Raw genomic sequence first — 278,153 nt, 5'->3', positions numbered from 1 at the left:
GAGTACTTACTACAGTAGTACTACATGTGACTGTAGTGGCAAACTGTCTAAACTGGCTTGCAGGCTTTACTTCCTTTGTTGCATTATCTGCCTGAGCTAGCTCGCAGACTTCTCTCCATGCATCCCATATCATTTATTTCCACTCAACAGTGTCTAATAGAATATATCTTCAAATGAGTGGGTGAGCGTTGTGTGTAGGATTACAGCATTAAGTGTTCTAATGGCCTCATTTGGACAAACTGCAATGGCTTCGTTGAATATAATAGGGACAAAATAGCAAGTAAAAGTAGCATAATGAGCGAGCACATATTTCACAGATTTCATGTTTCTATGACTTGACGTGCAAAGAAGTAAAAATACCAATGTTGTGGATGGGATCCACCGTCACAGCAGTTTGGATGAAATATCTGTAGCTTAAAGCCTCGTGTCTCCGGCAGCCATGACAAATGATTAACTCTAATCATATGTCTCCCAACTCTGAGACTCATGAATCATTCTGCATGAACAGATTAATAGCTCATAAATCTTACGAAGAACATTATATCTCTGCAATTAGAGAAGTCGAGCTGCAGCACAAGTCTCATGGTATATTCAAAATGTTTGGTGAATATTAAAGTGAAAAGACCAGTTAGGAATATAGATGTGAGAGTGGAGGAGAAACTGATTCTCGCTGCAGAAATACATCACGGTAGTCGAGAGGGGTTTTAGTAATGACAGAGAAAATACCAGGGGGAAAATTACAGCACTTGATGTGAATGATGCGCTAGTTCTGCCACAGTTATCAAAATGTTGAGAATCTCCATTAGTCCATTTATAGAGGATGGTTGCTGTTTAAGGATGTTGTCATTATACCACATTCATTCTGCAGAATACAGGCTCACAGAGGCGAAGGATGAATGACAAAGATGCTCTGCAGACCTCGGCATCTGGGCAGAGATAGTTTTTGAAATATTAAATAACATAATTAGTGTACACAGAGAACTACACAGAGAGTGAGTGCTCCATTCTTCCTGACTGGCCAACATTTCAACAGTGTTTTTGTAAGCATTTCTGATTACTGCAGTGTGCGTTCCCCCTGATAAAGCAACAAATATTCCTTGGGGTGTTGGAGGGAAGTGGTGTATTCAGCAGCATGTAATTAAAATCTGTTGATCTGACACTTTGTGAATGATCGTATCTGGACCTACAGACAAGCAAACTAAACTATGCTAAGTCTCATTTAATACCGTACTCAACATTTTTGTTGATGTACTTGGGTCTCTGCACATTCATTTACTTGCTGCAAAATATGATCCATGGACCTTTTCAGTAAGTCCTAAATCATTTCTCTGTGTTAAGTTAACGTCACAATACATGTCCTCCAGCTAAATTGCTTGAAATGAAGCTCACTGAATACACGTAAGGTGCCAGGCTAGCTTTGTCTTACTATGTTTATTTAAAGGGACACTGTCGACTGGTCATTGGCTGCTGCTGTAGTAGTATCTACCTTTGGGATTTGTTATTATTTTAGTTTCCCAGGAGGAGTATTACCCAACACTGTATGCTTTTGCTTTGATTGACTGTAAAACAATGTTCAGTGGTAGTGATGATCAAAATTTATTCTGTCTGCAAAATAATAATGTTTTTTCATATATTCTCCACAAAGGTGTTGGTTTTTAGTTGATAATGACAAAAAATTTCACATTGGTGTCATTCTATTAATGATCATTGTATTGGTGCCCTTGTTTGTGGTGTAAAGAAATGTTTACCACTACCTTTCTTCTACAAAGCCGTGAATGTTCATCTGATCATAATTACTATGCCTTGATAGGGCTTAGTCACTTAAATGTAAACATACTAATGCTTTTCTTTGTCTTTGGAGGAGTCTCTGAATATCTGCATCACTGGAAAATATTCTGACAGATCATAGGGTTTGTTAGACTGACTCGGCTAAGGCCACACAACACTAGCTAAAATGCTGAGGCTGACATGACCCTCTTTGTCCAACAAGGCTTCACTGAGGATAAACCAATTTGTATTCCTCGACACTGGCGACAGCCATGGCCAGAGGTATTATTTGTGGGTTATTATTTTTGGGTTGTCTGTCCGTCGATCCATCCGTCCATCCTTCAGCTCCATTCTTGTGAACTTAATATCTCAGGAACGTCCTTAGGGACTTTCATCCCATTTGGCACAAGTGTTCTCTTGGAATCATGGATGAACTGGTTTGACTTTGGTTTTTAAAGGTCACTCTAACCTCACGTTATACCATTCTTGTTGACACGATATCTCAGGGAATTCTCTGAAGGGAATTTTTTTTCAATTTAGAGAAAATGTTCACTTGGACTCAAGGACTGGAATTTTAGGGTCAAAGTCCCTCAAGAATAGTTTGTGGCCATAACTCAAGAATTCATATCCTAATTATAACAAAAATGTAAAATCTCTAATGGGATAAAATTGTGATGGCATTTTATATCCTAAAGGTCCATGGTCAACTTCACCATGGCATCATAATGTACCTCAAAACCACTTTTCTGGACGTTTTTTCAACTCCGGATCAGAAGGGGAAATTGGGACCATATTTCATATTTGTTTGGAGACTGAATTTGTGACGTGAATCTTGGATCTCCACCTTTTAAACTGTAGAGATCTTTTCTGCTGTCAGGTTGAAGATGTGTGTAAAGCATCCACATGTTAGGATTCGTAGCTTCTTTGCAGTAACGTCCATATTTGAAACATTGTCTACTGTCAAGCTACAATTTTGTTTACTGTTAATCAGCTTTTTTGGCCGAGCATTTAAACAAATACAAGGATTGCTTCAAAGTCTTTACTACATATATCATAAAAGTCTGGACTGACATGGATGTAAACTGCAACTTGATTGGCTGGCAGTGGCATACCCTGTGGCGGTAATTCTAGTATTGTTATCATTACTTAAATCCATGAATATATTGTATAGCCTTTATTCCAGAGTGAGTCATTTGCTTCTCAGTTCTCAACCTGAATAAGGCACTCCTCTATTTTTTATTTTTTTTTAGAGCTATATTTCCACGTGTAGCAACCCACACATACACATACTAACCCACATGGAAATCTAATAAAACAGGGAGACTTTTTTTTTTTTATTAGACCTCTTTTGTTATGTGTCCTCATTTCTCTGTAAGTGTATAGGTATAAGAGAGGTGAGATTGAATTTGCCCCGCTTCACTCTCCTGTTTATTGTGTTAGGCCAAAGCCTGTGCAAAACACCCACACTGAATGACAAATAAATGAAATGCATTTCATATGTGTTTGTAAAACAGAGAAAATTGGAAAATATGTCCCCGCATGTGAAACTGCAGAAGTACATACTGTAAGATAATGAAGCTGCTTTTGCTTTTTGTGGCACAGTGGTTACAGTGCGACAGTTAGACTGTTGTGTTACCGTGATAACTTAACCCACTATTTTTCATCTCTATGCACACCCACCAGACCCTTTCTGAGCCGTACTCCTAAAAACAAATGTGTCCTACATAGCACATACGGATATTTCTAAGAGTCTTTTTTTAACAGATGAAACCTCAGCAATGATACAAGATGTGATTCACTCTGTGTCTTTTAAAGCATTATACAAAAATAATTTTCTGTCAACAGCTGGCTTTATAATCCTTGTACTTCATTTTGCCTTTGATAATAATCTTGCACTGAGGACTAAGATAGAGGGAGACTGTTATTCACTGCCAGGGACGCTGTCTGCAAAACATGCTTCCAATGAACATGCTTGTGAATATTCATAGACTTTTGTAACAAATCCCAGCATTCAAAGCAAAACAGCAGACCACGGTGACAGATATCAATCTGCCTGGTTGGATCCCTCCATGGGAACCAAAAGTAGTTTTTACAGCTACATAAAGTCTGTTAATGAAATCTATTTCATTGGTGTATAAACAACTCACAGTGTGGTTGTCCATCAAAGCAGTCTCCAAGGAGTCTCATTTAGACCATGGGGAAATTAAATCGTGATCCGCATCAGATCAACTGCAAGCATCTCCTTCTCAATATGTCATTATAGAATACTTCAATAAACACCGTTTTGACTGAATGCAGAATCATGGTCTTGAAACAAATTAAGCCTGCACATACTGTACATGCACATGCATGATTAACACATTAAATCACAGAGAGGAAAAGAGAGACTCCATACTGGATGAAAAGGAACTACAAGTACTAGTAATGATGATGAGTGGAAGGTGTGTGTTTGTGTAGTAGTAGTAGTAGTAGTAGTAGTAGCAGCAGCAGAAGTCGAGTTTAATTTCATGCAATTTGATGCACTTAATGAAAAATACCTGGGAAATGTATCCATGTGCTGTACTCTATAATCACCTGAATCAAAACTTTGTATTTCACTTGGATTATTAGCAGTTCTGTCTCTTTGGTTGCTAAATCCTTCACTACATTTATCATGTAATTGCTGACTGTATCTGTTGTGTGTGAAACAGGTTGGGTACAGCAGACGTTTTGATTTATTATTAGGGCCCAAGCACCAAAGGTGTGAAAGCCCTATTGTTATTCGTAAAATTATTCTTTTTATCCTGAAAGTTTAAATGCATTTTTTGAGGCTTTCTCATATATTCAAAAACTCATGAAAGTTGATACAAAAATCTCTCCCAGTGTATAATTTCATATCTTGGTGGAGTCTCGAGTGAGCGTGGCCAAATGGCTCACTTGCGCCCCCTAAACAGATGACCCGGCGGCTACATTTACTTACATGCATGAGATTTGGTGGACATGTGTATCACACCTAGACGTACAAAAAAGTTCCAATGCACCATTACGTCAAGTCAACAGGAAGTCCGCCGTTTTGAATTTAGTCGCCATTTTTGGCGATTCACACGTTATACTTTAATGAACTACTCCTACAGATTTTGTCGGACCGACTTGAAATGAGTATGTGCCCTCTTAACATGTTTGGAATTAAAAATTATCAAAATAATACTTTTTTGTCTATCGGTGTGCCCGTGGTGTGGCGGCCAAAAAGTGACCCAAAAGTCTTACGATAGCATATTGTCCAAAAGATGACATGACAAGTCATGACAAAGGGGGGAATTGAACCCAAACCTTTTAGCTGAGAGGCAGCAGCACTAACCACTACATCACCACACCACCAATCTCCCCAGGGGTTGGACAGTATTGTGACAGATCTTTGGCTCACTGCAACCTATAACTCCATAAATATTCATTCAAATGCGACCAAAATTGCCGCAGACATTCTTTGGATAGTACATATACATATTTTCAAGGGGGTCTGCAGTGATTTTAAATATCTTCCTGTAATGTGTAGTGGATGCAAAACTTTTTCAATTTCTCCAAACGTTTCAACTTCACTAAAAGTGAACAGGCCATCAACAGGCCAAGGTGGAATCTGAACCATTAATAGCAACCTTGGTGAAGTAGAATCTTTTACCTGTTGAGTTAACCAGACTAACCCTAACCCTAAAGCTCTGAGTGAACTCCGTGAAACGCCTCCTCCTGCCGCAACTCATTCTCCGGCGCCGAAGATAGTCCAGCGGTCTACAACGCCAACCCCCAGCTGTAAACCACCTCAGGGTTCAAGGAGTAAACGGCAAGTAACCTGCAAGGTCACGGTTCACGGAGGGCGAGGCCTCCTAAGGCAAATCCTTTTAAGGCAAATCGGAGAGTCCCTGTAAGGGTAAGCCACCCGGTCCACAGAGTGCTCAAGGTTTCAAGTTTCAAGTTCTAGATGCTTTGAAGTATCAAACATGAAGGTACAAATTCCCTAGAAAATAGTCGCTGTAATTGATGTATTACTACAGTATATATAATGCAAGTAGATTGACAATAAAGTGGTGCTATTATTAACTACTTTACATCCAGTGCAGTTTAGTCCAGAGGTTTCCAACCGAGGGTTGATGCATGTTGAAGATAAATCTGATGGGTCATGAGATTTATTTTTGCACTTTTCTCTGATTATAGCTTCTTTTTTTTTTCTTTTTTTTTTTTAAATATTGGATAATACATTTTTGGGCCTGAAACAAGTTTTTAAATGAAACCACCTGCAAAGTTAAGAGGGGATACCACTCTTTGGCCAGAGTAGTAATAACCTAAATCTGAAATGTGACAGCAGACACTGTTACTACAGCTGTCACATAAATATAGTGGAGGAAAAAGTGTAATATTTCCTCCTGAAATGTGAGGTGAAGTATAATGTGGCATAATGGAAACACAGGTACAAGAACCTGGAATTTGTACTTTAGCTCAATCCTTGAGCAAATGCAGTCAGGTATTTTCCACCACTGTCCTGAAACAATTCTATACAGTCTCCATCAACAGGTCGTCTTTCATTCATCCATATTTCCTCCATTTCATCAAAAACATATAATATAAAATATAATGAGGAGCTGAGGAGTGCTGTGTGTGAGTGTACATGAATTACTCATGTTGTGCGGACATAAATTATTTTACACAAACAGTAAGGGGACAAATAGCAAGTCTTGGTTGAAGGTTAAGGTAAGATTTAGGCAAGTAGTGGTCATAGGCTAAGTCTCCAGGAGACAGGACAGCAGGTAGAACAGCAGAGCAACCTTTCATAATGTGCACACAAAAAAAAAAAAAAAAAAAAATCCAAAACGCAGTGAAGTAAAAATTCTAAACCAAGAACCAGAGGCAGGGATAATGTGTTCAGTTTGAGCAACGCAATGGGCTGGCAACATGAAAATGGAAAACAGGAAGCGATTGCAGGTGAGGCAGATTTGGGAACTGGGAACAGGTGAGGATTGTGTGGTAGGTAGGAGACTGCTTGCTGCTTTCCGAATTGGTACTTTTTCCTTTTACTTATAGTATGTACTGCAGCTACCCTGACAAAGCATGTACTGTTGCATGTAGTAGGGTTATGTTTACAATTAGAACATACTACTTCATAAAAATTGTCCCTGAATTTTGAACCTTTTGGTTATGTCCATCGTGATCCATAGCATGACATTTGAAGTAAAAGAAAATATGAGTACGCTCCCTTTTAATGCCTCCTCTTCATCTTCTCCTTCTTCCTTTTGCAGGTAGCAAATGCGAGGACCATTAGCAAACCCAACTTTCTTGGCGCCTCAGTCGATGTGACGTATCTTTCTCCACACAAAGGATTCTTGGTCAGAACAGCCAGAGTAGCATGCTAGCATGCATACTGCAAAAAAACAACTGAATGTAGGAAAAAACAACTGAATGTAGGACATCCTGTGCTGTGTTCCAAATGGCATACTTGTGCACTAACACTCACTATTTTGAGTGCATTAGTGCGTTCACACTGTCAGTACAGAAACATGCAGTGCACTGCAAGTACGAGGATGATGCACTTAAAACGCCCCAAAAAAGAAGTGTGAAAGGCTGGACACTTTCCACCCTAAACGCTCGCCATCTTGGCTCCATAGAGCCATCGGCGTGAAGAATTTTCAAATTAAGGCTCTGAGGAAGCTGCAGTTGTTCCTGAACACCACACAAAAGCGTTTTTTCCCCCTACTATTGCTGGACAGAAGAATCAGTGTGTTAAAGAGAGTGCACAAAAACACGTTAATTTCTGAGTAAAACAATTAAAGCTGCAGACATTTTGGCATATGTTGTATTCACATGCTGAGGTCATTTCCAATCAGTGCAGAATGGCAGTGTGCGGATTGAAACAGCATTACCCTGTCAAAATTCCTGCTCTACACAAGTAAGAGTCCTAAAATTAATTATTACGTGAGGACAAAATTCAGCTTCGAGAGTCTCAGTATTTGTATATCCTCAAGGAAATTTTGTTTTGACAAAAGGCCAATACTAGTGACTTGCATTAATTGCTTGGACAGCACATATGATCCAATAACATCCAAAACAGCTGCCACAGTTTATTTTTCCAGTCCAATGCCATAATCACTGTCACATCATTGAACGTTAGTTTGTTTCCATGTTTGTGTGTGTGCTAATTTTGCCACCACGGACCGCATGCTCTTTACTTACCGCAAACCACATTCACTTGTTGAAGGAGACATTTGCTTCTTTGAGAGAGTGATGTGGTTAATCATGAGCTGGGAAACTCAACTGCCTGCTGTCAGCGAGCAAAAAAAGCTGCCTGTGGAACAGTAAAAATATAGCACTACTGGCAAATATGCGAAAAGGGAGACATTGAGTTGACATGTGTGTTGTTTAAATGTGTTTTGAAAATGAAAGTTGCAGGGCAGGCACTTTTGCTGGAGGTTCATTCAAATCATATCCAATACCTGTGATGCTCAACCGTACTTTCAATCGACCTGCAGGCTTAGGAAATGACACAAAATGGCCATTCAATATCCGAAACAAGCACACTGGATTTGAAAAAAAACTAGTTATAAAAGTAGTTTGGGAAATATGGTACTGCACATGTCTCTGGCTGACTTTAAAAATGACTAATGTGTACTGAAATCCATGTGTGTATGAAAATGTTGGAAACAATATGAAACATGGTTCCAAAGGATTCTCTAGAGCCTCCTTCAAAATGAATGAAACAGAGGAAAAATGGTGTTGGTCAATAAAAGCAAATGACAGTCTTTAGGTTGATTTACAGCTTGAGAGGGCTGGTGCCAAAAAAAAAAGAAAAAAAAAAAGCTACTAGCTTTCAGATACTGTATTAGAGCATGACTCGACTAGCAATGCAGAAAGCAAGCTTTATCAAATATTAAAGCATGTCAAGTCCAGTTTTCATTCAGCCATGACGATGCATGCCAAGGCGAAAAAGTAGCAGGCGACTGTTGGGGTTATATCACTTACAAGTATGGTCTGAAAAGTTAGTTAGGACAACGAAGTGGATGTGTGTGCGTGCGTGCGTGCGTGCATACATACTTGTGCGTGCGTGTGTGTATGCCAGTCATGTGTCCGTTGTGTATACAGTGTAAATTGTGTATGAACGAGAATAAGAGATGTGCGGGGAGCAGCTGACAGCTCTCATTAACTGGCCGACTGTGTAAAATGAAATATTCTGAGGCACATTGTGGATTGAAATGACAAACATCCTTCTGTAGGTCTGGGGGGCTGCTCCTATGGAGAGCTGAGGTAGATGGGAGCGGGGAACACCGAGGTGAATCTCACATGTCTTTGACACAAATTATAAGCTTTTTCTCAAAGCTCCATGCAACAACACCTGTACCCTCATGGCATTTGGGACCATAAATATACTCCGGTAATGATTGTGGATAATGTCAGTGATGTTGAGATCATAAAAAACATACTTCATTGCAATCGACACGTTGTTTTCAGTTATCATGAATTTGCATCAATATTCAGCCTTGAAGCTGTTAATGTGATTGCTGCTCTTTTCTTCTATCTAACTCTGCATTGAAGTAATTACCAGAGTTACTGCTGAACCGAAGCAACACCATTTTGGAAAGCTACCGTATAAATAAGGATGTTACTTTTTTTCTTCTCCGGCAGTGTTTATCATAACGATAGTCTTTTGTACTTGCTGTGGTCCTTGCACATCTATATTCACTGACAGGGTATACTTGTACCTCTCTGGCGCTACCGCTGCGTTGAGTGAGCACACTAATTGCTGAACTGAGCTCACAGCCATCACAATGCCAGACTGCACCTCCCATACTACCAAGCAGGGATGGAACAGTTATTGCACAGTCTTGTGTGCCTCAGGAGGAGTACAAATAAATCCAGTGATTTGGAAAGAAAAACGGAGCAGGTACAATATGTACATGATACTGTCCGTCGTCAATTTTGTATTTGCAGCGGTTCCAAAGATTTAAATCCTCTGCAGTGCAGCAAAAATGCAACCGTTCCTCTCTTTGGTAACTGTGTGCATTGTGATGTTTCACCATAAGTCTTAACACTGGGAGTTAAAACATGGCTCAAACACCCAGAATATCGCATCTTTTGGTGACAGTATGTGACGTTTACATCTTTACGTTCACTTTGACGAGTTAGCTCGTCAATTGCTATCTGCTCTTCTTCCTTATCACTATCCCAATTGAATAAGTTATCCATTTCTCTCCACTGTCTCAAGCTCTCCACTTATCACTGAGAGCGAAGGAGTGAAAGTCCAGCATCCATCAGCACTGAGATCTAACTCCTCAGTGGAGTAATAACCTCTTTTCTGTTCTGGCATTTATCATTTATTGATGATGGTAATTGTTCCTGGCACCAGTGAACAGAGCAGCCCAGACACTAGATATTAAATCACTTTATCACCCTGAATGAAGGCTGCAGTTTCCCCAGCATCAGATGTCATGGTACAGTTTACTTTTCGGTGCTTTTCATTGTCATGTCGGAAGCAAGTTTATCATTTGGTAAGCAAGATTTTCAAATGTCTTATTTATAGAGGTGTTTCTGGATACACTTTTTCTCTGACGGGATCTGAGCCCCCCCCCCCCCCCCCCCCCCCACTCTGTGGCAGCCGGCTCACGCAGTGGAACTGTACATCTGCTATACGAAGATGAACAGGATATTAAACGTGTCACTTGCTCTCCACAGGCAGATGGGAAGAGCTCAATGGGAATGCCCTTGTCTTTAATTATTTTTGATGCCAGTAAGTGGGTTGTAAATAAACAGCATCACCTGGGTGATGGGAAGTTCAGCTGGTATCCATGCATTTCAGTAAAAAAAAAAAAAAAGAACAGAAATAATAATAATTAATCACATGGTCACACAGCAGACACTCCAAAGAGATACAGCATCAAGTTATTAGACACACTTATATTCACAGTTGACTCAAAAGACAATACAAAGCTGATTGAAATGGGATTTAACGATCTGATTTGAATGAAATATGACACAAACATTTTGCATGGGAATAGGGACAATGTGCCCAGATGAGGAAAAATCAGGGAGGTTAAAAGCCAAGGTCTAAATTACATGATTGCAGTTCGGGGGAAAAAAAAGTATCATGCCCTGAAAACAGTTGTGAATGTCATTGTGTTTGTTAGTTTGTAGTTATTAGGCGTTAGGAGGAGGTAAATCTGGGTTCCATCAGCATTACGACCAATCCTTTCTTAGCAGGGTGTTTGGGGATTGCTGATACCCTGCTAAGAGAGGCTGGGGCGTGTGATTGGTTGATGTGGAAGGGGTCAGGACTGGTGATAATAGATGCATTACATTATGAAATAAAAGCATCACTGCATGGGAGGCATACATGAAATGGCTGTAATCAAATAAAAACCATAAAAACTGTCACTATGACAATAAATAAATAAGATATTATGAAATCTGTTCATATAATATTGGCCAATTTTGATTTCAATTTGTCTGTTTTCTGCTGGTTCATATTCATCTCTTTCCACTCATGCATGTGTGTTTTTTCAGTGTATTTTCCCACATTTGCCTTGAGGGAAATCTAAATAGGAAAATAATGACTAAAACTCAGTTTAGAGATACTTTTGTGATCACTTATTCAATTATATTGTTTTTGAGGGGGGCTCCTTTTGTATTGAATTTCCCACATTGGGCTAAACCTTCTTGGAAAAAATATGATAAATGCTGCGCGTCACAAGGTACAAGACTATTACAAAACTGTTCATTATGAGAATATTCCCAAATACTTTAGGGAAATCAGAGACAAAGATTTATTAAAAAGAATAGCAGAAAACGTATTCACATCAGAGACTAGTCAGGACAGAGAAATTGCATGAGAAAGCAGAAATAGATTACTATCACCCACGTCACTGCCAATTCTTTTCAGCAGCTCAACTATGAAATCATTTTATGCCATAAATATTCTCTCATGATTTTCGTGGGTTTTTATCTGTTCAGAGAGCTGAACGGGTAAGAGAGGTCCTGTGAGGCTGAAAAAACTCACAAGAAAATGAACTGATTTGAATATTAACTATGATGCCCAGAAACTTGTATCCTGGGCCAGTATAGCTTGAAGTGCAAACAGAGTGAGATAAAACCGGTGACTAAACTGGGGAGATGGGAGGAGATAAAAAAAAAAAAAAGTTCAAATGCCAGTGCAATCTGATCAAATCTGGATAAGGAATCAATTAGCTGCTCCAAATATCAGCTTTGTCAATCCCATTAGATGTAATGACTGGAAACATTACCCAACATTTAGTGTGGCCAGACCCATATATTTACATAGTGAATCTGGGTCTGGTAAAGTCCGGCTAGACATAGACTTCTTAATGTCAATGCTCATACTAGAATAATAATTCTAGTCTGAATATTCTATATACACAGTTTTACATTTTGATTAGTGCATTTGCTTTGCCAGTCCCTCCTCCCTCTGTTGCAGGAGGGGGGGGGGATGACACTGACAGTTAAAGCACTATTTCTTGGTGTGGACCAGCAGAAAATACCTCTTCAAAGACGTTGATTTTGAAAAAAGCATCCACTCTCCCAGGCTGTCAGGAACGCAACATGACGTGAGCAATACTATCTCCGCTGCCACAGATAATAGCTGGCCTGATTCCTGATCAAGGGCCATGCTGCAGAGAGCAAGAAGGATCATCTGATTCCCAAATGGCAAGAGAATTTTGACAGATCAATTACACCATCTCCTCCATACCACCAGTGGTAGGTGTGTGGGTTGGTGGAAAAAAAATAAAAAAAATGATCCTACAGATGAATAGCAATTCTGTTTTGTAGGTTGTCGGAAAAAGCAGTGAATAGGAGTTGTGGTGTTTACAGCGGCATAGGGTTACACATAATCGAGTGTCTGAGAGGAGGACAGAGGCTGAATGGGGCGGCCAGGATATCATTGGTTTTATCTTTGAGCTATTGTATCTGCATCAATGTGGTGAATGCATGGAGCAAAGGAGAGGTATGGAAACATTTGAGACATTATCTCTGAATGATAGCTGATACCAAGCTGGGAGAGAACATGACATTAAATACTGGCAAGGTTTGTGTCTATGGAAGTGATGACAGAAGAAGGTGTGTGTGCATGCATGTCAATGCGAGGCAATGTGATGACGCCAGACGTACTGCTATCTCTCTTTCAGTCTGTGCCAGGGTTTGGTGAGATGTTGAATATTTCATTACTGCTGGTGGTGCTGGGTTCTCCTGGGCAAGTATGGATTTGGCTATCAACCCCAGGTAGCCTTGGGTTGCTTGGCAAAATGAAAACAAAAATGATAGATAAATTGTGAAAATGCATGTAACATTTTCAAGATCAATATTGAAAGAAAAACCTGAAACAAACCTTGTTTGTAATGCCAGGGGGAGAAGAGAATATTGCAGATACAGATCGAGGCTTTCGATGCAACAAAATAGTTTACATGGAGGTGAGCAACTTGAAATGAACCCAACTTGCACATGGTATACATAAATCTGTTCATATATATAGTTCACACACACACACACACACACACACACACACACACACACACACACACACACACACACACACACACACACACAGTATAAATACAGACAAAGGAAAGACCGATGTCTGTGCACAGATGCTGCCCTCACAAATGACCACCTCATTATTCTAAGATTTCCTTTTATGTGGGGATTATTGAGTGTGGAGGATCGCACATACATAGGCTAAAGATAAATACACACCTAGGTACACAAATTCAAAGAGAGAAAAATGAAAAGAGAGAGACTTGTTTTGTTTTGACAGGGAAGTCTATGCGTAAGTAAACAAGATAGAAAACTCTAAAGGGAGTACACTGACTCCAGAGAGGCAATTGAAAATAGAAAATGGGTAGATAGATGCATCGATAGATAGATATTTAGAAGGATGAATAAGATGATAGATAGAAGGATTAATAGATGGATGTGTCTGAGAGCTTTGTGAGCTGTCCCTATCTAAATGTGACCTGTGCTGTGTGCAGTCTAGAGCTCTGCCCTGGAGCCTCTGCCTGTGATAATTACACTGTATCACACCCTGGGTTTGTGTTATTAAAGAAGCACCAGAGACTGATAGAGCTTGCTGTATTTTTAGAGCTCAAATTGACCTTTTGTCCTCGTACCCACCGCTCTGGGGAAGATGGTTGGGATCTTCAGATGCTGGGGGAAGCTGTCTGTGGACATGCTTGAGAACAAGGCGCTAGGGACACGGGGAAAAAGAGCATAAAAGAAGCTACCTGCACAACGTTTGTTGAACACAAATTCCCACCGTCCCTACACTATGTTGTGTAAATCTAAAGATAAATTGAGAAAGCAAGGAGGGCTATGGCAGCCGCAGAAATATGTCCTATAAAATATGGTTTTGTGGGAGGACCTCCGCAACAAAAATGATCCACCAGCAAAATGAAATCACCCAGAATGTCTTGTAACATCTTAATGTATCATCTTGTATCATCTAAAGATCTGAGACGCTGCAGGCCACAGGTTGTCAAAAGAATATTCATGATGTTTGTGGACACGAGGCAATTCTCCTGGTGACAGATGCGACATATTGGTCCATCAATGCTCCCTTCTGGAGGCAGTAATGACAGACCAGGATAGGACTCATAAATCAGAAGCCGGTAGGGAGGGTGGCTGACACTGATGCATGCAGAGACATTGAAAATACAGCAGAGGGAGAGCAAAAGACAAAGGGACACGTGGAATGACTCCATATACCGAAGACAGTGATGAGTAGCACAAGAAGCATAATAACTTGAAACAGTGGTAGAGGGTTTATAATCCAGGATTCGCGATGCCAAAGCCTGCAATATATCTGCATATTACCTCACATGAACTGAGTCCTACATTAATAAACACATACACACCACCACTGTTTTACATGCTTCCATAAACAAATAAACTCCATGTTGTGATTTTGTGAGTGGTGTTGTTCAACACAGGCTTGTCCCCCACTACAAAGGATCAAAGATAATGAGGACTACATTATCTTATAGGCTATCCTCCCACACTGTATTAAGACTTCAGCTATAAAAAAAAAAAAACTTAAAAAAAAAAACTACTAAGCCTACATTCATCATTGCGGCTTTATGAGGCAATGAAATCCAATGGTCATTTTTTTCCATAACTATAGGACTAAGACTGTCATTTCTATATTCGATCAATGAGTAAATCTGTAAGTAAAGCTCTGCGGGTCATTGTTGGCTTCACTGTAAAATGGACACACTGTATCCACAGTTGTGTCAGTTGGTGGGCAGCGGAGAGGTCAGCTGCCACATAGTTGGAGGTTCAGTTTACGACTCCTCCTATCCATATGTCAAACGTTGGTGCTTTGCCTGTGTGTGTGTGTGTGTGTGTGTGTGTGTGTGTGTGTGTGTGTGTGTGTGTGTGTGTGTTATTATATCTTGTTGTGGACTTTAGGCTGGATGCACACCAACTCATGAGGGCATGTGTCACCATGGGTAGAAAAACTGAGGTCCCCAGCGGCTGAGTCAGATTTTTGACAGATGGGTTAGATTTATGTTTAGGTGAAGGTGTGGGTTAAGGTTAGGCATTCGGTTGTGATGGTTAAAGCTACGGTAAGGGAATAGGGAATGCATTATGTCAATGAAAATCCTCATGTTGATAGTGAAACAAGTTTGTGTGTGTGTTAATGGCTGAATGAGAACTATAGTGTAACAGGCTGCATCCATGAAGGTAAAAAGGCACTGTATAACTGCAATCCATGATATTTTCTCATGATAATGATGGTGAAGTTCCAACAACTAAGTTTCTGTTGCATTGTTTCCGGCCTGTAATTTCACACCCTGTTTGGACTCTTTGGACTTCCTGTTTTATTTTGGAATCCTCCATCTTCAGTTCCCATGTCTGCTATTTCCAGCTATTGTTTAGGTTTTGTACTCACCTATGTCTTGTTTTCCTGTCAGGTAGTTGTGTACATATAGCCCAGCCTTTTCATCTCCAACTTATTATGTTGGATAGGGTTTGCAAGTGTTAAGTCAGTGCTGTTCTTTATGGGTCTGGTTATTTCTGTTTGTGTTTTTGGATTCTGTTCCAGCCTGCCTCTTCTGTTTTTATTGTAAATCAGTCTTTTTGTCAGTAAAGCTCTTCTTGTGAACCGCAACAGAGTGGAAATGGACTTTGCATAGCACACTAGCATTTCCGGTAAGGCGATTAGATTTATATCTCTTTCCAAAACAGTAGACTGTGAAATTCACAGAAAGATGTGACCTTATTGTTTCAGTCTTACATAATACAGTTTATTCTGATAGGACACGATTTTTGGATTGAACTGAGTACATCCGAGGTTCCAGCTTTGATGTTAATCCAATGTGCACATTTTAGTGCTTCTTATCTTACATGTGTGGCACGGATCTTCCATTTGAATCCTACGACTGCTAAGGTTGCATATATGCTTTCAGACAAACGCAACTTAATGCCTTGAGTCGGGTTGAATGGTTTTTAACACACAGGACAGTGAAAGCCTCATGTGTGCTTCCACCAAGCACTTGGTCTCAGTCAGCGGAAATGTAATCTTCTACTATAGCCTGAATCACACTATTCATCCCCAGCAGAGAATGATGTTGGTGAACAAGTCTCAGAGGTTAGCAGGAAAGATCAACCTTAACAGATTGGCCCTGTTTCCACTCACAAGTGATTGATTGCCAGGTAAACAACATTACCATTTTAAATCTGCCCACAGGGTTTTTAGCAACTGTTTCCTGACGGGATGACTAATTGATTGAAGCTGCAGTACCAATTAGAATTTTCTTTTTCCATTAAGATCATGGATGAGTTTTTAACAAGGATATATTTAGAGCAACTGGCTCCGGCGGACATCTGTTTTAATGTCCCTCGAGCAATGTACCATCTCTACATTGATGTCAAACATGCTAACACAAAAACTAATTTACATGTCAAGAATAAGATATCTCACCCTCTAGATATGTAGCAGAAGTGGGAAATGAGGTTATGCTATGCAAAGGCGTATAAAATCTCTCCCCCTCTTCAAATCACTGTGTCACTCTCCCACATAAAAAGAGCTGCATAAGATATTCATGTGTGCCAGTAACCTAGATTTTTAAATGTTTTATTTGGCAGCTGGTCTCCTGTTGCTGAACAGGGCTGATGGAGGCTCGATGGGCTTTGATGTCTGGACTAAGGCTGTGTATGTATGTATGCATGTGTGTGTAAATAGCAATGAGTGTGCATCTTTATTTCTGAGTGCGCCGTAATGATGCCAGTGGTAAGAAGTATTTCTACAGAAAATCCTATAATGCATCAAACTATAGCACTGCCAGAGACTTCCTGCCTGGCATAGAGAGCCCTTCTTAAATGTTGTATACATACTGTAGGCGTACGAGAGCGCAGTCAGACTGGCACTGGATATGGCCAGGTAACCAAAACAGAGCCAATCTACACCACATCTCCACAACATATTGTATTACAAGTGAATCGACACTGGTAAGGATCAAAATCTAGGCAACTAAAGGAATAACTCATTCGTGTCAGAGTCTCAGTTACTGACAGGATGGCCAGCCAGAAGCTTACCAGACACTCCCTTGGCACTGGTGTCATCTGAATCCCTGTCTACTGGAAAAGGTCTGAGGAGGGGCAGGTGATCAGTTGTGAAACATACACTGTCATTCAAGTAAGACAACATGTTAACGTTTCTTATTAACATGCACACGCATGTATTTACAAATACCAAAATACACTTGTGCAATTGCACAATTTAAAAGAAATGCAGTATACTTTATATGTATACATTTTGGGCAATACTTTGGTAAATACTTTTGCTAAAATGAATAGAGGCAAAGAGAGAGGGAAAAAAAGAGAAAAAACTCCTTCTCTGTCTCCTGCATTATCTTCCTCTGCGCTCTGTCTTGTCTGATGTCGCTTGTTTGATGGCTTCTTTTATTCACATTCAAATGTAACAGAGATACAAGCAGCATCGCATAATACGCTGCTCGCTTTCTCCTACAGCAATGAGGAAGTTTGAGACTGGGCTACAATCTAAAAAATCAGAGAGGAATGCAGGTACAATACCAGTTTGTGATCATCTAAAGCTGAACACCGCTGGCCACAATCAAACAGTATTCACACTGATTTGGGAATTTCTTCCTCTGCAACGTGTGCAATGCTTAAGTAAGGAGAAAGAAAGACATTTTCAATTTCAGTTTTGTTGTAAATATTATTGTGTAGTTGTTTAAAATTGTAAATTATTTGGATAGTTAAGTATTAATTCATGAGATCACTTTGAGGTCAAGATCTCTGTAAGAGTGACCAGAGAGCAAATTATACATACACAAGATCATAGCAATTAAAGTGCTGAATCAGACAATAGTAAAGGTAAAACTCAGATAGATTTACTAAGCAAGCAGAATTTTGTTTTTATACAGCAATATTGAAACCATGCATTAATTGCTTATGCGTGGCATATGGAAAGTAATAAAAGCAGGGAAGCCAAGAACTTCAAAATGCATTGATACAGTCATCTTCATTAATGAGGATCCAGTGTTTTAGAATCCTAGAAGGTTCAAATGTGGTTTAGGATCCTTGTAGCAAATACTTGGCTGTTGCTCAAACAACTCAAAAGCCATTTGTCATCTCTCATGGCATGATCAGGTCCTAAAGTTGATAACAAATGCTATTTACTGATGGATAAACCAAGACAATCAGCATAGTAACTTTAAATTCATGTCATCCTTTTATCCAAAACCATTATCTTTCCTTAACCCTAATCAAGTGTATGTTGTGCATAAACCTTACCAGGGACTATTTAAAGGTAGAAACAACTGACCTCATAGGGGTTAGAGGACTTGTTAAAAGTATATATTTTGACATTGAGTTGCCCTTGGTTAATGGCCGTCAATAATCAAATGTTTAAGGTCCGACGAGTGAAGAGTTGTAGCTAAAGCATGGAGAAAAAGAGAGGTGGAGAGCACACTGGAAAAATACTGTCCTTCAAATGTTAAATTATTGACTTAATATAATTAGAGTCTATATTGGGTTTAGGGGTGTGCCATATCATATCGTTCACGATAATACCTGTATATTTTTTAATATGATAGACAAAATTCATACCGTGATAATGGTAATAATCCAACCTGTTGCATAATGAGCATGGCTTAAGGCTACTGTATTCTACAGGTTTATACAGATATATACTACACATATAGTTACAGATCTCTTCCCCGTGCATAACGCGTAGAAAATTGGCAACTTGGCAAGCGTGTCTCACTTAGGCTGTGTGGCTGCTCTAATCTGTTAACATTAGCCCCAAGATGAAAATCAAGATGTTGTGCGACTGCACACTAATGCAGCAAGTGGGTCCCAAAGGCGGCACGAGAATTTAAAGAAGGTTTTTAATTAAGAAGGTGGCCCATAGAAAACAAACGTCACTAGGTCACAGGCTGGGACCTGATCAGTCCTGATCTGGAAGCCAATGTGTTCAAGGCTCAAAATTTGTTATGACACAATCATAGATTATGTGCATTCCAAAATAACTCACTTGATGAATCAAGTACCAGTAACACCAGCAAAAAGGGATTGGTTATTCACTTGTTTCCTTATTACCCACTCACTCTTTTATATTGTCAGTTCTTTCCTTTACATATCCTTCAGTAGGCTATCTAGTTTCAAAAAGTAAGATAAGCAGGGTGTCATTTGCTAGTTGTACAGTACATACATTTCTGAGTCATTCCATCAGAAAGTGGAGAAACGTTTGAGTATGTCTCTGCGAAAATCAATGGAAATGAATTTTGGCACTTGAGTGAAGAGCTCGGACTGCAGGATGAGCCTTCTGGTAACATTGAATCTGTTGGCTTGCCTGTGTAGTTCATTGTGCTGTGGTCTGTTGCTGTGTATGTGAGAGAAAGAAACAAGAGAGCTAGGAAGAGTGATTCGGAGTGAGTTTTAACGAGAAGGAAAGATAGAAGATACCGAATGTGAAAATCAAGTCTGGCAAGCCTGTATCCCCAACGTGCCAAGACCTGCCAATGGGACTATCCACGAGTTGGATCAGCCTCTTGCACTGACTGTCCAGCAGTTGGTTTGTCAATTAAAATATTGTTATCCCCAGCCACTTTGAAAAAACGTCTACTTGAATTGGAAACATAATTCTACTATTAAATGATTTGCTTAACAAAGCAAGAGTAGCTTTGTGTGAGGGATAAAAAAAAAAAGTGGAGTTTGTAGCTGAATAAAAAAAACAAGCGATCAGGCAGAATCTGCCTGCAATCCAAAAACATTTCCTTGTTAAAATAACCTGCCCATCATCTATTTGTTAATTATTTTCTTCCTGTTTTCTTTGCAGTCTTCTTTTAATTTTTACTTAGTTCCTTTTTTGGGGGGGGGGCTTTTCAAAGATTTGTATCTTACTTTTTACTTTTCTCTTGCTCACTTCTTTTACTCAACCCTCCCCTGCATCCCAAATTACACTGACTCACATGTCAGTTGCAATTTTTTTCACTGGTGAATCAGAAAATGGCACCCCCCGCCCCCCGCATGGTTGAGAGTGAGTACCAATGTGATGAATCAGCACCAGTAAAAAAAAAAATTAAATTTAAAAAAAAAAAAACCTGCGAAACATGCAAAAAACTGCTTTTTTTCTTATTTATTTGAGACAACATCTTAACTGACAAAAAAATTAAATATAAATGTCAGAACCCCAATTCAAATCCAAAAACATGCACCTCAGGTCAGGTTACCTGGCGCCGCGCTAGTGGCAGCCTGCTGCAGCATCTCCCCCCTGAGAGCCCCCCTGCTGTAGTGAAGAAATTTCCCCTCGGGGATTAATATAGTGTATAAAATAAAAAAAAAAAATAAAAATAAAAAAATAGTTACATTATAGTCTTGAAAAGGCTTTTTGAGATAGATATCCAGCACAGCTTTTCATGTTGTTTGAAGGATCAAAAGTATAACGGAGCACAGCCGGAGTCAACAAATAAAAATGAAGGAATTGACAAATAAACTAGAGTTTTAATTCCTTTTCCACTAACCTCCCAGAGAAAAACACGTCAAAGGTGGTAACAGCTGTAGCCTCATAAGGATTAGAATATGTAATTTTTTTTTAAAATGCATTGCAAAAATTATACAAATATTAAGGGGATAAGTGGGCTCAAAAATGTATTAAAATGTCTTTAGTTTTTAGAGACCGAAACCTGACTCAGCAAAACAGCTAACATTTAGAATTACAGCCTCATAGTGTGCCTCTGCCAACTAAGTTATAGTTTACCTCTTGTCCAGACTCATGTAACGTGTAAAGACTTTAAATGAATCTTTATATGTTTAAATGCTTGGCCAAAAGCTGATTGATAGTAGACTGTGCTTCAAATATGTATGTGGCTGCAAAAAGCTAGGAATTCTAAAACGTGGATGCTTCACACATATCCTCACCCCAACAGCACAGGTCTATACAATCAACACCATTTCAGGGTACCCAAGATTATTGTCATCAATTCAGTATCCAATGAAATGTGAAATATCGTCTCAATCTCCCCTTCTTTTCCTGAGTTATTGCATTAAAACATGGCCAGAATTTTTTTTTTGCATTTTGATATCACAGTAAAGTTGACCTTTGACTTTTTGGATATAAACTATCAATACTTCACCATTTTATCCATTTAGACATTTGTGGAAAATGGCCACAAACACGTTTTGTGAGGTCATAGTGTCCTCTGACCTTTAGCCATCAAAATCTAATCAGTTCATCCTTGAGTCCAAGTGTATGTCTGTGCCAAATCTGAAGAAACTCCGTCTCGGTATATCACATTGACGAGAATAAGGCAGACAAATGGGACAGACGTGAAGTCAATGCCTCTGACTTTTGATATTGTTCCCCCTGAGTTCAAGTTAACATGTTTACCAAAATTGAAGGCAGTCCATTGAGGTATTTTTTTAGGTAATATGTTCACAAGAATGGGACATACCTTTGAACCCCCTTCTTCTGATTAGCTTATCCCTCTGTCAAAGTAAATTTTTGTGCCAAATTTGAAGCAATTCTCTAAAGGTGTTCCTGAAATAATGTGTTCACAAAAATCGGACAGACAGATGAGAGGGACATGAAGTCACAGTAACCTTCACCAAAATCATATCAGTTCATCCTGAGGACCAAGTGAACTTCTGTGCCAAGCTTAAGAAGTTCTGTCTAGGTGTTCTTGAGATACTGTGTTTACAAGAATGTTGGACGTGCGGAAAAATTGATGGCTGGACAGACAGATACTTGAAAACATAATGCTTCCGACTATACCTACTGCCAACATGGAGGCATAAAAAAAACTAATAAATTTGGTTAAAACTACAACTAAATAAAAATGGTATGGAAAGACCGGTGCTCCAGGATTAATTGGACAGTGAAGGCTCCAAATTTGGGCAAACATGGGTTGAACTTTCAAACTACATATGGAGTAGACTTGCAAAATTGGATAACAGCATTTGTGTCTCCCTCAAGAACCTGGAGAGCTGTGATGAGGGTCATCAGATATTTGTAACACTGTAAGAAGCAATTGTTGCCAAATTTGAGCCGATAAACTAATTAACTTGACAAAGATTAAGCTTCTTTGTGATGTACGACCTCTCCCTTTTTTGTTTTCTCAAAGCAAAGGTTGTCACACAATCTCACGCTCATCTTTTCCATCTATAGCCATATATATATCCATATTTCCATATTTTCTGCATTTTTTTTCTCAGACTATCAAACCAAATTCCTTTTTATTTGTTTGTTTGTCTGTTTTTCTACAGTATGCAGTTTGAATAGAGACATTTTTCAAGCATTCCTCATAAAGGTTTAAGAAGAGCTGAGAGACTTTTGACCTTGGGTATTTGTAAACCTTTTTCCTCTTGACAGTGATTAATTTCAGGTAGAAATACCGGGTCAAGGAGGCAATAAAGATATGATAACTGCACAAAACATGAAAAGAGGTACAACCAATTCAGCTGCCATGCTACAGTTTCTGATGATGCCTAGACAAAATCTGTCAGGGGAGAAAAGATGTGAACACAATCAATGTATCATCAACACAACACAGTAAAAACATGAGATATTAATCATTGTCAGGTACAATGAAAACACTTTGAGAGACTGCTTCTGGCACATAATTATCCAATAGATCATTGTATGTTGAAGCCCTTTGACTTAATTCTCAGGAGAGTGAAGGTTAATGATACACTGCCTTGTTTATACACTCGAATGTTTGAGAGAAAAGTACTGGCTCCAATTAATTTTTCTTTATTCTTTCCAGCCTCTTATTAGTATGAGCCTTTGAGAGGTGTCCCAAAAGGTCATAAAGTACAGAGGTATTTACCTTATCATGTAGTGAGCCCGCATGCACACAATGCCTCTCACCTTTGTGAATGTGTGTGTTGCTAGTTTTGGAGGCAAAAGATAATTAAATGTGATATAAAGGGCAGAAGATGAGCCCCATTCCAAAATGAGAAAGCCAACATTTGAAAAATGTGACACCCTCTCTGACACAATGATTGCTGGCGTGAAAGTAAAACTCATTACAGAATATTAATGAAGATATTAGCCATCAAAATAGGATCATTTCTGATGAGGCTATTAATCATCTGTATTCTTTAAATATTGAATAATACATTCCAGGTAACAATCTACTGTCCAGAAAAGATACCACATTGTGGGTTTAGAGCCCAGGATTAAGATATCGTCTTTGTTGAATTGTGTTCATTAATCTGGTCAAAGGATAAACAAACTCCAAGTTATACGTGCATGGATTTGATAGATTACAACTGAAGAAGGCTGATGATGGCACCACCCACGCCACTGTTGGAAACATCCCCATGACACACTAAGGTCATCTGAGGGGCTAAATCAAAATTTGCCTTTATACTGAGATTAGGAAGATATATGACCTCACGGCCATGCATTCCCCTTAAATCAGTTTATCTTCGGTTGAGTGACACTGTGTATATGGGTGCCACTGTAATCAGCAATCCTCCCTCATCTGTCTCTGTCTGAAGCTGGATATCAAGGCCAATTCACATTCACTAGATAGCTTGGATGCTCTCCCTCCATATAAATCACCTAATTTGTCTGTGGATTTACAGATTGTGCATGTGTGTATATTCCTACATTTGTTGGTTGTCTTATTTTTTGTTTGCCTGACCATGACTTCTACTGGCGTCATTACGTATTTAATTGTCAAAATAAAGTAAAACTGAATATCGAATTTTATGACACTTTCTAGTCTGTTTAATCAAATGAAACAATTAGAGTTAAAAACAGCTTTTTACAGTGTTTGTAAGATGAAACAGGTGCTCCTTGATTACAGTGGATTGTGTTGCGTGCTATGTGGTGGGAGCTGTTTTAAAAGGGAAAATGCAAGAACAGTGTGTAGAAGCTTTCTCGGGCAAGAAAATGAGTGAGCTTCCCATCACTCTAATGAGGATGGATAGCATTCTGTTAAGCTTTGCAACCCTTTTTTTTTTCACAACACAAACTGGGGCTTTATGAATCACAATCGCACAGCTCTGAATGGGAAACCTCGAAAATAAATCACATGCATCACTGAGGGATGGTAAGTAGATGTATTGTCATCATTTCAATGCAATGAGAAAGAATGGCTTTGATGTTGAGGAATCTGTGTGGTTCAGAGTTAGTTTTATTTATGATATTGCTGCGTGGATAAAGATTTACCTGTACCTCCTGGGTGAGGCAGTTTTGCTATGAATAATGCTTAGGAAAATAGATTTTATTGGTGTAAGATATTGCAAGTTTGATCTTTTCAAACACTCAAATAAACAGCAAGTCATAAACTTACAAGAAAGGATATAAAATAATTTCTATAAAGTGACAATACATAAACTTCCCAGCTAAATGTCTAAGTGTGGATGTAGGCTTTTGTTCTACTTTTCCTTTTCCCTTTTTTTTTTATTAAAGTAAACATAACAGAGTGGTACGTGCAAGAATCAAAAAAGTATTTAAGGACGTACTGACAGCAATAGCTTGAGGGAGTGTTTGCTGGCAGGAAATGTCAAACATGAAATGAGGACAGAACCACAGCACGGGATGATATGCCCATAAGAAATAGACTGATAAGGCTCATTGCTATCTTTATTTTGTGTTTCACAAAGCATTCATGAAATGTCCACAATAAAGTCAGTCGCACAATCAAAATCTAAATTACTGAAAATGAATTTGGGGGAAAAAAACAACAACAACCTTTGTTTGCTTTTATAAGTAGCCTCGACATGTTGTTGTTATGTAAGGGGCAGCACGGAAGGAGATAGCCAATTCTAGTTCATTTTATTTGGCATATTTCAATGACAATGACAAAGCAGGGCTGTACAAAATGTGAGGGGTTTGTCTAACAAACAGCCAGACCTGCCTTAAAGCCCAAAAATGTGAACCTCATGGTGGCATGGAGGAAATTATATGGGACAAGTCAGAGCCTTAACTCTGAGGACCAAAACTGAACAAGGGTGAAAACTGGGGGTCCTCCTCAAAAATCTTGCTCTGGGGCCCTCCATAACAAACAACTGCCTACATACATACCTCAAACAAAAACACCTCATGACCTCTGTGTTACAGAACAGCTATAGCCTTAACCTCCTAAATCAACAGTGTGTGTGTGTCAGCCAATATACTGGAAATAGCCTATTTCAAAGGGGATGAGAGGCTAATCTCACTGTAATAACTACTGTTGGGCATGTATCATATATAACATTGATGTACTGCACTCGTGTGTGTGTGTGTGTGTGTGTGTGTGTGTGTGTGTGTGTGTGTGTGTGTGTGTGTGTGTGTGTGTACGACAAGTCAACAGCTTCTGATGAGTCAAATGCCTCTATTCTCTCTCTTTTTTTTACACACTAGTTCTGAGCATATCCTTTTTGTTTTCCTTTTACCTTCTGAAATAGACCATTAGAAATATTGTCAGACACACAGCTACCATTCATCATCTCTCTCTCTCTCTCTCCTCGTCTCTGTCTCTCTCGTGTGTTCCCTCTAACAGAAGGATGAAGAACAATATTGATCAAAGCTGATGTACAAAACTTGACAATGAACTTGATTTGAATGGGCACCCATTCACATTTAAACACGTAAAGAATCCAGGTATCCATATTGGTGGTTGTCATCTTCCAGCCTCTTGTTTTGGCAGCAGTCATCTATTTGGAGGTCATACCAATGGCATGTGCCCTGAAAGACAAAAGTAAACCCACTGTAAACATCTAGTTGCATCTACTAAATGGCAACATCAAGCTAATGGTTAGATATTTGTTTTCTGGAAGCTATTTTGTAAGCGTATGTGTGCTCCTAAGCTAGGGGTGTCAAACTCATTTTAGTTAAGGGACCACATACTACCCACTTTCATCTCAAGTGAGCCAGACCACTAAAATCATAGCATAATAACGCATACATAACGACAATATTTCTCTATGTTTAAATCATTGGTGAATGTTTTTGGATGATAAACCCTATTTTAAGGTCTTTCTACAATAAACTAGAAACATAAAGACCAAAAACTCAGACATCAGCCCACTGTTTATCTGCCTGGGCTCTCCTCTGCAGATTCCCTAACAGCAAGCACTGCTGCCTGTGGCAATGAGCACTTCTGCCTCTGGAGCAGACATCACATTTACGCTGTTTTTGAAGCAATTACTGGATCGATTAAAAAAATGTTTGTACTCATAAACCTCCATATTCTCATAGAAATGCAATTTATGTCTTTCTGTAATTTTCACACTTAGCAAAGTCATCCGGCGGGCCGAGCTGGACCCCCTGGCGGGCCGGATCCGGCCCGCGGGCCGTATGTTTGACACCCCTGTCCTAAGCCATATATTAATCTGACTTTGCCTTCGGTAGAGCATAATGCAGTGTTTCCATGTCCTCGTGTGTGGTTTTGTGTGTGTATTGTGATACAGTTCCAGATGCCAAAAAATGAATTCCAGTGACTCTACAGTCCCTGTTGTGCAGCTTCAGCTCGCCATGTTGTCAGTCACAAATAGTATCATGTCTCAACATACATATGACCTTCTAACAGAAATGTGAATTTTTAATAGGAATCAAATTGGCCTGTCTTGTCTGCTCACTAATGCTCTGTAATATTCATGAATGTAGTAATAATGTTTTTGAACCATACATTCTGTGGCAACATTTCATACCGCTGTGCTCTGGTGCATGTGACTTTGCTTGGACTGTTCTCATGTATAAAAAGACCCTGGTTATTGTTCTGTTATCTCTGCTCACAGGAGAAAGAAACAGCTGTGGTTGCACATTGTCTTACATCCTGATCAATGTTTTTGAGCATAAAAAAAACTTCTGTAACAAGGAAGATCCAAACTCTAATCAAAGAGAAAGTAGAGCGCACTCACCCACTTTGTCAACCGTCATTGTCACAACTCACTAAAATCAGTGGTTTGATTGGTCTCTTAAGGGTGTCACTGTTTCTCCCAACATAAATTTGAATAGACGAACATGCGCACACACAGTAGATCCACTAGAACGCACACTCTCAGCTCCACAATAAAGCTCTCATTAGCATGCAATACAGTCCATCGGCACTTAAAAACAATTGTTGGTAATTGATGACATTATCAGTTCCGCAGCAGATGATGACAAATGCCGTAACTTCTCAGTTATTATTCTCATGTCAGCTTGGAGAGTTATTTCCTGTCACAGACACCATGTCCTATCAGATCTTCAAGGAAAACAGCTATTAGGAGCTCACCATGCAGCCCAAGCCTTTCACATCCACCCAATTTTTCCTGGAAAGTGACTGCAAACACTCAGATTATTCAAAGCAGCAAGAGATTGTTTTTTTTTTTTTTTTTTTTTTTTAGCTTTGAAGACACCCCACTCTCGATCAGTCCCCAACTTCCCCTAAAGCAAAATCAATGCTTACCAACAAGGTTGCCTAGCACTAGTTGCTTAGTAACCACCAGCCCATTGCTTTCTACTACAAAACATCTCACTAATTCTATGTCAGAACTAAATTTAGAAACGCCTTTGATTTATCCCCCTCGCTGGATTGACAGGAGTCTTTCTTGAACGGTACAGCGTGCTTGATTTTCTCCCTCAGCGCCGTCTTTCTCACGTTGAAACCAAAAGCTGGCAGCTATTATAAACAGGTACGTTCTCATCAAATCAGTGCCAAGATGGAAAAATTATTCATACCTCCGTGTGTGAGTTAGTGTTACTGATTACATCCAATCAGATGTCATTGTAACTGTATCACGGATAAAGAGGGATAGCATTATGTTTCAGTGTTACTCGAATACTATAGTTTGTATATTGCAAACACAACATCATAATTGATTTAATGAAATTCATCAAAACACACAGGAAGACTAAATTTGTGCATGTAAAGCGCTTATTCTGATTTTTAAAGATAAAATGTTTGTTGTAGAAATGATATCCACTTACTTATTCAGATATATCAAAACATTTGAAGACATATAGTCATTTGAGTCACCAACAATGTAAATATAACATATCAAGCACATGGGATCAGCTTGAAAACCTCTCCAGCATATATAGCAAACACTGTGGGATGCACACACAAAGCACTCTTCCTAATAACTCCATCCCATCCCAACTATTCACCAAATGTCTTTTCGGGCCTTTGCCATCACAGTAGACTGACAAGTTAAAGCTGCTGCCACATCCTACTCAGTCCAAATTCAGAGACTGAGAGGAAAAGTAAAGAGAGAGGCAGAGAGACTGAGATAGAAAAACGATGGGACCATGCCAAGTAATGAAACGGCAGAAGAAATTGAGCAGAACTGAAAATGCAAAAGCAATGGCTCATCACATCATTGTCCATGAGTTCTCCTTATACTAATGAACTTAGAGAGAAAGGTGATGTCTGTTTATGTCTGTTTGCATAAATTGTATCTGGGTATCTCGATGTGTGTCTCCCTGTATTTATGTGTTCGTTTTCATGTGTTGTCTTCTTATAAAGACGTAGTAGCCTTCACCTTCCTGCTCTTTAGACATCCGTCAGTGTATTAATCATTTAGATGGATTGTAGGGCCAGAGATCGAGCCCAACAATCTTTGACTGTGCCTCTCATGCAAAAGGCAAAAAATATATATATTACAGTAAACATGTTTTCTTTCTTTCTTTCTTTCTTTCTTTCTTTCTTTCTTTCTTTCTTTCTTTCTTTCTTTCTTTCTTTCTTTCTTTCTTTCTTTTGTATTCTGTATATATTATCATAACTTGACTAAGCTTTTAAGATGCTTCCATGTTCCAATACTGTCTGTATTTAGCACTTAAAAGACACGTTTTAAATAGTGTCATACCCATAGTGCACTATTTTCAATACTTTATATTCTCAGTATGCAACCTCACTCTCATATTGTTTTTAGGGATATGCATTGCTGTACAAATGGCCAAAACATGAGAAGCCCTTTCATAATTCTGTGAATGTTTTCTGCCTGTTGCATTTGGACCTTTAGAAAGCTTTGCAGAAGCAATATCCCCTCCTATGCCAAGATAATGGTCAACCATGCCGAGCCGCTGAGTATAAGCCTTGGAATTTAAGACTGGGAAGCATTCAGGCTCACTTATTTACCTAAACCATATGTAGTGCATTACATGTGTTTTTCCAACAGCCTTTTGACAGCCATCACACCTTTTAACCATCATTGGATTTCTACAACACAATCAACATTTTCCTTAGCTGAGCTAAGTGTGGAGACCTTTCGCTAAATGTTACAATAATTATTTCCAGCCACACATACTGAATGATAATGTTGCTGATTTGATTATGACACAGCTGTCATTTTCTTGGAGGAAGAGCCAGGGACACGTCACATTGACAAACAAGCCAAAACTGAGGTAAATTGACAGAGTCACAGGCGTCTACGGTTAACAAATATTACATGAGCAGAAGGTTATGGAACCGTGTTGGATTAGAAGAGACAAGTCATCAGAATCTCAATCAGGACTGTGTGATCGTGTTGCTGCAGCACCGATGAAGCAGTTAACAGGTTCGGTGTGTCTGTGCTCTTCAAGTGCCTTGACAGTTTTATCTGCTGTTTCTTTTTGCTGCAATGAGAAATGAATGGCCCGATGAGAACAACACGTGCCATGTTCTAATTAGTTTGATAAAGCGTTTAATTTACCAGAGGTGGTGGTTGGCCTGACGATGTCATCGTGTGATACTCAGGCTGATGTCATTGCAAACAACCCTGAAACATGTCATACCGGAAAATAAATGCTTTTTTTTTTAAGGTGTATTCGAGTGAGAAGAGATGATGAATATATTCATGAGTTCCTTGCTTACCTGTCTTCTGAAAGCTACATGTTTAGTAAAAGTGCAAATCTTTAACATCGAATCATCACATTCAACTAAATATAGCCTACTGTAAGAACCTTTTAGCAGTGAAACTCTCCTTGCTAGTGAATAATATTTGATTTGTTTTTGTTTTGTAGGCATATTGTTTACTGTTTTCACAAACTTAGATTAGTGTGTCATCGTGCAAACATTTGGAAAAAGTATTTTACAAAAATAAAGTTTGTCCTGTTGATGGTGTTAGATAAAAAATTAGGGGGATCACCAACATGAATACAATTCATCCTGATAGAAATGTGTGTACTTAATTTCATAGTAATTCGTCCAATAGATATTTCAATCAGAGCCACACTTTTCTGCACAAATAAACATTAAGTTTTAACCAGCAACTGTCGAGGTCTGAATGGTCAGAATCTGCACTGAACGCAAACAGAGAAACTAGAAATATCACTTTGTGGTTATATGCCAGAAAAGTGTTTTTGCACAACGTTACGATGCCACATTGACATTTGACCTCATTTTATCCTATTAGACAGTTGTGTGAAATTTTTAAATACTTTACTATAGTTTATAAATTGTTCAGTTATGGTCACCACCAAAATCTAATAAAATCCAAGTGAATGTTTTTGACAAATTTGAAGAACTTCCCTCAAGGCTTTCCTGAGATATCATGTTCACAAGAATGGGTTGGATGGAAGGTCACAGTGACCTTTGACCACCAAAATTGAATGAGTTCATCCTTGAGTCCAAGTGAACGCTAAAGCCAGCACCAAATTATATAGTCAGAAAACGTCTGAAACACACCTGTTCAAACCAATTTCCACTTCAATATTTTCCTCTTTCCAACATTTCCACTCAACTTCCCCCTGATGGACAGAGATGACGGGAGCAGAGAGACAGATATGTCAGACGTCTGTTGTCCAGCCCTCACCAAAGCAATATATGGCACTCTGCTCTGTGTTGTCGTGACACCAGCCCTTCTGCTGTCAGTGTGCCCACACCACGGTGCCTTGACATACGCTGTGATATGACAGAATGATTCTGGCACATGGGGGGAGGGGGGGAAGCCTCAGCTGAACATGATAGATGGAAGAGAAGGAGGCAATATATTGTACTGTATTACTTAACCTCTGAAGGCAGTGTGCAGCATAAGTGATGTCAATCAATCATCACACTAACACACCTCTTTCACACTGCATTTCTAAATACCTCAGTAGCACTAACACATCACAAGTGTGATGAATAATACTAATGATGGAAGTATTTTATATTCAGTTGACTTGAGATGGCACACTTAAGTGAACTCAGATGTTTTTTAATGTTATGGAAATATATAAATTATTGGGGGGCTTTTATATTAAACAAAAATATGAAATATCTGTTTTGAAAATGTCTCTGTGCACGTGCAGTTTACTCTTTGCACTATCACACCGCTAGGGGTGCAGACATTTAGGGATCGCAGGTGTTCACTATCAATTAAACTTGTAATTCAGTTGATTTGAAATAAATTAATAAACTAAATCCAATTTACCTCACCTAAAGTTAACTGAATGTCCTTACTGAACTGAGCCATGCTGACTCCATTTGAACTGAACCAACATTTCAAATAGCAGCACTTTATCCGCTTTGATCTTCCTGCTCTGCTCTTCTGCTCTGTTTCCATAATGAGACCTTGAGAAGGCCCGGTTAGGCTGTCTGCATGCAATACAGATCAGTGCAGATGTCTACACTTGGCTGATTGCTTTCCTTTGAATCAGTCTGAATCACTTTACCTCCTCTATCGTCCTGCTGTGATTTCCCATGAGTTCCACCTTTCCCTGAAAGGTCGTGGTTGTTTGTGCGTGCTAAAGCTTGTATGCATGCATGGATATATGTTTCTTGTTTCTTTTAGTTGCTATAAGGTTTTCCCTGAAAACTTGCCAAAGAGGGTTCCAAGTGTGCTACAAATACACTATTGCTGTTCTGGTTGTTCCCTTCGTGAAGAAAATCTCCTCTGTTAGTCTCTACCATGATTATATTTTGTGAGTTTATAGTTTTGTTAACTGGACAAAAATTCTGACAGTTGTTTACATGCACTGCTAAAGTTTGCTTAAATAAGCAGGTATGTTCATAATCTAAATGCAAACAAGAAGGGTCAGCTAAACAATGAAATTTAAAGAATAAGATTTGAATCCATCCATCCACTATACCTGTTAGGGGGTCAGAGGTGTCTGGCACCCATCCCAGCTGACCTTTGGTAAAATGTGGCGTACACTCTAGACAGGCTGGCAGTCCATCACAGGGCTGACACAGAAAAACCCACAACTATCCACTCTGCAAAGCCACCCCAATTCCAATTTAAACCATGACCGCATATTAAAATGGATGTAATATTTGCATCCGAAAAGTGAAGCCAATGTGAAAGTGCAATACCACTGAGGGGCAGTTGGGGCTGGTAACATAAAACCTCAGGTTTCAAAAGACTATCATCCAAAAAGCATAAACTTCTCTGATGAAATATCAACCTAATCAATTTTTTTCCACAAGTCATTATGGTATCATTCACTAAATTCACTCCTTCTGATCAGAGTTCTGGTGGCCCTTCTGAAAATAGTCCTTTAATTAATTACATATTAGGCTTCAAAGAGAGGTTTGATTGGGGATGTGCCTAATTTGATTGACATGCCTGAGATGCAGTCAGAATAGGTGGGCGGGCGTCATGTCTACGCGTTCCCAGTCACATCCACCCCTGGCTCCTCCCCAGCTTGTCCAGATATGGTCACTTCTCGCTCCAAAAAAAAATCAAGATGGCAACAGATAAAATGACAGAATGGAGGCTTCAAAACACAAACCAATGGGTGATGTCATGGCGGGTTGCACATTTGGCACAGGGAGAACATGAAACCTCATTCTTAAATTAATGGCTACTAAAGGTCTTTTAAAACATATACTAAACTCAGAGAGCCATACAATTTAAGTTGCTAATGTTAACTTGAGGAAGATCTGTAAACAAAGGAGTAAAATAGCTTTGATTTTAAACAGCTAAGTGATGAAAATTAATTTTTATCTACAAGTCTCTTCAGTTATTAATGTCAGTGTAGACACACAAAAATACACATTGGGCCTTAAAAAGCACTTTTAAATGAATTTTCATTGTCTGTTTTTTTCATGGACAGTGAAAAGTAATTTTTGGCATAAAGTTTAAGCAGTATTGACAGATCCTAACAGTGAGGAGAAACCTCAGTGTTAGGATCCTTGTTTGAATATGCATTTCATTTAAACTGACCCATTTTGCTCATTGGCATACAAAAACAAACCTTGTCCCCCTTTGACATGGTCACAGGTTTCTAGCATACATAGGTTTTTAACCTGTAAAACCACTTGAAGTACACGGGCTATGTTGAGCTAGTCTTTGTTACTCCATGCGCCTGCCTCATAATCGCAGTCTGATCATGGAAAGGAAAAAGAGCTGGAAGGGGAAAGGTCTCGGTGGTGGAGCAGTGGTTTGAGAGCGCCTTACAAAGGCTCTGTTCTCCACACGACACTTTATAGCATGACCTTCGATCACAGCATGACTGTGTCTTTTGTGCTGTACATTTTCGAGCACCGGCTAAAAGCTTTTCCAGGCTCCTTTTAAGAAATAGATTTGGTCATGGAGAGATGAGTGTGACACAGAACAGAAATCTATACTCTAGGTCTACAATCTCTCTCTTTTTCTCTCTTTCTCACTTCTCCTACATTGGTTAGAATGGTATGAGGAAAAAAAGAGATCCCTTTGTATTTAATGGATGTACTAGTCGGGAGCTCTTTCCATTCCATCCAGTGGACAGATTTGTATTTCTTAAAAACATTCATGCACAGATCTTCTTATCTTTTCTCCAGGTCACCCCCTTGTTTTCTCATTTATCCTCATCTTCTGTTACATATGGATGATGGAAAATAGCAGTGTTGAGAATAGGGAGTTTACTTGCATGTTTTTCTGCAAAGTACAAGTAGTCAACTCCATTAAGTTCTTTGGAAAATCCCTTGTTCCACTCTTGTTGTGAACATTTGCCTCCTCCAACTTTAATATACACTGCTATTTGAAAATATGATAATAAATCATAAAACCAAAAAAAAGGGGTTTTCTGCTCCCATTGATGCATGAAGTGGGACAGATGTGAGTCAGCGTTACAGGAAGATATTTGAAATAACAAGGCTCTGGGTCTCTCTGATTGTACATCTGCATATATTTTATTCTGGTCAAGGAGGAACATAGTCTCCCCTGGGCTGCAATAGACTGATGTCTTTAGTTTTATCCTTTGATCTTCTTTATTGACAACCAAGACGGAGCAGATCAGAAACTAGCCAGCCTGTTGCAGCACTGTATGTTGAGATTAAACTTTACTGAACTTCTGCCAGCCTCCTGCAGAGACCCGGGACTCGCACATGCTGAAGTGCTGTGTGTACTACAACTATGTGTATAAGATTTTGTGTGTTTGCATGAGTAATAGAGTAGTTTGCTAAGCAGGAGGCATAGTAATTAGTAATCTTCTCACCCTATGTTACATGCAGAGCAGTGTGTGCCTGCAGTGACATCTCTAGAGTGATGCAATAGATAAGAGCAGTGAGAAACGGTCGAGGATTGCAGCTTGCCTGCATTAATAGCTGCTATGGAAACACATTTTCTTGAAGAGGCACATTTAGAAAATAATCTTCAGCTCACACAAGAACAAATGGAACAAATAAAAAACATATTTGTCCAGAATAACAAAAGTGGAGGAAGAGAAATTGAATTTGTGGTGTATAAAATCATGAAGGTTCGGTCATGGGGATGTTACTCTTTTATTGTGTCTGCTGTCTTTGTTTTTCCAACACTTTATGAAAGCAGTTGCAACTAAATAATTCCTTGGAGGACACAGAGAAAAAGCACATTGCATTAGCTTACTCACCACAACAAAATTTGCCTGGGTGAAATAATTTTAGTTTTATCTTACTGTGAATGTTTTGACTTCATGTTGGTGCTAGATGAGAAGAAAGATGGCCACCAACATCATAAATAGTTATCGTCTTGGGGTCTTAAATACCATACTGGCAATAGTGCCGGCCAAAACGGTAAGGAAAGTTGAACAGACAAGTAGACAACAGAGACGCTGACTGACATGATCACTCCTCAGGACACAAAAATATATACAGAAAAATGACAAGAATGACAGTAAAACTAATACACCAAAATCTTTGGGGAAACAACAACAGCAGAGAAACCAGACAACTGACTGAATTAAGAAGGAAATGATAGACACAAAAAGTTACAAATGTCAAAATGAGATGCTTTAACTTATTTCTAACTGAAATTCTCACAACAGCTGACAGAAAAATGTGACGGGTCGATGAAGAAATATTTCCCAAATTCCAAAGTTATTTAAAGCTATAGCACTGTAGTTTATACTTTAGATGGAGTTCAGCCTCTTTTAATGTATATTTCAAACCTCTGCCACCTAAAGCTCCAAGTTTATTAGGTTCCCTGTACTCCTGTAATTAGATTTGCTTTTAATCTTTCTGCTCATTCGATTTGATATAAATTGACTTTTTTTTATGATACACAGAACCACAAAACATGGCATCAAAAATGAGATTTTAATCAAAATTTCTGTGACACAGTGTTAACAAAAGTGAGCATTATAAGCTCCGCAGGTTTGAGTTAATGTATCTGTTATGCTGGATTACATGAGATAATAAAAAGCTTCTGTAGGCCTTTTTAAAGGACTGTTTTGTGAAAGAGAAAAACCCACACAAAGGATATTGCCACTCTGGTAGAACATTCCACCGTCTGAGATTGTGTACAAATCTCTCCTGTTACTGATGTGAGAATAGTACAAACACACACTGACTCACACAAAGAGACTGCATACACATCAATCAAGTTCAGTCTGAGATATCAAGGAAGTGATTAATAGTAGATGTTAACATCGTTAAATTTGGCTGGAAAGGCCCTGCTCTTTGAGCTCCCAAAGAATCTGTGCAACAGTGAGGATTTTGCTGCAAAAAAATAACATGCATATAATCTAAAATAGATCAACAGCACTAAAAATACAGTGTGCTGTAGGGGGATTGGAGTGATAGGCGGCCGTATAGATTAGTGATGCTGGCATTTGATTATCAGCACACTGTAAAACATCAAACAAGAATCTAGCATGACCCATTGGTCTTTTTCACTCACTTCACATAAATTCATAAGTTTTATCCTATCTACTCAATTTTCAGACCGCTTCAGAACGTATAAACCTGAGTTGTTCTGACATGAGTCTTTTGACTTGAAATGATAAGTTGAATGAATGTAATGCAGAAGTTCACCAGACATATAAATATCAGTCAACTTCCCAGCATGCCATGTTTTGAGTTGAAACAAACCAGGGACGTCTTTTTTTGTTGTTTAAAGAAAACATGATAGAAACGTTCTGTCTTTAATACACACTGAAATAAATCATTGATTTTCTTTTCTTAATAATAAAAACAATACTCTACTGAATTCACTTCCTGTCAATATCAGAAGAAGTTATCATGTTGTTTTGTAACTGACTCTAACAAAGTGAATCCATAAGAGGTCTGTGGTCGAGGAAGAATTGCGGTCCTTTAGAATCACTGGCTATTGATAAATTTGAGATAAGTTATGCTAAAATTCAAGTTCAAGTTAAATACACTATCTAAGCAGTTCAATAAATTACAAATCTAAATCCAATTTTTGACTTAAAAACTTTTAAGGTGCTCATCATTTTTAAGTTGAAACCAAAACTGTGATTCAGAAGCGTCTGTTAATGGCTGAATATAATTGGGTGTTAGCAACCACAAAGCAGCGAATGAGCCAGAAAGCATGTGAAGCGTGGATGAAAGACACTGCTGATGCCAGTCAGTTCTACCTGCATTAACATCACGCTTCATTACTTCATTGCAATTAGCTAAATTAAATCTACACCACATGTCTCCCTGTCAGCTGCTGCTTTAACTAAGCACAGGAGGAAAGAGCAAGCTTGGTTACGTGCAGGGTAACAAAATCTGCCTACAAGCACCTCTAAGGCACACTAATTACCACTTCTTGTGCGTTTAATATGTACAAATACAGTGTGTAAAAACAGCAGCCCGTAGGTTTACTCGGGGTTATGTCCTGGACTTAAAGAAGTACTGGTAGATGCATTTTATTGCCTTAAAACAACCCCAGCCTCCTGTTTTCAGTTTTTATGCGAAGCTAATCTAATCAGCTGCTGGCTGTAGTGTGATGTTTAACAAACAGGCATAAGAGAGGCATCAATCATCTCATCTGTCCCTCAGATGAGAATATGAAAGGGCTGATTTCAAGTGTCAAATAATTGTTTTAAGGTGATAATATGTAAGCCTTGACTTTGCTATTAAGAAACTGATTTAGTAGATTTTTTTTTTTTAGTTTGGCCAGTTGTTGCTTTTTTTCTTTATTGTGTCATTTTATGCGTGAGTGTATGATGTTGCAACCTTCAATTATTTATGTGTGTGCTCACACCTTGAGCTATTCGAACAGGCAGCAGAGCAGTGTCAGAGAAGCATAAATAAGTCAACAACGGGGCCTTATATCTGACACATACACACACAGCAGACATTGCCACAGTGTTTGGCAGCAGCAAGAAGCATTTGCAAAGGAAAATAAAAGCACACTGGTACACACACACACACACACAGAGAGAGGGAGAGAGAGAGAGAGAGAGAAACAAGACTCAACTAACATCACTGCAAATACTACAAGGACAGTCTCTAGACAAAAGAAAATAAAGGGTAAAGCGCACACACACACACACACACACACACAGACAGAGAGAGAGAGAGAGAGAGAGAAACAAGACTCAACTAACATCACTGCAAATACTACAAGGACAGTCTCTCTAGACAGAAGAAAATAAAGGGTAAAGCACACACACACACACACACACACACACGCACACACACATCTGTGTATATTGGATGATATTGTCCTTGCATTAACAATGAAATGCTGGCCCATTGGTGTCCTCAACAGGAAAATCATGAAGGTGATATGATGCAGTTTGTCAATGAGCAATTTTAAATTAGAACACTGATTTCCACACAACACTAATGCAGCTCCTTCACTCGTGTGATTTTGTGCGTGTCTGCATCGCTGCTGCACATGTGTTCCTACACTGTGGTGATAGTGACGATGGATGTTGGGTCAACATGGGAGGCTGTGCGATCCATGAGCAGTGTGAGTCCATCACCACGCTCACAGGCTGGGGTATGATTAATTCCCACTTCCTCTGGGCATTTGTCATGAAGCTTTGATGTATACGTACTCCGCATAATGCACTTGTTTCCATGCAGACGATTGGGGAATTTGCTGTGGGTGTGTGAAATGGCTCAACACGCTTCTCTCTCTCAGGGAAGATAGTTTCTGTTTATTAGAACTTGGGGTTTAGTTTTCCTACCAACTCCAGTAACTCATTGTGTATATTGTTATTGGGACGGATGGCTAAAAATACATAAAACCTAAGTTGTCATGAACACTGGTTATTCTTTTAAAGTGATCTAAAAGGATGAGGCATGTGATGCACCACCTAAGTCTTGTCAGTTTTAATACAGAGCTTAGGTACCCGAACATCTGTTCAATTCCTTTCATGCACTCTGGCAGATGTAATTGATTCTAATATCAGAAGCTAACAAGGTAAGCCTGGTTGGGTTGGGCCGTCTCTAAGCCGCTGTGTTTGCTGCTCTCCGGTTGTGAGGTTAAAGAGGAGAGAAGACAGAATTACTTGATTTTCTCCAGTAAATCCATGTCGGGTTTGTACGAGCCCAAATCTCCAACAAATCCATGTTATGGGACCTTTTGGTTCTCTTCTTTGGGGATTAGAGAGTCTACCTCTGAAGTGAGATGAGTGTGACGCACACCAGATATAATGTACACACATGCATGCTAGTGCACAGACAGGTTTTTGTCCCGATAATGTGATATGTGTCCGTGTGATGTGTGTATTTTAAATCAGATGTGGATCAAAATCCCAAACTAGGATCAATGTCACAACGGTTGACACAGTTGGCGGCTTTAGTATGATAACAGCTTTGTCATCCTTTACATCTCAATAATCCCCAGAGAGAGAGGCAGAAAAAGGCACATTGTAACAGGGTGAGAGACAGACACATAAATAGACATTGTCTTTTATGGGATTCAATATTTCTGTAAATGGGGCGGAGGAGGGTGGAGAGGTGAGAATACAGACACTGGTGATGGCTGTCGGCAGACATCCCATCCACACTATAGACATCTTACTGTTTGTAATGACACTGCAGATACCACATAAAGTTTTTCTTAACTGTGTTGGGTCCTAAAAAGCTTTTTTTTTTTATCACTGATAGTACTGCTTTAATGACTGATGAGAGGTCTGAAATAAAAATGTTACTGTTCTCCTGACTGCTCATTAAAAGGCAAAGCCGTTTCCAAGTAAAATCAATGTGCTTTGCATTAAATTGCAAACCTCAACAACCGTGTAAGTTTCAGCCTTGCTATATCAGTAAATAGAGATAATCAAAGTAGTCAAAGTTGGCATTTACGCATGAACCAGAGTCTGAGAATCAGCTTGCGATATAAATTCTTACATTTTCCTCAAGTGATAAATAATTGTACCACTTAGCCTTTGTTACTGATCAGACTTTCAGAGTCCAAATAATTCCAATGTTCCTTACAGCATACAGCGTCCTTACAACATATCAACCAACTCCATGAAAGGACCAAATCAAAACTTCAACTTATCAAAAATGAAAAGAATGTTTTCTTTGTAGAGCACCATTCAAAAGCTACAGGCAAGATATTGCATTTGGGTGACATATTTATTCAGTGTGAGAAAGATGCCAGCGGTATGCTTTAAAATAACGTCCAAAAATACGGTCACGTTGGCTGACATTTTGAAATATCTCCCACAATGCCAAATTGGAGCAAAGCTGATTAGAAAAACTTTAAAAGTTGCTTTGCATTGCCAGCATTGAAGCAAGACACTGTAATATTTAAAAGAAGAAATAACACTATCTTTCTTCTGATGGTGAAAAGTTGAATTTAAAAACATTAAAACCCAACTTTCCTCATTTCACTGTACTCAGAATGTTCGTTGCTACAGCTTTACTTGGTCTGGTAAGAGCAGTAAAGGTTATGGTGGGTTATACTGGCAGACTTTACTGGAAATCACTACCAGGATCACAGTTGCTTTGTTTTAAACATTGGTAGCATGTCAGCATTGTCAACTGTTTCCCAAGGGATTATACTTTGCACTCTACTGGCAGACCCTCATAAAAGTTTGTGTGTGTGTGTGTGCGTGCATGCGTGTGTGTGTGTGTGTGTGTGTGTGTGTGTGTGTGTGTGTGTGCTCACGTGCATGTGTATTAGTGCTAATCTCTGCCATGCCCCACAGGGTCACTCATCACTCAGACAGTAGTCACACATCCTGAACCCAGGCTCATGTCCAACAAACCATCAAAAGTTTAAACCTTTCAAATCAACCCAAAGATGGATTGGGAGATTACAAATTTGCATCTCCAAGCAGCTTTCACACGTTCCAAAATGCCCTCAACAGAGAGAAAAGAGCAATCTGTGACCCCAAAAGGCCTGTGGTCTACACAGCTGCAACTGCAGCCAAAACACATATGTTGTTTTTGCTCGTCAGGGTCCATAACTGTTTAATTTTGGACTGAACAGACTGAACACACATGGTGTATGTACTATTTTAAGATAAACGAGTGAGGTTGATGCGAGTGTTAGTGCAGACTTACTGACTGATTGTTTATTGAACAATTGTTAGCAGCAGCTCTACACCTGGGGGTGTCATCTAGCACCAACATGAGGGTCCTAAGATAAGTCTGAGTGGTTAGAATACTATTAAACGAATATGAAAGCGGGGGGAAAAAAATACAACATATTTGTGCTATGTAACATTTTATTTACTTTCCTGTAACATTTGTTCTTTGTATTTATTATTGTATTTGTATTTTACCTCCAAAAACTTAAAAAAAATAAAATAAAACAAAGAAACAAATGACTTTGGTAGAACTGGTCACAAACTGTAGTCAGCAGCGACTAGACATTGCTTTGGTTCATAAGGTTGGGGACTGCTGCTTTCAAATACAGAGTAAATATTTCAGAATAGGTTAGAAAACTTATACATGGACAATGGACAAAAATTACATAGGTGCACAGTTTTCACCTGAAGTCTTGGTCTTATTTTTGATCAGCTTGCACAATATGCAAATTTATGATATCAAATTTGTGTTTGAAGTGATTTTTTTTTAACCTCCAAAACTGCTGCAAGTAGCTCTTTGTAAGTAGGGAAAAGATGATGAGCACTGCATTTGTAGACTCAATAGTACCAGTGCATTAAAATGGCAGTTAGATAAGGACACAGCTCTGTCCAAAGCTCTCCACCCTCAGGCTGTTTCAAACATCAGCTTGGCACTACGTGGCGCTGGGATTTAGAATTACAAGTAACTGGCTCTGTACCGCTCAGAAATCATTTGGAAAGGCGATTGAATGTGGAGCAAGTGGATTTAGTGGACTTAGTGGATGCAGCGATTTAGCACATGCTGCCAATGGCAGTGATGGAGTCTTGGTCCTCACAGTGGACATCTACTGTATGAAGGTCTCACTGCCCTCCCTGCTCACTCTCTGCACTTTCCGCTGACTCCTTGTGTCAGACAAGAAACAACGTAATGAACTCTCGAGCTTTCCAACCCCAATCACCTATAAAACTTGGGACGAGGCCACTTCCAGTGTGTGACAGGAGTAGGATCTTGTTTCATGTAGTGTACCGGTGTAATCAAGTGCTGCTGAGAGAGAGCGAGAGAACGACAGGCAATTTAGGAATGATTAAAAGCCACTAAATCACCCTGTCACGCTACTGTGTGTGTGTGTGTGTGTGTGTGTGTGTGTGTGTGTGTGTGTGTGTGTGTGTGTGTGTGTGTGTGTGTGTGTGGTGGGAGAGGGGGGGGGGGGGTACAACGGCACTGCAAATCTATTTATGTTCTCACTTGTTTCTTGTTACACTTTTTCCAGTAATAGTGACTTTCATCACAAAAGCGCGCTCGGACAAGCAGCCATAACTCATTGGAAGTGGCCACCACCAGATGGAGGACATGATTTTCTGTCAAAATTAATTGGACAGATTGGACACCAAAGTTGGCATCAAACAAGTAAACATTACACACACTCAGAAGCTTACATCAGTTATTCATGTATACAGATTTTTGTTTTTCTCTTTCTTCCTCCATCCCTTCCCCCTGTTTTCCTTCCTTGCAAAAAGAAACTGCAAATAGATTTTCTCAGACAAATATGAGAACTATATTCAGTAGGTACAAATTGTGCGGTATGCCCTTACGGTGATGCAGGTGTGTGACTTTGCAGTAGCTCAATCGGGACACAGACACAATGTTACTCAGCTCCCTTGGGAGGGGGTCCCTGTACATGCTGCTGCACTGAAGCATATTGCACCAGCCTGACTGCCATTAACTGTCCCTGTTTTACTCCCACCGTGACTCTACACTGCCATGTGGCTCTTCCTTTGAGACAACGATGAGGGGTAGTGCATCCAGACTGATGCCCAGAGGACTAAAACTAATTGGCAAAAGGTGCATCAGCCTCCGGAGGAAAAAAAAAAACTAAAAACTGAAGAGATACAGAGCAATGTGCTGCCAAAAGCTAAAGAATACAGATTTGAAAGTGCATGTCTCATCATTTTATTGAATCAGAGCAAATGGTGATAGAGTTGGTGAATGTATTGGGAAATTAATCTGGAACAATATTATTTGACCTTTTAAAAAGCAGGAAAAGGTTAGTTGTTAAAAACCCACTGGAGAATGTGACCACCTCACGTGTTACCCTGTACTGCCCTCTGCTGGCAAGTATTCCCAAGCCATAGTGTTGCATTGACTGAATAGGTGAGAAAAACCTATTAAATTTTTTTTTCCCATCAAAACATTTTTTTGTTTCACATACAGACCTGATCGCTTCTAGTTAGTGATAGTGCTAAAGTGACTTTTCTTTCCCCTTCAAAACCAGCCGTCTCCATGCTGCAGTTTAACTCCTCCTGTTTAACAGCCATGGCCAGACATTCCCACCTCTCTGTCCAGCATGACTCAACATGTACTGATTGCACGGCAGTAAGAGGAAGAGATATGCATAGACACCCACTCACACCCACTTGCTGGTTATAGAAGGTGACATTCACCAGGCCGTCCGCCAAATCAGCAGGCAAGCCAGGGTGGTCGCAGCCGACTGCACACTGGTGCAATTAACTTTGGTAGCCTCCTTATAGCTCTACTACTAAATGTGTGTGCTTGTGGGGGAGGAACAGTGTAGTGGTGCTGGCTGATTACAACTTTGCTCCTCATATTGACTCTCAATGAAGGCAGTGTGGAAAAGCCTGTTATGTTAAAATAGATCGAGACACTTTAAAAGCAGCCGTGGTTTGTTGAATAAGAACTCATGATTTCATGTATGCATGCAGGAATACTCATGCATTCATTGTGTGTGTGTGTGTGTGTGTGTGTGTGTGTGTGTGTGTGTGTGTGTGTGTGTGTGTGTGTGTGTGTGTGTGTGTGTGTGTGTGACACAGAGAGATGCCATTAGTTGCCGTGAGTCTCATTACAACATTAGTTTGCTGTCATCTGGTCAGATAGGCAGGTGTCCCCTCCAATGTCACAGACTGCGTCTGAGGTTCAGAGCTGACAGGAGGAGCCCAGGCTTCATTAGCAGGTTAATTACTGTTTCCCAGACAACATCTGGAGGACACACCGGCCATCCAGCTGCTATTATACACCACTTAATTCCCCCTCTCCTCAGAATACTATTTAAAACTATGCAGCAATAGTCTAATGACTGCGTCTGTGTCAAACTTTAAACTGGATTAAGGCATGGAAAGGAATACTGTCTTGCTAAGTATTGTCAGAAATGGTAACTTTGGACTCAAGATAAAATGTATTTTAACCAGCAGGTACTTTGATATATTTGTGCAGTATTTCCCATCTTGCTTTGTGTTCAAAAGTCATTATGACCTCTGTTTCTTGTGGTCTCTTCTCAATACCTTATCTGTCTCTCATGACCCTCTCCCACCATGGTTTAGAAACTCATCTTAACACAATTGATTTGAGCCAAGCAGAGAGAAAGAGCACCATTGTCACTCAGTGTAGTGCTGCAGGCAGACAGGCATTTGCAAAACTGTGGGCACCTGCGCATTCACAAACATTCACAGGGACAGCATGTTGACATTGATACATCTACATGGGATCACAGAAATACGAGGAAAAGAAATGAGAAAAACAACTCTATTTATCCTCAGCTGACCCAGTCACAGCCAAAGGCAGCCTCCTCACATCACAAAGGAGTTTTTTGTTTTTTTTACCAACTCAGTTGACAGTTGGGGCTTTCTCTTTGTGACTCCTTGATGGAGATTTTTTTGTTTTCCTTTTGTTTTATTTATTTAATTCTGTAATCAAGCGGGACAAATGTGCAGCTGACATGAAACTAAAATGAGGAGGCACAGCGACAGATGTGAAAGTGTCCTAATAGAAAAGGACAAACCGTAAATGCAGATAACAAGTAGTCTTTGTTTGCTGAACCGGTATGGTTGGTTTCAGTGAAAGGCCGATTGTTGATGGTAATTAGGTAAAATGAGAAAACCTATTTTAAAGGTCTGTGCATTTAAATTATTTGTACAACCAACCTGGGAGGGAAATGTCTGTGTTTGTTGTTGCTGATCCACATGCGTTATGTCACGGCCCTGGCCAGACATGTGCCAGCTATGGTCACTGACCGTTCACACCGATACACGTAACTGACACTTGAAAATATCCCTTGTCTCACTCAAACTAGGCAGAGATGACACTTTTTTTTGCAGTTTTTTTTTACTGTTACAGTTGTTTTTAGGTTGGTTGAATTTATTAATCATGAGTAATTGACAGCTGATTAGATCAAACTTTATTCAGCTGACAGCAATTTCCTGTAATTTCCTTCAAAAGGTTTTCTCATTTAGCACTCAGTGTACACATAATCTGAGTCACTCTAGAACTGACAGCAACATTTGCAACATGTTGTTGACTAAAGGCTGCCCGTTATTATCTTTTAACTTTAGCTCCATAAACAGAAGCCTGTGTTGTGTAATACCTATTTGTCAAACTGGCATAATGTGTGCAGAGATACAAATGTGGCCAGTCGAGAGAAAATAGTGCTTACGGGTTGGACATAACAGGTAAAAGGTGAAAGCCTGATAAAAACCATATCAGTAATGATGATAATAATAATAAACAATAATTTTATAGTACTATGTGAGTCAAATTAACTTCATCTGACCTCATCTGAAATCATCCGCTCTGTTACATCTATTTATTATCATTTATAGACATTTGAATTTGAATTTTGAAGTGTGTTTTTCTATAAAACACAGGAAGAGTAAATGGAGTACATAATTGATAGGTGACTGCTGTAATTCTCTTGTGCTTTTTGTCTTGTTGATGTTTCATGTTCCATTTTCATAGAAGAAATTTGACACATCACAGACAGAAAACCACAAATGTAAATAATCACACCATTCCTTTTAGCTACTTCAGTTTCATCACTGTTCTGGTATGCTCTCTCACTGTTGCTCTTTTAAGGGCCACAGAGACTATTAAATGTCAAATGTCTGCTGGAAAAATGCTGTAGGCCAGTGTATATTTCATGTTTTTCAGACAAAAAGAATATTGATATTTTGATATTTAATGTGTCTCTGACACTCACCATCATATTTGTCTTTTTTTTTTCTTTAAATCTGTGAAAGCCAAACATTTTACATCCATATACTGTCAATACCACTGACAGTTAACGGACTTACTTACTCCTGTTTACCCCACTATGATGAGCCTACAATCCCTTGTTTTGACTGGCCTATTGGTAAGATTTGTTATGTTAAGTGATAAAGTAAGGCTTTATTGATCTCCACAGGGAAAATTCACCAAGTTAAGCGGTTATGTTGCCTTTTGTGGTCGTCATCGTCAGTCATTGATCTATCAATATTTCAACTCACGATGGAAGTGAAGCATGCATATCACCACATTGAAAGGATTCTGATAGGACTGTTCGAATCACTTACATGAAGTGCATTGGTAGGTGAATGGCCACATGCACAGAAATAAAATAGATCTGGACTAAACCAGTTCGGGCTTATGGCCGAGATATGATGTTATGCAACGTGCATACTTCCCTGTGGGACCGCCTGCGTCAGGATCTTTAACTGAACAAAAGTCACCAACAACAGTCGGCAGTGGTGTGGTCGGGCGTAAACATGGGTTACTTTCCGGACTTTTCCATCGAGACCTGGACTTTGATAGTAATTGTCATTACTCTCATCGCAGTGTAAGTATGTTATTGCTCATCTCGTATTTTCCGGAGTGTTTTAAAAACTAAACTTTGTTTTAGGCTTCTTTCTGTTTGAGTCTTAAATCGTATCCAGACTTGCTGCGCAATGAGAACTGATCCATTGAGGTGCAAAAGTGTAGCGACACAAACGACCAACAGTAACGTAAAATTGTTTTTTTATTTTATTTCACGAAATATATTTTGTAATTTTCATTTAATCCAGAAATAATAATCTATAAACTATCCCCTGATTTAGTCGCGCCAGAGATCAGTTATCAATCGTTATGTTGGCTATCTATACAAAAATCCATCCCCAAATACAACTCGAAATCCACCATGCCAATTCTCAAATCAGTTCGACTTTGATTGACACGGTTCTGTTCAAGTTGATGGAAACAGGCTGTGTATTTTGCATTATGAACAATGCAGTGCTTCAGTTACACAAAACAACAGATTTTTATATGGGCATATGGATTAAAAATGAATTGTTAATTTCCCTTAAATAATAAACGTGCTTTATATAGGATTTTACAACTTCATAGGCTATAATTTAGCTGATTTATAATTAGGTTGATGTTTGTGGGAGCCATACAGAGATTGAGTTGACCAAATAACATTTACAACAATGATAAACGTAATCGTTATCCCACCCAAACAGATTCAGCAACATTATCAGGTGAGTCAATCCTGATAATCCTACGTTGTCCCCAGAGGAGAGATCTTTGGAGAACCACTAATACTTTACCAAATCTATGCCTAAGAATATAAAAGAAAAGGTGTTTAAACTTCTTCATTTAAAATCAATTTAATATACCCTGAATGTCCTAATGATAATTTGGACATTTATTTGTAGTTTAAGTCTGCAAAGAAAATATTCATACTTGTTTAAGTCTATTTACTTTAAAGTGAAACTTTACCCCCAAAATTTGTCCTCACACCCCGCTTACTGTAATATAATGTAATAGTGTAATATAGGTCCACATTTATTGGACACAAAATATATTTTTTAAACATTTTCCTTATACTTATTATAAAAAAAAAAAAAAAAAAAAAGGCTATAGAAAAGAAACAAAACCCACACTTAGACAATGCATGAAAGGAATAAATCCTGAAGGAATTTGAGAAAAGAAAAGGAAGGTAGATGAAACAGCCTTTGTACAAACATGTGTCATTGGTCTCAGTTTTCAAATCCTGCTTTTATTTCTCAGATATGGATACGCTCCATATGGCTTTTTCAAGAAACTAGGAATCCCAGGACCGAAACCTTTACCTTTCATTGGGACATTTTTGGAGTACAGACAGGTAAGACACATTTGTCAGTGACAGTGATCCATGCCGACACTGTAGTGATAATAATAATAGTTTTAAATGCCTTGATCACTTCCCTCTCATTTTATTCTTCAGGGCCTCCACATCTTTGACACGAAATGCTACCAGAAGTATGGGAAGATATGGGGGTAAGTGTTTCAAATTTAAAACAGTATTATGTATCTTTCCATACAGAATATCATACCACGTGTTTCCTATGCAATGTTCCAGGCTGTAACTTTCTCACTATAATATCTGCTGCTGCATTTCAAGGTTTTACGATGGAAGACAGCCTATGTTGGGTATAATGGACACAGCTATGATCAAAACCATCTTGGTCAAGGAGTGTTACTCTACCTTCACCAACAGACGGGTAAATAAAAAACTCAGTATGGGCAATTTCCCAACATAATAGAACTCAAAGAAGTGTGTGTGTGTGTGTGTGTGTGTGTGTGTGTGTGTGTGTGTACATGTTTTTATATTGCTGTTCTGATTTTAACCTGAATACACACTCGCCAATGGGGAGATGTGTCACAGAGGGGACAGGAATTGAAGTCCCCAGGGGTGGAGCCTGCTTTTTAGGTGTTAAGACTTGATTTTAGGGCTAGAGTTAAAATTATGTTTAAGGTTAGAGTAAAGGGTTAAGGAACAGTTTATGTCAATGAAAATTCCCTTGGAAATAGTGTAACAAGTTTGTGTGTGTGTGCGGGTTGGGGGTGGTTTAGGACATGGGCCTAAGTGGACCATTACAGGATGCTGTGTCAATAGCAGAAGATGAGGAATGGAGGAGGATTCGCAGTATACTCTCTCCATCATTCACCAGCGGACGGCTGAAAGAGGTTAAAAAGCACAATGCAGGATTTGAATGCCCTCCTTGTCATTTTTTTGCACATTACTCAGATTTAATCTAACACTGGTTATGACTTTCATGATTTAATGTTTTCTTTATTAATAGATGTACACAATAATGTTGAAGCACTCGAGCAATCTGATCAAGAGTCTGCACAAGAAAGTGGAAGCAGATGAAGTCATAGAAGTTAAAGAGTGAGTCATTTGAGCTATTTTTTAATTTTTTTTCTTGTTCCTTTTCTTATTCCAGTAAAAATGTACTAGTCAATTGAAATTAAATAACTTTTGCAGAGTATTTGGACCATACAGTATGGATGTTGTGACTAGCACTGCCTTCAGTGTGGACATTGATTCCATCAACCATCCTTCAGACCCTTTTGTGACAAACATTAAAAAAATGGTCAAGTTCAACTTCCTGAATCCCCTGATTGTGCTTGTGGGTATGTCAAACATTATACTGTAACCACAATGTCTGTCCTGACCTCATGAGTGCTGAAATAACATGTTCTTCATTTCATTTCAGTTCTGTTTCCCTTCTTGGGGCCAATTCTTGATAAGATGGAAGTGTCAGTCTTCCCTGCTGAAGTGATGAATTTCTTCTACAGCTTTCTGAAGACGATCAAATCAGACCGGAATAAGAATGAACACAAAGTATTTTCTTTTCTTTTTTTTTTAACGTTGGCCAGTTTGTATTTTGTGTTTATAACATTTCCTTCAGACGTTTCTACTTTTTTCTGGCAGCGCCGTGTGGACTTCATGCAGTTGATGGTGGATTCTCAAAGAGAGAGCGACAAAACTGATACAAACTCCCATGAAGGTAGAGAAAGAAATGAAATGAAGAAAATAATTCTCTGACGTCAAATCTGAGGGAAAATTCTCACTGTTCAGTGGCTATATTTTCAATTACTTTTAGTGGAGTCATCACAGTCAAAAAAAAAATCAATGGTCACGTTTGTCTTTAAATATGTTAAATTAGGTTTTGCTTACTGTCAATCATTACAAATTAATGTTTTCAACGCCGGCCGTAAACCTTTTAAAAGGAAGTAATCAGGTCATGCAAATGTTGGACCACTCAGCAAAACTGTGGAGACTTTATAATGTTTACTGCTCCTGACCCTCTTGAACAACCATTTAAAGTTGTTTTAAAAAGCTTATCCAGAAATTGATTTTAGCTAATGGTTTAAGAGAACTTAGACAGATAGATAGATAGATAGATAGATAGATAGATAGATAGATAGATAGATAGATAGATAGATAGATAGATAGATAGACAGACAGACAGACAGACAGACAGACAGATAGATAGATAGACAGATAGACAGACAGATAGATAGACAGATAGTATAGTATAGTATAGTAATCATCTTTTTCCAATCCTCCAGCTACAACCGACTGAGTGCTGTCCAATCAGATCTTAAAAATGTTGTTAACCTTTCAAGGAAAGAATGATCAGATTAACCTACTGTAAAAGATTTTTGTTTCAAGTGCTCAACAACCTTCCAGACCAAAACTTTGACTACCGTTCCACAGTTAATATCATGATAGTAATAGTAGTTTAATGGTGTGTTTGTGTTGCAGGGCTGACCGATCATGAGATTCTTTCTCAGGCCATGATATTCATCTTTGCTGGTTATGAAACCAGTAGCACCTCCCTGTGCTTTTTGGCCTACAACCTGGCAACTCACCCTCACATCCAAAAGACCCTACAAGAGGAGATTGATGAAACCTTCCCAGAAAAGGTTTCTTCTGTATTTTTTAACTAACTTTTTTTTCAGGAAGTGGTCCTGTGCTAAAAACAAAATTATACTTTTCCCCGTCCAGGGTCAGCCAACCTACGATGCCTTGATGCAGATGGAATACCTGGACATGGTGCTGAATGAATCAATGAGGCTATATCCTATTGGTAATCGATTAGAGAGAATCTCAAAGGCTTCTGTTGAGGTCAACGGTGTGACCATCCCAAAGGGAACTGGCATCATGGTACCAGTTTACACTCTCCACCGTGACCCTACTTTGTGGTCTGAGCCTGAGGCCTTCAAACCTGAAAGGTGCTGTACTGGATTAATTACAGGTTAAATTTAGATTTTACCTCAGATTTTGTCCATTGGCTAATCATCTTAAGATATATATATTTTTTTTTTTCAGGTTCAGCAAAGAGAACAAAGACAACATAGATCCTTATGCCTACCTACCCTTTGGAGCAGGGCCAAGGAACTGTATTGGGATGCGATTTGCTCTTTTGATGATGAAACTGGTTGTAGTAGAGGTCCTTCAGAACTTCACCTTTGTCACCTGTAAAGAGACAGAGGTGAGCCATGACCACGATTTTTGTTCTGAAAACTGACCGTTTTTTGTTTTTTTTACATGATCAGGTGAAATTGGAATTGAGCTTTGGTGCGACTTCATTTGTGGCACATTTTGTTATTCTCCTAGATTCCTATGGAGCTGGCTATTGATGGATTTACTACACCCAAAAACCCAATCAAGCTGAAGCTCGAGCCGAGAACAACTGCTGCCGATACTCCCACAAGCTTACTCTGATCCAACTACAACCTGGCTGGTCTCACTTTTACCTGCATACTTTGTGCAGTCTGAAAAAAACAACTATTTTGTATTGCTCTCAAATAAAACCGTCACTCACCTGTAGGCATGATATGTATTATATTTCACAGCACTTGTCAAAATAGAGCATATATCAATAGCCTAGGCCCCATTTTAGATTAGATTAGATTAGATTAGATTAGATTAGATTAGATTAGATTAGATTAGATTAGATTAGATTAGATTAGATTAGACTTTATTAATCCCACAGTGGGGAAATTTACTAACTATAGAAGAATAACAGTAAAGTGCATACTTTATAAACATTTCACTAACACTTTATGCGTTATCCATTTTCACTTAGAAATCTGTAAAGCCAAGTCAATAACTTGGCTTCAAAAGCTTAGTACTAAACAAAACAACTGCTGATGTTTTTGTCTCATTTATTGGCACAGTTATGTACAGTTTCTTATAATCTTTCTTGATATTTCAAATGTTGAAATATACCACTTTGTGAATGCACTATTAGTGTTGTAGGTCTCAATTCCATTTTATAGCAGTGTCATCCCAGTGTGTACACATGGCATATTGTTGCTTTGACTTCTCTTTTATTGATAAAAAATTGACATGAAAATGTTTAGCAAATGTGTTCAAATGTATGGTTAACATGAATACAATTATATAGTGAGTAGAGAGAGTTTAATGATAGTTATCCAATTCGGCCTTTATCCATGTTGTTCGTGTTTCCTGGTTGGTAATACTCTTCATTTCACTATTTCTACGAGGCTGGAGCTGAGAGATTTTCATAAAGTGCACCTGAGTGGGCTGTGCTCAGTAAATAACATATGTGCGATCCCGTCTCATTTGTGATTTTCTGTCATTTATGTTATAGGCTCAACACCCTCACATTAAATATGGTCACTTTGTGGCATCCTGGCTTTGTCACTATTTCAGATGGCAGGTCGTGACAATCCTTCTTTTACAAGCAAACTTGAAAATGTTATGCCTCTCTATACTTCTACTGCACAGTGGTCAGCTCAGGCTATCTGACTGGCAGGGGCGGCAAAATATAAAGGGCACAGCATAGCATTAATAGGCCCTCGTCAGCAGAGAACAATGACACAGTTTGGTAAAAAGGCTACATCCCCAATTAAGATGAATATCTCATAGGTTGATTCTGAATATATGAAAAGCTTTGCAGCTGTCGTAACACTTTTTGTGAAGAACTGATCCTAGCTGCATTTTGGCTACACAATGTATTGTGCAGTTTTCTGTACATGGCATTGTGTAATCAGGGTAAATGCTAATCATCTTCTCTATAAGTGCAAGTTAATTATTGCTAAAATGTTTTAAACAGTTTACGCAAAGAACACTGATTATTTCCATTTCCTTCAGGAAAGGTTTTAATACAAAAGTTTGATTTCCAATTTGAACCAAATATTTAGCATCAATATGGCTAAATAGCATTTTGTTTAGCATGTACAGCTTTGGACAGGCCTACATACAGTATAAAACTAATCTTTAAAAAAAAAAATGCAGTTTTCCTACTGTAATAGCCTTACAAATATTTAATCCATACACTTTTTAATTTCAATTGAGCCTTACTATGCAACCTACCTCACAAACTATGGCAGGATCAAGGTTATGGTTTTAAATACTGTAATCTATGTACTTGACATATGATGTGTATTGGATTATGATTGCCAGATCAGGTAACGTAAGGATGACTGGACCATAGAGCTTGGTTTGCACATCAGAAGGATTCAACCCTTTATTAAGTGAGGGGGTAGGTAGGTAGGTAGGTAGGTATTTACTTTATTTATCCCCGAGGGGAAAATTTTTCGCTACAGCAGCATACATACAGAAGCAATAAGACAATAATAGAAACAATAGAATAAAATAATAGAATAGAATAGAATAATAGAAAAGCAATAAAATAAAATAGCAGTAAATAGCAGTAAAAAATATAAATATAAGATATAAAATGCACAGTATATACAGTACATTATATATCTATATATATTATATACAACAAACCAAGAAACACAGTCAACATATATATATATATACAGTACAGTATATATCTATATATATAATATACAAACAAACCAAGAAACACAGTCAACAGTGTTATTGTACTGTGATGGATTTTGTCAGAGGTGAGTTATTGTAGTCTTATTGCAGTGGGCAGGAATGATCTCCTGTATCTGTCAAAGTCAAAGGGTAGGCAGATCTATTGGATGAATGCACAGTAAACGCACAGTAAACAAACATGAATCATTATTTTCATGCAAAGCATAACTAAGAGAAAATATATATAATATGATATCACAACATTAATGCATCCACTTATCTAAAGAATATTTTAAACCTTCCTCAGGATCAGGTTTTAACTTTATCTCCTGGGTAAGTGTAACTTAAAATGTCCTCATCAGATTCTTGCAGCCTGGATTTACAGTTCACTCAACACTTCACCTTGTATATTGAATAACAAGAGGGGGTACTTATCAGCAGGGGTACAGAGTTGATGATAAACGTGTCGTGTTTACGCTCTTGGCCACAATGTGTGTGCAATCTGGCACAGGTCCGATAACAAAAACCATCTCATCAGATTGTCCACAAAATTGACTGACCTCATATCTGCAAAACCAAATGAGTTGGAACTACACAGAGGGAATATGATCTTGTAATACGTAATATGTCGTCTCCTGACTCAGTCTGGACGTATACTGACTGAGTGGCAGAGCACGCGGAGCTGTGATACTGTCATTTGGCCATCAAGGGGAGATGAAACACCGCGAGAGACGGTGCACGCCTTCTTCCCCACGAGGCGTCAGCTTTTGAAAGGAAATTTGTTGAAACAACCTGCTCCGTGAGTTGGCAGATAGGTGGACGAATGGTCTGTGCAGGAACAAAACTTGCAGACACTTTTTAATCGATTTTAAATATTGTATTGTGGCTTCCCGATTTAAAAAAAAAAAAAAAAAAAAAAAAAAAATCCAGTTTCGGTGTACTTAAACTTTGAAACTACCTTTCAGAACTAGTAAACATATACATGTATTGTAAGATTAGGTCAAATCTGCAAACACTTCGAGAATTCAGGCTGGGATTATGAAATGGGCAAGAATCTAACGTTGGACGTCCGAAACAAAGAGGTTTATCCTGCAGACCCGGGAACGCCCGTGTCACCGCCCTCTGGCGACAAACTCGCCAGCCATTGGCCAGATTCTTGCACTATGTCTGTCTGATTGGCCGGAGGTCTTGTCATTGAACGTTTGTTGTTCACGCTGGCCTCAGAGCAGGAGCGTCTGTGACAGTGGGGTGCTTTGATTCATGCTGTTGTGGACTCATTTTTGGATTCGGAGAACAATTAATGCGGCCAGAACAGAGCGTATGAAGGTATGTCTACATGGGAGGTTGTAGAAATATATGCTACTGGCTTCCAGAGAGTCTTTCTCCAATTTAATCGGGCTTTTCATAAGTAAGAAAGCATAATGCAAAAGTCCATGGGCAGGTCTCTGACCCAGTCTGATATGCTTGTATGGTGTGTTGCTTTGCCATCTCTGGTCATGTGAAACTTTAAACTAGGTAGGGATTTATGCTAAATAGTTATTGAATAAACAATTTGAAATACATTGTAATAGTAAGGATTCAGGGCTGGGATTCATGGGTTTTGTGTTGAGTTCGTTTTCATGCTAAGGCTGAGAGTGCTTCACATTGAGTGCAGTATAGATTTTGCCATTATCACCCCAGGCAATCTACGTAGATAATAGCTAATTTGATGTTTGTGTGAGGTCTGTGGCACTTGATGTTGCCAACACGGAACGTAATGACAGTCCCTGGTGTCAGACAAAGGCCCAGGACGGCAGGTGCTCCTCTGCTGTTCCTCAGCAACCACAGCTATCATTTATTGCTTTGAAACACACTGAACAGCCTCTCCTGCACAGTGACCATATCAGCATAGATCCTTCCCAGATTCTCAGCCAGAGGGAGTCAAATTTAACCCAAGCTTTGTTAGAGGAATTGATGTAAAGTACAAATTGAGCATAAAACATTTAACTGAACGTATGAATACACAAAACACAGGGGGAGATACAGGCTCACTTTGGCATTTCCGAAAGACCAGTGATTTCACATTATCTCCTTTTTGCTGTATATTGACTTGCAAGTCTGACTTAATCATGATTTGTTGATTACAATGAATGTAGCATCTCATAGCAAAACTATGAAGATATTTTCATCAGCTATTGGTTGGTTCATCAGTCCGTACTCAAAGCCAAACTGCAAACACTACCACTTGAAAGAAACCATATGGGCTACAGAGTGGGTTTTAGTGATTTACTTTTGAATGATGATTCCCATGGTGTGGGTATCCCTGGAATGTTGGAATGATTTTCCATGGAAGCTGATCGGGTGACATACACTGAGTTTGGCCTACATTGACAGCCAACAGCTCAAATGTGCACTAATAAACTAAACTAATGTCAAAGTATATGTGCATGTGTGGTTGGGCAAGACTGGAAACCACTCTCACAATGCATGACAAGTTAGTAGCCAGTAAATAACTCCTGATTCACACTGTGCTGCTTTGCTGCGAAGGTGTGGTGAACCACAGAAAGCTCACAGGAATTTTGGAGAGACAGAGAATGTTCTGGGACGCTGCTCTAAGAAAGTAAACAGCATGTCAAATTTCGTGGCAGTGGAGAGGAGAGAGGTTTGTTTCAAATAAAGATAAGGGCAGTTGCTTTCTCTTTTAATATAGACACGTGAGAAATGAATGGCAAAACCTAAATAAATATGTGTAGATGCTTCCATTCAGGGCATAAAGTGTCACTGAAAACGATAAGAATCATATGCTATGATTCTGAATCCACTGAACTCCTTTAGATTTGGGACCCACATGACAGACAGTGATTACCGTCACCATCATGGATACTCCACCATCTTTGTAAGAATGGCGTTTGACCCAATAGTAGAGTTCCAGAGCCTTGTAAAATCTGTGCAGAGATGCACAAACCTTATCCCGGCAGGCCATCACTTAACTAAATCACTAAGGGGTGTGAACAACAGGCGGATTACAATTGAGCTTCACTTATCTGACTTAGCAGCTCGCACATATCTTGTCAAACACGTAATTAACACTCTGAGTATACCGGTGACATTCCCAGGAACCAATCCAAGAGTGACTTCATCCCTAATTGAAAGGAAGAGGTCAGCTTTGAAATTAGTGTTTTGTCTTTCTCTGCAGTTTAAGGGTGATGTCAGCTGTGTGAGGTGTGTCACGTCTGGGTCCATATGACTAGACTGGATCTAGCTGATGAATCACAGGACACAGTGGACTGAAGTCTTAAAAATAAGATGTTTCAAACAATCACATTTGCCTTACAGTCGTTGGGGTTGAAGCACACTGAACCTTTTCAGTGGACAGTTGGGGACTGATTAGAGCAGACAACTGTCCTCAGTCCCTCAGCAACTTAATGTGCAGAGATGCTAATGACTTCCTGTTTATAACCCAGAGCACAACCCTGTGAGGCCACAGATGGGACCCCAAGTCCCTTTGCACATGAGTTCTGAGCCACTCATTGAAAAAATGCGGATAGAGAAGCCACCACTATGTGCTGCTCTACATTTAAATCCATTTATAATACTCACAAGGATTCCTTTTACATGATTCTGTCGATTGCTCTGATTTCATTTTATGGTCATTTGCTTCTTTAATGTTTGGAAAAATTCAAAAGTCTCACAGGGTATCATATTTATCTGAATCAATAACATTATATTTTCCCTTTTTTTTTTTTTTTTTTCTTTAGGAGGAGGAGATGAATGTGGAGGCTCTAAGCAGAGCGGAGCTGCTAACTCTCCTCAGTATCTTGGAGGGAGAGCTGGAGGCCCAGGATGTAGTCATACACGCCCTCAGGGTGAGTTGGCCACTGCATCTAATACAACAAATCAACACATGGACTCACAATCATGCTTATTATACATATTACATATGTTTAGGAGTTTATATAGGAAATCATAATATAACATACTTTAAGAAATTACATTATTGCCATCCCAGCAGCCCATTAAATAAAGAACACATTTTGTCAATACAGCCTTTGACAGTTAAATCAACCTGTTTCAGCATTACACTCCCAAAAAGAATGTGAGCTAACAGGGAGGGGATGTGTAAACAGGAAACTGAGGAAGCAGAGCTAGTGAAGACAATGGCACAGGAGCCATTCTGGGTTCTCTGGCCTTTTATTCCACCAGAGCACGAGTATTATTGGTGCTCAGAGCAGTCTCTGGCCACAGCTGCCATTTGTTTTTCTCATTTTGTTCAATTCTGATAATATTCAGATCTGTATATGATTGTGTTGTGTCTTGATTGTGGTCACATGGAGTTCATTTTTACTCACCTTAGCTTTAATTCGGTACATTCCCATTGATTTGCCACACAAAAATCAAATTCGGTCTCAGTGAAAGAGGAGGACTTTGGGGCCTGTGTGGTATGTTGCCTTGGGTACATACCTTAAGCCCTGGCATGAGTTGCTGGCTCGAGCATATCAGCTGTATTCATCTGTGTTAGGAACACTCAGCACAGACCATGACGTTCACTCAAAATGCTTTTAAATGCACACTACACTTACTATGTGGGCGCAGGTGACGCACAAAACCTCTAAACGCTTTGAGCTTGTTAATTTAACGTGACTCACCAAAGTGCGCATTGTGAACAGCAATTCAGACATTAACAGCCTGATCACATCGCATGTCTATAGTTAGAGGAGTGTTTCTTACATACTTTTTCCTTAAATCCTGTCTTTTGTTCAGCTCATTCTCTCATATTCAAGTGAAAAAGCATAGCTTTCCTTCAGAAACAATGCATATCAGTGTTTGAGTCAAGTCTGATTTAGGCTGCTTTCAGACTCATGAGCGCAGCACTTGTTCAATGCTTGGATGAACTTAGGCCCTGAATGCTTGACTCATCATCTGAAATACTGATTGAGTCTGTGATAAGGACAAGTAGCAACCGTGGCCGTCCTGTTCTAATAAATAAGCCTTGATAATGAAGTTTATCTAAATCAAGCGAGGCTGTCGTCATGAGAGAATTTCAGTGCCAGGGCCTGACGGAAAGCCACTGTAACCACTCCGGTTCAGATGCAGCTTGAGTGGCAGCTATCTGAAGCAGATCTGAAGCATGCAGCGTTTGACCCGAAACTCAATGCACACATAATCATCCCCTCAGGACAAATTCATGGTCGCCTCGATGTCTGTATTCCTCTTTCCATATCTTGAGCAATTACTGCTTTTTTTTTTTCTTCTCTCTTCTTTCCTCAGCGACATTACGGGGGGGTCTTTCATGTTTAACCATGGCCCATGTCCTATCTGCCCACTGACATTTTGGTGGTCTCTGTTGGGCCACTCAGAGGCTGCAGTGTTTATTGTGGAGAGGGTGTAGAGCGTTGTAGGCTCAAATGACTGACTTCCCTTGTTCCCACTGGGGGCCTGTACTGTAAATTACTGACTGCTCAACATCAAGGCAGATTGTGTGTAGAAGGGAGTGTCAGGGTTCAATAGCAAGCTAATGTATCCAATATTGAGCTCTGTCTTTGTGGATCAATTTGGCACCCAGGAAGTCTGTTGATATTGTTCGTCTTTCTCTGTCTTGGTTGTTTTTCACCTTCCCTCTGTCTGTGTTTTTTCACAGATTTTTAATGCGCAACAAGCAGCTCCTATAACAATTTACTTCTTGAGCCACAGCTTTCTTTTCAGTGTTGTCAGCTTGCATACCGCATTAACTTTAGTGCGTGCCAGTAATGTTTACTTTTATGTGAGGATGATTGAAAAAGAGGCTCTCAAATCTTCCCCAGTCTCTACCTACTTTTAAATATTTTGTCCTCTCAACAACAAGTAGTTGGGATGCCTTTACATTGCCCGGGACAACCGTGTTGAGTCGCTTTTTAGCCCCACCTTCCCCAGAAACCCTTGAAAACCTGGCGCTGCATCAGTGTTTGCTTGCTTACAGAATGGGATGGCGTCACCTATGGGGCTTGTCTCTACAGATTCTTGATTGTGCTGTCTCTAGTTCTCATTACTAAGAAGACAGATAAGCAGTTTTACAAGCAGGAACATTCCTGAGAACATGACACTAGAAACAGGTCCTGCATTCCAAGAGGGGTAGCGCATCTTTTGAGCTGTCGATTGTTTATATCAATAGGGATCTAATGCTACTATTATCTTCTCTCCGTGGACAATAAATGGTGCAAATCCAGCTTAGAACAAGTACTCTGTAGCTCAAAGGCATTTCCGTTAAAGACATAGAAATAAATGTATGACAGAGAGATACCTGCTCCTTAAATACTCAGTGAGAGACCCGGAAGTCTGTCCCTCTTGATTTTTATTTCCATTAATTTTGAGACACTAAAAATGTGAACACAATGGGGAAAAAAACTTCCAATTGAACATTAAAACAAAACTCTGTGACATCAAAATATGCCTTAGATCTATGCCTAGGGACTACTTTCAACATTTTTTTTTTTTTTTTTGTCAACAGACTCCAGAATTGCTCTTTGTCAATGGAATGAAATGTTTTTGTTTACCATGGCGATAAGGTTCGTGTGGTTAAAATGTTCATCCGTTCGTTCTCAGCAGTGTTGTCCATCTGATGTCATATCTTGTAATCCTAAAGTGCTTTGTCTATTTTTGCGGCCTGACGCGTTTTCCTGACTCCGCAAACAATAGGGCCTGGCATGAGTGTGTTGTTCAGATAAGAGTGTGTATTCTTTCACTACTCAAGAGTCACTACCCAATTTGGACATGTTGTCAAGATTTGGAGGGAGGAAATGATAAAAAAAAAAAAATTAGATAAACAAAAGCAATGACTACACAGAAGGTTCCCTTAAATGCAAGGAAGGTTGCCTTATATAACATGTTAATGCATGTCGGTATGTGATGTCAGTGAAGTGCTGTATCAACAGCCAGAGGCCCGAGGCGAGAGTGCAGCTCCCTGACCTGAAAATGTTCAGATGACATCAAAGTGCCTAATGTTACCTTCTGACCTTTATTGTTCAAATAGGTGCTCAACCCCCCCCCCCCCCCCCCCCCACACACACACACACACACAACACATCACACACACAATTCACAGCTAATATGAGCAACATAGACCAAGTAATATTGTCCTTAGGATTCCTTTTTATGGCAGCCTCTCTTCTGCTGACACACAACATGAAAAACAAGGTTCATATGACACAATCCTTCACTGCTACTTGCACTGAGCATTAGAATATTAGTCTGCTGCACATACATCAAATATAGTATATAATAATATATATATAACTATAATCCTATAGTGATATAGGAGGTCAGGCCAAATCAGGACAACAGCCAGTTTGAAAACATAAACAAGTCGCTTTCACATTGAGGTTTGTCCTCATGTCACTCTCCATTAATTGCCCTGTCAGTTAAATGTTTGACTTGGTTCAGACCACTTCCTTGTTCCACCATGTGATATGATGAGCATTTTGAAAAGCAGTGCCTGACTAAAGGCTAAGAACACCTGCTCTCACGTTTCATCACTAACCACTGATGATGACATTGGCGGTAGTTAAACATTAATTTAACAGTTTTCTTTGGTGTCCTCAGTTATCTCGGTGCCATCTGTGGTTAATGTGTTTGTGGGAGGTGTGGAAGATACAGCTCGGCCCTTAAGCACACACCTCAGCTTACACTTAACAAAGCATACACCTACAAACTCATCTCTGTCCAAAAGTCCATTTTTGTATCATTACTGATACCCTCAAATGACTCATAAGATTCAAGGGACCTTCATGTACATGTTAAACAGCATAGTCAGCAGTCAGTGTTAAGAAAAACCCTGCAGTACCTGACCTTTGCCTGGTTCTTAGACATTGCCAGTATAGTGTTTGAAGGAGTCACACTGCTGCAAGGTATTGCATGCTTGTTTCTGCAGCATCAAGTGGACTTATTCCTCTGCATTATCTGAACAAACCAGTCAGTGAAACCTTAACCTGAAGTAAATGTGCCATCATTTTAAGCTGAATTGTCATATGTTGCATCTGTAAAAAAAAATTCTGTACAAAAATGTACCCACGTGTTCTGTACCAAAATGTTGAGGTTCACTGTCTCTCTCACACTGCTGTGTTCTCCACTCCATCTGCATGAGCAACTACATTATCTTTTAAGACTGACATGGTTTGCTTTGTCTGAACTTTCGGCTAATATGGATTCATTGGCAGGACAGATTAACCTCAGAGCACACTATAGCTTTAGAATATAGCCCAAGACAGGTAATGCTACAGCATTGTCAGTGTAAGAGTACACCCGGTCAGGGCAGGACTCGCATGACAAATGTTGTAATCCCAGGAATGTCAGGTCATCAGTGTCAATGTGTTTATCAAAAGAGATGTCGAAACTTGATCTACAACTGAATGTTTTTGGGTTTTTTTATGTAAAAGGGGTCCGGTATCGTGACGAATCCACACGGAATTATCACGCGTATCGTGACAAATCCACTTATCTTCCAACACTTCAGCATCAGGGAGCTGCCTTTTAGTCTCCTTTCGTTGGCCGGCCTACAAATTTAATATGTTGTTCAGTTTCTTCGCTCTCATCACACCGGCTCTGATGAATCCACTGTATGTTAACTGCTCAACACCACAGTGAAAAGTTAGCTGATAAGCTGCGTATTTGTGAAGAAAAGCTGACTATTTTCTTAATCTTGGGTTAAAGTGGATTCCGAAATTTCTAAAGATGATATTTTAGTTTGTAATTTGTAATTGATATGCAAAAAATATATTTTTGTATTTAATTTGCAAACATTTTTTTAGTTTATCTTTCGAGAATTAAATTGACAGCACAAAGAAGTGTGTAAAAAGTGAAAGAGTTTGAATACTTAATAAAATATATTTCCGTGGAAGAATGAATATTGAACTTGAATGTTGTGCCATGTAACTTCCAATGAGTCTACTTGATGTGTAAATGTTCTTTTCAAACAAAAACATTTCAAAAGTCGATATGTCAGGGGTTTTGTCTCAGAGCTTAATGTACAGTTCCTCTGCCTACAATCTAATTTCATTATTTGCAATTTGGTTTCTCCCAAGACTATTTCATTTCCTAATCCCTTCAAAGTGTTGTGCATCGAACAATTATGTTGTCGTTCATGGTTATTCAGCAAGTCAATGGCCCCAAGCACCAGATTTTCATTCAAAACTATGTTTCTACTTTTCACTCAAAGTAAGATTAAGGTATGCATACTCTTGGCAGGTGTGATGTGTTATTATCTTTAATTAATCATTTTTGACATTTTCATAACTGCTGCCTGAGAGAAAGACATGGTGAGATAAATCACACAGGCAGTAAGATATGCGCATGGCTTTTCTTCCACCCACAGTGTTAGTTGAGTCAGATTGAGGAGATAACTGTATATTTGTAAAGGTAGATATGCACCCAGTACCATTCAGAGTGGTATTTTTTTGTCCCTGGTAGCTGCTGAGTTCATTGTGTGACAGTCATTATAGAGGCTTACTAAGGAAACAGGACTCCCTGGCTGTTTTCAGCTCACAGAAGGGCATGATTGTGCCCTGAGGCTCGAGGCTTTTTCCAGGTGAAAAGCATCAGGTTTTCCTTCACACCTTGTTGCAGAAGAAGGAATGCATGAGAGGATGAAGACTGCTGAAGAGGCCAATGATCAAACGAGCTGTGGCACACCCGTTTCAATAGCAACAACGATGCATGAAATTGTAGAGGAATTTTACATTTACATAACAGAACTAAAAAAAAAAATACCATTATTGATTATGAAACAGTGGACTAAAATTATTCATATATAATGTCGTCTTTCCCACGCCTTGCTGTAGGGACATTTGTCATCAGTAGTTGAACAGAAATGAGAGCTTTGCAGCAGCGAGGGTTTGCTTGTTGTGCCCTCTCATAGAGGAAGGCACACTCTGTCATTATGATCAGAACTAACCCAACAAAAAAACCATGAGAGACCAGATCCTATAGGCTACAGCTCCTACACACACACACACACGCACACGCACACACACGCACACGCACACACACACACACACACACACACACACACACACACACACACACACACACACATAGAGAGAGAGAGCGCCTGGCCCTTAAGGGTCTGTTTAAACAGTTATTTAACTCGGGAAGCTGCAGTTTTGTCTTCAGTCAAGTTTTAAAGCTTTCCTCTACAGGCCAGCACAAAAACACATGCACACAACTACAGGTAAATATACAAACTGCATTCATACACTCGTATCCACACTCTCACTCATAGAAGCCTACTAGGTCAGATTTGGAGACAATGCATGAGACTGGAGGCATTGAGACAATGTCTTTGTGTAAGTTCTGTAATCTCTTCACCAAGGGTCACATTCTTTGTTCAGCTGGAGAAAGAGCCTCAAATACAGCTGCCTTACTGAAACCCTCAGGGTGTGTGTGTGTGTGCTGGTGGGTGTATTTGTGCTGCCACAGTCTGAGAGCTTGTGAGAAAGAGAGTCTGACAGGCAGGCAGAAGCAGAGAGAGGCATTTACTAAGAAATGATGAACCAACAGAGGAATGCAGTGCCACGCATGTTTGGGCAGGGGGACGACGGGGGTCGTTTGACTGGGGTGTCTGATGAGGACTGCATGGGGAGACGGAGACGGAGACGGGTGTTGTGAAGGCGGGTGGAGTGAACTCTGTGGCATGTGCTTACATCACTAGGACACCCAGCTGACCCTGCATGTCTCGAGAATTCAAACCTACAAACTGTTATGTAGCTAATGAGACCTCCTAATGATACATCGGGATGACCAAGATTGACGTCAACACGGCTCTATCATGTTTCACTTCATTGCTTGTCATTCCAGCTTGAATACTGTGGGATAAAGTAAAATTAGGTGAAATGACAGCAGTATTTTGTTCCTCGTGATCTAATTTTTGCCCTAAAACAAGAGTGCTTTCACTTTTATTCAATAGTTCTTTTTTATTAGTTTTGGTATGATCTAACCACTTCATTTGAAACAACTCTGTGTGTCTAATTTCATGACCCAGTCCTTCACCCCTGCATCCCTGGGGAAGAGTTCACATCTGCCCCTGGTGGGGGTTGGACAGCCGAGCCTCACCTCTTTGTGTTTGGGTTGACGGGAAAGACCATCTGCTTGTGCTCACACTAACAATAACATCACTCAGCACAGGTTACCTGCACACACATGGACACACACTTTCAGGTCTATGTTTAATGATTACATGTATCCCTAAAGTTATTACCATAATAAAACATGAAGGTGTGTGTATCCTTGGATAGTTTTTGGTACTTAATGTTTTTTTGGGCACAGCCAGTGGGGCCTTGTTGTTATGTTCTTGACACATTTTTGTCCTGTGCCTCAGTGTGGAAAAGATACCTCACTCTATCAAACTCAAATATTGACCTGCATAAAAACATTGGTTTCTGCCCTGTGTGGACTTAACATGCACATGGACGTATAATGACGTGTTTCTCCTTTAGCGCATGCATACACATTGATCTAATACTTGATATCATCATTGTCAACTGGTTGCCTGCTGTGCTCCAAATGTATCTATGTATATGTGTGTGTTTCCATATGCTTCATCCTCTGGTGTCCAATGGTAAAGCTGATTTTCAGTCTCTATTGAAAAGAGGGGTTGCTTTTCAAGTTAATGCTGAGCCTATTAGTAATCGAATCTAATGCCTAATTACATGTGCTTGTTGTATGTTTGTGTGTACCTATTAGGCTCAGCACAGAGATGCTTTCGTCCAGGAGCGCTACGGACAGTACGACCTCAGCGATCCATTCCTGGCCCTGCAGCGGGACAACGAATCCCTGGAGCGCCAGAGCACACTCGCCCAACCTCACACGCATCTGCAGGGCCGGGCTGTGGGCCCAAATCCGCTGGCTGTGCTTAAACTGGTCATGGCTCACTGCAAGAGGATGCAGGAGAGGATGATGGGACAGTTGGCGGCTGCTGAGAACAGACACAGGAGGGTAAGGGGCATGCTCACTCAGGCATCCCACCCGTCTTCATATCAGATTTGCGTGTAGAAGCCGTGCTGCAACCAAGCAAGCACCCAGCCATTATCACACAGAGGCTCACATTTGTACAATAGGGTTGTTGTGTGTGTGAAATGCGCGTGTATCTATTTGTCTCCATGTTTCAGCTACTGAGTTGGCTGAGTGAGGCAAACAGGCAGCAGCAGCTGCAGCCACGGCTCAGAGGGTTGATACGGAGCTTTATCACAGCATCACAGAAGAGCTGAAGGTCTAGGAGAGACTGAGAGGCATACAAACTCCACCCGTGCATGAGTCAGGTTTAGGAAGTTGATTAAATGGACAAAACTTTGTAATGTGGAGGAGGTTCTGTGGAAGCTGATGAGTCAAGGGACAATTTTCAAACAGCCAAGAAAATTAGTTCAAGGATGATGTCCAATTCATGCACTGAATCCTGAAACAAGAAACCTGCCTGCATGTGACCTTATCTAATTTTAATCACTTGTATGTTTGATAGATGATATCTGATCTGGAGAAGGAGAAACAACAACATGCCCAGGACTCTGCGCAGCGTGCAGATTTCAACTTCATGCTGCAGACAGAAAGAGATAAACTGCTGCAACAGGTTTGAGTGATATAGTGTGTCTGCGTATTTGTATGTTTATCTTTGGTAAAAATGGTAAACTTAACGAAACTCGGATTTATTTATTTAGCACATTTCATACATGCATGCAGCCCAGAGTGCTTCACGTAGAAAAATTCAAACGAAAAAAATAAACAACATTTGAAAAAAAGCAGTACTAAAAATCACGCTAAAACAGTTAAGTGTACAGAATCAATAAATAATAGTCTTGAACAGAATAAACACCAAGAATAAAAAATTATTAATACAACTAAGGCTGTAAACATTACTCCAATATAAAAGCCAGTCTAAAAGAAAAAAGTCTTTAGTTTGCCTTTAAAATACAGAGAACGTTTTTTTATTCTAAAATCCACAGGCACTGAGCTCCTCAGTTTGGAGCCTAAAAAGAGAAGGCACTCTCACTGGAACTTAGAGTCTAAAAAGAAAAGAAGATCTTCACTTGCTGATAAATGAGCACATCTGCTGGATATACTTCCCTTTCCTTCTCCATCGCTTGTCTGCAAAGTGTCCTTCTTCATTGTTGTAGCTGTGATTTAAAACCCAGTGACTGAGCAGGGACGCATCAGTGCAGCTCCACTGTGTAACACAGTAGGGTGGAGAGGGCTTGGCGTGTTAAAGAACAGACACACAGGGGCACTCATAAGCACCAGCACAGGACTGTTCCATGGGAAACAGATGAGGAAGAGGCCATTGTTTGGCTGTCCAGCAGCCATGGGGCTTTATGGCCTCAGGAAACTTGAGATAATGGATGTCCATGTCTAATGCAAGGTCAGCTGGCGCACACACACTGTGAGCACACAGCCAGCTACTCCATAAACTTCACACAAGTGCCTTATGTAAGGAAGGGTTCCTGAGTGTCTCGCAGTCTTCCTCAGGCCTTCCTGCCTTTGCTGTTTTTCGTACACTGACAATACACACACACACACACACACACACGATTGTATTTCATCACCTCTCGTTTCCTTCTCATTCTCATCAAAGCTTTTAAGCTGCCCAGTCACCCGCTGATGACCTCATGGCAAAACTGAACTTTCCATAAACATGCCACGCAAGCAGAGGCAAAACATGAACAAGTCACTCTGTCTCCGCTGACTCTGAACTCCTGATTTAAGTGTTGTTTATCAAACAGAACTGTGTGTTGAAACTCGGGATAAAAACAGAAATAGACTACCTACAAATGATGTCAATCATTTTCATCCTCATCTAAATATTGTGTCTAATAAAGCAAATTACCATTTTATGTCTCAATGAATTTTAGATGAGCTATTTGAATTAAATTACAATGTCGCTTGAGCCAATATCATGAATGTTATGCACAAACAATATAAACATGTAGAAGATACAATTTTTTTTTTATCTGTGCAGCAAATCTAAATTATTATTATCTGAAGAAAATAAGGAGAAGAAAATAAGACACTGAAAACTTAGTGATAGTAAGCAGTTGCAATGGGATACATCAACAAACTCCTTTTCAGGAAACTATTGTGCTTTATACGAGTAGAACGTGTCTCTGTTGGAACTAATGCAACAATAGTGTCATTTTGCCTCCTTGTGGTTAAATATGGAAAAGCTGCCTTGATTTGTATTCCTCTCACTCTGTGCAGTTGGAGGTGGAGCGTGCAACAGTGCAGAGGTTAGAGACGGAACAAGAACAAGTGGTGAGCAAGGCGGAGGAGTCGCTGTCCCAGCAGCAGCAGCTCTCCTCAACTCTGACTCTGGAGCTGCAGAAGGCCAGCAGCCAGGCTCAGGAGGAGGCTCAGAAGGTCTCCCAACTTCACTCTTTGCTGCAGGAAGAGACCAGTGCCCTGGAAAAGCTCCGGGCGGTTCTTGAAAACGAGACGAGCCGGGCAGCCCAGCTCGAGGCCAGGTCTGAGAGGCAGCTGGCTGAGTTTGACACAGAACGAGAGCAGATGAAAGCCAGGCTCAGCAAAGAGGAGGAAAGGAGTCGGGAGCTTGAGAGACAGGTCGGGGAACTGAAGGAGAGGTTGGCTGAACCTGAAGGATGTGAAGAGGAGGGAAAGGAGGCTGCGGTGGAGGGGGAAGAGTCACCGTCCAAAATGATGGTGGTGTCCACCTCTGTCCAGACTGAGCCTGATGCCACTCCTAAATCCACCTCACTGCCCAAGGTGAACGGCCATCACACTCATAAAGAGACGGAACCGACCCAGCTGGAGGGGAGAGGAGCAGACAATGGAGGAGGAGTAGAAAATGGGGGAGGAGCCCTTTTGCATTCCCCTCTGCACCCTCTTCCTCACCCTCACCCTCATCCTCACTCTCCCTCCAGCACAGCCTCCTCCTCTCTCTCCTCATCCCCTATTTCCTCCCCTGTTCTGGCTAAGCGTCTGGGGAGCCCAGGTTTCCATCAGTCCTCCTACCAGGTTGGAGTCAACCAGCGATTCCAGGCCGCCAGGCACAAGTTCCAGAGTCAGGCTGAGCTGGAGCAGCAGCAGCAGCAGCAGCATGGTGGCCCTCTTTCCCCCAGGGACCTCTCCCCCACCACCACCTCCATGCCTCCCCCACCAGAGCACAACACAGCTAAGCAGCTGGCCCGCAACACTGTCACTCAGGTGCTGTCCCGCTTCACCAGCCAGCAGGCTGGAGTCAAGCTGGCACCAATCAGCAGCTCGCCATTTGGCACGGACTACCGCAACCTCGCGGGATCTCCTCCAGGGGGGAGGTCGCCCTCTTCAGGTCCTCTGTCTCCGGGCATCCGCTCCCCCCTCACTCCTCGCTCAGAGAAGACCCATCCACCTCCAATCCCTCCAAAGAAGCCAGGCATGAGTCCAACTCCAGGCTCCCCAAGTCACTCTTCTCGGACGAGCCTCTTCCCAGAGCTGACGGGGAACTGTGGACACGGCAGCAGCAGCGGGCAGGAGGGAGCCAAGGAGTCTGACCTGGTTTTATCTTCTGGCAGCTAACAGCTACATCATACAAACTAACTGCTGAACAAGTCGGGGCTAAATCAGCAGTCACTTTTACATCTTCGCTAACCCTTGTGACCCAGCATCATAAAGCACTCAAAATTCAGTAGTCTACACACTTCAGAGCTGTACTGTTTCAAACAAATGCAGAGTTTGTAGCACCCCTGCATCTCTGTACCACAACATGACAAACAATTGGCAAAAAATATATTTGAAATCAAATATAGTATATTATTGATTCTTCTATTGGATACAGTCTTTCCTATTTTAACTGCACTGTCATTATTTCTTTGTGTAGAATTATTGTGAATTTAAACTTTTAGAATATAAATATTTATCTGTTATTCTCCACAATGACCCTATACAAAGGGTGTCAAAAAAGTGACCAATTGAAAGACATGTTGATTATGAAGACAGACATGTCAACAGGATTTAATACAACACCCTTAATTCTCAAACTGACAGTTATTTTACAATCAAAACAATGAAACAAAACTGTATAGCAAGTAGAAGGACTAAAATATATAAATGTGCAGCATAGCAAGAGTGTAGCTATCACTATTTCACAATTTAGTTCGTAGTTTTTAAGTGGTTTCCGAGTAAATTCTTATGCAGTTTCTATTGAGATGCTCCACGAAAACATTATTGTACTGTAAATATTTTAAAGAGTTCAGTTTATTCTCTATGAATGAACATCACATGCATGTACTGTTTTTTTTTTTTTTTACAATCATGTGTCATGAAAACACTGAGTCTCGTCTTGAAAAGGGAAAGCACACTTTGCACTGCATAACTCTATATTTAGATTATTATTTTTTATTCAGGGAGGGTTTGATTTCTGCTTCACCCAAACCGAAGAGGACAACGCGTCATGATATCCATCAGTGAACGTAATGGACATTGAAGGTTTGAATCTTGCTACTGTAATTATTCTGTCAAATTATTTACATAGTATTGTGTCTTGTCCTAACAGTGCTACACATCAGATTATTGTTTTAGGTTTACCATTTTTTTATGTCTCATGTCGTTTGGCTTTAAAACCAATAATTCATTGAATGAAGTTGTCATTTTAGCCAATCAATTTAAATCTTTAGGTTTATACTGTTGTCTGTGTGGGGCATTATCCCTCAACTGTCTCTAGGAAATAAGCATATCACGAACACTTGTGGCATTTAGGGATTTTTAAATAAACTGTCCATGCCATGAAGCCAAGTGCGTCTGACAGCGAGTCGTTCTATTAAAGTAATTTCAGTTGGCAATCTTAAAAGGATCTTGATTGGTACACTATGCAAATCTTTGTATGCTACAGCCGGAAAGGAAAATAAAAAAAAAAAATCTGGCCAAGATGTTTAATCCATTTATTTGAACAGTATGGGGCAGTACACTCTTGAGCTTTATAACTGATCGGCACACAGTTGTAGTATATCGCGAGGGTTGAACACAGCACATAGTATAGCTAACAAGTAACTGATCCAGGGTCAGTCTACTCAGAAGTCATGTAACACGTAGAGCATAATGTGGCCTTGCAGAAGTCGCGTAACATTTACAGTATATGATCTTGCCATACATGGCAACTGCTTTGCGTTCACTTGGCATTGACCAATACGGTTTGTTACAGTTATACAAGAGTGCAATGTTCTAAGACTCCAACAAAAACCGGCATATTAAAATAGAAATTTGCATACATGGGCGGGAGGATGGAGTTCTTTACCATAGGAAAGAGATTTTGGCAACAAAAAAAAAAAATCTTGGTGAATACGAGTATGTTTTCCTTTTTACAAAGGAAAAGCTGTACAGCAATGGAGGTGTTGCCAAAGTAAGAGAACAGAGAATGCATTTTAGATGCAGCAGCGGAGAAGTCGCTTTATCTTGTTTCGGTCATCGTAGCTTGCATGGGTGGAGAGACCGTACATCAGTGGAGCACAACGGAAAACAAGTAAACATTCCCTCAGTCCAAACAGATACTGACAAACATACAGGTGCAGGAACAGAGCTATGCTGAGGATTGTGCTACTCCTAAATGTTAACAGGTTTTTGTTAGCAATGCGTGACTACGTTCCAGGTCAGTTCAGCAAAACTTTAAGGTCGTTATCGGTTAAAATCTTACCGATTTCATTTCCACCACACCTGGCAACCACAATGACAAAAACTTTCAAAAAAAAAACAACCCGTCATATTATTCCAAAATCAAACCCTGATATTTGATGGTGTGCTTGGTTGGTCTCATCAGCTGCCTTGTGCGTTCTGGTTCTTTGCCCGTGTGCTGAGAACTGAGACATTTGATTAAAGTTGTTCATCAGTTTCACTCTGTGAAAATGTTGTAACGTCTCGCATCGGAATCTCGGGAGACCCTTAGATGTGCTGAAGGAAATTGACTTCTCTGCTGTAGCAGTCCTGAGCACAGCCCTGCACACTGTCCCAACACAACTCTTTAACAACACACATCCAAAAGCAACCACTTCCTCCAAACCATGATTATTTCCATAACTGCACCTTCCTTACAGCAGATCTGTGCCTAACGGTCTGTAAATCTTCAGTTACACAATTTTTTTTAATTTTTTAAATTCCTTGCCCCGTGTTGATATAGTTTTGCTTTGGTTAGTCCTTGCTCATGTATAGGTGGGTGTTGTGGGCCCATGGGAGCGTGCATTTCCCCGGTCAGTCCCCCGACCCCCCCCCCCCCCTCCCCCCTCTCCCCCATTAGGCATTCTGCATCTCCTTGCCGATTTTGTAACTTAGGATCTTATTCCAGTCGATCTTAGTGCGTGTGACAGGCAGCTGGCGACGCAGGGCCTTGAAGGTGGTGTCAGACATTGTCTGGTAGTTCTCACTGATTGCAGTCTGACGACAAGAGGTGGAGGGGAAACAAGTATCATATTTTTACATTCTTTATTTTAAAATGTCTATGTATGCTGAAGTGTGTAATAGTAACACCTGTTGTTTAAGACAATATATAAGATATGCAGTGAGTAATGGGTAACTTACCTGGTAGTCATTTTCTGCGTTTTCAATAATGTCAACAAACTCCTTAGCTGTCTGGCTTTCATTCTGTCAAAAATACACATGCTGTCATCTTACCAACAGAGATGGATGAAGCCCGATGTAAAGATTCAGAACTGACAGTCTAATACTATTCAACGACCATTGTTGACAAACTGCGAGTGCTTATGTATAATATTTTTACTTACAGTCACTGGTATTGATTCTTCTACCTCCTTATGGCTAACCAGCTGCACGTTCCCATCTTCATAATAATGCACCTGGAGACGGGACAAAAACGTTATTAGTAAACTGGGGTTTAAAAAAAAAATATATATATATTGCTCCATGGTTTATTTATCATTTATGTGGATGTGCACACTGACCTGGATTTTCAATACTCCCACCACCTGAGCAGTGGATTGACCAATGGTAAGCTTCCACTCTGACCTACAGCGACCATTCCTTTTTTAGAAAAATCAAGAGAAACCTTTTGTTACAATCAGACAGCGGCACAGGGAGCCATTAAACGAAATGAGAGACATACTATTTTACTTTCATCACCGCTAAAATATATATCGACTGTATATTTATAAACATTTGGATAAAGCTAAAGGTATCTTATAAAAATCTGTAATATATTATGTTATATTAATGTGTATATATATATCAGACAAACTGTACATATATTCTGGTATGCTTTTAAACAGCTGTTGGCAGAGAGGACACTATACCAGAAGTTTTTGGGTTGAAACTGATGTCCCTCAATGCAGGCTATGATTGTTTGCTGACCATCAACCGTTTTCCCATATACCTGCAACGCACAGATGTTATGAGTATGGGTAAAATGTTAGCCAGTATTGCCTATGTTCCTACTTTGTCACAATTGTTCGTGCGTCTCACCGTACAGACTCCAGTAGGGTAGTGCTCTTTGACGTAGGCACTAAGGGCAGTATCACAAGCATCTCTCCAGCTCCTCAGGGCCGTCTCGCCCTCATACGGCTGCACGTCGCTCACCTCTTTTCTTAGGTGGTCGAAGCGGAACGATAAACGGTTGCGCGGGTCCAGAAAGCGTCCCTGACCCAAGTCACCGTGCTCTGTGATCAATACCTGTAAAGAAGCGGCAGGAATGATTGAAGAAGCTTGCCTCAGACACGGGCTCTCCTGAACTTTATAAGAAAGATTTAAGGAGGAAACATACCGGCTCATCGTAGCCCTCGAGTTTGGCAGGAGTAAATTGATCCATGTTGTACTGGGCGAAGGAGCTGGACAAATAAAATGGGCACAGAGGTGCAGTAGACATTGATAATATGACATCAAAATGTCCCCCCTCCCGTATGAATCGTAATACTTACTGTGACGCCCCCTCCCTAAGAAGGTTGTCATTGTCGAGAAGAAGCCGCACATCTAGCAAGACAAGAAGAAACCACTGTTTGTGTAGTTCACTTCAGAAACAAAACAATAAAATACTATTATCGGAGAAGAAACAAATTGTACAATTTGTAATTGTTATCAAAAGCATGTTGCCACATCTGCTGCTTACCGTTGAAGACCTCATTGAACTCTCCAGGGGGGGCATGAGTTACAAAGTTGGCTGCTATGCGGACCTGTTGAGACACATCGATCAAGTATGTCATTGTTTTAATATGAATTCAGAAAGAGAAACTATACCTATAAAACAAATCTATAATAAAACGAAGACAAGTTTACCATTTTGCTTGTCGTTTGGTTGTGACCTTTTTTCTTTAATTAAAGTCAGTGTCACTTTATAGTTTACATTTCTTATCATAAGAGATGTAAACTAAAAAGTTGTTCTTGGTTTCTACTCAAGTTAAGAGTAAAAATCCAAAATGACAACACCAACTTCGTAATAACACTACAGCAACTGTAGCACCCTGTTATAAGTCAGTTAAAAAAAAAAAAAAAAAAAAAAAAAAAATGAACAGCAAGTTTTACTAAATAATAGAATTATAGCTTTGGTCATTTAAAGGGAAATACCTACAAGAAAAAAAACAAATATCACAACATTTCATACGGTGCACCATTTTACTGGTTAACAGATACAGATAGAAATATTCACATCGACCTGCTCGTCTGCACTGTGTCGTGTATCTGTGAAATCTTGCCCTCAATTTTTAGGTTAGGTTAGGTAGTTACTTTATTAATCCCCGAGGGGAAATGTTTTCACTACCATAGATAATAGAATAATAGAAAGCAATAAAATAGCAGTAAAATGGCAGTAAAAATATGAAATATAAAATGCACAGTACATACAGTGCAGTATATATCTATATATATATATTATATACAAACAACCAAGAAACACAGACAACAGTGTTATTGTTGTGTGATGGATTTTGCCAGAGGTGAGTTATTGTACAGTCTTATTGCGGTGAGCAGGAATGATCTCCTGTATCTGTCCTCGTCAATAGTCGTTCATCTTAAATCTCTCTCGACGTTATCAGGAACATGTCGCTGCTCTCGCTTACAGTCTTGAGAGCCACCCTGTTGCTGTTCACAGATTTCTTATCTGCGGTCACCTTTCCTTGTAAGACAATCGTAAAAGTCTGTTCCTCCTGATCATTTGATCTTTGCGTCCACCTGCCCCCCCCCTCCCCCCGTCCCCTCCTGGCATGACGGAAGGCGCTTTGCCGTCGTCGGGCTCCGCGCAGGCATCCGTATCCTCATTTTCAAGCCATGTTTGGCTCACATAAGTATCTGAACTGCAACTGAATCTGTTTGACCCAGAAATCCAAAGCAAAGGTAACATTAGCTGCTAATGCTAGCCTCGGTACATTACGTAGCCCTCGCTGTAAAGCGGTTCAGACTATCCTGGGGAAAAAAAAAAATGCGACTTTTGGAAATGGGTGTAAATTGTTCAATAAAATAATAACCAAAAAACAAAAAAAAAGTGTCCAGCACCAGAGACCAGATGTCAAACCTCTCCTGTCAGCGTTTGATGCCTCCGCTAGCCGACTAAAAGCCTGGCTGGCTAACGGTAGCCCATGAGCACAAGTTGATCACCTCTAAATGTGTATTCTCCTTCCCAATCGTAACCGCTGACACATATCAACACGTAACACGGCCACCCTCCTTCTTTCTTTTTTAAAAAATTATTATTATTTTTTACAAATAAGAAAAAAAAAATGGTCTCTGAACAAAAGATTAAAATATTCTTCAAACCTTCTCTTCATCTGACAGCGGCTCCTCAAAGTCAGCCATCTTGGCTCTTTGTGACCCCACCCACCCCAGCTGACTGACGAGAAGCGGGCGCAGCGGCTGTCAGTCACACGCGAGGAAACCCCGCCCACATACCCCACGTGGTTACTCAAGACCTACGTCTCGTTGTGTTGTGCAGGTTAATGGGCTCCCCCTTTCGACGAGCGCTCAAATGAGTAACTTCGCAGAAAGTCAATGTAAAATAGTCCGAAGACTGTGGTTTACGATGCAAAAGGGGCGTTCGCCAGCTCGGTTATACGTGATTTTATAGTTCCGGTCGGGGTGTTACGTGTGCCTTCACAATAAAAGCAAGACGAAAATGTTCGTTATCAACATACTTTTCTATGCGGTAAGACTGAAGTCTAAAGTTGCTCGGCTCATGGTTTTTTTTTTTTTTTTTTTTTTTTTCTGTTGTTGTTGTTTTTCATCCGAATTCAACATTTAATCAATTCCGGCTGTGCGATGTTTTGGTTCATTCAGGAACTTTGTTTTATTGTTGAAGTTACAGGAAATCGTAAGAGTTCCTACTTTCCCCCTTTTGAAAAGCTTTGATACCGGCACGCCTCCTTCCATTGTGCTGTCACAGGATTGTTATCTGCTGACCGGCGACACACACCGTCTCTGTCATGGAGTCGCAGGTAAGACTGAACTTTAGCTGGCTGACTTGCTTCTGTGTGGATAACATACACTTTAAAAAAAAAAAAATAAATAAATGACGCTGTCGCACGCTTTGGTAAAGACCTGAATTTAACGAGTCAAGCCAGCTGACGGTCACTGGTTTAGTTGTTTACTTCCTGGTAAGATTGGTGGTACAATCCGCCCCAAAATACAGAAAGAACAAACCACCTTGGTTGCTCCGTTTATCGCACAGCAATTGCTTGATTGCGTTGCGAAACAAAGTAGACCGATAATACAGAAAAGACGACGTGTTTTTTGGGCGGTGAACTCTTGTTAACTTCACTAACTTTGCACGGGTGGCTATCTTCTTAGCTACGACATGAATAGGGCGTTGTTCGCTGTTAGACATTTGGTTTCACCGAGACGTGTTGTGACTTATTCCGCTGCGTGGTGTCAGGTGATGACCAACCCGGAGGAAATCGCCAGACTCTACAGGGAGCTCAGCCTCTTCCCCTCTTTGAGCAGAGCGGATGTGGGACCCGTCGTCACCTCTCAGTATGGAGGCAAATACAGCAACATCTACACAGGTAAGTGATCTTTCGCCAAACTCAGGTGTTCGCATTCCGGTATGATGGGGGGGGGGGGGGGATTGATATTAATGACGTGTTGTTTACACACTTCTGCAGAATGGAACCAGCGTGATCTGGAGAGGAATGAGAACGTCAAGTTTTGCCGGCAGTATATTGTATTCCACGATGACACGTCGGTTGTCTACTCTGGAGCCTCAGGAAACTGCACTGAGATCAAAGGAGAGTATGTAAACATTTTTGCTTAATTTTTTTTTTTTTTTTTTTATAAATTGCTGCAGCTGGGTGACATTTTCTCTTTGGCCTAAATTAATGGTTTGTTTCTCCTGTCAGGGTGCTAAGCAAGGATTCTCCCTCTGGTGATATGAAGGCAGTAGTCAGAGAATGCACAGTCAAAGGAGAGGACAAACAGTTTCTGGAGGTGTGTGGCTCTCTGTCCAGCTCGGTCTCTCACCCTCCCTGTTGTTTGTCTTTGTTATTATTGTTTTATTTATCACGTGAGCACCATACAGGGGACTCCGTTTAATGTTCCACTTGTAGCTCGTGTTTTAAGCCACTGTCTGACTTATTCTCATTTTAATACCAATATCTTTGACCTCTTGTCTTCTCTCGACCTCTTCTTGCCCCTTCAGATCTGGAGTAAAAACATCAAGATGAAGAGCATCAATCTAACTGCCTTAAAAAAGCATGGCAAAGTCTATGAAGATGGTAAGTCAAAGTTGTTTTTTTTGTTTTTTTTCTAAAGCAGTTATCTGAAGCTTTGCCTCTATATGTGCCTGTGCTAATCACACTGTGTTTTGCATTCTCAGAGCAGTTTGGCTGCTTGGTTTGGTCTCACTCGGAGACCCACCTCTTGTACGTGGCAGAGAGAAAGAGACCCAAGGCAGAATCTTTCTTCCAGGTCTGTCAGCAAAACTGGTTTTGAGGGTTGATGAACACTGAATCTAACAGAGCAGATAACTGCTGCCCCGCTCCCTGTAGATTTCTCTGATGTCAAAAGCCTCGAAAACTTTGATTTAGGCAGACACATGAAACAGGGATTGCCCTGTTTTACAGTATTGTTATAAGTTGCTAGATAGATAGATAGATAGATAGATAGATAGATAGATAGATAGATAGATAGATAGATAGATAGATAGATAGATAGATAGATAGATACTTTATTAATCCCACAAAGGGACTTTTTTTTTCTACAGCAGCATTATAGGTACAGGAAAGCAATAAAAAATATTAAATATAAAAATGCACAGTATATACAATAAAATATACACATTCTGCGCTTCTATTAAATTAATTATTTTACAATTGAAACGAAAACTTGTAAAACATGATGGATTATGCAACATTACCTCCGTGATGAACTAATGACTTTCGCAGATTTACACTCTAAAGACTCACCAGCCACTCAAATACAATTTAAGATATCAATCGTCGTGAAAGGAAGCTTATTGCTCATGTCTTATTGTCTTTGAAACATTTAAAACATCAATTTTTTTTTTTTTAAAGTAGTTCCAATTTGAATGAACCTCAGGTATTTTCCATTAGTTTTCAAAAGCAAAATACCTAGAAAACACTGGTTGTAACGTAGCTATGGGAGAAGTGAAGCATGTTGTCTGCTTTGTATATGAATTCACATCAGTCCTCCATTTAGCTTAAATATATGGTATTCATATATTAACAGCAAATGACTAGTAGGCAATAACTGATACTGCTGTCTCCTTTTCTCTTTGTAGACTGAGTCACCAGAGTTGTCTTCTATTGGAGACGAGGAGGAGACCATGAGAGTCGAAAAGAAGGAGGCTGTCAAAGTAAATGCAGTACATGTTTTTGAAATGCTAAATGTTTTCCCTGTTCAATGTTCTTTGATCACTCACTATCCTCTGCAGGTTCATTTGTAGTGCTTTTGTTTTTTTTATATACCTGCAGGGGGAGCAGTTTGTCTTCCATGAGGACTGGGGAGAGGGTTTGGTTAGTAAGAGCTGCCCAGTGCTTTGTGTTATGGACATTGAGGGTGACAACGTCTCCGTGTTGGAAGGAGTGCCTGACAATATCTCTCCTGGACAGGTTGGCACAACAGTCTGTGCAATAATTAATGGTTTTGTTTTAATGTGCACATCTAGTGCGCGCTTACTCTTTTGCTCTTGCACTCTGATGGTCTCGCTGACACTCTGAACTTGTGTCTGCAGGCATTTTGGGCTCCAGGTGACACAGGTGTGGTTTTTGTAGGCTGGTGGCATGAGCCTTTCAGACTTGGCCTCAAGTACTGCCCAAACAGGAGGTGATTACATTTGACATTAATCAGAGAAAAGTCCGAATGTACAGCTGGAGAGTCAGAAATCTCCTCATAGGCTAATACTGCAAGTCATTTCCATTTTCATTCTCTCCATCAGGTCATCTTTGTTCTATGTGGATCTTACTGGTGGGGAATGTGGTGAGTGAATACTTTTTTTCTTCTGTCTAAGGGGCCTGTAATACCCATTTCATAAGTACAATTTAGGTAAATTACTGTATTAGGTTTAACAACTTTAAAAACCTCAATACCTGGTTTGTTTCAGAAAGAATTGATGTATTTCACAACTCGCATCTATTCCAGTGGAAAATAGTCACTGAAGTCCAAAATAATAAAGATAGTTTGGAGCAGCAAAAAGCTGATAGACCATTCATCAGCTGATGTAAGATTTAAGTTTATTGTCACCCGCAAATTTAATCATTAATAAACAAATATACTGAAGTGATTTAATGGATTACATTGTTGATAACAGAACATCCTGAAGTGTGATTTAATGGATTACATCATTAGAATATGTTCTATTCACGAGAGGCAATGCACCGTTATGTGGCTTATGACGGGATTACTTTTGTTACGTGTCCCGTTCCATTGTTAAATGCCGCTCTTCTAAGCCAATAGTGTTTGTGCATATTTGCTGAGTGACAAGAATTCTTAAGTGTGTCATTTCATTTAATGAACGGATTGTTATGTTGGTGGATAATTTGGGAGAGAGTTGTTTAAAGTAACAATTTTAGTTTTTTTCCCTCCCTGTCTTGTTTTGTGGACAATGAGCTGATAGTGTTGTGTTACATCTTTGAGAGATTACTTTTGTGGGGACAAATAAACTGAAAGCAGGTCAGATGTGACTTCAATGCCACTTGTTGTCAGTCTTTCCATTAAATTAACTTCTCCAACATGTACCCCATGACTGCAAAAGTTTAGCCCACATTTTATAACCATATGGCCAGAATAATGTGTCAGAGGTGTTTTAATGGATGTGAGAAATGCTTTCTAAAAACAAATTCTCTTATGATTTGCATCTACGTGGAAAAACATTTTGCTGATTCTGCTTCTAAAAAAAATGTCTCGGCCTGATTATCTGGTTGACCTCTAAATGAGCACAGCTATATTGCGTTGCTGATTTACACTTGTATTTGTTGTGCCCATCAGAGCAGCTCTCATCAGGCACTAGTGCAGTGTGCTCCCCGAGGCTGAGCCCAGACCAGTGTCGAATTGTCTACCTGGAATGTTCTGTCTATGGACCACACATGCAGTGCAGCAGGCTCTGCATGGTAAGACAGAGTGGAGCCTCTCTTTAACATAAAACACGTTTACTTTCCCTTCTTTACAAAGTGTCCTGTCTTCACCAAAGATGATAAATTCAAATCGATGTTTGCTTTACACAGTGAAACGTATACAAAAAATTGTATTCTTCAGATATGTGAATTTGTTCAAGCAGAGATACATTTGTAACTCAGTAAATATGCACTTTATATCTTTTTTTTGTATACTTTATTCCTAGTACGACTGGTATACTAAGCAAACCTCTGTGGTGGTGGATGTGGTGAAGCGACCTAGAGAGGGTGAGTAATAACTGATGGTCACATGAATGCACCTTTTTCACTGTATATTAAACTCTGCATATGTTAATAGTTGTGTCTGTGTGTGTTGATGTGTTGCTTTACAGATGGCTTTGCTGGTATCTACTGTTCTCAGTTGTCCCCTCAATGCTGGTCAGCTGACAGTCAGCGTATTATCGTTGCTTCTCCTCAGCGCAGCCGCAAGGTACATTCAGCTCCTCGGAAATGACTCGTTATTTTGTGAAAAATTTGACAGTAGGGCTTTCTGATTAAATTTACATTTAGCATGTAAGGGTAATTAGGCTGATAATCTTGAAATTCTTCTCTATCTGGAAAAAAAAGAAAAGAGTCACAGTCTTGTGTTTTTGGTCCTATAGGATCTCTTGATGGTGGATACAAGCACAGGGAACATCACCTCTCTGACTGCAAGTAAGTCACTTAACTTGTTTGGACTGATGTTGTGCGTTGACAGTTTCTTGGACTGCTTCAATGTGTTTATTTCTACCCGTGTCTGATGATGTTTGTCTGCAGAGTCTGATGTTGGTAACTGGTGTCTGCTGAACATTGAAAGAGATCTAATGGTCATCAGCTGCTCGTCTCCCAACTGCCCTCCTAGTCTGGTAGGATCCCTGCTTTTTATCAAGAAAACTTCATTCTATTTTCATATATAGTATATAGAGAGTATGTCACACACTGTTATATAAATGGGGTTTTTGGAACAAGATTGGGGGATGTTTTAATACTAAAAAAAAAAAAAAAAAACTTCATGTGATGGAGGAGCTACTGTGTCACCGTCTGACTCAGCGGCTGTAGAATGTTGGTAGAAACTTTGACGTTGGCAGATTATTTCAGTTGATACTCCTCCTCTCCCATTATCTGTGTGTCACTGTTTTGGGCTACTCTGGGATTAGCGGTGGCTGAGGCAATTGGGAGTGGCTCAAAGAAATACGAACAAGTCAGACATGTTTTTTCCCTTCCGTTATGGGAGTTTCGTTTCTTGTGTCCAGAGGGTGGGTTTCCTTCCGAGCAGGGATTCCCAGGAGCAAGTGGTCTGGGTTACTTTGGAAGCCTCTCAGACGTTGCCAGATATCGATTGGCAGATCGTGACTTTCACCCCTCCCACAGAGCAAGACAACAGTCAATACCGTAAGCAGAAAAAGTCTTTTCTTAGTAAGTTCTAAAAAGGAGTCATAGGTGGAGTACTTGGAAGGATACGTAGTGTTTTCCCGTTTCATTCAGCGGTCTAAAACAATGCAGTTAGTTTTGTCCACTCTCCATTTTGTTTCACGTACATGATGGGTACAGAATATGTAAGAAACACCTCTGTATACACTGCATTCCAGCTCGATGCCATCGCTGCACATCTTAAAAATCATCAGAGTTGATCAGCATATTATTGATTGTGAAAATATGAAAATTCTAAGGTTTATTGTAAGAGTATCATATTGGGTCACTGATTTGTTTTACATCAGATAGAATAATTTAGGTTTCTGGAGAATTGAAAAGATTTTGCAATCAAGGAGATGCAGAGCCCAACTGATGCTGGATTTTTGCAGTCTATCCTGTTACTGATATTAGGAAGTAAACAATTCTGATCTAGAGATATTGACTAAAATGATGTGGTTATCAAACACCTGTGACAAAGATAAGTAATGGAGGCAGGGTACTTTACAATTTAATAGTAAACTCTATTGTCCAAAAATGACATCACTGCATTGAAACACTGAACTTTACTGGGAATGTAATCATTTTAATTAACTATAAAATGTAAAACACCCAAATTAAGCTATTTCTAATTTACCCGTGGAATTGTTTTCTGCAATATGTTCTATAAAATAATGTTTACATGTCAGACAACATTTACACTGATACCGGTGTGTCTGTGATAGGCCAATATCGACCAATGAAATCGTCAAAAAAATACTCGTTTAAATCAGTCATGCTCTAAAAAGCAGTACTGGATGTAGTGTTAATGGGACTAACAAATTGTTCTGTTTTCTAGCGGGCCTTGATTTTGAAGCTTTGCTGATCAAACCAAAAGAGGTTAAGGATGAATTGAAGCTCCCTCTTATTGTCACTCCTCATGGTAGGTTACTCTGACTATGGTTCTTTAGCCGTTATTTGCTTTCTAGTGCAAATAAAATGAACAGTTAGATAGTGTCATATAATTATTAGTTGTTGTGCAATTTTGACTTAGTGGAGTGTCCCAAAAAAGCAAAAGTAATACAGTGGATGTTCTTTATTGATAAACATTATATTTAATAAACCTTTGCTATTAATTCATGCTGAATTTATTTTTAGGATGGAGTCTTTTGGGGATTTATTTCTGTTCAGTTAAGACCCACTGCTGATAAGATTGACATTGCAGACAGTGGTTGCTATGACAATAGTGCTCTTAGTGACAAAATGTTTAATCACACTCTAAAAAACAAGAATGATCTTTTGTATAGGTTTTGTAACAGAGTTACTAACAGACTCATGTTAGTCTAGTAATATGTTTCAAATGTTTAAACTCTGAATACGAATTATATTATTATTATTATTATTATTATTATGTGACATTAATACCTCACAGGATAGGACTTAGACCAAAAGCTTGAAATACAAACTGTCAATCTGTTTCTTTTACTAGGTGGCCCTCACTCAGTGATTGTAGCTGAGTGGCTTCTGTCCGCTTCAGCGCTATGTAAAATGGGCTTTGCTATTTTACTGGGTAAGTTGTTTATATGACAATGTGATGTTCTGTTATGTGACACCTGCTGAGAGGACAGAGAGGTAGTGAACTCTTATGTGAGTGGCAATGATCAAGGCTTTCTTTCGTTCTAATGCTGATAACTGTGGAGTGTGTGCTCTTGAAACATTTAACTTAGTTTCTATGAATTTAAAGGTCATACTTGGTGTTCTGTGGCCTTTTGTACTGGATGTGCAGGTTCATCTATCCTTTACAACGTATGAGCATGAATAAAGCATCAATTTTCATTAACAATAGCTCCACTGATCTGTTTACATTGTGTTTTCCTGAGTGGTTTCCTTGGGGAAGTTGTAGTTGTTCAGTAAATCTAGACTGTCGGTGACAACTAAGTGGAAATCTGCTCATAGATTAACCACTCAGGCCAAGGCGAGCTTGACTACTTCACGTTTATTGAAACCAGGTTTCTGCTTCAAACCCTGGTCAAACTGAAAAAAAAATGATCAAGCTCACTTTGTACATTTTTTATGTACTTTCACCTCTCAACATTTTATGTTTATCTGTATAAGAATACAGCATAATATCTACCACTGATGTTATTATTAATGATACAATTTCTTGTTGGCGTTTGCTTTATGTTTTTAGTGAACTATCGTGGCTCTCTTGGGTACGGCCAGGACAGTATCCTGTCTTTACCAGGCAATGTTGGCACTCAGGATGTCAGAGATGTTCAAGTAAGAACAAAACCAATCAGACAAAGGATCAAATGCTGTTTAGAACTAAGATTATCATGTTTTTCAAATCATGACAATGATTAGCTTTAAAAGTATCTTTGGCTCCTGCTGGTACAAATGACTTCCAGTGTTGCTTGATGGTGATATCTTTGTTTATACTGTTGAGTTAATTGTATTCTATATTATGTGGATGTTAGTTGCCACAGTTTCTGAAATCATGGCTCAGAATAACAAAAGGTTCATTCCTGCCTTCGCTCTCCTCTCTGTAAATGTTGTTTTGCATATTTTCCATGTTTTTCTTCTGACTAGTTTGCCGTTGAAAGTGTTCTGAAAAGTGGCAAGTTCGACATGCAGAAGGTGGCAGTTTCTGGGGGCTCCCATGGTGGTTTCCTGGCCTGTCATCTAATTGGCCAGTACCCAGGGTTCTACAAGGCCTGTGTGGCCCGCAACCCTGTCATCAATTTGGCCTCTATGATTGGCAGCACAGACATCCCTGACTGGTGGGTCTCTGCATGCACATTCTCACACCCTTGGAGGAGGACAGTTTCTAACGGAGCTAATACTTTTGTGCGTTTATATATCGTGCAGCCCTGCAGCACTCAGACATACAGAATAATAATTACTCTTATTTCTCTATAAAACTGTATAAATAAATATTACTGGTCATTTTCGGGTAAAAGTCCCGTTAAGGTGCACGATCTAAATAAAGTGGAGGAACGGTGAAGGGGCTTGTTTCTACACCGGTAAGTCGGAGTGTGTGCGAGTATTCGTGAGGTCGAGTCTAGCTGACGGACTTGAGCTTGGACCCAGGGTTCTACAAGGCCTGTGTGGCCCGCAACCCTGTCATCAATTTGGCCTCTATGATTGGCAGCACAGACATCCCTGACTGGTGGGTCTCTGCATGCACATTCTCACACCCTTGCTCACATTTATTGATTCATTTAGCAACTGTGTCAGTATCGTGCAGCTACACAGCTGTGGTGTTTTGTCAGTGATAACCTTGAAAAATGTATTTTGGATTTGATTTCTTTCCACAGCAATTGAAGACAAATGAAAAGACAAAACAGGATTCCATGAAAGTTTTCTTTTATCAAACTGGAAACCTTTCCTCATTGACTTTGCTGTAAATCTTGCAAGAGCAACAAGAGAAACACGCTACTCTAAAGCTATTAATCCTTTTATATGTGAGGTGCAAATCAAAAATTTAAGATGCTGCACCTATGTCAACCGAGAAACTGTACCTGTTTCCAATCTGGCCGCCATCCTCTTTAAAGTAGCCCCCTTCTGCAGCAAAAGCGCCCGTCACCTTAGGAAAGCCCTCCGGAAGTCCAGTTCTGTACGGGTGTAGGGGTGGTGGGGAGCGACAATTGTGCTGTTGCGGGTGAGAAACTCGTTTATTAACACAGCGTGATCGGGCACGTTGTGAAATTGAAGAAACCCTTTGCCATTAATGTTTTCCCTCAGACGCCTATGAACGTCACTGTAGAACTCTGCGTTGAGAGTCTGACCCTGGGGTACAAATTCATGGTGCCCAAGCTCGCGAATGTTAAATAAAACGGACAGCATGCTCCTGATCTGATGTGCCTTCTTCGGTCTTGGTCATTCTGCCTCTCATGACACGCCAGTGTCACTCAAAACACCTCGTTTGGCTCATTGTTTCATTGTCCAAGACGTTATGAACCATCACAAAGGTCTTCGTTGCCAATTTTAAAAAATTGTATCAGCGCTCTCTGCTCAAGTTTCAGGTACATGGTGAAAATGCAAATGTGCACATACCAGCAGTGACAAAAAGGTGTGTAACTCTGGTGCTGATGTGAAATAAAGGATGCAACTCGAAATATTTACTGACAAGGTTATCAAAGTAAATGGCAATAGCTTACATTACAGCACTGGTTTTATTTTAGAGAAAACACAGGAAGCACGTATCTCTTTGAACAGATTTTGGAATTTTTCAATGCAATATATCACCCAGCCCAAAGCTGTAAGCAGGTGAGTGGGATAAAGGGCATTGTTTTGCCTCACTGTGCGAGAGAGAGGAATGTTTTCAATAACGCAGACAAAAGAGGAACAAAAGATGTCAAAGCCATGCAGTGATCATTTTCTTCTTGTTGGCGTTTGACTATGATTTTTGCAGGTGCATGGTTGAGGCTGGCTACGACTACGGTACCGACCGTCTTTCTGACCCTGCTGTCTGGGAACAGATGTTGAACAAGTCCCCCATTAAATACGTCACACAGGTATATCTGTGTATGTCTCTTGAGTGTGTGTGCATGTGACTTCATCGGTGTTGTTACACATTGTAGTAATCTAAGGTGATCTCTCATCTAGGTACAAACACCAGTGCTGCTCACCTTAGGGGAGGACGACAAGCGTGTACCTAACAAGCAAGGAATTGAATATTACAGAGCTTTGAAAGCAAAGCAGATCCCAGTTCGGTAAGCATCTTCTCGAGTGGCATGTTTTTATTGGCTGTGTCTGATGTGCACTGTGCAAGAAGAGTATATGCTGCTGTCGGTCATTCAGTAATGCTCTGATGTGTGTTGCTTAGGTTGCTGTGGTACCCCGGGAACAACCACTCTCTCTCTAAGGTAGACGCTGAATCAGATGGCTTTATGAACATCGCTCTGTGGATAATTCAACACTTGAGTCAGTGACTGGTAAATTTCAGATGAACAAAGTAGTGTAGTGTGCTGATGCTGTTGATGCTGCCAGGAAAAGACAGCAAGACACTACTTTGTGTAAGGTATATTATGTTCCTGTTTCGAGGACAGTGTGAAGTCCAAGCCAAGCCAAAGCATTAAAAGTGCTCTACAACCAGAACATACCTTGTGTAATTGTATTTTACTTGTAATCTATCAGTTGGTACTGTGATTGCCACTATTAAGTGGATGGGGCGATAGTAGTTTTAACACAGCTTTCAAGTATAAAAGTTTTGATTTAGCAGAAACACATTTTATCGATGCAGTTATTATTTTTTGCAACGTTTACATGAATAAAGGGCTTTTCAGTGTGTTAGTTTAATTTGATATTATATTCATAAAATAAGTAATTTTATAATCAGTTTTTCTTCTGCTGAGCTTATGGTAACTGATTTTTTTTTCACAATACAGTGCACTTAATAAAATGATTGCGAAAATACTCAGTGTGGGATGAAACTTTGTACACACGGACATGCGTTTCTGTTGTTTAATTCTTGAAGCAGGTCATGACATGGTACAGTATTTCCTTTTCTTTAGAAAAATGGATTAAGGAAATTATTCTTTGTCCACGTTGTCCACTAATCGAAAATCGCATCTCTTAGTCATTTCAGAAATGGAGAGCATAGAAAAAATTTTTGTATTCATGTATCCTTAAGTAGTTTTTATGTCAAGGACATTATTGTTTATAATATATATATATATATTTTAATTACTTGAGGTTATCTCTATATCTATCCCCCATGAATTTGACTTGGGTCACATGCTTTGCATCCAGCTGCTCCGCTTTCACTTCTGCAGAAATGCATCCTGTTTCTTGTTACTGCACATACTTCTAGACACAACTTGTTGTCTCGACACCTGGAAGATTGAATCATCTACCTCCTGATGTGATTGTTAAGGTGCATTCTCTACATTATCATGGTAAGTGAGATAACTTTATATTTTATTAGTAAGAATGTTCTGCATTGCACTGCGGAAAATCATGAACTTACACTACTGTAACATTGTAAGGACAGAAACGGCTGACTGGAACATCTTCAAAAAGTCAAAGGGATCTTGTTCTTCAAAGCTACTTTGAATGTAGTATGCATAGGGTGATATTGATTGAATGTACTTTCTAATAAGGTTATGTAAATACCTGGCGTGCGCAAATTCCGTTCTCTGAGTCATCAACAATCAACTGAACTGAGTATGGTTCCTTTTTTTTTTTTCAGGCTCTGGTGAAAAATATCATCCTTTTTCAGCTTCTTCAATTAGTGTGGACTATAAATATCAACTTTTTCCCGTGTGACACTAATATGGGTGTCACTACAGTCGACTGCTCTGACAGACCACTAAAACGTATCCCCTTGATCAAGGCTAATTCCGTAGTGGCAGTCAATTTAAGTTGGACCAAGATTCAGCATGTGGGGGAGGATGCATTCGCAGGTGTCCCAAACCTTGATGTTTTGAAAATAATGGGGAATTGCCAACCAGGTGGACTAAGCGCCTCAGAAGAACACCCATGCAAAATAGAGATCCACCAGTATGCTTTCAAGAGCCTGCGAAAGCTTAAACGTCTGTATCTATCCGGGAACAGCCTTACCACCATACCATGGTTACCTGACAGCCTAACGGTACTTGATCTACAGAATAATTGCATCTTCAACATCATCATCCCTTTAAATACACCAAAGCTTGAAAGTCTTCTCCTCTCCAAGAACTGTTTTTATGCAAACCCTTGCAACCAATTCTTTAACATCAGTGAAGAAGTTTTCAGAAACCTCCCTGAACTCAAAACCCTTACATTAGGGTATAATAATTTGACAGCTGTCCCAAAAGGACTGCCCCCCTCACTGAAGCATCTGGATTTAAGGGAGAATGCAATCACAGAGGTTTTAGAAGGAGCATTTGCCAATCTGAGTGTCCTCAAAAATTTGACTTTGGAGTGGAATTGTCAGCGTTGTGACCATGCAGCGAGGCCCTGCTTTCCTTGCCCACAAAATCTCCCCCTAAAGCTCCATCCAAACTCATTCTATGCTGAGAACAGCTCCATCACCTTCCTTAGCTTGAGGGGAAACTCTCTGAAAACATTTCCAGAGGGTCTTTTCACACCACTGAAGAATTTAAAGAGATTGGACCTCTCTGACAACCTCTTAGCATATGATATACAAAATGGCACCTTCTTTAGTGAGTTGAAGGGCCTTGAATGGATTAGCCTTATCTATAACTATGAACCACTCCGGACATTTCAGCAACTTTTCCTTTCCCCACATATTGGCAATATATCTGGTCTACAATATCTTCTTCTGAGTGGTAACTTTTTTCACACACTTTCAAGACAAAGCCTTCAAGTTTTGTCCAAACTTCAAAATCTAATGACACTAGAACTAAGAATGAACTTTATTACATCTCTTGACTTGAGAGCTCTGAAGCAGTTACCGTCTCTCATCAATATTGACCTCTCCCAAAACAGGCTTCGTTTCTTTCCATCCTGCTCAAATTCATCATCTAAGATTGTGGCACAGGAAAACTGGCGGAACCAGAACTTGTATACGGACAATGTACAAGATCTCTCCTTTCCAATGGATTTCGAAGTCCCATCAAGAAAGGACATCTGGGAATCCAACCAATCAAACGTGTTGCAGATCAATGGAACAAAAATTCCATCACTATGGGACTTTAAAACATATTTTTGTAACTCTAAACTGACATTTGACCTGTCTCAAAATGACATTCTGTTACTTCACAAAAATGTGTCTTTGGGCATGGAAAACGCCGTTTGTTTAGACCTTTCCTTCAATTATATGAGCCAGTCATTGAAGAGTAGGCTGTTTGATAGCATGAATAATTTAGTGTTTCTTAATTTCTCATACAATAGGCTTGATTTTTATTATAATGATGCTCTCAGTGAACTTAAATACACCCTGAAGGTATTAGATGTTAGTAACAACGATTATCATTTCAATATGAAGGGCATGGGCCATCGTTTTGAGTTCCTTCGAAATCTGATTAATTTGGAAGTCCTAAGTTTGGCAAACAATAAAATTGGCATGCGAATAGATCAAAGGCTGATCAGCAGTTCTTTAAGGTACCTCTACTTTTATGGAAATCACCTGGACATCATGTGGGAGTCAGATAATAACAAGTATACTCATTTCTTCCAAAACTTGACGAACCTCATTTACCTGGACATCTCTAACAATGATCTGAAGTTAGTTTCAGCAGAAATACTGTGTAACCTCCCAACAAGCATTGAGGCCCTCAGCATCAGCAGCAATTTACTCCACTACTTCCCGTGGCGAAACATCTCAGCACTCAACAATTTATATCGCCTGGACCTGAGCCAAAACTCCCTTTTCTATTTGCCTCGTGAAGCAGTTAGATTTGGGGCCAATTTTTCATACTTGGACCTCAGTCACAATCAATTCAGTTTTATTCCTGAGGAGTTCTTCAGTAAGGCAAAGTCCTTGAATTATCTGTATCTCAGTCACAATCTGATCAAACAGTTGAACCATCAGCATCTCCCTGCCCCCTTTAAAAATGGTAGCGCCCTTCAGAAACTCACCCTGCATGAGAACCCCTTTAAATGTGACTGCGATACATCCTGGTTCGCTGACTTATTGCGTACTACTCCGGTACAGATTCCTTATCTGACCACACGCATACACTGTGAATTCCCAGAGTCTCAACAGGGCCAGAGTATACTGTCCGTGGACCAGCACTCCTGCCAGGACATATATGGCAGCTTGGCCTTCCTCGTCTGTTCCTTCTTGGCTGTTACATTTACTGCTCTTCCGCTACTGAAGCATCTCTATGGCTGGGATATGTGGTATTGCTTGCAGGTGCTCTGGGCAGGACACAAAGGCTACTCCCAGCTGGCTGGTAGTGATTCACATCATCACTATGATGCTTTTGTGGTGTTTGACACCAGGAACCATGCTGTGAGAGACTGGGTTTACAATGAGCTAACTGTCAATCTGGAGAAGTCCGGCCACAGGAAATTTTGTTTCTGCTTGGAAGAAAGGGACTGGATTCCTGGGCTTTCATGTATTGAGAATCTACATAATGCTGTCCACAGCAGTGTGAAGACTGTGTTTGTGCTGTCCCGGGGTGTTAATGGCAATGAGACGGTGAATGGCATCATCCGCCAGGCTTTCTTCATGGTTCAACAGAGGCTTCTGGATGAGAAGGTCAGTCAAATTACCTTTTTTTCTATTTCCATTTGTGTTTGTTGTCAGTCTTACTCCATCTAAGATGATGTAATGTTTCACAACCCCTGAATGATCTCAAATTTTGTCTAACAAAAAGGTGGATGCAGCTGTGCTGGTTCTGTTGGATGAGATGTTTCCCAAACTGAAGTATCTTCAGCTGAGGAAGAGGTTGTGCAGAAAATCGGTGTTGTCCTGGCCGAGAAACCCGAGGGCTCAACCTCTATTCTGGAATCAAATGCGAATGTCACTGTCATCAGATAACATCAAGTTTTATGACAACAACATGAGCGAGAGTTTTATATAACTTTCTTTTAACTGGTCATATAGAGAACCACAGTGAAAAATAGTCTTCCTTCTTTCTATTACCTATACGTTTTGACAAATGTACTCTTTGATTCATGATGTCGCATATGCTATTTAGTTTGTTAGCTATGTAGCCATTATTTTTTTGTTGATCAAAACTCTTTAATGTGTCTATTTTACTTTTCAAGATTGTGTTGTATCTGACAATTTGGTTGCTTTATACGGTTTTATAAATGTCATTTGCTTTCTAGATTTTGATGTTGTGGACTCTACATTTACGATATTATCATTATTTTTTCTTTTAAGTGAAATAATTTTTGTCTCCAGAGAGCTTTGGCAGAGATATATCTTGCAATGTAAATAAAAATCTGACATTGGGCTATACAATTAAACTTGACTTGATTTCACCTAAGTAACTTGGTAGCCTAAGGTAGCTCTCTGACTGAAAACCTACCCCGCCCTTAATCGAAAAATTTCACTTCTCTTTGGGTCGATTTTTTGAGGAAATGAAACTCCTGATTGTTTCAGACGGGTTATGTATCATTACCAGGTTTATCAACCGTAGAGGTGGAAAAAAAAAGTTACCTGTGATTTCTCTGTAAATTTAAGAGTGACATTTTCAGTTTAAGATCACTGCTGTGTGGCTACACCAGTTTCCTAATTCTGTAAACTGCTGACCAGAAAATGAGATTCAATTTGGCAACAGCATGTCATGCCAATATATCGTGAATGGCAACACAGATTCATACTGCTAAGTGAGTACTTTGCATCTGTTTTAGCCTGTCAGCTGGGATCCTTCTTTGTCTGGTGATCTGGGAATTCCAACTGACAGACAGCACGTCTTTTCTGAGAGTAACAGCTTTGACCTTTGGGTTATATTGAATTAAAACACAAACAGCTGTGAACTTTTCAAAGATCACTTCCCTGCTACACTTTCATGGCACATTCGAAACTTGTTTGACCTCACCCTGTCATAGATTAGTTCAATTTCTACTGTAGAGATGGGACTAAACTGTGTTAAATGTACAAGACTCTACATTAAATCTGAATAAACCCTCCTGGTCCAGACGTTTCATTTCAGTTTCATTTGTTATATTTGATTTAATATCGCAAATGAAAAGTTTAAAATTTGGTGTTTATGTCGCCGAGACCTTGCAAGTGCCATGCCCAACTGACACTCACGTAGGTGTATGAAAAAAAACAAAAACAACCGAAACCGTCCAATCGTCGTTGCTGTTCGTGCTGCCCCACCGTGGTGCTACGTCGCGCACGCGCCAGCTGGGAGAGCGCGCCCACGCGGACCCGATGGCAGGACAGGTCATGAGCTGAGCCGATGAGATCATGGTGCCTGCGCCGAGGTCGGACGGGGTACGGCCGGGACTTCGCAGTGATGGAGAGGCGCCTGTCCGGTAAGCTCGTGCGCGGGTTTGAGCGCACACCTGCACTTTGTGGCATTGTAGGACAGCGTTATTTAAACACATGAAACTGTGCTTCACAGTTTGAGTGGCAGATTAATTATTATGTAAGGTACTAGCTCGAACTCATGTAGCCGTGTGCATATGAGCAAGAAACTAATCCTTCATGCCGTGGTCGTAGTAGAATTATTCGGACGTCTGTGTCCAGGCTGCACAGTCAAACATGCGCAACGACCGTGCCGCCCGCCCGCCCGCCCGCGCCACTCGGGAAATAAACGTTGGGGTCAGTTCGATAGTTTGCGCGTGAGGTCGGCTGCATGTTGAACCTCGTGAGAAGCACGCGCCTGGATAATATAGTGTCATGCACATTTAACGAGCGAGTTATGCTGTTGCAGTTTGGGTGGTGACTCGACTTTTCTCCTTCGCAGCAACAGCTGGCGGCCAACTCAGAAGTAAGTGCATGCATGCGCTCGTGGACCGATGTGAAAGTGAGGCGTCTACCGCTTGGCGATTTATTTTAGCGTCTCCACCAGTCCTTCCTTTCTCTGTCATTATTGTTTCGTCCTGTCACTGTCACCACCGCGGCTTGACACGGTGAGTGCACAGCTGTGCGCAAACTTGGGCGCGCGTCAATTGCAATGGACCGGTGACTTATAATACCTCCATCTTAATGCGAATATCATCTGGAGACAAAGGTTTAATAGTATCGAGCTAGCACGCATGCTGTTTCCTTTTGAGAGCATGTTTATATGCGTGTGGTTTTAACATCAAATTGATCATAACGTTTCCTCATTCTCTCATTTTTATACACAGAATCGGTGGCTCACTGCTGGGACATAAGGCTCAATTCATTGTCTCAAACAATAATGGATAAAGGATTGACAGCTATGTTATGACTGACAAGCAGATTTAACCAATCTCTCAGTTGCATTCTGTGCACTGACTCCCAGCACCCAATCCTCTTGGATTAGAGGAGGGATTATGATTTGGATTTGCCTATGCTTTACAGTCAGACCCCGATGTCTGGTCCATCATTGACGGGGTTGTGCTTACTTTGATTCCCTGAGGATATTTCTTTAAATACTTGTGTAATACGTAGCTTTTTACATATCAAAAACAACATGACCCTAGTACCACTGAGTATCATATTGGTGTATAGTATATCTGTGGATTGTATCCTCATGTGGGCACAGTTTTAACATACTAGGATTTAGCCTAAATTCCAAGTGCATATTTTTTTGCCCTCTACTTTTAGTATAACCCTGAGGTACCAGTATGTCTCCAGCATGGTTAAGTTTGATGATAAATTAGCAAGTGCCCCTGAAGGACGGTAGATAATATGGACCGGTCTTCCAATTCCCTCTGCAGACTGCGAAGGCCACGGCAAATTACTCGATTCTGTTTTTCCTTCAGACCTTAGAAGTCCTCGGGATCCATGCGCTATGCAACAACTCGACTCATTGCTGTCCGTGGTGCTGAAATGGTCATACTGGGTCATCTCCTTTTCTTTTCTTTCACCGTGTTCGGTGGTGACTGTGGCCGTCCAGGGTTTTCTAAACATACTGAGCGAGGCTGTAAGTGTGGGCAATAGCATGTTGCACCCCTAATCTATGGTCTGGTGTTGAGAAATGAGAGTTTTCCTGCCCTCCCATCGCTCTTACGACCCCTAATAAAGATGAGAGAGGATTACAAAGAACTGTGGTAATTGTAAGTGAAGTTGTTCACTAGATCAGCGGTTCCAAACCGTGCTCATGAGCTTCCTACAGCCTTGCTTTTCCAGTTCCACCTTAGCAGAGAAAGACTGAAAATGAGCAGGGACAGTATCAATAATATGAAAAAATATTGTTCAGTCAGACAACTCGCGACTGAACGGTTAATTACAGCAGCAGAACGTTTTGGCAACCAGTCTCCGGCCTCATCACTCCCACAGATGTAGATACTTAGATATATAGACGGTGTTTTGCAAATATTATGCAGGTGGAGGCTGGGGTGGGGGTTGGGCTGCAGGGAAGCAGTCATTGACGGGCAAAGGGGTAAGATGGGACATTTTTGCAGCTTAAATACAGTAAACTACCAAATTGGGAGGGTGTGTATGTTAAGCGATTGTAGAGGGTGAGGAATGTCACGAGTAGAGCAGAGCAGCAAAGGTTGACTGCCTGAAGTAGCTCACAGGTATTGCTCCATTTGTGGTGTCCTTAATGTCTGTCTGAAAGTTTGACCGAGAGCATTGTTTGAGTTGTAGCCTTTTTTTTTTTTTTAACCAATTCTTCTGATTTAAATCGTTTTTTAATAATTTGTCAAATAATAACGTCTTTTTGGAGGAAGACATGTTTATACTGCTCAAAGGAAATGAACAATGGCAATCTTATTAACATTATAGTGATGCCAGCTGTGTAAAGTTTTTTTTCTAAGTATAATTTGTTTCTTTATCTCAATTTCTTTTTTGGGGTGGGGGGGGATTCTTTATGTTTTGATAACGTATCTTTTCTCAAATTTTCCTTCTTACTTTTGCCTGTCTAGAATCCATGATGTCCTGCACTGTAGCTGAAATCACAAGACTTCTGGCCTGTGTGTCTGGGAGCCCTGTAGCCAACAGTCACTGCCACTTTCTTCTAATACAACTAAATAAGACTCAGACTCAAGCCCTACACAGTAAGGGATGGGCAGGTGAAAACTGAGAAGCCGAGAGTGGCCTTTATTCTTTCTGTTATTTATTGTAGATCCATGTAGGGACATGAAAAAAATCTCCACTCAAACAGTTCCTTTTCAGATGACATATTTTGCCATATAAAAATGCCTTTAAACATTCGAGCCAAGCCCTCGCACAGCAAGCTGTCCCCTGCTGCAAAGAGTAGCGGGCACACTGATGGCAGCGCATCTCATTCTCGGTTCTCAAGGTCCCCCAAACAGGGGAAAGGCAAACAGGCTGTAAACTCAGCACCAGGGGCTCGCTCGGGGCTGGAACCAGGCTCTGTGTCAGGGGGAGGGCCTGCGCCAGCATCTAAAGTGGCTGGGGTTCAAGGGTCGGTGTCAAAGCCGGGTTCTAAAATCAAAGTTAGCACAGCAGCAGAGAAAAGCTCAACTCGTGGTTCAGCGACAGCTCCAGGAGGTAAAACCCTGTCGATGGAGAACATCCAGTCTTTAAGTGCTGCTTACGCCACCTCTGGCACCATGTATCCCAGTGAGCGGGAGTCCTTGGAACCCTCCGGTGGGTACCCCAAAGGCACCATGACGCTGGGCAGAAGTACCAGCCGCTCCTCCTACACCGGCCGGACAACAGCCATGGGAAGCAGCCCAAACATTACATCCTCTGGGATGCATCACTCGTCAGACCCCTGTGGAGACCAAACCTCGCTGTCTGTGGGGACTTCCAGTTTGCGGCGGCAGTCTGGAAGACACACTCAGGCACTGGATTCGACCGGGCGGGGAGAGGCTTCCACATTTGATCTCCATTCTCAGCTGAGGGAGCTGCAGAGAGAGAATGACAACCTGCGAAGAGAACTGGATGGAGGGCGGGACGGAAGGACAGGTCCCAGCATGAACAGTGTTAACTTCTGGAGCCCAGACGTAAAGAGGGACAAGGGGGTTAGGCGGGAGGAGGCAGTGAGGACCTTGATAGTGAAGGACCAGTACAGGACAAACCAAGACGATTTGCAGGTGAGAAAACTGACAAATTGAAAGAGTTTGTTTGAAAAGTGACATATTTCATCATACCTGTCACAAAAACCACAAGCAATCTTGTCCACTAAAATGTGACCGTTTACTGCTTTAATTACTGCATCTTCAGTATTCAACAGCGCGTCACTTTTAGCACCAGGAAACCATCACTAGAGTCGACGTCAAATATTTCAGATGTCGGTAATCTTACTTTAAAATGAAGTTCTTTGACTTGTGTGCGCACAGTTCGCATTTGGACTTTTTGTGTTGCCCCACCCATCTCCTTTGCACATCATACCTCTCACATCATACCTTTTGTTCCCTTTCTTCAAGGTTGCATAGGCAGCCTTCTGTGCAGCTCTGTGTTTCCATGGGAACGTGCACTAGAGGCATCCACTCAGTGTTAGTCTTAGCCAGATTCTAAAAAAACTCACAGCTACTCCTGAAGGGATAGTGACCAGACTGTCCTGTGCCACCTCTCCCTGGTGTCCTGCCCACTCAGTCTGAGGCATCATCCATCTGTGTGCCTCACTGCATGGCGACTGTATAGTATCTGTTCTTTCTTTGTCTCTCTTCCCTCTGTTGTTTAACCTCGTCGGCCTCGTGTTCCTCCATTTGTTTGTGGAGCATTTTACGTCTTCATGGTGAAAAAAAAATACAGAAGTCCGAAAATCCATGCAAAAGGAAGTTCATCTCGTTGCGGGATTCTTTCACACTATACAGTAGCTTGTGTAGTTTCTGTTTAGATTTCTGCATTGCTCTTTCACACAAGCATGCAAAACCTCTAATCACATCTTCGCTTTCCACACCGTAACCAAGGAGCCAACTCTTGAGATGAAATGACACACACACACACACACACACACACACACACACACACACACACACACACACACACATTCCCCTTATTTAAAAAAAATAAAAATGTTTTTCCCCTTTCAACCTTGCTGAAATCAAGTGTCCTTGATCGCTCTCCGGAATTTTAATTCACTCAATCTATCACGTTTGTAGCGAGTGTGATATCACTTTATATAGAGATACAATGTCACTTTGTTAGTATTATTACTATCTCTATTACTTTCGGTCTCTTTCTCTTGGTGTCCTTTTGTCTTTTTTAGAGACACGCACATAGTTCAATCTCCAGTTAATTGCTGCTTTGTTATAAATACTGATTACTCATTAAATAGCTATCCTTCTCTGCTCTCAATCTCGACCTTTAATGTATCTCACAATGTTTACAACACTATCATATGAAATAAGAAGAAAGGAGCAGTTTCTTAAAATTTCTTGCACATTTTTCAAACAAGAAAATGTTATCTGCTGTCACTTTCTTTTACCTTATCACCTCTATCCCCTGCCCCCCATTTCAGATCATCAGCCCCCCCCCCCCTTTTTTTTTCTCTCTCCTCTTTTCCCCTGTTTATTTGCGCTTCTCTAAGAAGAGTTCAGTCTGACAAGAGAACTTTGTAATTAGCATAAGGAATGTCACCTTCCCAGTCACTGCAGTGGCCACAGTTGTCCCCCAACCATCTGTTTGCTTAGTGTGTGTGTGTGCCTGTGTTGGTTGTGTGTATTCGTGTGTGTATTCGTATGTGTACACTTGCGCATATGTATTTGCGCCCACAGTCTCGGTCGTGTATGTGTTTGTGCGGGAGGATTGTCCTCCCACTCTGACTTGATATTCAGTGCTGGTGGTTGCATTGATTATCTGTGTTCACACTCGCCTCCCTCCTACGCCTCAACTCTGTGTCCTTGGTGTTCACCACCTTCTGGACTCGAGCAGAGCAAGAATATTTGAGAAAAATTGCTTCAAAATAATGAAAAAAACAAACAAAAAAACAGCAAGTTAATTTCAGTTTTGTGTTCGTGTCAACCAGCCTTAAATATTATTTTTGTTCTGTGAGGTGGGCGGGGATGTTGGAGGGGGGTGCATTTGTGACATTTATTTATCAGTTCTTTAAGTGGTAAATGTAATGACAAATCCGTTAGTCATTGTATCAATAAACCTCTGCAGTCATACTCATGCACTGATGAGTCCATCTTTCGCAAACTTTGTGCCAACATTGTTTAAACCGATAGAAGGTTGTTCTTTTTTTTTTTTCCAAATTTGTGGTAAAGATCTTGCAAAGGTTTTTAAATGTCTCAGCATGCTGCGTGAAAGGGAATGTTTAGAGTTTCCTCTTTTCTTACAATTGAGCAGTTAATTATTGATTGTCACATCTCTGCCCCCCTAAAGGCCAACAGCTATTGTTCTGGGCCTGTATGTATCAAACTTCTAAGAATTACACTTAGAAATGCTCTTACGTGCCAAATTAAAGGTGATTCTTTTTTTTTTTTTTTGTCTGAGATGCTTACAAGAGGCTTTGACAGGCATTGCAAATACGTTTAATACCCGATTTTTTTTTTTACTCCTGACGAATTCCTTAAATAAAAAAAAAAAATTATGTAACATCCTATCAAATTCAAATTGTTATTGTTGTTGAGTTTATCTATTTTTATCACAGAAAACAGACATGCTTCCCTCTGCTTCCATACCAGTCATCTAAGACCTCTCAACCAACTAAAGAGACTTCAAGTCAAAAGCAACTTCATAAATACTATTTATTAATAAGTTTGGGCGTAATCAAACTGATAATATTCATGTTTTTACTTATCTTTAACTTAAGTCCAACATTTTACTTTAAGTAGTTGGCTAAATGCAGGCCCTGATTCTCTTTGAGGTAATCTATTAATTTTTAAATGTTCACAAATGTGATTTCATAAATAAGGAACGTGTTTAGTTTTCATGTATACTACCATCACACTCCACGTTGTCTTTCCCTCCTTTTAATGTTCATGGCAACCAAACCCCAGTTACATGTCCCACAAGTGTTCTCTCTTTGTTTTGAAGAGAAACCTCACCCCCTTGTGGCCAAAGTGTGTAACTGTCACCCAAAATCTTTCCAAACTGAGATGACGCAAGTAATTTATGGTGGTTTCTCTGGTTTGATATTTAGAGATTTTTATTCTCATTTGCTTTCTATTTTGGCTTTACGTATGTCTGTGTGTGTTTCTTACATCACATGTCTCTGCTGCAGCCTGGGGATATTCGAAGAAACAAGGTCTGGTTTTACATACCCCACCATATTTTTTGGATATATATGTGTTGTGACTTTAATTTAAAATATGCATCTATTATTGGTATGTTTGTTTGCTTATTGAGTGATTTGAATTTCTCTGTCTTTGTAGCAGCTTCCGTTGACAGTTCAGGAGCTTCAGGAGGAGTTGAGGGCTCACAGGGAGATGAACAGTCGTTTGCAACAACACAGGCAGCAGGGGAACTCTGGCTCCTATCGAGAACTCCATATGGACCAGGACCTCAGAGGGGGGCTCAGTCCTGGCCACAGCCCCAGACAAAGCCCCAGCAACCTGCACAGTCCTGGACCAAGGAACAGCACCAGAGCCAGCCCATCCAACACTTACAATCCAAGGCAACAGGAAGCTGACATCATCATACACAGTCCCGGGTATGGCTGTAACACTGCAGTAACTGCACAGAGAATCACCCCGGCCAACACCCTTCAGCCTGCACCGAGGAACAGCCCAAATCAACCCCTCTACAGTCCCAGCCAAGGTCCGGTGGTAGTGCCCAGCTCTAGTTCCCTTCGGCCCTGTAGCCCCTGTCAGGTGCCTGGGTGTGACGGCTTTTCTTCACCTACTCCTCTGGACCCGTCAGAGGAGAACTTCTTCCGACTGCAGTCGGAACACGAGCGGCAGGCCAAGGAGCTGTTCCTGCTGAGGAAGACCATGGAAGAGATGGAGATGAGAATCGACTCTCAGAAGCAGACGCTGGGTTCCCGGGATGAGAGCATCCAGAGGCTGCTGGAGATGCTTCAGGGCCAAGGTCAAGGTCAGGGACATTGGGGACGAGGACAGCGGACAGGCATAATAACCATGGCAGCGCAGGAGGCTGAGGCTCAGCTGGAGGGCATGCATATTCGAGAGGTGTGTTTTTCGTCCTAATTTTTCTTGAGAGATGATTATGTATCTGAACCATTCATTTATCATAACTGCATAAATTCATGGTTCAGTGATTTTAACAATGATTTTAACTGTAGGCCTGGACATTATTACATAATTTAGAATTTGGTAGATTGATGGTTTTTTTATGTTATGAATGAACGTACACAATTTTAACGTCTATTTTAACTTATGAATTGCTTGATTAACTATTAGTTCAATGATTACTAAGTCATATCTCTGTGAGGAAGATTTTTTTTTAATCTCTGTGTGCCAGATAAAAGTCATTCGTTAACTTTGACAGTCTAATGCAAAGAGGTTAAAAACTAAACAATAACGACACCAACAACAGAAATGTTAAGACAGTTCATTTTTTTAATAGATATTGTGATATGAACTTTGATGTTACTATATTATATTTTTTATTGATTTTTCTTGTTGATTATGCTTATGATGCGCATGTATGTCTGAACTGTATGTGTGTTTTTGTGTCTGTGTGTGTACCTGGGAGTTTGTCTGTATTGTGTGGAGTGTGGGCAGAAAGCAGCTCAGCAGGTCTTATCAATGGGCCAGATTAACATACGGAGAGCTGTAAGCCTGTGTTCAGCCATGCAGTTTTACAATCTGACTCTGTTTTTGTGTGTGTGTGTATGTATGTGTGTGTGTGTGTGTGTGTGTGTGTGTGTGGTCCTGAGTATGCACATGCTCAAATGCCAGTTGTCTGTGCTCTGCGGTGAGATTTTTTGTGCAGTGAATTTAAATAATTACCCAATAAGGTGGAAATTTATTCCAGGAAAAACACATGTTATTTGGTATGCTCACTCTTTTCAGTTTTTTCTGTCTTTTTCTGGGCCTCGGTTTTATTGACCGAGAATTTAGACCAGCCCTGCAACGAGTGGTGGTGTAGCACAGGTGGCTGTGTATCCTCTGCCAGGAGGACTAGCTGTAGGCCGCTCTGCGCTCCTCACTCCTGCCTTATCTATTTTTAACTCCTAAATCTTCTTATCCTTTAATTTTTCTACCTCTCTGCCTGTGTGTGTGTGTGCGCCCTCCAGGTCTGTGCATGCCCCCGATATTGTTTGTGTCATAATGTTCTTGTTTTTCTGTCTTTGTCTCTGCCGAGTCAGAATAATTGTGTGTGCGTGTGTGCGTGCATGCGTGTATGTGTGAGCATGCGTGCACATCTGGAGCCTATCGGCTTAGTGTGTAGAGGACACTCCCTCTTTGGGACCCGGTGGCCGACGGGATATCCACCCGTGCCGGGTGTTTGGTCACTGGGGTGATTTTTGTTAAAGGGGATAGTGAGTGTTTCAGCTGAATGTAACCACTGCTGTGCATGTGTGTATGTGTGTGTGCGTGTCTGTGTCTGTGTGTAATGTATGGGACATAACCATGCTGTGTGTGTAAGAGGTGAGTACCTGTCCACACACTGTGTGCTGTGCTATTTTTGACTGCTTGACAGCTTAACACGTTCTGTGTACGTTGAGGAGGAGGTGACTGTGTCAGAGAGAGAGGAAGAGATGAAAGAAAAGTTCTGTTTTTCTAAAGTGAAAAAAGAAAACAAAACAAAAAACAGGCTGTGTTTGTCTGAATATTAATGTTGATTAATGAGTGAAAACACTGACCTCCCTGAGTGAAAAGAGAGGCGCTTGTTGTTTACCCCCCCCCCCCATCACCTAGTTTCCTTTTAGTTTCCTGAGGTTGAGATGAGGTTGACAGATACTCGGATCTCTGTTTTCTGTTTGTGTATGTATTTGAAATAAACATTACAATATTGACTTATTTATTCATAATATAATTATAATTCAAATGAAATGTTTTAATTGCTATTTCTTTAGTAGTTTAACAATGAAACCAAGCAAGTCAGAATAAACATTATATTGTAAAGGAGGAGTAGGAAAACATATTTAACATAGTGAATTATGTAATGCTGATGCATTTATGAATTGTTCAGCTTTACTGACTGTTTGCTTTAAGTGTAACAAATGGTAACGTGAGCTGGTGTTACATGTTGAATTGAAGTGAAAAAAAAATGACAAAATAGTTCAGATTTGAAGGATTTATAAAGTTGGTTTATTCACTTTGGGTTGAAGAATAGTCGAGTTGTCTGACAGTTTGATGCTTTCATCAGTTTGTGGTTGGTGTGTAGAGTTTCAGTGTTAAAGGTTGGCCTGACCACAGATTAATTGAAGGATTTCTTAACACTGTAAGAAGCAGCCTGCTTCCCGTGAAGGCCTCCTGCCTTTGTTTACAGTATGTGTCACTGACTTAATTATGGCTTTACACTTGCAGTTGTCAAGCCAGTGATTGTAGCGCAGCCATTGCCTCGATTAGAGGGCGCTTCCCTTCTGATTAGCTATAAAGGAAACCAGATTGACAGTTGACACGGGAGCTTTTTTGATACTTTTTGCTGGTATGAAGACTTAAATTTGTGTTTTTTATGAATGTTTTTTTTGTAAGGAAAGCTAAGAACATGTGATACTAGAAAATGGATGCACCTATGTATATTTGTGTGATCCAAATCAGATAAATGAGGAATGGTCCACAGAAACTTAAGGAACTTTTTGAAATCTTTCTCTGTTTGTCTCTGTTGTACCGTTCAGGCATAACAGACCCTGACCACATGTGAAATCACTTGAACCAGCTGTCTGTGTTTATGTGTGTTTGGTCTACGAATGTGCAGAACGTATGGATGTAGAGGCCACTGCGTCACTCCTTCACCTGCTGATGTATGTTGTCAGGCGATGGTGAGTGTGGTGGTGCTCTCGCTGTTTCCTGTTTAGCTTTTTCAGATGTCAGCTCGTCTTAGCGGCACACACAGAAACACTGGCACATCTTTGTCAGTGTGCTCTGTTCGTTCGATTACACTTGACTGGTCAACATCAGGAAGAATGACGTGGAGGCCAAAACATTGACGGTTTTTTTTCTCAATCATGTTTACTGGCGCACGTACATTTCTGCAGTACTAGCAATGTCCACAAAGTGGCAGTGTTCTATTAGAATTTAACTTCCCTGGCGATTACGTGCACTAAGTTTGAGCCAAAGTTATGTGCGATGGGACACACGTACACACACACACACACACACACACACACACACACACACACACACACACACACACACACACACACACACACACACACACACATACATACACGCTGAGAGGCATAAATCTGGGCCTAATTGACTCTCCCCAGCCGCCTGGTCCCTGCAGACCCAATAATAACAGCCGCACCACTGGTCTGTTCCTGCCCAGCCCTGACCTGCTGCCAAAGGCGTGCACACACACACATGCACACTCTCACAGTGAGAATTTTACTTGGAGATGGCATATCTACTTTCATACATATCGTACTGCAGATGTCATACGTGCTGTAGGGGCTCTGAATAGAGTTAGGGCTCCGATTGTATGTGAAGACATCTCACTCAGCATGGGATCAGTGTATAGCATTGCTCAGCTGTTAAGAACGTATGAGCAAGCACTTATGGGCTCCCCTGTTTTTCTATAACATGACTGGCTTCAGAACTCTTGTTGCTTTTTTTGGCAGGTTCTCTCTCTGCCTCCTCTCTCAAACACTGATGAAAGTTCAAACATGGAGCTTTTAAAAAAAAAAAAAAAAAAAAAAAAAACCAACAACATAGTTTCGAGTCTAGCATGTTGGAAGTGGAAGTTAAGGACAGCAAACCTTTATTTTTGGGATCTTTTTCCTGCTTTTTCTTTTTTCGTACCAGGTTCAGTAGCAACATTTTGATGTCATCTCTCTAATCTGTCTCACAGCCTGTGTGTGCTTGTTTCTTTCCCTCCATGGCTGTTATGCTATCTGTTGTGGTTAGTTTAATTGATGAAAGACCTCTTTTTTTTTAGGCCCTGCATTCTTAATTGGCTACTTTCTGCCGCCACTAATGAAGCCCCTCTCAACTAACATTAGAAGACCACTGTAAATACCATCAGTAACACACACACACACACACACACACACACACACACACACACACACATGCACATTAACAGACACACACACACAAATGATCCCTTCTTCCCACCAAAACTCGGGTACCACATACTCGCCACGCTCTGTTGACCGCCCAGAATGTTTGAGCGGAAAAAAGTTTATCAGGACAAGATTACACCCCTCAAACCTTTTCCTCACCCCCCTCCGACCACAACCCCCCAAGGCTTTGATTTCCTCTGATTTCCCATTTGTATTTTCAAACTGCACTTTTTTGCCACTGAGCTGATAGGCGGACACATTTTCACATTTGTGGCAAAGAAATGTGTTTCTTTTTTTACCCTTTTCTCTTCACTGATGGAGAAGAGATGGGAATGCGATTGATGAATGTGTTTGTATGTGCGAACATGTGTGTGCGTCTATGTAGAACCTGCTTATGTTCTAGTCTGCGTATGGCATACATGACACCATTGCCTTGAGGCTATAATTGAACCTTTTGACCGTATCCTTCATTCAGGATGCCGACACTTATTGCTATAGTGTTACGTTTGATCTTGTTCATTCCACATGCTCAGTCCTCTGACACATGTGGCGCAGAGAAGATGGTCTTTGATGACGTGTTCTCTTGCGTGACTTAATTTCCCCCCACTGAGAGACACAAGAGAAGTGTTGTTGAGCTGTTGTTGATAAGAAGTTAATAGTCACACTTTCTCCAAAGGACAGTTAAATGTGCACAGGGAGTCAAAAAGACCGACAGGCACACAGTGACAGAGTAACACATTAATACACATATGGTCAGTGGAAGATTAGGATTGTGGCAGCAGTGAAAGAATGCCAGTCTGTGGGAGGCATGCTCTGACAGCAGTAATCTCTCCTTATCCACAACTGACATAGACAAGAGGATAAGGTCCTTGTCTTCCTTCATTTCAGCTCATTGGCAGAGCTGGGAAAAATCATTCCAACCTGTTGCTTCTCCCTTGATGTCAGTTCATGGTTTTTATGTCCTCTGACTGCCCAATGAGCTTTCTCGATATGAATTTTTCAACTTCATGTCTGTAATTTTCCATGTTTAGCTATGATTGTCTTTGAGTACACAGTATGTGTTTTTGAGATTCAATTCAATAGGACTTTTTGGTATCCCATATGTATTTCATATTTAACCCTTAACAAATGGGGAAACTCCACTGGGCATGTTAGTTGTTTTTCAGCAGCTGAACTCTCACTTTGCCCACCTACTATGATGTAGGGTGATTTATCTCAATACTAATAATGTAAATGTATAGATATGTTTGTCATGTACCCTATGTTCTGTCACCTGCAGCTTACTTTGTTTCCATGTAGAACAGCATACTGTCGCAGTGTAGTAGTCTTACACAATAGTGTAAGAGGCAGAAGTGGTGCCCTAAAACTTGGCTGAGCCTCTGTGGTTTATTAAAGTCAAATCTGGGTGAAGATTAAAAGAGCAGCGCTTGGCATCACTGAGGTGCCCCTCGAGCAAGGGCTGCTCCCTCATTACCACAACTGAGGTGCCCCATGCTCCAGTAGAGCAGCTCGGTGGCCAGCAGATCAGACTGTGGTTGTGCGGGATGGCGTCTGGGTGTGAATGTGTTTGACTGAGTGGGTGTAAAAATGGAGAACATTGCTCTCAGTAACACTTTCGTGGTTAAATAAAAGTTGAATGAGTTCAGAATATGAATATAACTGAGCTTTTTACTTACTGATTGGAAGCCTAACATATATCCGCACTGATGTGAGAGTTGTTATAATAGCAGATATTTTCCCCTTGAGACCATGTGGATGCTGTGATGATGGTGAGGCAGTTTAAAGCTAAGAAGCTGCAGTGATAATTTGGTAGAGCAGATGGAGATCGGTCCATTTTTGATAGCAACTTTCTATGTTTGAGAATGTGTGTGTGTGTGTGTCTATTAGATTAAATGTGTGTGTGTGTGTGTGTGCGTGTCTGTGTAGGCATAGCTGTTGGTCAGAGCTGCCATTAATTATTGATAGAAAAAGCTTAGCGCATGTGCTGGCAGAAAGTGTTGCTAAGCAAGCGCTCTAGCATGCCAGAGACATCTGCGAGAGAGAGACAGAGAAAACAAGTGAGAGATACGAAATCGAAACATTCTGACTGAACCAGTTATAGAGACAGATTCATATGACCTAAAGCTGATGGTGTCTGCTACCTGCCACAGAAGGGCGACAGAAAGACAGGAAAAGATAGGGCAGAGATAATAGACACCAGCACCTGCTGTTAGAGACGGAAAAAAGTCTTCAGGAGAGCATCAGATCAAAATCATAGAGAAAGCTTTTTTTATTTTTCATTTTGTAAAACAAGCTTTTTTTTTTTTTTTTAATTGATGTACAATTGCGGATGATGTAGCATTTTTTTTTAATTTTTTTTTTTTTATGAAGAAAAGCTAACTTTAAGTCAAATGTAGTGAAAAGGACGAGGAAAGATAAGAACTGGGACTGGTGCGACTGACTGATCAGCGCATCTTCTTTAGTGGCCCTGAAGCTCTGGGTGTTAGAAAGTGCTGAAGATGATGAGCCGACAGGCTTATTTTTACCGGGTCCCTCCCCAGGAACTTCACCGCCGGAACCAGCTCCAGGCTGATCCGGCCAAGACCAGGGCTCTGCAGACTGTCATTGATATGAAGGTACGATCTCAAATGTACAAGAGCAGGCAATATTTTATGTAATAAGAAGAATGCAATGTTGTAATCGATCAGATCGAAGATTCACGAATGTCAGTGTTTTTGTCCATTCATAGCAACAGCTCTGAGGAATGTGTGCCGGTTTATCTCCGAACAAATTTCAGCAAGAGATCAGCAAGTTAAACTGTGGTATGTGTTGTGGTCACAACTTCGATCTGATGGTCTGATCTTGTTTCAGCTGCGTACTTTGATCTTCTGGTCGCAACATGTTTCTAGTTCAGTTTGATATCAGCCTCATCCCGTACGGAGCTTTAATTATTGATGAGCACTGCTGTAATATGAGCAGTAGCAGAGGATCTGGCTTGGCTGTAAATGCAGACACAGACGTACATGTACATGACGTACATGTATAAACCATCTAAAGAACGTTGTTTTATTGTTACCTATGGCATCTATATGGTGGCCATGCCCGAGTAAAGCCCATCATTGGCCCATGCAGAGTTGAGCACTTATTCAATTTGTTTCAAATGTCACATATGGAAGCCTTCACTCTCATCTCAGCCCTTTGAAGTCATTGGTGCTGTGAAAAATGCAGTTGACTCCACATGTGTCCGTGTGTACACCCACGCACACACACATATTTAGTGTTCATTCAGCAAATGCTCTTTCCAAAAGTGGCTCCTTTACAGCAAAACCGCAGTTATTTTTCACACATACTTTGTAATTTGTCTGCCTATTAACAAAGTGCACATGTGCTTTAGCCCAGGATGCTTGCACTTGTAAATGCATGAAAGAGGCCAAATTAAAAGACTGACTGAATTAATTAGAAATAAGAAAAAAAAATAGAATTGCCAGACAGATTTGGCATATTGAGGGGCAGAGTAAGAGAGAGAGATACCGTAACTTCATCTGGTGATGATAAGGAGGAGATACAGTATTTTCTCTCCATTGTTGCTTTATAAAACTGTCTTCTGTTCTTATTATTATGTATTAATGCAACTGTGGATATTCTGGTAATTGAGCATGTAATGCCCATGACTGTTTCAGTGTCTGTGTTGTTGCTTGTTCTAAGTGGTGTGTATTTCCACTTTGTAATTGCAGAATACCAGCCACCCTTTCTGTTTTGATCCTGATGTTATCTGGCAGGTACTGTACTGAGTGCTCACCTCTCGATCTCTCTGTTAACTCAACATTGGCTAGAGATATCCAGTATTTGTGTTTCCTTCTTTTTCTGTCATAAATTCCTCCTGGGTTGGAGTGCAGCACCGTCAAATACAATAGTTTATATTCCAGTGGTTTTGAGGCCCAGTTCTTACTACACGTATTCCTATTGTAGTTAGTATTGTTTTTGATAATAGCCTTTGTGTTTTTGGGGGTTTACTCTATTGTGCTTCCTCTGGGTGATATTTCTCTCCCTCTGCTGTGTAGCAGACACAGATAACCATCAGTTTTTTTTAAAAGTCAGTACAAACATTATGATACAGAAGTCAGTGTGAAACAATGAAAAATACTGAATACCAACCTTGTATTGGACTTTTTGACTTTTGTCTTTTCTCTGTGTGTGCTTTAAGTAAGGTAGGGGCACCCTATGCAAATGCCTTACCTGAACTTTTTTTTCCTGGGTATACATTGAAAGTGCATGTCCCTGCACACCCTCCTCTGTGTGTGTTTGTGTTATGTGTACTTTTTCCCTGTCTATGTGTGTGCTTCCAGGATTGTACTTGCAGCACGGTGTGCTAGTCAGAGCTGAAGTCAGGGGATGTAATAGAGGTCAGATGCTTACATGTTGCCTGTGATTTGTGCTGATGGCATCATGCAATCTGCTTCCAGTTATTCAATTACCTTTCTCTTCTCTTCCAAGGTTTAGCATTTAACGTATGTCTAAACCCATGCAACTAAACAACCTCGGGACCTGTCCATGACAGACCCTTCCATTCCCTCATAGATAATGCAAAGGAATATATCTTGACTGGACACAAATGTCTGCCCAGATATTTTCCCTATTTTTCCAGACCTTCCAGTCAGCCACAGGCCGACACTTAAATAGGTTAATGTCGAGATTCAGGAGGTCTATTCTAAATACAGCATGCTGTTTGTGCTATTCTATGATATGGACCTTCCATATATCCAAACGTAAAATACTTGTCAAAGTGATACAGGCATATAGGGCACTGTGGTATTATTCCTCTAAACAAAGTCCTTGATCAGATGTCTAATCAGTGTCTCAAACAAACTTCAGTTTTAGATGTAACACATTTATTCATGCAGGTCTACTTAGAGAGAACGGTCAGTCATTTGTTATGTAATATTTTCCACAAGATCCATAAGTTTTATAAAACCTTCTCTTTTCCCTCGATGCTGGGTTTTGTGAAAGATGTTTTGGATTGTGGTGTAGATAGACTGATTCATCTACAGACAGCTAACTGTCTCACTAATAACACATGGGATAGGAAGCCCTTGTTTTACCCCAGAGCTTAATATTCTTAGCCAAATTTTTGCTGACTGTCTGCCTGCCTACTGTTGCTGGTTCAGGACACCAAGATCTCTTCCCTGGAGAGGAACATCAGAGACTTAGAGGATGAGGTCCAGATGTTAAAGACCAGCGGCCTGCTGCAGCCTGATGACAGGCAGGATGAACTCAAGCAGGTGGAGGTCTACAAGAGCCATTCTAAATTCATGAAGACTAAGGTAGAATATCCCTGCATGCCACCTGAGACGCCTGCACGCTGCATGATCCGAGTGATGCATGCTTGTCTTAAAAACATAAATAACAACAGCATGAGAACCTGTTAACGTGCATGCTGCTTGTCGCGGTTGCATGCTTATGGAGACACAAACTTAAGTGCAGAGAAATCTTAAAGGCAAACTGCATGATAAGTATGTTGAGTCTTTTAGGTGCTTTGGCTCTGAGCCCCCCATGTTGCACGGATACCAAGAACTCCTACACTCATAAATATATTTCTCATTTTATATTTAAAGTAAAGTTCTGCGTACTTTTAAGAAGTTTTTCTAGCCTCTTCCTTATTCCCCATCAATTTATTGTGTGCTTTACCTACCATCACCTGTGTGATGGCCAAGCAATATACAGCTCTCCTATCTGTGTCTGTTTTGAGGGCGCACACTTAGAAACTATCGGCTTACAGTTTACCGTGTCGGTTTGCTGCCCTGCCCCTAGCTGGCAGGACGATCCATCGAAAAGGCCTGACTAAGAACCCTCTCTCCTAGGCTGAATACTGGTTTATTCATAGGCACACATTTAAATATGCACCTGAACTTATGTACAGAATCCATGTTAAAAATGCAATTTCAGGTCTCAGAGAGTTTTTAGCCAAGTGTCCATGAAGGCTGAGGCCGATGAGTTGTTCTCCATGTGAAAATGGTTGTCCTTGGTTCATTAATGGTGCTCTTTGTAGGGCCCATTTGTCATTGCATCGGGGAAGTTCCTGATCCCATCATAAAAGAGATGTTTTTATGAATGGGGCCCTGACAGATGAATGTGAGCTTACAACGACAGGGGAACACAGGAAAGAGCTCTCTCCTCACCCATACTGACCTGGAACTATATACATCACAGTGATGGTCCTGGCTCGCTCTCCCATGTCTCATCTTTCTGCATACAGTCACACAGAAACACAGAAAGTCACCTCGCACAAGGATATGCACAGATTCATTCTATATCCTTGAAGCGTTTAGGGTCCAAGTCTTTCAGCACAGGGGGCGACTGGTGTTGAGGTAGGACTGTGATAAGAGAAACCAGAGAGGGCAGTATCGCTGTCCTCTCTGGTTTCCTCTCTGGACTTTGATCTACTCAAACACTAGAAAATGGCCTCTGAGAACATGTAAATGTATAAAGTGTAATAAGTGGGCATTAGGGCAGCTACATTTTTTCTTTCAATATCAATTCTTGGAAAATTTAACCAGTATACCTTCCACAAGCTTTAGCTGTGTGGGTAAGGAGTGCACAATGTGAAAGAGTGCAGTTGAGCACACAGCCTATAGTTTAGTGGCTTGTTGTCTTCTTGTCTCTGTGTCTTTATAGGAGCAGGCCTTGTCACCATGTGTGTCTTCCATCAGACCACCTCCCACCTTCCTCCTCCCCACCCAACAGCCTTGGATCACAGAACAACCAGAAGTACCCATCTCATTAGTCTCTCTCCTTTCTCATTAGTTTTTTTGTTTGTTTTGCCAACATTTCTTTTAGAATTTTTGCTCCTTATTTTTTATTATAATGCTCCATCTTGTATCAATATTTTTAACCTACTCATTTCCTGAGTTTTTTTTTCTATGTCTTCTCTCAATCTCACCTCTATGATTATTAGTTTCAGAGAATTAACTCCTCATCACATTACGGTCCCCTGTCTCCTATTATTCTGTTGCTCTTCCTGCATTTTTTTGGCTCTTTGGGTTCTCTCTGTGACTGGAAGTTGATTGGCCAAACTCTGGTCCGGTTAGAATTCCCCTTGTAAGAAGTGAATCCTCCTCACACAGTTAAATAAATCTCTCTTCGAATCTCCTTTGTGCATTTTTGGCTCTAGTAGACAGGTGACAGTCTTCTGGACATAACTAGCCTCATGATAGAACATTTCCCCCCTTTGATTGGTCCTTTGTGGTTTTCTGTTATGATCTATAAAACAATCTGTCTCTATCGCAATCTAATAATTTTTACCTTTTGACAGTTAGGCTTGGTGTGTCCACATAGTAGGTCTGGGACTTCTCTGAGTGAGGATTGATAATGTAATCTGGTTGATAATTCAGTGTTGTAGTTCATCATTTATAAATATATATATATCACAACACAGTTGACATACATAATTTCCAATATAATAAATCAATGATATAACATTAAAGTGTGCCTAATTGCATGACATAAAAAATATTTCAGATTTCCTTTTTTATTGAACTATGTATAATAATCTGAGCTAGAAGAATAAACTTTTTTTTTTTAACTCATGAGTTTGAATTAAAGGTCCCATATTTTACACCTTTCTGATGTTTTATTTACAGTCTAGATATCAATAACAAGATATTTTTGTGGTTTTAGGTACCAAAAACATCTCAACATAGTTTGTGTTTGTATCTTTAAGGAACATTGATATCAATGACCCTCTCTTTTGATTGGCTGACCGAGGCCAACCACAGGTTTTCTATGATCTTGAAGCTTGTAAACTGGGACCTTTAATTTTGTCTATATTGTGCACTCCTATATTAAAAAAACAACTTAACGCCTCTCACGACATTCACAACAATGTGTTCTTTCACAACTGTTGTTCTGAAAGTGTGGTGAAAAATGTAATTTTCAGAAATAAACAAGATTAGTGTGTTTTTGCTGTGGATGAGTGATTTGAATGGAAAGCCATATTTGTTTTTCTCATGTTTGAAAGTGCTTATCTGCAAGTACATCAATTCACTCAACGATGAATAAAAGGTTTTTGTAATGAATTTGTTTGCTTGTGTGTGTGTGTGTGATTTTCAGATAGAGCAGCTGAAGCAGGAGCTGAACAGAAAGGAGTCAGAGATGCAGGCCCTGCAGACCAAATTGGAAACACTGACCAATCAGAACTCAGACTGCAAGCAACACATCGAGGTGCTAAAAGAGTCGCTCAGTGCCAAGGAACAACGCGCAAATACACTTCAGACAGAGGTCAGTGCACACACACACACACACACACACACACACACACACACACACACACACACACACACACACACACACACACACACACACACACACACACAATCTGCAGATGGACAAACACAGACAAATACATGCACACACACACACACACACACACACACACACACACACACACACACACACACACACACACACACACACACACACACACGCAATTGGTGGTTGGACAAACACAGACAAATACACCCACACATATGCAAACAGTCATTATGATGCACTGAGCCACTACAGCTTCCTGGAAAACATTTTCAAAGATACACACTGCCTCAGATGGATGAAGCTGTCTGAAAGTTGTCTGTTGATTTCCATAGTAATAACAATCAACACGGCAATAATGTGTTATGGCCATTTTTACTTTCTGACATTATACTAAGGGATTGCATTTTAGTGTGTTTATTTCTTGTTCCTCCTCCTTTTTGCCTTTTATTTATTTTCTTATGTTCTTTCATGTTTTACTTATTCAGTAAAAATGAGATTTAGTAGCCCAGTGACAACAGGGCAAATTAGCTGTTTGGCCTCTGTCAAATCTGCAGTGATGATGACAGTGTGTGCTTTTCCTGGAAAAATAGCTTTCAGAAACAATTTGCTTGCATGGATACTTATGAGATGAGAGAGGTCATCACAACCACAGATATGCGAGGAAGCTCACATGAATCTGCGCAAAAGCGCAGGATCCTTTCTTTTTATACCGTGATTTCTTTCTCTTTCTGTTTCTCTAATGGACGTTGAGGTGGGTGGAAAAAAAGTTCTATGCGTGTGGCTCCTTTAGTCCACCAGTAGGCTCAAATGTGTGGGTGGGTCAGTGAGAAGGCTGAGGAAAGCTGGCAGCTTTTTCTTCTTCATGTTTAAAGTTTCTAAACTCTGGCTCTGATGATTTTATCACTGCTGTTAGGGATGGAGGTGGGCTGTATGTAGAGAAATGGAGGTGTGTATGTGTGTGGGGAGGTTGGGGAGCATTTAGCATTTTTCTCCATCACTCTCTAGACTTGGAACTGATTCTTTAGATCTCTTTGTATTCGGCAGTTGAGAGCAGCCTGCTAACTATGTCCACTCATCATTACAGGAAGCAATTTGGGCCAAAATTAGGCCTAATTGTCCATACATGTGCAAGGAATTTTGGCCCTTGCAGTTAGCGGAATACATCATACTTAAAAGAATTGGTGTTCAGTGGGTGGTTTCTGTGTGTGTAAATGTTTTTGTTTGTGTGTCCTGAAATGGCATGTAAAGAAATGTGTGCACATGCTTTTGGTCTTTGTTATCAGTAAAATTTCATTTTGAGACCAGGAATCATTATCATACCCCCCTATCATATTTAAAATTTATTATCTTAAATTGAACGATCATGTTCCCATCATGTCCCCTTAACTTCTACATCATAATTGTTCAGACTTTTGACAGCAGATCAGTGTCAGGGATATCTTTATTTTGTATTTAGTCATGTGACTTTATGAAAGCTTTGACCACTGATAGGAAGCCAAATATTTGTAACTACATGCATTGACACCTCAGGTTAACTGTTAGCTGTAATGCAGCATAACATAGATGGCTTTGCTAACATTAATCTGGCAGTCAACGGTCCAGAAGGCAACACATTGCATGTAAAGAAAGAGTATTATATGTAACTATGTGTGTGTGTGTGTGTGTGTGTGTGTTTATGCATTCCTCTCTGGGTACATGACAAAGGAATCGTATAACTGACTATAATGCTTTTGACGTTGGGCACATCACTGTGCTCTGTACTCTGTCTTCTCCTCGCTTCTGATAGGCTGCTGCAGATGAGCTGTAATCAGATCTCAATCACCACAAACACACACACACATGCACAGTCACACACACAAACACGTGCACTCGAAAAACACGTATGCTGTCAGCGCTGTTTGCGTCTTTCTTATCTCTGGTCTCGAGTAATTTTTCCCGCTATTGAAGTGGCATTTTCTTCCACTTGGGAACGGCTAGAATTTCCTGGTCTAAGTGGGCAGGCCAGAGGATGAGTGAAGATTTTAAGTGTGCTTTCGTGGTCCAGCCATGTCCGTGCATTCCTCTACTGTATGCCAGTCATTCGGCTTGACAGGACAGCCATTCTCTCAGGATCCTCACTCTCTCCTCATTCCTTCCATCCACATACATTATTACTTCATCTCCATTCAGGGGTTTGTTTCAGCTCTCTTCCCATCTCATTTAAAATTTCTCAAGAGAAACATATTGCCTTTTTTCTCTTTCATTTCACATCACAACCCTCCCATACACAAGAGTGTGCTTATGTATTCTCGGTGTGTATCATTACAAATGGCAGTGGTTGGTACAGTAGTCCGTTTCCAGAGACAGACTGGTGTCTCAGACTTTAGAAGAAGCCTCATCTTTAAGACACTTGTCTCTAAAACTAGTTCAAATCAGAATTGGACTAAGAAGGAGCTGGCCACTGAACAGAGCGGGCACTGTGAGCAAGGGAATGAGAAAATGGAAGTGTATTTATTTGTCAGTCAAAGTTAAGGACAGCTTCTTAATGGGTGTGATTGAATCTGTCTCCAGATAACTGGAAAATGTGGAAAATAATGAGTCTTGCGTTTGTGTGTGAGCGTTGCGAGTCAGTGGAAACTTAACCCTTTAATACAGTAGATGTGTGTGTCTTTGCTGCCCTAACCAGGACAATGTAGGGCTGTAACGATACTCTGGCAGATCAGGTAACCTATCAGACTCCTTCCTGCATATTTAACCAGCCAGCAACAAAGGCACAAGCCAAAACCTCAGTGAGTTTGGTTAGACAGTGTTTAGTTTTCTGTGAGCAGATTGTTTTGAATATGATGACCGTTTGTGCAAAAGACGGCCAAATCAGACTCTATTAAGACGTGTGGGACTCTTTGTTTGATTTATCTGTACTTAGTCACGCATTTAGTTGACAGTTGCGTGTATGAAACAGCTCTTTGGTTGAAGTGTTTTTTGGTTTGATATGAGTTTCCAGGGCAAAGTAACACTCCTTCAGAAACATGTTTTTGTGACTCAAGACCTCGGTCGTACAAACAGAAATACAGTCATGACAAAGCAAAAACACCAAAGAGGAATATAGTGCAGCATAAATTAAATTCCCCAGGATGAAAACTAATTTATTAAATAGGCTTTGGCTTTAAAACATGTTGTCAAGGGCTTTGTCCTATTGTACTTATATTTAACCAAACTATGATACTCAATTCTTAGTGGTTGTTTATTGGAAAGATTGCAGACCTGATTGCCATCTGGGCCTTTATAATCTTAGCATGTTTAATGTCATTTTAACAATGAAGAACACGTTTCTTTAGAGAAGCCTCCAGGACTTTTAGTGCATCTGTACATTAACAATGTTGTCTTTTTTAATCATTTTTGTGGCAGCTCACCAGCTGACATGTGTATGCATTGAGGAAAATGAAAGGCTAATTGGTTGTTGAGCAGAGCTTTTTTTCAATGTTCAACCTTATTTTCTCCTGCAGTTGTTGATGACTTTAGAAAAGTCTTTTTTTTTTTTATAGTAAATCCTTTGGTGGGGACTGGATATATTCTTAAATCAAAGTCTGAATAAGGCACATAAATAACATAACAATTTAAACATTTGATATTTCATTCCTCACTGAATGCCAGGAGAAGTGTTAGGAGCAGCACGCCCTTAATGCATATTATGCGATGTGGCAACACATCTGTATTTACAGAGAACACAGTCTGTGGTGTTTCACTTTAACTTCTTCAGATGTGACCTCAAATATCTTCTGTTCTCTTTCATCACTGGCTTTTGCTGTGTGTCTGCCAGAAGACCTCTTCAGAGTTTTGATTTTGAGGTTGAAATGTAATGACTCGAAGAGGATATAAATGACTCAAAAATGACTTGCTAACATCAACCGTGGTGACAGTGATGAATAGGCAAAACAAGAGGAAAATAAAAAGAACCTGGAGTGTGAGAGGGAAAGAATCTAGGAGAGATGGAGCGACAAGAGGAAGTGCAAAGTGAGAGAATAGAGCTGCTTGATGAATGTAAGAGGCTGTGAGCGTATGTCAGTGAGTGATGCGATGGTACGGTGTGCTGTGGTCCCATCTGGACTGTTTTTGTTGATCTTTCCTTGTTCTCGTTGCTGATTGATGGTTCATATTGGTAGTGAGGCAGTAAAAAGATGTGGTCTCAACCTGGTTACACGCTACCCCGGGCTGTCCCCCTGCAGTGTTCTCACTCTCTGTCTTTCTTTCTGCCTCATTCACTTTTGCTCCCTCAGTCCATATTTTCTCATGTCTCACACTATCTGCCTCCATCTGTCTTCTCCCCCATTTTTTTTGCCTCCTCCTTCTTCTCCCCTGTCCATCCTCATCCCCCATCTGCTGATAACACTACACTTAAGGGTGTACAGCAAGTAAAACATCAGTGAGAACTTGATGAACTCAGTAAAGACGACAGTGAGGTTGTTGGTTTGTAAATGGAAAACAGTTCAGTTCCTGTTACAGCTGACCACTAATGATCTATTTCACGTTAATTCCTGGACCTGCTGTGATGAGTCCCAACCATCATGGATCCGTTTTAACATGACCTCATCTGAACTTGACCGACCATGGTCACCATTCTCAGACCCAACAGCATGCTCCCGGGTTCGTGGATTGGTGTGGTTTGGGATTCAGTGCGAGTAGCGCAGCATCGGGCCCCCCAGAACAAACATGGCACGGTCCAAAATAAAGCCCCCGCAAGTTCTTCAGAGGCCATGTGGAAAAGCCATAAAGTGGAGTTATAGGGGTCGGAAAGGGGATGAGATATTTAATGGTTTACACAGGGAATGAGGTAAATACTGTATAAGCACAACCAAAGGAGTCTACAAACACAAGTTTGCACACAACCTCTTATGCATATGCACATGAAAATATGCACCACTGTCATGCAAACACGCATAACACATACTTCATCACAAATCATACGTAAAGTTGGATTAGTTAAATTTCATTTGCGTGATGATTTATCCCATATGAAGGTCTTTGGGAAGTGCGTGTTCTTTCTTTACATGTTTTTGTTTTCTATTTGGAAACGAACCAAAATAACACACATAAACATGCAGAGTAATGAGGGCTTTGCTTGGTCTACTGTCAGTCAGCGGCTGGTTGACCAGAGGGCAGTGAAGTGCTGATAGAGACAGCCAGAGACAATAAGCCCCTTTCTTTTTGTCCTGACCTCCTCTTTGCTCAGGGTCACTCTGCTTTGCTCAGACCACTTAACCTCTAATTTCATACACACATATACCCACATAGACACAGAGACTTACAAAGACACACTTACGCAAACATGGAGTGCGGCAAGAATACAGTCAGAAAAAGGTTTTCAGTCCCAGTTACAGAAAATCCAAAAGCCTCTGAATAGAATGATAAAACCAGAAGAAACAGGTTCACAAATATCTCTCCTCTCCTCTCCTCTCCTCTCCTCTCCTCTCCTCTCCTCTCCTCTCCTCTCCTCTCCTCTGCTGTCCTCTTTTTCAGTTTTTGGCACTTGTCTAGCAAATTTGATTTGAAATCAAACAATGACTTTAAGGTTACAAAAAAAAACTTGGGATTGTAAATTGTATAAAAATTACAATAATTATCTCATGGTTTGTTGAATGTGGACACAAACCCTCTCAAATTACAGCCGTGAATAATCAAATACACACACATGAAGGAAGACAGAGTCTACAGCATTTTGTGTGATAGAATTTGATTGGTTGTCATGGAGATGATTGAATTATCACATGGCCTATCAACATTAAGATTAGACTACATTCATTGCATTTGAATTAAATTTAATGAACTACATACTTGTCATTATTTGTGGTGTCTGTACCTCAAGGTCATCAGAGTGTAAGACAGCCCAGCAAATATTTTACTTGTTGATCAAACACACATTGAGCTGATTTCAGGGTCCTAGTATAGACCCGCATTTATTCTCCACGTGTTTGCCAGAGCGACGGTTCAGTGTGGTTTGACAGGAAATGGATTCCCTGGAAACAGGATGTAGCAACTGGCGTGTGGTGCTGGAAATGATCAGGAAAAATAATCAAAGAAGGAGCAAGTGTTAATGGGGGGGAACGCCTGCTGTGTCTCTTCCTTTGTACTGTATGTGCTTGTGTGCGTTGTGTACGTGTATCTTGTGTGTGTGTGTGTGTGTGTGTGTGTGTGTGTGTGTGTGTGTGTGTGTGTGTGTGTGTGTGTGCTGGAGGATGTAATGATGATGGATGAGCAAAAGTGGGATATTGAGGCAGCTGTGTGCAGTGAGGGTTAGTGTCATAGTAATCGGGGTGAGTCCCGTACATTTTTAGGGTCAAATATCCACCCACTGGTACAATACCGATGTGACTGTCTTTCATGCTTTGTCAAAAAACATTCATTCATTCTTTTGACAAAGATCCTTTTGTCAGTGGATCTTAGGATCTCTGTGTGTCCTTGTCTTGTCTTCCCCCCATGTTTTACATCTGTACTTTCCCATGTTTCCTTTGTAGCCTTTGGGCAGACAGCTGTGTTGCCATGGTTTTATCAACAGATGTTGTGGTGTACAGTGAAACCGTGCCCCACTCTCCGCCCTGCAGCCCCTGCTGTGAGGCATTTCACATCCGCCTATTATCCCGGTGCCGGCCCTAAGGTGATCCAACCATTATACGATTCTTGATCAGAGCGCTGACTGTTATTTTGGCTAATCCTAACGAAGCTTTGGTGACATCCCTCAAATGACACACAACCTGAGCCGCAGGACAGGGAATATCCCTTATTTCCGCAGAGATCAGGCCCGGTGTTGTCATGTCTGGAACGGCTAACTCAGATAGAGAGGAAAACCTTCATTTGCATGCATAAGCTTGTTTATTCAGTCTACAGTGTGTGTGTGTGTGTGTGTGTGTGTGTGTGTGTGTGTGTGTGTGTGTGTGTGTGTGTGTGTGTGTAAAGTAAGAGAACTCAGAAGCAGTGCAGCGTCTTGTTTACAGTTCTTTTGTGAAATGCTTCATACTTGCATTGACATTGCAATTTCCACCTGCACCCATGTGCGCAAACACACACACACACACACACACACACACACACACACACACACACACACACACACACACACACACACACACACACATGCCTACATACTGTATGTACACACAAACACACATGCTTCACTGAGATGAAAAGCTTCTGCTTTGGTCTAACAACCTTCAACAGTGACATCCTCACGTCTATTGGAAGTTTCTATTGCCTCATCAGGAAACTGTGGATCATTTAACACCCCTTCTTCTTACATCTGTATGAGTAAAAGACAAAACAAATTCAGGTGCTTATACACCATCTGTGTGAGGCAGGACAGCATAAAGTGTAGTATCCTCTATTCATGTTTATTCTGTAAGCTGCATAAGCCTGTTTTTATTCACCTTTCACCAATCTTTAATAATGCTGACATTAGTCAGAGTGGAAACAGCAATTGGCTGTTTGAACCCAGCCGTCTATATTCGTTCTCTTCCTTCTTCATCATATGGGGGATGTTATGATATGAGGGTGTTGGTTTCTCTTTGATGCACACGTTCCACCAAAAAGATATTCAAATGATTATAGGTGGTATGGGAGACACTCTGGTTGTCTGGTATTGTCGAAATGAAATAGTCTTTCTTCTTTTAGTGATACAGTCCAGACATGGCCACATTAATGGCTTGACAAACATGAATTAAACGAATATTATGCCATAAATTTGGATGATTAATTTCACTGCACGGACCTTTAAATAAATTAAGTCTAATGGGTGCCTTTTGCTGTATTTATACAGGCTGGAGAGATGTCATGGAGCCAGAGAATAGCTCACACAGCTGTGTGAGGTGCACCACAGCAGCCCGAGCAGATCTGAGTTCAGGCATCAGATACATTTCACCAGACCCTCTCTTGGGAATTAGGAATTTTTATGGTGGTGTTTTCAGCTGAAGTGATATTCCAAAGTTTTCTTTGAACAGTAACACAAAAAATTTGGGTGGCTCATGGTGTACATGTGTGCTCGTGCGAAAGTCATAGATTTTTAAAGATTGGGAAATTTGAAAACACATGGGGAATGTTTTTCCGATTAACCGAAGACTATTTGCAATATAGGAATCCCAAGTGGGTGAGTGAGAGTGCAACTGTTACTATGCAAGGGTTGCTGTGTCCCCAGGCCTTTGCTGTGGTCTCTCTGGTTCTCTCCCTCTCTGGTTCTGCTTTTTTGACTGTGGTCTACTCGTATAGTCCCTGTGTTGTTTATTGCGGCCCAGAGCCGACGCTGGGCCCAATACCTTTGCAGATCCGCCTGCCAGAAAAACTTTTATGATGAAATGTGAGGCAGGAAAAAGGGAGGTGAGGACAAACAGTGAAGCTGTTTTCTTTAAGCCTCTGTTTTACTTTGCTAACCAGTTTCCAGAATCCACATTTGGCTGTCACTGCAAGCAAGACAGAGGAAGTCAGAGAGAATTAGTGTGTGTTTATGCATTATTGTGCTTGGTTGCATGTTTAATTGCAGGTATAGTTGCATGCATGTGCGTGTCTAAAAAACTGTCGAATATGTACCCCTGTGCATTCATTTAAAGAAAATCCACAAATGGCCAAGAATTTATAGTTTTGCAACCACAGAATCTTGAAAACATATCAAGGTCATTTTTTAAATGATATGGTGCTGAGTGAGGGGCTGGAAAATTTAAGTGGGATTTTGGAGGAAGATGGGGTGATAAAGATGTGTTTTTAATTCATCTATTCGGAGGAACTCCTCTATGCAGTCTCCTGGGTCCCCTTTGGATTTGAGCTGAGCCCTTTTACTTTCCTCCCTGACCTTTATCTTTTTTTTCTCTCAAACAACAACAAAAAAGTATGATTACAAAACAGAATGTAGTCCCTGGTGTCCAATTGCGTAGGCAGAATCAGTACCATGGTTGTCCGGGAGACTGAAAGAGTTCTGCTTTGCATGCTATCTCCCTCACATAGAAGCACAAGTCGACGCACCAACCTACAAAGTCATGGCAGGGAAATGTGGGTCCGTCCCAAAAAGACATCCTGGCTTTAAGACTTGAGGGATTTCTCACACCGACACATCACTTTGTCTCGCTGGTTGACGTGCACCTTTAAAACGGCAATAGGAAAACTCCTGGATTGAAGCGTGGTTGGAGGGATGGGGTGTTGAAAGAGAGGTAGTAGTGGCGGAGAGAGAGAGGGGTGTTGTTGGAAGATGACACTGAGAAGAACGGGACTGGAAGGAAAAGGACATTTTGAGAAAAAAGAGAGAGGTTAATCAGCCTGTCTTGTTAGCTGTCCATCATCTCGGCATGTATGCCAGCTGATAAAGCCAAACAGTATTTCCTGCAACCGAACTGCTGAAGGAGTGGTAGTGGAGGAGCAGCATGTCAGTGGTGTTAATATGCTCAGGCCAAATGATCTGTTCGGGATTGCCATCTTCTCCATCCACCTTTTTTTCATTTCTTACTCCTGTTTATCCTTTTATCTGTCCCTCCTCACCTATCCAACTCTCTTTCCTTGTTTTCTGTGTACTGTGTCTGGCAGCAGTGAGTGCTTTAAGAGGGTATTAGCAGGGCGTCTGTGCAGTACCATCACAGCTTAGTGGGCCAGTGCAGGTGAGACAGCAGGGATTTCCTGTTAGGCCCCTCTGCTACATTCTTGCTAAATTGCTCCTTGCCAGGTGGAGTTGGAGTGGAGGTCTTTCTGTGTCTCACACACACACACACACACACACACACACACACACACACACACACACACACACACACACACACACACACACACAATCATGTGCTGATGCCCATGTGCCGCTTGCTACATGAGTTTGTGTGTGTGTGTGTGTGTGTGTGTGTGTGTGTGTGTGTGTGTGTGTGTGTGTGTGTGTGTGTGTGTGTGTGCTAATGTGAATTGTGGAGGACAGAGCTGTTCTCAGTATTAGACTTTGGTTGTCTGCCAGAGGAGCAATATGAGATAAATACTTTGCCATCTTACACCTGGGGGTCCTGGCCTGCTTCTAATGCTACTACATGAGAGGCACCCTCTGTGTGTCTCTGGACTGCATGGTGCACTCTCATTTTACACATGCAGATACACACACACACACACACACACACACACACACACACACACACACACACACACACACACACACACACACACACACACACACACACAGGTAGGTAGGAATTAACTGTGGCCGAACGCAGCCACACTTATCAATTGTGTTCTTAGTATATCTGTTGTTATTTTAGCCATTTCTCCACTACTACTGTGTTTAGCTCTTTCATTATAAATACCTCTCAAACGGTGGGAGATAACAATCCATAGTAACTTTAATGCAATCAAGAGTGCAGAAGCATTAAAAAAAAAAAGTGAAAAGAAGGAAAAAGTGCAAGGCACTCTTCTGGCAAAACATAAAACGCACTTATTCAGATGACTACTTTATAGTGAAATACTCAAAACAAGATGATTAGAAACGTTAAAACAAAACTGGGTTGCAACCCACGCTTAGTGGCACAACCAGCCTTCTTCAGGGTGTGTAAGTGCATACGTATTGTTGTTCTGGAGGACAGGAGTCCTGCAGTTTCCAGTCGATGGACACTTCTTTCAAAATGTTCTTCTTATTGTGCAGTCAGAAACGTTCCTTTGAGTTTGGTATGTTATATATGTGTCTCAGCGTACATCCCAGTATTATGTGTTATAGAATTCTAAGTCTAATGTTGTCGTTGGCTGTGATGAAGCTACTTAACTGACTAAATTTCATCTCCAGCTGCTCCAACAACCATCCTCCCTTTATGAATCTCCTTCTGTGCCTTGTGAAATACTTGAGAGATGAGCTGCAGAACAAAACAGTCTGTGCTTTAAGTGTTTTCACACCATCCCTTTTGTGTCTAACTAAGGCTTGTTAAAAGGACTGTTTACAAGCTCTACCTTCCTCCTTCCCTTTATCTATATGTGTGTATTTCTTGGATCCACAAATAAAACACACATACAGACTTTAAAATTAAGTTCAAATGGGTTCACTATTGGCACCGTGGCAAAAAGTCCTGGAAATTATATCAGTTTTTGAAGAGCAACAGAGGAGCGCATACTCTTTTAATGACAGCCAGATAAAAGTGTGTATATATATGTGTGTCATTGTAGGCAGTGCAATACTGATATATGTCCAATAAGAAATTCTGGAGCAAGCTCAGACATCTCTCATCTCACTGCATACAGCCAGATACAGAGGATTTTAATGTGTGAGTGTGAGGTGCGTGAGCAGTCTGATCTATGGCAGTGCTGGCCCAATCATACAACACCCTCAATAACAAATGATGGGACAGGCTCCAAGCTCCTTCTCTCTCACACACACTTTCACTGCGTCAGTCCACAGTGGTTTATATTATGGACGTTAGGTCAAAGTCAAACTTTTACTTCTTCCAAATGTCAACAAGTAAATGTGATGAGCTGTGTCAGTTGTAGAACTGAATAATAACATGTGGTCCACCTGACTGAGAACTGGGGGGAAAAAAAAATCACGGTATATGATTTCTTAATCTTATATTGTATATTTCTCTGTATTACTGTAAGTGCTTCTTTTTTTCTTCTCTGTTCATTCTGGTTCATTCTCAAACGGTCTGCATTACACAGTCTATTATAGATTACTTTCAACCTATATGCTTGCCTGTCCATCAGCCTGCGTATGAGTGCTGGATATGCTGTATGAATTCTGGCTTATATCACCCACTCTGTCACGCAGTCCTCTTTTCTCTTCGTATAAATGCTTCTTTTTTTTTCCGCAGCAGCTTCTTTCCAGTTTAAGATGTCTGACTATATGTCTGTCTAACTCCCTGTTGGTCTGTCTGTTCATGTTTCTGTTAAGTATCTGCCTATCTACACTTAACTTCTCACCCTGGTCAATTCCAGGTAGATGCTCTGCGGGTGCGACTGGAGGAGAAGGAGCAGTTACTGACTAAGAAGACCAAGCAGCTGCAGGACTTGACTGATGAGAAGAGCACACTAACAGGAGAGATCCGAGACATGAAGGACATGCTGGACGTCAAGGAGAGAAAGGTCAATGTCCTGCAGAAGAAGGTATGTGAATCTCGCTAATTAGTGCATCACACAGTAATGGTCAACGCGGTGTAGTCAGACCAAAAGTACATATTAAACAAATTTGTTCTAAGTTAGATTAAGTTTATTCAGAGAAACATGTTCGTACTGAAGACACCACACCTTTGATTGGTTCACATAGCAGCACATCTTCTTAAAGCTGCTCTGATCAATATTTTTATACTAACTGGATTAAATGATTACACATATGTGAAAGAGGTTGCTGAATGTCATCAGACTCTGCTGTTTTCATCATAGCCCACAACAATTTCTCTCACTGCTCTTATCAACCTTGTTTCCATCTGCAGCGGGTAACAGTTGTCAGTGATACAACTGTATGCACTCTGTGCTACAAATGGTAGACAGAAAAAGTATAAAGTGGCTTGCTGTAGATAGGAAGTTGCATATTTTTCCTTCAGAACTTGGTGGTCACCAAAACCAGAACTAAAAGACAAGCCTATTGGGCTTCCATGTGTTAGATGGTTATAAACCCAATCCACATAAAGATCATTTTGCTCTAGGTCTGCTGGATGATATGCATCTGTTTTCGGAATGTCTGCCAACACCTTAGTGTTTTGTACATTTTTCAGCCACCCTCAAATGGCCCAAATTTTTTTTTAATCATTCCTGTTTTTACATTTTAATGCCTTTACATGGAAAACACAAGCAACATTTAATTTATGATTCCAGATGTCACCCCCCCACCCCCCTCCTACTGCCCCCCCGCGCTCACACACACACACACACACACACACACACACACACACACACACACACACACACACACACACACACACACATGGCATGTCTCAGAGGCCTTAATGACTTTTATAAGGGTAGGTATTCTGACTGTGCCTGTGGCCACCTGTGGTGCGCATGTTGGCAATTCCTCTATATACCAATTACACACACATAAAGGTCTTCTCTCGACTTCCCTATTTCCTCTCATGTCCTCAAATTAAAGCTCCCTCCCACCCCCCTTTCCTCTTGCTGAGTTTAATGAAAATGGGCTACAAAGGTCATATAGAGTGCAATCAATCTGTATGTGTGTATGTGTATGTCTTTGCATGAATACATTCAGCTGCATTATTACAGTATGTTTGTGTGACCTCCAAGTCTTTTTGTGCAAGAAGTTGAAAGATGACCTTTACGCAGAGCCTGTACAGTGCTGTACTCCCACCTACAGTTATCTATTTGAGACATTTACAGAAATAAGTTTGTTTGTTGCTCATCATTGTTTCCTGACATTTAACTCACATCTGTGAACTCCATCTTTAGAAATGAAATGTTTGCTTTTAGCTGCCAATTAAGGCGGCTCAGGGGTACAGTATTTACAACTGTCACCTCACAGCAAGAAAGTTCTAGGTTTGAACCTGCTGGTTGTTTGCATTTTCTCCCTTGCGTGGGCCCTCTGCAGGTGCTTCGGACTCCCACCTCAGTCTAACAATATGTGTGCTCGATAGATGGGTGATTTTAAATTGGCCTTGAGTGTGGACGTGAGCATGAGTGGTTGTCTGTCTATCTGTATTGGCCGTGACCCTGTTCGGGATAAAGTAGGTAATGAATGGATGGCTGCCACTTATTTTTAGAGTAATTTTCTTGGAAGTTTAAAATCAACATTAAAAGGTTTACTTGATTAAGGATTTATATATTCCTAAAAGCGATTATTTTTTCATACATTTTTCTGTGCAGTTATTTTACTCAACTTCATTTGGGAATTTTTACCACTTCAGGCTCAAAAGTGAGCTTACTTTGGGTTGCAAATCTTTTTTATGTTCGTCTTTTTACTGTATTGATAGCTTGTTTCTAAATAGCCAGTTTTTGTTTCTTCGTGGATATTTTTCGTCTCTCTATTCCTCCTCATCCTCTTGTGTTTTTTCCTTTCTCTTATACATATTGTTGCTCTCAATCTTAAGTACATCTTGGAAAATGGTCGGCAGTAAAATGATGCTTACATTATTACAAATTAGCTGAACTGTTTATATATAAAAAGTATTTAATATTTTGACTCAGTTTCTTATATGTTTTAATGTGAACTGAAGAATTATCTTAAACTTTGAACTGACAGGTGTTTCACTCCATTAGCCACACTGTATACACTGACCACAATCTGAATAGTTTTCAAAACTTCCTATTCCCAAACAGTCCTTGGGGGCCATTACTTACACCGTTTTGTCCCAGGGGAAAGGCAGGATTGGAGCTAGAAGTCAACACTAGTTTCCTTTCTGGACTTCATACTTTACAAGTTTCTGCTAGCATATTGTAAAACACACAGAGACTGTGTGTGTTTGGCAGTGAGAAGTCCTCCCCAGACACAAATTTAAGTGCCAAGGATGTATTTTCAAACTAAAAGGTGACTCTGTGTTCTTCAGCAATGAAGCGGATCCGACCTTCAGCAAATCAAATGTTTAACCTGAATCTGAAGCTCAACACAGGGGCTTAAAATAAGTTTGCAATTTTCCGATTTTGACAAGATTTATTCTTCTCTGTCTGCCACAGATAAAATAACTGAACACTAATCTGACATTTCATTCATTTTTATGACATTTTTAAATTTTGCTAGGGGTTTGATATTTACTCAGTTCATGTTGGTCACACAGTGATCGACATTTTAATCTTCCTTAACTGTGGCTGCCTTCACTTTTTTTTTCTGATTTTGGTGTGTGTTATCAGGTAGAGACTGATCATTTAGCCTCCAATCACTTTCTGAAAACCTCAGGTGAGTTATAACTTTCTTAAGGAAACTCAAACCTGACAAGAGCTAATGTGTCTTTGATTGAGGAATTTCTGTTTTCATTTGATTGAGTTTTTTTTTGTATATAAACAAAGGAAAATAGCCTCCTGCCTCTGCAGGTATTACAATAAAGTCATTATGATTTAATTTGAAAGGGTTTGTTAGTTTTATTAGTTGGCCTCATTTAAATATCAATGTTGCCAGTCACTAGGTTAATATAGAGCTTAAAAAAATGTCAAACGAGACGAACTTGCTATAATATTAAAACAACGCAGTCAAAGGGAAAACAGCAGTTGCACAGACTTGTGTATGAAACCAAAGCCAACCAGACGTTTGTCATAAAGAAGTTCATTCGCGAGTTCAGACAATTTTGTCACTGCATGGTGGACTTGTTTTAATGAGAGCCAGACCACTAGTGCATGCCTTCATTGTACAAAAATGATCTGCTCTCAGTCACCACATTCAGAGTGCAGTCTTGTCTGTAGGCACAATGATATTAGCTACAGGTTTTAGAAGTAAAAAAGAAGAGCTCTGTTCTCCAGCTGTCTGTGCAGAGCTGCATCCTAAACCTAAAGATGCAGCTGCAGCAACACATTTGACTTTACATCAGAGTTGTTTAAGTAATTCATTGTTAATATGGCACTCATTAGAAGTTTACTGAATACATCAAAACTATCTGAATAAATCTTGTTTCAATCTGGTAAATTCAGACACCGTGATACATTTCTATCACCTACTTGTATTAGTGAAGGTGGTTAACATAAGAAAATCTATAAATTGGTCAAATTCTATTGATTTGTGTTATTTGACAGTGTTTGAAGAACAAATCAGACTTTTTCTTTTTCTTTGTGCCGTTACAGAAAAAAAAAATACTAATTGTGGTATTCTGCATGCAGAGAAAGAAATGCAGAAACAGACTTGTTCAGGTGATGACTATTTAATAGAGTCACACAATAAAAAGACATTACACATTGTGTTTCATATAGTTTTAATGTTCCCAGTATATCTTGTCCTTATCATCCCAGTTTCAAACTCATTCTATGTAATTTGAAGTCACTGAATTTGGATTGTAATTTACCAGGGACCATGCATTTATCAATATGATGCCTTTGTAGAGAAACTTTTTTTTTTTTAATATGAAGTAGTTCTAATAAATACAGTTCACAGTAAGCCTGTGGATTACTCAGAACAAACAGGATATTGTTTCTGGAAAGATATGATGTAGATGTTTTTATAAGTGTTTTTTCAGTGTTATTAGCAACACAAATTAAATTCTAAACTTCAATGTGTTCCCTAAACACCTCAGAAAATACAGTAAGACTGAAACTATATTTATTGCAAGATACCTCGAGAGGATATGAGGAAAATAAGGTTCTTGTAATTTGGGTAAACTGATCCTGTAATCTGTGACGACCAATCCGTTCGTGGTCTTTTTCAGAAAAGAAAAATGCTGTGTTAGTGACACTGTTCAAATGGAATTCAGAATTACGATTTAGGGAGCCACATACCTTTCCTTACAAGTGTACACTTTTCTTTTGACAACTCTGTATACACTGTAGCCACACTATGTACATTAACCATCTCTGTCTGATTTGTTTTCCAAATTTCCAGTTTCCCAGCAGACTTAGTTGGCTATAACTTACACATCTGTATATGAGGTAAAAGACAGGAGTGCAGCTTGTTTCCTTCCCGGTTTCATACTGTATGAGTTATTGCATTCCAAAAAAAAACAACCAAAGAATGATGTTTGGATGTTTGAAGTCTTCCCAGTGCAGGTTGACGCTTTGTCCTGAATGTTAACTGTTACTCTAAAATTAAGGGTAGACTTTCCTCACTAGGGACGTTTTGATATGACAAAACTTTATAGATAGGGAAAAGCCAGAGGTTTGTACAGGAGGTTATTAAAGTTCTGTGAATATGTCTTTGGCTTTGCTGTGTGCAAGCGCTGTTTTTGCTCTCATGACTCAATGCTTAGATCATTTCATAAGGGGCAAACCTCTTCTTCATAAAATTATTAGCTGAAGAATGAGTCAGCTAAACACATTTCGTAGTGCTATTAATCCCCCGCTGATGAAAAGAGCTTTGAAGGTTAACATGGTGCATCTGTGTTATTACAACAAGCTCTCCATCTACACTGGACTACTACAAACAGGTCCAATGCCCCACCACCCAGAGTGAAGATGATAAAGGCTACTGACAGGTCAACTAGTGCATGATAATATGTTTCGACCTTTGTGTGTGCACGTGTGTTTCTCTTTTTTCCCACTCATAAAGAATTGATATCTGCAGAACTAAGAGGAAAACAGTGGGTTGGATGTTTATGTGAGTGCAATATAAAATGTATGTAAATAAATAATGTATTAGACTGTTTATGGACCTCCTCATGCTGCCATTTAGTATTCTTTGATTTATTTTTCATCCTGGTTCTGTGTGGATTTGGATCTTTGGGTAATTTTTTGGTCTTAAAATGTTTTCTTCACTGTATAGACTTGACATTTTCATCAAATAGACATCTTTGACTTTGATGTTTAAGGGTTTGTTGCCCCCAATCTGTGTTTGAAGTGTGGATCTTTTGAATAGTGGAGTGCCCATTTTTAGCGCCTCTTTGGTGCTGCTGCAAGTGATCACAAATTGGTGGTTTAATGAGACAGATCAGTCCCTCCAGGATTTACCAGTTTTACCAGTAATGTTCCATGAACCCTGTAACCTCAGTTTTTTTTCCACATTCTTTGATCAACCAGCATGTGGTCCGTTTGGATGATGAGCGAAGAGGTTGAAAAGCATTGCTGACTGTAAATGAAGATTTATTTTTGTTGATAAAGCAACTTTTGTTTGGGAAGACTTAATAATAATAATAAAAAAATTTAGACTATAATTTTACTGCAAATAAATCATGAAAATTTTGATATTGCTACATGTTGTGAAGATTGGTTGAATTTCCAAACAATTATTGCGAGCACAATATTATGATTTCCTAGATAAACCAGTGCTTGGAAAAGTGATTAATAAAATGACAATACAACAACACCAACAACAGAATTAAACACTATGCAAATGAAATAATAAGGGAAAATACTTAAGTTATCAAATTGAGCACACTGACATAGCACAGACTTTCCACAATACCATGTATTTCAAGTTTCGCTGTTATTTGAACATGTTTTTTAATGCCAAAAAGCTGTCTGAATCTGGTCCAAAGCTTCCTGCCTTAAGCAGTTAATATGGACAAAACACTGTGTGACTCTACCAAAAAAAAAAAAAATGACAAGACAAACGTCTGGAAGTTTTTTCTTGCTCACAATAATTGAAAGAGAACAAACAAAAACATCAAAGGTGACAAGGATTGGGAGAGTTGGGGTGTGTCGTGGCAAAAAAAAAAAAATTCTTGCAATATTACTTATATACTTTAGACATCTGAAAGCTGTGTCTCAGATCCCCTACTTTCTTTGTCCATCTCAATGTCGTGGCAAAAAAAAAAAAATTCTTGCAATATTACTTATATACTTTAGACATCTGAAAGCTGTGTCTCAGATCCCCTACTTTCTTTGTCCATCTCAATGGCTTTTTATAATATGACAGACACAGAAAGTACACGACAGAGGCGACCTTAAATTGCAGTATGTATCACTCATTACTTCACTAATTTCTGTCTCAGGCGAGTATGATGATTTTAATATTTTCATACAGGCCTCTACATGGACAGTCACCATGACTTATAGCATGATGCCATGATGTCATTGCTGTAGTTTGAGCCATAGATTGATCCTAATAGCTAGGGCCTGAATTGAACTAAAAATAATGAGGAACTGGTCTTTGAATGAAGAAAGAAAACTCATATGCTACATTTGTATGGGTATTTTGGTCTAATATATCACAACACAGAACAGTGGGAGCTCTGTTCAAGGTCTTGGTCTATGAGACCATGACCAATGCATAATGATGCATTTATTTATTTATTTTTTCATTTTTGGTTCTTTTTTTTTTCTTTTGCTGAGGGGGCTGTCGGAGGTACATACGCAGAGCCGGTTGTGGTGTGGTTTTGGCATACATGTGTTATTCATGTTCAAACATTGTGGTCTTCTCAATCCATATTCATGCTTTTAAAAATGCTGGCTGTGTGCATGGAGGTATAGTACCCCCTATCATGTTCCCTCCTATAGCAACCACAGACAGGGAGATTCGATTACGTCCGCTCGGGCTGGACTGGGTGCATGTTTGAACGTGTGTGTGTCTATATGGAAGGATTCCTTGTACATAAGGGTCTCTCCTAGATATTGTAGTGTTTAGCAGGTCTTCTCTGCTTCTCAGGGGAACCAACCACTGTTTCAGTGCACCCTCCGCCAGACTCTTTCAGCACGTGCTCTGGCCCAGTGTCATCACTCGCCCTGGCCTGGTTTATTCGACATGGCTCGGCCTTTGATTGTGAAGAAATGTAGAGCAAGAGATTGATATAGAGATAATTGCGTTGTTCCCTTGCCTTATACATTTCTTCTCTTTCTTCACCCCCACTTTGCTCTCTCAGCCTCTATGGAGCAATTGCTCTTCTCTCTGTCCATTTGTCAAAATGTTATGAGCTTTCACATTTGTTGAAATACACTCAATTTTCATGTCCCTTGCTGAATAAATGGATGCATACCGTCTATTGACTGTCCTTGTTAATATAAAGCTATAGTAACCATGCAAGCTTTTACCAAACTTGTTTTCCCAAAACAACTTATGTCTCTCTCTTTCTTTTTTCTGTCCCTCCTCCCACATGTTTTAAAGACTGCCCCAAAACAACACTGGCACTGTTGAGTGTGATGCATATTGATAGTGAGGGGAAGTGCTGCCTGTTGATAGAAAGACAAATATTAGTCCAGCAATGGCACAGTGTTTATTGTGTACGTGTGGAAGGGAGCGAGTGAGTGAGGGAAGGGTGAGACGCAAAGGGAGTGAGTGAGGGGAGCGAGTGGAGTGAAGGGAGTGAGCAAAGGGAACGAAGGAAGTAGCAAGTGAAGGGAGCAAGTGAGTCAGGGAGGGGAGTGAGTTAGTGAATAAGAGAGCAAGTGATAATAACATGCTCTGGAAACTTCAGTTGTTTGCCCTGATTGACTTAGCTGTCAGTCAGAGGCCGTGTAGACGAACCCTGTCATTGCTAATAAGTGCTGTCATTTAAAAGTCCAGTGACACTCCATATTAATTGGACTTTAATACTGATGGAAATTAATACTTTTTCTATGGTCATATATATCCCAACCTAAACCAGGAAACTGCAAAATATAGAGGCCAAAACTATGACATGGGTGTGCCTGATAACAGCACCATTCTGCCATGATCCAAAGCAAAGAAACACTAATGATGCTCCTATACGAGTGTGATCCCAAATGGCATATTTTTACTTTTGTTTGGTCTATTAGAATGGTGTTCATTGCAATGAGGTTGTCCAGTGACATGTCAGTGCATTGGCTCATGTGACTGATATATATTCCCTAGATAGATAGATATGCAGTGTGCAGTGTAAGTCGTTCAGGTGAGTGATTGTGGGTGTAACAGCTGTATAGATCCTTACAGATAACTCTACTGTATGTGTATGTTCCTGCATGTGAGTGTGTGTGATCTTGATAGATCTGTGATGAGGCCACCAATGCCTTTCATCCTAATGGATTCCAGCTGACCAATCACAGTGCATTGACATGGCCACAGATAAGCCGGTTGGAACTGGGAGGGGTGGGGGGGGGGGGTTCCGGTAAACTGTCTGTGATAGGCCCCCCTGTATTCCCTTCTTCTCCTATCAGCAATCAGCCGAGGTTAATGGTGAGAGCCTGAGGCTTGCTGATTGGAGCCAGGCAGCACATCAGTCAAGACAAACCCAGGGTTGGGCCGCATGTCAGGCCCCAGCTATTCCAGTCCATCTTCTGCCTGACCACAGCATGTGCACTTCAACTCGAGAAATCAAATGTGTTTGATGACTCTCCAACTCGATGAAAAACTCAAACCTGACTGTATCCTGATGATGACACATCATAACTCAGGCTGAACTGTTTCAGCACTTCAGTTTGTGCATCATGCTCTCAGAAGAGGTGTTACAGTTTGAATGCTGCATTTCACCTGCCTGACCAGATCACTGGGTCAGAAGCTACAGGTTGACACACCGCTGGTCCATCGCCGGGTGGTCACCCTTTCTTTCTTTCTTTCTTTCTTTCTTTCTTTCTTTCTTTCTTTCTTTCTTTCTTTCTTTCTTTCTTTCTTTCTTTCTTTCTTTCTTTCTTTCTTTCTTTCTTTCTTTCTTTCTTTCTTTCTCTCTCTCTCTCTCTCTCTGATCAAAGGGCTCCTATTCCTTCTCTCCGAAAAGAAGAAAAAGAAAAGAATTAATACTAATGGTGCTGGGAGCAGAGGAGTAAAGCATCAGGGTAATTACCCAGCAATCACTGCAGCATTCCGCAGCTGGGGGGGTGGGGTGGGGGGGCAGAGATAGGGTCTTGAGCCTAAAGAGCATGGACTTGGATCAACTTGGCTGGCGCACACACAGACACACTCACACTCACGTACGGCCGAGCTTGCACAAGTGCAATCTGTCTTCATTGAACAGCTCTGGGTCTGCAGGAGTCTCTCCCTGCTCATTTTGCACTGTGGTCGACCAGAAGAAATCCCTATGAAAACAACACGCGCTTCGTCTTTGTCTTTGTGTCTATCAGTTTCTGCGTTTCTGCATCTATATATGTGCTTTATGAGTACATATGTGTGTGTTCGGGCCTAATTGATATGTATGAATGTAGTGGAAGGTTTCTGTGTGAATTACTTTCTGGAGGAATGTGTGGGGAGAGGGGGAGGATGTCTGCTTGTCAAATGTGTAAGTGCTATATGCAGCCCCAATCGCCTGAACATGGCCTGACATTCATGATAATAATCACAGCCTGATTGTGTGCGTGTGTGTGTCTGTGTGTGTACTCCATAGGTCAGAACTGTATGTTGAGAATAAGCCACACGTAACACTGAAATTATAGATATGTTGATATGGAGTCTTGTTTTTGTATATGTGCTCATATGCAAATGTCTTTCAAGCTGCTTAAATATTGCTGTGTCCAAAGTTGTCCATTTTTTTTTTGGCTGGCCTAAGTTTATCAGACTATCATCAAAAGTTGGATAATGAAAAGAAAAATAAACTGTAGTTTATGAAAATAACCGAGGTACTGCACATCAGTCACTTTGCCTCCAAAGTTAATGTGTTTTGTGCTCTGTTAAAACATCCTAAGGTTAATTACAAACACAGAGGCAGTTATGTAATCAGAAGAATTATTTAAGTGTTTTAATGTTTGCATCATCTCCACCTTCTGATTAGAGAAATTCTGTTTGAGAAACTGTATTTAGTTAAATGGCTTTGAGCTTTTTTCCTAGTTAACAGTTCAGGCATTTATAATAAACAATTACAGACCAGTTCAGACTGGCTGTGTTTTATTATCTGCAGAACAAAACCACTGTACTTAGCCCACAAGTAAAGTTAAAATAATACAATAAACCTTTGCCTCTGACCCAACTTGCTGATAAACACAGCTGCCCTCATCTGTTTCAGAGATCTGAAATTCTTCAACCCCTTCATGCAGTTTTTTTTGTTTTGTTTTTAAATATTAATTTAATTCTTTGTTGTTTAATTTCTTTCATGTGGCTTTTTATAAATGAAATTACATTCATATTGTCTAAAATTTAAATGATCACCTTTTGTGAAGCAGAACCCCCACACTATGACTACTTCAGACTATGACTATACTCTGGAGCACACTGTTTAGTATTACTTCTTTTTCCAAATCTTTTTTCAACCTGTTTGACATAATTTCCGACCCCTAAATTATCTTTGTAGATGTCCTGGTTTAATTTATTTGATGTTTCTCATTGATTTATTATAACTAAGGTCTTATGAATGCACTTAAATGCTGATGAGCTCATGCATCTTAACAAATACAATGTTTGCAAAAAAAAAGCATCTAAAACACATTTATAAATAATGATAAATAAGGTGTTTTTATCTGTTCTGTCGTGTTTCTCTGCATGCATAAAGTGCATGTCTGTCTGCTTTTGTGTATGTTTATGTGCATGTGTGCCTGCATACAAATGAGAGTATGTGCGTCGCTGATGGACACAGAGCACCTTTGTTTTTCTAAACAGCTCATGGTGGTTATGAGCAGAATGAATGTTGAAGCAATGGAGAGGAGGCTACTGTAAGAGTTACAGGCTTCAGTCTTAATCAAAGTGAAAACCGTAGAAAATTCAGTCTCTTTCATTTGCTCCCAGTTCCACTAATCTTTTTTTTAATTATTTTTTTTTTTACCTTGGCTGTGGAATTGGCAAAGACCTGCCTGTTTGGTGTGTCAAATCTGGATTCTGCCTCTGCATGGACCTTTTAGGTTTTGTGTCAGAAGAGGTTTGGTAGACAATTGCAGAGCAGAGAAATGAAGGCATGCTGGCACACAAGCACAAGCACACATTGGCAGAACACATGGTTTTGTGCAATTATGTCCAGCCTTCTTCTGCAGCCAAGTGTAGGGCAACATAAGAGCCCCCAAACAGCATTCATTTAATTTCTTCATGAGGGAGAAACATTTTGTGGCTGTCTTTAGCCCCTGTTGATGTTCAGTAAAGTCCAGAAATAAAAAATGACTTTTACTTTTTCCTCATCTAGAAAAGTGTGGATGATTTCAGAACTGCAGCATCACAGTTCTTGACCCTGCCTTGTCTTCTTCCCTGTCTCGGGCACCACTTGTCTTATGAAGTCATTGTGCTGCGTTGTTGCGCTCGATAACAGATGAATAATGACTCCTCTTGCAAAGCAGTATGACATCAGGAAGGTCATTCGAGGGCAATACGGGAGAGGTGTCGTTTCCTGCTTTAAAGGTCTCGCTTGTTCACGTTGTCTATTCACATCCAGGCCAGACAATTTAGTCGTCTGTAGAGATCTTTAGGCGATTAAACGTGAGTAAATGGAGGTGGTTCTCTTTCATTAGCTAACTGTATTTGTGAAATGTTTCCTGACATTTTTATGTTTAGCTGCTCCTAGTATTTTAGAAAACTGATATGAGGTGTTGTTTAGTCGTGAGTTTCTTGTCAGTTGTGCAAGGGAAAACCCGTTACTAGTGAAGACAATATGTCCTCTGTGACATCCTGTTGTATAAAGCGATGTCATAGATAAGGAGTTTAACAAACTTGGGAGTTTGATTCTCCTCTGTGGTTGTGCACCAATCAGCAGTAACTCAAAAGTCAAAAACATAAACACTAAATGATCCATTACAAATTAAAAGGGGAACTTTCAAAGTGGATAAATGGCCCTATGGCAGCAAATCACCACACGGAGGCGCCAGCTCACGTTATATCAGTCCTTCCACAGCCTGCCAGTGTTGCCCGTGTTGTGTTGAGATGGGGCGGTGATGGGATGTGGTAAAGGGACACAGGTTAAACGAAGTGCAAGCACACCCTCCTCACACCAAAAAGGTCACTGCTTTCCCTGTTCTCCATGAACAGACTATGTTTCTCTCTGAAGACCAATGGCTGTGCTCAGAAGCACGAAGATGTCTTTTGATAATCTGGGAATCAGCAGCCTTTGATGGCAAGAGATGGGGACAGTATGCGAGTGTACATGTTTGAGTGTACTTGAAAACATATGTACACACATACAAACATTTTCCAAGTTTAATGTATACATGTTTTACTTGGATTTGCAGTATGTGATTGTAGAGTACTTCCGGTAGCAGGATGATATTTCCGGCATGTAGTCTTACATACTGTTTCTGTTTGAGTGTGACCTAGATTTCTCTGGGGAAATACGCACTGTGTTACTACATATTGTTCAGTTTGCTGTTATTGTCCCTCTGTGTAGATATGTGTGTGCGTGGAGTATGTACGTGCATATACATGTCAGCGCCAGGATCTTTGGGTTTTACAAGTGTCCCTGTCATATTTTCAGAGGTGATGACAAGCAAGTTGCCTTTCATAGAGGGCGACCAATTATTGTTTGGTATTTTTATTGGTCCAAAAGAGTTTTAAAAATACAAATGATTGTATTTTTATGGTGGTCACGCTCCACGCTGGTCTCCGTTGTGTTCTGCAGAAATGATTCCTCTGGCAGCCGTGGAGTTCTAGTTCTGAGGTTGGATGGGAAACATACGGGTCGACCGGGTTTGTGGTTCTGCTCCGGAACAAGCTGCTTTTAGATCGCCATTTTTTTGCCAGAGACACAAAGTCGGATACTTCTTTCCCATTGCATTAGAGCTCAGTTTGTGCTAAACATGATCATAATGTACGGACTGAACCCGCAATGCAAAAGCGAAGCACCCAATCGGGTTTGTGAGATAACTGCACAAAGAAGCAGAGTGTTTTATCAACATCTATTAATTTCTTAACTTTTTATGAATGTGTGTCAGCTGTTGTTTGAGACCTCAAGTTCTTCACTCACTTTTTACATCATTATATCACTGAAAATCAACTGCAAATCTGTTGACAAGTAAAAACCACGATACAACATCTCTACATTCCTTAGCCTCCCAGTGCGCTATCGTAATTTACTATTCAGCAACTATTACTATGGGGCAATCACGGTCAATAGCATGTGCAAAGTCAAGGTCAGAGGAAGGTAACTGTACATCAACACTCCCACTTTAAAGGAGTCCAGTCCTATCAGCTTTTTGATAAAGTTATCAGAGTCAAAACAGTATGGCTGTAAACAGTGGGGAGCCTGTGTGTGGGAGATGACTGAGACAGACGTCACGGTTTCTCAAGAGGATACGCACTCACTGAGACAGGCAGGCCACACCACAGAGCCTGGCCTGTAGAGTCATGGAAGCTGCCTATCGTAGGTGGTCTGCTTCAGTGGGAGGTGTGTTTGGTTGGAGAGTGGGATGACATATGCACAGCAGTTTAGTGATAAACGCCTCAGTATATGTGTGTGTATGTGAGAGAGGGGGGAGGAGAGGTGCCTTAGTATAGTTTGAGGTAGCCTCATACACTGAGAGATAAAATGAATGACTGCTGTTCTCATCATAACAACAGAGCTACTGAAAGGGAGTCTCCCAGAAAGGCCCACAGCTGCCCAGCGCCTTGCCTGCACACAAAATCATTTCTCCTCAGAGAGCGTGTTTGGAGTTTGAGAATTCTGACAGAATTCCTTGCCCTCTTTCCCATATCCATGATTCACGTGACTCGTTCTCATCCAGAGGTGCAAGGTTTAAGTTGTGTTTTTCTGCACAATTTCACAGAAGGCCAAGTGACGAAGCTAAATATTTCATTGAGCGGTTGTTATTTTGTGCAACTAGGCCAAAGAAAACTTGAGTCTGGTGAAGAATGTAATCATTTATCTAAGGGCCAGGGGCGACATGCTCAATTTGCCCTAAAACAGGGCTCTGTGGTGCCCACAGGGACAGGGAAGCAAGGGTGTGCATGAGTGCATATGTTTATGTTTCATTGCATATTTAGAAGAACAAGGTACGTCAAGCTACCGAGGTTCTACAACCAGAGGCCAAAGTGAGACATTTGATTTTTTTTGTACTTTCTTTGTTTACTGCATGTGGAGATAAGCATGTTCTAGCGCCAGTTTGTTCACTTCAAATGAAAGAAACTTGAAAGAATAAGTGAGGAAAACCACATGACACTCACCTCTCTGCTTTCCCTTCTTTCTCACAGTGCCCAACCTAAAATCCCATCTAACACACCCATGGCAATCATGAGTTGCTGAGAATTTTATCTGACTTTGGTAGCGTGAAGCTTTCCCATCATTCCCTTAAGGCTTTAATGTCCCTATCGGTTGTGGACTGACCCACCAGAGCCTTTAGCTTGGTTGTGTAATGACTGTCATTAACCTATCAAGATCTGCCAAAGGGGTCCTGGCTGCCTTTTCCCAACCCCTCCTGCCACTTTCCCCCTACATTGCCAAAACCAAGATGGCTCCCTTGAATCTTCGCTCTTGCCCTCCGGGGAGCAGAGAACACCAAAGTCTACAGTCTAATTAGATTCATTTGTAAAATAGCTGTAGAGATTTAAACATTATCTATCTACGTACCCATGACTGGAATGCAGCTTATTCTCCCATTTGGACTTTTTTTTTTTATCATATCACTCTTTCAGTAAAACTGTGGTTCTTCCTTGCCTGAAGTGCTTTCCTTTTTGATTGGAATCTTATGTTCATTAAATAATGAATTCCTTTTCGTGCATGCCTCTTTTTTGTACGATTCAAGCTCTGATCTGAGAAAGGAGCTCTCGGGTCAAATGTGGTATTAATGCTTTGCAGCAGTGAGTGAATGGCACTTTGTCTGCAGAAAAACCACTAAAGAAGACTTCGCTGGAGACAGGAAAATAAATGCTCTGTGTGCTTTGACCTCAACAAATCTCAAGGAACCCATCAACTTTTCAGATTTATTTATATTTTTGATATAACTATTAATGATATTAATTCAGAATCCAAAGGAATTCAGAGTGTGCTTATGAGATTATAAACCATTGGCAAGTCACTATGTCACCAAATCACCATGTCCTATCACCAGATGTGCTGTCCCTTTGAAAGTAATTTGTAGACCTCTGGAGTCTCATTGCATGGTAGTGTGTCCTACCCCAGCTGCATCTGTTAGTGTTTTGTTTGGTACAGCTCAGAGCGTTTTGTGTTTGTGTGCTCCTGTGTGTGTCCATGTATGTGTCTTTGTGTGTGTTCTGCTTTGCAGATGTTCATCAGATAAAGGCTGTTGAACACCACAATGGGCTATTACACCACCACTTTAGCAACATGAGGTTAGCCACAGAGAGGCAGATGCAGAGACAGAGTCCTGCAAGTCAGTGGACTGAATTAACTCTTAGTATAACACTGCTGAACTGATAGAGAAGCAGATAGAGTTACAGTATCTGCTATTCAGACAGACTGTTGGACATAGATCCAGGGGGTGAGGGATGCTGTCCCCTGTATCTAATAATACAAAATGACAATACAACAACACCAACAACAGAATTAAACACTATGCAAATGATATAATAAGGGAATATACTTAAGTTATCAAATTGAGCACACTGACATAGCACAGACTTTCCACAATACCATGTATTTCAAGTTTCGCTGTTATTTGAACACGTTTTTTAATGCCGAAAAGCTGTCTGAATCTGGTCCAAAGCTTCCTGCCTTAAGCAGTCAATATAGACAAAACACTGTGTGACTCTACCAAAAAAGAATCACAAGACAAACGTCTGGAAGTTTTTTCTTGCTCACAATAATTGAAAGAGAACAAACAAAAACATCAAAGGCGACAAGGATTGGGAGAGGTGGGGTGTGTCGTGGCAAAAAAAATAAATTCTTGCAATATTACTTATATACTTTAGACATCTGAAAGCTGCGTCTCAGATCCCCTACTTTCTGTGTCCATCTCAATGGCTTTGGTGTGTACACCTCTCCAGTAGGTCTTGGACTTAAAGGTGGAATTAACTTATCCGCTCCTTGTAGATCCGACCATAATTGTCTTAACCCAATCTGCACAGTGGAAACTTTCATTGCAGATCATCATTCAGATGCCAGGCAGGGAATTGGAGAATGCAGCCAGAGGCTGAGCACACTATTCAGTATATAGATTCATCTTCTTGATGTACCAGGGATTATAATTTCTTTCCACAACGTCTCCAGTCACAGTACTCCAGTTTGGTAAATTGTAAAAATGCCTCTTAACTTTTCAGCTTCTGTCAAAACTTTTCTGCTGATGATTCTTTTGATCTTGATGACTTTTCATGTGCTTGTTTTGCAACAATATGCCACTAATGTCAGCTTCTCTATTTCTCTCTGTCTGTCTTTGTCTTTTCAGATTGAGAACCTGTTGGAGCAGTTAAAAGATAAGGACAAACAGCTGGCTGGATTGAGGGAAAGGGTTCAGGGCCTTCAAACTGACTCCAGCAATACAGACACAGCTCTGGCCACACTGGAAGAGGCTTTATCAGAAAAGGTATGGAGCGAGGGGTGAGGGGAGGGTAAGAGTGGACTTGTTAAAATAAAGCTGGTAACCTTGTGAGAAAAGAGACTCGAGCCGCGGATTGAGGATAAGAACGATGGGGACCTGTCAGAACAGTTGCTGGATGAATGCTGTGAAGAATAAAGGACGTTAGTGATGAAGAGTTGAAAACATTTTTTCAGATATAGACAATAAAAACTCACAAAGTGAAACTATAACACCACCACTTGGCGTTCAACTGCATGGAAATTTTTACCCTTCAGATTGGCACACTTATTTTTCAGGAAGCTATATGGCTTAAGGCTTAATGTAGTTCCATGCTTCACAGCCATAATATACTGACACAAGGTCCTAATTTATAGACCTTGGACCACACTGTGATCCTGTCTGAAAACAGTAAGGGAGAGGAGGAGGAGGCACTGGCAGAAGGGAGGTCTAAGGTGAACATAGACAGAGGATTAGTTCCTGCCTGTAACTGCGCCGAACGAAGGGAGGGAATGATCTATAGAATAAGAGGAGGATAAAAGTTTTGAAAGAAAGATGAATGGAAAGATGAAAAAGTTGAATGGCAGAAGAGGCACAGCCCTGATTGTAGAGGTGGCCTCAGGATTAATGGAGGAAGAGGTCAAGGAATGCTCGGGTGGAGGAAGAGTAAAAAAAAGAGAAGTTTCTGCAAAGACCAAGATTAAGAGCAGAACTGGCAAGAGAAATACAGTCACAAAGAATAAGACCAGGATGGAAATTTGATAATATATAATACAGCCAAGGACATACAAAAAAATAAACAACTATGACATTAGTGTAGCATAATGCGAAAGATAGTGCAGACCCATGCAATGTATAATCTTAATGGGATGTGTACAGCCCTTGTCCAGAATATTTTACAGTGATATCAACTTTGTATCTGATTCTGCTCTGTAGTGTATCCTCCATCTCTCCTTTTCCTTCTCCTGGCCATAATACTTACTGTACCTGCTTAATTACTGAAAGGCCATCACAAAAAAAACAATTAAAAACAATTAATAACAGAAGTAAATATACAAACGTCTGTAATAGTCCATTAAAAAACACTGACTTAAACTGCAATGAATATAATAAAAGTCAATTAAGACAAGTACAACATATTCATAACCATAATGTGTTGTGCAAGTTAACTCATTACACAAGAGCAATAAAAACTACAGTGTCTGCTCAGCTTTAAAGGCAATCCCGAGTAGCATGTTTTAGATGATAGACAACAACTACTGCACCGGCAAAATGTTTGGATCACAGAGGTTACTGTACAGAATGTCCTGTTCAGGACGAATATACATACAGTTACACCCGTCAATTATAACAAGCACAGAACTGCATATGTCAATATACATAAGAAGATACATTGCAGCACAAACCATTGTAACTGCCATGTGATTCAAGGTGAACCCAACAGACTTAGTCCACATGGCTGGATGAGTAGACGGACTGGATTTTAGTTGTAAACATTCAGTGATTGTTGCTTTCTGGCATCAAATAGAAAGCAGCTGGTACCCATAAAGCCTCACCTCAACAGTACAGAGTTAGCATGCCCGCCACTAGCACAAAGAGATGAATGGCCTTGCTTGCCATTGTGGTGTTTTGTTTTTAGCAAAATGCACAGCACTTCATCACGCAGGTCTTTACCCAATCAAACCCCATTGATTTCACACTATTCCAGAGTAGAGAGGTTACTGTCAAGAAGCGGGAATGCTGAAGCAAATTATTGCATTGAGTAATGGTGTTATTTTTCTTGTCTACACAAGTTTTCAGCGATTTGTTTATGGATTTGAATTCATGGTTACAGGGTGCCAGCAACTCCTAATTCGAGACCAGCTTGAACACAGGATGGATTTGATGTCGTATACTGTAGTGACCATGACCGTAGAGATGTCAGATCCTCGTCTGCCAATATATACACTCTGCCTTGAAGTGACTGGCTTGATTTCATAGTGACTCCATCTTTCTCCGCTTTGATGCATGTTTGAAGTTGTTGCGAGCACACATTTGTTGGGACTACAGTCTAAAAAAATGATTGGCTTGGCGCTGCAGGCTAAAAAATGGTTTTCATTTATATGTTTGTTTGTACTGGAGGCTAAAAGATGAATGCTGGTTTACATTTTGCTGGCACTGGTTGCTGGTTAAGAGTTCCCAGTTCGGACAGATGTGAATGCCCAGCTGCACTGTTTGTTTTCTCGAGGATGCAATGTTTTTTATCTGTTCCAACATCCACACACTGTATATGAATATGTTTACCCATTTTAATTTACTGTTATATTCTAAACATTAGCTTGTGTTACTTTGACTATGTTCCATTAAGTGTATACTCACGTATAAAAACTATTCTAAAAGCGCTTTCTGTGATAAAATTGTGAGGTCAGGGCTTCACACAAGCTTGCGCGTGACATTTTGAAAGGTGATCCAAGGCAGCTCGAAGTTCAAACAATTGTAACTCTGAGCATTGCAACATAATTATTTTTTTCAGCTGATCTGTGTGGCAGGTATAAAATTAGAGCTGAGATTTGCTCACAACAATATTTACGTGTTTTGCACAATGACTTCCAATTGGGATACTAATCATATGATCACAAGTGGAGCGGCACACAGGAATGTGAGTTCTTCTTCTCGCCTGTGTATGTGTATGTTTTTACAGTATATATGGTCATACTAATCTGCTATTATTTTCTTAGATTGTCAAAAATTCTAAAATCTGAAATTGTATTTCGTTGAACGCCACTCAATTTACATTCATTCAATCAAGAATTGTTGGCTCTGTTCTCACAGAATTTCATCTATCAATAGATTAGACGTTGGCTGATGTGTTTCATTGTGCTTGCAACGCGTAGACTGACACAGTACATGGATGTTTTCACTTAAAATCATCTTTTATCACCTAAATTTGTTTTTGTTGCCTATAGACTTTGAAATGAATAGCATAATGACACAATAAACTGTAAATCCTTTTTCCGTGTCGGCCCATGTGTTTACCCAGAAACCACTTCTGATGCAGCCTACATTTAATTCAGCTGTGATGAGGAGAGTGTTGGCAAGCTTTTCAGACTTTGTGGTCAACACAGGGTGTGTGTAATATGTTTACAAGAGCAAGTGTGTGTGTTGCTAATCAAAAACTCTGTCACAAACCTGCTCTTGGAGCCAGTCGCTAGCCACAGTGCTGTGGTTATAATTAACAGGCTGGGGCATTGTGCCCATACCGAGAACTGCTCTTTGGTGTATATATATGCTTATGAGTGTGTGTGTGTGTGTGTGTGTGTGTGTGTGTGTGTGTGTGTCTGTGCGTGCGTGCGTGCGTGCGTGTGTGTGCCTGTCTATGATGTTCTCTGTGTGTTTTCTATGCGGCCTCCACACTTAGACCTCATTGAGGCAGGTTTTATTATCATATACTGCTCTCTCTCCCTAACCCCCAAACATCCTCGATATATTTTATAATGCGGGGAAAACACCCAGGACATGTGGTCTCTGTCCCTCTCCTTTCTGTCTCTCTTGCCCTCTCTTTCAAAGCCCACTATGCAGTGCTGTACTGTGCCAACTCTAGTTAGTGAGTGTATTTGTCCAATTACCCAGGGGTTTAAAACTGCCAATCATGCGGCGATGCCACGTCGTAAAGCCTCATTGCTGAGCTGTGCTCTGTGCCTAAATAAACACCTGAATAAACACCTTGGTAATCACTTCAGTCCACACCTAAACACACACACATACACCTTAACACACATCTACTACACACACCTTGCGTGCTCAGCCACCCATGGTGTGGACCTGGTCTCAGGCCGATGCCCAAAGCTATGGTGCTGCTGTCCGATGTGATTAGAGAATAGAGAAAATATGATCTAAAGATTCCATTTGTTAGGAAGTGAGCTACAGTACCGTCCAATCCCTTTACAATAAATCTGTCACTCAACCATTTTCCTTCTTCCTCCTTTCTGTTCTTCTTGGATTTGATCCCATGTGAATTCTATTATTCATGGTAGTATTATTTATGATGGGTATTTACGAGTTTGTCTTTGGCCACACCTTGTGGAGCATGTTGGTGATCCCATTCAGCAACATACTGGATTAAAATGGTCAGTAATGATAAGGAAGAATTGTAATCACACAGGGCTGACAATATTTTACTCACTAGAGGCAAAACAACATCCATTTGATAGCATTTCTCAATAATGAACGAGCTTTGTACGTGATAACTATGCAAACCTGCTTACACCTCTCACCAAATTTGTACTATTTCACTGTCTCAGGAGCGAGTGATCGAGAACCTCAGGGAGCAGAAGGAACGGGAGGACAGGGTTCGGCTGGAGGAGCTGGAGCAGATGAGGAAGGAGAACCATGAATTAAAGGCCAAACTGTCTGCCCTGCAGCCCCAGAAACTGTCTTCGAGCCCGGCCGCTAACCCAAGCCCAACCCAGATCCAGAAGCCTGACGGAGAGGTCAGTGTGGATTGATTTGGGTATTAATGGTATCTTAGGAAGTGAGTTTTATGTTTTGCTTATTATTTTAATCATTCTCATATTATAAACTTAACCTTAACTTTAAACAAAAACAAACAAAAACAAACAAAAAATATATATATAATTTATTGTTGAAAGTATGTGCATGTGGATATCTGTGCACACTCGACATTGCTAGTCTGATGTGTGTTGCCGACAAACAACCATCAACACAACTGCTGCATGTACTTTGCAGTAGTTGTAATAAACCACTTCTACCCTTTATTTACACTGCGAACATTTACAGTAATAGTAATTCCACTCTCATACCTCCCTGTGAGCATCCACGGTATTGTTAGCAACTCCCTTGCAAAGGGCCTGCCTGCACTTTGTCCCACAGGATAAAGGGATGAATTAAGAAAGAGTGATTTATGGATGTAAGAGATCCCTCTATTCCTGTTCGGGTGCCAAGTCGGAGGCCTGGCTGTCTTTTTTCTCTCTTTTTCTTCTCCGAAGGCTTACAAGCCGGGACAGACTCTTGCCCTGCCAGAATTTATGGGAATGTTTTCTTTTATGCTCATAAAAAGCATACACACATCTCATTCCTGTGAAATTATATCTTGTTGAATGTTGATGCGGCACCACATGAAAGTGACAGCAGCTCAATAACTCTTTTTAGCAAACAGATTCACATTCTGACAGAAATGCTGCCATAATTGGACTATTTTGTATACTCAGCAGCAATCAGACCTGTTATGTAAACTTACCGATTCTTTAAAAAGATAGACAATGTTTGTGTGTTTATATATATGTGTGTGTGTGTGTGTGTGTGTGTGTGTGTGTGTGTGTGTGTGTGTGTGTGTGTGTGTGTGTATGTGTGTGTGTGTGTGTGTGTGAATCTCTCTGTGTTCCTGTGGATGCATGCCAGCACAAAAAACTACTGTTGATGTAGGTGTGTGCGTGCATTTGTCAGTGTCTGCTTGTGTTCAAATGGATTGTCTTGTTTGATCCATTTTGTTGTGCAGTGGTGAGTGACTGTCTAGTATTTGGGATAAAGGTGAACTGCTGCTTGAGATTAGATTCTGATCAAATTTGTCAACCTCATTCACATAAACAAGTGCACATTCACCTTAGTGATGACAGCCGGTGTGTGACTTGATTCGATACTGACTGCTGCTTGTGAATAGTGTTTAATCAAGTCAAGACTCCAGTCTGTTTGGTATATAAATAAACATCCATTACATTCAAGCCCAATCCAAACTAGTTTTCAAAATGCTCACTAAACCTACTGCCAGAGAAATCTCTCTGCATTTTATCTTCTGTTGTCTGGAATGACATTCCAGCGCTGGCCAGACAAATGCAAAGTGGACATGCTCTATGGGCAGAGCATGTACACCAGGGGCTTCCAGTTTAGCCCTATTTTAACGTGAATGGTGATGAAATAATTCTGTCCCGTGGCTCATCTTGACTTCCCAAATGGGTCCAATTCTGATAGTGAAACAAGTCATTTCGCACAGATTGTAAAGCCTTTTATTTCATTTATCTATCCACAACTTATCCACAATTTTACAGTCTCAACAATGGTGACGGAGTACTTCACGACAGACAACACCGTTTTTGTAATTATTCTCACTGGCAGACGGTTTAGACAATCGTTCCACACTGCAGAAATGTATTGAATACATTCGCTGAATTTTTACTTGATGTTTTTTTTAACCCGGAATGTAGGCTTCATGTAATGTTAAATTCTTTTAAAACAGCAGTCCTAACAGCTGTAAGGTTGTATTAGAACCCTCATCTGACATTAATCACAAAGAAATGATCATTTTTGGCCGACAGTTCTGATACATAGCACTGATGTGAATTATCTTTCAAGCAGATGTAGAGTTAGTGTTTGCTATCACATTGTGGACACACAGTGGCCCACTCACTGTATCTGCAGATGTTTGTATAATTGACTCAGTCAAGCTTTTTATCTTGACCTCAGAGCACTGTTGACTTCACTGCATCCTCATCCTCTTCCCATAAAACAGTATTTGTTGATTCCAAAGGCTAATAAAGGACTTCTGGAACTAAACACGAAAACTTCAAAGAGAAAACAGTGAAGAACCTCAGGGAAGGCAGTGACCTTTTCAGAGAGGGTTGGCTTAAGTCATGAGGGAGGCACAATACCTTTAAAGACTTCTGAGGCTCAGTCAAACAGAAATTTTGTCTTTTCAAACCAGGCAGATACCATATTGTCCTACCCCCTTTTTTTTTTTGTATTTTTTTTTGTATTTTTTTTTGTGTGTATCTTTTCTTCTATTTTCTTGTTCTCTGTCTCTTTTTCATTATAAAACCAGAGATAAGACCAATCAAACATTAACAGGTATACAATGAGATTGAATGCATGCATGTTCAAGCTATAAGGACAGGTATGACCTTTTTTGGCTGTATTTTAAACACTACACAGCCTGTGTTGCTGGGTAACCTCTGACCAGGAGTTTAATAACTCAGTGCAGAGCCTGGTGGCTACACATATTTAACTTATTTTTAATATTTACACTCAAGGGACATTTCCAGGAATGATAATAATAATTGTACTGTATATGAAACTATATCTTAACTGGCCTTTCCCCTCCTGTCATAATATCACAAATTCCTGTTTGACTTGCTGTCCTTTCAGCCCCCGCGTTCCACTTGTCTGTGTTTTCCATTGAAAGAATATAACATACTCTAATCCACTTACATCTAATGCATTTGTAAGATTTTGGTTGGTGCTTATGAACACGTGTATGGGGCTTGGTGTGGAGGTAATAGGGTGAGGATGAGGTAAACAATATTTCTACTTGCCATTCTATAGAGCCAAGTGTTCCCATTTCTTTCAGAATCCTAAATGGTTAGAACAAGCATACAGTGACACGCTTATGGGTCTCTAGAAGGTCACATTCTGCCACATACTATGTATTGTAGAGAAGTTAGTCAAGCTCATATCTATGGACCCATGTGCCTATGACCATGAAAAAAAAAAGAAGTTATTATTATGACTTAGGTACATACTATGCAAACACAAATGTCTAAATAGGACAGTCCACAAAATAACAGTCAACAATAGTGTCACCACAAACAGTTTATCATTTACAGATGGATTCTTGCTAAACTAGCTGTTATGCATGCGTGCATTTTAAGCACAAGAAATATCATACATTTAAACATTTAATTGTGTTCCATATGCTGCGCCCACATCTGTATGTCCCTTATGAAGGGCCCAATTTATGCATTTTCTTTATCTGGTTGGCTGGTGATAATTTGAAAAAGGCATTTGTTCAAATAGGCTTGTGGTAATAGTTAACAGACAGTCTTTGTTTTCAATAACAGACTCAGGCAGAGCTGCATATACAGTCCCAGACTTCTGTAGACCAGACATGAAATTGTTCAGTGCGTGTATGTGTGTGTGCATGTGTACCTATGTTATTAATGTTGTGGGGACAAAAATCTGTTTATACAGTTAAATAGTTTATTTACGGTATGGGGACCAAAGCGTGTGAACATATCGTAGACTATTAAATGTTAGTATGAAGACATGAGGGTACAAGTTTGGGTTAGGCTCGTAGTAGTTACGGTAAGTATTCAGGAAACGAGTGTAAGTCAATGTCATATCCTCTGAAGTGATTGAAACACGACTGTGTGTGTTTTAGCGTTTGTGCACATTCACTTGATGATGTTTAAATGAGTGGCCTCGGCTGTCTCAACAAGTTCAACAATCTTCACAAACACTGCAGACAGAGAGAGGTAAAGACCAAGCGAAAACGTAGACATGGAGAGGCAGCTAATTCTAGGTTACAAACTTCCTCTGGGATATTTTTCTCAGAGAACAATGTATTCATCAGTGTAAATCTAAAAAAACAAAATTTAGATGTTTGGTGGTCTCATAAAATCACAGCCAGACTGAGGGTGTCGGTAATTTTATAATGATAATGACTGAACTCCAACCTCTACATGAGGGACGCCCTGGGGAGGCAACTGATAGAAGAAAACCACAGAAAAGCAAGCAGCAGGGGAACTGGGAGATGGAGGGCGGAGTGTGTGCTGTGTGTGTGTGTGTGTGTGTGTGTGTGTGTGTGTCCATTCTCCCAGAGCTAAGTTATGAACTGTAACCTCATATTCAGGACTCATTGACCTTGCCTTTCCCACATCTGACCCTATGTTATAATCAGTGGCCGGATTTTCAGTCTGACAGGATGTGAACATTTTACGACTACAGTCGGTTCCTACACTATATTCATGTTTTCATTCTGTCATGTCTTTTCATTTTCTTCCAGATACAAACAAAAACAGATGGGCTACCAGCAGTCAGCCCCACGGTAGGTACTTTGTTATTTTATGCCTCTTGGTTGTTTGTGCTTGGTCATCTGTAAGTGTAAGCATATTACATATAACATATCAGCCTAATGCTTCAAAAATGTTATTGTACTATGCGGAAACTAATCTTTTGAGGAGTGCTGCACGTGAAATTGCTAGTAAAGAGCATCTTTAGCTAGTGTAAGTGTGAAATGTAATGATACTGATATGCCCAAGACTGGCCTCTGTACAGAATACTGTGTGTGCTTTCATATTGCCTCAGAAATTATAAATTTTTTTACCTAATGTATCTGTTCTTAACACACACACACACACACACACACGCACACGCACACACGCACACACACACACACACACACACACACACACACACACGCACGCACACATACACAAGCCCTCAAAGACCCAAAACACAGATGAAACAGTCCGGCTGGGTCCAGACATCACAGATCGCCTGAGGATTCTAGAGCAGGAAGTGGCCCGCTACAGAGAGGAATCTGGGAAATCACAAGCTGAGGTGGAGAGACTAATGGGCGCTCTGAGGGATGCCGAGATGGACAAATCATGCAAGGAGAGGAAAACTGCTGATCTGGAGAGGTGAGGGTCAAAAATTCAGTCACATTCATATCCATCACAAGACACCATCTGGGTGTCCTCAGAGAGCAGTGTCCTTCCGAGTGACCGGATCTTTGTAAGATCTCAATTCCTTTCTAAGTGCTCTATTTATAAAGGATTAATCCTTGAGATATAAACTGTCTAGATTGTGTCCCCCCGAGCACTTGAAACCACTTTCAGGTTGTCATGCTTTTTGCCTGATGTAATCAGCTCGTAGAAATATACACTGTGACCGAGTTACACGTGTCATTTTAATCATTTGGCTTAATGTTTTATCATTTGTTTTTGTTTATCAATGTCTACAGACCTGGGTGAGTAGATATTTACTGTGCATGTAAACCATACTATCATAATACTACCTACATTATCTATTGCCACTACTCTTGACATCATTCCATGAGTATTGGGTTGATTTGAAACTTTCTCAGGTATAGAGTTGGAAATTGTGGGATTTGGCTCAAATCTGACTCTCAGGAAGCTCAGATTTGACTATCCCATTGGGACGGTAAATGTACAATCCATTTACGGAAAATGATCTTCATTCCTGCCACAGCAATAACACAATGAGAGACTTTATATGGTTCCTAAGTAATATCACTGGAGACGTATAGCTTCTCTGTTGCGTTGATCTCTGCAGGACTTCATCAGATTTCATTCCTGTCAGCAGTACTGTCATTTATGTTTTTAGAATATGTGTTTTTTTAAGAAGTGTCTGTGAACTCAACAGATCAGATGTTTTGTTTTTGTCTTTGCATTACTGTAAGTGCATTCAGTCAATGTGTTTGTGTGTGTGTGTGTGTGTGTGTGTGTGTGTGTGTGTGTGTGTGTGTGTGTGTGTGTGTGTGTGTGTGTGTGTGTGAGTGAGTGTGAGTGTGTGTTTTTGAGTTTGCCAGGCAGGCAGCCAGCGGCATGCCAGTGGGAGGTGGCGTATCCAACCCAGACACTGGCTGTTTATACTACTCTGTTTATTACTGGCACAGTGCTACTCAATTATCATCTGATTTATGGATTGGCATGGTGTGTATATGTACCCAAATGAGTGTTTTTTTAGTGCCAAGGCAGAGGTACTGTATGTGAGGGTTTGTGTGCATATTTACTTCATATGAGTGTGTATATGTGTGAAAAAAAACCCACATAGAAAGTGGTGTGTTTTTAAAGCCTCTGCGCTACGGTGACAGCTGTGGCAGGAGGCATGCTGTTTTTTGGGTTGTCCATCAGTCCGTTTTTCCATGAATAAAAGTACATCCCATTCTTGTGAACGCGATATATAGGGAACATGTTGAGAGAATTTTTTCAAATTTGAGACAAACTTTGTAGTTAAGGATAAATTGATTAGTATTTATTGGTGGAAGGTCAGAAGGTCAGTGCCCTCCCAAAACACATTTGTGGCCATAACTGAAGAATTCATTTGTGAACTATGACAAAATTATGATAGGGTAAAATCATGAGATCATAATCTTCTGCAAAACACTTTTCTGTGCATTATTCAACAGCATAACGCAGGGCATTTGGTCTGATACGGAATTGGTGACACTAATCTTGGGTGTCCACCTTGAAACTGTGCTAATTGTATAGCTCTTCTGTGCTGTTGGGCTGACGATGTGTGTGAAGCATCCATATTTTAGAAATTGTAGCTTCTTTGTCGTAACATCCATATTCGAAGCATTGTCTACTTTCCTGGCAACAACTTCATTTTCTATCAGAATCAGGTTTATTGGCCAAATTCCCTCAAAGACTTCGCTACATATATTATGTTAGTCTGGACAGACGTGGATACAAACTGCAACTTGACTTGTTGGTGATGTCATACAACTGCAAGGTGGTAATTCTAGTTCTAGTAATTTATGTCTGTACGGAGTATATATCTAATCTTGAACAGTTATAGTTAGGTGTGTGTGTGTATGTAGACTGATTGTTGGAGAAGTGTGAGTGTGAAAAATATGAATTTTTTAACACACATTGGCTCAATCAGGAACACTATGGTTCTGAATGGTTGAAAATCATTTTGGATGGGCTGCAAGTGCTGGATCCAACACAGTTTCCTGCCTCATTCATTACCCGTTTTACAGACTCTCCGCTCTGGCATGGAAACCATGTGCTGACTCAAACTCTGTGGGAAAGCATGACCATCAAGTGTAATAGGAATACAGTAGCTCCTGCAGAGTTTGTTCACACAGTCTACTCTCTGTTTCCATGTGTATATGCATGCGTCAAGTCTCTACCTTTATGTGTGCGCATGTGTGCAGCTGTCATAACACATACACATGTGTGTGTTATGCTGTGCATGTAATTTCTGTGCATGCGTGTGCACAGCAGTTTCTGGGACGGGAGTGCCTTGGATTGTTGGAAGAGTTTCTTTTCTCCTCAGCTCGTCCATCTTTTTGGGGTTGCTGTCTCATTAGTGTCAACCAGTCAGCCTATCAGCCTGACCCCTCACCTCTGGTCAACATGCAAAGGTCAGAGGTCACATGCAAGTCAGCAACACGTTATGAGAGGAGGATCCACTGTAGTCACTGTTGCTGTATTTGTTTTTGTTTTAAACATAAAAACCTGCACCTCATGGTATTTTTTTTTGTCAGTGGTAAGTGACTGCTGTATTAAATGATTAGGCATCAAGCCATGTTAGTTATCAGCACAATTTTGATTTAACAAAGACATTAATACAAAATTTACATTTGTGTTTCAGCACACGTGTTTTGTGGCAGCATGGGCTGATTAGACTTCTGTGTCAGAGCACGGGAGATGTACTGTAGCAGAGGATGGATGTCTTTTTAATCAGAGTGTTTCTGTTGGATCTCAGTCAGCTGACCTATTAACCACTATCTGAATGAAGGGAGAGGAGAACAGATGATGAAATAGACACTTCTTCATCCAGTTGGCAATACAGCAAAGTGAGTCAAAGATGGTTGTAGCCAGCAGGTCATTTTAATAAATACCTTCCAGAACAGGGGAGACTCACTGCTATTTCATAGCTTAGATATCCTTGTGATCTACTGTAATTTGTCAGTGATAACATTACGTAGTTTATGGTTGGTGTTTTATTTACTGTTAGTGGTGTACCGTAGAGGAATCAGTAACACTGAGCAGGCTTTTTGAAAAGTGTCTTTATCAGCTGTTAACACAAATACTTATAGGTCGATTTTTTTTTTTTTTTTTTTTTTTTTTAGAGAGCTCTTGAAGTCATGGTTACTGATCTCTTTCGGCAGTGTGTGTGTATATATGATGAACACAAATGAAACATGAATTATTTCTTTCTGGGAGGAGGTCAATCAAGTGTTGCTGCAGTGATTTGAAACATATCTGGTTATAATTAGCTTTAACAATCAGGATTAAGTAAAGACATTGTTGCATTGAAGCATCTGCATTTTCAGACATTTCATGTATATATTATGACAAAAGTTTGTCTAACTTGAAATGGGGAATTTTTTTATAGGTTGAGTGAAGGTAAAGCCTATTTTCTTTTTCCCTTACGCCTTCCCTCCGGTTATACATTATTTACTAGTGGAATTATTTTGTATATTTTTCTTCTTAATGCTTTTACAGCCCTATAATTTTAAAGGTCAGCCCTCATCATGTGATGTTGAGGCTAAACTTTGACAAAATAAATCAGCCGCCCAGTCTCACTATACCACAGCTACTGACGAGGTAAGCACTCTGGTATGTAAGGGAGGGTTTCAGGAAAAAAGGGAGGTGTTTGTGTGTATATATGTGTACATATGTATGTATGTATGTATGTGTGTCTAAAGTGACAGTGAGGGGTGTCATGTACGTATTTGGACTTGGAAAAGGGTGTCCAGGGTGGAAGGAATCAATGGTTCCAGGCTGACAAATATTCATACACCCACAAACAACCATTTGCACACATCTAATTCTTGGCGTTATTCCTCTGACCATAATCAAACTCCAGATGCTGAGTATGTACAAAACACACACCCTTTACGCATGCACGCCAAAATACACATAGCCTTCAAAGTCTCTGTATATACAAGTACTAGTTTTAGATGAAAATGTTTGTAAACAGCATACTTTCCTGTTGCAGTTGTCCTTACAATTACAACTTTATTTAAAACTTTATTTTAACTTGGAAAATAATCTGTCACATTTTTTTTTCCTTTGAACTATAAACAAGTTGCACCTACAACACAGCTGTTCATAACACAAATATTAAATACATAGACAATAGCCACCATACAGTGAATTGTAAAGTCATTTCTCACATTTAAACACGTTGACACACAAACAGACCTCTTTTCTTTTTCACACTGTCACACACACACAGACAATATATAAAAGGAACAGTGAAGTTGTATTTGTACTGCAATAAAACACGTCTAAGTACCATAAAGCATCTATCGGTAATAAACATACTTGTTTTGGTTGAATCTCTCAGCGCTGGATCGAGACAAGCGCCTCAGATAAAACTTCAGTCTCCCAGTGTTGGCCCAGCTCGCACTATTCTTTCATAGTTTCCCCTTTTTTTCTCCTTTTTTTCTCTCCTCTCTGTACCCCTCCTCTTTTTGCTTCAGATCATATCTGCCTGTCCTTCAATATATTGTGCATGTCTGAGAAGTAATTGCCCTGTTGTGTCCCTGTCTGCTTGAAATCAGAGGATTTTGTTCCACTCTGCTGTTTATTAAAAGAGACAAGGAAGAGACAGAGACAGAATTAAGAGTTATGAAAAGGGAGATAGAAATCTGAAGAAAAAAAATTCTTAAAAGGTTATTACTTCTTTTAACCTTGATTCACCTGGAAAAAGTCAACAAAAAATGTCAAGCTTTTTTCGAGCTACACACTTATTGATATTCACAGTCTCCCACAATTGGATTTAGTAGCGACCCAGTGTGACCACAGCTTCCTGCTGCTGGCCACTCAGCAGCTCTATTGAAGCCATTCAGTTACTCTTTGTGCCTTGCTCAAAAGCACATCAACATTAGTCTGCAAAGCATTTCATTTTTCCCAAATGGATGTGAGTTATAAGAGAAAAAAGTGACAAGCATGGGGAGAAAGAAGAAAAATGTCAAAGTTATAATGGAGAAAGAGACCGAAAGATAAAGAAAGGGCCATAGAAATATGTATGACGAGAGATATACTTGGAAAAAAAACAGAGCTCTCTTTTGACAGCCAGGAATAAAGTGGAGCTGCTTATGTTGGAAGGCAGATGTGTGGAGAGCTCCAGGTGGAAGAAGCAAAAGGAAATGTGAAAAATTACTTATTACGCTTGGTTTAGGAAATGGCTGGACTTGTGCACACTGTTCTCTCTCTCTTACTTCATCTTTCTAAAAAATGTCACTGCAATAAAATACTATTTCCCCCCCAAGAATTTACTCATTTCGGTAATCAACAAATCACAGTTCTCCCTCATACTTTCCAGTCACATGCTGCCCAGCCCGTCTGCTTCCTATATTCACACTCTGCGCGCCCTCATTTGCCTTCACATTGGTCAAAACACTCACTTCATTTTGCACTGATGGGTTCATGGGGGTGTATCAGCTATCAAACGGGACCAGCGTGTCTCCTGGTTTATACACCTGCCCCAGTAGCGGCTGTGTCTGATAGCTGATATGCCCTCATAGCTGGTCTGTTCTCCATGGACGTGCTCCGGAGCTTATAAAAACACACAGTCATCAAAGATCAGAGGATTAACAGTTCTTCTTCTCCTCTTCCTCCTTCCTGTGTAAATATGTGCACATGAACATCTGTACATAGTATGATTAATTCGTAACAGAATTGAATTGTAATCCTTATTTATGCAGCACTTTTCAAACCGCACTCATAAAAAGGATGAAAACTTATCAAATCAATAGCAGGGTGATTGAGAACTAAATAAAGATCCAAGCCAGAGATATGAAATGGCAGAATGATAAGCTGTATGTGTGCTTTTCAGAAGGGGGAGTGATAACAGATATAAATATTAATAAAATTGTTGATTGCTCACCTTCTGCTCTATCTCCTCTTATTATAACAAAAATGTCTGTTAAGATTTTGAAAAGTACTGACGTGTGTGTGGCACGATGAAGGTATAAAATGTATTCATCATCTTGTTAGATATATTACTCATTAATTTGGACACCAACATTACTCATAAGAACTGACTTGCATGCACACACACACCATTCTAAGGACTGTGACAGCAAATATTTGGCCCCATGTGGGGGCAGCTTGTAGGTTTTGCCTAGAGTAAACACAGCAGTGTGGATGTGGAATAATAATGTGGCGCATTTCAGCAGCTGCTTGGTCACAGCTTGTTTACAGTGTTAGAGGGTTCTCTTAAGCACTAATTTGTCACTGTCAGCTCTCTACTTTCTATGCATTTTTTTTTTTTTTTTTAAAGAGTGGAGGCCTAACTGGGAGCTCAAAGACAAGTGTTTTGATTCTATTTTGAGAGTGTTTGTAAGAAAATATAGATTGCGTACAAGTGTGTGTCTTATGGTGCATGGAGTTTGTGGGTTCATGAGTGTGTACCGGTGAGTATATTGGTGTCTGTGTTTATCCATATTTTTTTATATAATCATATGTGTGTGTGTTTGTGTGTGTGACAGATATGGTTAAGTAAGTTCGGTAAATGACAAGGAGTCTGTCATAGTTTGGAGATAAATACACAGCTGTCCTGGCTGGTTAATACACACTTCAGCTTTGTAATCAGCACCTCAGCAATGCACAATGCTGACAGCTGATTTATTGTCCATGTGTGCCAATTTATATCTTAAAAAACACAGGTCTTTGTGTGTGTGTTGGTGTAATCCTGTCTTCTCAGCTGCACATATGTATTTTTGAGAATTTGAGTATGTGTGTTTGTGTGCGTGTGTGTGCATGCATCTCCTGTCTGCGTATCTTTGTGACTTTTGTTGTTGAAAGAGTTACACAGCAGTGTCTCTCCTACATCAGACAAGTCTTGTCTTGTTCCAGTCTGCCATGTTACAAACTGATTGGACACACACACAACCTTTGTGCTTACCTGCTTTACTGTACACATTGTAGCTCTACCATTTAATTGTATGATACCACATGCAGGCCTTGAGTTAACTCAAAGAATGATAGGAGAATGAAACAAAAATGCATATTCATTTAATTATGCATTTTCATGTGGTATTACATTTAATCCACACCAACAAAAATACAGAAAACATTAACTGGAAGTAAATGTATATTGCAGTTGATATGTGTGCATACATTTTTACATACAGAATTTACATTCATGTGAAAAAGTAAGTACATCCCATGGGAACTGTTGGCTGTTTAGACATATTTGGACAAGCAAACATTGGATTTAATGCAATTCCCACATATAAGTGTGAAATACTTGAACATAAACACAAGGTTAGCCTTTTCAACCATTAGTTCATAATTCCATGTCTTTTTTGAGCCATTCCTTGGTAGATTTGCTGGTGTGATAAGAACCATCATCCTGTTGTAAGGTCCACTACCAGTTCAATTTGAACTCTTAAACAGATTGTCTCACATCATCTTCAAGCACTCTTTTATATGATGCAGAATTTATAATTGAATCGACTGCAGGCTGCCCAGTGTATGAAGCAGCAAAGCAACAACAAACCAAAACATTCCCAACGATTTGCTTCACATTTGGTACGAGGTTCGTCTCCTGAAAAGATGTCTTTGTTTTGTGCCAAACATGTCAACCTTTGCTGTAGCCTCACAACTTCATCTTTGATTCGCCTATCCAGACCACATTATTCCAAAAGGCCCGGTCTTATCCTATATGTTCATTGGCTGGATGCTTTGCTCTGATGTTCTTTTTGGACAGCAAAAGCTTTTTCCTGGCATGTCTTACATGCAGGTCAAAGTTGTGAAATCTCTTTCTGATTGTAGACACGCAGACTTTTCTACTAACAGGTTAATAAGTTACCAGCAGAAGCTGTGATGAAATATAGGGGTTCTCAGACAATTTTCTATTTTCTCTTGAGCCACCTTTGTTTGAGCGGCCAGTCTTGGACAGTTTGGCAGTTGATTGAAAACTACATGACTTCTAGGTAAAATTCTTCACAGAGAATAATTTAGGTTTAGGAGGTTCTAACTATTGGCACCTAATCTAGAACCCCTGGTACTAATTTTATGGAATTGAAGGTGTGATGAATGTGTGGGTGTATACTTACTTTTTTATGTGACTGGTTTGTTTCATTAAAATTTTGAAAATGTTATTCGTATCTGTTTGAGTATATCACCTTCATTAATAGGATCCAATGTTTCCTCATTCAAATGTCAAACAGCCATTCATTTTCCTACATTTTTACATGACAGTACACCATTGTCAGATTGTATGTCATACAAATCAAGTCTCTCTATGTATTCCATTATTTTAATAGTTAATTTACATTTCTTTATTGAGCCCCTCTTCATCTGTTGTCATCCATTTTTCTCTGTCTGAAGGCAAATCAGGTCTCCTAACATCCAGAAGCAGATGGTGCCAGGTGAGATGAGGAAAGATGCACTGACTGATGGACGCCCGCACTCTTTATCGCAGGTTTGAATACACTGTACATGTGTTTGTGTGCACATGTGTACATTTCTTGGTGTCTAATTGAGCTCTTCATCACCCTTTCAGCTCAGAGAGTTCAGATTGGCTTAAACTTATTTCACCTGCGCTTTTTCCTTGTTTTTTTCCTACTCACCTTTTTGGAAAAATCATTCCTCAGTAATCATTTTCTCCCTTGCTCTGTCTCTCCTACACATTGCTGTCTTCACACTCCCTCTCTGCATAATTCTTCTCCTCTGAGCACAGGGAGTACTGTACCAGTCCTTCATGCCTCCTGTCCCCCCGGTCTCACTGGATCTTAGAGTCAGCAGAAATCAGCTCCAATGGGAATAGGAACAAACTGGGTCTAGTTAGGCATCTTGATAAACCCTTTCTGATATAATTTCTGTAGTTTTATACTTGCTTAGGTATCAAGGTGAGTGTCAGCTGATTACTTGATGTGTCTACATCTGTGGGCATTCTTGTGTACTAGCCTGCAGAGCTATGCTGAGGTGTTAATATGTAGAATGCAGCCATGCCAGGTTATTCCCATTGGAACATGAGTACACCTCACTATACCTCTCGGCCAAACAGACCAAGGGTCTCTCAGTCTGTTTTTGGTTGAGCTATTTTGTTATTCCTGCGTATGCTGGCGGGCAACATCCAACATCCTATTTCTGCATGTAAACAGTTTCTGAAAAACACACATTAACATTGCTACAACCTGGAAAGAGTTGTAGAGTGACTGCTCGGTACAATGACTCGTGTGAGGGAGTGGTGTCACAGAGATAGATGATGTCCACACAGAGAGAAATATTGAACATTTCACATATAGTTGAATTTATTTATCTAGGTACGTATTATTAATATTATGAAATATTGACCAAAGGAAACACTAAGTTCCAGTTTATTGCCATTGATCTGGGATAGCCCTCCCACCTGGTTTCCTGTGCTGCTCTGTCTTGTTTCCTCTGGCAGGGCCCTTGGTTGGTTGCACATTCTTTATAACACTGACTCCTTCTATATCTCAACACTTAAAGACCCCCTCCAATGAAAATTAAGTTTTTAATCTTGTTAACATGTCCATATGGTGTTTTTTTTATATGCAAGATGACATATCATGAGTGAAATAAGGACTCAACACCATGGGTTAGCATTTCCACTCAGGAACTTCAATGACTGTCTGATGAATTTACCAGTTCAGAAAACCAGGGTTTCACATCTCACAAACCCAAGGAACCAATCCCATTAACTTCCTGGGTGAAACTTTCAACATCATCAAGCTGCCAGCCCAAGATGCAGGCGAGAGGCGGAGGAGTGTGGGTGGAGATAGAGGCAGGGACTATTTGCATGTTCATAGATCTCTGCGTAATGAATAACACATTAAGGCATAATCCACTCAAATGAATAAAAATCACTCTCTAGTCAGTCCTCATTGTCTTTAATCAATGGCTTTGTTCCTGGATCCAGGAAACAGACTCCACATGAGAAACGTCATCTGCTCTACACCAGCACATTTCAGACACTGAGACACTTTAATCTCCCCGACCAGACAGTCCGACATCAAAGGTTTATGACCCTTATGAGTTATTACAAAAAACACTTGATTCAGCAGTTTTATTTTGACATCTCAGTTAATTCTACACATAAAAGTATAAACTTCAACAATGTGTTTTTCCTGCTAGATTTCCAAAGGAAAGTGTAACATGGACAAACACACCAATTCAGCATTAGATAACAGAAATTACACATCAATAGCTGAAAATGGTAACTGTACATAATAAATATATCAATATATCAACTTTATGATTAAAACATATCAATATATCAACCTCATGAATAATATTGTAGCAATATAATAGAAAATGGAGCAACAACACTCAGGGAAACATTACATTTTTAAAGACGTCTACATAAGACCATGTATTCCAGTCCACTATCTGCTTAGATGTTATGAATAGAATATGCACTCTGTGTATTGTGTCTGCTTATCAGTGAGGTTGCAGTGTGGCCTCTGCCTGTCTCTCTTTCCATTTATCTCCGAATCCATCAGGAACACAGCACGCTCCGAGGGTACACACACACAAACAAACTCTCTCCATTGTTCCAGGAGAGTTTATGTAGGATGGAGTGATAGAATCTATTCGCTCCATTGTCTCCATCGCGCCACGCTGCACTTCACAAACACAGAGAAAACACACATCGGAAGTATTCACTTCAAGCCTTCACACTTGCCTTTCATTTCTCTTTTATCTATAAGGAGAGGCATCAGTAACCCTCAGTACACAGGGATTACAGAGACTAATTTTTAAATCTGGCGACAGTTAAAGAAGATAGAAATATTTCAGGATTTTCCCTCACTTGTAACTTGTTCCCAAAGTCTGTAGACCTAACTTAAAGGTCCCGTATTATATAAATTCAGATTTCCATGTCTTTTGTGATTGTGAAGCAGTTTTAGGTTTGAATAAAGTGAAAGTGTCACACCACTCAGTCCACGGAGAAATGCACACGGTCCCTATTCAGCAATTGTGTGACTTGAACCAGCCGATTGGATTTCTGTGAGTTTGTGATGTCACAGTGAGTTTGACAGTGAATTTAATAGATTAAACATTGCAGCCTTTTATATGTAAATAAAAACAGCGATCATTCTGTCATGGAGCTAGCAAGCTACAAGACTGAAGAACCATCTGATATCTGATGATTCTAATAGTCTAAGCAGTCATTCTGCTTTCCTTTTTTTTTTTTTTTTATAATGGCGGATAGTTTGTTTTTCCCACAAGACCAAAGAAAACTTGTGGTTGGCCGGGGTGTGTGTCACTTACTTTAGAGTTAATCAGGAGAGAGCACCATTGATATCGATGCACCTTAAGGACACAGGCACAAAACAGAATGTTTTGGTCGAGCTCCAGGGATAACCTTGAGAGGAGATGTCAAACTATGCTGAGATAATTTTTGGAACTTTAACCCACAAAAATATCTTCTTACGGACATCAAATCTGAAAATAGAGCACCGGAAAAGCTGAGGATCATGGGCACACAGCTGCTGAAAATGTGGATTCTCTCAGTCGCCGCTCATTTATTTAAATGACTAAATAAAGTGACTATAATCCCTCCATCAAACCAGAGAGGGCCAAAGCCATAATGATCCTTCCCTGGAGCTTTAGGTGATGATTGGGGCTGCAGAGGCAATTATCTCTCCATGTCTCCCTGCTCACTGTGACTCCATATCTCTCTTGCTCTTTTTCCCATTCTTTGTACTCTTGAAAGCCAGCAATATTCTCTTGTTACTAATAAAACTCACATTACACACATTTATGCTCAAACACACATATACAGACAGACACACACACACGGGCAGATATAGCTTTCTGGTTAGGTTACACTCAGGGGTCCAGCGGTGGCAGCCTCATCTCAGTGGGGTGTGTGTGTGTGTGTGTGTGTGTGTGTGTGTGTGTGTGTGTGTGTGTGTGTGTGTGTGTGTGTGTGTGTGTGTGTGGGTGGGTGGGTGCGTGGGTGCGTGCGTGCGTGCGTGCGTGTGTGTGTGTATATGCATGCATGTGCAGGTTTCTGTCTGTTGGGTGGGGTCAGACCAGTACTTGTTGATTCTGGTGCATCGAATTACTGCCCGTCTGTCACATCCAATTACGGTTTTGGACTGTTGAAGCACACAGCCTGCCTCTGTATGTGTGTGTGCGGGTGTTTGTTGCTCACCTCCAGCTGTGTCGTGCTGACGTGACGAGCCACAAGTATCCGCTTGTGATTTGGCTGGCTTGGCAATGTTTTCATCACACTCAAGGATAATCCCATGGCTGCAGTTTAAATCCGTATCACTAAATTACAAAAAGAAATGTGCCTCTTACACTGATGTGCTGATAATGGTACCAACCTCATACTCAGGTTCTCTTCTTGATAATTGTTGGAGTCAGTTAATAAGCCATTTATATGCATCTTGCATGTTTCTGGCACTGGCTCATAAAAGTATGTTGTCTGCACATGGGGGATCCGTCACAATAGATTTCTCACGTGTAACCACTGCTGTTTAGACTGGTGCTCTACTTCCAGCAATACTAAACAGTTTTCCTATTCAGAGTGCTGTGAGAGATAGTCATGGTTGTAGAGACATTCACATTCACATTGCAGCTATATACTTGGCTAATGCCATTGCTTCTAAGCAATTGATGTTACAAACTGTCTTTAAGAAACATGAAGAAGCTGTTTCTGAGATTAAATACCAATTTAAGAGCATTTAGTTTATTTTATTGTCATCCATCACAGTCAAATCTTAAATTTCGTCTATTACCTGCCGAAAGTGTCCTGCACATCCTTATTGCTTCCAGCAATATCTGTTGCTGCTGACACATCTTGCCACCAGTTGCTTATACTTTGTCATATTCATTTTCTTGAGCGTCTACTAGTGTTATCAAGTTGGTGCCATAAAACATCTGATGTCTGATGATTCTAATAGTCAAAGCACTAATTTTGTTGTGCTTTTCTTTCTGCCATTTTTTTATGGCAGGTAGCTGGTCTTTTCTTACATTTAATGCTGCGTTTGTTATTAATTTCCTGGTGCTACTGCCTCTCTTTACAGAAAGTTGCACAAAGTGTTGCTTTTATAGTTTTTAAATGATATCAGAAGACGTTTTGTTTGATCAGAATGTGACTTTAATTGTATTATTTAAAACATCTTATCTGGTGGTTTTTTTTGCTAATGTGGAGCTTGTTTCCGATTCGGATCCGGTTGGCACATACCTGTTTTATTTTGCAGAACTAGACTCTCACTTGAAAGTGTTCCCTTGTCCACGTGACTGCAAGGCCTCTACACTGCTCCCAGGAAAGTGTGAAGGTGTGAACTTGAAAGTGAGTCAACGCTTTCGGAGTCAGAGAGAAACTCCAAAAAAAAAAACAGGGAGAGAGAGAATCAGGAGGTTTATTATTTCTTTCCAGTGTTTTCTTTCACAGTTCCATCAACCAGTGTGGAGAGGGATCATTTTCTCCCACTCACCATAGGTGTCAGAGAGGCCACACACAAACTGTGCATGTAAACGTGCACAGTCTACTCCATACACACATAATTTTGCACACTCGTAGGGATGTCAGCAAAGGTCATAGTGCTTACAAATTCTCTCTCCATCACTTACTGCTGTCTTCTATCTTTGGCTGTGTCTATTTATTCTTCTAGAAGTCTTGTTTCTTCTCTTACCAAAGCTTTTGTCTTTCCCTTGCCTCTATTTTATATGGAGTCAATTTCTTTTACGCAAGAGACCAACAATTAAACCTTTGCTCATTGTCTTTTGCTGATACAGTTTGAAACCAGTGCAACAACATTTGATGATGGATTTGTGGAACAAACTATACTGAAAGAAAAACACTTCTCTTCCCGATTTTTGCTGCTTTGCTTCCAAACCTCCTCCTATTTACTCTTCTTGCCCCCCAGCTTCCTCTTTTAGCTTCCCAGGATGCCATGCGGGAGACAGCAGAGCGGATCATGGAGTTGGAGAGGGCTCTGAGGGAAAGCATGAGCACGTCTGCACATAGGGAGACTCTTTGGGCGCAGGAGGAAGCTGCACGTGTTCAGGCCCAGAGAGAGGTTCACCTGATGTTACACAAACTTATGGAGGACATAGATCAACATACACACACATATACACACATTCATACACACAAATATCCTCATACATCTCTACACAGGCAGTCTCGCCTACCTTTTAATCTGGTCTGCTCATCCAGAACTCAGAAAAATCACGAGGAAAATGTGAGGAGCTGAACTACACCCCCATGTGGCCTAGAAAGTAACTGCAGGCAGACTTGTTAATGACCCTTAACCGCCAAATATGCTCTTCTTACCCACCAAATATCATTATTCCAAAAAGGATAATTGACTTTTGCTTTCTCTCTGTTATTGCCTTTTCTTCTTAATTTAGTTTTTATTCTCTAGACATGCTCTTGTTTATTTTCTCTGTCTTGACTGAAATTCCAGTGGCCTCCTTTTATTTTCTCCTGTTTTGTTTGCTGCTGCATGCTTGTACATGTAAGCATATGTTTGACATGTTGTGAGTTTATGTGCATTCATTCAGAATTTACCAACGAAACTGTAGATTTTGGGCTTGTAGACTTGATGGAGTATAGGCTGCCCTATTAATCTGTATGTCCTGCTATCTACCTATCTGTCTTTCTGCCAGCCAGCTTGTTGGTCTACATATTTAAGGGGGTCCAAAAAAAACAAAACATATGTGTGTGCTTTTGTATCTTTGTGTGAGCGTAGGTGTGTCTGCGGTGGGAAAGAGAAATAGGGCCAGGGAGTGTGTTTCCTCTCGGTGTGAGTGTGCATTTGAATGAGAATGACCTCGAATTACTTATGAGTGCCACAAGTAATATGAGAGCAATCGGTGGTTAAAACAAGAACTAACATTTTGAGGCAGAGTAGTGGCTGTATTGCTTCAAACACACGTATGCTCCCGAGGAGAACTTAAAAGATGAAGAGAGGAGATTGGCGCAGAGAGAGGCAAAGTAAGAGAAGGTCAAACTCAGTTTAGAAAATTCAATGAGAGCCAATGCTAACTGTGGCTTGTTTTTTCCTCCTTTTCTCAATTCCTGTACTTTGCACGCTTGACTTACATGCAGCATGGATACTGTGTTTATCAAACAATATTCCGATGCACTGTGAAGTCAGAAAGAAAAGTATATTTATGTATGTGGGACTTTTTCGCACGCATAAAAGTGGATGATTCAGCTTTGACCCGAGTTTACCCGTGTGTGGAGCAATCAGGGACATCCTTTCCCAACTTGTGACACATTAACACTCATTGACCCCAAAAGCTATAGTCATCTCGCTTCTATTTTAAGTCAATCCAGACCCTACACGTAGAGAACATACTGAGCCAGCACGCAGTCAAAGTGGCAACTGAACTTGACACAAACTGAGCTAGACTAGAGTTACAGCCACGCTGTCGACACAAGGAGAGGCACCCGTTTCACCAAGTGATCAAGCTGCACAGTCACTCATGCCCATAATGATGGTAGCTGTCAATACAGTGAACTCTGTAAGCCAAGATGACATCACCATATAAGGAGGACACGAGTCAACATGCCATTACCATGTAATGTCAGAGTCTCCAGAAGTGTGTATGGAGGGAATAGAGAGAGGGACAGGTCCTTCTGAAACATCACCTGACCCTGGCACTGTTTCAGAGTTCCCTGCCAAACTCCCCCCCTACCCCCCCACCACACACACACACACACACACACACACACACACACACACACACACACACACACACACACACTTTTTCTTTCTTCTCCCTTCTGTCCCAGAGTAATCAGTCTCATGATGTGTAATGCGCTGAAAGTCTTCCATCAGCCTGACCTGCTGAAATGGAGCATGGGTAATGCCCTGGGTCACTTTTCTTCACACCCCTGTTCTCTAAGTCTCCCACTCCCTCTTTGCCTCTCTCTGCCTCTTGTCTCTCTCATAAAATCATTCCTGCTGTCCATCCCTTGTCCCAAGCCTCGTGCTTTCCCATCTGCCCTCTTAAGTTGTCTCACGCAATTATCTCCACACTCTCTCTCCCTTTCTCCCCATTTCTGTTCTCATTTCTCTCCCTCTCTCCCCCTCTAGGATGTTTGAACTAGGCCTTTGAACCAGCAACACAACGCAAACGGACAAGAGGGATTTGGCCCTTACCACTGAGCCCTCAATCAGCTTATCAACTAAAGGGGCTTTGGGCCAGTCTTAGCGAGCCTTAGCCTGGCTGGGGGGCTTTGCCTTGAAGTTGAGCTAAATTAGCACGCACAGGCTCACCGCTAAGCTGATTAGGTCCCTAATTTCACTAAAACGCATTGTATTCCTTATTAATGATGTGATTGTGAAGTGAGGGCTATTGCCTGGGTGGTGGACTAATGAGGGACTGAGGGGGGCTGGGGATTGGGGAGGGGGTGGGGGTTGGTGCATGAGGGTTGATAGACATGTGGTGGGTATAACTGTGTGTGTTGTGTGGAGTGTGTGTGTGTGTGTGTGTGTGTGTGTGTGTGTGTGTGAGACTCTTGGCTTTCAAGATGAAAAGATTGGCTTTGCATTCATTTAAGCCTGCAACAAGACATCAACTATTAAAATGGTGTGAATTTGAACAGTTGGATCTAGTATTGATTTTAGGTCTGTTAACAGCTGGAAACTACAGGGGTCGGTTGTTGTTGGCAAATTGTTTTTATTTTATTGAAAACAATGCTTTGTTACATTTCTAGCAAGTTATGACCAAAAGTTGTCACTTTCTAACCACTGAGAATTTAGCTTTGTTTTCACCCTTTCTTCTCCTTTTCCATGTGATATTCATGAACAGTCAGTGAGCACATTATCTGACATCTGTGAAACACACCTATAAAACTGGAGGAGATGGAGAGTGTCCTGAAAATGTGTGAACGATTTGGCCCCTTCATAAAAGAGGCCCATTGCTTTTTTTCATGTCCTACCCCATAGAGCGCTTTCCCCTAATACTCATTTTTTTTTTTTTTTTTTTTTTTTTTTTTTTTTGTGTGTGTGCTTCTCCTTCTTCATAGTTCTCTTTGTTCATTTCAAAATGTATTGTTTGACTGGCTTATATCTCAAAGCTGCCGATCATCACAACTGAACAAACATAAATTAATGTTCTTGTGGTTTTCTATTTACATCATCTGAACATGCTTGTCAAGTACTGCATCCTATTGTAAAGTACTTGTTGTTAGACAATTAGACACTTCCTGTCTTGGTATAATGATACCCTGAGGTCACATCCTGTCTATCAGACACTCAGAGGTTGGACACACAGGCGTGCATGGCTGGAGGGCATGTGTGTGCAGAGGGAGATGTAGTTGAGAAGCTGAGCATTATCCTCACCTGCTCTAAAGTAGAACCACACTTGAGAGTGAGATAAAATAAGTGGTGAAAGGTCAGAGAGAAGAGAGAACCCTTGTTTCCAGCACAAGGGTCAGTGGATTTATCATTCAACTAATCTATGAACCCCAGTAATTTCACCCGCCACCAAGATGTCAGCTGGCAATTGATTTTCATGTTTAGGCAGTCGTTTCATCTCATCTCACAGCACACACACCAACATGCAGACAAAGTTAATTTTGTACTAATTACTTTTCCATGTCCTCATGAGCATGAGTGTGAGTGTGCATCCATTAGGATAGACGAGGTCTTGTGTACTGACTTTTAAATTACATAAATCGAAAAGAAAAAAAAAAATTCTATGTTTGAGAACAGAGCAACGTGGGTATCCTGGTATGTTTTTATTGTGTTTTAACCTGTTTCTTTATGTCTCCCCCCAAACAGTTGGAGGAGCTGATGGGGGCTTTGGAAAAGACACGCCAGGAGCTGGACGCCACTAAACTGCGACTGTCCTCCACTCAGCACTCCCTGCATGAAAGAGACGGACACCTCAACAGTCTACGGCAGGAGAGACGCAAACAGCTGGAGGAGATTCTGGAGATGAAGTTAGTGCCACACTCATCTATACGTCTGCATATGCAGCTCCTACATTAAGTTCCATCCAGTAGCCACTTAATTAGGTACACCCTTTCAGTGTAATGCAATTCAATAAGACAGCCCTGCTATACCAACTCTCTTTATTAAACTCTCAGTGTTCAGGTTAAGTTAACATTGCTGGAAATGTGCAAGTTTGATTTTATGTTTATTATTGAGGTCATTTTAAAAGGTGAAGCCACTGAACTTCATTATATTTAATATTGTGGTTAATGCACAGGAGTGTTTAACACATGACTGCTACATGACTGCTAAAAAAAACGCCTCTATTTCATCAGGCACCATAAAAATTTACTTTATGGCATAACAGTTGTAGTGGATCAGATACAAGTGTATCTATGGACACTATATGGAATGAATGACTGTACCGCTGAACAATTTTGTATCCACTTTAATCGGCTCAGCTTTTCCTCCTTCAGTTCATATACTCTGTAACCATAAGTTATATCTGCATTTCGCTGATCAGTAAAAGGAGGACTTGAGCTTAAATAGCTCAAGAATGGCAATAATGTGTGATGCAATGCATGAGGTTTTGGTAACTGCAGTAAGATGTACTGTGAGAAAAAAAAAAAACTACACCAACTGTTTGTGGTAGTGACTGACAGCCCATAAAAATATATGATCAAGAGTTTTTTTTATCAGTGTTGGCATGATTCGATCAGTTTGCTTTTTCAAAACCATTTTTATTGTCCTGCACAGCAGCTTTGTTGCTGCAGCACAAAAACCTCTGTCTAATATTATATTAGGCACTTTCATCCACTCACCTGTTCACACGTGCGTCTGTGCATTAGTGTTATATAGACATCAGTGCTGAGGTGTGTTCTGAGGCAGGATCAGCCGTTGTCTATAGCCGCCTTGTGAAAAGTTACATTTATTGAGGACAGGTGGTGCAGCCCTCGACCGCAGGTCAGAAAAATGTGTGTGCAGCTCTTTTTTGTGCATGTGTCTGTGTGACAGAGAGGGAGTTAGAGGAGGAGGAAGCTCAGAAAAGGCTGTGCAAGAGTCTGCATATCCATGTGTGAGTGTGTGTCAGTGGGTATGTACGAATGTGTGAGTGAGTTCAGTGATCTGTCAGTGGATCGGCTACATGTGTGTTTGCTTTGAGCGCTCTGATTGAAGGAGCACGGAACCACATATCTGGTTGTCATGTGCTGCAGAGAAATGCCTTTAATGTCAGCCACTCGTTACAGTACAAAAGGAAAGGCTGGCACATATGTATTGAAAACACAACTTTTAAAATCCATTATTCCTCACAAGCCCCTCTGATCACACTAACTCTTAAGGAATGTTCATATACGTCTGTCTCTGCCTACAGCATATGTACTATGTGTGTGTATAGTTTGCTGGAGACTGACAAAAGAGTGCCCTTTGCCTATCCTTCTACACACACACACACACACACACACACACACACACACACACACACACACACACACACACACTTCTGATACAAACCATCCTCCTGTCTGTTCCAATATCCACCATCCAAACATTACCAGTATTGTTTATCAGAGAAAATGTATTACACATGATACAGACACACACAGGCTCTAGGTATGTACACGAAATTACAAAAATGCTCTGTGACCTAGTATGTGAATGATATTTTTCTACTTATCTGGCAGTGTGCTTACATTAATATTATATTACTATTAAAAATATGTCTGATCCACAGGAGATCTAAACAGATTCAATTGACCCAGTGTGAATAGATTTTAATCACCTAGTCTGGATAGATCAAAACTTCTTTAATTAAGATGAATAGAAGCTCATTGTGGACACAGTTAAATAAGTACAGTATTACCTGCACTACTTTAAATCCAAACTTTTGAAAATATATTCAAATGTTGTGTATAGCTGCGATAGATGACAATTCACCAGCAGATCTCTAATTCATGTTTTTTTTTTTTTTTATCTACAATTGACAAATTACTGAGAGACACACACACACACACACACACACACACACTGACACACACTGACCTTACGCCCCACCACACACGCTCACATTCTTCTATGTGACTGAAGGATCTAATGTTCTCTCTAAAATTTGAGAAAACTAACTCTTCGATGTTGGAACACCCTGACAAATTCAAATCCATTTGGGGTCTGATCACTTCATAATTATTAGTTAGACTCTCTCTATACATTCATAACTTCTTACTTTTACACAGGACTCCTCTTTTAGCCCTGAACTTGTTTTTTTTTTTGTTTTGTTTTTTTTACCTTTACTTTAATATTAACACTATAAAGTGCTACTTTACAACTTAGGCAGTATGATCTGATCTCTGTGTTTGGAGGAATTTAGAGGTAAGAACCAGGCTGGACAATGATTGAGAGGAAGAAAATGGAAAACCACATATACAGGGAATGGTTATGTTCTTGGTGTTTTTGAGAATAAACACAATGTACTAGAAAGACGTCTGAGGAGGAAGGTTAGTGTGATGGTTGGTTGACATAAACAGCAACAAAGTAGATGGGATTCTTTGCCTTTGTGTTCAAGACTTTGACTGGTCTACACTGGTAAGAGCTAATGGAAGGGGCACAGGGGGGCGTGAGTGTGTGTGTGGTCTGCTGTACATTGGATTCTGTGTGTCTGTGTATGAAGAGGTTGGAGGCAGGGGTTTGGGGTCACTGGTGATGAGGATTAAAGGACTGTTGAATTGCAAGGGGTAAAGATTCGTGAGACTGACATACATCTGAACAAGCCACAAAGATACACATGCAGAATGTACACACAACCTCAGTGGAACTCACATATAATCAGTCACGTCTGCAGACATGCACATACTTACACAAACTGTGGCTTTCTGCTTTAAAAGGGGGCCAAACTCCCACAGCACAGCTCTGGTCCAAGTTAGTGCAGGGGAATCTAAACAGCAAAGATAGGGCAGAGAAAGAGAGGTAACAAGAGGGAAGGAGTTAGAGTGAATGCAGGAATAATATGAGACAGAGACAGAGAGAATGAGAGGGGGGGAGGTGGGAATGGAGGGGCTACACAAACTGAACTATTTCAAATCTTAGAAATAATGAGAGAAGTTTGATTGCATGCCAAGTTTCTCCTTCTCTCCACTGTAATGTGGCATTTGTCAAGACCAGCTGAAGCAAACCATGTGAGGCACGCTCTCCGGTGAATTGGGGAGCTTTCTGTGTGTGTTTTTTAATGTGTGTGTGTATAAGCCAGAGGGAGGGAGAGAACTCTTGCCTTTTCAACACTGTTAATGAAAGAGACAAGAGGGAAAAAAATCATTTTCAATATCCTCTCATTGCATGCTGGGTTTCCTAGCTCATAAAGTGTGTGTGTGTGTGTGTGTGTGTGTGTGTGTGTGTGTGTGTGTGTGTGTGTGTGTGTGTGTGTGTGTGTGTGTGTGTGTGTGTGTGTGTGTGCGTGTGTGCGTGCGTGTGTGTGTGTGTCTGTGTGTGTGTTTGAGAGAGAGTGCATTTTCATATTTGGCTTTTCAGATAGAGAGCTGAATGCTTGATGTATAAGGAGCAGTGCGGGTCTCCTCTATCACCCCACACCAGATTGAGTTTCCACCATACTGTACAGTATTCACACACACACACACACACACACACACACACACACACACACACACACACACACACACACACACACACACACACACACACACACACAGAGAGAGAGAGAGAGACACAGATGGCCTCCAGAGGAGCAAGTCATTAAACGAGTCCAGGGTCATGGGGTATAGGTGCACAATAGAGAAATTATGTGTTTGGACATTTTGAATAGCTAGTCATTGAGATGTTTCCATAGTCTGAATGGGATCATACTACATGCCACAACAGTGCAATGGCTTACTGAACCTGACCCTCCTGTAGACATAGACGGAATGAAGGTGATATTATCTCTGTTTACATTTGAGTGATGGAAAATGATGATAGAGCAAAGATAAGGTATCGGCAGCTTTGAATCAGGCACATGAAGAGACAGCAGAGTTGACAAAGTGGAAAGTTTCAGAGGTAGAGAAGCTGATAATTTAAGAGTTGCAGGCGAAATCACGCAGACATTACAGAAATGACTGCAAGACAGTAGGCTGGGGAAAAAGAAAGGTTTTAGCAGAGAGTTAGGGAGGAAATAGTCAATGATGGAAAGAACGAATGATAGAGTGAGGGGGTGATGGATGGAGGGAAGGGGGGGGGGGTGAGATTGATGGAGGGAGTGGTGGAAGAAAGAACAAGGAGAAGATGGAGTAGAGCTGTGGAGAGTGCGAGGGAGTCTGGTCAGCTTAAAAGGACCAGAGGAAAAGAGAAGCATTGGTCAGAGTGGAATAACTGAACACAGCACAACACACATTAGTAAACACCTGCACCACATCAGCATAAAGAACATTCTCACACACCTTTTGAATAACATTTAGATTTTGACATAGAATTCATAATAGAAATTTAAAAAGTTAAAAAAAAAAGGTGATACAAAAAAAGTGCTAATTTAGATATGCTTGGGAGGTTTGTGAAATGATAAAACAGAAGATTAAAACCTGTTTTCATACATACATATTGACAAAAATGTTTATATTCATGTAAGCCACTAAACACAAAGTGAGGATGCTTTCAACATAATACCATGAATAGATTTTTAACTTCAATTAACCTCATAAAAAAATTCAGAAACCCACTAATCTTTCTTGTTACACTTAGTAGTTGTATTTTTTCAAGGCACTTTGTATATTGTTCCAATGACCTTGTAAAACGTGCCACAGTTCTAATTCTGGGGATTTAGGCTGTCTCATTTATTTCTGTTTCTTCATGAAATCCTCAACTACTTCGATGACGTTGAGAATTAAGTTTTGTGCATTATGTGTTCATATCCATCTGTTGGCTAGTTACAGTAACTCACGCCATAATGAAGCTCAGAGCAGTAGCGACATTATGACTTTCAAATCCCCAACATAGACATCCTGTCTGCACAGCGCCATTGCCATGGTTACACTGACTAAACACACAGAAAGACCAGCTGTACTGGCAAGGTCATGTCCCCGCTCACTGATCTCTCCAAGGGGCCTAGACACACACATGCCCTCACAAACTCAAAGAAACTCACACACAGATATATACATGGACACAGAGGCATGTGCACACGCTCACACATTCTCAATGAAGCACATTAACAGCAAAAAAGTATATTTACGCACTTTAACCAAGCACATTTCCTTAATATGAAACTACTTTAAATTTTTACATGTATTGGCAAAATTTCAGTAAGACTTTCAAACTCACTGAAACATATGTGTGGTCGTAGCACTTTGTATGGAAGAACTTACAGTAGATGCACACATGCATGCACATTCACACAGCCACATACACACAAGTACTGTATGGTGTTACGGTGCCATTGTTGTGATAGGTAATGATGAGACATAGTGAGTCCGTGCAGCGTGTGAATGGGATTCTCTGTGCTGCAGTGATGAGGAGGGGCTGACCACACATCACCTTCCTCTCTCTTCGAGCAAGTTTGTATGTGTGTCGCCTCGTGGGAACTTCGGGCCATTCATCATGTCTGTCTGTGCTCCCGTGCCCTCTGACACTCGTGTTTACCTTCGACGTGTGTGTCAGCTGTTGAGCCTATAGGTGTGTTATTATGTCGAGGCCAAGGCAGTCTCCACCCTGCTCCTCCTCCATTGAGGTTTTGTAAATGGAGGGCTTCATTGCGTGGAAATCTCTGGACTCTTCAAGTCCTTGTTCAATACAGAAAGGTAATGAGAGACCTCTACTTGTGTCCCGTACGTTAAGCTGTAAGAGTGAAGACAACAGTCCAGAGATAAACATGAAGTTTGCTTAGTGCAGTCACTTGATACTGCGCCGCTCAGCTAATACAGATGAACATTAACTGCGAAATATAAATTTAAACTTTTGCAGCCGTTACTTTCTTGGACTTTCTTGGATGCCTTGAACTCACTTTGGCTGTTCTACCATCAATTACTGAATGGTTATTTTTTTTATCACTACTTGTTAATATTTTATTGGTGCTTATATCCACATAGAATGTTTGGCAAGCATTGAGCCACTTAGTAAATATGAATTGGAAGTCCTGCACACGATGCAAACCCTGATTTAGGTTTTGTAAAACTGCTTCACAGATGTACACACTCTGCGAACCATGGAGTGGCATTGTCTCCTCAAGTCATTATATGAGTGAGTGGAAAGCTCGAGCTGTTGTATAAAGTTGATGTTGAACTGTAAGATATGCTGGGACAATAGTGCGCACACTGTATGTGTGTTTTGTTAAAACGATTGACAGAGATGGAAGAGCCTTTCCAGAGACAGAGAGAACGTTTTGTCTTAATCTGATGATTGACATTGTGAAGACGGGTGATTGTGACATGCAAACAAAAGGAATGCAGTGACTGACAGCCAGACAAGAAGACAGGGAGGCCACATCAAGGAGGCAATGGGAAGACGCTGCATGTGCAAACTGCTTTCACATTTGCACTGAGCTCCCCACAAGAGTAAAATCATTCTTTCATTGTCTCCCCTGACTTTTACTCCATCACTCTTTTTGCACTGACCTCCTTAACTTCCTCTGAGTATTAAATGCTCTCCCACCTCTTTTTTTTGTCTTCCAGGCCTTCTTCCACCCATCTAGGGTGGAAGAAGGCCTGGAATTTATCACACATACCTAATAATTACTATCACAGGAAATGGTGCTGAGGAAGTAGGTGCACTAGCCCTACTAATTAGTGTCAGTCGCAAACACACATGCACATTCTTGCACACACACACACACACACACACACACACACACACACACACACACACACACACACACACACACACACACACACACACACACACACAAAGCTTATTAGTGTCATTTGGCGGGTGTAGAAGTAGAACTCTTGGGAAAGCTCATTGTGATTGGCCTTAGGGAGACTAACACCCCCAAGTTTACCCGGTTGTATAAATCTCAAGACTAATTGATTGCAAGTCTTTGTATGTGTGTGTGTGTGTGTGTGTGTGTGTGTGTGTGTGTGTGTGTGCATGAGTGTGTGCAGCAACGGGCAATTGATTAGGTGGGCCCTGTAGCCATAAAGAGGCAGCCCAGGACACAGCACCCAGAGGTGAATAGTGATGGCCTCCTAAACGACCGTTCTGCCCTTGGGGTCAGTGGAGGAATGAGGAGAAGGAAGGCTGATTAAGGGAGGAAATTCTTGTCTAGATAGATCTGCTTTTAAAGCAAATCTCCATTTAAATTTAAATAGATATACACTATGCATATGGTTTGATAGATGGCAGTAGATATGGCGCACACAGGGTTAACTGACAGTGCGAGGAGAGTGTGCAGTGAGTGATTTTTAGAAAGAAAGTGGGATGGGTTGTTTTAAATGCAGCTGCATGTAATATGTTGTTGGATGCTGTGTTGTAAAAGAGCCATTAAAACAGTGGCTTAGTGAAATGCCCTCATGGTTTACCATTATGGGCACATGAAATGCTGGTATACCCACACAAGTGAGTCAATGGGCCTTTCTGGCATATATTCACACACTGTAAACACCTCCAAGCCTCTGTGGTTGGCACACACACCTGAGCTCCGGCTGTTTTTCTCCTCTGTGGCTTCTCTGGCAACGTCTGTCTGTCTTTATCCGGATATAAGTACATCTCTCTCTTTATCTGCCTGTGTCTGCATGTTTCTACCCTCACAGTTTATAGAACAAGTAAAAATCATTAATGAAACAATGTTGAGAACCTTTTCTCTGCAGTTTCACCCCTATACAATCTCACCTTGTTTTTTCTCATTCAGAGTAACTGTATCGTTCAACAACACCCTCAGTAAGTGGTTAGTCTTTCCAACTCTTTGTTGGTTTGAATGGAGATTTTATTGGCCCTGCACATCTCTCAGTCTTGCTGAGATTGTTCCCAGGAGGTTTTAATAGAGAACAATAGCTGAACGGGCTGCTTCCCAGCACTGGGCTTCTCTAACACTGCACCACAGCAGCCCCTGGCACTTCTGGATTTGGTGTGTGTCTGATCTGGTTAATTCAGGGATGCAGACCCAAACTGTAATTATCATTATGTACTTCTCGGCAGTGCTGTGAAACAGCCCAAGCAAGTTTGGATGAGCATGTGTATCGTCGCTGATGTGTATTGAATGTGTTTTTGTGCAAAAAACAACATGTGAATACATGAATTTGTCTGTGTGTGTGTGTGTGTGTGTGTGTGTGTGTGTGTGTGTGTGTTTGAGAGAGAGAGAGTGCATTCTGTGTGTGTGCACAAAGGCGGAGTGAAGTGCATACGAGTATTAACAGTGAAAGATAAGCAGATTGTGCCAGTGGCGATGTGATGATTTTTCCTGCTCTTGTTTTTGGCCCTGCTCTTGTTAATTTGGTCTCTGCTAAATGGAGACATATTGGAAACATGACTGCTCTCTTGAGGCCAGTGGGTATCCAGACGAGTAAGGAGAAGGGAGAGAGAAAAAGAAATCAGGGGAAGGGAAGAGGAAATGAAAGGCGAAGTGTGGAAAGAGAAAAAGAAGAAAATAAAAGTAAATCATCAGAGAAAGAAGGTCACTAAGATTTTAAATCTCATAAAAGGAAAAACTACATTTATCTTATTTGTTTGTGGTTAGAAATTACCATTCACAAGCATCACAGACACTGTTAACTTTCGCAACTCTGCAATAAAACGTTTGTCTCATTTTTACAATATCACAGCTAGTGTCCAAGATAGAAAAACAAAGCAAAACCCACTGAAAAGAAAAGGAAAGAGGGAAAAACACACAGAAAACTAAAAACCAGAGTTTATTTGGAGCAAGCGTCACATCCATTCAGGATGGCAACCGCAGTTTAATCTGTTTAGTCCTTCATCTTTAAAGCTAGCATCAATTAGACAGAAGAGGCCTTAATGTGGGCGGACAGACTGCGTAGAGACAGGACTGGTCACCACTAAACAAACAACACAGGAATCCTGCAGAGACAAGAATGAGTAGAGGGAGTCTGAGCAAAGACAATGGCATGACTTTTAGGCTTTAGATGAAACACAGAATATAGACAGTGTTTGTATGCATGACTGAGAATCTGGGCATTCGTGAATGTCTCGATACGGGACTAGTGTAATTTAAGTTATGATCAGAGAATTGTGGAATATGTGGTGTCATTTTAGCATGCAATATCCAAATCCTGAAATAGTATGTATGTATCCAGACATTACTGTAACTGATATCTCCAATTTTTTAATGTGTATATTTCTACTATTATGAAGTGTGAGGCATTTGGAGAGAGCCTAATGTTGACTTTAGTTTTACAGCAGTTGTGGTGTGATTTCTAATTTTTTTGCACACCAGAAAGGCCTATAAGCTCATGCACTGCATCAGAACTTGTGACCGTTAAAGGGCCAAAAGATATCGCACACTAAAGATTGGGTTACTGTGTTTACAATGGCCCTGTTCACACCTGGCATCACGATGTGTCTTGGGTGATCCGATCAGAAGTGGACAGCTCAGAATATGTCATGTCACACTTGGCATGACAATGTGTCTCTATGTACGTCTCAAGTGACCACTTGTGATCGGATCTCACTTCCCCTCTGTATATGCAAATAAATATGTACACCATGTAAATAAACATGTAAACAAGAACAGAAATGTGAGGAGAGAAGAGTCGAAGCAACAAGCTTTTAACAAAATGAGACCTCCTTGCTTACTTGAGTCTTATTTTAAGACGCTATCAATTTGCCCACTGAGGACCAGTGTTGTGCAAGTTACTGAAAATGTATAATTTACCATTGCTAGCTACTTCTTTAATAAGTAATCAAATTGATTACCAACTAGTGCATACAAAAAGTAATTACTTACTCAAGAAAGTAACTTTTGTGTTAATTGTACTTTGAAACATCTGCTTCAGTTCTTTCGTTCTTATTTTTCCTTTATTAATCTGAAAGAATAATTTGTTACATTACTAGTTGTCACCAAAATTAGTGCAATTAATGTACCGCATTGGTCCTAACATTGCATATGCCATATTTTATATCTGTAAGTTTTTACTGTCAATTGTTCTCCCAAAATAGTTGTCATGAAATTCTCTTAAAGAAATATAATAAATCCTCCCATATCCCAACTGTAACTCTTTCATTTTATTTCACTTTATTGTGAAACACAAGACAATAAAAGTTGTGCAAAGCAAATATTATAATAATGATGAAGATGATCTGTCTGAAAGACTTCAGGATTCCTGACCTGATACATTGCATTAAGGATATGAGGTACTTTTGGACCAAACGGTCTCTATTGAGGATAAATAGCTTCACGTGGATGAAGCAAATGTCTGTAGCACCAAATATGTAATATATGTCTTATATATATAGATATATATCTATATATATAATGTAATGAGGAAAATCAAATGATATAGAAAATGGAAACAAGAAAATTACAAAATGCTCTTTTCTTTAAAAAAAACAACAACATTAATACATGTTTTAAAAGTATTAGAAATAGGAGTTTATCATATTGTATTGATCGCAAAAATACCGGTACAATTGTAATACAATAAAACCGTTTATATCATGATAATGGCAATATTCCCACATTTTGAGGCAATGACTATTGCACCATGTAATGGTATAGCAGAAGCTATGCACAGAACTTATGAACAGCAATAACAAGCATCACTGAAAGCAGCTCCACGGTGGAGGAGTTAGCTCCAAAAAGACAAGTGATTTTAATGGTTTGGTTACAAAAGATCAGATGTAAAACAAACCACAATAATATGGAAGAACTTGGGGCAATACAACAAACTTAATTCACCACTTCAAGCAGAAGCACCCTGCTGAGTACGAGGAAAACCGACAATTTTGTGGAGAGTTCCACAGCTATTGTTCTAAACCAAGCAAACAAACCACATTTACTCAGCATCGTATTGTATTGTATCGACGTATTAAACTTTATCACTTACTTTACTGCAACTGAATGTTCTTGAAAACGATGATTTTTGTCATGTAGTAAAGAATATCATTATCAAAGAAATATTCTAAGATATTGTGATATTATTTTAGGGCATAAGGCCCATCCCTAATAAGGTCCACATGCATTTTATATTTCTGTCTTCTCACTCCATTCATATATAGATTTTTACATTGTGTTGAATTCCTTTGAATTTGCATGCTTAAAACCCAATTTGAACTCCTTTAAAACTTGAACTTGCAGTAAGCTGAAGTACCACTCACATGCCTGAAGGTGGGATTTAAGATCAGCCTAAATTGAGCAATGTATCTGGCAAATAGAAAATATATGGCATGCCTTGCTAAGGCAGCTATTGACTATGCTTTGAGCCTGTAAGTAAACACAGAGAAAACAAGCACAAAACCAGCTTTTAAAGTCATAATACTGACTAACCCCATCTAGACAGGTGCACTTAAATACGTGCGTCATACATATCTTTGTCACACATGATTTAATTTCAATGCGAAATCAAAAAAGAAATAACAAAAGTGAAATCCCTGTATTTTCCTTATGCTCCCTCCCCGTCTGTCTTTGTACACACACTCACAGTAACATGCACTGACGTATCTGACATGTCTCTGATCCATTCTAGCCACAGGTCTCCGGGTTCAGCATTCACTGAAATCAAATGTGTGTGTTTGGCCTTGGGTTACACACTCGATTGAATTAGAGAAATGGCATACACGTGCACAAAGGCTCGGTTACTCACACACACACACACACACACACACACACACACACACACACACGCACGCACGCACGCACACACACACACACACACACACGGACACAGCCTCACAGGGACACAGATCTCTATTAAGTTAAAAAAGAGAGTTGAGTGTCTTCTTCCATTGCAAAGGCTTTTATGTGATAAGATCGGCTCGGGGTGCTCTCCTATGCAGGATTCCTGAGCACATCAAACAACAGTAAACCACATCACACAGACAGGAAGAACTCAGCTCCATTAGCCAGGCCATAAAGAACATGTGTGTGTGTAACAGGAGAGCTGCGCGAGCCACTACAAAAGGTTTACACACATAGGACAAACATAGAGAGGTATGCAGTCCCCTGACATACACAGAAATTAATGTGCATTTTGGTGCAAGTGCATATGCGGTGCTCGCACACATAGACATCACTCTGTGTGTGACGAACAAGGATTGTGTCATTGTTCATAGTTCTTGTTGTACGCAAACACATATAACCACAGAAACACACATATATTCACACACATACATATCATTCAAGTATTTTGCATTATATTCATTCCAACTGGACTTTAATCATGAGGTAATAGTCTTGTTAAAAAGTGATACACATTCTGGTCTGGAATAACAGCCTGGTAACCTGGTGAGTTGAAAAACAGGAATTGTTCATTTATTAGTACACAATTGTTACCAACATACCCCGCATACACACCCTATTCCAATACGCTCTCCAACTGCAACACTGCTCCATCTCTTCATCCTGTCCCCCTACACTTCTTACTGAAAGCAATGTCTCTCTTGAGGTGTTTAGTGACGGAAGGCCCAAGAGACACCCAAAAACAGCAAGAGAGAGACAGAAAGACAAGAGAGAGAGGAGGAAGAGGGGTTAGGGGGCAGAGAGAGGGAGAGAGAGGTTGACCCAGATTGAGTTTACCCATTTTTCTTGCATTGATTTGAAACAGATCTTTGCCGTGTCTACTGTCCAAGCCACAGGCAGTGAGATTTCACCCTCTGCTCAGGCTCCAGAGGATCTAATTCAAACTGAATGTCCATCAGTCTGTGACTGGCTTTGCTCTGACATGCGAATATGTATAAATTAACTGTTTTAAATTGAATTAAACAACAGTGCAGCCAGTAGAAGAAGGAGGAGTATGATCAAAATGTGGATAGAAACAAATCTGTCCCAATGACAGGATGAAATGGAGACACAGGGCCCACCCGGCTCTCTTCTAAACCATTCTAATGTGTATTAATTCAAAGGATTAGATTGCCTGCTAATGTTTCAAGTGTTGTTGTGCCAGTAAGCAATGTTTTTCCCTCTGAGGTTAACATTTAATGTTGAAGATGACATACATACAAACAGTATTATTGCCACTGATGCCACAAAAGGATACCAGCACTAAGTTGTGTGCAAATGCTGAGACTGATACAGTGTGTGTTGTGAATGGTAGCTTGAAATGTGTGGTAGAGAGAGTCTGGTGGATGGCGAGGGGGAAACAGAGGGTGTTCAGAGAGGAGTTATGCACTATGGCAGGCCTAATTGCTTGCGGCTCCTGTTGTGTGTTTGGCTTTGTTTGAGCATGTCCAATATAACCAGTCACAAGGGAGCCTCTGCCAGAGCAAACACACACACACAAACACGGGGCCGAACCATAGGGAAGGCTTTTATGGTGTCGAAGATCTCAGTAACATGACACCTCGGGCAAACACTGAGTAATAAAGCAATTGCGACACATTGTTTAGGTCCTCCTCCTGGCATGGTTTGTTTATCAGACTTAGAGTGTCTCAGTTTCCTAACATCAGTGTCTTGACATGTCACTTTGAGAGCTCGGTGCACGATAAGCGTGCGTTCGTGCACACTGAAACATTGGCAAAAACAGCACACAATTGTTATAAACACTAAAAGCATTCAAGCACATATACACAGAAACACAAGCCCACGTGTTTGCACGCACACCAGGCTGCAGACATCTTGACTTGTCAGTCATAGTGCTTTTTGTGCCAGTGTTTCCCCAAACGTCTACGCAAGCTCCTGGTATGCCTGACTGCATGACTGCAGATAAAAGTGCAATAAACATTTATTTCTTGCTTGCTGACTTGTATTCCTCACATTTTCCTCATCTCCTTTCAATGTTGCTGTTGTGTGACACAGACAGATTTTTGTGTCAAAATGTTTGTGCGTATGTCTGTAGAGCCTATTTTGGATCTTCTGTAGCACTGAGGTGGTCTGCAGCCCATTCAGAGCTAAAACATGAGAGCTGTTTGTTAATTGCATACCACGTCATCACAGTGTTGCTGTAAAATGAGCTCTTTTTTTATGTATAATTCTTTCCACATCTGACTACCTGCATTTTTCTCTGTCATACTCTCTGTCTGTAACCACAATGTTTTACTTCAAAGCCCAGGAAACTCAAAAACACGCATACACTCTCTGTTGTGTCTGATGGAGGAAGGAGACTCAAACAGACAACATATCACAATAATTATATAACACACTTAAACAAATCTACACATCTAAACAGACAGCTCAGGGTGTGTTTTTATATTCCACACAGAGTCAGTGTTGTTTAGTACTCAGGTGAAAAAGATAGAATATCCTGTGTAGGACAATTATCTGATTTTACTCCATGATTGATGAGTCATTTAAAGTAGAAAGAAGACTGAGAAGCACCTATAACGCATGCTTATATTGTAATGTATGCTTGAAGCTCTACATGTCTTCTGTCTGGGTCACCCGAAACCACTGGAAGACCCTATGTCATCCACCTAAGCAACACACTCCCGATGCAGGGTTCCTGTCCAATGACGCCTAGTCCTGAGCCACCTTAACCTCTGCATGGTGCGTGCAGCTTCGGCCTGATCACCCTCTATGCACCTCCGGGTACCCTCTCTCCTCTGGGAGGGAGCAAGACATTAGGGAAATAGGCTGCATTAATCTTCTGTGATCTGCAATTGTCAGTTAGTATTTTTCACAAGACAAAACTAACAAGTAACGAGCCCACTTAAATCTCAGCAATTATAAATGTATTATTTGTTTTTGTATGTAACATAACTGGAAAATATGTTTTCTTCTTACTAAAAAAGTGCATCACCAGTGGCCACCAAACATAGTGGAATTACAGGTGACTCTCAATTCTGATTGTAAAAGTAACTGCCTGGTTAAAGCAAGCACACACACACAAACACACACACTTAGGCTTTGTTGAGACTGCAGGCGAATCAGAATTGTTTATGAAATCAGATCTTTAGGACAGACTCTCCGCACTGTTATATGGGAGTGAGTGGATCGGATGAGGTGTCTTCAGGTAGCACCAACCTATCTGCATGTGTTGCTGTACAATGACATACCATAGCTTCGCTGGTGCCGTATTTTCAATGCGGAAATAAAGTGCCTGCAGAGACTTTATTCTGGAAACCATTGTTCTCATTGTCCTCCAAAAAGCCAAAATCTACTCTCTGATTGCGCTCTGCTAGTGGTAGCATAGATTCTGCTCACTCTGTCACTCTGAAAAAGACGTTGTCATTGTGTTGCGTTGTGAGTGACGCAAGAAATCTAATCTGAGCCACCAAAGCGTCCAGACTGAGACGTGTCTATGAAAACCCGATTGGAATTTCAAACCACCTACAAAGGTGGTTTGAAATTCCATATGTGATTTTGCTGTCCAGACTTTCAAAAATCAATCCAGATACAATGTGGATGTGACACATGGATTTTAGATAGCAGTCTGAACAAGGCCTTCGAGGCAAATGCATCTTTCTGTGTCTTCTGCATATAAAATACAAGCACACTTTAAATTTATTTTTACATTTGACATTTAATATAGCGCTCTTAAGTAGCCCGACATATATTTAGTGCAACATTATAACACACTTAAAATCCTACTGAAACTTTGAGGATCACATTGAAGTGACCGCAGACAGATCATTTCAAAGAACAAGAAAAAGAAATATAACAAGTCGTACACACACACACACACACACACATACACACACACTCCTGCATGTAACCAAAGCCAGCAAAAGGACTCAGTGGAACCCATTGTTAAAATAACTGTGATGTAATCTACCAAGGGAGCTGGCTTGGATGTGTGTGTTATCTATCTGGAAATCAGTGAGTCTGTCAGCAGCATCTAACTGCACACAACCACAGGTCTCTTTATTAAAAAACAGACGTATGCTGGAATTTATGCACAGGTGTGTGGGGAGGGCCAGCTGAGCACTTCTCACATGCTCTGTGTTTACGTGAGAATATTGTCTCCGGATCAGATCATTCATTTTATACATGCTTGTGAAAAACTTTAGACTCCAGACAAAACACAACAAACACCAAAAGAAACTGGACTCAGACCAATAAGACAGGGAGAGAAAGTTCACCCTGTGCTGCACGTGCATGTACGTGCTCGTGTGTCTGCACTTGCAGCTTCAATTTTTCATGCCCTCATAAAATTCATAAACTCACACACACTCAATCTTCCACATGCAAGAAGTGGCATTATGACAAGAACGCAAGCTGTTTCAGTGTCTTTTTCACAAGAAACTGATTCCCAACAACTATACTTACTACTAAAAGTGAGGGTATGCCGCGATTGGGAATTCACGCCAACTGGCGAACAAGCCAATTCAATGACACAACAAACTGAATGTACCAGAGGCATGATCTGTCTGCACTAGCGTCAACGTACAAATTACCCAGATTATAGAGCGGCGTGGGTGTACATGTCTGTCTGTGTGTGTGAGACATGCACACAGTGTGTGCATGTGTAGGGTCTTGCATCTACCTGTGTGTCCACTGTGCATCAGTGCAAATCAGTATGTGTTTTAATGCTGGAACCCTTCACTGTAAGTTTATTTGTCTGCTTGTGCATGCCTGCGTGAGAAAATTGCCCAAATATGTGTGCACTTCCAAATGTGTTTTCCTGTGTGTACTGACAGGGAAATAATAGTGAGGTTTTTTTTTTTATCAGAAGGCCAGGTAGTAATCATGTTACTCTTTGATCCCATGATCCTCACTGATCTGTCTAAATATACAGCAGACTTGTCCAGACCTGGCTACGGCTCTTCTAATCAGCACCCTCACCTAGACCACTGAGTGTGTAAGTGTGTGTGTGTGTGAGGGAGACTTTCTGTCTGTCGGTCTGTTTCTCTTTCATAACACTGTGGCAACAAATTTTGTTGTCCCACAAATTAAAATAGGTACAGTACTTATTTGACTGAATTTCGAATTTGTATCAGGCATGTTTTTTAAGAGACAGAATGTATATTGCTTTTTTTTTTTTTTTATAGATGAGGCTGTCACTACACTTAAAATATGTACAAACTTACTTCTAAAATGTATAAATGTATGATTTTCACATATATTTGACATCAGGAACGTCCCTCTTTAAAGTCCAGCAGTAGTCTGCCATCACAGAGGGGCTCCTTTTTCCTTGGTGCTATTTCTTGTCCTCACGAGTATGTTGGAATAAAAAACTTGTGGGTGATAGACAATTTGTTTTAAACATATTTGGGTTCAGCATTCAACAAATCATAAGAAACAGGTATTTTTTGCATGGGACAAAATTTTAGTTGCCTGTGTAATTTCTTTCTTTTAATGTATTTCTCCCCCTCCACTCTTGAAAGCACTTTAAAGTTAGGCTAATGAAGTCTGTATAAGTTAGTATGTGGTCAAAGTGTGTTTGTGTACTAGACTGTAAAGAAAGCATGTGGTTCCTGCTGCTTCAACACAAAACAGAGCAGCTTCAGGTTTTTTTTGTTTTTTTTTCTCTTTTACTTACATTTTACCATCCTTCATTAAAAGAAACAAGGTTGGAATCAGACGATTGCTAATAATTAGCAGATGTTCTTTGTATGTGTGTTTGTGCTCAATCTATGTCCCTGCGGCTTTGAACGTGTAGGTGATTAGTTCATTTACTCAAGTGCTGTTCTGAAGGACGCTCGTATTTCCTTTAGTAGATTTCTTAATTCTCCACCACATATCAAGGGGAAATATTTTGACTCCACTACATGTATTTGACAGCTATAGTTACAAGTTACATTCACAATCTATGCTAAACTTAAAATCATATTGATTGTCATGGTGTGTGCGTGTTTCCAAAACCACTATGTAGGCCTATATGTAAGTCTGTGAACATATGAAAGAATATCTTATACATGTATTTTAGCACTGTTCACACTGTTTAAGAGAATTTAGTTGGTGAAACTGAAAGATAACACAATGTACTACTATATAACCTTAAATTACTAAGGGAAACTAAGCTCTCTAGAAACAAGACACAAAACCTAGTTTATGGCTAAAGTTATTGGGTTTTTATTTTTAAATCAGGGATTTTAATTTGAAAGGTCTTTAATGCAGCATTTGACCAACCAGTGGTGTAACTTCATTACTCACTCGTTCACTCACACACTCACTCACTCAGGCCTGCCCCATCCCTCCAGCCAAGAAGACGCACAGCACATTGTGGGTATTGTAGTTCTACGGCTGACCAGCTGAGCTCATATGGCTGTGATTGGAAATAACTCTGATTGGCTGATGGAGTGTGGGGTGAATGTTAGTGTGACCTTGTGTGTCCTTTACACACTGACGGGAAAGAGACTAGTCCAAGCTCCAAGGAAAGCTATAATTCTGAGAGTGAAATGGGCTAAAGGAGCGTGCACACATCTTCTCCGTCACGCGCACATACATGCACACTCAGTTTGCTCAGAGTAAAGCCTGAGCTGTGCTGTAGTAACCACATTAATTGGGTTGTGTAATTGTCTGGCAAAGCATTGTGGGAAACAGCACATACAGATCTGTCCCTTCACCTCAAACCACTTTTTAAACATGGGCCCATCGTCATGACAGTGCTATCCAGAAAATTACTGAACATGTGTGGATCTGTGTGTGTCTGAGTGAATGTGTGTGTTATTCTGTGATTCCGTGTGTGTGTGTGTGTGTGTGTGTGTGTGTGTGTGTGTGTGTGTGTGTGTGTGTGTGTGTCTCTATTGCTCCTTTAAGGGAAGTGAGTGTGGTGGCCTCCCATTCCACCGCATGTCGGCTGTGGTTCAGCTGTGGTCCACCACCAGGCCCTGCATTTGGAAGACAAAAAATACACCAGGGGTACTCGCTCCCACTGTTCTCTGGACCCGTCTTTCATCGGTTTGTGTGTACATGTGTATTTTGGGTGCAGGTCTGTGTATGAGTAAGTGTATGTGTGTGTGTGTGTGTGTGTGTGTGTGTGTGTGTGTGTGTGCATGTATTATAGTGCACCACTATGTTGTACTCTCTGCCCCTGATATTTTAAGGTCTTTTGGCCCCACGTCATGAGTGTGTGCTGTATTTCCAGGCTGCAGTTAGATGACCGGAGTGAGAGAACCCATGCGGAGGACAGGAAAGGCAGGAGGAATGAGGAGAGAGGAAAGCAAGGCGGGTAATTGAAGGGTTGAGGGTAATACTTAGGCCAAGGATGGCTGTTTCAACGTGTTTGCATAACCTCCTTGAACTTAATATTTAGCCCCACTTTGGAGTGAGTATAGGGCACGACAGAGCCAAATAGAGAATGATAGAGAGAGAGATGGCGAATGATAGAGAGGTCCAAGTCCAAGGCGGAGGTGATGCCATTATCTCCTATGATGAGTTGCTCCTCTCTTTGATTAGCAAAAAAAAAGGGTGGAGAGAAGGATTGATGGAATGAGGATGGAGAAAGAAAAAGACTGTGGTAGCTGTCCTCTCCAAGAGCTGGTGATGATCTGTTTGACAGACAGTTATTTTAACACACACAAGCCAATAAAGATCGCATTTCAAATGACGTAACGCAGAATGGTGATCCTTCTGGTATTTTCAGTTTACATCACTGAGAGTTCAGAGTCGAGGCCTCATTCTGAAGGAGAGAGAACTAATTATGCTCTTAATTATTCTCGCTTTTTTTCTTTTTTTTGGGGTGGGGGGGGTAGATCTTTAGTTCTGTGTTAAGTGGCAGAAATTATTAGATAATCAACCAGCCCATCAACAGAGAGATCATTGACAATAATTGTGATTATGAGTTAATTGTTTACCTTTTCATATTTAGGGTTTCACTTGAAATTGTATAACTTTAGATAGTGGGAGGTTAGACACACAAAACTCTGTCTTGCTTTTTGTGCCTTGGGGAGACACTGTCAGTCAGCTGAACGACAATAAAGACAGTAAACAAACCTCCCCCTTAAGAGAATGGAAAGCCCCGCACTGCTATTGGTTGGATATCTGGAGTTTTAAGTTGAGATCTTATCTTATTGGTTTGAAGCTGTGTAGGCAGGCGTTGTGCCAGGCAGCTCTGGAGATTGACGTAGGCTTTGACTAATCTAAAATGGATTTTTTTTTTTCCGCACTGATGTGAAAGACTTAAGTTACACAGGAAAAGATACGCCCACACACACACACACACACACACACACACACACACACACACACACACACACACACACACACACACACACACACACACACACACACACACTCAAGCAAACACGGGCGCACATGGAAACACACAAGGTCATCCAAATAGGAAAAGATGCCGATGATATCATAATCATCACTGACATCTCAGTAGGCCTTGTTTATTTAGTGACCCTGGTTTTACAACAACAGGATTCCACCTGACCCTGAGCTGATCCTCAGATAGTGATGCAATGAAGTTAGAAGTGAACCCATAATGACACTAGTTGTTCTGTCAGTATCCTGTGCTTGTATATATTAAAGGAATAGTTCAGTATTGTAGGCAATACAGTGAATTGCTTTCACCTTGAAAGTGAGAAGATTGATATTGGTCCTACATCTGTGTGTTACTAACAGAGCCAGGGTCAAAATGTGTTCAGCTAAGATTAGCATGGGAAACCAACATAGTCTACCTAGTTAATCTATTGCTATTGTTTGCATTGTCAGACTTGGACTGACAGGTTTAGATTTTGTACTGACACGATGTTACCAAGCTTTGCAACTGTTATAATAAGATGGAGGGATACAAACAGTCCCTGCACCTGGCTGTTGTTTCCAAAGAAATAGTACCAGCACCAAGCTTTCCCTTCTAGGGGAAAAACGACAGAAAGATAATAATACAATGTCTTATTTAGTCAGCTTTTGAGACGTTGTTTGGCATGCTTTAAAACTAGCCAAGCCAGCCGTTCCCCCTGCTACTAGTCAGGCTACTTGTTCTGGGTAATGCTTCTTACATCATGCACAAACATAAGATTGATATTGATATTCTCATCGCACTCTTTTGAAGACAAATCTACCAAAATGTTAAACCTTTAATTTAAAGCGTGTTAAATTAAGTTTAAATTACATTGTGTCTATTTGATGTTGTCTTTGCCTTGAGAGAGATAGAATTCACACACACACACACACACACACACACACACACACACGCACGCGCGCGCGCGCACACACACACACACACAAATTTGCACACATAGCCACCTGGTCTCCCTCACGCTTTTCCTCACTGTGTGGGTCCCTCTATCTCTTTCCCCCCTTCTGTCTGGCTGGAATGCAGCGGTGGCCGTCTGGTCCTGCTCATCTCTGGAAGCAGTCAGCCATCTCTCCTCGTCCCTGCTCCCACTCTAAACATTTGGCTAGTTTTGGCAGATTTGTTGATTTTTGTCCCCTCGTATTTTCCCTCGTGTTGCTGTAAAACTGATACATACTCTTTTAATTACACTCCCACCACCACCATCACCACCACCATCACCACCGCCCACCAGTCAGAGCACTATTGTGGGAGTAGGGGTGAGCAAAGTGGGTTGTATATTTTATTAGTGAAGTGAAAACACACATAACCCGGTCCAGTTCTGGGAGAACCATCTGCTGTAATGGATTTTTCTTGGGAAGCACAGCTCAAGGTTAGCATGTAAATCTTGATCAAATGTCAGGATTTGCATGTAATGTCTAATATAGTGGACCTTTAAAAGAGGAACAAACAAGACAGGCATGCAAGTTTTATTTGTGGTGGGTATGGATACATTCTCTCTAATAAATTAAGATAAATAAAGGCTTTGATTCAGGCGAGCACACAAAAGGAAGTGGGTAATAGGTGGGTCTTGGTAAAGGTTAGCATGGAGCTAATCCAACCAAAGGTAGCCAAAAGTCTGACCTCATAAAAATACATTTAACCCACATTTAGAGCTGAAACACAGATTTACCATCTCAACTGGCTTTGCAGTAAGCTTACCAAATGAAGCCTGAGCGTGTGTTTTATGTTGGAAATAGACATTTTCCCTACCTCCTCAGTTGTAAATAACACAGTGCTCCAAGGCCATAAATAATAGTGTCACTCAACCATGCCCTATTCTCATGTCCTCTGCTTGCTCTCACCACAGGCCTCTAGTACTGCATAGGCAGGGGCCCCTAGACTTGTGCCGCACCTTCACACACTCGCAATCAAGGAACGGCCATAAAATGCCAGTGGAATGTTTCTGCAGAGCTGGACAGTAAAGTGGTGGAAAGGCATGATCACAAACTAGAAGACCTCATAATGGATGTTCTGGGAACAGATATTAGCAGGTTCCCCATGTTCTTGCTAACAAAATACATCACACGTGCACATAAGGAAATGAATGCTCAGATGTGTGCACAGACAGGAAAATGCATGCACATACGCATAGAAAACACATGCACACACTGCACTTAGGGGCAGAGAGTATTGATGGTTCCCTCGGGCATCACACAGACGCATCTGTTTCTGTCCCACTGACTCTCCACACTCATAATTTCAAGTAAGTCATAACACAAATTATAAACACATATCCCTCAACCGTGACGCCTAGGAATAACAACATTGAGTACGCTGAGCTGATTTAGGGTAGGCTGGGACTCTTAAATCTCTACCTTTGTTCCTTTCTTCCCTTTTTTCTCTCCCGTGCAGCCCAGGTGGCAGTCACTCTTGTCACACATAATACTCCCCTCTCTTCTCTCCTTCAACTTCATCTCTTACCATCTCTTTTTTTCTTACTGTTGATGTTGTTGCCGTCCATTTTCTCCCCTGCATTGCATCACATTCTCTTTTCTTTATTTTTTTTTAAGTATACGCATGTGGGTTTGAGCTCACTCGTGACCCCATCTTAACCTCATGTCACCCAGAAATCTGGCAGTCTCCCATGTGCCCCATGCCAATCCTTCAACAGCAGCCCCACCTCAAAGACATCTTCATCACGCTCTCCTCATTTTTCATTTTGTTGTCCTAAATGATCTCCTTCTGCCTCAACCTTCTCTTCTTCCACTTGTTGCATTCCATTTTTTTTTTCTTTCCATATCGTCTTAGCTGACCTCCCCTACCACCACCAACCCCCACATCACCCTTCCCACACACACACACACACACTTCTCATCACACAGTCATGTACTTTAGCCATCCATCTCCCACCTCTGTAGATCCAAATGTCTCAATATGTCCCAGAGACCATGAAGGTTCAATTGGAATCACATGTTGTAGCCGAACTGAGAATTTCACCCCTTATAAATAAGATGACAGTACGGCCTCTGCTCCTCTACGGATCCTCGCATGGTCTCTCACAATACTAAAACTAAATCTGAGCCATGTGAGATCTATATATATTCACATCTGTTTATGTAAGCATCTTGTTAATCATGTCAGCTAAAATAGTTATCTCTTGAAGGGGATTTTTGACACAAAAAATCCAGCAGCGGGATTTATTTGTCATTTTATGTGAGTGCCTTATGACTTCCCATTGCTTGGGGTCTGACTTTTATGAAGACTAATCACTAGTTTGTCACAAATAACATTGCGTTGTTACCCTTTAAATTGGACAGGGAATGAAGATAATCCTTTGTTTGTCCGGTCCACACCAAGTCTAAGTTAAGCATGGAGTGAGGCAAGAGAGGAGGACAGAAAGAGGGTTCAACAGCTCAAAATCAGCCAGTAAATACAGTGCTTGCATTTGTCTTTGTGTGTGTGTCTAGAATGTGCGTGTGTGTGTGTGTGTCTGACAGATAAATCCTTTCTGCCAGATTAATGTACATTGCAAGTGTGTTCAACAACTAAGGCCAAATGGCCACTCAAATGAGATGTGATTAAATACTCAAGTGTGATTCAGGTTCACACACTGTTAGTAATACTAATCAGCACACACACAGAGACACTAACACATTGCACACACAATCACTGACTGAGGATGTGGAAGACAAAGTTTCCACGTGGGCTAATCATAATAATGCCCCTATTTTTATTGTTTTAGGAAGACATCGCTCAGCAGAACCCTGCAGCACCACTCAGTGAGCACCCACAGGGAGACAACTCTGTAATCTGTTGTGTTAATTTAGAGACTGGAAATGATTAGGCTTGCATTGAAGCATGGCAGCCACTTTGCTTCAGAGGTTTCATACTGTTGGACTGAGGACATCTCAATCAGTCATTTTCTGTTAGGAAGTCTGTACCTATGCTTTGAAAATGCAGGTGAGGCAGATGAGACAGACACTTTTTTACAGTTAGCAGCGTAAAGTATCTTTTGGTCAAAAATGTACAACATACTAATTATTTTTGAGTGTAGCTTCCTTGTACAGGTGTACAACAACTCTAATGCCACAAATAATATCTAAAATGTCAGAATAGACAGAGACAACTTGTGTTAGTGCCCTGAACCTTTTTCTGCACTCTTCTGCAACAAATACACTATTTCTGCATCTCTGACTAAGATGGTATTCTAAAAATGTAGTCTAATTCTTCATCTTTGGCTTCTTATGCAGTGTGAATGCAGCATGAATTCTTCTTGATTTATAGTGGCATTTTGACTGTAATAGATCACACTCTCAAGCCGCATCTGTATAAACTTCTTAAAAGAGATAAGAGGTGTAGCTATGAGACTGCCTGGACGTGATTCAGCGATGTTGAGCTTCCAAGTCTTGCAATGTGGTGTAAAGATGGCCATCCTGCAAGTAGGCTGAGGCTGTTAATCTGACACACTGTTTATGAACAGTGACACATTGTGCCACATTCCTTGCCCTTATATGACTCTGTGTATCACCTCTTCACTCTATTTTACACAGCCGAAGATAAAGTAACAGAACTGAGACTGCCATTGTACGATTCTCTAAAATGTAAAATTCATCATTATGTAGTGTATCCATGTATTGGTGTAGCCATGTATTGGTGGACTGCATACAGATGGGTTTCACAAGCAATTACACTGTTGTTTGATCAGTGGAATTTTTACCGTTGATTTCTTGATGGGATTTTTACACTTTAAGAGTTTTTCATTGTGAATGACCAGGTCAAGTGAAATAAGCCGGCAGCCCAAAGCACTTGCTCCGAGTCCAATGTAGGTCTGTGTGTGTGTTCCCATTACAGCGAGCATTAAGAGGAATAACAGTGGAGGTGTGGGGAGACGAAAAGTGTCACGTTGGTCCTGCTCTGTGATTAATGGTGTGATTAGCTGCTCCATTCCATGTCAGAGCCCACATGCATGCCCGCACAAATACATGTACAAAATGCAAGCACATACAAACACACAGACGCCTATTAATGGTCTTGAATGGGAGAATCCAGAATCCAGATGCGGCATGCAGATAATTGTACTAAAAACATCAAATGTAGAGTTCCAGGGCAGCAGGACTTTATTCTGATTTCAGCATGTTTATTTTCGCAATTCAGTTATTTCTGCAGGGACTTAAATCATAGAATAAAAACACCCCAATGCAGGTCAATTTTTAATAGAAACCAAAGTGTATTTTGAATGCGCCCTCCCTCCTCTTCCTCTACTTCTCACCTCACACAAACATACATATTACTTTGCTTGCTGGTTTAATGCCCTCCTAATTTCAAATGCCATATAATAGTCTGGAGTTGAGCCGAGTTATGTTTATCCAAGTTAAAAGACCTTCAGCGTCTGTGCACAGGGTCGACAGCTTCAGACTCTTGTAATGGTCATTTAGATGAACTTTTCAAAATGGGCACATTGTGGAGACAAAAACCAAACAAGATAAAATCTATTGTAAAAGAGAATTGTGTTTGTATGTACATTTTTACTGTGTGACTGCAACCAATGGCCAAAGTAGAAGAGGTGTGTGTGACTTGCTATCTACAGTACAAGAATGTTTCTGCTTCTTTGTGTGTTTACAAGAATGGATAGAGAGAATGTGTTTATCACATCTTTGGATTTATGACATCCTGTTTGATCACGAGGACAGTCATCACAGATCTCTGAAGACACAGACTTGACATCAAGTGTTACGCAATCCCGTGGGTGTAATGTTGTACATCTGGTTGTGTATGTTTATGGTGACGTTTGGTGGTGTGTTTCCTCTGCACCTGCAGACAGTCATTTGCGGCCACGGATACACACACACACACACACACACACACACACACACACACACACACACACACACACACACACACACACACATATGCTGTGGTAACCAGTGGTGACAGAGGAAAGATGTCATATCCTCCTCAGTCTGCTCTATTAGGGTCTATTACACTATTACATGCCCATGAGTCACAGTAAGGTACCACTGATGCAATACTTAGCAGACCACTTCAAAGATGTCTGCTTCTTTTCTGTGGAATCTGTCTGAGTTTAAGGAATGAATTTACTGTAACATCTCTATATGTACAAGGTCCCACAGGTGCAGTGGGAGGGGGCGGGGGTGCATCTGCGTCACTGTTATACACCTGTCTGTCTGTTTACTAAATATAATACAAGTATTTCGATATTTTTACTTTGGGTAATAAGCATGACGTTTCTTTTTATGAAATGTTTTCCAAAAATTAATAAAATCCTTATCTTTTTCTCACCCTTTCAGGCAGCAGGCTTTGCTGGCAGCCATCAGTGAGAAGGATGCTAACATCGCCCTTCTGGAGTTATCTTCGTCCAAACGCAAGAAATCCCAGGAGGAAGTAATGGCTCTGAAGAGGGAGAAGGACAGGCTCATGCACCAGCTTAAACAGCAGGTACATCCACCACATGTGACCACCAAGTTATATAAACATGCCTATAAACAATGAATTCAATTCCAAGAACTCCTGGTCTGAGAGGCTGACTGTGCAGCACATGAATCAAATGCAACCTGGTCTTTTGGTCACAGTTCAGGACAGATCCTGGCTTTGTGAAATCAAAGCAGGACTACAAATTCAAACCTGCTGCACATGGTGAAGCATTGCTTACATTAAAGCAACCTCGTGGGAAGACTTTTGAACTTTAAAATCAGGAACAGATAGAGGTTAATAATTCCTGGTAGTTAACAGAATATATTTCCCCGCCTCAAACCACACTTACTTCGTTCTGTCATCATAAGCCAAATCACTCAAGCAGGAGCTGTGATTCTAAATCCAGGCACATAAACACATGAGGAAAGCTATTCTCTTAACAATCATGTTGCAATCAGAGTTATTGGATGTACTGAAGACACAGACATAGGCTGGTATCGTTTGTGAGTCACCGGCAAACTTTTCTGTGTGATGTCTTCTGGACAAACAGACTTAAATCCCAGCATACACATATACCTACACGCACACACGCACACACACACACACACACACACACACACGCACGCACGCACGCACGCACGCACACACACGCACGCACACACACCACACACACACACACACACACACACACACACACCTATTTCCCATGTCTGCCCTGGTTCTCAATATGACCTGGGGCAGAGGAAGGTATGTGGGTCATTAAGGTCTGGTCAGACCACATCAGTGACTGATCTTATGTGAATGCTAACAGTAATGAGCTAACAGCAGGGAGTCTACATATACGGTCTCCTGAGTCACAGGGGCTTCTGGGAAAGATGGTGCATTTAAAAGTCAACAGATGCAGTGGCTGGTTGTGCATGTAAGTGCGAACCTATGTTTGTTCATGTCTCGTAAAGTGCTAAACAGTTCCTAGGGGGTGCAATTCCATTGGAGGAATTTCGAGGAAAGCCTATTATCTGTTTATCGCCATTGGATGCGTCATGTTTTCCCGTCGGGTAACAAGCAGTTACAGTCCACCTGATGATGCGATGAGCTCTAATTGCAACGATGCGGCCTCTAGGCCTAGAGCAGAGCATAGAAGAAAAAAGAGGGAAAAGTGGAAAAGACAAGAAAAGTAAGGGAGGAGTGGGCAGCACACACGCAAACTTTCTTTGTCTCCTCTTTGCACATACAAACCGGGTTTCTTAAAATGTCCTCAGGCACACGTCAAAATACTGCTGGTAACTGCAAGGGTGTAGTAGGCAGTGCTATGGACATCTAGCGCAAGGGCCGTAAAAGTGTGGCACCATGTAATCTATTAATGTTAAGGAGGTTGTAAGGTAAGTAGTTCCTACAGGGAGTCTTCGGTTCCTTCTATTCCACAAAATGAGCTCTCTGGAGGTTATGCTGTTCAACATTACACACACCGGCTCTCTGTCTTCTGACCCATTGACACACATATCAGGATAGGGTGCCGTCCTCAGGTCTTCAGCAGCCAATGGCGGAAGGAAACTGACCAGGAAATGCCAAAGAATTATGGGACTCGAAGTCTCTTAGGAGAAAGCTGATATTGAGACAGCAGATAGATTTACAGATAGCATTGCCCTGTCTGACCTCCCCACATCCCTCTTTTGGAAGATGCTGTATATGTGTGTTTGTGTGTGTGTGTGTGTGTGTGTGTGTGTGTGTGTGTGTGTGTGTGTGTGTGTGTAAAGCAGGCAGTCTCCTACAAACTTTCCTTTCATTCAGTTTGCTTCCCTTTGAGGCGAAGGCCTTCTTCAGCACAGACAAACACACGTCTACAAACATATAGACACAGACGATGAGTGTAGTGTTTAGACTTCCTCAGAAGAGAGTCAGAACAAATGTGCTCCCATGTGGGAATTCTCTGAGTAGTCCATCCAAGTGATGGATGGCCACACATCAGTGGTGCTTTGAAGCTGAGAAAAGATGAATTGCGAATTCTCAGAGGTGTGTCGTGACTCTCTCTTTATACTTTCCCACCTTTTTATCGACACACTAAAGCATCCATCCTCTCATTGAGAGCGACTTGTGTAAAACTATCTGCCTGCTAAGAGCTGGGTCATTGTGCTACTCTGTTTTTACTAGAATAGAATGGTAATGTTACACTCACAAAATCACCCAGAGATCTGATCAAAGGGGCGTGTATAAATATTGGGAGAATTGTGCAGCCTTTCCCCAGATGCCTGTTTGTTTAAGGCCTTACTTGTCGGCCTCCTGTGTCCATATGTGTTAATACAGCGCTTCTCTAATCAAGCCAGGCTTGTGATTTACAGAGAGTTTGGATTGAGGTTTGGGACGCAGCTGTGAGCTCAGCAGTCTTCACTGCCAGGTCTGCACCAGCAGCTGCACATTGATACACAAGCAGAAACACACACACAGCACAGATAAATAGTACGGCCAAGTCTGTTTTGGTTAGAGACATCAATACAATATCTCTCCTCTCCTCTCCTCTCCTCTCCTCTCCTCTCCTCTCCTCTCCTCTCCTCTCCTCTCCTCTCCTCGTTTCAGTTTCCGATCGCATGTGAGTGCGCGTGGTGGACATGTGAGAGTGGTGCGGAGTTTTGGATTGTACTTTCACTGCGTTGGAAATTTTCCTCTGTCTTTCGATCTGTCTACACACAAGCTTCAAAGCAGTTTATCTATCTGTTGAAGAGCGTGGGATTAGTGGTTTTGTTTGGCGTTGTTCGGTAGGATGGCGTCCTCTGAGACACCACCCTCGTCAATCCGGCAGGGAATACGGTTCGTTCCACCGGACGTGACAAACTTTCCTTTGCATCAAGGATGAATAAAGCTGTGGTTGTGTTCGTGACAAGCAAGGCTTATGTCCACAACTTGACAGAGAATGGCGTGTTTATCAGGGACGCGTTTGTGCAGGTATCTCCGCTCTCAGCTCCCTCTATGCGGATCACCGAGTCTGGTGTTCCACCGTTTATACCTAACGAGCTGTTAGAAAATGAACTCCGCAGATTTGGAAAATTTGCCAGCGGATTTCAAATAGTCAGTTTGGGATGTAGGGATCCCGAACTAAAGCGTGTGCTGTCTCTGAGGCGGCAAGTATTTATGTTCCTGGATTCGCCCACCACAAACACTGGAGGTGTCATTCAGGGTTAAACACAGTGATGGCTCCTACATGGTGTATGCTACTTTGGGACAAATTCAATGTTTTGAGTGTGGAGATGTGGGACACAAACGCTTCGCGTGTCCACACAAGCAGCAGGGAAGTGTGGTGGCTGGCGCCGCGGTGGGGGCTGGCGCCACGGTGGGGGCTGACCCCGCGGCAGGTCCCGCTGGTGGGGCTGCGGCCGGCGGCGGTTGCGTGGCCAGCGCCGCTTCGTCTTCTGATAACAACAATGTCAACAAGGAGGATCAGGGCCAGTCTCACAACCAGCAGGCTTCTGTGGCTGCACAGAACCTCAGTACCTCTGGTACCAAAGCACCACCACAGTCTGTAGAACTTTGTGAAGTGGAGATCACACCATAGCCTTTAATGAAGGATGGAGTATAGAGGCAGTGTCCGCCAGCCAGCTATCTTGTGAAGGAGAGGACATAGAGTATGAGACTGAATCAGATACTGCATCTATTCATGAAACGTGTACTAAAAGCAGTGACATATATTCCTTAGAGTAAATAAATGCACTTTTGGATGTAACTTACAAAAGTTTTGCAAAAGTGACCGAATATTTCAGTGACATTGATAAGTTCATACGTTCTGTTGGGGTGCTGCAGAGACAGGTGGGTTTTGACCTTTTATTGAGGAGGGCTTCCAGAGAGACCCGGATCCCACTGTGGGCCAACTGCTGCAGGAGAGGAGGTTGGAGTTGAACTCCTTCCTGCAAGAGAGTGAAGGGAGCTCTGGTCAGGTTCTTCAACTTGGAGAGATCGGTAGCACAGAGGAAGCGGATGACCTGTCTGAAGCTCCCAGTAGGCAGGATAACCACAGACCAGAGGGAGATGAGGAGCCATGCCATGGAGTCCTACGCTGCTCGTTTTGGGGCAGAGCAATGTTGTATGGAGAGCCATAAGCATTTTGTTCAAATGTTTTAAACAGGATCACTTCCTGTTTCATGTCAGCGGGCAGTACTCTCCCTGCTGCCCAAGAAGGGGGACCTGGCACTTCTTAAGAACTGGAGCCCAGTGGCGCTGCTTTGCACTGACTATAAGGTGCTTTCCAAAGCCTTATCCAACAGACTTAGAGACTACTTGGAAATAATTGTAAACAGTGACCAAACGTTTTGTGTCCTGCATAGGACAATTATGGACAACATTTTTCTCATTCGTGATGTGCTTGACATATGTAAATTCCATGATGTGTTTGCATTGTCTCACTGGATAAGGAGAAGGCTTTCGACAGGGTGGATCACTCTTTTCTGTTTTCTGCACTCATAGCCTTTTGGGCTTGGTGAAGGTTTCTTGACCTGGGTGGGTCTGTTGTAGAGTGGTGCTGAATGTCTGGTTAAAATGGGAGCTGGGCTGAGTCGAGCGATTCCTGTATAGCGAGGGATAAGACAGGGTTGTCCTATCTTAGGGCAACTATACAGCCTTGCTATTGAGCCTCTGTTGTGCAGGCTGAGAAGTCAGCTCAGTGGTCTGTCACTGCCTGGGTCCTCCAGTCTTTGTCGTCCCCTTACTGTGTCTGCTTATGCTGATGCTGTAAACATCTTTATCATGGGCCAGGGAGATGTTCTGTCTTATGAGAGGGCATCATCTGCACGGGTGAAGTGGGGCAGTGGAGACATCAGATGGTGCCAGTTCTGGTTGCTAATAACTTGGTTGCTTCGACTCTGTGGTACAGACTCATCGCTCTGTCGCCACCAGGAGGCCTCATAGCAGAGATACAGAGGTCTGTCGTGGACTTTTTCTGGTCTGGCCAGCACTGGGTTCGTACAGCAGCTCTCTATCTGCCTGTGGCAGAGGGGGGGCAGGGTCTGATCCACTTCCAGTCCAAGATCGCGTCTTTCAGGCTCCGGACTGCACAGAAGCTACTCTATGGCTGTGGCCCTAGCTGGATGGACACTGCTTGACTGCTGCTGAGGAGAGCTGGGTGATTGGGCTACGACAAGCAGCTCTTTCTACTACAAGCTGAGGAAGTGGACTTCGCTGGGCTGACACCATTTTGCAGCTCTGTTTTGCAGGCAAGGCATGTTTTAAGACCTCGCGTGTAGCTGAGGGGACTCCAGGCATGTGGCTGTTGGAGGAACCTTTGTTTTTCAGCAGCTTCATAAGGACTCAAACTCTGCAGTCTGCCACCCTGCGAACGAGTCTCAGAGAGGCCAACTGCACCGAACTGGGACATTTGGTGACGATTTCATCATCATCCATGGACATCTTCAGACAGAACGCCAACATCACTTCTGTCAGGCTGACAAACAGAATTGTGGAGGAGGTCTGTGCTGCCCTGCCATAACACCTCAGAGCGTTTGCAGAAAGCTGTACTCTGTCTAACCAGTGGGATGAAGAAACTGAGTACAGCCCCCCCACTCTGCTCATTGCCCCAGCTATGGGAGAGTGGCAGGGGGGAGGAAATAAGTTGTTCGCAACGCCTCACCTGGACAAATTTCAGGCAGCAGGGAAAAAAGCAATTTATGAAATCTGCGTAAAAGTTCAGAATTTACGCTCTTTGGAGGGGTTGAAAGAGTTGAGGTGGACTGAGTTCTTTGGCCCAGACGTTTCCCCGAAAGGTAGCTTGAGGTGCCTGTACAAGATACCTGTTGAAAAGCAGACAGCAGACCTCCAGTGGAGAGTTGTACATGGGACAATAGCTACAAACAGATACAGAGCACACCTGGATCCAAACCTTGGGGAGGAATGTTCTTTCTGCTGTCAGACTGAGACCCTGGTACACTTCTTTGTTCAGTGTCCTCGGCTTTCAGCACCCTTTGAACTTTTAAAAAGGTGGTTTCAGGGTCTTGGAGAGGACTTTTCTTTCGTTTTATTCATATTTGGTCCAAAGTATTGCATAAAAAAGAAGGCTGTCCATACACTGGTGAACTTTTTATCCGGTTCTTCCAAATTGGCCATCTGGCTGACACGCAGGAATCGGGCTCAGGGTACTGGTAGTGATGAGCCGGTGAACGTTCTGGAGGGACTGTTGAAGGCCCGACTCAGGATGGAACACTCCTACTATCAGACGGTGGACAATATACAGGCCTTCAGGGACAGATGAACTATTGGGGGTATTTTATGCTCAGTTGGTGTTGGTGGAGAGCTGATGGTTAATTTCCAAGCAGAGAAAAATATTGATCATTGTGATTCATTTGTTCTTTAATGCTGTATTTTGGTTATTTTGTTTGTTTTTTTTTACTTGAAAATGTCCTTTCTTTTCAAATTTTTTGCTTTTCGAGTGATGTTTTCGAGTGATTTCTGTTTCCCTGCAATGGTGTAATAAAGGGACTTTGAACCCCCCCCACCCACCACAACCACCACCATCACCACCACCATCACCACCACCACCACACACACACACACGCACAGTAGTGCCACCTGTGTCTGTTACCGGCTGCCTGATCTACAAGCAGGCCTGGAGGCCATTACAGAGCTGTTTACTCTGCAAAGCTACTAATTAACACTAATTAAAACGTACACATTCCACCTCACAGGCATTTTACGTGTGAACACCTTCTTTACACATGCATGCAAGAATATGTCTGTGGGAGGAGAGTAAATGTGTGTGTGTGTGTGTGTGTGTGTGTGTATGTGTGTGTGTGTGTGTGTGTGTGTGTGTGTGTGTGTGTGTGTGTTTGGATAAACTGGATGGCCACATGTGGCCTGTCCTGACCACACACCCAGACTCTTTCAGAAGCAATTAATCATTTCATTCATTTATGTTTGTGTCTCAGGTCATTAAATATTAAATATGTGCACACACACACACACACACACACACACACACACACACACACACACACACACACACACACACACACACACACACACTCACACACACAGTCTTAGACTTCTGGCTTCTTACACGACCAAATATGGTTGTTATTAGATGAACAGGAACAAGTAATACAGTTCTTATTAGATTAGAAGCGATGACTAAACACATAGTATTCTTTCTGTCCTTCTGCTATAAATTATTATTGGAAATGAAAGAAATGGCATTTAACAGCACAGAAATTAAACAACATTATTACTATATGCATTGTGGAGGACTCATCATGAAAGTACCATCAGTATGTGCAGTGTAGCAGTGCGGTGGCTTCATCAGCTGCATGTTATATGATAGTCATTGTCCTGGCCTCAATGACAGGTGTCAGCTCTGTAACTGCTGAATTGAGACCAGCACCACCTGGTCACACCTGCTAATGTCAACATCTGAGGTCACGCAGGGCTGTACACCTCAACCGAGCCTTTAACAGCTCTAACCACTGGTCTCGTGTCTGTCTGAGCCCTCCTCCATCCCTCACTCTTCATCTTTATTCCTGTCTCTCTGTTTCACCCGTCAGTGTTCTCACCTTATCTAAGCTGCTCTTCTCCAATTTAAACTAATTGCTAACCTCTTTAATACCAGCCACATCCTCCCCTGTGATCCTGACTGGCTCGTTTCCTCAGTCATTAGGCCTCAGCTTCTTATCTCAGCAGCAATGTCCCCAGGCCGCTTACTACCGTAACACCATCTCCCTCCTATCTTCACAACTGACTCAGGCTTTTTGCTTCTTCCTGCCATGACTGTCTCATTAAAACAAGGGAAGCCGCAACATTTTGGATGAGAAATGTGCACATATCTTTCCTTGGAATCATCTTCATCCCATACACAATCCCACCTCCCGCTCTGCAATCATGTCTGCCCTCAGGGGAAGTATCTGCAGTTATGGGAATGAAGCTGAGCCTGTCAATATCTCTTCACCCACTCTGTCTCTGTCTATCGCTCAGACAGCCGGCCTCATTGCAGTCAGGCTGATTGTTAATGTTAGTCAGCCCAGGCTGTTATCGCTCTCCAAAGCAATGATGTTGGCAGGATGACAGCCTCTTCCACAATCACACAAACGCACAGAGACGCACACGTAGGGCAGTCCTACTTACCCATTTTCAGGCATGCAGAAAGATGCATATTTGAGTGTAATTTTAATCAATAACATCTAGAATGAGGTTGCTTCATGCAGGCCAGAACGCCTGTGGCCTTAGGCTACACAAAACACTAACTAACTGTTCTTTCTAGGATTTGTCTCAACCAATTAAATCATAATGTACAATATGGATGACATTTGACAGACTTACGATATTTTCATCAGGCGCGCCGACTCACTCAATTTATGACCTGTCAAATGTTGTTAGCGGCACAGTTTTTATCATCTTTGATGGCTTTCAACATGCTTTCCCCCCTTCCAAAAATTCCTCAGCCTAATCATTCTAAGACCCACAGTACATTTTCAAGGAACAAATAAGCAGTGTAGGGAAAATAAATGGCTCAGTATGTGCGTATTGTAATTATACATTGAAATGTTCTTGTTCATCTTTTCTTTTTTTGCAGACTCAGAGCAGAATGAAGCTGATAGCAGATAACTATGAAGACGATTACATCCATCCCCAACATCATCCTCATCATTCTCACCACCTGCATCCAGCAAATGTGCATCACCGAAGTCTGCCAAGAGGGCCCCCTCATGCCAACCACCGACCCCCTATGGACCAGGTCAATATAAATGTGCGTGTGCACACTCACTGACACACTCACCCAGTTAGAAACCAGTTGAGCATTGGGCTTGTTTACACAAGTTGACATATTGTGGGCTCACATCTCCATGCTTTTAAAGTTGATGCAGTTTCATATTTGTCATCTCCACCACGAGTCAGTTGTGGTCAGATTTCACAGCATCAAATTTTCCCTCTCTCATCTTTGCTGTCTCATGTCCTTCATCCCCATTACGTCCTGCCAAGTCAGAGTTTTTCATATGATTTAGATATGACGCCTGAAGGAAAAAACTGCCAAATGAATGTTTTTGATTGATGGGATTTGTATGTGAGGTTAGTTTATATATCATTCATCTCTCATACAAGCTTCCTATTCTCTGTCTGAGTATCATATCCAGACTGCCCTGAGGACAAACTTAATGTGTCTGAAGACAGCAAAAGAAGAACAAACTGTTGTTGTTATCAGCACAAAGTGTCTGTATATGTGTGTGAGCATCCAAGTGTGCATAAGCATGTGCTTGCCTGTACGTGTGCGTGTGTAGATGCACATTGAGATGCAGACCTGTTGATACTATGTACCCAGATGAAACCGCTGACGACAGAAAACAATCTTCAAAGGAAGACCGGGGAAATTTCACTGTATTTCCATTAGCTGATGAAAGCTTCTTGTTATTTTAATGTAATTCAAACTCATCACTGCTCTATTGTTGTCAAGAGACAGTGATTGGGGGGGATTCCAGACCATGAAGATATGTGTATGTGTGCGTGTGTGAATGTGTATATGTGTAGGGTAGAAGTTGAATACTTGGGGATTTCCACCTGAGACTAAATTCCAACACTTGTTCACTATTGCATGTTTTTAAACATTTCTGAAACTGTTGTCCAAATTGCAGTCATACATGCACTGGGGATTTCCCCTAATTCTAAAATACATGCACATGCTTAAGAACACACTATAATATCCATGCATCACCTCACACATACCTCAGCAATATGTTGGAGGACTGGATTGCTGGTTTTAATCATTTTTTTAGACTTACACGCCTGTGAAAAGACTATATTTTTGATCCCTTAGAGAATGTCAGGGTCTGGGGTTGATTGACATCTTTGCACATTTATCACTCAGGAATCTTAAACACACTCGAGTTTAATTTTATAGGTTATGCAAGCATTTGCATTATTTTCAGCCATAGAATGAATCTACATCTAATTTTTAAATTTAGACTGAGGAAACCGATACGGAACACAGTTACCCTTGAAACCACCTTGTAATCCCACAAGGACCACCTTTACGCTTTCATGTGTAGCATTTATTGTATTTTATGTAAAATTTTAAATCTGACTTGCTAAAATAATATTATCAAACTATTAAGCTACATTGTTTTTTTGTATTACCTTCAACCACAGAAGGCTTCATATTAAACTGTGAACAGCAGGGGCTCGGTTTTTACTATCGCACATTACTCCCTGCCACTGTGTACTTATAAATATCTTTGCTTCAATATCATACCTAGCACTGTTTTACTGCAGTAGTGTTTATAGTGTTTGACATATGAAACAGTGGCTCTCTGCAAGTGATATTTCAATTTCTCAAGTTGGACTGAAAAAGACTAGCAAAGAAAGTATTATTAGGGTTGCTGGGAAGTCTTGTTAAGAATGTACGGAATAACAAAACAAGTCATAAATCTGCGCAGATTGGCTGAATTCTACTCACTATTAAAGTTTAATTTTTATGTTTATACAAGGGAACTGTGATGGCTCATCCTTTCTCTGCAGAGTTCGTGAGAAAATTAAAGATGAGGTTTAAAATGGGTGTACAAATGGAAATATATCAAACACAGAGTAGATTAGATGGTACCCCACAAATATATATATATGCTTGGAAATTTCATATATGACACCTTTCATGACACCTTTCATGAAGAAATGTAGAGCTATTGAATTAATTTGAGGAACTTAATTTTGTTGCCCCATGTGAGAAACAATGCCTAAATCGTCATACGACATACGTGCTTCCTCTGCTGCCTGTCAAACACCAGTGATAGCAGTGACAAATAATCCTCTGGAGTTACAGCAGTAGTCATTTCTGTTTCCTTGGAGATGCTTGCACGTGTGAGCTTGGCCAGTCAAACACACTTGAATGGCTCGGTTTTGCAAAACCCGACATCGAACAGACCACCGTGCTGTGTAAACTTTGTGAAAACTCAGTTCAAACTAAACGTGGCAGCATGGCAAACCTGTTTTAGCACCTGAGACAAAAGTACACATGGAATGGGGTAATGTGTGTCTCTTCGAGAGTCAGATGCTAGCTACCTACCCAATTCCAAAACGACAGGGGAAAAGCAGCAACCATTAACTGCCTCACTTTCCAGTGTCACCCCATGAGACAGGACAGGGCACTAACTGGAAGGAGCTTAACATTCAAGGCTATGTATGGACCATCGAACTACAAATGTTAATTTCCCCATTTGTACGTTCGGCTGATAGGTTATAGTTACTTCTTCTGTTTTTCATTACAAAATGTGCAGTATGTCAAAGGATAACAGCCTTGTTAGTGGTGCTTTTCCTTTGTTAGTGTTATTATTATTTGGCGAAGTTGTTTTTCATTCTTCGTCCTGTATCAAGCACAAAAGCTTCAAAAACAACAAACTGGTTGTTCATCGGATTTGTGTCCTCAGTTTTTCTCATTTCTGATCTTTGACCTTATGGTGAAGTTCACCAGAGGTCAGGGCAAGGTCTCCAGTGTGTGTGTGTGTGTGTGTGTGTGTGTGTGTGTGTGTGTGTGTGTGTGTGTGTGTGTGTGTGTGTGTGTGTGTAGTGCTGATTAAGGTTGTCAGGACACATAGCCTGAATGTCACCAAGGTCCCTGAGGTGACCCTGTTTTATCTCCACATACTGGACTTCACATTTCTTTTGACTCCGTCTTTCACTTTAATCTAAAAGTGATTAATTACTCTATTTGTTTTCCCAAAACTCTTTGTTCTATCCTCCCCTCTTCCTTTGTCCACTCCACTCGTTTAAAAAAAAAAAATGTAATAACTTTTCTGTCTATTTTAACCCTTTAACATCAAATTTCTTCCTGGTGTATTTTCTTCCCAGTCACCTTTTTTCTCTCGCGTGTCTCTTTCATTATTTCCTTCAGTCCTGTCTTTCCCTCCATCTTTCCCAATTTCAAATGTAATATACAAGTGTGGCCAGGCCAGTGGTTCAGTGCATTGCCGGGTCCAGGAACGCCAACTCCAAGGATGATTGATGATGATAATGATAATGATGATGAGGAGGGTCTCCATGGTCACCCTATAGACCACAATGCATTTCCAAGATACAGCTAGAGCCATGGATAACATTACAGTGACCACACATGCACATTTTTTTGCATTTGCGTTTGCTCAAATACAGGCATGTACATTTAAGCACAAATGCATGAACTGGTACAGTGGATACACAAACAGAAGAACACACTTCAGAGTTTTCCAAGAAGCCAAACCACATGTCATTTAAAACTCATTGCCACATTTGGTGTGTCCGTCTCAATCCTCTATCCATACTCCGTCTTGCACTTAATCTGTGATGGATTTAGTCAGAGGACAGGTGAACTCTAATCAGAAGAGGCATGCACAGGAAGTGGATTAACCCTCTTGAGATGCACCCTAGGTCTGAGTCTCAACACGGAGTGTGTGCAGTTTGACGGGCATGTTGTGTTCATGTTGTTCTCATTTAGGCATGCCAGCACTGCTGCCAGATACTTGGCAACAGCCTCGGAAGGAAATAGAAAACAGCCATAAAGTGTTTATCAGAAACAGAGTTATACAGCCTTTTCTTTTGGGTCGTCGTTCCTTTTTTTTTTTTTTTTAGCCGTAACATGCGGCCTGCTTCAGGTTTATGAGAAGTAGCACATGGTATTTGGCCTGTTTGTGTGTATGTGTGTGCCTGCCTCTGTATGTGTGTGTGTGTGTGTGTGTGTGTGTGTGTGTGTGTGTGTGTGTGTGTGTGTGTGTGTGTGTGCGTGCGTGCATATATGTGTTTAACCTGGCAGAATGAGTGGTTATAGGTCTGGCTCTGTTTACAGGGCCTGTCACAGCCATTCACTGCATGTTAGCATTTAGCAACTAGCATGTTCCATTGAAAGGCCATTATATCTATAGCTTAGCTGCTTAGTTGTAGCCTACTGAGTTTACCAAGCTTGTCACAACTACTCAGTTCAACCAAAGCCACTGTGGACTGCAGCCAAGACCCTTGTGTTTTGTGCTACGGTGTCACATTAGCATAGACTGTGCTTTGCCGGAGCCTATTTTAGCATTATGCAGGCAAGGGTTGGGCTACAGTGAGCTGCCAGCTCATGCTAACCCTCATAATGTTAATGTCTAAGTGAATTAGCCTTCTTGTTAGCAGGACTCTTGTCTGCACAGTTTCAGCCCCAAGGAAACCCCTTATGTATTTAGTTATTGATTTCTAACAATTACGCTGAGGAAGGCATTTCATGATATCATGCACAGCTTTTCTGAATGAGAGCATGAACAGGATTGTTTTAATTAAAAGCCACAGGGGGTTAGGAGGACCTTAAGATTAAGCAACGAGACTGGACTTGTAACAACATAACCACTGGGCTAGAGTTTGTACAGTAAATTGTTTGTTTTAAAAGGAAACCATCTTGTACTCTATACGTCTTTTGACATGAAGTATCAATAACATGTTAACGGATGGTTAATGGACAGATGATGACGGCATATTTACACTGTTTTTCTCACAGGATGATGAAGAGGGAATATGGGCATGATGACCACCATCATGGGAACCTGCATTCATTTGTTCACAGTAAGTTTCTATTACACAACTATTGTTGCACCTTTTACTAATTTCAGAGTTACTTTAGCCCATGCCAGAGTGTACTACAGTATATCTGTTCCACATACTTTAATGATCTTCTGTACAATGGGCTTCTTCAGTGGGCTTGAGTAACCATTAGCCAGGAACATTGATGGTACCACAATAACCACAGCATTACCCAGCTCCGACAGAGAGAGAGTAATAGAACCTGACCCCTTTTCCATTGCTTGTGAATTTCAGTCGACTAAAGCGCGTCAGTTGATTCAGAGGTTTATGGCTGCTTTCTGTGAAGTGCTCTTATGCCGGTTGTGCTGCATGTGGTGCATGCTCTTTGTGGCTATATAGGTAACTATGTGGTATTAGACCCAAACACACCCAGCAGCTTAAAGCGAAAAATACCGGGGCCCATAGGTGATAAAAACGACACGATGAAAAAAAACAGAGATGGATGAGTCTGTCTCTCTGCGCCCTGCTTTTTTAGTCATAGTAAAGTTTTACCGCGCTACCCTACCCCGTTGTGTGCCAGTGTGTGGGGTAGTTCATTACAATACAGCAGAGAACAGTCATGAAACAGTTTTTTTAAGGCTGCAAGCTGAAAAAGCATAAAACAAAGAATGCCGAGTCATAAAGCATAATTCCTGTTTTGGGGGTTTTATATCGAAGCCCCCCATAGACTCAGGATGCCTTTGAACACAGGCGTGCAGAAAGAGGTCTGTGCAGGCAGGGTTACGGTTTGCTTGGAGCTAATACGTGTGTGCATGCATGAGTATGCGAGGTGCATGTGTGTGAGTCTGTGTCTAAATGCAAGACAAAGAGAGACATAAATATATAAAGACAGATTTATACATGTATATGTGAGAGACGAGAGAGCTGAACAAAGAGAGACACGGAAAGAGAGAGAACAGGGTGCTTATGCATTTATGTGGTAATGAGAGAGAAAACCAGGCAGCATGGTATACTCATAGTTTCCAGTGCATCTCATTCTTTTCCCCCAGTAATCCACAGGTGGACCATCACAAGCAGATTCTGTCTCTAACCTCAATGACTTAGTAGTTGTGCACTTTGCCCTAGCACTACTTTTGGGATTAAGAGTCCTATGGCTTGTATGTGAGCAAATGGTTTGTCTTCCTTCAGTGCAAAGCTTTTGTGCGTTCTGCTATGATGTTTGTGTGTGTGCTTGCAAGTGTGTATATGTGTATGTGCGTTCAAGAGAGTGTTGCTGAGCTATACAGTGCTGGAGCAGCCCACATAGCCTATAATCCAGTCCATGTGTGCTGAGAATGCAGCAGTGTCAGGATTCACCATAATGAAACAGACCACACTGCCCCCTTTCTCCCTCTCTTTCCATCTCTCCATCTTTTTCCATCTCTCCTGCTCCCTCCACCTTTTTCAGAGTTTAGCTTTGCCCTGTTCGAACACATATTCTTCAAGGTAAACCTGGAGTTGGACCTGCGAGTAGCCTACTGGTTCAGTATCTCCAATCAGATATCATGATGGTGTGTGTATACACGTGGCTGTGTATGTGTGTGTGCATTAGTGCTTCTTATCCCAATCTAATAGAATAAGCCAGCTATATTAGCCTTTAGTGCAGTGGTGTTGTGGCTAGCGATATCAGTGCTGCTCATCTATCCACTGCTGTTATTCTGGCAGTGCACAACATGAGCGCAGCTAACGTGTATTAGCCATCCTCTATGGGAGAACAGATGGGAGCTATTCAGCGGTATGTAGCTACAGCGCAATAAGGCCAGACCTAATCCCCATATCCTGTCCCTGAGTGAGCCCTCCCTAATATGAGCAAACAGAGATGACAGCACAGATAGACAAATAGCTGGGGATCTGTGTCAGTGCGTATGCCAGAATTTGTTGGTGTTTCTTATGGATAACCTTGAGTCCTCGTTTTGAATTCCACACAAACCTAAGTGCTGAGTTTAAGTTGGCAAGTTTGAGTTCTAAACACCCAGGTGTGGATTTGTATTGGTTAGCCATGGTTTTGTCTTCGAGGATACTTGACTCTGATTGGTTCATTGAGGTTGTGTATGCCCTGCTGTTGATTACAGAGGTTTTGTTTACCCTCTGGCCTCCAAGACCCCCCCCACCTCTAATGAAATAAGAATGTCCTTTTGGACAAGAGAAGGGGGTTAGAGGAAAAAGTGAAGGAGAACATGGGGCCAAAAGAGTGAAGCAGAGTGTGGGGGGAAGAGATTTTCTGGAAACATTATGCTTTTATCCCACCGTGAAGTTATTTGTACTGAATAAAGTGAAAAGAAGCTGAGAGGCTTTCCAAGTGGGGACAGAAATATGTTTATGTGTGTGTGTGTGTGTGTGTGTGTGTGTGTGTGTGTGTGTGTGTGTGTGTGCACGAGTGTCAGTGTGTGTGCGCAGGGAGGACTGAGGCCTTGTTCAGGTTAAAACAAGTCAAGAAGATGGCTGTGTTTTCAAAGAATACAGTGTTTGTAAGGCTACATTATGTATGTTAGTGAGTTTGCCACTCACTGACATACACAAGGACTCACAAAAGAACTCTAAGCCCAGTGGGAAACTGAAATTTGGCAGCCAATTGTCAATCCCATTTTTTATAAAAATTTGCAATTCATTTTAAGTGTCACAGAAATGTTTACTTGCCTGATTCTGATTGTTTGGTGCTATTTTCAAGTCCGTTGATTTCTCACTAGAAAAACTGACCGAAAAACTGACCTATGAAACCTATGAACCAAAACTACAGAATCCATGAAAGCAAAGCAAGCATGAAACTGTAAATTTGTGTATGTGTGTGTATTATCGTGTGTGAAAACAAATGCACACACTACTTTATTCCATCAATACTTACCAAACCCTAACCCTTACCTCATCCTTAACCTAACCGAACTGTACCCTTAAACCAAGCCTTCACCTTAAAATGTAATGATTTACATTATGGATATTTTTGTTCCAAAAAGAGAAAAGTGTTCCCACAATGCGACCATGCAAACAGATGTATGTTCCCAGAACATAAGCTGCACAAGTACACACCCACAAACACTTAGCCTTGAGGTGCCTGGTGGCCTGTGCTTTCTGTCTGAAGTTTTTAGTGGAAACCGGAAGACTGGTACAGATAAGCCCTCCAGTAGGTCTTTATCTTGCTGACTATAGATCTCAATCAGGATTTATCAAACTGATATTTCTCATGGCATACTTGGCTCTTATTGAAATAAAATATACCCAGGGTCTGCACTTTGTTTATGGTCATCAAAGAAATCGCCGAGGAGGGTTCATTATAGGCATCTGTACTTTTTTGTTGAACGTTTGTGAAAGTTCTTTTTTTCTTTTCTTACAACAGTCTACTATTTACAAATTAACTACAAGATATGGAAATTTTATCCGTATTGTACATCATTAATATGGCACTGGACCTGAGCTTCTACAGACCATAAATGCAGTGCAACAGAATAATGGCTGTTACTTATATGTCAGCATTGACTGTGGCATACAACATCTCATTTGTGTCAACAGTTTAACAGCTATGGTGATAACAGTTTATAGTTATGTGACATTCCTGTTTTTTATTCTCACCTTGTTAACATTCTTTCTAACAGTAAACAAAATACCAGACTTTAGATTTCAGGTTTACTGAATTATGATTGGTAAATTTTAATTCAAGGTTGGCTTCCAAAGAAAATTATTCCAACAGCATTTGAAATGGCCAAGCCGGCCCTGCCACTTTTTCTGCACTGTGTGCCAGGAAGAATCTCCAGTGTAAACAACTATTACCCCAAGCATTAATTACTACAAGCTGATAGTGCATGTTTTTCCAAGTCACCTGAAGAAATATATGCCCCCTTCTTATCAGTATAACTTAGTAAATGTTAATTAATGAAAGCATTGGTCCAACTGGATTTTCTAAACAGTACATGGTAATGCAACCTTGGATTTGTTTTTTTTAAAATAGAATTGGTTGGAGAAAATCTAGTTGTAGAGTCTCCAGGCAGAAATTGGACACGTCATGGAAAAAAAACACACTTCACAAGTAAAATTACACTTTAGTGGCTACTTTATTTTTGTCATGTGGAGTTGCCAGATACTGAACAATCTTTTTTTTTTTAAATTATTTATTTGTTTGAAACCCTGTCTTTAGACCATTAAAACACCTCACAGAACTCCCAAAATGTGTGTGCAGTTGGGTAATGTTTGGGTATATGGATATGTCCTCGCACAAAGCCGTGCTGTGCCATGTGTCTTTGGTAATCAGTGAACCACAGCTTGGAGGTCAGTAGAGGCGTCTGACCGAGGCCATCCTTCAGCCAGCTGTCAGCATCATCAGTCTGTGAAGTCAAAGGTTGTTCCACCAGGTTGAACATGAGTGGAGAGAAGTCAATAACTCAGCAACACCTGAGCACTGACATCTGAGTGCTGTATGTTGTATCTATTTCAGTGAATCCTGAAACTACATCTGAACTATGTTGCATATTTTTGGTGAACATTCAAGTTGCTACTCACCTCTATGTGCACTAAAAGTTTTGAAAAACAATTATTTTAGTAGATTTTGAAAGTTTTGCACACACACTCGTGATGAAACCTCTGAATCATACCAAAGTAATTATGTTTAAAGTGACCTGATTGTGGTTTATATCTAGAAATGTATCATTATCATGATCAGTTTTATTGAAAATATAATGAAAGAAATCTTCTGTGTAAAAGCATGTTGTGTAACAGAGCCTAGACAAATGCAAGCTTGCCTCAGAGGAGGGAAGGAATTTGGCATTCAGTGGGAAATTAGAAAACATTGTTTGCGATAAGCATGAGATAGAAGATCAATCTCGGTCGTTGCCTGATTTGTTTGCTGTAGTTATGCTTTGACACCATGATTGATGTGACAGTAACATATTGCTTTTTAAATACCATGTACGGTGTTACTTTTAAGTAGGTAAACGAAGAGCAACAATGGAGTTGTTTTGTCATTGGCAGCATGTGAAGCTGTAGACAGACAGGACCCAGAGACGCTTCTTCAGCCCCAGCAGACAGAGGGGGAGGAGAGGTGTGGAAGAGAGGCAGCAAGGGAGGGAAACGACTGGCAATGTTGTGAGGCAGACAAGTTTATTCGTGTTTACTTTTTTTTGTGGTTTTCTTGAAGTTATATGAAGGAGAAGACACCTGATGTGTGGATCATAAGGCAGTTTGTCTGAGTAAGCTCCCTTTTCCCACCCACAACATGCTCATTACACACGCAAAGACCCGGCCACACACACAAGGGCTCATGCAAACCTGCAAATGTGCAGGAATGACGAATGGTTGGGTTTTGTAATTCTGTCATAGCAAGTAAATCCCTACTCATCAGTGCTTATCCATGCAGTGCAAATTTGCATGTGTGTGTGCTGCTCATCTAATTAGAATGAATCTACTGGGGTAACCCCAGCAGCACAAGCAAAATATAAAGATCTGAAGAGCTTAGCAGCTAATTAATTGTACAAGCCACACCTCTTCCTTCACTCAACTTCCCCGAACTGTCTTCATGTGGTGATAATTGGAGAATTTAAAGGTCTGTCCTCTAACCACCTCCTTAAGCAAGACACGTTTTTCTCTCATCCAAGCAACCCAAATGGTAAGTAGAATTAGTCCTATGTCCGCTGATGGGGGTCTGATTCAACATCCTCTTCCCAGCACAGTGAGTCATGAGCCCAGACACTATCGCCAGTCATGCTGTCCACTGCCTCTGTTATTTTAATTTCACTTGGACTTAAGGATGAACTGAATTTGGTGGCCAGCGGTCAGAAGTCAAAGTTAGTGTGACTTCACAAAACACATGTGGCCATAACTCAAGAATTCATACGCTAATTATGGCAAAGTTTAACAAAAATGTCTAAGGATAAAATGATGAGGGGATGCCATTTTATATCCAAAAGGTCAAAGGTCAACTTCACTGTGACATCATGATGTTCTGCAAAAGCAGTTTTCTGGTGATTATTCAAAAACATAACTTAGGAACAGAAGGGGAGATCCTGATCATCGTTCATATTGGGTCGATCACTTACTTGGTGACAATATTCTTTGGTGTTCACCTTAAAACTGTGGTAATTGAATAGATCTGGGGCTGATGATGTGTGTGAAGCTTTCACATTCAATAATTTGTAGCTTTCTTGCACCAACATCCACATTGGAAGCATTGCCTTCAATTAAATTATTACTTTCATAATCAATTATTAAAACATTCAAAGTTTGTAGACACAGTATGTCTGTAAGCTGAAATACTTTTACTGAGCTGCCTCATGTTCCCCTCTCTGTCTGAACATGCCAGGTGTGATTCAGTCTGTGTCTGTAAACTTCTCTCTCCTCCTCTCTTTGCTCTCTGTGAAAGCCAGGCCACAGCCATAAATCAGTACACCTTAAGCTGCCACAATTTTTTTACCCGTCTCGCTCTCCATTTTCTTCTCTATGTTTTATGCCTTATGTCTCTTATTGCCATCACTTCTTCAACTGCCATTGCCACAAGGTACTTCCAAGTATTTTGTGGCTTGCCGAAATCAAGATTATTAGAAATGCAAATGTTGAGGCGGAGCAGTGTGATGTTGAGGACAAAGTGGGAAAATAGATTGATTGATTGAATACCTTCGGCTAATCCTGTGCAGTCAGTTGTATGTGCGTGCATGTGTGGGTGTGCTTATGTGGATGCACGTAAATGAGAGAACAAGAAAGAGAAAGAGAGAGATCCTGGCAGGATTAAAAGGGTGTTTTTTGAGCTTATAGAGATGGCAGCACACAAAAGCCATTCCCTCAGGAGAAACTTGCACCTGGGATGGCACTTTGAGCATTCGCATGTGTTTGTGTGAGTGTGTGTGTGTGCCGGTGTGTGAGAGATAGAGAGCATAATAATTGTACATAAGGAACCTCTCAGTGGGACGATCTGGAGGTTAGATCCCCTGTTCAAGCCGGATTACACCCCATAGAGGAAGCCTGAGCATCCACAAATAGGCACTGATAGAGGGAGGTGTTAGGATTTGAAGGCAGAGAAAAGGGAATCACAGTCTTTTCACTTTAAACCTGTTATTTTCTTCAGACTTCCTGTACTCTCCTCACGCTCCCTCCCTTTAACAGCCACACATAGACAATTGCACACACACTCACACAAAACGCACTGAAAAATACACAGCCTCAGGTCTTGGGTAAGGCCTCTGTTGTTCCCCAAACTGTGTTTTTAACATAGACACCCACCCCTAGGCTGCCAATCATAGACACGGCTTAGGTTCTGAGGCAGAGGGAGACATTCAGAGGGAGGTGGGAGTGTGAATGGTGGGGGTTGCCACAAACTAGAGGAATCACACCTGCTGACTTTACTATATGTGACCACTCGCTGTAAGGATGTCACACCCGGCAACATACAGCATTTTTGATACCTCAACTCAAGCACCACTGCAAGCGCTTACACACACATGCAGACATACATGAATCGCCTAATAGAAAGCAAACATTTATGATCAAGATTGACACCCATGGAAACACTGTGGCGGAGAAATAACACAAAATGTATTTTAATAAGTAATAGCAAAAGGAATTTCACTGTTTTCTTTCCTTATTATAGAAATGCCAGAGCTGCTATCAGACACTCGTTGTAGAACTGAAGAGGAAAACTAATAGGAATTTACCTGTTTCCTCACGCTGAAAGTCATCCCAGTGCAGAGTCAGCGGAGAGGTTTCTAAACGTGGGCTATCGCAGAACTAACTAAATAACATCAACAACCTTTTGACTGCCACTCAACATTAGGGGCTGACCACTAATTAGGCCTCGTATAACAGTAGGCTGCAGTTTATTTCTCACGCTAGCCGAGCACGTTCCCCAAAGGTTGTCCACGTTGAGTAAGCTTGTAAAAAGCAAAATGTGCTTTGTTGACATTTGTCAAAATAACAACACTTTGGTCTGTAATTGATGTCTTGGTTTGTTATTAGTTATGATAGCTGTCTTTGCCTACAAAGAAGAGTCGCTGACATTCAATATCAGTGACCTTCTCAAACCTGAATAATGTTTGTTGATCTTTGGCTTCAAATCCCAAAATGGGTCATGAGCCTATTGCTGCAGGGTACCCATATGACATAGGTAGTAAAATGTTTTAAAGCCCCTGAGTCTTTGGGCTACAGAATAAACTTCTCATTTGGGCCCCACACTGAAAAAAGTGTATAAACTCCTGGCCCGAATGAAAGCTAGCCCAACACAGCTCAGCTTGTTGGGCTGTGTGGTGTTTTCAGCCAGGTTGTGTTTTTCAGTGAAACCTTAGAATTGGATGCCAGAGTGGCCTCTCTCTGTCACTAGATCGGCTCAAACAAGCAGATTAGTGCTGTAGCTGCTCTCCGTGTCCCTCACAGCTTACTGTATGTCACAGCTATAATCCTTGACATCAGACCAGTGGGTCAGGCGACTTTACATGGGTGTCTTTCCTATACACGTATGTACTTACACCCACATTTACACATGCATATAACTTACACATGTGCAGAGGAACTCCCTCCCCCTCTCTTTCTCTCTCTCTTATCTGGGCCTGTGGAAAAGCCACACTTGTACGATGACATTCAGCACAGGATTAAAGCCCATGTAAGACCCTCCTCAGTTTACACTGCCACTGCCAAGAGGAGATCTATACAACCACACACTCCCATGCAACCATGTACACACTCTGGCAGAGAGACAAGTGCGCGAACACATACATACTGTAAAGTAAGTGAGCAAACACAGACTCATCTGTGTGCACTACGCTTACTCACACATACACAAATCCCTCTACCGTTGTTGTTTAGCATGTTGTCCCCTTATAATCCAGAAGTAAGGGAGTCTGTCTGTTTAACAAACACAGTGAGACACACCGTCATGCACAAACACACACACACACACACACACAGCAAATACACAGGCACCCACACACACTGGCATTCTTTTGTCTTTCCCCTATCCTCGTTGCTCTTCTCTCTGAAACAAGGGTATCCTTGCCAGAAATGAGCCCAGACACCAATCCCATCCGTCAGCAGTGGAATCATGGATACCCCCCAGCCCCTCCCACACACACACACACACACACACAAACTCACACAAACTCACATACATACAGTTCTGTTGAGACTGGGGGTAGATTGAAGACAGACTCCTTGAGTTTTAGTTGTGCTATGCCTCGTCATGGTCAGAACCTGAGTTAAGATGTTTCCGTGTATCTAGGTCACATTGTGTGTGTGTCTTCTTTTTGTGCATACCTCCAGAGGTTTTGTTGGTTGGGTCTGGAGAGGATTCTCATTGGAATGCATTCTGATTGGGCTAGACAGCGATCCTTTTCTGATTGGTTGTTTATCCCCAGGCTTCCACTTTGGGGGTTGCTTTGAATCAGGTCATCTCCGTCACTCCTTTTCTGTTTCTCTCTGCTAGTTTTCTTCTCTTTCTCCATCTCTATATGTTGTATGGTGCCGCTGGCTGCGTGTTTGATGTGAGGGTGTTTGACTGGCTAAAACAAAACCAGCGGTGGGTTGCTCTGTGTTTCTGCCCATTCAGCGATGCTCAATGCAGACATGGTTGCCCATGGTAATCTTAGGTGCAAAATGGTCAGTTAAAACATGCTTTATCAAAACTGAGTTTATTTTCAGAGTTGGAAGTGGGTTTTCTACCTATACAGCTGAGTATTGTTTGGGATGTTTTGGTACTAGTGTAAATATGTTATCTTAGTTGCAGCAAATTTACCAATAACAAAATCTTTGGTAAATATAGGAAAAAAGATTTGTTTTTGTTTTTAAAAAAAAAACCACAATTTAAAAGCCAAAGTTCTCAAATATAAATTTAGCACAGACCCAATAACCAAATTTGAATTTTGCCTAAATCAAATCTATTTCCTTTAACCCGCAAATGTCGTGAGATACTTAATCTTTAGAGATCTAACCAAATTGAAGGGTAAGGTAGTAAAATATACCCAGCCTTGTCATGCCAGTGCTCTCCGATGCAGTTAGTGACTTTGATTTTAATGAGTTCACTTTAGATGGAAAATCTGACTGTTATTCCAGTGAGACTGCCCTCTATTGACATGTGAAGGCCCACAATATGACAAAGACATTAAATTTTCACATCAAAATTCTCAGAGGACCCACATTATTCTTCTTGTGACACTCAACCCGATCTTTAAAAACACTGCTATCTCCCACCTGTAATAAAAATTTAAGTTAAAAATGAACTGTACACCATCTGGCTGAGGGTGGAAGAAAGTGGTAACTGCGCAAGAGAGACTTTCTTGATTATTCTTTCTCACCAAAAGTAGAGCAGAGCATGGCAGGATAAAACACAACACCAGTCATCAATAGGTGCCATTGTACTTTTGCTCGACTCTAATATCCTATCCAGGAGTGGCCTAGCCTGTCAGAGTGTGTACGCAGAAAAGGCATCAACTCTGCAGCTATGGGATTAGCTCCGCTGCTGGGTGGTCCTCCAAGTGCTGATCTCAGAACAGCATCACAGTTTACTGCGCACTCATTCTAGGTGTCAGGATTTTGAATTGGATTAGGTCACAAATGTATGTTCTGGACCTTAGGAAACTTATTGTTCTGGATGTTTGGCTTTATTTGAATATATTTACATATTGCACTTTTTTCGTTTCTGTAAACTGATGATGAAAGAAAAGGTCAGAGATGGGTCTTGTAACTTAAAGGTTGTTGGATTTTTTTTTTTTTTTTTTTTGGGGGGGGGGAAGGTAAATGGGTTCTGCTTGAGCTCTAGAGTTACTGCTCAGTGGCCAACATTCAAAAGCTGCGGTTGTATTATGCCGTGGTCAGACCAGAATTGGCGAGGTGAAATTGACTAGCTTGCTGGGGTAAACAGCAGGCGGGACAGGAAATAGTGTGGGCAGGGATGCAAGCAGAAGCTAGCCAGCTAACTTAAGCATTCCACAAGCTTAAAACATGATCCATGTTTCTATCAGACATTTCCTTTGCCCTGTCCTGGTGCGCACTGCCAGCCGTGCAGACACTGCTTGACATGTTCACCACAAAAAATAAGTACACTCTCAGCTAAAGGTCAATCACACTCTGAAATAGCATAGATGTTGGTTAGTCTTGGTGTTTTGCTGTTCTGGCTGTCTTTCGTGAATGAGGCGAGATCAATTGCAAGGGGGAAGTGAATTAAATGTTCGGTGAGTGTAGTTGTGTGACTGTGACTTTAGTCAGCCACCAGGTTCAACACCGCTGGGGTACACCAGTGCACCTTCTGGACAAATTACAGGTTAGAAAAAAAGACAAAGAAAGGTTTGTGACGTTTGAGACGGATGTGGGATGCTTCATAGAGGAGTCATAATTGAGGGCAGTTAGTACTTCAGAATCATGGCCATTAGTCATAGTTTTTTCTCTCCTTTGTGGCTTCTTTCTTTCTGTCCTTGAACTCATCACTCTTGAGTGGTTAAGCTGGTTATAATGAGGACAGAGCACTGGTTGGCATTTCCCAGTCGCATAGACACACGCACACACATTCAGAGCCAGCACATGTTCTCCATAACAAAAATCCCACAGACAGACAGGTAGTGTGACAGGAGCAGAGCTGTAGGAGGCCCTGGTGTTCTCCCCTTTTGAAGGGATGGGAGCGGAGGACAATGTAAACACTCTGTCACACACATAAACAAAGCCCCGCTCAGGTTTCACTGCACAGTTACAGAAAGCTCACCCTGTCTTTTATTGAGAAAGTATTTGTGTAATTTGTTTATGTGAGATTCCGTAGACCTAATGGGGAAATGGCCTTTTCGGCATCACACCACACCTGAGTTCAATTTCAGTCGCTCTCTCAAAGACAGATCGTAAAGATGGCATACCACAGTGGATGCAATCTGTCTTTCTCTTCTGTGTCTCAATTTAATTTCTCAGCCTTCCTTTCTCTCAGTCACATTCTTTGTCTGCACTGCCTCCCTCTCTTTCTCTCACTCTCTGTTTTTATCTCCATGAATGATGGCTGTGCAGAGTATCTATTTAACAAATATTCAAGAGCAGGTGAATCAGAGCAGTGTTGACTAAATTTTTTTCATGTTCAGTTTGACATTACTTTCGGTGGAAGGATGTTTTGCGACTGACTGTGTAAGCTTAAACTTTATCAAATGTTTTGTTTGCATTTCCTTCAGGTATAACTCATAAGATGAGCATGTGAACATGCACCAAAAATGTGACACTGCACACTGTTAGCTGTATATCATAGCTCATCCCCCTCATTCAGTAAAGTGTGTCTACTTGAATGAAATAACAACACGTGTGCATGCATATACATACAGTAGGTTTGGGTCAGCGCAAAAGAAAAATATATTTTGGCAAATAAAATCCAAACTATCACTGGACGATAAAACCAATATTTAAATTATTTATTGTTTTATGCTAATAATATTCTCCAGCCAACTAACATATACACAGAGCCCACACACACACGCTATGAACACACATGAATGTGTACATCCTTGGCCAGCTTTAACCTTCTAGTCTGGAAAGACAACATGTGTTTAGCAGCACCAAAAACAATGACTTAGTGGAACCGTCTGCACTGCAGTGCAAATGAACTGAAGTGTAGACCAGAAAACAAGATACGAACATGTGTTTGCGTTGTTTTTGCCTTCTAATTACATATACACATAGTTATTTCTCTTGCACGGTGTGTGTAAAGTGTGTGCATGTCGAAACTGTGTGTGTGTGCATGTGTGTCTGCTCCCCTGTTGTAATGCAAGCCTTTGTGTCTGGAAGTGGTGTGTTTCGCAGCAGGCATTCCATTCAGACTAACCCTGTTTGCTTAGGTAATAACTAGGCTTAGCCATGATTTGTTTGTGTGTATGTTGTTGTATAATGTATGTGTAGGTGTGTGTCTGTGTGCACGTTCAAAGGAATAACTCACTTGCATTTTACACATTTACACAAAAAGACAATCCCGTCCCTTTGTACTTGGAAACCAGCCACCCAACTAAAATTGCTTTTTTTGTCTCTGTTCTTGCTCTAGCTCAAGTTGTTTCTTTCTTCCCTTTATTCCTAGATTTCCGTTTGCTCCCTCAAAATGCAATTAGAATAACTTTGGCTGTTAAAATGGCTTTGAATAATATGGCTACTGTGCACCACTAAAGTTCAAATACACTGGTCAGTGTCATTTTCAGACTGATAGGCCTCCCATTTTGTGGGAGGGATTGAAGTGGACCACATACACAGACACACACCACCTACTGAGAGCATATTTCCTCTCAATGCAAGGGGTCAACAAGGGCCAATAATTGCCAGATCAGCTAAGGGGTTGCCAGATCTGAGTTGTTACTGCCAGCTGGTGACTCCACTCCACACACACACACATTGAGATCACAGGCCAGAAGTTTTATCAGTGATGTCAGTTGTTATGTCAGCTCAGTGAGCTCTACTTCTGCCTCATCCTGCCACTACAGACACTCACACATTATCAACTGATGCTCTGATGTGAGAAAGAGAGAGAGAGAGAGAGAGAGAGAGAGAGAGAGAGAGAGAGAGAGAGAGAGAGAGAGAGAGAGAGAGAGGAGAGACTTGAGTTTTCTAACAGTTTAGATGGGTTAAAACCCATTTATGTGTGTTGGTCCTTGTGCTACAAAATATCTTAGAGTGAGTGAAAATGTGTATGCCCGCATGCATGAGGTCCACTTTTGTTGTATATGTGAGTATGTGTGTCTGTCTGTGGGTGGGAGGATTGAGGACCGTGCCTTTATCATGGCAAAGCAGAAACAGTATTAACAACTGGTGAAAGATGTTTTGTGGACATTTCTCGGATTCCCTTTTGGAGGAAAGAAGAATGGGGAGAGTGGAGAGGAAGCGGGAGAGAGAGGACAAAAGGGGAGAGACAAGACGGGAAGAGGGAACTCAAGAGAATAATGAATAGTTACAGATATTTTCTAAGTTTAAACTGAGTTGCTGTTCAGTGATCAGAATTAGTCTCCTTTAACTCATTTTCTATCATCACTTTGTGGCAGTTTGGGGTTTCCAAACACAGGAAGTGTTGCTTGGTTTCCTTTCTTTATGTCTAAAGTGCTTGTGTGTGTATGTCTGTGTTCTTGTGTGTAGTCTGTGTGTCTTTCTCTTTCTCTGTCCATTGCTCTCTCTCTCCTTCTCCCCTCTCTATCTCTCACATTCTTACACACATATACAGATGTGGAATAGTTGTTTGCTTTTCTTGCCAAGCAAAAATGCTTTCTTCTCTTTGCAACCTGCTTTGGTGTTACCTGACAAGTAAGTGTGTGTGTGTGTGTGTGTGTGTGTGGAGAGAGAGAGTGAGCAAGTGCTAAACCCAGTTCCTTGCTTGAGTGCTGCTGCAAAGGCCCGGGTTGACAGAGAGGATTGAGAGTGTCATCCCTGGGATTAAGCATAATGACCAAGATTGACAGACAAGACAACATTGCACACTTGCACAGACACATACACACATACACTTCAAACATATGCACAGAAATGTACATAGGCAATTATAGAGAGGTGTATCAAAGTGCTGGCATAGGACCTTGTTTAAATGCGTGTGAGCAGCCCATTCCATCAGTGCCTGCACGCCTCTACAGGGAGGCATGGGATTACCTCTGCTTACTTTCACTGTATCGTTCCCTTTTTTTCTTGTGTCTCCTAGCCATACCCAATCTCTTTTGTCCTCCTCTACATGTTTCTATTTTGTGTGTTTGTGTGTGTATGCTGTGTATACCAAGAGAATACCAATAAAAACAAGGTCTTAAACCGATGGGGCAATATTTTACTGTGATGTTAGGGTGCATTATTAAAATCAGAATTTGTACCCACACAGGAGGGTGCAAAATGTGCTTCCACTCTGCTTGTTATACTCACAGGAATGTGCAGAAAGCAGCTACAGATAATAAATTTAAATATTACAATGTGGAAGATTGTTATTGTGTATATCAATCTGCTCAATCTGTTCATGATCAGATCCATTTTCTCTGCAGAGGAGCGTTCTTTCCTACTACCTGGCAACTGTACTGTTATAACTGCAATGTCTGTCTCCACTTTGGTACAGGTATTCACAAGATTTTAAAGGTTGTCCAGTAGTGCAAAGCTATTCATAGTAAACTTGGTCTAGTGTGTTCTTCTCAGTTCCTATTTTTGACCTTATAAAATGTGTAGTGGTGCTCATTGTATGTAGGCTGTCTTGTCTGTCTAGGTTTGAGTCTTGAAGAACTCGGCCAGAGTCAGTATATGAAAAAAATAACATACATATATGTGTTTATCTCACACACACTCACACACAGAAACAAAATATAATGGTCTACATTGATTGTACCTTGCATTCTTTCAATATCACCCATTTACCTGCTTGTCAAGGTTAAGTCTGGAATACATGTGTGCCACAGAACTTCAAAGGACCTTTTTTTGTCAAAAGATCTTGTCCATTTTTAATCTAAAATTTCCAAGTGGGAGCCTACAATCGCTGTCCAATCAGATAGCAGCTGATAAGTGTGGCATGTAGCAGTTAGCTTGGCACCCGTCAGACCCTCCTGGCCTAGGTGCAGGCTTGTTGGCACAGTGTGCACTCCAGGCTTTGCAAGATTTTTTTCTAGAGGGATGATCAGCTTTCATCTTATCATTTTGCACAGTGACACAGACTTCAAAGAGAACTGGTCATTTTTACTGGCACTCCAGTGTGTGGTTTTTTTTGCATGTGTGTGTCTGCATGAGCTATTGACAGATTCCCAGTAAACTGTACCAGGCTCTAGGACTGTGTTTAATGAAGGCAAGGGCATGGCTTCAAAGGGTTGCAATCCAATCTACATGTGCTGAAGTGCACACAAACTCATGCACTCACAATGCACGTACACCTCTGCTGGCTGGAAAGAATGAAAGAGTTTGAGCTCAATCTCTCAACCCGGTCTTCTAATTTTGCAGCACACTTCTTAGCCTTCATAAGATGACTGAGACAGATATCCAAGAATGTGAAAGGGGCAGTGAACATTAAAAGTCCTACGGCATTGAAAAAAAGCACATTTATGTGTGTTCGTGCATGTCTGTGGCTGATGCAGCACACACATATTGAAGATGACGTGCTAATTTGTGGGAATGATGAAATTTCAGAGCTAATGAGCAAATTGTGGGAACTGAATTACATCAAGCTGAGAGCTGGAGCGAGCCTCATTTCATGTAATATTGTTGTCATTTGTAACAGTCACCTCATACTCAGTAGATAGTTGTCAGCTAAAGAATTTCCAGAACTGGCAATTTTCAGGATAAAAGATAAGATTCATAGTCTAATTTTCAGACGCTGATAACGTTTTTCAACAGTGCATTGGATTTTAAAGACAAGAGCATAAAAGTTATATGATTGTAATGAAAGCGCTGGAAGGATTGTCCTCTGTTTGGAAACATGAGATAGTACCAAGGAGAGGTTTCACCCTTAAACCATTTGTTGGAAGTCCCTCATGCTTTAAAGTTTACGAGTGTGCATATGTTCGAGTTTGGATGTTTTAATGTGTGTGTGTGTGTGTGTGTGTGTGTGTGTGTGTGTGTGTGTGTGTGTGTGTGTGTGTGTGTGTGTGTGTGTGTGTGTGTGTGTGTGTCTGTCTGTCTGTCTGTCTGTCTGTCTGTCTCTGGTCCCTTTGAGGTGTGTTGAGGTGTGTTACTCTCTTTGATGTTTGGCACTGGGTTTATAAAAGGGTTGGTTTTAGAGGCATGAATTTTGCGTTGGTGTGTGTGTGTGTGTGTGTGTGTGTGTGTGTGTGTGTGTGTGTGTGTGTGTGTGTGTGTCAGCAAGCCAGCAGACTGGATGTGGTTCACCTTGCACTGGCCACCTGTAAGCCATCGACAGAAATTAGCCTCTTTAGTCCTGATGGGATGCAGAGCAGAGAAGGAAGGGGCGGTGAGAATGTGGTAGGAGGGCTGTTGGAGGGGGTTTTGAGGAGATGTGTGTGTCTCTGTCTGTGTGTATGTGGTGGCGGATATTTGGACGGGCCATTTTCAAAACTGCATTCTCACTATGCCATCATAGGATAGAGGGAAGGGGAGGCAAGGTATAGACCATACAATGGGACCATTTGTTTCTCATTTGTCTGTACTGTCTGGGGATCTGTGTGAGTGTGTGTGCGTATGTGTGTGTGTTGTACTTATTTAGCTCTGGTATTCTGGCGGTAAGCCCAACCGTGCTGCAGAGTTCTGTTCTCAACTAAACACACACAACCTGGACTCATTACACTTAGTAAACAAATAAGTCATTAATACCAGCCTGCAGGCGTCACACACGCAAATGCAATTGTATAGTATATGTACATAATCATGGACACACCACCAACTTTGCCCATTCCCACCATGTCCAAGGCTCCTATTGGCTATGGAGTTTGAGACTAGCGAGACTAATGATGTGGTCCTTGTGTTCCTTCTTCCTGTCCTTTGCTGGAGGACTTCCTGTGGCACAGTCATGTGGTCCTGATTACAGTCCACGTCTAAGACCCCTGGAGCAGGACAGTGTTGCTCTGATACACGCACACATACTTACACATTAGATATAGAATAACCTGTGTCCCTCAGATATGTGATATTATTGACCAGGAGCAGTGGAAATACTGAGTATCTGTGTTTACTTCTCGTTTCTTTTCTCTTTACGTTTCTCTGTCTGTTTCTGTTATTTCTGCTGCCCCTTGTTCTGTAGCCAGGAATTTGTTTGGTGTGTTGAGGGTCTGACTGGTGCTGTTGTATTTTACTCACTGCTCTGCAGCCCAGCCCTGGCACCAGACCTCACAGCTGGGCTATTGATCAGTGGGTTCGTTTGTTAGGGTCAGAGCTACACAAACACAACAATTTTAATTGTAAAATCACTACAGGCAAACATGTTTCAAATTTGAGACAGAATAAACAACATTTTTTTCTTTATCTGTGGATTTCTGTTAAGATCCAGCTATGAGCAGTTTGTGTGCCTTCAGCAGAAACTGGATTGCACATATTTTTACATTCACCATCAGTAAACACTATTTTGGCAAAAATGTGCTGCTGTCTGAGCATAAGTTTCAATTACTTTCAACTTTAAGCCCAGCCATAGATGATATATTATTTCTGTACATGTATCTTTGTTAAGTGCTAATGACTTTACAGTGATAGTTCAGAAAAGTCTTCTTGTTGGCAATTTCAAGGATGCTCTAAGTTGCTCTGGTTGCCTTGCAACAACTTTTGTTACAAGGATAAACATGCAGTTTTCCATTACCTTCTCACAGCCTCTTTCTGTGTTTGTCTTCAACTTTAATATTCCAAAATGGTCAGCAGTAATGTAAACATGATTTTTTTTTTTTTGTATAGAGAATTTGTGGTTAAAGGTATAAAGTATTCAAAACATGCTAAAATATTGTTTTATTACAAAAGTGGCTCAAAGATCCAAACAACTGACATGAGTTGGTTTAATTCAATAATTATTGCTGTTGTATTAGTAATTTTTTAAGTGTTGTTTTGCAGAAACAAGCCTTATTATCTTGATGATGAATCTCACTGTCTAACAGATCCAGCTAAGTTTAAAGTTGTCATTCCTCTTTTGTGCTCTGTAAAAGTGTGTGTGTGTGTGTGTGTGTGTGTGTGGCGCCACTCTCCAAGGGGAAATTGTTAGCAAATGGGCTCCAACTGCTGGCCTTTTAGCTTTGCAAACACAACCTGAAGGCCTCTCCTCACATCGACTTCTCTCCACTGAACCACCATGCCTCACCCACACTTGCACACACTTGCACACACTAAAATTCACCTGCACAACAACCCCAAGGCCTCACATCCCTCTGCTACTCCCTCCCTTTCCGTCTCCCCTTTTCTATCTCAGTCCAAAACCCACTTAGACATTTCCATAGCTATTCATCATTCCCTCTCCCTCCCTAGCTGTGTCTCCTTCTTCACACACAGAAAGTCATTCCTGAGTGGGTAAATAGAGTAAATTGGGGCTGACCCCCAGGGTTAGCAGAGGCCACACTCTCTTTTCATGTCAAAGCCATCTGAAGGCTGATTGGTTGATTGCAGTGCTCTCCGCTTCCAAAAGGCTCCCTTGTGCTGCTGTAATTGCCCTATCATGCACACATACACACATACACATACTTAACGCAGGCACACACACAGGTATGCACGTACATACATGCAGATACACACACACACACACACACACACACACACACACACACACACACACACACCACACACACACACACACACACACACACACACACACACACACACACACACACACACACACACTAACACGACACACACACACACACACACACACACACACACACACACACACACACACACACACACACATTCTTACAGCCAAATGACTTAATTGGTGTTAATTGCATAATGACAGTAGTGAATTGGACCTGGGTCAGAGGTGACCCAAGTTTGAGTGGAGAGGGGGATGGAGAAAGGATGTTGGGAAGATGTGAGGGGAAGGCTGGCACTTCAAGCAAAAAGCAAAACAAACTTTATGTATATAGCAAATTTCATTCCAGGAAAAATTCAAAGTGCATTACCGTAAAAGCAAAAGAAAAAAATGTATACAGCAGATTCAAGTATATATAGATATATAAGATATAGATGTTAATGTACAGACAACCAAGTATATCAATCTAACACTTAAAATGCAATAGAACTAATCAAATGCACATCAACACCGGGCGGTTTTCAGTCTGCTTTTAAACACTTTTGTGGTTGGAGTACATTACATTACATTTAATTTAGCTGACGCTTCTATCCAAAGCGACTTACAATAAGTGCATTTCAACCATGAGGGTACAAAACCCAGAACAACAGGAATCAAGAAAATACAATTTCTTCAAGAAAGCTAAACTACAAAGTGCTATCAGTAAGTGCCATTTTAAGTGCTACTAAAGTTCTACTGTTCAAGATGAAGTTGGAAGAGGTGTGTTTTTAGTTTGCGGCAGAAGATGTACAGAGTTTCAGCTGTCCTGATGTAGGTGGGGAGCTCATTCCACCATTTAGGAACCAGGACAGCAAACAGTCGTGATTTTGTAGGGTGTTTAGCTCGCAGCGAGAGAGCAACAAGCCGATTGGTAGAAGCAGAGCGGAGGGAGCGGGCTGGGATGTAGGGCTTGACCATGTCCTGGATGTAGACTGGACCTGATCTGTTCACAGCACGGTACGCAAGTATCAATGTTTTGAAACAGATGCGGGCAGCTACTGGTAACCAGTGAAGGGAGCGGAGGGGCAGAGTAGTGTGAGTGAGTGAGGTTGAGTAGATTTAATACAATCTAGCAAGATGTTCCAGCAGCTGGGAACACCAAAACTGAAAGCTGTTTCACTAACTCTCAGAACTATAAGAAGGCCTGAGGCATAAGACCTTACACTTCATACTGAGTAAGCTCAAGAGATGTTATAGAACTGCAAGGCTGTTTGGGCTTTACAGAGGAAGTAACATTTTGCAGTTTGTTTTGAAACTGACTATTAGACAATGCAGGGCCTGAGAACAGGTGTGATGTGATCAAAATTATTTCATGTTGGGACTGCAGCATTATTTTGGATTGACTGGAGTCTACCTGCAGCCTTTTTAGATTGACCAGTGAGGTCTTTATTGTCCGACCAAGAAGTTTGATTTTTTTTTTTTTTTGTAGAATTTCTCTGAGGTAAGAAGCCTTATAATCTACATATATATTTTAAAAGATACTATTTTTTTTTAATGTCCATGTCATGGTTCTGAAATGTTAGTTCCAAATTAAGGACGACCTACATTTCAGACCTGTGCCCAAACTTGTTGGGAAAAAATAAGTCAGAAAAAGAGGCTGAGAAGCTGTCCTAGAAGCTGAGCACCAACTGCACAGATGGTTGTCTTGTAAATAAGTAACTAAGTAAAGTGTATGTAGTATATAACCTTTCACAGAGTGGGGTCGCAGAGTGCTTCATAAGAGTAAAATTGTGTAAAAAAAAAAATAGTAAACTTTTCCTACTTAAACTGGAGGCATTTGCAGGACATACAAGGTTTTTTCTTTGATGCCGCTGGTTTGCCAGGGCTAAAGTCCCCAGGAGACAGATATAACTGTGTCATCTGCATATTGATGGTGGCATATCTTGTGTTTAGAAATTATGTGGCCACGAGGACAATTTTATAGACTAAAGAGCAGTGGACCAAGTGTTGAACCCAGGGAGACTCCACATGCAGCATTATCATAAAACAAATTTTAGATTATAGTTTTGGCATTTTCTGCCTTTATTAAGCCTTAAGCCGATACTAATGCCCCAGCTTTAGATATGTTTAGATATGTAGACACAGAAAATTAGCCTTCCTTAAGATAAGTTCTAAAGCAGCTCAGTTAGCCAGAAAGTACTGCTCACTTCTCAAATCTTTCAATCAAGATTATGCAGCACTGAAATCTAATGGGGAAAAAAAAAGAGCATTGTCACAATTAAATGGAGACTCACCAATTACCTTTGGAATGGTTCTTTGATTACTGTGGCTAGTTTGGAAACCTGATGACAGAGGTTGTTGCCAGTCAGGTGATCTACATACTGCTTGTGAAAAGTATTTTCAATGATTCTTTCAAAGAGGAGAGAATTGAAAATTGGCCATTATTGAAATATTTATCTCCCTCAGACTATGTCTTTTTCTTTTTGGATTTAACCTTAAATTATCTTTGATCTGATTACAGATGTTGGCCTGTGGGGATGACATACACATACACATACACATACACATACACATACACATACACATACACATACACATACATGCACGGACACACAGACAGCCCTTTGTGGTGTAGAGGGATGCTCTATACACTTAACACAAGGATTCAATTTGACTCAATCAGCATCTGTGTGTGTGTGTGTGTGTGTGTGTGTGTGTGTGTGTGTGTGTGTGTGTGTGTGTGTGTGTGTGTGTGTGTGTGTGTGTGTGTAACTATAGCAGCAGAGTATGTTTGTGTGTGACTGCCAGGGCAGCTGAAAGGAGTCTATTGGTGAAAACGTTTAAGTCATCATCATTAGAGAGTTGTTGGTACAGAGGTATGTTTTAGCGAAGGACGTAATTGGCCCGTCATAGTGCTGTGTAATCTTCTCATATTCTATGAAAACAGCAAAAGCTATTGGCCATAATGGCCTGTTTAAGGTGGGACCTTCCCATGTTAAACATACAGCATCTTAGCTTAATACAGACTGGGACTGAATGGCAGGGAGGGATGGTTGAGTGTGTAAAGTTTGGGTGTATATCAGGAGCCGTGCAGTCATTTATTCTGTCTCTGTATGCTACCATACACATTTATTTCCCTTTTATTTAATTTCATGAAAATCATTTGACAATTTTGTGTGTGTGTGTGTGTGTGTGTGGTGTGTGTGTGTGTGTGTGTGTGTGTGTGTGTGTGTGTGTGTGTGTGTGTGTGTGTGTGTGTGTGTGTGTGTGTGTATGTATATGAATGCAGTTTGAACCCAGTATTAACTGGATCGCGTGATTTCAAAACCAGAGCTTTCTCAAGTGGAAACATTGCTGCTTCTGAGACCACCCGGGATTAATTTCTCTTTGTGAAAAATTTTATTGTGTATATGCATGCATGCATTTGTGTGCATGTCTGGACTCTAGTGCAATTAAATGAGTGGGCCTGATGTGTGTACATACTGTCGAATCCCTGTGTGTTTTTCTGCAATTTCATGTATCCTTGTGAGTGTGTTTGTGTGTCTGTGTGTGTGGGAGTTACAGTATCCCCCATCCTTCTGTTTATAGGAGGGAGTGAAAAGTGATGGAAGGTATGGAGAGAGATGGGCCAGTGATGACATAGCCTTATGTTCACCCCCTCTGGATATGGCCCACTCTATATTAGATCTATCCATCATGAGGCTGCATTTTGGTCCCATATGCTTCCTATACCACTCATAGCTAGATGTCCACTATAAATGTGCTAGTCTCATCAGTGTTCTACTCATATGGTACATGTCACGCTCATACTTGTAAAGTCTGAATGCACTTTGTCATACCCACTGCATACTTAGTGTGTGTATCTGTGTGTGTGCAGCCTGTACTGACTCTCTTTAAGTGGTTTTCGAAGCTCAGATGATAGATGTATGGTTTTCTTCTGGTTCTTCAAATAGACTTCCCCCAGGCTCATCTAGACACAAAGGGAGCTGTCACTCTGTGCTTTTCTGATCTTACTGTGTGTTCATTCAAATATGTGTGTGTGTGTGTGTGTGTGTGTGTGTGTGTGTGTGTGTGTGTGTGTGTGTGTGTGTGTGTGTGTGTGTGTGTGTGTGTGGTGTTGGTGGTGGAGGGTTTGTGTGTGCATGTGTAAATGCCTTTATGTGTGTCGGAGTTGTCACCTGTTCCTTGTGCTCTCTACGAGCCCTGTGTCTGTGTGAGCCTTTGATCTCGTCGACAGGAGATTCCTACAGTGTGAAATAGCCACAGCCAGATTTACTCAATGAAAGAGCAGGCCTTAACCACTGTTATTACACCCTTCTTTTTTTTTTAAACATCACTCCTTGTTTCTGTGTCTCTGTCTCTTGGTCTCTCTCTCTTTTATTCTCCCTGTCTTATTCTGTCTTTGTTATTTGCTGCTTCTTTACATGTCTGTTTCATTGAGTCGTAGCTGGAGTCAAAAAGCCACTGAACCCTGCAGTCAAGGCCAAGGTTACCCAAAGAAAAGCTGTGTCGAGGGAATTAACAGGATATTCATGTAGCTTATTCTCCTTTGGCACTATTTCCAAACGTGTAGGAAATTAAAACAGACCCAATACAATGATGCAAATAAAATTACTGTTGTTGCATGTTCGTGTCCATTCAGGAATGATTTTGGACTGTACTCTTGGATGTGAAAAATATCACCTCAGACTGTCTCTTTATAACTCTACCAGGAGAGACAAGGGAAGGGCTACGTCTCTCACACCCCGTCCCTCTTTCTCTCAGTGACTCTGACAGTCTGACTTTAGTATGTTATTTCTTACAGGTGGTTGGGCGTGTCTGTCTGAGCTGGTGAACATGTGTCAGAGCCCATTTGGGGAGAGACACAATGTAATTATCCATGTGAAAGATGAATGAATGTCGCACAAACACTACTCACATGTGTAGTGGCAGTTAGAGGAGCTGATGCTAATTTACGTGCGTTCCCTTCTGCAGAAATATAAGGACAACTGAAGTGTTGAGTGGACAGGCTAAAAAGATGGTGACATTTTTTTTTCTATTGCAGAGGAGGTTAGTCTTAGACCGAAAGAGAAGAAATCAGAGCTATGATGTGGATCTTTCCTGCAGTGTAGCTGGTGTGTAGCCGAGATGATGCCAAGGTAAACAGCACATACAGCTAGGCCAGGGCACCTCAGGGAGCAATCCCTGTTTATTTAAGCACGATTGGGCACATTTACCACTCAGCTGGCTTGTGTAACCATAGAAACGTCATCCTACATTGGTATTGCATCTGACTCAAAGTGCACATTCTTAAAGCATAGGTTCACACTTTTTAAGTCTTAAAACATGAATCAGATGCCCATATTCTTCATACTATGGAGATACCCTTGTAACAGAGAAGATGGAGTGAAAGTCCACAGACATGGTTCTGTGAAAAAAAAAAAAAAATTAAAGTGCAGCTAAAATCAATATGACAGCAGTCTGAGTCAGACAAATTACAAAACACACTCTTGGTGTTATAAGTCCTACACTGCCGCTCAGTGAAATACTGTCTGGGAAAACACAAAGAGTGAATTCTGTACTAAGAATACTTGAAACATACCCACTTGATTTTTGTAACTCAGACTATTAAAACTCATATAATCTTCAGCTAAACTTGGAATTCACTTGAGCGCAAAATGAGGTGATGTGGAATTTTTCTCCCATCGCTTCCATTCGAATCACTTAAGGGAGGAATTTCTTATATCAGCCAGCATAAACAGGAGAAATGATCACAGTAAGAAAAGTGTGCTTTAGTGTTCGCATAGGCATGTGAGCAGTGCTTTAAGCAGTTTTGAAAATTGTGAACCTATCCTTTAACCTATCCTTTAAGGTTTGAGTGTCTAACTGCATTAATAAAAACTACAATAGTTATATTTATTGGCCCCAAGTGTGTTGAACTAAGGGAAATGAAAGGCAAGAATCTGTCCAAAACCAGCAACTCAACTTGCTGCAGATTTTTTTTGTTTGTCATTTTTTCTTCATTTTTTTTTTTTTTTAAACAGAAATATTATTTTTGGGTATGCTTTGCAGAAATTTCAATTTCCTGGGATCTAAGTCTTTGTTACAAATATTTTCTAAGTTGCCATACATAATACCGTAGGTATTAAGTTATACCATAGGATATACCAAATCTACTGGGCAATGCCCGTTTCATGTCCAGCAACTATTTGAGTTGACTTTTCCTTTAACTAGGTAAGTGGAGTGAGACAGCTGTCACCTGTCATTACAGCAAAGTGGAGGAGAGATGTCAGGTATGCCAGTTCCACAGAACTACTCAAAGATGTGGGGTAATGTGAGTGATGGTTTAAAGTCACAGTCTGTGACCTGAGAAAGCTCCTACTAAACATCAGCACATGACCTTGCTTGGGAGGCCTGAATTCTTTCAGCCTTAAGCCGATACTATTCCCAGCACCACCCAGACAAAATGGACCAAGTTCACACACAAACCTGCACAAACACACTCACACCAACATTTCATACTGCAAACTGTATAAGTTACTGGAAGTCTGCGCACACCTCACTGAATCACTTTTTCACAGGTCATTTAGTGTGAACTATCATCATCTTTGTTGGTCCTGATATCAATAAGATGTTTGGAACAGCATGTCACGAGTTATATTTATCTGAGTTAAAGGAGCCAGAGTTGAAAAGTGATCCTTAACTTAGCCAGCACATCAATATTTCCACATCACAGACTTTCATAAACACAGTGAGGACAGGTTTACATACATTACAGCCGCTGCTCCACTCTATATCATTCTTGGCTATCATAACAAAAAGTTTTTGCCTCGTCCAGGGCATCATAACCCGTTGCATTAATCCCATGGTAAGACTAAATGCTAAGTGCAAGCTCTGTCAGTGTGGATGGCTCTATCGGCACTTATTTAATGGGTACAGAGTTTTCAGCAGTAAATATCACAAAACTTTGAGTCGCTTTGTCAGAACTAATGAGGGTTATTTACTCTCTATCTGCAGACAGAGCCAAACCTGTCACTTTCTACGATGCTTATTTATGATCTTCACAGTATCTCCCTTTAAGTTTCACCGGCTGAGCTTTCCACATTGCCGTGCAAAGTGCTCCAAAAGGTTGTTAAAGGTTCAAGATGGCCGCACAAAGAGTGTCTATGCTTTTAGTCAGAGTGAAAAATTTACATGTTTAGGGGTTTAGAGTGCTCCAGAGTCTTTTTATAGTTCAGAGAAGTCTCAGAATCATAACTGGCCCAGACAACTTAACTGTTTATCACCATGATGTGTGTTTCTGGCCTATGTCTGTATATCTCCTGTCAGGTGCTGTGATGTCTCAGTGCCTCTTTCCATGTCTCACTCGCCCATCTCCCTGTCTCACTGCTACTTTCCCTCCACAAACCCTACCTCCTCACCCTGAGGATGCAAAGGTGTGTTAATCCCTCCAAAACTCTCTCCTACCTCTTCTCCTTCCCACTAATCTTATACTCTTTAACATAATGCCTGCTGGCAGTGGAACCCCACAACTGATGCAACTACACATAGATCTACAAATACACCCCCTCCATTTGAGCTGACATTTTTATTTATACAACATCATTTAGACCCAGATGGATGTGTACTTTTGCTCTCTACCTGAACTGTGTATTTTATTACTGAATATGCAACATGTCTCTGCAGTTCATACCACCTGTGAGAGCACCAATTTTCACAATTAGCAACTTTAAAAGTAGCCATTTGGCATCTTCTTTTAACACGTTCCTTCAACCTTTGCTCTCCCACCCTGACACCGAGGTCATATTGAGGTGGTGATCGCTAGCAGACCACCAGGCATTGTGAAAGCCTACCACTTTATCCCCGGCGTATATCCTATTTGTCTCATGTCCTGGGGCTATACTGACCCTGAGAGCACCAAACAGACGCAGCCGACAACATGATTGGTTCTTCCTGAGACCGGACTTACCCAGTATTAAGAACCACAGTGCAGCTGTGCTAGCACAAAGACACTCACTTCACTTGACATCCACCTCCACTTTGTCACTCAATTTTATACCTGTTTGTAGATGCATTTTGCATTTGGTTTAATGAAGGTGGGCAGGTAGGCTCGGCAATATTGATGATGTGCAAGAAAGAGGCATGCACTGACTAAGCAGAGAATAAACCACTAAACAAAATGGGTCCAAGTGGGATGGATGAATGCATAAACACATTGTTAACATTGGATGGGCATGGGCTCTAATATTTGATGACCAAACACAAATCATAGCTGACTGTGCATATCTCTATCCGAACTTGTCCACCTCAAATACCTGTAGCTCCTGAATAGACATTATGATCAAATTCTGTTGACACAACTGTTCCACATACACACACACAAAGCTACAGATTTGTGTGCAGACACACACACACACACACACACACACACACACACCAATAAACACCTATAAAGGTAAGACTGTTATTTGTCTGAGATTGAGATCTCAGGGATCACATTTATTTGCTTAACTGGTTTCAGTGATCCTAAGTAGATTTGAGATGACCAGACTGCACCAAACCAAACCATTTTAAATTCAAAGCCTTGTTTCTAATGCCCATTTATAGCAAGCACAAGTCCACACTAACACAGATTTTACACTTTGGTGTACTTACATTAGACTCATGTTCTAAAAAAAAAAATCTCTTTATGTGTCCCAGAAAGCTCAGAAATAAGTCATTTGTTATTCCAGTATGTTACACTAGTCAGGTATGAATTTATAAAAAGTGAAGTGTAGTTTTTCACTTCATTCATTCTGTGTAATCAGAGTATGTTTTTGTAGAAATACAGGAACAGGAAAGTGGATTGTATGTCCCCTATCTTGTATGATAGAAGGGCAAATCAGTTAAGAGAGGAAGCTGAACTGAGCTGAACTATGGGCAATAAAGAACAGATGGAGAAACAGTGAGTCTGTGGGCAGTTAAAGAGAGGAAGCAACTAGTTGGGTCAGGAGTGAAAACTGATGGGTCAGTGGAGTTGATGTCATCTTGAGAAGACATCAAGAGGAGGGTGGAGTATTAATAGCACCCTAGAAAACAACAGTGAGTGACTTCTTGAATGTCCATGGCAGTATTTTTTTGTTGTGCTTACTCACAAACACAACTAAGAAAAGAAATAAATAAATAAATAAAAGGGAACAAACATGGAGAATAAAAAATATGCTTCTCTAATATTGCTTTTAGAGCAAATTGTGGCTTTTAACCGTTTTCCGGCTTGCTGTCGTTCTTTTCCATCTTTCAGGAAAAGGTCTTGACACCAGCCCACTCTGTGTCTCCTGCATGGAAAAATTCCCTCCCTTATAAAACAAAAATAATAATTATGACATCACGTCAGACATGACTTTTCCCCCCTCATTTCTGTGTGTGCCTTATAACTCACAAAGAGCAAAGAAAGCAGAAGAGAAAGACAGTGTTTCACAATACATTAATAATTTGTATCTAAACACTTTGTGTCTGTGCGTGAATTTCTGGGTAGTGGGTCAAACCTTGGGGTGGCACAGTGGTGCAGTGGTTAGCACTGTCACCCCACATTGAAAAGATTCTGAGTTCAATCCCAGGCCTGGATATTTTTGTGTGTGAGTGCGTGAATGGTGTTTGTTTCCGTCTGTCTCTGTGTTGGCCCTGTGTACCCTGCCTTTGCCCAAAGTGAGCTGGGATAGGCTCCAGCACCCGTGTGACCCTGTTCGGGATAAAGCGGGTATAGATAATGAATGGATCAAACCTTCAAAGTAAAGTGAATGCCACCATGCACCTACAGCCCTCCCACCCTCCTTGTTCACAGACCCCCACACCAAGCTCTGCACCCTCCCTCCCATACCCACATGAGAGTGCACCACAACTAGACTTGCATCTACTTGATTTTTTGCAAATGGGGGTGAGAGTCCGTTACCGTGTCAGTCGGCATGGCCTCTTATCAGACCATCAGACTACCCTCAGATTCTCTTTCCAGATGGAGGGGAGATAGGGCTTCAGAGGCCCAGACTCCCGCAAACACTGAGAGCATGGAGGCCTCCCCTGATCTCCTACCTGATGGAGATGCTTTAATGTGGGTTCGGGTTTCACTTGTCTCCCCTGTCTGGCTGGGCCTGCGCTGCTTTCAAGATGCAGGCACGCTCGGGCCTCTTAGGCCTGGTTCTGATGGGCCGCCACTGCTCTGTGTCAAAGTTAAGCTCCAGGTTAAGGTGTTGTTATGGGACACAAGCTCACCAGGACTCCCGTGCTATTCTCACTATGAAAAACAGCTACATGCAGCTGCAGCTGGCCCACAATGTAGCTCTCACCATTTCTCTCAGCAACATAAACACTGCCACTCACACTGCTTAGAGGGAAAGAGAATAAATCATAAGACAAAAAAAGCTTGAAGGACTAAGATTAGTTGGAGAGGAAATTCTGAGCCCTCATAGACAGATCAAAAGGTTGGGAGCTGAGAGATTGAATTCCATGCACCTTTTATTGTTGTTGCACAAACCTGTATTTTGTACCTGCATGAACATTATGCACTTTTTTACCAGCGTTTTTATGAACATAGTTTCTTTTTCACCTTGGGGCTTTAAGTGATTAATGAATATTTCAACATGCCCTACCAATAACACTTGTTCACCCTTCTTCTCTGATGTGCGGGCCTCTGTGTTTGTTTGTGTGAATTTCAGCATTAATGCTCATGCACTGCCTTGTAGGCAAGCATACTTACTTACTTTATGTGCTTGTGTGTGTCTGTGGAGGACCGCTTGTGTCTTTGTGTGCCAAATATGTCAAAACAACCTCGACATTAGGTAGTGCAGATTCCACCCGTATCATTTGTGCATTGGAACACCTTGGCTGGACTCGGGGAACTCACCACCATTCCACAGAGAGCCCTCCATCATTCCTCACCGGATTAGAGACAAAAAAAAGAGAAACAGGGAGAGGGAGAAAGTTGGACAGAGGGATTGCTCTTTTACTTTCTGTAGCTGGCAGAGTCTTAACTATAATTTGGCTGAAGTTTTAAAATTGCTACTATAGTGTCTCCCTCTCTGTCTCTGTTCATTTCAAACCAGATGTCAGTTTGAGGTGGTACAAGCAGCCGATGCACGCTAGTGAAGCGGTGTTTGAACAAGAAGAAAGCCCAGAACTGCATATGTGAAGCATACACTGTGTCTGACTCACTTAGAGATGCATGCTGCCTCTCCATGGGAGTTTAATGAGTTTGATACATGAGATATATTTTTTTTCAACAACAGTCAACTCCACCTAGTGGTGTTTGCCCTGAACAGATTTCTGGCTGCAGTGAGGAATGAACTGTTATGAAGGAAACTGTACACCAGCAATTGTTTATCTGCACTGAGTCACTTTACCCTGAGTTTTCTAGAGAAGGGAGGATCAATACCAAGGTTTTGGAAGTGACTCCCACAAAAGCTACAAACTGCACAAATAATGTTGCCTCTGAGATCTGGCTCAGTGCCCTCGTGGCACAGGCTGGCCATTGCTGCAGAGCAGTTGCAGACTGTGTTAGTAGGTCTCTGCAGCACCCCTTGGCCTGGCATCTGTGAGGCTTGCTCACACTTGCTTTCGCCCAGCATGTGTTTGCTCAGATGAAGGAAATTATGTAATTAGCCTGTGAGGGATTGTTTTCTTTCACTCTTTACCCCTCGCTCTCCCGCTCTCCGCCTTTACCCCTCTGTCTTTCTCTCCCAGTCTTTCTCTCTGTACCTTTCTTGTCCTGTGACAGCAGGAGATGGTTCCAATTTAACCCGAGCCACACCCTAGCTCACCTCCTTCATTAATTGCCAGAGACCATCAGTGGAAGAAAATGGGCGCTTGTCGCACAGATCCATCTCTGCTGTTGAAGTGCTGCTTTGTTAAACATCAAAGGGGGAGTTTGAGAGGAGTATTGGGGAGTGGACATGGAAGCTTTGGGTGTGCGGGGGGCTGTGTTGGGCTGAGTTAGGCTGGGTTGTGTGCTGGGAGATGGGTTCAGGGGTACACACAGGCAGCATCGGGGGGAGGAAAACCTGGCATTTTGCTCTCTAATTCCAGCCGGCCTGGAGGCCTGGAGCGCTAAGAAGGGCCTCACTGTTGCTCTCTGGATCAGCCAGGTATTGCTTACATAAAAAGCAAGTGAAAACAGCTGTAGGGATAATTAGCTTGATTCTCCATTACATGCCATGAGGGCCAATAACTAAAAAATGGAGTTTTGTTTGGGTTAGAGCTGCAGCCCCAACCAGGAGGAAGTTGTAAAAGTCAGGCAGAGAAAGAAAGAGAGAGGGGAAAAAAGGAGAAATTGAGGGAAGAGGGAGCGAGCTCTTGCAATTGTTGCAGAGGAGATATTCTCTCTTCCTCGGACTGCTTGATGTCGACCATATTTTTTAAATGTTTTAAAAGGATATGGTTTCAGAATGATGGGCATGTGCGCAAATATTTGGATCTTTTTTTTTAATTATTATTATTATTTTTAATTGACAGCATTGTGTGACTCCAGATCAATGATCTGGAACTTGGCCGATTTTCAAGTTCTCATTTGCTGCAATCAAGCACCTTCTTGCAATTGAGCAACAGAGATGTAGTGGGAGTTTTTTTGCTGCCGTCATTGAACATATCTAGTCACCATTACTTGAAGGCTCTGCATTCAAAAAATCCGGCACATGATAAGAGCAGTGATTTTTGTTGTTGTTTTCTCTGCAAGGCATTTTGTCAAAACTGCTTCTCTTTTCTGAGGTTAAATAGACCATCTTCTCTGAAACATGATATGCTGTGTGGTCACATACCAGACCTGAATTCGCAAAATATCACAATAAAAGGAAATATGTATGACTATTTAGACAGAACAGTGAAAAAGTCAGCTCCATCTTTGGTTGACACAGCTCCCCCCCCCCCCCCCCCCCCCCCCGTATGTATTCCTATATATCTGTCTCTTCATACCACCAAATTACTTGTTTCACGTCTCCCCTCTCTGTAGAGTGAGCACCGGAGGTTGGCTGAATCTTTCTGCTGGTAATTGAATTTGGTGCGTTTCTCTTTTTTCTGTTGCAGTGAAAGAACACCAACCATTGGGTAATTCCAAATGAAAGAGCAGCGCTCTAACATTGGTGGCCCCAAAATTCTGCAAGGATCCTTTTAACAGGCAATTTACATTAGTAGTACTTAAAGACATGAAGGGCTTCGACCGCTCACATCCAGACTCTTACATCTCAACCCTCAAATCAGAGATTTGGTTCTGTGAGAAACATTGGTAGACAACAAAATAGACACCCTAAAGCCTCATAATTTTTCTATCCAGTGGTACCAGGCAGTGTAGATGCTTTTTCACCTAAACTGCACATCAGATTTTGCAGAGGGCAGTTGCAAATGTTGATAAATCAATCATTTCCCTGTCTGCAGACGCAGGCTAAACCAGTATTAATATGAGAAAGTGTTCACCCTGTCTGATCCCACCATCAAGCATGCTCAGCGCAGAGGAGTAGGGAGGAGAATGAGGGTTACACAGGGAGTAGAAGATAGGAATGGCTGATTGGAGTTAGACGGAGAGAAGGAAATGATATTGTGCCTTTTAAAATTGTGAAGTGAATTCATGTTTGCCACAAGAAAAGGTTTTATTTTTCCTTCTCTTGGTTAACCCACTTTATGTAAAGTGGCTCAATATGATAATGCAAGGGATGCATCTGATCTGTTGGAGTGAGTATCAAGTGTTAATGTTTTTGTTTTATCAGTAGCCATGCTTTGAAAGATTCAGGGTCAGGGTTTTGATATTACAATGAAATTGATCACATTCGTATGTGCTTACAGTCCTCATCCAGCCAGGCTGCTGCACATCAACAGTCTCTCTTCCTCTTCCATGCGTGTTGAACATTTTATGGCAAACATCCTCTTTTGTGCATTGCCAACAATTATCTGCAGGTACTTAAATATCAAACGTCAAACACAAGAAAAATATTTACTGGAACAAGTAATTTAAAGGAATTGTAAATTAGTTCAAATAGCTCGTTTAATTGCAGTTGTTTTAAACAATATTACTACTTCTACTTATTTAAAAAAAAATTCTGTGAATCAGTTGTAGGAACATTCACATGTGCTACTTCAACCTGCTGGAGTTTACACTTATATAAAACGAGTTAAAATGTCATCTTCATGCACTGCAGTGTACAATACGTGGAGTTGGTCTTTAGCAGCTGATGATGCAGAAAATTGTGGACAGTGACCTCTGGGCTCAAAAGGCTTTAAAAACTCTGTCGGAGCCATCTGAGCTCACTAAATTATCCAGCGTGTGGCTCTGGCTGTCCGGGCTGATATAATATATACTTTGCTTTATCACAGGCAACAAATGCAGCACTTGAACTCAGGAACATAAAATTTTATATAATTTTCACACTTTGTCACAACATGCTGACATGTAAAATAATCATAGGTCGATAAGCGTACACACATTCATGACCGCATAGCAACACGTTTCCTCATTAACAAGATGAACACAGGCGTCACATGTGAGTTTGTGCAGTGAATGCGTCTGTTGTGTGGAGGTAGTGAGGTGTTGACAGAGAAGAAAGAGGAGCAGTCTTCAAACACATCCACAGGCAGTTCCTGCTCTCCATAATGCCCTGCCGGGGGCCATATTTGTTGATTCTTGGGCCCCCAAATCATTAATTTAAGTGCAGTCAACGGCGAGGAAACCTGAGAATGGTGTCCAACACATGTACACAAAATCACACACACAAAGCATGTAAATGCGCAGACATATATTTGGTTACACTTACACACAAGCAGAGTTACATGTACGTATGTGTGCAGGAGCGCACAATCAACTGAGAAACACACACACACACACACACACACACACACACACACACACTCTATGTTGCATAACAAATGATGGCACTTTAATTGCTATGCCTGTTTATTTACCTCTGGATGTAATGGATGGTCCTTCTCTCCTTGGCAGCCAATCAGAGTGAGGCATGAGGAGTGTGAGCTGCCCTGCAAATCTGGACACATTCCTTACACGTTTATCTTTATACACAACACACACAAGCCAAAATGCTGCAATTAAATACCAGTAATCCCATTGTGATTTTTGGGGTCATCACAAGTATAATGACACCATATTACCAAACTTTACCTGTGCAAATGTTTGGTCCCCAACATACAAAGTTTGTCTCAAAGTTGTTTCTCTGTGCCCTCTCTGAGTGACTGATGATAACGTCTTCAGTGATTGGTAGTTATTTTGGGGCCTGTTTGCTCAGCCAATGAGGCGCCCCCAGTGTACTAGACATACATCATTGTTTCACAGCCCTCAGGAAAGAAGTGAGTTGTTGCTGACTGCTGTGCAGCCTGAATAACAGACACATTCCAATAGAGGTTTTTTTTTTCTTTTTATTAATGAGCACTTGATGTTTGGGCTGCTGCCAACTGCATTTAGAGAATTCTTAAGGAGCTCTGGAGACTCGCCAGACAGTTACAGGAAGAAAATAGTCAAGCTATGGCTACGTAAAAACAAAATGTCTACACTCCACCGGTGTTTCTGAGGATTATTTGTCCAATGCCAAACAATGTAACTCTATGATGTCACCTTTTTGGAAATTAAAAACAACTTAACACCCTTGGCTAGAACATGCATCTTAATACCCCTATGTTGCATGAAGAATTTACCATTGCTTTTATTCGATGTGTATTGAATCTAATACTGAATCTTTTTTTCTCCATGTTTCTTTTCATAGCTGCTTGTGAACCAGATACTAGGAAGTTGAAATTCAGATTTGCCTGCGCATACATCCCCATCATGACCACCAGGCAAACATAAGCAGATATACACACACAATTTATCATTTCTATATATTGTGGTAAGTTCATTGTTCAAGATGGTCAGAAATTGTCCATCTTACTGGTGAATGTCACCTCCACTGACAAACACAGTGGCCCACTGAGGACCTGGGCCCATTGCAGGTGAATGTCCCTCCGAGCATCAGCCATCAATGTGGAGTTTCAAGGTATTGGCAACTGGTGCACTGCCTTCCTTTCCCTTGTTGTTTTCAATAGACGAGAAGCTGGAATCATTTTACAGTACCATGGTGCTACAGAGTCCTGGCTTCACATCAACCGACAGTCATTACACTTCTGTCGACCCTGAGTGTGGCTAAGCGGAGCCAGTGGAACTAACCCATGCCAATCCTACTCTGGTTTATGATGGCATGAATGTGTTTACTTCTGCAGCTTAATATCAGACTTTTGTAAATATGACAACATGGACCTCAATATCCACAATCCACAGAGACCTTCTCAATGTGCTGTGCCAAAGGAGAAGTCCCAGTCTGCCGAGACAAATTACTGAAATGAGACTGCAACTGAATCATTTTGGATCCAGAACTAACCAGTAAACCGCCCTAGTTTCTCATTTGTCTATCTCCCGTTTCCTGCAACAAGAGAGAACAACAAGAGAAGGCTAAATTTGGGCTCAAAGATGTCCCACAAAAAGTTTGAGGATCAGCTTCCACCTTCTCAAAAAAAAGCAGGACCTTAATTAACAGGGAAGGAAACACAGCTGACCTCAAATGAGCCAGCTTACTGTAAGAACAGTCTGTTTATACATTTCTCCTTGTGTTCTTTTAGCCTACTGTGCGTTTGTTTAATGAACCAATATCATGTTCTGTTTGATTTTCTACAGCTGAAACAATTTGAGTGCCACTCTTATTTTTTTTTTTTAATTATTACAGCTGTGTGACTTATTCTGATGAGTGATGTATTATTTCATTGTCTGTTTATTGATCCTGTGAATCTGAGTGGCTAATCTGATTATAATGAAGTGACTTGCATTTTAAAGCACCGTGTCATTACTTTTTTTTTCACTGTACTGGAGGTTGACCCGAGGTGATGATAATGTGCAGTATTCTTGTGATTTAACAGTTTAACTGTGTTTCCACTGTTTTTGGCCAGTACCTACTATGTACAGTTTTTGTATAGTGTGCGTGTGCGTGTGCGTGTGCGTGTGGTTTTGTGCTGCTCTCTTGGTTGTGAAGACTGTGAAAGTTTGGGGGTAACACTACTCACCCATGACTTGTTCCACAGTGTTTTGCAGTTGTCGGCTTGTTTCTTTTGTTTGAATAAAGCATTGTTTTTCACAAGGACTGCAACATGTGTTTTTATCAGAAAGACAATAATGTGAACATTGACATCTGCAGTGTTGTTGGTCAATTTAAGGGCAAAGAATGAGTATTTTCACAAGATTAAAATTTCACCACCACTAATGGCAACTACAACAATAGACTCTTGCACTGCCCAAGAAAGAATTCTTCCCAGTTTTCATGGTCTACCAATTCTCTCTCTCTCTCCCTCTCCCTCTCTCTCTCTCATAAACTCAGCCAGATGTTGCCCAGTTCTCTTCCTAGGGGAATGGGTGGGGGGTGGGGGGCGGTGGGGTTGAGAGGCATGGTGATGGGGTGGGGGGTGGTGGGTCAGAAATGTGGCTGAGCATGTTTTAAGTGTTCTTTGACACAGTCACAGCCTATCCAGCATCCACCGGGGTAACATTAGCTGGGAACAGAACTCCAGGACTCTTCAGGAGCGTCCCACTAAGTTCTGCCGCAGATATTCAGACACGCATGAAGAGTGTCAGTCTGACTGAAATCCTGTTGACGTACTTTACAGTACGTGAAACAGCTGACATGGACTCCGGTAAAGTTATGGTACTCACAAAAGCATTGTGAGAAACCGAAAAAAAAAAAAAATTGGAGGGATGGCTGATCATTTTTAATGATTTCTCTCCATCAGAAATGGGTTTTTATATGGACTGCACTGAAATAAAATTAATGGAATTATTTGTGACTATCGTTCATGTAAAAAGAAAATACAACTTATACCTGGAGCTTTTCAAAGTGCTGTAAAAAGTCACAAAGCTTAGCCCGTTGGAAGCCAAATTAACTACTCTTCATCACATATTGAAACAGTAGCAGCAGACCTGTAAGATTGATGGCACTTCATTAAGGTAACAACACCATCGGTATAATAATCTCCTCCCTTTATCACCTGAGGCAAGTTTGTATCTTGCATGCACCCAGATATTCAGGTGACTGCCTCCTATCATTAGTTTCAGCATTGTTGTACCTCTTTAACTGACTGTTATTGTGTCTGTTTCCTAAATCCAGATGAAATTGTGTCCGGTGGCGTTGAAAATAACAAGGCTTCAGTTTATAGCCTACAGACTGAGAAATCTGCAGTGACACACGAGAAACAATTAAACACTTCGCCCTCTGACACTCAACATTAGGCTTACTGAAACATATAGAACCTAGAGCCGACAGATTCCTGCAGCACGTTTTGAGATAATGTACCATACAATAATAATTACCCCAATGACGGTAATGCTCGCAGGCCTTCAGGTGATGAGAGCAGCCTGTATAAGCACACGATATGGACCTGCTTGTCTTGATTCTACTGAGTGGTAACTCGATCTGCTGCCGGTGAAAATCCTAACTCTGCTCTGGTATGGATAGGGTAATAGCCTCGGGTGCTTTATAAGTTTATTTTAGGTAATAGAGACGCTTGTTTTGTTACAGCCTGTTCCGCCCTTCTCTCTCCACAATTTTACCTACGCTGAAATTCCTTGGTTGTTGAAAGTTGGTGACTGGAAGAAGAAAAAGGGATTTGAGGCAGAAATGTGAGGCGCATGCGCCATGAGATGGTTTTGCGCCGTGCATCCATGCTGCAGTGTGCTAGTTTGTGAGAGGAGGCGACTGGAGCAGGTGAGAGAGGCAGAAAAGGAGAGGGAGGGATACTTTTCTGAACTTCAGCTCAGACAGACACGCACATACGGTGTGAGAGGACGACGCACTCGGGAATCTCAGCAAAGCCGCTGTTGTTCACACGCTGTGCTCTTTTCCTCCCCCTGGCACCGTGCGCGCTCGCCAAACCGCACTGTTTGGAGATAGTCCGCGCGGAAAGTTTTTTTTTTTTTGGAGCATACTGTCTGGAGCCGATTAATTGCTTATTTTATTTATTTTTTGTGAGGCGGGTGACTTACTTTTTGCGTGTGAAGATTTTTTGATTCGAGCTGAGGAATTGTCCAAGTCGTTTTTGCACAGAATGGAGGGTAAATTGACAAGTCGTTTGTGGCGAGGATCACCGCGTGGATCTTTCCGCAGGTAAAACGCGCTAGGACCTAAGCGTGTCAGCTGCTGGATTTAATGCTCCTAACAAGACTTTACACGTTTTTGATTTGAAATAATTTAGCTGTAATCTGGAGAAGTGTTTCTCTTGAATAGACAGTTTAAAAGTAGGCCGCTTTCAATTAGAAGTGAATCGACAAAGTACACCCGACGTTTCCGCCAATAGTACTTTAGGTTGACGTAGATGCTTTTATTTGTTAAAGGTTACCGAAAAGTCACGCACTGAATTGTTGGAGGAAATGATTGTTTCCTGCCACTGTCTTTAGACATCGTATACATCCCGCTGCTTTCTACCAGACCTTTAAGCTGTGAAGCGCACGGAGCGCTTTCACTGATTTTGGGGCGTCCGTGTTCACCAAAACACCAAACCTGAAGGACTCTCAGCTTTAGCATTCCAATTTGTTCACACCAACTAAGCACTTTCCAGGAGATCCGGATAAAACAACTGGACTTGCCTTCAGTGCAGCGGAAAGGGAAATCTTAAATCCACCTGGCCTGCACTGGGATTATTGGTTTGATATCGTCTGCAGAGAGTGGATTACAACTTCCAGCGGGCTGTGCTCTCTGGTGAGTAGCCTATAGTCTCCTGGTTGACTCAATTTCCATGCAAAAGCAGTTAATCTTAAAGAGTGGGAAATGTGTGCTTTAGTGGGACGTTTTTGTATTAATACTGGTTTTTGAATGCGGACAGAAGTTCTTGACAGATGTGATGTGTGAAACATGTTGACCCCCCCCCCCCCCTCAATTCCAATGACTGTGATTCATATGTCAGTGTCCTGCTGTGCAAATAATGAATTCAACATAAAATAATCATAAATTATTTGTTAAATGTATATACAAGATTCTTGAATCTGCTTTCAAATTCTATTGTTATCTGAACCCCATTTAAAGTCAGGCAATGTTCTTTGTGCTGTTTCTCCTCATCAAATCCTTGTACCTGGCTCCCTCTCCTGGTTTTTTGTAAACATGAAAGGGAGGAAAAGACACTCCGCCGTTAAAAGCAGACAATGTTTCAATCATTAGAGAGTAGATTGGGTTGCTATGCGGTTTCAGGTGAAGTGGATTTAAAAAGAACAAAACTGAAATAATTAAATATTTCGTACGTTCTTCCCTTACACCCTGCGCATTTATATCTCCCCAAAACGTCTAAATTCATCGTCAAGATTCATAATATCCATCGGTTTAAAGATGCAGGTCATACTGAAAATAAAGTCAATTAAACATTAGCCCAGTCACTAATTACAACTCGTCACAATTTGGCATTTGCAGCACTGCGTTTCCTTCACATCTTCACAATAATTTGCTGGTGAAACTTTTAAAATACCATTATTTAATCATATTTAGAATTATTTTTTTTTGTCCAACGGTCCCAACAAAAGAGTAACAAAATGGAGAAAATATAAAGGCCTAAATTTGGAACATTTCCAGACATTTTCTCTTTGTGAAAAGAGTGCCACAGTACTTTCTTTGCATCTTAATGTAAATTTAGCTTTTCAAATCATCCACCATCCAAATGTTGATGATCATCATTTTTACGACTATTTCCCGTTATTCTAACTGTTCCCTTCCTGAAATTTGCTCCGGTAGATGCCCCTTTCACTGACAAAAATCTGTAGGGTAGTCATCAGTCATCCGGCCAAGTCCGATGAATACTTCGCTCGGGTCAAATCGTTTCCATGGGTCACGGAGCGCAGAATTTAAGCAGCTCACACTGTAGGTGCCAAATGCAGGAAGTAAAAAATGATAAGTGAACAATGAAATAGAAATATTAAAAATAAAGTTACTTTGTGTTTAGTAGCGCTTGTCAATGAAAAGAATAAGAAATATTAATTTCGGAATAATAACTACTTACACTGCTCGGCGCTTAAAACGGCGCTTAATTACTGTCTGAAACTCAGTTGTGAATTGACAGATACGTTTACGCACCTGCGGTTCCATAACTGTTAATCTGGATTTGAATATGCAGAATAATGCCCGTGAGTCACTTCTCAACCCCCCCCCCCCCCTCCCCTCCCCCAGTTACTCTTGATGACGTCCAGTTTGGCACAAAAATACTATTTAATTGTTGAACCTAATTATTCTTAAATTAAAATATATTCTCAAATCTGCTTCCTTTCGGCCGTAACAACTCCAATTACTGGTTTCAAATCGGTGTAAAACCGCCGCCCTGTGTGGATTATTGCTTTAATTTATGTGGAAGAACTGCGAGGAACATAACCTCACCAACTATTACTGAGGCAGCAAGTAAACTAAAAGCACATGCGTATGCGTGCGTGTGTGTGTGTGTGTGTAAATGCGCACGCGCTGGGTGAGTGATGGTGAACCTGGCCTCGTCTTTAATGAGTTTTAGGCAGGTCCAGGTCTCCACAACTCAACCCTGGAAAATAACGCAGCGTGACAAATTAGAGCTGCTCTCAGTCCCAAAATTCACACACGACCCAACTGGAAGGCGGCACATCGGTTTAATTTGCAAATGTAGGGGGTCATTATTTAAACTCATTTTCTGCCTAAATGGAAGCCAAAGTTTATATCACCAGTCACGCAGTTGATTCAAGATAATTGACTTTTTTCCTCCTTTTAATTCCTTGTACTTTTCGTTACGCAAAAAGCTGCACACTACCAGGCCATCATCCGCTGACGTGGCTCCTGTCAAGCCAATTCACATTCAATTAATAATGCAAATTAAGTGAATGAAATCTCAGACCGACAAGGCCCGTAATTCGTCATATTATTTACGATATTTATTATCCGTACGTCACAGTTACCGAAAAGGAAAATGGCTATTTCAAAAGTCAGATGTCTTGTTTTTAAATTCCATAAATATTCCTTGTTAAGTCTTATTGAAATTAATTTAATTAGGTGCAATGAAAACGTATTAAATTAAATTGTATTTCTATTTCTCAAATGTACAAGCTTGTTTGTTGTTTACATAAATCAATAAATTCAAACCTTGTCAATGAGAGCAAATACAATCAGGTCTGTCTTAAACTGAAAAGAAACTAGTATGTTATAAAACCAAAATAATGTTTTACTTTGAACCCACAGCTTTTAGAATTTCTTTTCTTTTCTTGCATTAAAATTAAATCATAGTTGGTCAGTTTGATTTCAAAATAAAACGCACACTCTCTCCCTATCTGACAGGCCTCTGTCTCTCTGCCTTTGTGTATCTCTCTCTGTGAGTAAAGTGAAATGTCATGAATATGTCTAGCTGGAGTTTCATGGTCATTGTGTCTTCTCTGGGTGCATGACTATCAGTCTTATGTGATTCACACTCAGACCTGCTGTGTAAGCAGCACTGATGGCCTCAGGGTTCTCATTTCTCACACACACACACACACACACACACACACACACACACACACACACACACACACACACACACACACAGAGAGACACACACAGACACACAGACAGCTGTAAGATTATTTCCTACACATATTTTGACATCACAGAAGTCTGTTTCTGTCTTTTCTCCATTATGCACAAAAAAATTGGAGTGAGAAAAAAAAAAATCCTTCAAACAAGCAGGTAGACTGACATGCTTCCTGTTTCTCTGTTCTCCTTCAGATCAGTGGCAGTATGAACCTGGGGCTTGGCTGTGTGTGTTGGCCGGTTTGCTGGCCCTTTGGCAGCCTGTTGGACTCCAGACACTGTGTTTTTGCCCTCACAGTCCTCACGCTCCTCATGCAGGTGGTGGTGGAGGCCAACTCGTGGTGGTATGCATTAATTTTCTCTTCACATTTCTGTGTGTGTCTTAATTTGTTGACAGTGTGATTTCTAAAGTGTGTTTATTTCTCCTATGGCAAGTGAAGATTGTCAGTATTCAGAGATTATTTCCTTTTCCTCAAATCACATTTGTAAATGGGACAACAGCAATTAAAAAGACATTAAAAAAAAGGGTTAAGATTGAGAAGATACTGATCTAAAAAAATAATTAGTGTTTATATTTGTTCTTTATAGTTTTACAGTCCATTTTAGTCTTGTGTCTACATGTTTGCTAAGAAAGCCTCCTCAGCTTCAGTTTCACCACATATGAAGTAATACATGCTGACTTTTTTTCGGGAAGATATTTTTTCTCCCGTATTTTCTTTCTTCACATATTGCCAAACCAAAATTATGAATATTATAGAAAACATAGAATGCTGCGGTTTATGAGTTGGAGTCCAAATATGTTCAAACATGGACTCTGTGTGCGTTTGTGTGTGCGTTTATGTGCGTGTCCAGCTGCTATTAGGGGAAAAGTCTATATTTGTGCATGTTACACTCAAACAGAATACTTTTGATAGAAAGGAAATACTGTTTACGAGTCACCTTAGAAGCACTACTTAAAGCAAATCACAAATCTTTACATCCGCTAGCTGTTTGTGTTTTTGTCTGATTGTGTATCCCAACCAGATTGCTTGTTTAAGAAGATGGAACATTTAATCCCAAACTTCCTGTGTAAGATTTTAATTTACTTCAAATGAGCAGATCAAAGCAAAGGGTGACATCATGTGGTGATGACTAAATTATATGAAAACAATAAATTAAACAATTAATTTGAGGAGGATTTATGGAGATAAACACAATTTAATGAGCTCGGCTCAGGAGGCAGCTACATTAAAGTTTAAATAATGAATGAGATTATGGACATGCACATTACCACATCGCCTTTGGAAAGCTGAGGTTGGAACAAGAACTGTGTGTGTGTCTTTCAGTTTCCTCTTTGAGAGGAGACACAGGTGTGAATGATTTCGTGTTGCTGCAGCGAGCCTGCTGAATGTATGTGTGAGGCAGAGCATCAGTCTGCATGTGTGTCTGAGCACACAGACAAGTGTGTATGTTGATTTTTTTTTTTTGTCTTCTGTGTATATGTTGTCTGTGTATTCAGTCTGTGTTCCCTTGCTGCTGAGTTTCCTCAGTCGATCAGGTTTCACTGGAGGCTAATTGTCTCTCTCTAGGGGCTCGGGGATGGGCTGCTCTAATTGTCCTGTGGCCTGGAACCAGATGCTCATACTAGTGTTCCTCTGTATGTGTGTTTGGTCCTGTCTCTCTCTCTTCTAGCCATTTTTTCTTTCTCTTTTTTTCTTTCTCTTACTTAAAAATAAATGGAGCAGTTACTTAATGTGAAATGATCAGATTTTTTTTCCGACGTGTACTGTAAAAGCATATACAGCTCTTCCAGCTATTTACTCTGTGTGTGTGTGAAGTTGCTGTGAAGAAGAATTCATCTTGAAATGCGCTTCAGAGTATTTTTTTTTCAGTTGGCAATGTTAAGTCGGCAACATGCTATCTTTTAAGACAGTGTTTACCAACACTGGGTCAGAATTCAGGACACCTCAAGGTGTCACAAGATCAAAACTAAACAGTTTGTGAGAACGTAAGAAGAAGAAAAAAATATTTTGACAGCAAATTATCTTCAGGATTGTCACTTTTTGTTCAATGTTTGATGACCTCCCAAAGTTTTTTTGGTTTGTTTTGACCTCCCAAAGCCTAAAAAAAAAAGTCTAAAATTTAAATGTAGTTTGCCTGCTCACAGCTTATGCAATATGCAATCTGTGTCAAGGGTGCATGAGTAGACATTGCTTGGTTGTAAGCAGTCACAAAGAAGGTGCTGAATAGGAAAAAAAAAAAAAAAAAAGGTTTGCTCCATCTTTTCTTTCATGCATTCTTGTTTTCTCTATTTTAAGTTTTCCATATTTCCCTTTCCCCTCTGTGACGATTATTTTTCTCACGCATCTCTACTTCATTCAAAGCATGGTCTTGGCTCTAAATGATAGATTTGCAGCCCAGTGTCATTAAAAGACAAGGTTATACTCCCTGGAGTAACTAACCACACCTTATTTCAATGATTAAGCTTCATCAACAATGGAGAGAAACTAATTGATTGAAATCAGCTGTTGATTGTGACCTGAAACTTGCATATTATGTGTGAAAACACTGCATTTATGTGTCCTCCTCATCCAGGTCTCTGGCCATGAACCCTTTACTGATCCCGGAGGCCTACATCATCGGTGCCCAGCCTCTGTGCAGCCAGCTGGTGGGCCTTTCACAGGGTCAGAAGAAGCTGTGCCAACTCTACCAGGATCACATGCAGTACATCGGTGAAGGGGCCAAGACGGGCATTAGAGAGTGCCAGTACCAGTTCAGACATCGGCGCTGGAACTGCAGCACAGTGGACAACTCCTCTGTTTTTGGACGGGTCATGCAAATAGGTAAGAAAAGGGCAAAGGATACAAAAAAATATATATATTCTAAGAAACATGTACATGAAGACGTATAATACTGATACAACCACGGATAAGTGTTCACGAACGTACACCCATTTCCTGTACATTTTCACCGGGGTTATGTGGAATCTGTACATTTTATGTCTTCTCTTTCTTTATTCTATCTCTCTCTGACTCACTGACCCAATTTTTTTGTGTTTGTGATAAGTGTGTGTGAAATGTATGGCGCTGCTGATTCTCAGCAGCTGTGTGGAGGGAATAGTTGGTGGGTGAGGTTGCTGGATAAATCACATGTGGCTTTGGCCTGCTAAACCAGCTCCTGACATGGAGCAGGAGGGAGACGGAGAATCTGCTTTTTTCCTGATGAATGAGAGACAATCTAATACGCACACACGCAGACACGCACACACACACACATACATACAGACGCACACTCTGGACTGTAACTGCCCTGTATTTACAACTAATGGGAGTGCAGCGAGTGTATGCACCAATATATCACCTTGTCAGAGATTACAGTGTCTGTTGGCGTGTGTGTGTATTTGTGTGTGCATGCACACGTTCGTGCAGTGTGCTCAGCTCTCCTATAGAAAGTTCAAGAGCCTCACAATCCTTCCCTAAAAGCAAATCCCTTTCTTGGATCCTATCGAAACTTTGTTTTAGTTCTCTTTGCCTTCACCTGAGGTTCTAATGTAAAGGTTTCTTAATGGTTATGTATCATTTCCATGTAAATTATAATGAATAGCTACAATATCAATGTTGTGATCGGATCAAAGTTACAGTAGTCTTGGCGGCAAAATCTGAATGGATCAGTTTGGATACTAGTTGGTACTTGTGATGCTCACGTAAGGACTCTGCTGGACTCCTCTGGAGTTTATCTTGTTTTTGATTTTTTTTTGTAGTTTCTAAATGGTCATTCCCCTAAATCTAAAGATAGAACTTGTCTTATCGCTCAAATTAGATTGCATATAATGAGATATTCATCTCTTGAGATTTATTCTCTCACCTCCATGCAATTTAATGGAGTAAATGTTGAACAGAATTTCATTTGTGGTGCTTACAGCAATTTTTTTTTTTTTTTTTTTTTTTTTTTAAATAAAGTTCCCATCACTATAATCTAGTGAGTACTGTAGAAAGTACTATCTTCTATTGTATCTTAAAAGTGGCAGAAAGCTCAGCGAGCAATATCTCAAAACCACTGCATGTAGGCTGGAACTATCTGGATAGATTGATACAACTTGGGTCTCTGTATTTTTGTTCAGTTGATCCAAACATTTAATGTGCCATTTTAGCGTATATACCTTTTTGTGTGTACAAATTTGTGGGTCTGTTTTTAAACTGTTCTTGGCGATCCGGTCTGTGTTTCTGGGGCTGCTGACTCCCTCCGCAGATCCGTCTTCATAGAAACCTCATCAGTAGCCGTTCTCCCATTCCTCTTGTCCCTCCTGCTCCATCCCCATCCCATCTCAGTCCACCTTGGGCCAAGTAAACATGTCCTCCCCTGCCTTCCTTGGCTAGCTCCAGGGTGGGGTACATTAGACGGGAGGCAGCGATGTGGGAGATGACAGTTAGTCTGTCTACAGGTCCACTATTAGGCCAATATCCTCAGACTGGATTAAAAGTTGTACTAAACTAATAAAGCCCCCCTCTCTGATCATTTCTGCTCCTGCCAAAGTATCCCACCTGGATATCTTTCAGACTTTCCAAAAGGTTTCTTTACTCATCTTTTCTCCTCTAGGGCATTGTCTTTTTCTGCCTTTTGTAGTATTTAATGTGTGCGTGTGTGTCTCCTTTTCCATTTTGCTTGCTTTTTTTTTTTTTTCCCCTTCAATGTCTTTTTCTTGACTTATCTTTTCACTCGCCTTTTCTTTTGTTCCTCTCATCTCTTTCTCTTTCCATCTGTTATTGTCATTATAGCACACTCTCTAAAGATTTGGCCAAGCAAGAGCTATGCATTTTTATTGTGTAGCAGCCCTAGTATTCAATGTCAACATCAAACCTTATAGTTTGGTCATCTGTTTCTTCTTTATTCGCTTATCTCCTCATCTTGGTTTTCTCTTTTTGTCTGTGGCTTTGTAGAGTGACAACAAAAACTGCTTTTGTGCATTTTCTTTCTTTTTTTCTTTAAGTCTCTGAAACTCGTGTCTCTATGGAGGAAATGTTGAGGGTAGAAACAGTGGGAGTTAATGAGCGGTGGCTCCAGAATCACTCAGTCATGACAGATAAAGTAAAAGAGCTGTTGTCACTTTCAATTTGGGTTACTTGGCAGCTGCTTGTTAAGAGGGATCTTTGTCACTGGAGGGCGCTCTCTTCTCTCTGGCTGAAGCCCAATAACAGAAGACTAGATTACACTGTTCAACATGTTGGTGATGACGAGCCTGAGCACTTGGCTGAAGTGCTCTGTAATCTTAAGTGTATGGTGAATGCTGTCATATGACATCACATCTCATAACGCCATGCTTACTTCTAAAGCAAGATGACAGTGCGACACAGTCAATATGAAATAAATGTACAAGTATAATCCACAAAAATGGAAGCAGTGGATGGATGATAAAACAACACTTGGACATTTCTTGTTTTCTTTGTCTCTTATTGTGTCAAATGTGACACAATGCTCATGTTTGTGTGTCTGCAGGCAGCCGAGAAACGGCATTCACTTATGCCATCAGCGCAGCAGGGGTGGTGAATGCGGTGAGCCGCGCCTGCAGAGAGGGGGAGCTTTCCAGCTGTGGGTGCAGTCGTGCTGCTCGTCCCAAAGATCTTCCCCGAGACTGGCTGTGGGGCGGCTGTGGAGACAACCTCAACTACGGCTACAGATTCTCCAAGGAGTTTGTGGACGCACGTGAGAGGGAGAAGAGCTACCCCAAAGGAACGTCTGAGAGTGCACGGCTGTTGATGAATCTTCACAATAACGAGGCGGGAAGGAGGGTAAGACACCCGAGTTATCTGCACACACACAAGCAAACATGTATTTGTCATCACATAAGAAACAAACATAAAAATATAAACTTCTTTCCAACCAAACAGTGGTAGAAAGAGCGCAGTGGGGTTGGAAGTGAGACAATCAGGTCAATCAGATAGGTCTCTGCTGATCATCTGTGTAACAGCTCCATCTGCTCTCCCCTCCTGAGGCTTTGATCTGTAGGGAGATGGAGTCGGAGATGGCTCTGGGGTTTCTTTTCCTTTCCAAACATCTTGAAACCACCTCAAAGAAAACGTAATGCCAGATATCTGCTGCCAGGCTGTCCTCTTTCAAGTAGAACAAATGAGTGGACAATGTTTTATTCCGTGCACCATTGGAGACATGGAGAGGATCATTCCGTCCTCTATAGCAAAGCGATGCCTTATGAGCACATTATGCAAATATTTATACAGACAGGACAAATTTGCAATATGAAGCGTGTCACTTTGGCATGTTGTTTTTCAAAGAAAAATCACTTTTGCAAACCCCTCATCTGTTTATTAAACCAGCTATTTCCTTTCTCTCCTCTTCCTCTCCTCTTTAAGACGGTGTCAGACCTTGCCCATGTTTCCTGCAAGTGCCATGGCGTATCAGGCTCCTGCAGCCTGAAGACCTGCTGGCTCCAGCTGGCTGACTTCCGCAAGGTGGGCGACGCACTGAAGGAAAAGTACGACAGTGCTGCCGCCATGAAACTCAACATGCGTGGAAAGATGGTGCAGATGCACAGCAAGTTCAATGCTCCCACGAGCCATGATCTGGTGTACATCGAGCACAGTCCAGACTACTGCGTGAAGAACCAAAGCACAGGCTCCCTGGGCACAGTGGGGCGCCTTTGCAACAAGACCTCGGAGGGCATGGATGGGTGCGAGCTGATGTGCTGCGGCAGAGGTTACGACCAGTACAAGGCCCAGATAGTGGAGCGCTGCCACTGCAAGTTCCACTGGTGCTGCTACGTCAAGTGCAAGCGCTGCACCAAAATCGTAGACCAATTCGTCTGCAAGTGAGCAGGGGAGTGTTGCCTGTGGGTGTTGCTTGCAGACGATGGGCATACCATCTGTGTGTATTCATGAGCAGAGGAGCAAAGGAGTTGAACACAGAGAGAATGGAAGAAAGAAACTATATAAATTATATTTATAGAGTTAAACAATTATGCCATTGCAAAAAGACACTCTTTTTTTTTTTTTTTTTTTTCTTTCTAAAAAAAAAATCGTATGTCTTCGTAACTGAGAGTATTGTGAAATATTTATTTTGAGATTGTTATGTTTTATTTTGGCCCAGTGATCACCAGCCAATTTTAAAAGCCTTCAAGTGCCTAAAACCGGCTGGAAATTTCCCCCCACCTTGCCCATACCCTTTTTTTTAAATCTAGAAAACATAATTGTTCTTGTCAATTGGGTCATTCTGATTGCAAAATTGGACTGTGCCTTTTTCTAACGAGAGTAAGGTTTTATATTTGAGGCATAGTTGACTAAGTGTTATTTCGAGAATGACTGTGCTGAGAGGAGAGCGCATATGTGCCGTAGTGTGTGGATGTGTTTTTATGGGCCCAGTCCCAAACCAGCCTTCACATCCCTACTGAAGTGTGCATGTCCCCTCTCACCACATATAAGGAACAATGTTGGTTTGTACGAGTCCTTGGAGTACAATGGGTACAACAAGAGGGCAAATTTGGGAATTGGGCCATTTTTTTTTTTTAAGCTGTCCCAGAAGTTCCCCAGGTGCTGCAACAAGCTCTCCACCATTATGCACTTTGATACAGAGGCGTAAACCTGTCTGTATGTGTCTGTTCAGCTGTTATCAATATATCAATATTATAGCCTACATTTGTTTCCATATTAATTCAAGATTATCCATTTAACATTATCCTACAATACTTAACATGGTTTGAATATATATGGGCAATTTTGTGGTTACAGTGGTGAAATATTCTGCGCTCTGTGTATATAGTATGTCTATCCAACCAATCAGTAAACTGTATTTATTTTCTTTATCCAGATCCTCCTTTAAGCTTCAAACAGAACAAAGTACCTTCTCCATGTCCGATCAGTATTTAGTCAAACATCCCAAAGTTTAAGGTCACTTATTTTAAAAGAAAATCTTGTTCTCCCTCATGCGGCTCTTCACTGTTTTTGTAAAAGGGAAATGCACCTTATTGTTTTGAAACAAATTATTTCTTCTCACTTATGTTCGGTTTCACTGTTAAACACATTAAATCACAGATGTTCAGATTTTGATGTCACCACAGACTTCCAGTACCACTCATTTAACTCTTCACTATCCCTGTGATGATTCTCAATACACAAATTTATTTCTATCAATCCAACTATGTATATTTATAAGCTTCTCTATGAATTTGAGGTTTGTTAAACGTAATGTGTTATAGTTGATATTTTGTTACTTTTTACAAATTGGCTCAATGCTCTACTTTGTTTCAATAAATATCAAATGTAAAAACCAACAGATGTTTTTACTCACACCATTTATTCAAGCTGTCAGTGCTTTTGGGTATGTTTTTTTTTTTTTTTTTTTTTTTTTAATAATCTTCCAAGAAACATTTTTCATTCATATTCCCCGTATGCATTTCTAAATAAGTTTATCTTCTTGAAATGTATGTGCCTTTTAATACAGATTTGACCACTGATTCAATAAAATAAAAAAAAAATCTAACTTTTACTTTCAAGCATTTTAAGGTTTTTCTGTAACAGTAACAGCATTGAGTTTCTTCAGTCATGGTCAGATTTTGTGACAGACAATCAAACCCACATTGGATGACAGCTGTTTTAGGCCTGTAGTGCACATAGACAGGAGGATTTTGCTTGAGAGGCTTGGATGATGGCCTGAAGATTAGGTGTCTCTCTGGGGGATGGTTGAGGTTGTATTATAAGTGCTCTTTGACGATCCAATGACAGCAGATCAGTTAATGGGATGATTAATCATGTTGTGTCAGGAGAATAAGAAGAGGGGGATTTTTGATGGGGGGAAATTGGGATGTCTGAAAGATGGCTGGGCCTTGTCAGAGACTGGTGGTGCTCAAGAGGAGACATGGCAAACAGGAGAGAAGGTAGGTAATGAGAAATGGGGGATTAAATGAAGGCTGAATGAGAGGGGAGTAATAATAAGGCAAGGGGTTGTGAGAAGTGAGCCTCGAAGGAAAGGAGCAAAGAGAAAGTGCTTCAAGGAAAGTAGAGCTGTAGGGCTGCCATTACAGAGTAAACGCTCCCGACATTTACTAATATTTACACTCGTAAAACGATACTGACTGTAGGAGCACATCCCATATGTGACCCTGTCAGTTAGGCTTGTGTGTGTGTGTGTCTGCACGGTTACATGTGCACCTATTTGCACAAACTCTGCTACATCGTGACAAGTGTTTACATTTCTGATTGGTGTCACACAGGCCAATAAGCAAAAGCAAGCGCGAAAGATACAAAGTTAGCATGTAGGGAGAAAAGCAGTGTAAAATGTAAAGGAAAAGAAAAAAAAAAAGAGACTTGAGGGAGATCAAGCCAAGCAAGAGGTTTTACATATTTGAACCTTCTGTCAACAGCTAGGTTTATAAGGATATGAAATCACCCCTTAACTTTGGATTTCTTACCTACATGGAGGTCGGGTCATTGCTGGACGAGGCTCCTTCAAGATGGGGGACTGACTACCAGCAGGACTCTCCTAGCTGTAGCATAAACAGAAATCCAGGTGCGCAGCAGGCCAATACAGCAGGTTGGAGGAAATCTGAAACCCAAAGGTGCAAAGGTAACTGACACGCACACTCAGAGGAAGCGGCATAGATACTTCCAAATGTTCAAACAAAATGCTTAGATATCTGGTCTTGCAGTCCTTTCTCAGGCTGCTCCCTTTTTCTGCTAGTTTGACAGTTAATGTGGGAGACTGCATAAATATTTTGACATCTGTTCGGCAGAGGACAACACAGTCTTTTTCGGACTGTGGTCACAACGTGATAAGGTGTGATTTGGGCTTTGCACGCATAAGCATTGCACGAGCACTTCATAGCTTCACATATTACGGTGATGTAAACCTTGGCAACAACCTGTCTAAAGTCTATCTCACATTGCGCTCATACTTTGTTTGAAAATGTTGAAATACACAGTTAAACCAAGCGTTTATTTTGCGTAAAATGCTTGGTTGCAGCTGTGTGTGCATGTGTTTGGATTCATGCAAAGGCGATAATTATGATGATGAAGAGAACAGGCAGGATAAAAACTGAGGTTCTCTCAGCTTATCGAGTGGTTTTACTCGATCCTTCTTCCACTGCATTAACATTCCTCAGAGGTTCTTCGGAACGATTACGTGACAAGTTGTGTTTTCCTAAAACAAAGCAGCTGGTTGATACAGGGCAAACTCCCTCTGCTGAAGCCAGATCTGCTGACCACAACTTTGTAGATTCATAAATAGCTTTTTTTGTTGTTGTCCTGCAGTGGAAAAGGCTGCACAAATGTTCGTCTGTGAGTGCAATATAGCAGGCGACACATATTAATGCAACACATACACAGCGTATTTTACCATTTGCGAAACAAAACCTCAGCTTGAACTTTGTCCTATCCCATGAATGCAAGGGTAGACTGAGTATGTGACTAGTTTTACCTCTATTGATATCACTACATCAAATCATGACTCCTGTCAAACTGTCACTTCAGAGAACACCTACAATTGCACAAAAAACATACACTCTAAATGCTCTGAAGCCTTAAAAAAAAAGTGCTGTCAGTGCAACCGTCTGGCAAAGCTCATCTCTCCAAGCCAAAGTGGAGCTTGTTCCATTTCCGGCTCTTGCTGTAAAACAACAATCAGGCCAAAATAAGAGCGCTCCACAGAGCTGCATTTAGAGCTATTTGAGATTGTGGTTGTGTGTTTTAGAGAAAGAGGGCAGGGCACCACACTGTGACGTTGCAAACAGTCTGGACTAGATCAGAGAGACGAGTTCTACCGGCTCCCCCTTCTCTCGCTGCCAATTCTGTCGTACAGTGTCCCCCCAGAAACCACTCCCACCACAAGTTGTTTCAATGAGGCAGAACTCCAGCTGAAAATAGAAAGGTTATAACTAGAGGTCACAATTTCTCAATGTGCATGACTGAGGTTTTTGTGAATCCATACAGGAGTGATAGAGATAGCGAGAGGCAGAGAATTAGTGAGGTAAGAATGACTGCCAGGAGAAATCATTATCAGTTCAATATTACTGCTCTGATTCTAACAACTTTTATTTCTGAGGTGAGTTTATCCTATATTAGGTTGAAGTGGTTATCGTGGCTACCCAATGAATTATTCTGATGTCAAATAATCATGACTATAAGACCTTGAACAACTAAATACTGTTGCAAAGCAACGTAACGAAGGTCATCCCAGGAAATGATTGCAATTGGAAAGGTAAACAGCAGCCGAATAGCTTTTTGTGCATGTGGGTGTGTGAGTCTATGTGTGTGCACTGCTGCTCATCTTGCTTTATTGCTCACAGATGTGGAAACAAATTCACCTTCAGATGACAGTAAAGAATTACAATCCGATGTTCTGTCTTAAATGTCACTCAGAATGACCATTTTACCAAAGGACGTTTTTCTTTATAGAAGCACGTCAATCGATTTTGCAGAACTTTCATGAGAAAGGTAAACCTTGGCCGCTGAGTCTTTCACTCTGACATTTGATCTGCTGTTCTTATATACAGTATGTATGTCTGTGTTTCTACATGCTCCCACACAGCTCCATTTTTGAGTCAATGTAGGTTACATACACTCACTGTCATCACATCTTTGCATTATGGCTTCCTCTCAGAGTATATGCAGTACATTACACAATAAGACATGTTTACAAGCAAGCCCAGAGCAGACTCACTTGTTTATGGTTTACCATGGGATCTTCTTCTTTCTTTTTTCTAGTCTGGATGTGTAGTGATATGTGTGTGTTTAGGGGTGTGTGTAGCACTGCCCCACAGGGAGCTGAGTGCCAGGTCAGAGCCAGTAGCTGACTGACTCTGTCAGCATGCTAAGCCTTTGTGGATTACACTAAAGTGGGCCCCTGGGGTTGCTCTGACATCAGTGTGGCTCTGCCCAGTTATGGTTAAAGTATAGCACAGCAGCAACTGAGCTTCCTTTTCTATCTAGTGTGTTGCTAACTTCTACATTTATGACTCTGTGAACTACCCATGGGAGACAGGTGAACTCACCAAAGATCTGTAGCTACCATACGACTTATTAAACAACGAACAGGTAAAAATTAGGAATGCTAAACACCTGAAATTGATATTCAAGAGAAAATATATTTCTTGCAACCTTCAAAATATTTTCCATGTAATTAAATAAATGATGTTAAACTCACCTCATAATTTGAACCCACTGACTTCACCCTCACTGTGAATATTTTGAATATCCCTGTCTTCAAGTTTCACCCCGCAGATTTTTTTTTTCCCTCCTGGAAAGCTTGTAAGACATTTATTTTGAAATGGGATGACACCGGGGACAAAAACACAAAGCTGTATCCACTCTTGCGACATTCAACTCATACATGGCTGCACTGCGGGGTGATAGCAGAGGAAACAGCCGAGCAAGCAGACAGACAGTGACTGATGCGCTCCCGGTCTCTGAGATGAAGTCATTGGCTGTAATGCCTGTATTAATGAAGCATATCAGTGAAGTGTTGAAGTTCAGGTTTAAGGGGGATCTACAGGTTTCTTGGCCACTGGTGGCAATCACTCAACTTAGAGTCTGTTCTCACACTTTTATAAGCCTACACCCTAACACCACCCCACCACCCCAGATTCTGAAATATGTTTGAGACACAGTACTACTACTAATAACAATAACAATAACAATAATAATAATAATAATAATAATAATAATAATAATAGTAAATCTTTTCATTGGCCATGGACATGCAATTGATTGCTGATTGAGAAAATGTAATACATAGGGATTGTAACGTTATAAAGTGCTGGAATAATAAATGATAGGTGTAACCATAGACATACTATTTTTTTGTGGAAAACCTGATACTCAAAATGGATTGAAACTCAGTGCCAAGAATTAAGTCCTAACTGAAGATGAACCCCTCCTCCAATATTTGTCAAATCAATATGAGGAACTGACTAATTTGCTGTGTTGAAAATAAGTACAGGAAATGGACCGTATTATTACTGCAAGAGAGCATGGAGGCCCAGTCATGCTATTGTGAAACAGAGAGAACTGTTTCACAGCCAGCTCATTTATGAGGGAACAGCATTGCAAAAAAAAAAATCCCCCACACAGGTCACACAGGATGCACTTGGACTGTGAACTACAGAGGAATCGACACATACACTCATCAAAACTTTTACCATCACAGAACAAATTTAATAGACCACAGAAAGACATATTTTCCAGCAGCTTTGGCCATCTTTTTTCCTGATGACTGACACCTGGGCTAGTTAGCGCCCTCATTAAAAAGCACTTAATGAAATAAGGCGTTTAAACAGGGGCTTTACACTGAGGTCTTTGTGGTTTATGAATCAACGGCGTGCAGACGGAAAAATGGAATAGCTGGATATGCAGGTGAAGTCCCGCTAGATCCAATAAAACTAACACCTTTTTAAGGTGAGTGTCCTTCTGTAAGGCCCTGTGTCTGCTGGTGGAACATTCACATTTCCTATTGGCTTTGACTTTTTTGAGCTGAAGGCTCGGAAAGGCCACCTTATTCCCACATATTGTATGTCGTGTTTATTTGTCCGATTTAGAAAGGACTAAAGCTTTTCTAAAACATCGTTGCTATACTTCAGCTGTAATTACTAAACTAATAAACACTTGAAAGGAGATTTTTAATGTTTCATATGTGATGATAGTTTGTTTTTCAGATTTGCCAAAGAGGAGCTGCAGTTTGAGAAATTAATTAGACTTGGTGGATCCAGTAGCCTGTCTAGCCTTATTGACCTAAGAGAAAGATGGATACTCTTCCTCATCATCACTAATTGATTCTGTCTAACAAGCTGACAGAGGGCTCAGTGAGAAATATTAATTTTGATATAAAGCAGAAGTGGAAAAAGAAAAACAACAATGAAAGCTGAAGATAATGGAAACGTGAGATAGAGAGGGACCAAAAACAAAACAAAGCAAACAAAGTAGCCAGAGATATGAGGTGATGCTGCTGTCCAGCATTTTGCTAAATTCATTTCCTCCTCTAACAATATCAAGGTCAGAGGACGGTTAACAAAACTATGGTTTTGATTAGAAATACCAACATTTTCCCCTTCATAATTCATATCACATTGGCCGTCAATCAGCACATGTATACTTATCAGTGTCTGTTGTTTTAGAAACACGAATGTTGAACTTGGTTGAGCAAAATATTTTGCAATGGATATTGCGCAAGCCGTTGTTAGATTTGTGTACTGGCAGTGTGAATGTCACGTTTCTGTACATGTGTGCCTGCATATATTTATGTGCTATGAGAAAGAGAGTAGAACCTGTCTATACAGACAAGTGTTGGCACACTAGTTTGAAACATGACAAAATTCAACAATTCATTACTTTTGCTTGCTTTCTTCCAATGCAATCAATCTCTCAGGCCGCCAGTGCCATAAAATGCCATATTTCAGTCTTCAACATGATGAAAATCTGACAAATTATAGCTCAGCATGTGGAGCAATAAAAGAAATGTGTATTTATTGCAACGTTAATTAGGTCGAGTTCTATAAAGCCTCCAAATCAAACAATTAAGCCCACTTAATCATATTATAATACAAAATATTTCAAGCATTAATTCAACTTATAAGTAGCTTATGCAATGGAAACTTCACTAAAAAATGTAAAACCTGGATACATCTTCTATTGGTGTGTGCATGCATGTGTAAGCACATTCTGGATGCTTGTGGTAGCTCACTGACCCACTCAGTGTGCTGTGTAACTCCTGTGCTGAGGGGCCACCCTTCTTCTGCCATTTGGTTATCCAGCTCACATCAAAGCTGATGGAAGGCTGGCCCACGGCCCAGCACCATGACAGACTGGCGGGAAGCCCGGAACTCGAGCCCCTGGCTTGAGGCCTACAGGCCTGGGGCTGGAGGTTGACAGGGCCCAGCTATGAGGGCCTGATGAATGGGTTCTGGCACATACATACACACACACACACACACACACACACACACACACACACACACACACACACACACACACACACACACACACACACACACACACACACACACACACACACACACACACACAAAACTCAGGGTTTCAAGGAAAGGTTATGATTGGCTGCAGTGTCAGGCAAAATGAGAGGACCAGCTTTAGGTCTTCTTACACCCAGACATTTGTTTCCCCGGGGTCTCACAGACTTGCAGACAAATGCAGAAATGTGTGCAAACACACAACACACACCACACAACAGTGCACATCGCTATATGTAAAGTTCTCCTGAGCCTTCCTCCTCGATGGAAAACATTATTCATTACTGACGCAAAGAATAATAATGTGCTTTTTAATCCTGACTTCATATACTTTGACGTCAATTCATATAGTCTGACTTGACTTCAGAGAAAGATCAGTTATTTGATTTAGGAAACACATATTCAGTTGGAATTGGTATCTATTTTCAACTCTAGCTTATTTGCCAAAATTGAAACTTTCACAGCAAACAAGATGAAACAGCAACGATAAATGGCACAAAACCCATGTTTGACTGTTTAACTCTACATGTAAAATGCATGTAACAGTAAATTATCCCCTGTCCCACATTCAGTTAAGGCACAACCTTGATGTGCCACTAATCCTATTATTTTTTAATGTGCATATTATTTTATAATGGTTGCTAAGACAACCGTAATAATGACGAGCGAATAACATAAAAACCTGAATGTGTGTCAGATTGGCTTTAAAAATAAAAATTAAAAAAAAGTGGGCAATTCAATAAGGAAAGCTTCTGACACCAAAACTCAAATATACACTCTGTACAAAACATATTCAGCCCTGCTGCAAAATAAAGGAAGTATCTGGTGCCAGTATTTTCCTTTACTGTCTTCCCTAGCCTCACAAGCCTCACTTTTCTTTACTGTCACACAATCTACCCCCCCCCCCCCCGCCCCCCCACCCCACCGCCAGCGCTGGCTTGATCGTGTCTTTTACAGGATGAGAGCATCATGTCTGTGCACTTCTTTAATAAGCAGCTACATCAGGTGCCACAGTGTCACTGCCTATGAAAGCTACATGTGCCTTTTTTTTTTAACTCTGATCCCGGTCAGTCTCCAGTTTAGCCTTTAGCTCATCACTCGTGCTGTGGTTTTTAATCTCTGCTGGAGCACCACAGTGTGGTGGCTGCCTAGGAAAACACGCTAAGACTAACCAAGGCAGTGTGTTAACCTGATGCATAGTGCCGTCTGCCATCAGCCTTGAGGCTAGGCTAATGAGACACAATTAGATTCTAAAGGTATCCTGCTGTGCCACCTCTTTTTATACCGCTTGGATGGGACCACATTAGATGGCGAGGACCCAAAACACACATAGTGGAAATTGTTTGAAACTTAACTAAACTCTTGTCTTTGGGAGGGGAACCTTAAAATATACCAGGTGTTACAGACTGACCATGCAGGGAATGAGCCTGCCTCTCAGACTTAATAAATCTGAGTTCAGTCTAAAGACATCCTGTGCAATCAATGGGATTTTTAGCAAGGCACACTAATGAGGATGTTGCCTTTAAGGCACCACATACAGGCCTGCCCAGGAAAAATGTTTTCACTTCTGTGCCCTGATCATGCTGTTCCACTCACTGTGCCCCTCTCCTGTGGCTCACACCGAGGTGAACAGAGGTAGACCAATAAAACCAGTCACCCATCCCAGCAACAGTCCAATGCAAGCCTGCAGACATGCTTCAGACCTGTACAAATAACTCACTGTCTACAGGGGAGAGGTTTTTTTCCTCCTGAAAGTTTGAAAAGGAGCAGAGGGGAAGTTTATTTGGGAGAGTAGAGCATTTTTGGGTCTTGTCCATTTCTATAACGCATGGATAGTATTTCACTGCACTTTACCTATTGGAGGTAAAGATACTTTTTTTTTTTTTTTACTTATATAGAGAGGGTTAGGTAACCATGGAAAAGATGACACAAGCTATATATGCAGTATTTGTGTAAATCTTTGCATTACTATATGAGTGTGTGTGAGTATAACTGGATTTTATTTACATTGATGTGTGTGTGTGTGTGTGTGTGTGTGTGTGTGTGTGTGTGTATGTGTGTATGTGTGCATGTGTGTTTAACCTATGCATGTGTGTTTGTGTGAAAGCGAACATTCATGAATGTGTATGTTGGATCAGGTTGTTGAAGCCCTCTGTACACTGGCCTCTATAAGGTGCAGGTGTTTTCAGTCAGACCGTGGTTCCTAAGTCCTCACCCGAAGGGCTTTAAGAGACTGGCATTCCTTTTAGACCTGTCCCTCTGCTCTATAGCTCTGGGGAGACTGTGTACTAACTAAAGCTACTGCAGCCACTAACTCACTGACTTCTTTTTACTCTACAGAACTTCACAGCATAACAGAGATGTACTTTTTCCATGAATATAGCTGCAATTGTCACCGTGTCATGAAATGCATTCTGCAGCCTCTGACATGTAATATTTCAATAGCATAGTCTGCTGTCTCAACATTGTACAGAGTAAAAGGAGTGAGGGGCAGAGAAACAGGTGATGGAGGGTACGGAGACAGGAGGAGGATATGGTTGTCTTCTTCACTATGGTAATATATGGCTGTTCCCCTGAGCACGGCGGACCTTAAGAAAACACAAATCACTACCCTGTACAGATGCAAGCAAACACACACACACACACACTAGCTAAGACATGACCTCCATATATAGTTGGGTTTAGGTAGAGCCAAACATTCTGCCTCACTCATAAAAACATAAAATCCCACATCTAGCAATGCAAGATGAGGGAGAAGACGCGACAATGGCAATTTTATCAATAATTTTCCATTAGTAATATTATTTAAAAATCATGTGCTCGCCTTTTTCTTAGTCATGTGTGTTCCTTTGTATGTTTAGGCTTTAGTTGTGGAGAGGATAAGTGGCTATCTAGCACCTTTAAATGATAAAAGAGCCAGAGAGACAGTAGTAGGAGTTGTCAATGGCGTCCCAGAGTAACATGATCTGTCCTCGGGGGGGCTCGCTGCAGCCTCATACAACCTGATCGTTTAAAACCCACAAACAGCAGCACAGATTAAAGTGATCAGTGTTGGCTTAGGCAGACTAGCAGTTATGCTATAAGTCATATGGTATGCAGAATGATAGATTCATTCTGACAGGGGAAAATAAAATTAAGCTACCATGCAGAGTACTCAGACAAACGTCAGACCACAGGTATACTTCTGGAAGGGTGTGCACAAATTAAAAGTATCTGAGGATTTATTCATTTTTATTGGATCTAAGAAAAATTTGTGAATGATAAAAGTTGTGGGTATATGAACTGTATGTTTAGTTTAGTTTCAGTTTAATGAAACTAAAAAAAAAAAATGAGGTTACTAGTAATGTCCAGAGCAAAAGATTTAAGTGAGAGAAGTCTAAACCTGTCTATGGGCAAACTTTTTTTTAATGTTCTGGGAAACATCATCAAAAAGTCTTAAACCATACATCTGCTATGATAAGAATTATCTGTGCACGGGCGTATATCATACTTAGACTTACTGTACATGTACTCTGTTTGCCTCACTTGCTTAGACATCCACTCCTGTGTCTAACAAATCAAGTTATGTAAATGCTACGATACGGTGTGAGCGCAAGAACACAGAGCATATTCAGTGCTCACATTTGTTTTATTGACAGAGACCTGAGGTGAAAATTCCACATTTCTTTTATTACATGTCGAATTGCTAAGAATGTGAGCTAAAACATCCCATATGCAGGCGGCTTTCATTTATTTTTATATAAAGTGTTTTTGATTTATGAGCCCACAATGTCTATTTCCTGCATGAAATAAATTATGGAGGTGAATCCTCCCCCCCTGCCCCCCCCAAAAAAAAGGAAAAAAAAAAAAAAAAAAAAGGAAAAAGAAAAGAAAGGGAGACAGAGCGGGAGACAGAGACAGAACCACAGAGTGTGCTGGGAGAAAAACACAAGGGAAGTCCTCAAACCAAAGTCAGACTATCTGCCAAGTTCGGAGTCTGTATCAGCCATCCAGGTTTTTGTAAGAAGGTATGAATATGTGGGCGAAAAACAAAAAGGGACTGCTCAGCTGTTTAACAGCTTTATTGTTTATCATTCTCATGCTTAACTGGGAGATTAATAGGGAAATTGGGTATTCATTAAACATTTGCTAAAATAAACTGGTAAATTTCATCATAGAACATGGTTTGTGTTATGAAAACATTACAGCCGAAGTGTTCCACTGACAATCTCATCCAGACCAGCTGAGTGCACCAGAAGAGCAAGTTTTGATTCTCTCTAAATTAACCTTTGGGTAACCATTATGTTACAAGTGTTTTGGATTTTCTGATTTGTATAACTATATTTTACAGGACATTTGTACTCGACATGCCACCTTATTTCGTCAAAATCATCTCTTTACATGGCTCTTCTGGGTTTCTGACGTGTTTGTATTTGATTTGTGTTTCCTAATGTTAATTAAGAATTGTGAAATGTGAAATGAAATTACAAAACTTGGGGATTACCAAAATGTGATGTATGAAAAATCAAGTATTTTATTTTTTATTTTTTTGCCGAAAAAAGAAGAAAGGATGACCATTCTGCTGACTCATTCATTCTGCTTTTGCTGCACACTATTAGAACAGGAGTACAACACTGAATTCAGGAATGACCTTTAAATGTTGGATAGAGCATTGACACCATGAGTGCGTGGACTTAAATAATATATCACATAGATGAGGAGATCTTATAGAACAACATTATCAGCTATAACTATTTATTCTTATTCTGCTCCTGCTGCCCCCATTCTCGATCCACACACCTTCCACAACTCAAAAAAAAAAAATCGCCTTTCCTTCTAAAATGTTCCAAAAGTCCTGGGTAAGTTTCACTTTGAACCCCCTGTTTTCAAAACAATTGCATTTGAAGTTTAGAAGTGGGTCTTTGTCAGCTGTGATCAGTATATGAGACAAGGGACATACTCGCCTGCTGGGTCCAGTTTCTGACCCCCACTGACTTAACAAAATGGACACCTGGCAGTATACATACACATGTGATTGAACACACATGGTCACACACCTGGTACAAACCCATGATACATCTGCACCTCAGTGCCACTGAGAGGAGACAGGGAATAAATACACTTCAAAACATCCCATAATGAAGAGAAAGAAAAAAAAAATAGTCATGCCCATTTTCATCTTCAACTCACTTTCACCTGAGGGCATAATTTCCATTTAAAATTTGGATGACACATCTGGGAAATACTTGGGGCTCCAAAATTCTGGTCTAATTCATACTCACAACACACTGCACAAACTCTGTAACCCTTTGGCACTCAACACAAATTAGAAGCATATGAACATAATTTCTGGGTGACAGAGTTTCACTTTTTTGACTTCCTGCCCATGATAGCGTACAGTTTTGGTAGTAAGCTCTAATTCAAATCGACACAGTACAGGTGATCATATAATTAATGAGAAAACACTTTATCACTCCTGATGAGTTACAAGTCATTCCATTTCTTTTTTTTTCTTTTCACTGAACCCATAACCTTAACCAGCTGTAACGTCCTTGTTCTATGTCCATACATACTGAGTGTATTAAAATTCACTGAAACAAAATACAACTCCAGCATCAGCTGAAACTTAGACATTATGGCAGACTCTCTTTACATGTAGGCATACCTCAATGACTAGCTGGAGGGCAGGTGATGCCCTTCATCTCTTTATCATTTAGATTCAACAGATGTGCGGATCATTGTCTGATCCTTTGGGTGGTATTTTCCTTGAAATATTTTACTTTTTATTGTTGCACATCACGCTGTAATTATAATAAAATGTTTACGCACCAGGTTATCATCAACTTTATGATTTCACAGCAATGTAGTCCCTTAGAAGTAAAGCGATCTGATGGTTTAACAGAGCAGGCATTTAGTGCTTGCAAACCACACACATTGTTTACACCAGGGAGATTGTTAAAGAGTGTATAAACAGATGCTGGCCAAAATGACTATTCTGACTCAACTTGTTACCCTCACTCCATAAATACATGGTTTATTAGGATCAGGCCCATTTCTTCTCCATCAACACAATGGAAAGGCATTTGGCTGGTGAGGTTGGGTTGGGCTGGTTTGAATGGTTTGCAATTATTTTCTCAGATAAACAGCTCCAGGCTTTAGAGCTGATTGGGAGGCCCTACATACAACAGGAGCTCCATTTTGTGTCCTTTACTGTCACTGTGAACAAAGCACGAGAGTAGCATGATGAGCCCTGGGGCTGTGAGATGTTTATATATCTGAATCTTTTTAATATTTTAGATTCTTCAAAGTAGCCACTGTTTGCCTTGATGACAGCTTTGCACACTATTGGCAATATCACTTGGTGTAGTTAACAGTTAACAGGTGAGCCTCTTCAAAAGTTAATGAGTGGAAGGTTTTGCTTTTTATGAGTTTGAGACCATCAGTTGTGTTGTGTCCAAGTAGTGGGTATACAGCAAATATCCCTATACTGTACAACTACTGTAGTTATCCTTATTATATAAGAACCACTCAATGAAGCAAAAAGGAAACAACAGTCAATCTTTACTTTAAGACATGAAGGGCAGTCAATCTGGACATTTTTTTTTATAACTTTTAAGTTTTCTTCAAGTGCAGAAACAGAAAAACATCAAACTGAAACTTACCTTTTCTTCACAGAATAAAGTTATTTGAGTTACCAGCCTTAGATATCAACAGCATCTCCGAATGGAGCCAATATTAATGATTCCCAGGAGGGACTATTTGGATCTCAGAGTAAGGGAAAAGCAGCCAACAAGTGCTCGGCATATGTGGGAACTCCTACAAGACTGTTAGAAAACCTTTCCAGGTGACTAAGCTGGTTAAAAGAATGTCAGGAGGGTGCACATAACACAAAGGTGGCCACCTCTAAGAATCTAAAGTGGTTGCTTTGTTTAAATTTTTGTTTGCTCACTACGTCAATCCAGATGTGTTATATAATAGTTTTGTCCAGACTCATATGATACACGTAGTGAAGACTTTGAAATAACTTGTATGTTTCCACTGACTGAGCTGATTCTGAATATAAAGTTGTATCTAGGAAAGCAGACAAAGCTCCCCAAATGGATATTGATGCAAAAAAGCAACAAATTCAAAAATGTTGATGCTTCAGATTTATTTTCAACACAACACCACTGACAATCTATTCATTCACCACAGTTGGAAACCCAAGATTAGTGGCACCAATTTAGTATCTGACCAAATGTGAAATATGGTCACAAGCTCCCCTTCTGTTGTATTGGACAGATGTGAGGTAAATGACCTTGACCTTTGACTACCAAAATGTTATTAGTTAATTATTGGTGGTCAAACACAAACATTTTGTTTGAGAAATGAGACATTTTGTGTTTGACCAAAATCTTTTCAAAGCAAACATGACTAAAATATTATTATTTTTACATTCTACAACAAGCAAACAGTTTAGTACTTGTGGCAATGTTAGATGATTCCTGTGTTTCTCCCTAGGTTGAACTGCTGTTTCCAGGGATGGTGTAGGTGAAGGCTCCTAGACCAATCTATTCACCTGAATAATAGAACAGAATAAGAATTAAATCCCAAAAATTACTCAACAATACAAAAATAAGTGAAGTGGTTTATGTCACGTGCATACATACAGTACAATTCAAGACCATGCTTACCATACAATACAATACTTACCATACTTATCATATAATACAATACTTACCATTCCTGCCATACAATAGCTACAATTCGTCCATCCATAAATACTTTTTTTTTTTTTCTTCTACCGCTTAATCAAGATCAGGTTGTGGTGGTTAGCCTAGACGTCGCTCTTCCCAGCAACGTTTTCCAAAGGAGATCCTTTGGCATTCCCAGGCCATTTTAGATATATAATCTTTGCAGATTGTTCTGGGTCTCCCCTGGAGTCTCCTCCATGCATGGATGCACCAGGAAAACCTCCAAAGGAAGAGACCCAGGAGAAACCCAAATAAGATATCTGAACCAAAGCAATGTTTGAAGCAAAGCAGTCGCTCTGCTTTGTTCTCCCACTGGATGTCACAGATCTTTACTCTATCCCTTTGGGTGCTGGGCCCACAAGATGGCAGCTCAATGGTATTTCTTTGGGCAGTGCACGATCAGGCCCCATGGGCAAAGGCTTGGTAGCCGGATGCTTGCAGGCAAGCTCCCCTTCAAGGTCTGGCGCAAGGTGACCTTTTCCTGATGTGAAACTAATGCCTGCATCACAATGAGACTACCAGTTTAATTCAGAAGTTTAAGTAGGGGATCTCATCTCTGCTCTTTTACAAAATAAGAAGTACTTTGCAAAACCACTGATAGATGTTTTTGTGATTTAGGCTATGTAAATGAGTATAATTTCTCTCACATTTTATGAATGCTGGTGGCATTTCTGGAGGATGATTCTAATTCTCTACACTCAAAAAAAGAAATTAACCATCTTTTTCTTGTGCATATTCTACACGGGATATTAATACACTTTCTTGCTCTCTCACTCCTATCCCTAGCTCCCCTTTCTAACTTGCTCTATGCCTGATTTTGCCCTCCCTCTTTTTAAAACAAATCAGAGTGAGTGTTAGTTTCAACTTTTTTTCCTCTCCCAGAAATGACACACTGCAGGACTTTTAGATTACACAGCTCATTAATAATATTCTTTATACACCCACTAGCAGGCAATATTAATCACAAACACACATCCACCCACAGACATGCACCCATACACACACAACAACATGCTATGCCTCTGAGCTATGGAGAAATCATGTCCGGGGTATATTAAAGCTCTGGTTATTTTTAATTACAACATGGCCCATAATTGTGGAACTGCAACAGTTACGTAAATGAGAACCCTAATCGTCTAGCTCACCAGTACTCCCCTCCAACTGCAGATGTTGAAAAACAAACAGACGGCGTCATAGCCCAGCTTACCTCGACCACAAAACACACGTCAGCACCCAACAATACCCCGTTGTGATATCATACCCTCTAAATGCTCAAGACAGTTAGGGTGAGAGAGAGCAGGAGGAACACATGCATGAAATAAACAAGCAAATTTATACTGTGTACTTAAGCATGCATTTCTGTTAGTGCAAGTGTGCATGTGCACACTGACACTCAGATCAGAGATACATAAAAGTTATCTGATGGTGATTAGAGTGAGAACAGGAGGACGTGCAGGGCTGTGGTTGGTGTCAAGCAAGCCTTTGGATATTCCTACGGTCAAGAGTGTAACGATGGGTGAGTAAGGGGTGAGAAATGGAGTGAGTAGGGGACACTAGGGCATATAAATGTCACGTTGCTGCAGTGATTTTTCTATCAAGGCCTGTGGTTGTAACATTAGCCTTCCTTTCACTGCTCCGCTATGCAAAATAAGGGCGTTGAAATCCCAGGTCCACACAAACACAGAACATGCAGCTCATCAGTCGGGCCAACTGTGCACGCACACACACACACACACACACACACACACACACACACACACACACACACACACACACACACGCACGCACGCACGCACACGCACAGACACACACACACCTTTGATCAGGCATGCACATGGTCATATATGCATGAATATAAACCACAAAGAACATAAATACACATACAGTACAATGTTGTTATACACTGTGTCTGTGTGTGTGTCTATTCAGTGTGTACTGCATGAAAAAGGCAAAGCAAGTAAAGCACATGCACACACAAACACACACATACACTTATGTGCCAATAAGAGCAACCATTTAGTCGTGTCCACACTGAGTTCATAGAGGGTGAGCAAGAGCAGCTCTCCAGCTGGGGTATAAAGATACAAATCAAACATGACAGACGGACACACACACACACACGCACACACAGACTTTTATAAAAGTGTGATGTGACCACACCATGCCCAGAGACGCCATGTACAAAAAAACCCCACTGCATCAATTATCACATCAACTTCCAGCCTTCATCAGCACAGCAGGATTTATAGCCGGCTGGGGGGAGCCAACAGCCTCAATAGTACCTAACTCATTGATCGGTCGTCCATCCAAGGCAAACATGCTGATGCTGATGAACTGTGATCTGAGGAACCTCTTAAGTGCTTACAATACTTATAGTGGTTCTCAATCCCTATCCAACGCAAAGACCTGGGGACAAACCGAGGCTGGGAGCCAATCGTGTTGCCTGTCTTGAGCTATGATATCGTGAGACCACCTACCCTGCTGCAATCAGCCTGCCTTTTCCCTCCATTGCCTCCCTGACCTCCAATCTAGCTTTCCTCCTTCGCTCTCTTACCCTCCCCTCTCTCCTCTTTCTTCACTCCTGACTGTCCATTCTGTTAAGCTGGCCTACACTCTAAAAACAGCCTGGGTGCATTTGAGTGGCAGAGGCAAGGCAGGGGGCTCATGGGTCTCCATTTAGCCACTTCCTGTTTAAGGGAGCCAATATGTATGCCCCTCCAGGCCATTGCTCAGCTCGCCATGTGTAAGCGAATTGGGCTTTTCGTAGACTGGATGGGCTGGCAGAGCTCAGGTTGCAGCTACAAAGACTCCGCTGAATATGCTAATGTTGAAAAATCTCCCTCAGCTTGTTGGCACAAACACAGAATGGAATGCTAAATATATGCCTATGATTTGTTCTGGTTATGTTAGTCAGTATGTGGCTGGGGAGAGTAAGCTGCGTGTCTAAAAGAAAATTGATGAACTTAAAGCTGGTGAATTATGTGCACTCTCTTCCCCAAATATATACTTTATGCTAATCCTAATAAGAACATAAAAACAATGAGATATAGTTTCTCTTTCTCACACTAGCTCTCCCCATTTTCATTTTTTACACACACACACACACACACACACACACACACACACACACACACACACACACACACACACACACACACACACACACACACACACACACACACACAGACATACAGTATTAGTACAGCTGGCTGTCAGGTCCTCAAACTCACCAAGAGGTCCCTAAGTACTGAAGGCTTTTCTTCCTGTCACAGCATGGGGTGGACAACCAATTCTGTGTGTGTGTGTGTGTGTGTGTGTTGAGAGTGTATGTTTTCAGCTGGCACCTCTCAACCTTGGCAGCAGTGTGTCTCCTGGCACCCACAGGAACAAATTTGTCTTTGGGGTTTGGTACGCTTTTCGTCTCCGATGTGTGAGCATGTGGGCACATGTATGTGTGGGTGAGGTAGTCGAGAGGTTCTGGTCATTATCACCACTGCAGCCAGAGAGCATGTGGCCAGGGCAGCTGTGAAAAAGGTAAAGGAGGGTAAAAAAAAAAAAAGGAGATGAATAAGGACAGGGATGAGGGGAAGATGCTGAGAGGGGGGAATTATGAATCCCTTTGATAACATTGAAGCTGCAAATACTCAATCCCATCGAGCATAGTCAGGGATACCCAAAAAATAAATACCAAATACTTTTCTGTCATGGTTTCTCTAAAATTAGATATTCTCTACAGTAACCTTATCCTCTATGCAAACATAGGAATACATGCAAGACACTGAGTTGCAGGGCTGAGATGTTGCTGTGGAATGTCGACCGAATTGTGTGTGTGTTTTCCCAGCTTGTCTTAGCTTTGCCGTGTTGTGGTCACCGGGCCTGTGTGTGGTCCTGGTGTGGTTCAGCTGCTCAGAATCATTTCCATTTAAACATATCTGTGGTCCTTAAAGCAAAACACCAATGGTGGTATCCACTCCATTGGAGGTAACACCAAAAGCTTTGCCCTCTGTGTGACCGCCTGTGTGTGTGTGTGTGTGTGTGTGTGTGTGTGTGTGCGTGCGTGCTTTGTGTTCATTGTGTGTGCGTTAATGCAGGTTTAAGACTAAGGGTGTATGCATGAATGTTTGAATGTGTGAATACACGTGTGATTCACTGTGCTGTCTTCCGGCATATTAGCAAAGGAGATTTCTCATGTAGTCAAGATAATGGCGAACAAACAGTAAGAGTAGTGCGAGTGCTGATGGATAGGTGTGTTTTGAAGTGCAGGGCCCCTTCAGGGCATTGTGTCCAAGTGATCAGTGACTCCTCTCTCAGGGGTTCCTTCCCACCTCAAACAGCAGCACAGATTGGATCATTGGGAAGGAATGCAGACGTCTTTTCAGAAAACACCCTCCATGATATTTCTCTCACTTGATGTTTTTCGTGCTGTGTGTCTCTTTTGATGGACGGAGGACGTAGTGAGAACTCCCTTGACAAAGTGAACATTTGTGTGAGTCAAACCGCATCTACGTTTAAATAATAACAGAGAAATGAAACTCCAACAAATACAGTTTAAGTTAAATATTTTTGCTTTCTTTTCCATTTTAATTTCATTTTTCATGTTTCTTTTTGTTTTATGAAAGTGCTGTTTGACAAGACATTGTAACCTATATTGCCTGCATGCATATAATCTGGGTGCTTTGGAAAAGAGAGTCTTCAAGCATCTGAATGGCTGACGTATCCCCTCAGTGTGTGGGCAAAACAGCTAACAGAAAGCAGAGATGAGCATTTATCACTCACAGGAACATGGAAGGTGGCAACAGGGCTGCCATTGTGGCAACTTCCCAGAAAGAAGATTGCTTTCCCCCAGTCTGCCTTTTGTACACACACTGGATGCACTTTCCCATAACTCATCTGGAAAACAGGAAGGAATCACAGACCGGACTGGATGTGTGTTGACCCAAAACAGCTCCAATCCCATTATGCAGTGATAAATGGCCCACAAGCAAGTGAGGGAGTCTTTGGACCATAGAAAGAGGAAGAGAACTGGGAATGATTATAGTCACAAAGTTTTGCTCAAGGGACGAGATCAGTGAAACAGTAGAGAATAGATTAGACCACGAGGACATTGAGAATTACCTTGTCAGTGAGGAAGGAAGTGGGGGGTTTCGAAGAATTGCTGGTTGAGAGGTGGGGAAAGAGAAGGAGACGAAGCATGTCCCATTGTTGACCACAGGGACCTTGGTGTTGACATGGAGACCACAGCAGAGCTTCCTCTTACTGGCACTGACAGGGTCTCTGAAAATGTCTCGCTTGTTTTACACTTAAACAAATATGACTTTTATGTTTGTGCAATTATAAGAACAATGCAAGTTGCCCTTAAAATAATTTTCTTGCATGTATGCAGGAATATGAGTATGTATGAACATGTTGAAGGATTGTTTGTGCATTCCTAAACAAATACAGATGTATGTTGTGGTTGGTCTTCGATCCCAGTGTTGTGGTTTTTATTGTGTCTTTGTATGGGGGGATAAGCCTCTGGGGCAGAAGCGTACATGAATGACAGAATAGGGAAACAGCCAGATGCACGCACGCACACGCGCACACACACACACACACACACACACACACACACACACACACACACACACACACACACACTTACTGCATCTCTGCTTAAGTGGAGGCCAAAAGGCAGCCAAACATTTTCCCACAGCCAACCACTAGGAGCAGACACTGAATGAATCAGTCAAATTTGCCAACAAGAACTGAACAATCTATATGAATGAGAACTAATGGTTCTATTGTTCTGTTCAAGGTCTGTAGAGCATTT

At 40.9% G+C, this 278,153-nt stretch overlaps 7 protein-coding genes and 1 long non-coding RNA gene across 14 annotated transcripts; 7 read left to right on the top strand and 1 right to left on the bottom strand.

Moving 5' to 3' along the window:
- Positions 1 to 46,274: 46,274 nt before the first annotated feature.
- On the top strand, positions 46,275 to 51,946 carry LOC138193214 (cytochrome P450 3A40-like). Its single transcript, XM_069141103.1, has 13 exons — positions 46,275 to 46,392; positions 47,604 to 47,697; positions 47,800 to 47,852; positions 47,977 to 48,076; positions 48,429 to 48,542; positions 48,659 to 48,747; positions 48,844 to 48,992; positions 49,076 to 49,203; positions 49,294 to 49,369; positions 50,131 to 50,291; positions 50,374 to 50,600; positions 50,698 to 50,860; positions 50,986 to 51,946. Exons 1-13 carry the CDS (start codon positions 46,322 to 46,324, stop codon positions 51,091 to 51,093), a joined length of 1,533 nt encoding a protein of 510 aa, XP_068997204.1. The 5' UTR covers positions 46,275 to 46,321; the 3' UTR covers positions 51,094 to 51,946.
- Positions 51,947 to 54,312: 2,366 nt separating this feature from the next.
- On the top strand, positions 54,313 to 70,840 carry cttnbp2nlb (CTTNBP2 N-terminal like b). The gene is made up of 5 exons (XM_069141563.1): positions 54,313 to 54,492; positions 56,904 to 57,011; positions 64,855 to 65,106; positions 65,627 to 65,734; positions 67,357 to 70,840. Exons 1-5 carry the CDS (start codon positions 54,427 to 54,429, stop codon positions 68,668 to 68,670), a joined length of 1,848 nt encoding a protein of 615 aa, XP_068997664.1. The 5' UTR covers positions 54,313 to 54,426; the 3' UTR covers positions 68,671 to 70,840.
- capza1b (capping actin protein of muscle Z-line subunit alpha 1b) lies at positions 70,018 to 74,939 on the bottom strand. The gene is made up of 10 exons (XM_069141564.1): positions 74,836 to 74,939; positions 73,196 to 73,259; positions 73,008 to 73,059; positions 72,854 to 72,917; positions 72,556 to 72,762; positions 72,387 to 72,466; positions 72,039 to 72,117; positions 71,862 to 71,933; positions 71,659 to 71,721; positions 70,018 to 71,514 (listed from the first exon to the last, which is right to left on the bottom strand). The coding sequence occupies exons 1-10, from the start codon at positions 74,872 to 74,874 to the stop codon at positions 71,374 to 71,376; spliced, it is 861 nt and encodes a 286-aa protein (XP_068997665.1). The 5' UTR covers positions 74,875 to 74,939; the 3' UTR covers positions 70,018 to 71,373.
- Positions 74,940 to 75,425: 486 nt separating this feature from the next.
- apeh (acylaminoacyl-peptide hydrolase) lies at positions 75,426 to 86,484 on the top strand. 3 transcript variants are annotated; one of them, XM_069141562.1, is made up of 23 exons: positions 75,426 to 75,509; positions 75,947 to 76,076; positions 76,176 to 76,302; positions 76,410 to 76,497; positions 76,709 to 76,784; positions 76,886 to 76,977; positions 77,810 to 77,884; positions 78,003 to 78,140; positions 78,263 to 78,354; positions 78,467 to 78,507; positions 79,516 to 79,637; positions 79,868 to 79,928; positions 80,033 to 80,130; positions 80,303 to 80,354; positions 80,457 to 80,545; positions 80,933 to 81,071; positions 81,928 to 82,011; positions 82,558 to 82,638; positions 83,260 to 83,348; positions 83,658 to 83,848; positions 85,483 to 85,585; positions 85,677 to 85,783; positions 85,897 to 86,484. In XM_069141562.1, the coding sequence occupies exons 1-23, from the start codon at positions 75,498 to 75,500 to the stop codon at positions 86,000 to 86,002; spliced, it is 2,193 nt and encodes a 730-aa protein (XP_068997663.1). In that variant the 5' UTR covers positions 75,426 to 75,497; the 3' UTR covers positions 86,003 to 86,484. The 3 variants fall into 3 exon arrangements, 2 of the variants coding, with proteins under 2 accessions (XP_068997663.1, XP_068997662.1); XM_069141561.1 differs by lacking the exon at positions 75,426 to 75,509 and having other exon boundaries at positions 75,662 to 76,076; XR_011177865.1 differs by lacking the exons at positions 85,677 to 85,783; positions 85,897 to 86,484 and having other exon boundaries at positions 83,658 to 84,237; positions 85,483 to 85,573.
- A 297-nt stretch (positions 86,485 to 86,781) lies between these two features.
- On the top strand, positions 86,782 to 90,984 carry tlr9 (toll-like receptor 9). Its single transcript, XM_069140671.1, has 3 exons — positions 86,782 to 86,968; positions 87,262 to 90,219; positions 90,338 to 90,984. The coding sequence occupies exons 1-3, from the start codon at positions 86,966 to 86,968 to the stop codon at positions 90,542 to 90,544; spliced, it is 3,168 nt and encodes a 1,055-aa protein (XP_068996772.1). The 5' UTR covers positions 86,782 to 86,965; the 3' UTR covers positions 90,545 to 90,984.
- Positions 90,985 to 91,802: 818 nt separating this feature from the next.
- Positions 91,803 to 167,941, top strand: LOC138193288 (ERC protein 2). 2 transcript variants are annotated; one of them, XM_069141245.1, is made up of 14 exons: positions 91,803 to 91,952; positions 92,387 to 92,410; positions 94,479 to 95,615; positions 98,693 to 98,716; positions 98,844 to 99,599; positions 107,320 to 107,364; positions 108,751 to 108,906; positions 111,692 to 111,859; positions 123,788 to 123,955; positions 140,501 to 140,638; positions 144,910 to 145,098; positions 149,400 to 149,441; positions 149,834 to 150,036; positions 167,832 to 167,941. In XM_069141245.1, exons 3-14 carry the CDS (start codon positions 94,752 to 94,754, stop codon positions 167,842 to 167,844), a joined length of 2,766 nt encoding a protein of 921 aa, XP_068997346.1. In that variant the 5' UTR covers positions 91,803 to 91,952; positions 92,387 to 92,410; positions 94,479 to 94,751; the 3' UTR covers positions 167,845 to 167,941. The 2 variants fall into 2 exon arrangements, with proteins under 2 accessions (XP_068997346.1, XP_068997347.1); XM_069141246.1 differs by lacking the exon at positions 167,832 to 167,941 and adding an exon at positions 150,360 to 150,446.
- Positions 167,942 to 194,536: 26,595 nt separating this feature from the next.
- Positions 194,537 to 258,124, top strand: wnt5a (wingless-type MMTV integration site family, member 5a). Of its 4 annotated transcripts, none has more exons than XM_069141249.1 (6): positions 194,537 to 194,623; positions 208,047 to 208,111; positions 249,887 to 250,035; positions 252,266 to 252,513; positions 255,164 to 255,456; positions 256,036 to 258,124. In XM_069141249.1, exons 2-6 carry the CDS (start codon positions 208,064 to 208,066, stop codon positions 256,492 to 256,494), a joined length of 1,197 nt encoding a protein of 398 aa, XP_068997350.1. In that variant the 5' UTR covers positions 194,537 to 194,623; positions 208,047 to 208,063; the 3' UTR covers positions 256,495 to 258,124. The 4 variants fall into 4 exon arrangements, with proteins under 4 accessions (XP_068997350.1, XP_068997349.1, XP_068997348.1 ...); XM_069141248.1 differs by lacking the exon at positions 194,537 to 194,623 and adding an exon at positions 203,210 to 203,297; XM_069141247.1 differs by lacking the exon at positions 194,537 to 194,623 and adding an exon at positions 203,220 to 203,309.
- On the top strand, positions 240,181 to 244,283 carry LOC138193291 (uncharacterized). Its single transcript, XR_011177857.1, has 2 exons — positions 240,181 to 240,291; positions 242,879 to 244,283. It is a non-coding gene; the product is annotated as an uncharacterized lncRNA (long non-coding RNA).
- Positions 258,125 to 278,153: the final 20,029 nt, after the last annotated feature.

Source organism: Embiotoca jacksoni, unplaced genomic scaffold, assembly GCF_022577435.1.
Source record: "Embiotoca jacksoni isolate LCO1_2020_lvr unplaced genomic scaffold, fEmbJac1.0.p SCAF_9, whole genome shotgun sequence".
NCBI lineage: Eukaryota > Metazoa > Chordata > Actinopteri > Embiotocidae > Embiotoca > Embiotoca jacksoni.
This window is presented reverse-complemented; position numbering and strand designations above follow the sequence as displayed.

Excerpts from the sequence above, each read along its gene's own strand:
- cttnbp2nlb (XM_069141563.1), top strand. The coding sequence starts at position 54,427 with ATGCTGTTGTGGACTCATTTTTGGATTCGGAGAACAATTAATGCGGCC. Across the intron at positions 57,012-64,854 it reads TAGTCATACACGCCCTCAGG|GCTCAGCACAGAGATGCTTT; the intron begins GTGAGTTGGCCA and ends TGTACCTATTAG. Across the intron at positions 65,735-67,356 it reads GAGATAAACTGCTGCAACAG|TTGGAGGTGGAGCGTGCAAC; the intron begins GTTTGAGTGATA and ends CACTCTGTGCAG.
- tlr9 (XM_069140671.1), top strand. Across the intron at positions 90,220-90,337 it reads AGAGGCTTCTGGATGAGAAG|GTGGATGCAGCTGTGCTGGT; the intron begins GTCAGTCAAATT and ends TCTAACAAAAAG.
- apeh (XM_069141561.1), top strand. The coding sequence starts at position 75,869 with ATGAATAGGGCGTTGTTCGCTGTTAGACATTTGGTTTCACCGAGACGT. Across the intron at positions 77,885-78,002 it reads AAAAGAAGGAGGCTGTCAAA|GGGGAGCAGTTTGTCTTCCA; the intron begins GTAAATGCAGTA and ends ATATACCTGCAG. Across the intron at positions 80,131-80,302 it reads CTCCTCAGCGCAGCCGCAAG|GATCTCTTGATGGTGGATAC; the intron begins GTACATTCAGCT and ends TTGGTCCTATAG.
- LOC138193214 (XM_069141103.1), top strand. The coding sequence starts at position 46,322 with ATGGGTTACTTTCCGGACTTTTCCATCGAGACCTGGACTTTGATAGTA. Across the intron at positions 48,077-48,428 it reads CTACCTTCACCAACAGACGG|GACATGGGCCTAAGTGGACC; the intron begins GTAAATAAAAAA and ends GGGGTGGTTTAG. Across the intron at positions 49,370-50,130 it reads TGATACAAACTCCCATGAAG|GGCTGACCGATCATGAGATT; the intron begins GTAGAGAAAGAA and ends TTTGTGTTGCAG.
- LOC138193288 (XM_069141245.1), top strand. The coding sequence starts at position 94,752 with ATGCCTTTAAACATTCGAGCCAAGCCCTCGCACAGCAAGCTGTCCCCT. Across the intron at positions 95,616-98,692 it reads CAAACCAAGACGATTTGCAG|CCTGGGGATATTCGAAGAAA; the intron begins GTGAGAAAACTG and ends TCTCTGCTGCAG. Across the intron at positions 107,365-108,750 it reads ATCCTGATGTTATCTGGCAG|GACACCAAGATCTCTTCCCT; the intron begins GTACTGTACTGA and ends TTGCTGGTTCAG.
- wnt5a (XM_069141249.1), top strand. The coding sequence starts at position 208,064 with ATGGGCATGATGACCACCATCATGGGAACCTGCATTCATTTGTTCACA. Across the intron at positions 250,036-252,265 it reads GTGGAGGCCAACTCGTGGTG|GTCTCTGGCCATGAACCCTT; the intron begins GTATGCATTAAT and ends CTCCTCATCCAG. Across the intron at positions 252,514-255,163 it reads TGGACGGGTCATGCAAATAG|GCAGCCGAGAAACGGCATTC; the intron begins GTAAGAAAAGGG and ends GTGTGTCTGCAG.
- capza1b (XM_069141564.1), bottom strand. The coding sequence starts at position 74,874 with ATGGCTGACTTTGAGGAGCCGCTGTCAGATGAAGAGAAG. Across the intron at positions 72,467-72,555 it reads ACCCTACTGGAGTCTGTACG|GTATATGGGAAAACGGTTGA; the intron begins GTGAGACGCACG and ends TGTGCGTTGCAG. Across the intron at positions 71,515-71,658 it reads ACGCAGAAAATGACTACCAG|ACTGCAATCAGTGAGAACTA; the intron begins GTAAGTTACCCA and ends TCTTGTCGTCAG.